Raw genomic sequence first — 259417 nt, 5'->3', positions numbered from 1 at the left:
AAAGTTTAAACTGCTTGGATTTGAACTAAAACAAACAACTTGCTTGAGAATGATGTGGTAATAAGACATTACTGAAATAAAATTTGGACCTATACCATAGATTGATCTTTTTGCTATATTCATAACATTAATTAATAGGAATGTAGGTAGATGGATTTATGAAACCACGCTGCTTTATGTGCTTGTGGAACAGCCGTGTTACCAACATGATTACTTTAAGAGACTGGCCTATAAAAGAACCGTTACGGATTGATTTCACACACGTTACCCCCCCTTTTGCTCAAAATGAAAGTGGGATTTTTTTTCATAAAGTATCCCATTCTCACCTAAGCAAACTGAATGGAATTTTGATGGGCCAACATTGGACATACTAGTAAAATTCAGGATGTACATTGTAAAGTGTTGGAAATATGTGCTTGCCTGGCATTTAGTGACTGTATGCTCACTTTTTAGAAATGCAAATGGCATTATTTTCTGGTAGATGTTGATGATCTGCATAGCTTAACATATAAATGGTATATATGTCACTTAAAATGTTTTTTCAGCACTTACTTGAACTTCCAGATTACCTTGGTGCCCTCAATGACGAACAAAGAATACGTTTAAGCTTTAAACCCGTGGCACATAGGATTTTAGAAGGGAACAATTGTTCAAAACATATGGCAGAAGTTATATCGTGATGAGCATTTGTATTAAAAAGTTATATGCCAGACGTTTTTAAGGGTCGTGTATCATAGCTGTGAATCGTTTTCAATGCGCTTTTTTTGAGAATTTAAATTTGACGATATCTTAAAAGTGTGATGTGGTAGATATACTCACATTCTCGTTTAAAAAAAGGTAAATTTTTGATAACCAGTTTAGGATTATTTCACGTAGCAATCACCAAAACAAAACAATATTCTTGGGTACACTATGCACGGATCTGTAATGTAGCTTAATAATACATTTCAAAGCCAAAAAGGTCGAATAGATCGACAGCATCTTGCTTAAGACGTTTCGATACGAACTTGTATCATCTTTTTTTGGTCATCATCTTTTTTTGGTCACACTAACTGAAGATGATACAAGTTCGTATCGAAACGTCTTAATCAAGATGCTGTCGATCTACTCGACCTTTTTGGCTTTGAAATTTATTATTAAAACAATATTCTGTTACGCAAAAGATAAAGAAATTACAATTTTACCAAAACTTATTCAACTAAATCAGTTTTAATCTAAGCTATTTTTCGTAAAAAGCTTAAATTTAAGTGTTTACCCGAAATGCGTGGGTCAAGTCTATAGTCATTTAAAAACAATGACTTAATGATAATGGACTAACGTCCCTACAATACTGCAGGAATCTAACGCAAAAAATTTATTACACCAAAATAATCGATAAATGTTGTGACTACCCGGCCAGAAGGCGACAAAAATAAATAAAACAATTTGTTTGTGTTTTAGGTTCAAAATATCAATGCATCAGTTTAACAAGTCAGAGCGATATGTGTGGATAATTCTAATGTATTATAATTTGCTAATCGCTTGTATGTCCTAGGTTTAATCTAGTTTTTGTTTATACCAAATAAGCTACTTAGACCAAAAGTCAATATTTGAGTAGGCTACTATTTTTTTGGCATTTACAGTCGAGGAGGAAATATGCGATTTTGTCAAACATAATTGTGAATTGATTTAAAAGTAATTCTAGTTTAAATTCTCGTTAAGTTTTACCTTTTCGCAAATTTAATTCTAATTAAATTTGAGAAGACTGAAACCTTTAATATTGTATTTAATTAAAAAGCTGAACATTCTAATTTTTCAAGTCTGGCGGCGTCTCGTCAAACAGCTTTATATTTACAAATTCACTTAGAAATAGGCTCATGTACGGCATTCGGTTGCTTTTACAAACATTTTACTTAATATAGCGCTAACTCTGAAAACAATCTATTGGGAATATAATCCAACATGAGCACTTGTCAAACATTTTTAATTGTTTTTGGAACTAACAATGTGTTACGGGCCCAACGTGTAATCGCTATCGAAAGAGTCGCCTTTATTGTATAAAAGTTGCCAGACAATCTTAGAAATCAATATTTGAAAAACATAATTATGGTTTGATATAACTCTAGTGACAATCACCGTTCCAACAATTGCAACTTTGGTTTTATGAAACACATTTAGGACAATTAGGAATAAATTGCCTCAATCTTAACAGGTAGAAACAGGTGGGATTTTATCGACATTGTTATTAACGAACGACATGTGAAATATTGTGCTCTACCGGTACTATACCAGGAAAAAGCAAAACCACGAGATAATGAGCCGTTAAATAATGCTTGGTCAAATTCTGGTCAAACACACAAATGTTAAGCCAACAAAATGAATTCTTTTTGAAGGAAATGCGTTTTTTTATTTCAGTTGCGTCAGTAAGTTTAATTTAAAACTAATAAATTTATTTTGGGGTTTTTGTTCTGGTCGCTATTACAAACAAATTTACTATGAAACTATACAATTCTTAATGCTCAATGTTTATTGTTTTCCGTTTAATTAAACCGTATAGGAGAGTTAAATTCATTTTTTTGCCATAGCTCGTCAAAATTTGAAATTATTCAACAGACACGCCCAGTCCCCAGTATGTCTTCAAAATAATTACATTTAGACAAAATGTACTGCAAGAGTCAATATTATATTTTATAAAAAATAAAAATAAGCTCGGGTTCTTAAACAATGAGATCAACCGAAATGTTATTTTTATTTTAAGTTTTTCGCAATCCTTACAATTAATGTCGTCGGCATTGTAGCGCTACGTGCATTCAGTCTGTGTGATTGATTTTAACAATGGAATATTCGATATAAAACAGTATGCACCCCCGAAACCGCAACATTAAATCGACAAAAGTTTTTTACTATTCTCGTGTCACAACTAATTTAACCCTTACAAAAAGGTCAAATTTGTGCGAAACGTATAGTTAATAAAAGTAGAGCATGCTGAGTAGCTCGCCGTGTACCTGCTTTATCAAGCAAACAATAGGTCTTTTACAAAGGCGAACTTGCTGAACTGCTGATTTTGCGAAACTCAGCACAATTCCCGCAAGTGTACATTTTGGCCTTTTGACAAACAAAGACGGGGCTAGGCGCCAGTTCTTTTACTATATTTAACTCTAGCGCACGGGCTTGAATCAATATGGTTCGCTCGTTTAAAGCAAGGTAAGCCGAAAACAATAAAACAGCATTGGCATATGGCGGCTTTTCACACACTGATGGCGGATAACCAATTTTGATATTGCTTGGCTTGCTCTTTTTTACTACTGAACAAGGGGTTTTGGGCTTAGACTCTTGCACAACATAGGTGGTAATCAGTAATCACCACTTGGACCAAGATGCATTTTTAGGGGGTATTTATTTAGTGTTAGATATGACGTCGCTTAATATGTTTTAGCTCACTCTAGTGTGTATATCAAACCGAGCTAATAAGTAATATCTTCATTTAACCCTAAAATCATTTAACCCTAAAATTTGTGTGATGATATATTTCCATAAAAATAGCCTGTAATGTAATTTTAGTCATATATATAGATTATTAAAGCTTACTAAAGATTGATATAAAGAATTAACTATACAAGTCTTCCGGTCTGTTTGCCTGACTATAGGCTTTTAAAAAATATTTTTTCATTGCGATTTTAGTGACTTCCGAATGTCTGGTAAGTTCAAACTAAAAAGCTCTCTCCAACCTGTACATGTTGTTCAACACCCTGTAGAGTAGACAAATGCATCTGTAGGATCTACGTAATTGTTTTTACCTGCTCTCATTGTGGGATTCGTGGCTTATACAGGCTACTTTAAATCAGTGGTTCTCGACCGGGGTACCGCGGCATCCTGGGGTACCGGTTCTAATACCTAAGGGTGCCGAGAGATAATTGAGAAACTTTAAAAATCAGATTTTTGCTCAACTCTTACATCTTTTGTGTAAGATTAGAGTTGAATAAATCCAATTATAACTTCCTACGTTGTACAGAGTTGATGTGTGTTGTTCCAGTTCCGTTTATTGTGTCATTCTAGTAATTTACCTACGGAAAAATCTTGTAGGGGTACCACAATCTTCTTATTATTTCTGAGGGGTGCCGCAAGCCATACAAGGTTGAGAACAACTGCTTTAAATGCTTTGCAAAATAACGTTTATTTTATATATATGAATGTATAAAAGGCTTTAGTGCAAACAATAAACCTAAATCCTAAAGCGGCCACGAAGATTCTTTTGATGTGAAGCTGGAGTGAAGAATGGTTGACTAGTATTTACAGTTGCAATTTTTGGTTAATATCGCTTAGCCTTAGACACCTTAAAAAAAAACAAATTTAGAAACTGACATTTTAGTATTTTTAATGTTTTAGTTATTGGCACTTTGAAACAAAAGGGTAAACACCGGAGAAACATCGACCAAATGCCATTTTCTTGTATAGTAGTGATGGCAAGGTTGGGAGATAAGCGAATAACATCAATTAATTTGCACTAGTCTATGCAGCAATAAATGGGCAATGCCTGCACAATAGCATCAGCATTGCAGTTGTTATTTTACACAATAAGTAGCAACAACAGAAATGTAAGTAAAATCGATACGGATATACAGTAAACCAGTGCGACAACAGCAGCTTGACTTCAGCATACCCACACTTTATTGGTAGTGATGTTATATCAACAAGCAACGAGCCGTGGCTTAATGGCCTGCCTACATTAACACCCCATTGGTCAAGTTTTGTGGGCGTGAATTTGTCGAATTGGTAGGTGCGTTTCGGCGATGTTGGTTTTGAGAAAAAAGCAGGTGACAGCAGCAACTTCTTTGGAAAGTTGCAAGGTACCTATATGAGTTGGTAATACGCTCATCAGATTATATCACGCACAACTCTCGTGACACTGGTGTGACAAGTTCGTGCGCCAACGGTACAACTTGTATTTAAAAACGTACAGCAGCCAGCACCTCGCAAGGTTTTTGAACTATTAAAATTACAGCAATGACGGGCTTTGTGCAATCTGCGAAGAAGTCTATAATTTTATAGACTGTGTTTGGATGAAGCATATTTTACAACTAAACGATCTTTAATGTAATTCACCAGCCCACGTATTTGATTTTATTTAGTTTTATTTGAGGCGTTGATTACTAAGTTTTAAACATACTGTTTCTCCTCTGCTTTATGACGTAGCGGAAGCCAACATTTGCGTAGCAGCGAATGAAAACTCATATGTGCCGTTCTATCGTAACGCCAGTCTTAAAAACAGTGGAATTAATTTCAGTTCAAATTCGGATAGAGTCACTGTGAATGTGGTTTATAAGATATTTTAATAAAGGAAAGGTAACCGGTACGATTGCTCTTCGTATTGATTTGATCCGTCTGATTAGTTCACTCAATGAACTGAATTGATTTACAGTGCTCGAAATGCTGCATTTAGGTACTGTACACATGCATTTTAAGCACCATATCATACTGATAACTTCATTGCCATTTAGACACTTTAACTGTAGTTTGTTTTGTGAAAAACAAATTGTAGAAGGTTTTTTTTAGAGATATCTATTTTTGCCTTTAGGTTACGAAATGACGTTGTTTCTAAAAAGTTTTTTGAAGTTACCTATTTTTTACCTTTAGTATATGACACGAAGTTTTTTTTTGCTCGGCCGGAACGTTGCAGCTAGCGTGCAGGACTGCAAGTATTAAGCACTGCGGCCGTCTTGTCCCTAAGTATTTTCACCCCTGTAACTACTTCCGCGTGCCACACTGATTGGTCATAAGATGTGAGTTAACCTCGTATGGCTAAACAGTGACGTTGTTAATTAAGTAACAGTGACGTTTATAAATAAGACATCCAGTTTAGGCTACGGATTAACCGTTCTGTTCAAGTAGCAGCAGTGTTGCTTTTAAGTATATGTGTTAGTTTTATTTTTCAACCTGGTAATCATTTCCACCAATGCTGAGGTTTTTTGTTTCTTACGTTGGGCGAAATACTACTTTAACGTTATCCCAGCTTGACGACCAATGCGAAAAAAATCTGTACGCCTTGTCTCAGTCGTTAAACGCTTTCCTCGGCTATATTAATCCTAATCGAATTGGCGTTACAGTCACGTACTAATTTGCACTGACGCAATCAGACATAAGAACATTTTTGTTCTTTTCTCGTGAGTGTTATTGAAAGCAGTTTCAGGGCTAATTAAATTACGTTATATTTATAAGGCTATATAAGGCGAAAAATATGCTTGTTTGCATTCCCACTAAGTAAATTAGGTATGGTTTGAAGGCAGTAGCCATTTCACAGCAACCTGAGAAAACAAACTGCCACAGGCGCATTTCCCAAAAGGAAACAGTTCATGAGTTAGTTAGCTCAGTGTTACGGAACATTAAAGATTACTCTGCGTCTGTTCAGAATAACTTTGCTCAAAAAGCTTTCAGTTGTGGGATTTTACAACATATATTGTAAAAATTTCAGCTGGATTTTTATTTTTTTTTTGAAAGTTTAAAATTATCTTGCAGATTTGTATACAGGCTATAGTTTGGCTTATTTGTTTCATTCATTTCCCGTAAGGCACGCGTAAGGTCGACAAGCAATTAAAGCCGCAGAAATGGACATCGATTGCCACGAGTACACCACCAGCTGGAATCGTATGTACAACGAGCATATTGACAACAACGACGCGTGTGCCGTCGTCACCAACTACGACGATTACGCATCAATTTATGAACGCGACTGTAGTACACTTGGCTTCAGTTTGCCGAGCGTAGTCACCAAGCTGCTGATGGACCACATGCAGGCCAACTCTTTCGAAAGCGAAACTTCCCTGTTGCTCGACGTTGCTGCCGGTTTGTTTCACGCATCTATACTTTAAAAAGTATTTTTTACTGTTTTTGTCCCTAAACTTTTAAAATGTCACGCTGCTAGTGTATCAGATGCGACAAGTAACCAAGGATTTTGTGTTTATAATAAAACCAAGCGGAATTGTTTTTTTATGACACCAAACTGGCCGTCTGAGGGTCAACAACGGTGACATTCAAATTACCATTTCAACTATTGGTGGGTCAAATAAAACCTAACGTCTTTAATATCCATCAAACGACACAAATATTGGGATAAGTTAATATGATTGTGTCTAATCACGTGAAACTCGTTTGTTGTATGATAAATTTTTTTTATTGTTATACTTATCTTTTTCCATGAGGTTTTGTTGAGTCACTGCATTGTTTGAATTTGAGCTAGGGAGAAAAGGCTCTAATGCTTTTGCTGAGTCACCCATATTTTGCTGACTAACAACAATCAAGAAATATGACAAATGAGAATGCTATAAATTTTGCAAATTCACCGTTATTTGCAGTTTTCAAAAATAAGTTTTGTGCCGCCCCCCTGTTATGTTTTATTACGTTTCGAAATTCTTTTAATTGCAGGAACTGGTCTGATGGGAGAAAATTTGAAACGATCGGGATTCAAAGGTGTTATTGACGGTGTCGATGGTAGCCAAGAAATGATGAACAAAGCGCATGCAAAAAATGTTTACAGGTTCGTCGGCTGAACGCTATAAGTGTTAACACGACGTTGCAAAAAAATTCAACAATCAACTGTGTATTCCCTAAATTGTCATTGCTGGTCTACGTTAATAATTCGTTCGGTCTGTAAAACGGTAATAGAAGGTAACGTGTTCATTTGTCGAAAAGTTACTTTTTTGTTTGTTTGTTTCTTTTAACGTCACTTTTTGTTCCTGAGTCCGCCACGATTCCTTTACGAAAACTGTGGTCATTTGCACTTTTAATATTTTTTTAAGAGTTGGTAATGTTTGTTATTACGTATTTTGTGGGCGTATATATGACTCGGACGCGAATAACAGGTTTTCTATTCCTAAAACTGCCAGTGATAACATATCTCTCTCCACAAAACCAACAGTTGTACAAACGTTGCGACATTGGCGGTTGTTATCGTCAGCAGTATACACAAGGGTGACATAACTCGCCACGTCGCTCTACACGTCGCACTATTCACAACCTTTAACGACTGACAAACATTACCTTCCTTTCCTTCACGCAGAAAGCTGACGAAAGTGTTTTTGTCGCCCGACACACCAATGCCGATCCAGAACGACTCGTACGACGTGCTGACATGCATCGCCGCGCTTTCACAGGCCCACGTGAGGCCCGAGCTGCTCAACGTGAGAAAATGCCAGACGTTGTTATTTACCTGCATTGTCACAAGTGCTTGCGCGTATTGCTGAGCCAGCTAAAAATCGAACGTTGATTATTACATCAGTTACCAACTGCTGAGCCAGCACGGTTTTGTTTAACCAGTTCCGCGAAGCAGGAACTGATAATACGATTTTAACGTGAGCGATTCTCTTAGCTATTATATTTGATTCTCTTTCGTTACCCTTACTTTGTTACTCAGGAGTTCTGCCGAGTGGCGAGACCCGGTGCGCTGGTGGTTTTCACGGTGCGTAATAACGCCACTAATCAACATTACATCGAACAACTCAACTCAATCGCCGACACAATGGAAGAAAACGGAACCTGGGCAAAAGTGATCGACTTTAAGGCTGTTCAATACGAAATGGATCTGGCGTCTAGTACCGACGGCAAAAAGGCCCCGATGTATTCCTTTGTTTATTGTTATCGTAAGATTTAAAATCTAGTTATATTATTTTCTACAACTTATTCTTTGAGGTACTCAACCACATGAATCCTTCATTTAAAGTTCAAACGATAAAGATATCTATCCGATTCTAACAACGGTGCTATGATAGATTAGATGCTTTTATTAACTATGAATGGCGACCATTTGATTAACCAACCATTGTTTTCCTATGCACTACATTATTTTGCACATGTTGTTGTGGTAAACAAGATTAATTCCACCGAGTCTGTGCAACCAAAGTGAACTGCAAAACCTTAATTTATCTGCGAATACAAATGTATTTCTATAGTGCAATGTGTAATATGTCGAGCAATTTTGAACCAATACGTCACAGCTTTTTGTAAATTTGGTGGCAAATATTTTTTATTTTTTGTGTGGCTTGTCGGCTCGTGTCCATAAATACAAGTGCTGTTGATAATAGCCTGAGTTTGGAGGTTTAGGTTCACTATGCATTTCTATTGGCAAATATATGCTATGTTATTCGAACTTTCAAGTTAAACTAAACAATACATCATTACTAACCTAAAAAAACAATACTTAAGTCAAGTCATTGACAAAACTAAAGCATGGCTACTCAACTGGCGGAACCCGGTCCGAATGCGGACCTTTTCAGTGTTGAATCCGGACATTATCCGTCAGTATTTACTTTTAATAAACAAATGCATTTCGTTGAACCTCTGTAGATTGGTCACGGTTGGATGGAGCGTTGCCACGTGACCATTTTTACTTGTTTTTGCTGGTAGTTGAACTTGCAAAGGACGTTTTAAACTTTGCTCAAAGTTTGTTTCAATAAATAAAAAGCGAGCCACGATACTTTTTTTTTTGGATAGAAAACATTCCTTAAGATGAATACAGAAGCAAGTAACAGCCTGAACAAGGAAATTGACCTAATTGTCATCGAAATAGATCAAGAGATCAGGGATACTATATGCCGAATGTCCTGGTTATCGTACTGCCACCACAACTAATGCATCACCTCAAGAAGTGGAAAGCATTATTCTATGGCTGCAAAAATGGCTAAAACTATAATAATTGATGAAGCAGACGTTTGTACTGATCTGCATTATATATCCAATCAACTGTAGAGGAATATTTACTTAACCCTAAACCAGAATTGCTGTACAGAAAATATGCGCATGTTTGCAAAAATGCATGCGACGTTCTAGGAATGCAACAAGTTGTTGCAGCTGGTTTTGATCAAAATCATTGATGCCATTATTGAAAATCTAAAAGAAAAGACAAAGCACGCGGTTGCAGGTGTTACTACACGTGAAACAGGTAACGTTGTATGGTTTTTGTACATGTGTTTATTTTTGTGTTTTGTTAAATAAGGAAAAAAACAGTCGTTGATCTTTTGAATGGATTTTTTCAAGAGTTAAAAAAACTGGATATATGTTACTCTACCCTTCTACCAAAATGTTAGGACTACGTTAAGAGTCTACTATACTTGCACAATAGAGAAATAGCTAATCACCAAAAAGATATAAATTTTTAAACATTATTAAACAACTAAACAGAGACCCATTTTGCAATCGATTTGTTGAATCACAAAGTACCAAATTCGACACTTGTCAAACAAAACAGAGAAAGTTGTGAGATATATATAGGGCTACCATATTTTCAGGACCCGAAAAGAGGACATTTTTGGCAAGTAAAACAAAAAGTAGAATTGTTACGTTTTGAGTTTGATGACATTTCCTTGCTAGTTGCAGGCAAAACTTACAAAAACAAAGCAAAAGTTACAAAAACAGACAAAAATACAACAAATCAATTTTATTTTACGGTTCCCTTAACTTTTGCCAACAAGGAACGATCATTTTTAACGACCGTAAAACTTGTTTACATGAAATATCATTGAAATTATATACGACCATCAGGACCTACGAAACTGATCCAATTTTTAATTTAAAATTCCTAAAAAGAGGACATTTGGGCATTTTTGAGCGCCCTCGGAGCACCATTCAGTTTTCTTGAGAAAAGAGGACAAATCCTCCTACAAAGAGGACATATGGTAGGCCTAGATTTATAATGCATTTTATTATAAAAGTTCTTGGACATAATTCTGCTAAACACTTACTTCAAAAATACACAAAACAGTCAACAAAACTTACCTGACCCTTGGTATAAGAGGAAATCTAAAAGTCCCCCCCTCCCCCCAAACAAAAAAGCTTTTGGTTCAACATTGTACGTTTTATGTGTTTGTAAACTCTAGTACAATAAATACAGCAATATTTTATTTATTTTCTAATCTCTGGTGTTTAGGAAGAGGTTTATCACATACTGTTGTCCAAGCACTGAGTTTACCGTAAGTAGTGTTCCCACACTTTATTTTTTACACACTTGGGTTGCGAAAGCGCACAATCTCCAACTTGGGAAATGGCAGGGTTTGTATTGCGGCGCATGTAAGCCCTCTACAAAAATGCATTGTTTATTATGCATTTTATTTGCACACACAACCTACCAAATGTTCAAAAAAAGCTTCGAAAACATCTTGAGTCAGCATGAATAAGCACTGATAATACATTCCATTGCGTAAGAAGCATTTTGTCAGAAAAATAAAAATAATAGCTTTGTAGTAAAAAAGAGACCCTCAAGAGTAGGTTTGGCCAATATTCTGTTGAGTTGATATACTTGCACTAATTTAAATTATTAAAATAAATAATTAGGCGGTGAAGTAATGCACAGTTGCAAATCCAGTGGACCTCACAAACTTAACTCTGGGCTGATAGTAAGTTATTTCATGAAGTTCAATAAAAAAACATGTCTGTCGTCTTGTAAAAGACCATTTACCTAAAATAATACTGCAAATATTTTTTAACGTGCAATCAATGACGAGGTTTTTTTTGTGTTGCATTAGGCATGATACTACTTTTACAGTGCAAGCATAACGTTGTGGATGTCTTGACCTTCTTTAAACTAAGTTTTATATCTCGATAAACTTACTTTCTGTTTGTTGTTATAATTATAAGTCCGATTGTCAAGTTGATTTGTCAGTTTAAGATGGCCAACCATTGAACTAGCAGAAAATAAATTATTTTAGACCAAACGTTAATTTAATTCCATCTGCGCCTTGTCCTAATCGTTACACGCTTTCCTCGGCTATATTCATTGCAATCGATTTGGCGTTATGGTCAAGTACATTTTTGCACTGACGCAATCAGACATAAGAACGATCAGTTCTTTTCTCTTGAGTGTTATTGAAAGCAGATTCAGGGCTAATTAAATTACGTTATATTTATAAGGATATATAATGTGGCGAGAAATATTCTTGTTTGTATTCCGCTAAGAAAATCAGGTGTTGGAGGAAGGCAGTAGCCGTTTCACAGCAACCTGAAAAAACAAACTGCTTCAAACGCCTTTTCCAAAAGGAAATAGTTTATGAGTTAGTTAGCTCAGTGTTACGGAACATTAGAAATTACTCTGCGCCTGTTCTGATTAAATTTTCTTCCATTTGTAGGATTTTACAACATATATTTTTAAATCTGTTGCTCAGAGTTTGATTTACTAAAAAATTGCTAAAACGGAATTAAGAAAATATTAAATATTGGAAGCAATGCATATTACACGGATTTAAATTGTATCTAGAAGCATTAACGTGTAACATTAACCTGAAACCGTAGAGGCGACTATAATTAAAGCCAACACTGGTTTAAATGCAAAAATTAATGATTGTGGCCAAATTATAATTTGTATACAGGCTATCTTTAGTTTGGCTTATTTGTTTCTTTCATTTCCCTTAAGGCGCGCTTCAGGTTGACAATTAAAGCCGCAGTAATGGACATCGATTGCCACGAGTACACCACCAGCTGGAATCGTATGTACAACGAGCATATTGACAACAACGACGCGTGTGCCGTCGTCACCAACTACGACGATTACGCATCAATTTATGAACGCGACTGTAGTACACTTGGCTTCAGTTTGCCGAGCGTAGTCACCAAGCTGCTGATGAACCACATGCCGGCCAACTCTTTTGACAGCGAAACTTCCCTGTTCCTCGACGTTGCTGCCGGTTTGTTTACGCTTTAAAATGTATACTTTTGAAAGTTTTATTTACTGCTTTTGTCCCTAAACGGATGTATTTGCAGGAACAACCCATAACTTTTAAAATATCACGCTGCTAGTGCATCAGATGTGACAAGTAACCAGAGATTTGTGTACATAATCAAACTGGCCGCCTGAGTGTCAACAACGGTGACAAAAGATTCAAATTACCATTTAAACCAGTGTTTCTCAGCCTTTTATTGCTAGCGGCACACCTCAGAAATATTAAATAGTTTGCGGCACCCGTACAATATTTTACCGTAGGTAATTCACTAGAATGTCCAATAAACGGAATTGGAACAACACACATGAACTCTACACAACGTACGAAGTTATAATTGGATTTATTCCACTCTAATCAAAAAGTTGTAAGAGTTGGTCAAAAATCATTAGCGTCCCATTTATATCCTAACGTCTTTAATACCCCTATAACGACATAAATATTAGTTTACGTTAGTATGATTGTGTCTAATCACGTGAAACTCGTTCGTCATACAACAGAAATAGATTATTGGTATACTTATTTTTTTTCATCAAGTTTTGCTGAGTAACAGCATTGTTTGAATTTGAGCTAGGGAGAAAAGGCTCTTAGTGCTTTTGCTGATTCACCCATATTTGCTGACTAACAACAATCGAGAAATTTGACAAATGAAAATGCTATCAATTGTGCAATTTACCGTTATTTGCAGTTTTTAAAAACAGGTTTTGCGCCGCACCCCTATTATTGTTGACTACGTTTTGCAATTCTTTTAATTGCAGGAACTGGTCTGATGGGAGAAAATTTGAAACGATCGGGATTCAAAGGTGTTATTGACGGTGTCGATGGTAGCCAAGAAATGATGAACAAAGCGCATGCAAAAAATGTTTACAGGTTCGTCGGCTGAACGCTAAAAGTGTTAACACGACGTTGCAAAAAGTGTTAATAAGACGTTGGTTGAAAATGAATAAAGAGTTATTCGAAACGTCCAAAATGATACCTACTTCTGTATGGGCTTTGATATTCTTATTACGTCTTACTACAACCTCCAACCATTATGCTCCAACGTTGCAAAAACGTTTCAACAATCAACTGAGCGTTAATAATTCATTCGGTCTGTAAAACGGTAATAAAAGGTAACGTATTAATTTTTTGTAAAGTCACGTTTTTTGTTTGTTTGTTTCTCTTGTCGTCTCTTTTTTCCGTTTGTCACGATTCCTGTACAAAAACTGTGGTCATTTTTAGTTTAATATTTTTTAAGGAAATCGGTAATATTTGTTATTGCGTATTTTGTGGACGCATATATGACTCGGACTCGAATAGCAGCTTTTCTATTCCTAAAAATGCCAGTGATAACATCTCTCTCTCTTAACAAAATCAACAGTTGAACAAACGTTGCGACATTGGCGGTTGTTATCGTCTGCAATATACACAGGGTTACCATCTGCTAAGAAAATTAAGTAAAAAAAAAATAACTCGGGGTGGTTCCAGGATTTTTTGGGGGGACACATCCAAATACAAATAATCCTAAAAACACTTAATTGTTGTTCTCCGCGCCAAATACGGGCGAGGCGCCGAAAAGTGCGTTTATTTGGTTGAATTCAGAAAACGTTTATTTTCAAAGGGCCAGATAATTGTAGTGCCTGACCATCGGGGGCCGGATAACTGTTAGGATTTACAATTGCCGGACAGGTATAACATATTTTGTCAAACTTTATTACCTTGATTGTCGTCAAACGAAGGAAATATAAGAAACACTTCAAAAAAATTGTAATGAGGCCTAATAAATTCCAAAATAAGGCAAACTATAAGCACACAATTAAAAAATAAGCATCATTCTTAGACATAAGCACATTAGTAGAGGAATAATTTTTTACCGCGGGCTGCAAAAGAAATATAAAATGTTGTAGCGGGCCGAGTCAAAAATAGGATCTCAGATGCACGCCATATGACGTCATACTATCACGCTAAACATCTGTTATTACGTTGGAAGTTGTGCGCAAATACGCAACTAAAGTCGATCTGCAGAAAAAGGGCGTCAAAAAGGCATCGTGCCAAGCGCGGAAAACACGCGGGACATGGTTCATATTTTAAAGACGAAATACATTCGATCGAAGCGCAAAAAAATAATTTGCAAATATTAAGCTAAGTTTGACAAATTTTGGTTTGAAAGAGTGTCACAGTGCAGAGGGCGAACTTTGTCTGTGAAGACGCTCAAAAACACGTGGAACTTGAAAGACAAAAGAGATTTGCGCGAAACGCGAAAACAATTTCCATTTTGGTCTTAAAACCAATAGAGTTTGGCGGGGACATATATCCACTGGAAAAGAGTGGATATTTATGTTTCAACAAACATGTAAAATTGTTGAAGGTCGCCCTGGTGTAAATTTGTTGAAAAATGTCTAAATATGTCGAGCAATTTTTACCAAATACGTTACAGCTTTTTGTACATTTGGTGCGATATTTTTTTTATTTTTCGTGTGGCTTGTCGGTTCGTGTCCATAAATACACGTGCTGCTGTTAAAAGCCTTCGTTTATGGCCTCAGGTTCATTATACATTTCTATTGGGCAATTGTATTTCATGTTAATAAAAATTACAAAAATATTAAACTAAGCAATATAGGCTATTATTGATTTACAAAAACAGTGCACTTAAGTCAAGTCATTTGAAAACAGTGACGTAAGTGCACTTAACACTAAAAATACTCAGCAAAGGCAAAACTTATAATAACCATTCGCAATTTTAAAAGATTTGCTGGCATATCACAGATTTAATAGCAATACACGCAATAGTAATAAAATACACCAGACTTGGACATTTCGAAAAAAAGCAAAATCAGTTAAATAAACTTTTTATTTTTCTGCAATCTGGTATTAATTGTACAGGTGCGACCTCATAATGAGGTATTTTTAATATCTTACGTGTAATTGACAAAAAACAAACCTTTTTTCATATGGGTACAAGGCACGACTACAATGGGTACAAGGCACGACTACGTAGAAAAAAATGACGGCACTGGTCTAACAGATTGAGTGCAATAAATTAACAGAATGAACCTCTTCGGTACGGTAAGCCCTTTACGTTATGTTTTTATAGCTTCTGCAAAAAGTGAGCTAAAATATAGATTCGGTGATCATGCTAGAAAAAAGGAAAAACTAACCATTGAATATTCTCATAACGACTTGGGCTCGATAATAAATTATGGGGCTACTAATTTGAACAATTGGATGGCACCTACATTACAGTCGTAAAATACTAACAGTTACAAAGTTAACTGTTAGTTAAACCTCAAGTTAAACCCTTAAAAACTGGAAACAGCATTATAGAGGGACTCGAGTAAGACAACGTAAAACTACCCGAGTCGCGAGTCCGATGTGCGTAGCGCAGTTTTAAATTTTGAAACTGATATGGCCGCGAACAGTAAATTTTGAAGGCGGAATAGCATATGGTGGGATATTTTCCAACCATGTATTGTGAGGGACTGAATTATATGACACCCCTAGAAGTGGATTTCTGAATATCAACCTTATTTCGTTACGTAAGTTGTCATCATACTTTTTGCCGGAGTCGGACTCGGGACTCCGGAGTCGGTCTTGGGTTATTTTTAACCGACGCCGCAGCCCTGGCTACAGCTTGTAAGCTTACTTAGATGTTTTGCAAAAAAAAGCTGTTGGCAGGGCAAGAATGGAAACCACAAAATATTTGCTAGCTGGACGGACAAAAACTGCAAGATAAATGAGTTGTTTCGTGTTGGTGTGTTTTGGAGCAAAGTCTTTGTATTACATCAACGATTTGCAATAAAATTTACTACGACCCCCTTTTATTCATTCAAAAAGTGTACAATTTATTTTGATGCTTTAAAACACAAGTAAATCATCCTAATAATGGTAGTCGTTTTTGATTTATTTACAAGTGAACATGTCAGTTTAACCGCAGTATCCACAACTTTTTCTGCAGTTTGCTTTCATGTAGGACGCGTAAGTTCCTTTGCAGTATCCGCTCTTTTTCCAGCTATCACAATACCCCTGTGTATTTCTGCAACCTGCCACAAAAAGTAAGGGTAGAAACGTTAGGATTTATTTGACGTCGTTGCTTTTTGATGTTTTGTATCACTAGGAATTCTTTCGAAAGCAAATACTATATTTTCCTATACTATATTTTCTAGTATAAAGATTAGCTATCTATATACCTATACTCTTTTGAATCTGAAATCGATGCAAAACAAGTTTGCTGTTTTTTATGTCAAACAGTTTTTTCTCTCAGTACGCTATAAAATGTATGTTATATATAGGCTAAAATTACATGGTATACTCATATATGTAAAATATAATGTTATTCGTTTGCTTATGTCGTTAAATCATGCGCTGGGCGACTTTTAAATTCGCCGCTTGCGTTGGAAATACAAAAAGTAATTTTGCTTTCCAGTGTTATTTTTACATAGAAATACTTATACTTACAACTTTTGCAGCAGCTTTTAAGCATGTATAGCGGATTCTTGGCACATTCCCCAATCGATGCCCAGCGGTGACACTGTCTGTTCGAATCCCTGCAACCTCTCCCTGTTGGTTTTACTGTAATTGTAATAGTATAGTTTAATCTAAGGGGCCTAAAATACACGACCCGTAAGACAATTTTGTGCGGCCGGCGATGCTCTTATAATCTTCAAATAAATTATTAACTATTTTATTGCCTCATGTGTTTTAGTATTCTTGTAATGTCAGACATCATAAAGCGTAACGATAAGCATGGCGATTTTATGAGTTTTAGCTAATATGTGATGTATGGTTACAGAATGCATATTTTGTTCATTTGTATTGCGGCCCTGGGTATAATTTGTGATTTTTATTTAGCGCTTGTAGAGCATAACGAAACGTTTATTTTCGACCGTTAGCGATGTTAAGCAAGAGTTTTTGGTTCTTCGTTGATCCTTTGTGTTTGCATTTGTAGCAAAAAATAAGCAGTTATTTTAGCTTCATACGTGTTCAGTCGTTATGCAATATCTAGAAATTCGAGAAATTTACAATCTAAGATCATCCTTAAGACCATCCGAAAACTACGTATAATAAAACGCTGATAATTTTGTAATTGTGAAGCGTGTTTGAGTGTATATATCTATATGTATAAAAAGAAAAAAAAAAAAAAATATATATATATACAAAGGCTAGTAACAACAGGTTATAACTCATGTTATCCTTACCGGTTCGGCAACTGCGACAGCATGAGGTGAGCATGTATCTCGGGTTCTTTTTGCACTCTCCACTGCTGGCCCAACTGCGACAGTTGACGCTGGCATCTCGGCAACCAGTCACGATGACTGGCCTGGTAGTAGCAGGACGGGCAGTGGCCGTGACCACAGGCCGAGCAGTGGTGATGGAGGTCACCCCGGTTTTGCAGCCGTACATTTTGTTTACTTGATCAATGTCTCGTCGCGAGAAACCCCTTCTCTGTGTAGGAGTTTAAACATTAGATTAGACATCGATGTAATCGAACTGAATCAACAAATAATATTTCAAAGAGAACAATGTGTCTATTTTACACTTAAGCACAAATGTTAGCAGATACCAAAATGTAAGAAAGCATAATACCAAGTATGTTTTTTCATAAATTATAACTAATAATATTTACCTGGGTCGTGATGGGTCGTTGGTTTTTGTCGGTAATGGTAGGTCGCCCGTTAACCGAGAAGGCATAGCTTCCGTAGTGCATCACAGAACCGATATCATAGCTCGAGCCGCGAGAATTGATACGACTGTTTTTGTTGAAATTGTAGCCCATACCTGTGGATCACATTCGGTTACGTTGGTAAATGCCAAAATTGTACATTGAACACTAAACGTTAAAAATGTTTTTATCACTGTTAAGAAATTAGGAGTCACCTCGGGCAAACAACTTTGTTTTCTAGTTGAAGGCATGGGCTGGAAAGCCTAAACTCAGTTAATAGCAATGTACGCCCAAACTCACCGCGTTGTATATTGGACCAATTGATGTTCACGTATCTGTCGCGATCCGGACGACTTTGCTCGTGCCAGAATCCCAGCGAATGCAATGTCTCGTGAATGGCGGTCCCTTTGTTCCAACAACCTCGGCCAAGCGAAACCTGAAAGTTTTACAATATGTATAAAAACTCGGAACACATACCAGTGAAAAAATGTATTCCAATGTTCTTCAGTTTACACTTAATATATTTTTAAAGACTTTGTGGACACAATTTGTAATTCCATAAAAAATAATAATTTAAATTTTGTAAATATTTCTATTATAAGTCGTTTAGATAATTTTCGCCTCGTTGAAATGACACTTTCATATACACTTAGCTCTTAGCATGGGACATTTGCGAGCCTCCTACGCCAGTAGTTCCTAAACTTTGTTTAAGCTTGCGACACACGATTTGTAGCACGAATACGTTAAATTATCAAGATTACCCAAGTTTTGGCGCACATTTTTGAATTGAGAATCACTGCCACCTTAATTAATTACATCGAGTGGCCCATTTCACATGATACAGTTTAAAAGAAATATGATTATGTGAATGTTGCACTGAATATGTGATAAAATAAACCACCTTCACTTTTACAAGATAAGATTAATGTCGACTTAATTCCTGATCAGTAACAGCAGAACACTCTAGAAAAGCTAGCAATTCAGACACAATTAAAAAGATCTTAAAAATTCAGAATTGCTATAGTTTTGCTAGAGGATTCTGCTGATTTCGTGAAAGCTGGTTTCTATACCTCCTGTCTCCCGCCTGCTCGACCGACAGGTGAAAAACACCCTCCCTTGTTGACAAAATAAATGTAGTCTTTCTCGTTGGTTCTTCGTTCTAGTCGCAGGCATGTGTACTGGGCAAAGTCGTAAGCTGCCTGGGTGATCGCCGTTTTTCCGCTGCTACCTGTGTCACATAAACAGGTAATTCAGCATGCAATTTTACAAACATGAAGTAATTTGCTTTAAGCAAAATACGTTTGCAGCTCGTGAGGGAAAGGCATCTAAACTGATTTTTTTTCACTTTGCAGATAAAACATTTATTTTTTAATCCCGATATTTTAGGGGTTGCATGCCATTTTTCCAAGTGTAATTTGTCGGTGTTAATATTACGTAAGATTTGCCTTTTATTACCTAACCATATGCAAAAAAGTTTTAAATATATATAACTTGATACCTATGTTAATATATGATTGGAAATACTTAAGACTAAAAGAATGGTATGAAAATAAAATTATCCCATCTTAAACAAACCTATTCTGCCTGAAACATAGTATGGTATTTTGTATGTTCCATCCCTCCTTTTATAAGTGTTCCATAGTGGAATGCCACTTCCAGCCCCATTCAGTACCGGAGGTGCGCTCAAGACATCTCTCATAATCTGATTGACCTTTATGTCACTTTGAATGAAAGCTAAAAGAAAAATTAAAGATATATTAAGTATATGTGAAAATTCGGTATTTTATAGTGCCAATCAAATCCTTGTCCAGAAATTGGTAAGCTTATTGTGAGATTATCTGCTAGTATTCCAAGCGAATGTTTTTCGCTTTACTATACTGATATACTTTTGTATTAAATCATCACCGTGTTCTTTAAACATTTTGGACTGTATGCCGGGACTCACATATTGTTTAAAAGTTTTCTTCAGGCCAGTAGGTGTGTTAAGTTTATTAACTTTATCGATTTTAGTATAGCCAGAATTTTTAATTGGCAAATACAGTTTTGATATATGTTGTTGTATTTCAAAGCGGGAAAAAAACGTTGCTTATCTTTATGCGCGTGTGTTTCAAGTTTTACAAGTATAGTAAGTTAATATTACAACGTTCTACACTATTTGCAAGACAAGTTTTGGCCTCACAGCATTAGACATCACGTCGAGCAACTGATGAACAGACACTTTATCAGTGTCACAGTCTTTATTGGAGCTAAATGTAATTAATTCTAAATTTGATTGCAGTTATTATTTGCCGAATTCTCCTAATTTGCGTTTTAACTATTGATGTCGTGCATTTCATCCAACGCTTTGCTATGAAGCAATTTGAATGCTGAGAAGGAATCTCCATAAAGTGAATAAACGATCAACTCCACGGCAACTGCGCTTCCACTCCTTGAAATAGGGGACGCGTTTTGTATAATGCTAATTAAACGAGCACATCCAATCTCAAAAGATCAAAATGAGCACTCCTGAATATGCGAACGTTAACAGCATGTTAAGTAGTATTTGACTTAACAAAAACCTGATGATCTCGACCCAACGTTCCTCGCGCACAACAGCTGTTTCAAAACTTGAGCATTTCCCCATATACACGATAAACGCAATAGCATCGCTGTCTCTTGTTTCCTACCCACCTGCTTCGTCGTCGTCATCGCCGATGCATTCGCACGTGAAACACCCGTCGGTATCTTGTTTGTGACCGAGGTAGCAAACGCTGTCCACAAAACAGTCGAGGTCCGGACAATCCACTTGCGGGCCTCCGACGTCGCTGTAGACCTCTGAAATGCACCGCAAGAAACGTATTTTTATTGATGACGGCTGCTTCAAGCAACACTGTATAGATCAGTGGCTCCCAACCAGGTGGAATTCGGGCATTTGTAGGGGGAATTTGTGTAATAGTATTAATCTCTTACTGTCTGTGCTATGTGTTGTTGCTGCATTTGCCAAACATGAGATAAGAAAAATAAAATTCTCGTATAGTTTAAAGGCAGCAATGCAGAACGTGGATGTACGAATAAATTTCGAAAAAAATAGAGCTTTGTACTTGTTCACGAATTATTGTGCAAGTCTAGATTACTTGATTGAGCTGATTGTGATGTCATTTTGTTTGTGTATATCATGTGACTTAGATAATGCTAGATTTTTCGATAAGAATTTAATTTCCGTTCTGAGAATTACATTAAAATATTATTGTAAACGACATTTTAGCAAAATAAATTTGTATGGGGGAATTAGAGTCGAATATCGACTAAAAGGTCGCGCAGGACAAAAAGGTTTGGAACCACTGCTTTAGATCGAGCCAGGGGTGTATCAGGGCACGGACAACGAGGCTAAATTTCCCCCTCAGAAAAAAATAAAAGTATATTTTTCAAATGCGAAAAAAACTTACATGACGTTAAAGTATAATTCACCCTCGTAAATGAAGCATTTAGTAAATTAAAAAATTATATATTGACACCAAATCTTAGTTGCATATTTGAGTTCGACCGATACAGGAAGTTTCTTAAGTTTACTTGAAAATGACGTCACGTATTGTCGTAATTTGTTTCGTTATCTCTGAAAACTATTAAGACCTTCCAAAAACGGACTAATAAATTTAAAACAAAAGATTTCCGTAAATAAAATGAGAAAAACTTTAGGAATTTTAAAGCCATCGTTTATTTTGAAAATGTAGTTCTTCGATCAGCATTTTCTAGAGCTACTCTCGTGCCCCTTGCGCTTACCCGGAGTTAGGCAGCAAATTTTCTATCTAAATTTGTGTGCCAACAGGGAAAAAAATGTCGAACCTTTTCCAAACTTTGAAATAAACGTATACTTAAAGCGCTATATAGATGAGATACAACCAAATCTTACGTCTGGCGCAATCGTTTATCTCCGTGATGTCATAATCGTCTTGGTTTTCTTCCAAAATCTTAATGCAATCTGCTTTTGTCCGCCTTGTTGCGTCGGCCGTTGTGAAAAACGCCAATAAAAACAGCAAACCGACTTCTGAATGTTAAAACAAGTAATTAGAAAAATAACTTTTTTTACATAAGCTGAATCATTCAGATTAAGAAGCTGACGATGGCCTTATAGGCGAAATATATATTTCTGTAAAATTTTAGGAATTGATTCCATAAACAGTCTCAAGATCACTTTTTTACATATTTGATCTTGAAAGTAATAATACATACGAAAATGCAACAGTGCTACAAACCGATGATTCGAACTGCAAATTAGGACAATGTCAGTTTACCAGCTGTAACGTGGTCATAGTTTATTAGAACCAAGTTAAAACAGTAAATAATTATTATACCCCTATAGCAATAACTTGATTCATTTCGCCCCGTGTACGCAGCATTTATTTTTCTATTTTTTTACATTCGTGTTGATTAGAGCATGTGGACTTCATATGACTAAAGCTTTTGACCATTGATCAATATCGGTTATGCCCGGAAAACCCACTACAAAAAACGACGTAACCCATTCTCACTTAAGTAATCTATGTTTCCATGTTGCTCAGAAGCATAATATCGCACTCGTATTCGTAGTACTCACTTTTCATGTTGGCTGATTCTTGGCCGGCGACGCGAAATAAAAACTGCTGCGTTTCGAGAGAAGTGCGAGGCCTAAAAGTTGCCCTCAAGTGTTGCGTCTGTTTGCGAACTGCGCTTTTATGACTCTTGTCGTGCGGTCTTTCGGTTGGTCAACAGGTGATAATTACAGTGATACACTCTTGGGGCTGTAAAACAATAAACGAGTCAATCGGGTTCAAGGCGATTTATGACGCAAGCGCGTATAGTACGTCACTGTCGAAGCAAAGCGGGGTAGGTCCCTTAAATTTCATTGTTAATGGCGTCAGGCAAGCATCAATTTAAATTAACTGTTTTGTCCGTAAGTCAAGAGCAGGCTCATACCCTGTCAAACAAACTGTAAATTAATCAAAGTTTTTTTGATTTGCGAACTCGAGTAATCGCAAAGAGTTTCTATTATTTTAATATGTCGAGTTTTCTTAGCAAACATACAGAAAATTGCGGATAAATGAAAATTTAACCCTTTCTAAGATTAAATATTTCAACGTAATAAACAAAAGACACGCGATAATAATTTATCTATACATACCACAGCCAGCTATCAATTATCGAGAGTTTAAATATATGCAAACGTTTATACATAACAGCTAAATCTTGCCGACGTTACTGTGCAATTCTGCACGTTTCCAGCTCAAGTCTTCGAATATGCAGCAACAACCCCCAGTTTTATAGGCCGCAGTGGATAGCTTTTTACTCAAAAACGGCTTGGCGTGGGCAGATGAATCATGATAAAACTTGGCCTGGGGATACACGAGTGTGCGTCGAAATGGTTTCCACATTAGAACAGCCGCATAAAATGGGGATATTGTCTGTCGCAATTGGTACCTAACGTCTATCGCGTGCAGCTTATCAACCTTAGCGGGCGCCTTCAAATGCGTGGGAGCGTATGTGGGCGTTGGGCAGTGGCCGAAAACAATATTGGCTAAAGACAGCGCTTCTATTTAGTTCCGGTCAAAATGTTGCGCTTTCGTAACAACTTCAAAAATTGCTGTACGTCAACAGTAATAGGCCTAAAAATTACGTCAGTAAGTTAACACTAATCTAACATTTGCGACACAACGGCGACAACAATTGCTTTGGTACTGCAGTTCGAAATACAAATAAATTAATATGAAAGGTTGCCATGTCGTTCTCTGCTTTACATTGACCTTTAATAATAATTTTAATTTAATAAATCTATAGCCGCAATAAAATCGAGAATAAATGTTAGGACTACATTCTATGGCAAAATATTTGGCCGTAAATCCCGTTTTAAACGCATTCTTTATTTGACGTTTTCACTATGGATATTATAGAACGCATCGTTAATATAATAGCTTCTTGTCGTCCGGAATGCTAGTACAACATTTAGTTCGCGTTTGCCTAATTTCTGCAGGGTTCTGCCGTGATAGTCTATCTTGTAACGCCTTGTTTCCAATCCAGATAATCTTTGGAACACGCAACGCTCGACACTAATTTTTTTTTCTTGAAACTATTTTTTTTTTCTTGTTTTAAATTCGACTTCAGTTTCCAATATAACTTTTAAAGTATTAAAAGGTTTACAGTATAGGTGTTACGCCAAACTACACATGATCTCCACTTGACGGCCTGTCGGATGCCAAGCGCTACACTACGTGTCGGTGCAAAAGTAGGTAGTATATTTTTGAATATACAAGGATATAACTATAGCATATTTTGAATGTTTCGAATGATTCTGCATTTACATAGGCCACTTTACTCCTATATGGGCTTTTATATTTATTTTAACAACAACTTCACCCATTATGTTCTGATGGTTTATTAAAGGCTTGTTTTAACTTGTTTTATAGCATCACAGTATGGCGTCATAATGTATTATTTAAGATCCACATTTTCTGGAGATTAGGGCAGAAATTGCAGCCCGTTGTAAAATTTAGCGAACTGTCGGTTTAAAATTGGCTTCTTCGCTTCAGAAAAACTTATATTTTGATTTTTGATTGGATGGGTCAGGTTCTTTCAGTTTTGTGGCAGTTTCTTATTAAGTTATTTGTTTGATAAGATATATTTGGGTTATTCGCATCTTGATGAATTTGCGGAAAATTCTTTACGGCAACTTTTGTACTTTTGCTAACTTTATTTCACACGTGAATGGTTGGTGTTTAAACATTTCAACAGGAAATATTTATAACAAAAATGATCAGAACTATTAAGTTGCCGAAAATAATTTCACTTACGTGCGATGGCATGCAGAAAAGTTGCACACCATTTAAAAAAAAAGTTATTTAAGAAAACGCAAAATGCCCCGAAATGAACGCTTTACCTCCAGCGTTTTTTTTGGTATGAGGTATCAATTGGCTGCGCGCAAAAGTTAACTGTCTTTCTCGTATGTTTCACGCGTGCTTCGGCCTTTGGGCGTTTTCACACACAAAAAGCACCACACTCTCTATACTGACTTCTTTGAACGATTTTTTGGAAATCAACAAAATTAATATATATTGGTTTTCCAATCTCTGAAACATCCCGATTCACATTTTTAATCTAATAAGGTAATGTCATATTTCGTTTATGGCCCGTTTTTTGTGCCGTCTTTGCGATATGGTAATTTGTGTAAATAAAACATTGGTAACTCGAAGATTTTAAAAGTTAAACGCATTAAAAGTTTCTGTGCAACATTGTAGCTTTCAGTTAACAGCCACGCCACTTGGTACTGCCAATATATGGATCAATGTGCATATACTTTAACTGTGCTCGGCGCTTTACGCGAACTATTTTTTTTCAAAATTTGACTTTTGTGGCACACAACTCCCAATGTTATAATAGGTTCGTAAGTTTTTTTCATAGCGTAACAGTATATGACGTCATATTGAGTGTATATTAGATCCTATTTTTGCCCCGATCCTTCACAACATTTTATGTTTTTCATGCCAACCGCTGTCTTAACTAAACGTCAGACCTGGAACTTTTATATGGTCACTTCACCGGATTTCGAAAGAATCGTTGAACCCGAACCAAACCTAAAAAGTCAAACGCTTCGACCCCCTGTCTTTTAGGGATACATATACAGTACACTCAAATAAACTATAGAGAATGCATCATCAAATCCATATTATGTTTGTATTTTTAATATTGCCACTGTTAGAATATTTAATAACTGCCTGTGCCTATTTACTACTAAACAAAAAGAGTTCATGTTTAATGTGATCATTCTATTATTGCACATGATACAAAAACACGTCAAGGTGCGACATCAAAAAAGAAATAAGTTAGCGTTTAACACAATAATGAAATATTTCATAAAAAAAACGTTTTTGCATAAAAAAAGAATGTGAAATGGAGGAAGCAAACACAAATTTAAACCACACACTCTTCGATCAAGTAACACAAAAAACGTGAAGTCTTCTAGTGCGTTGGTAGCGCTTAAAATAGCGCTTTTATACTTTGTTTGGATGTAAATTGTGCTGTAATGGATTTACCCTTAAGTAAGTTTTTGTTTTGTATCGTCGTTTGTTGAGCGTCGCTTCTTTTCCTTGGGGTGCAGAGGAGGCTTATGCGTTACATTTTCCACCTTGGTTTTCGGTTGAACGCCTTGCATAGTTATGGTTAGGTTACCACTTTTGCGCACTCCAACAGGTTTGGTTGTCAATGGTCGCGCGGGCTTCAAACCCACATTGTCGGCCGCGCGCTCCTCCAAAGTTCTGAGACGCCTTGTTCTGCCTTGGTTCCGTGCAACGATATCGGCTGCAGCGATTCTTTGCTGTTGCCTTGAAAATTCGGTTATTTCACACGGCGGAACGCTGAAATCTTCGGTGGATTTTGCTGCTTTGAGAAGCCTGGCGCGTGTTGTGTAGATCCTCTCACTTTTGAAGTGTTGCTGTTTATCGAGCTTTTCCTTGGTACGTCGGCCAGTTGTTGTTAAAGTGTCATAACTTGTGCTTGTTATGAGAGTGTTTTCTTCATCTTTGTTGTTTAATGCCGTGGAAGATCGTCTTCTGGATGTTCGCCTTTTGCGAGCAGCAGAAAGGTTTCTGTTTTGCTTTGGCGGCACAGGTTCTTTGGGATTTATATCGGTTAATTCTTTAACTTGTTGAGTTGGCGAAACAGGTTTTAAGTTGACTTCTGTATTGTCTTTTATTTTGTCGCACATATGCGCAGATTGTCGGTTGGCAATTCGCCTCTTTCGCGCTGCTGAAAACTTGTTGCCTTGCTTCGGTGGTGTGGGCGCAACAACATATTTCACGGATGATGATGTCTGTTCTATTGGGAGTGGTGCATTCGAGGTATTTTTGGTTGCTTCGACTGTTTCGTAGCAAATCTGCCGCCCATTTGAAGTATGTGCTTGCCGCTCTATAAAACCCTTTTGACTTTTGTTGATTGCTGTAAATTCTCCCGGTTTCGTTATCACTTTTACAGAAAGCGATGCTACGCTCTTATTTATCGACACTTCAGTTTTGTTTTCTTTCAACGCAGTTTGACGTTTTAAAATCCGCCTTTTACGTGCTGCAGACATTTCCCCGTCTTGTTTTGGTGGCCGAGGTTCTTTAAATTGTTTAACGACATGTGTTGAATAATATATATCCCTTTGATCATGATCTAAATTAACTTCTGAGACATTTGGTTCTTTACATGAGTTGGTCACGGCTTGACGCTTGAGGATTCTTCTTTTATGCGCTTCAGATGAATTCCCTTCCTGACTTGGTGCTACAGGTGCCAAAAGCTTACCACAACTGGTTGTTTGCCGACGCTCACTTTGAATTGTCTTCCATTTTGCAACACACGATTCATTACTTGGTTTTAACGTGCTTGCTGTTGGATACTTATTGTTGGACAACATGTTATCTTCAGAGATGCAAGGTTCATGTTTTGGCAGCCTTTGAGTCCTAAAAGGTTTAGAGTTCTTAACAAACTCGTTAACAGCTTTTGAGTTCAAAGCAGCGTTGTTTGCTTTCTTCGATATTTTGTCTTTTGATGAAATTGTTTTGACATTCGGAATGGTGAAACTTTCCTTGGCTTTCATTGGAGATTTTTGGACGATTTTTAAACGCTCTGGAGTTATTATTTTCTTAATTTTCACCGGTGGAACCATATCTGTGAATAAAATGAGCCAATCTTAGCAAAGTAACAAAATATATATTTGTAATATTCCCATTCGCACCTAACGTAATATGCGGCCGAATATTTTAAGGTTTACAAACGGACAATGTTCGATTAACCATCGGATTTCTACACGAAATGCCTGAAAGCTTTTAAGTGAGATTTATGTCTATTTAGCAAAAAAAAAAATTTTGTTGAATATAAGTCTATGCTACCTGTGAAGCATAAACTATTTTAGCGATTGACATACGATGTATAATGATTAATTACACGATTTTACTTACCACTGGCTTTTGGGTTCCCTTCTTGGACATGCTTTTTCTCTGCATGTTTAAGTGGTGGTTTGGCCTGTTTCGGGGCAGCAGATTCTGCAAAAAAACATAGAAAGACTAATTATACGACGTTGCATTAAACATAGGGTCTCATAGCTATACAAAAGCATATATAGCCATACAATAAATTGGTGTTCATAAAGCCATAAAATGAATTGGTGTTCATATAAATACGAAAATGAATTGGTGTTTAGCTCTTACCGGTAATGCGTGGCTGGCTTTTTCTGTCCGATCCTGGAAGTTGTTTTTCGGTGAAACGAGGCTGATGCGGTGTCACGATTGGTCCTGTATAGTTAAAAAATAATGAATTCTCTGTTTCCTGCTTATATTATGCAATTTCTGGCATATCACCCTTACCATTTTCACGAGATGCTTTTGATCCTTTTTGTAGGCTTTTAAATTTTTGCTGATCTCTCGCTGTCAATTTCTATAAAATGAAAATATATTAGGAAAATCTTTACTTTAACCTAAAAAAAATTAAAACTTTTTACTATACCTTCATTAAGTTTTCCTGGTCTTGTTTTATTTTGTTTATTTTAGTTTGAACCTTTGTGGTCTGCAATTAAAATTATCTAATGATTAGCACAAAAATAGACAAAACAACGTAGAACGTTATTCAAGTTACCTGTGTTTTATAATTTGTAGTTGTAGCGTTGCTTCTTGTCGGTCGCGATCCATATGGACGACACTGAAAGAAAACAACAGGTGATTAGTTATTACATATCCTTGCATGTAAATATATTTGTCATGGTTTACTTACATGCTCTAATTGAAGTTTATCGGTTAACAACTCGTATGATTCGCCTGGAACCTTTGGAAGTGGTCGATCAGTTACATGACGACTTCGGGGCGAATTAACAGCAGTAGATTTTTCTCCTTTCGGACTTTTGTGTTTCTTTGCTAAAAGTGTAATTATTAAAAGGTTAGCTCGGATAATATCGTGGATACTAGTGATACTCATCCGGACGAAGAGGTTTGGTAAAAACCACTAACAGTTTGAGACAGAGACACAACGAAATGAATGATCGGACACCGGTCGACACGAAATTTGTCGGTCTCACCAGCAGATACAAGTTGTCCAACCAACAAAAAGCGGAACAGAAATCCCTTAGTACATATAAGAACAAAAGTTAGAATCTAAATTGTTGTTAAAAAAACATTTACCGTTATTAATAAACACTGTACAAACCCAACTCATCATAAATTCTTTAATTCATTTAAGAATGTGCTTATACATCCACGTTGATATCATTTACGTTTTGGTTGTGTATATACCTGTTGTTGGGTATTTTTTATCAGTATCCAATTTAACTTCTTCTTTTGATTTATCATCTTTCGTCAGTTTTTCTTTTCGTCTTGTTTTACCCAAGCCAGACTTGTGTCGTTTTTCGGAAACCTAAATAAATATCGATTGTATATATAGGCCTAACCACCAAACATTAACGTGATTAACAGGCATTTTTTATTATCAATAAAATATAAAAGTGATATTTTACCTTATATATAAAATGTTTATGAATTACCTGGCTTTCCTCTTTTGATCTTTCTTTCTCCGATTCTTCGTCGTGTGAATTGGGAAAAAATCCTAGAATGTTCTGACGAGCACGCGCCAATTCATTTTCTTTATCTTGAGGATGAAAGGCTGTTGACTCAATTTTTTTCTTGTATCCTTCAACATCAATCGTGTTGTAATTTTTCAGGGAACGCTCAAAGCCGCTTTCGGCCAGATATTCATTGTCAAGAATTTCAGCCCAGCTTTTCAGCATTGGCAAATCTTTCACAACTCTTTCAACAAGACGAACACCAAGAGTTGGCTCGTTAACACCCGGACACCAAGCCCAGCAATATTTAAGGGCTTTGAGCTTTCCTGTGTTCTTTCTATGGTGAGAGCTGGGCTTGTTATCGGTTTCACGCGAATCGTTTCTCTCAAATCTCCAAACTTCGCTGACTCTAATTCCTGCAGTGTCTTCCCGCGGAAGACTGATCATGATTCCTGCATTGCGTAAGTCTTCTGCTTTGTAACCCGTTTTGAGGAGATACTGTCGACGTTCAAGCAGCAGTTTTTTACGTTGGTAAAGGTAGTTTCGCACATAAGTCGCTTGAAATCGGTAAGCTGAGAAAATACAAAAAGAAAAAACATGTTCATAGCCTAACGTTATTTATTTTGTATTTCAAAACACATACCCAAATTGTCTGCGATATTTCGCAAATGCTTTGTGCTCGGAGGTGATTCCTAAAACAATAAATTCGGTTCATTAATCAGAATTCATCTTTAATTATTGATTTAATAATAAAATAAAGATTTACCTGCTTTTTGTATTCAACCAACCACTGATCTCGTACAATTTCATGAACTGTTGGCCTCTTTTTGGGGGACGTCAGCAAACGGCTAATCAACTCTTTGCATTCTGTTATAAATATTTTATTAAAGGTTTAAAAAACACGATTACTTTACGATATATTTTACATGCAAAAATGCAATATATTTACCAGTTGAGAGGCCATCTCGGAACGGCAATGGTTCGCCTTCTGAAAGTAAAATATCCTTTTGGATGTCTTGCGATGTTTTACCATTAAAGGGATAACGTCCATTTGTCAGCAGAAAAAGAATGACTCCCCTGCAAAGCAATACAAAAAATTACCTACAAAGTAGAAACAAAATATTGACGGTAAAACTACAAACAATTAACTTACAGGCTCCACACATCAGCTTTCAATGGATCGTACGGGTGTCTGCGACTGGCAAAAATCTCAGGTGCCGCGAAGCCGGGTGTGCCACAAGGTGAAGAAGTGACGACGCTATTGGTGTTTTTATTTTTATTGCAGCCAGCAATCGAAAATCCGAGATCGCATAGTTTTATTTGCCCGTCACCTGTTACCAGAATGTTGTCCGGTTTTAAATCCCTGAAAGCAAACAAAATGTTATCAAAACATATTATCGGTAACACGAAATAAATGCTGTAATTTAAATCAAACCTGTGTGCGATATTTTTCCTGTGTAGTTGCTGGACACCTTTTGCGATTTGCCTAAAGTAATGACGAGCCAGGTCCTCTTCCAAGTATAGTCTGTCAAGTGGTTTGCCGCAAATATGTTCATATAAAGTTTTGGTCAAATCGCCCTTGGCCGCGTGTTCAAAAACCAGAAATATTCGCTTGCATGACACAAATACGTCCAGCAGCATAACCTAACAAAAAATACCGCTTAACAGTAACAAAATATTTTTGGCGAAATGCAATGTTATTTATGTATATCACTTACAATGTTAGGAACGCCAAAACACTTATTGCAGTTTCCTATTTCAGCTGGTAGATATGTGGCGAAACCTCCAATACTAATGGCACCGACATCCGCATAATAGATCTTTATTGCGACCTGACAAAATATACGGCAGTGAAATTGTGTAGTAAGAATAAGATCATAAATAGGTAAATTATGGTTTAATAATGTTATACCATAAAATAATCATGAGTTAGACAAAATGCAATACGTTGTTGCTTAAAAGTAGGCTGAATAAACTTCCTAATAGGTGCTAAGCAAATTTTTCCAAGGAAAACGTTTCAGCCAAGTCTGACTATTACGTCATAAAAGTTAAAATACAGTTTGAGCAAACTGTTCAACATCACATCACGTGATCATTTCCATGGCAATAAAAGCAAAAGTGCTAAAAAATGGAAATATGAAAATTATCTTGCAATTTACAACATATCAACATACAAAATAACTGCTTCAAACGAGAAGTACTATGTTGTGATAAAAGTCGCATTTAGTGATCGACTTACTTCGGGGTATTTACATATTATTTGTTTTAGTATAACTATAATTTATAACAAAATCTTAACTGAAAGTGTCAAGTTTTTAGAGCTTAAAAATAAATTTTTGCAAACCTGGAGTTTCTCATCTTCTTTCTTCACCAACTTCAGCTTTTCGGTGGTTCTAATTTTTTGCTCGGTTGGTTCGGCCAAAAACACTCTCCCCGTAGCTCCACCTCCCAAGTATTTATCATCCATGTTGTAGCCATGATCAGCACATATTTTCTTCTCCTTCTTAAGAAGATACTTTCTTACCTGCGTATTCATCATACTCGAACAAAATGCCACTATATCGCAGCAAAATCCAGGAAATTACTTTCACTATAGTAATAATAACTTTTTTCAGCAGCTTTAAAAATCACTTCCTTTCTCTACAATCTCAAAAATCTCAACTCTAATAGTAAAAAATCTTATAAAAAACGATTGAGCCCAATAATCACAATGTGATGTAATAATGGTTCTAGTTACGTATTGGTAAAACATTTAAATATTATTGAGTATAACTATAAACTATACTCATTTCTCTTATATTAAACGGATGACATTTTTTTCAGCAGGCGATAAGTTAAATGCTTATGACAAAATTTTGTGACGCTGAATCACGTGTCATTTTCCGGAAAAAAAAATCTGTTTATTGCCTAAAAGCAAAACACATCTACCACTGATTTAGTGTGAAAATAAAATAGAAATTCATACAAAACAGTTGCTCTGATCAGTTGATGGCTTATTTAAATATGCTCGCCTGTGTAGATAATTTTGCAACCACCAGGTTGAGAAGTTGAAATTGACTATATTAGAACAAAAATCTGTTCAGAATAGTTTAACCTATGGGTGATTTTGTAGTAAAAATTGTCTTAATTAATTTGAGATAAACGTGGTCCAAATGCACATACTTTAAAATGAATGGCTGGCTGTAAACCGCGGGATATTTTGATTGACTGACTGTGACGCCGGGACAAGCCCTAAACAACGGAACGGTCTCGGCTAAATAGGATAAATGGTAAGCCTATCATTCTAAATGCTATTCTGTTTTGTCAAATGCATAAGTTTCTCAGCAACTAAAATGTTTTCCAAGGTTTAATTTATTAAGTGTCAACAGCCGGGGCGGATCGAGAATTAAAAAGCTTGCACACTGTTCAACTTCATGGGATGTGAAATATTTTGACGAACATGCTGTGAGAACCATTGACCACACATATATAAGGCAACAGAAAAATAATGTGAATAGTTCGGTAGGTAGCTAAAACGTATGCATTGCCTATTTGTGTTTATATAGTTTAGAAAGCGTTAGTCACAAAACATTTACAACATTAAAAAAATATACCTATATTAGATTTGTTTAAAGTGGAAAAACAGCACTAGCAGCATGTCACCACATAGAAAAAGGGTGTAGGAAAAATACTTTTGGGAGTGGGATAAGTTTAATCGTACATCAAAGTTTAAAAATCTAACTGATCCAACGAATATATTCGAAAATGACGTCACAAAGTTACGTCATACAACAGGCAACTTTAATTAACCCGCTTTTATCAGTCGATCTTGTGCGTGAATTTGCAACTAAAATGCTAGTATCATTCGTTTAGTGCAGGTCAAATGAGACAGATTCAGTCTCGAGCTAACTATAATAGAACAATAAACAAAAATCGTGTTGTGCTTTCCAGACAAGTTGCATTCGCACAATATGAAAATATTTAACTGCACTGACTGGACCTAAATAAAATTGTCTGCTTTTCTATCTGTACATTTGCTACTACTAGACGACATTCCTGGTTTATTAGGTTTTAATAATTAAACATATAATTTAGTAAGAGCACAGAAACCACGAGAAAAGTTAACGAAAAAGCGCAAAAAGTACATTTACCAGGACTGCAGAACTAATTGTTCTAAAAAAAGGTTATATATATTATACTGTAAATCTTACTTCAGGGGCTCAGGCCGCCAAAAATAACTGTCCTTAACTTCTTGAACTCCAGACAGAGTCACTTCACTCAGTTGATATTGCTTGTTGAGGACTCCGACCATAGGACCGAATCACCGAAGTAAGAACAACATCAACGTCGGAATGAAACACAGTTAAGAATAACACTAAAATAGGACTAATAGGCAACCTAACCCATTTTCTAACCCCACTCATTATTAACCATTACCCCCATACACTCATACAGGGCCAAAAATTCCGGTGCCAAACCAGAAGCGCCCTAACGGCACCATTCAAACTATAGGGCCCCCGAACGTCCCATACCCTCTCTCTACAGTTTTTGGCGTTCTTTTGGCCTTATTCCGGTGAATTTTAGGACTTATTCCGACAGGTTTATGTCTTCTTCAGACGATTAAGTTCTTATTCTGTCGCAGATATTGCGGCGTATTTGGCTTTATTATGTCGTTGGTTTCAATACTATGTTTTTTATATTTTTCTGCTTTAGTTATTATTGCGTTTTAGGTCTTATTGTGTGTTTCCGTCAGAATACTATGGTTTTATAGACTTTTCTGCTTTAGGTATTATTGCTTGTTATGTCCTATTGTTTGATACGTTGAGTTGGTAACAATAAAAAAACAAGAACACACGATAAAGTAACGCGGTGTTTAACGCCGCTAGTACAGGGTGCGGCAGAAAACCTACCATATTTCAAACTAGGAAAAATAAACAAAATTTATAAGCAATTAAAACATTTATTGTCTCATCATAAAGTCAAAATGTTACCATTTGATGTATGTATGTTTTAAAAATTTACATCCTGTAGATGGTGCCCTCGAAATATAATACATTGTTGCAGGCGTTTTCTGAAGTTTTCGAATACTCGGCGAGTCATTTCTTGCGGTATGGCTGCAAGTGCTGTTTTGATTACCAGTAACGAAACACACTTTCACTTGTCTGGTTGAATTAACAAGCAGAATTTTCGCTACTGGTGCTAAAGCAATTCAAAAAACCTTCACGAAATAGCAATTCACAGTGAACGAGTAACTGTTTGGTGTATAGTTGCAAACTTTGGTGTTATTTCTTGAGGTTGAAATATGGTTTCAACAAGACAGAGCAACTTCACATACCGCGAAAACATCAATGGAGGTTTTGAGAGAGATGTTTCCATCTCATGTCATATCTTTGCGTGGTGATGTGGAATGACCATTTTACTTTGGGATATGTTAACGCTGAGGTCCTTAAAACTCGGCCAACAACTATTGAAGCACTAAAAGCTTCTATTCGTCAAACAGTGGAACTATCGCATTAAGAAATGACTAGCCGAGTGTTCTAAAACTTCAGAAAACGCCTGCAACAATGTATTATATCTCGAGGGCGCCATCTACAGGATGTAAATTTTTAAACATACATACATCAAATGGCAACATTTTGACTTTATGATGAGACAATAAATGTTTTAATTGCTTATAAATTTTGTTTATTTTTCCTAGTTTGAAATATGGTAGGTTTTCTGCCACACCCTGTACTAGTGGCGTTAAACACCGCGTTACTTTATCGTGTGTTCTTGTTTTTTTATTGTTACCAACTCAACGTATCAAACAATAGGACATAACAAGCAATAATACCTAAAGCAGAAAAGTCTATAAAACCATAGTATTCTGACGGAAACACACAATAAGACCTAAAAAGCAATAATAACTAAAGCAGAAAAATCTAAAAAACAATGCATTATATCTCGAGAGTGTATATTTCAACAAGGGGGCATGACCACCGTGCTATCTGACTCCACTAAATCGAAACTAAACAAACTGTCATAGCATTTCAAAGTGCATACTGTCAGGTCGCTTATAGATTTATTGTACATTCACATAATTTAGCATAGCTCGCTTTCAATAAAAGAGCTTACAGCGCAGTAAAAACGGGCCTCGCAAGTAAGGCATGCATCAGTTGACTGTAGTGTTTAATCCAACAGCAGCGTGACACTATATAGCACAAGAGCGACTGCGATGGAGATTAGCTGAGTCGAATGTCGGCTAGATTTACCAGAACGGCCACGAAAGGAAATGAGTATCAAGGTGAAATATTTAACACTTTACCAGGCGAACACGCTATAATTACAAGCACAAACAGACATGCGTCGTTTCTCTACATCATTTCCCTCCTCCCTGGAAAACGAAAAAGGTCTCGAGCAGTTCGTTGGGCCGCGCTTCTTCTTTAAAATCTTCCCAGGATCCGATCACGAGTCGACCAGCAAACGCAGAATGTTTGACATTTGTGTAATATCAATCCAGCATGTATTGGAAATCGTGGTGTTCAATAGAGCGAAAACTGTTCATGATTTCCATGTCTTGGCGGCAAACGGACAATTCCAGGGGTAGCTGATCGTACGACACGATGCAAGTCTGAAATGGTACTTAAAAGGCACAATAAACAACAATGCAAAACACTTTTGAATAGCCTATAATGCAGAAAATTATCGTCTTAAAACGCAGTTCGAATTTCAAATTGCAAAACCGAAGTTAGTTGCTTAGAGTCTTTTGCTCTAGAATACCAATTAAAAGGGGGTAAGGTGCTAATCTCAAAAACGCTAAAACAAATTACATCGCCTAGTCCACATTAGATGGGTTCCCCACAGCAGACATAATAACCTTGGCGCAAAAGGTTATTCTAGAAAGTTACTCTCTGCATGCTAGTAACTTCATGTGGGCTATATGACGGTTATCTCACACCGTCTGAAAGGTAAATGAGGCATCAAAGGCCTTAGCAATGATGGGTTTATAATACCCAGAGCATTTTCGCTTGCAGTCACAAATGAGATAAATCTCGCGTTATGTTGGGAATTGGCACCAAGGTTTGGCCTTCTGCTCTGTTTTCCTTCTTATAAATCATAACGGTTAAGTGACGCAGGAATTTCAGACAAAGTGATCCGGTTATTTTGGGTGAGATATAAAACATCAATCACGATAACACGTGACCAGAGACAGTAGCGGCAGTGGCTTTGACACTTTTGAAGTAACGACTTATGTAAGTGCTGGTTGAGATAGAATCTATCCGTTTATTGGTTTTGAGATTAGATATCACGATAGGTATTTAACCTCGAGCGTAATACTTTCACCTTTAAAACTTACCAAAAAGGCCATAATTTTGCAACAATAACTATAACAGTCTTGCGTAACTAACAATTTAAAGCGTCAAACGATTTTTCTCTGCATTACATCTAATCAAATATAAATTTAACAAGCAAGAACGCTGGCATAATCTTGGTAACAAACGTTTCAACAAATCATAACTGATCGGCGTAGCTTAAAAATACTTACAAGCGAGAAACTGCGCTAGCAAACCAAATGAATACATACTTTCTATGCAACCTGACAGTATGCATCAAATTTCATTCAGAAGGATTTATTTGCATGTTCATATCACGTCGGGGTCACCATTGTATATTTCAACAAGCGGGCATGACCACCGTGCTATCTGACTCCACTAAATAGAAACTAAACAAACTGTCATAGCATTTCAAAGTGCATACTGTCAGGTCGCTTATAGATTTATTGTACATTCACATAATTTAGCATAGCTCGCTTTCAATAAAAGAGCTTACAGCGCAGTAAAAACGGGCCTGCAAGTAAGACATGCATCAGTTGACTGTAGTGTTTAATCCAACAGCAGCGTGACACTATATAGCACAAGAGCGACTGCGATGGAGATTAGCTGAGTCGAATGTCGGCTAGATTTGCCAGAACGGCCACGAAAGGAAATGAGTATCAAGGTGAAATATTTAACACTTTACCAGGCGAACACGCTATAATTACAAGCACAAACAGACATGCGTCGTTTCTCTACAAGAGCGTCATCTACAGGATGTAATCTTTAAAACATAAACACGTCAAATGGTAACCTTTTGACTTTAAGATGAGACAATATATGGTTTGATTGCTTATAAATTTTGTCTCTTTTACCTAGTTTGAAATGTGGTAGGTTTTTTTCTGCCGCACCCTGTATAAATCCTAATAGTAGAATGGCATCAAGTAGTCCTACAATAACATAAAGTAAAAAGGTTGAGGTTATACTAGGGAATATTACTTGCTACTTCTACACTAAATAAAAACAAATTTACTGTGAATACTCCAGTTAAACAGACAAAAATTGCCAAACATCTAGATTTTAACAATTTATACTGAACTTTGAAATTGGTCGGCGCAAGATAAAACCTAAAATCGCTTCAATTCTTGACAATAAACAACGATGACACGAGTTTTATTATTTAGTAACTTTGGAAACGTAAAATATAAAACAACAAGGCTCAGGCATTTTAAAATAGTGTTTCGTGCGTAAAGTTTATGTGTAAATACGGTATATCGTCATAAAAGGCTAATAAGTTTTTGTAAACGGGTATTTCCCAATATTTATTACAAACATTTTAGCCATAAAACAAATTGGTTTGCGAAACAAGTGTTATAGATAACATTTTAATAGACATTTCTTGTGTTATTTGATTTTCTAAGTAATAAGGTAATTATCAAGACATTTCCGACCTAATAACAGCTTACTTTATCTATATTTATTTTTTGTTTCGAAAGACATCTAAGCTGCTTACTATGTGTTATAGTACACAAATGTTGTTGCATCCAGTGCATTGCATTGCCCTGTTCCACATGTCTTGTTTGTTTGTCTAATGCTGCGTTCCTTAATATTAAATGAGCTGCTGTAAAATGCAAAGATTAAACCACTTTTACCATAAAACCATGAGATAATTTAGGGCCTACCAGGCTGGCATAATCTTGCCAGCCTTCTGGTGACACACATTTTTGGCCTAAATTCTTCGGTTTTTGGTCGCGCCCCTAAACTTAAATGATGTGTTCGTCTAAGGCAGTGTTTATTAACCTTTTTTACTTGGGGCGCACCTAGAGGCATATGTAAACGTGGCGGCGCACTTTGGGAGCGAAGCATGCGCGAAATTTTTGAGATGTAACGGTATTTGTTTAAAATTGCTTGCAATTTTTCATAATATAGAATTTATAGTTGCATATCTTTAAAGAGACTCCAGCCTTGAGACCAAAATTGGAACAACATCAACTTCGGAATAAAATACAGTTAAGAATAAGGCTTAGCCTAAATAGGATTAATACCTACTAATAGTCTTAATAATGACGAAATTGGAACCAGACCAAAACGATTAAAGTAAGGCCTAAACATTTTATCTAACCCAAAACCACACCCACAACTATCACTAACTTCCCTAATATTTTCAACCCTAACCCAATTGCTAACACCACCAACTACCCGCCTGAAAACAGGGGCAAAAAATCCGAGGCCAAAATAGCGGCGCCCAAATGTCGTCAGCAAACAGCCAATGCCAAACAAGTGTCCCCCAATCATTCCATACCCTTTCCATACAGTTTTAGGCGTTATTTTGTCCATTTAAATCTTATTGAGATTAATTTTGGGCTTAATTTGACATGTTTAGGTCTTATCTAGACTATTATAGATTTTATTTTGGCGTGATTATTACTGCGAATTTGGCATTATTATGTTGGTGGTCCTAATACCACGGTATTATGGATTATCTGATTTAGATAATGCTGCCTTGTAGATCTTATTATGTTTTCTACTTGGAAGTACTGTGAAATCAATGAGCTAAGCTTAATGGGAAAGTAAAAAATATATAGATGTACATCTATTATTTGTTCTTTTTGCTCGCGGCGCACCTGGCAGCCTTTTATGGCGCACCGTTTGAGAACCGCTGGTCTTAAGGAATGTATGAACCTTACCATGTTTTGGCAATAAACCAGGGTATTAATAAACAAATTATACAACAAAACGTTGCGCCTAAGGCGCAAAATTTTTTGTGACATTAAGTTTATAACAAATACATAAGGGGCATGTGAAGGTACAACCTGGGTCTTGGGCGCACATGTCTGCTTTTCTTACTTTTTAACTGTTACATAGATAAGCTGTTTAAGGCAAACTTGTGTAAAAGCATGCAGCTCAAAACCAGATTAAAAGCACAAAAAAAATATTCTTTGGATAAATTAGGATAATTAGGACCAATTTATATTGCTCGAAATAATGATATAATAAAACTTAATAGAAATTGGCACAGTCACAGTGTAACATGGCACATTGCAACATAGTATGCATATTTCCTTTGGGACAGATAGACCAAACTCGGGCTGAAATTTGCGTGAAGCATGAACTTTTTTTGCGTTTTTGTGTTTAAAACAACCAAAGATATATACTTTAGGCCTTAGGTGGGAGAAGCATAGCCTGGTAGTCTAACTCCCTAATACGCCGATGCGAATGTTATACCTGTACATTTAACAGGAATGGGGAATGTAACTCAATATACAGGAATTCAACCCAATATAGGAGTACTTGGCCCTTGCCAATCACAGTAAAACTGCAAACATATAACAACTCTATTATCAAAATTGTGTACTTTTTAAAATAATAAACAGTCTATATGCCTTACACTGGCGTTTTCTCACTTAACAACGTGCTTCACACTACTGCAACGTTTTTCAAAATGGCACGACAAAATTTATATCTGCCAAATGTAGTGTGTATATATTATTAGTTATTAGTTACATATTTCCACTTTTCAAAAATAGATGTGATTTAATATATATGGAAAGAACCGCTAGGTATTTTGTAAATTGAATCTTGGAAAAAACAAATTTTCCCAAAAAAAAAAAAAAAAAAAAAAAAATTTTTTTGTTTTGTTTTTTACTTTAATTTTTTTTGCACCAATTTCTTCGGTTTTCTAGCTGATTCTTCGGCCGACATAGTTACCAAGTCGCCAACATTCTGCCATACTAGGGCCTACCTTTCTGTATTACACATAGGGATGTTCAAAGTAGAATCCCAAGGTATGCTAGAATAGTATGTTTAGAATCTAGAATAACGAATCCTTATGTAATATGTTAAGAAATTTTAACTATTTATAAATATTTGGCATGTGTATGACAACATAACAATTTAAAGAACAACATTTAATTTAAAATAATTGAATATTATGAAAAAAAAAATAAATAAACATGTCAGTTATCATTCTGGTAAAGGTGGCTCTACTGGGCTACTCAAAACCAGGAGAATCCACTTTGAATTCAAATCCAAGGATCCGATATTCTACTTTGAACATCCCTAATTGCACCTAACATTTGTAAAATATATCCCTTAGTTGCTATTTTTTTATGCATTATTATTTAGGTCTATATTATTGATAATTGCATTTAATAACATGGAAAATATAAACGAAGAGCTCGTGTCCAACCTGAGCCATGTGCTGTCAAGATTTGAGATTCCTGATAATTCGGAGATTGAAAGGGTAAAAGAGTGGATTTAATTTTAGACAATTTTATGTAAAATGTTGTTTTGTCGCTGATGTGAGCGCTGGTCTAAAATCCTACCACATTTTCGTCCGTCAGTTTCAATTGCTAACTATATTTGGGTTTGGGTGAAAGTTAGTGTTTAGGTGGGTCAAGTAATATTATTATATCTATTTTTACATATTGATGTCTTCCCTGCAATTTCAACTTTGACAACTCGTATCGTTAAGTGCTAAAATAAATGTGGTAGAATTGTAGACCAGCACCCTGATGTGCCATAAAGTTAGCAAACAGTTATACTCATAAATTTGTCTGATGCCACCAAAGCATATGCCTTCCTATTTAAATTATACTCTCATAAAATCTTATCTGTCTATCTAGATTTGAGACGTGGATAAACTGTGGCTGGAGAGCCACATGCAACTTTATGTTTTTTGTGGCTATTTGATTTCAAAATAATATCCAAATAAATTATCGAAAGTGTACCTCCTCGTAAAACAATTTTGTGTTTACAGATCCCGCTACTATAACATATGGTAAAATCTGTTGCATATTTTTTTGGGGGGGTGCAGTTTTAGTCTGTTGAAAATAATCTTAGGTGCACTTGCCATACTTTTTAAAGTTTACCTGAAGATGTAATATTGCGGTGTTGTTGCTAAAGAACCATACCATGGCAAAAATCTGTTATACTCCTTTTTTATCTTTCAAGGCAACAAATCAACTAAGAGAGCTCAGCCACAAACCAATGTTTGTTCCAGCGCTTTTCTTTATTTTGTCAAACAATGTTTCACCTCAAGTACGACAACTCGCTGCAGTTGTTTTACGAAGGTATATAACTATGTTGTTGTCAAATTTAGACATTATTTTTATACAAAAATGGATTTATATTTTATTAGATAAAGGTAAATATTTTCTGTATATATTTGGATAGACAGGTAACACAGGTTATGAACCTGTGGTGTATGTTTTGTTTATGTCTATCAAATATAACAAAAACGAACTTGTAAGTTTGACATGCAGGCGAAAATGATTGACAAATACAAATTTAAATTACGGTTGTATGTATACTGGATATTTTTGTCATCTAACATGCTAAGTTAGGATTGCATAACATGCTTATATTTTAAATAAGGATACTTGTTTATTGCCATCAATATAATTCTTATTTGTATAAGTATTTTACAGAAAGCTATCGAAGTCCTGGAAGGTAATGGACCATAACACCAAAATAAATTTTCGCCAAGCGGTTCTATCACAACTGACAGTTGAAAGCAATGAAACTGTTTTGCGTGCTGTAATGCAGTTGGTTGGTGGCATATCTAAACACGAGTTTGCTACTGATAATGGTTGGAGTGAACTGATGATTTTTGTGGAGACAAGTGTGAAAAGTGGCTCAGTGGACAACGTTAAGGTATATTTGCTCTATACAGTATAGTTTGTTAAATTCTGACAAAATTGTTGAGTGCACCAATGGGAAATTAAACCATTGACAAAATTATTACTGTTTTCTATTTTTGTGTTAATCTTAACCACACTAGGGCCAACCTTTTATAACTATGTTTATTAGTATTTCTAAACCTTAGTTATAATGCAGCCAACTTTCACTAACCTTCTTCACCTAGTGGCCTACTTTTTTACACATTTGCATGTTTTCTTTACTTTTTTTTGTATAGAAAAGTGAAGATGCCATTCATCTGGTGAAATGCACTTTACCTGTGTACCATTTTGTTGACTGATTTAAGCATTGCATGTAAGCTTATAACAGTTATTTTTTACTGAAGGTATTTGTTTTTGTTTCAGCACGCAATTCATCTTTTAAGCATAGTTTGTGACAGTGCTGCAGAACACTTTACAACGCAGTACAATGCAATACTGTCTTTGCTTGGACAAATACTTGAAACTAATATTGCATCAAGTGCTGAACCAGCCTACTATGCAATACAAGCTTTCAATTATCTTGTGCCATTTCTCGGTGATGACCAAGCGGTATGTATTCTTCACAATTCTAACAATATGTTTATCTCTACTTTGATAACAGGTTGTTATTTATGTACTATTTAGAGGTTTGTGAGGCCACTTGTACCAAAAGCTGTTCAAGTCATTAAGTTTCTTCTTGATGTGGATGAGGTATTTAAACAAACTAAAATGCAATTACCTGTGTCTACAATTAGTGACCAAGCCTTTACATCTGTTTTTGTTTTTCTTTGTAGACAAGGGCGGCCGAACTTATAGAAATCTTTGAAACATTGATTGAAACAGAAGTTGCCTTTATTGCTCCCTATGTAAAAGATCTTGTTCTTTTTACTCTTCAGGTAGATATGAAACTCCAAAGTATGTTTTTTTTATTGATTGTTCGTTTGTTAAGACTGAGTATTGTAACCTATTTTTGGAGTTTCTGCTTAACTAGGAGTGATTTTTACATCCAACAGATTTCCCAAAATAATGATTTGGAAGATGATACTAGAGTAAGAGCTCTTTCTTTGCTGCAATGGATCATAAAAATTAAAAAGAAGGTATGTTAATAGTTAAATGGTTTAAACTACACACTCTCACTCACTCACTCACTCACTCACTCACTACACGCCCGCAAACGTGCGCATACTTTCTCGCACAGACATTTTTGTCGCAATAAGTATGAAAATCACATTAGTTTAGGCCAGATTTTATTGAATTTAGGCCAGCTAATATTTTACGTCAAACAATGTTTTGAACTTTCTACAGAGCATATTAAAGCACGATCTAATCGGAACAATTTTGCAAACGCTTTGTCCTATTATCGTTGCACCGTTTTCCGATAATGACGAGGATGATGAGACTGGAATTATCGGTGACTCAGCAGAATCGCAGACTCCCATGGCATCTTGTCTTCAGGTGTTACTTAATATGCAGTTAACAACCCAGAACCACTAAAATTAATCAAAAATTTTGGTGTTAGAGCAAGTATAAAATTAGTAACTTTGGCTGCAGGTTATTGATGACATGGCGCTACATCTGCCACCGGAGAAGCTGTACGAAAAAGTAGTAAGTGAAGGCTTGAGTTTTTCACCTATTTACAGCTAATGGGGAGTTTACCCTTTTTATAAATAGCTGTAATCTTTTAAATTGTGTTAAATTCAAAAACAGAAAATATAAAACTGTGCCTCATTATAGCTGTTTATATCTCATTGTAGTTAATTGCTGAACCAAAATGCACAACAAATTGTTCCTGTACCCGCTCTAGCTACAAAGTTTAATTAAACCTGGCGCAATATATTTTCGAATGCCTTATTAAGGGCAAGAAAAACACTAATTTATTTTTCAGTTTCCATTCATAAAGTCTTGCTTGGTTGAGGGCAAGGACGAGCACAGGCAAGGGCTGCTTCTTACGCTTGCCTGTCTTGCGGAAGGCACTTCGGAATTTATCAGAAACAAGTAAGGAAACACTCGCATATATTAGGAGCGACCAACCAACCTTACGATACCGTCCGTGTTATATTTACAGAATAGTGAAAATCTTAGCGTATTCAAGTTAGCCCAAACAGCTATAGGGATGTTGAATCTCTAAACTTCATTGTCTTTTTTAGCTTGAGGTACACCTGAGAAAGTGATAGAAATTCGCGACGCACTTTTTTTTAAACAAACATATTATAAATCGACAATAAGCCACGCGACAAGGCAATCGATAACTGCATCGTAAACATTTATGAACTGTATGCTTGTCTGCATTCCTTTGTAATATCACCAGGATATCTTACAAATTAAAAAGAGTTCCGCAGCATTCTTAGAATCTTCAGAGAGACACAGTTTGAAAATCACTGCTGTTGCTGCAATTTCTCGAAATATCTTACCTAAGGGTTGAAACAAAAACGTAGGTCTTTAGTCTTACGTCACAACGCGTCCCTCGTAATGCTTCGGTAAGACCAGTGTTCTACCTCATGTTTCACAGCCATCTCGAGTCGTTCGTCGAAACGGTTTGTCGTGGAGCCACGGACAGCAACCCGCGTGTGAGGAACGCCGCCATGTTCGCGCTGGGACAGTTCTCCGAACACTTGCAGGTAAACAACTTTGTTAAAATTCTTTTACTAAAAAGTGAGATAATGAAAGTCAAAGAGTACCAGTAAGTTGCAAAGCGATTAGCACACATCAGAAGATCAAACTTTTTTTCCTACAATGGTATTTGTTTGGGACTTACTACACATTTAAGAACCCCAAGCTCACAATGGCCAACAGAATTGTTTCGCATTTTGCCTGTCGGTGACAATTTTCAACTAAGTACACGCGTTTCACTTGCAGCCGGACATCAGCAAGTACGCACCACAGATCATGCCCATCCTCTTCGCCTTGCTGGATCAAATCAACGGCGAGGGCAACAAGAAGGGTTCCGCTCTCACCAAAGCCTATTACGCGCTAGAAAACTTTGTTGAAGACCTAGGTAGGCGCCGTTTTGAATTTAGTATTATTAAAATGCGTCCGGGAGACGCCTACATATACGGCAAATATCCTGCTTCTGCAATCGACCAAGGTGCAAACACGAAACGAAAGATAGCGTTTTTCGTTTCGTTTTAAATACGCATAAGCTTAATTACATTCAAAGACGTTGCCGTATGCGGACAGTGGTAAACGTAATAACGAAAAACGATTTTTGAACTTAAAAATTCCACCCCTGTGTACACCACTGAACTTTTGTTAACATTCTGTAATTTCTAATCTATTTTTTTTAATTTTTGACTCCACAAAAAAGTCAAAACTTACATGAGTTTCCACCTTTGGTCAAAATTTGTCAAAATCGTTAAAAAAATAAAAAAAACTATATGATTAAATTTTTGAAATTGTTGTTCAGTTATATTTTTTTTTAATTTAGTTCTGTTAAGCAACAGCATTTTAATTGTTATCTTACAATATATTATACGTGAGACGTTAGAATTAACCACATATACTTGATTTATCGCATTCGGTTATGTTTCTGCATGAGATAGTGTATCTCTGACTCACTCGACAAATGTATTAAACTTTATTTGCTGTGTTTTTATTGGGTGGCATTTTCCGGTTTTGAAAATATTCTGAGCCTTTGTTAATTTTTTTTGCAAATCTTTTTAACTTGTATTTTAAATAAACTATTCATTTCAGATGTTTTTAAATAATCAGCGTCTTGGTTTTCTGGTATTTTACAGCTGTTTGTCATTTTGATATTCCGAAATATCAACTAAGCTTTTTTAAGACTTTTGTACAAACCCCGTAAAAATACCTAATTTGCGTTCCACCTGTCGTCAATAAACATCACAAACATGTTGCTGACGACGACAAGACACAATAATGCACCAATGCAGTTCATCATACAACAGGGCGTTTTATACATAAATTTATTCTTAAATCAATATTTTGTAACAAAAAAATAATAATTTTAGTTCAAAATTTTTCAAAAAGAACGCACAAGGTTTTAAAAGGACCCTGAAAAGAATTACAAGACGGGTTTGCAAAATCGCTGCGTTGGCATTACGTGCGCCTCGCAATCTAAGCTTAATTGGATGACTTGCAGCAGTAGAGAGAACCGATTACGCTTTTACTCAGTTACTTGTCATTTCCGCTTCAGGCATCAAGATTTAACTCACCAGATAACGTATTATGTTAAAGTGTAAAAAATCTTTTAAATTCCCTGACAACTTGAGTTCATGAATGCCGAATAAAAGTGTTACCGAAGCATTGCGACGACCTGCCATAACTAATTCCAATTTTTGCATTTCCGCTTCGGTAAGCGATTTTTATCTGTGGCAGGCAAAATGTAGACTGCAGCCCAAATATGGGTCTTTTATAAATTTTTGTGGGGCCGGGAGCTATTTGTTATTATTTCAGTTTTATCAAGTAGTTGTGAGCCGAGTGAGAGCCGTACATTCATTGAACTGTAAGTTGGTATGAATAAAAGTTTTCTTTTGGCTCATTGCTGCATCACAGGGCCACCAGAGACCATGACCCGCAAACATCCGAGTTTAACTATGTAAATACAATTTTCGATGTTTAATCCGTTTTAATAAAATATATTTACCCAAAGGCGCTATGCATATTACAGCACGTTGTGCCATGTAACTCTTAGTTAGCTATACAGAGTCCAAATTCTGTTAAATTAGCTCACAGTTTCTCAAACATAGGTCTTCACTATAAATTTGGTCGCTGGTTAACTTGTTTAGGCCGCCGACTGCATTGTTTTATATAGAAATTGTATATAATAATACACTTAGTTAGATTTGTTGACATTGGTTCTGACCAGATTGGTCACAAAATTTTAGAAAACAGTGAAAGAATACGAAAACATCTCAAAGTAGAATTCAAATTTGTGCTATTTATTCGAATCTTTTTTATGTGCCACATGCGTCATGTATCCTTTTATTTGTAGTTTTGCCAATTTGAAATTAAATTAAACCTGTTTTTTCGCGCTTGGCGCGATTATACTAGATTTCAACTTAATATTTACACACGAGTTCGCAAGAGTATCTTGGGCCGCAATCAAAAAGTTCCCCTATAATCGGTCAAAAAAAAAATTGCGTGCCAAGTTTTAAAGTGTTCAGCGTTAAAAAAAACTGTAGTCCCTTTAACTTCTTGTTAATGATCTTCTGCCAGGTTCCGACATTCTGCCCTACCTTGATCAACTTGTGCAACACCTTCTAGCCGCGTTGAGGACATCTGGCGACGTGCATACCAAAGAGCTGGCCGTCAGTGCCATAGGGGCAGTCGGTGAGCAACTTCTTTATGTTTAATAAATAAAAATGTCTCCATCGTTTAAAAATGTCTCCACCCTGACCTAAGTTATTTAAACGGATGGTTTGTAAAAAACAAGTTAAAAGATAATATACTTAAATATGTAATTGTTTTCCTTATCCTAACCCGACTATTTAATAGTAATTTCGCGGAACCAAAATGCCGAAAAGGATTAATTTCACATTACATATCAGATTGTTTAGGAAATTTCATCAATGTGTCGCATCAAATTCATAGTTTTAATTTACGTTCCATCAGTTGTGTCATTTTTCCAAATATTTGTCAAAAAGTAACATTCACTTCAATTTATGAAAATTCCCACTTTCACTGTAAAATAAAAGCGCACCAACCCAAGTGGTTGCTCCCAATCAAGCTTTGTATTTTTTTTCACAGTAAACGCTGCCCAGGAAAACATCCAGCCCTACCTTGCTGACATCCTGGCGCTTCTGCAGCAATGTCTGTCCTCCATGAACGGACCGAAGGAAAACGACAACGACGAGCTGAACGTGTTACATACACAGTCGTTAGGTAACGAAAAAAGTAGATTTGTGGGGTTGTGAACAAGCTGTTTTCTTTAGCGTATACAATTTTAAATATCGGTTGTAATTTTTTACCACTTATAACCTATTTTTAAATTTGCAGTTAAATGTAACAAGGTTCTGAACTGGCCATTCTTAAACTGCGTGCCTCGAAGTGATTTTTATGTGTGTCGGAAAACTTAGTTTTAATGGTTAACTAATATGTGTTACAAGTTAGCATGCAGTCTAGCGTGCGAGACTTGGGTGTACTGCAGTAGACTATCTCATTTGATAACTAATAACTTAATGGCGTTTACTTAATACCCTGTAATGCAGTTTGGGTGATTTTGAAGGTATAACTGTACGGTAAAATATGTACCGCGTATTTGCTTTTTTTATTCTGCCACAGGCTGAAAGAGTTAAAAACACTGTTCTTAACTATAAAAAATTAAATTACCTGAACCTGTCAATTTGGATGCCCTTGTAACTTGGAGGTTGTTGTTCACTAAATTCGAATTATCTCTCCCCCTTGCATGCTACTGCGCATTTACCTACAATTTTTGTGTTAATTTTAAAAGCCATATATACTGTAGACACACTTGGCGTGCTGATGCGAACAGTTGGCAAGTCGAACCTGCAACTGGCCGAAGATTGCCTCAAGTTAGGGATGGACCTGGTCACTGGTGAAACGTCGGATCCCGACCTTAAGAGAGCCGCGTACGTTCTGTTAATTGCTCAGTACAACTTACGCTTCTCGTTATCGTATAAAAGCGTTATTCCATTGAAACAACGCTGTTACAAGGTGGTGTTCGGTTTGTTGTCTAATATTTTATATTATAACACAGGCGGTTATAATAACATGTATTCGACCAATAAAACATGATCGTAAATCCATCATTAACAACTTTTAGTTTATTGTTTGTTAGTCCGGTCAATTATTGTTTTTTTGTTGAAATTTCTGGATAATTCGTTTTTTTGCGATTTCTGGATAATTCGTTTTTTATTGAAATTTTGTTGATGGTTACCGTTTCGATAAAAGCGTGATGTATCATGATAAAATCCTATTTTCCTATTTTCAATACTGATAAATTTAAAAATATTAAATTGCAATGACGTTTATATTTTATTACTAACAATAAATAAAGACAAAAATGTTATCCTTGCTTTTTTTCTAATGTGTTAAATTGGAATATTCTATACAGTCCTGTATATTTGCTTTATTTTTGCTTTGTTATGTTCAGTTACGGTTTGTTTTCGGCTCTTGCGAGTATCGTTGGCGAGAAGATGTCTCCCTTCCTCAAAGTGATTGTTCGAAGTTTGATCAGCTCAGCGCAGTCTACTGAGGGAGTAATTGTAGGTTCCTTTTTTGTTCTTTGATTCATATTTATCCAAAAATAAGAGTTAAAAATGATCTAAAACAAATTTATATATACTGCAGTTTCGCCAAGACCGACTTCATCATCTGCTAAAAACTTAATTCTGCTAAGATTCACATTCGAATTGTGTTTAATCAGAACTGATGGTGCCGGTTTTATCGTAACTGCAGTATTCTATGTTTGTTTTGGATATTTTTTAACCTCTGTGGTTGTTTTTTAATCTTACTACAAGGATAAAAGATCAACTGCCAGTTTTTTGCATAGATCCCCATATAAGCAATAAAAATAATAATAATAATAATATTTTAACAACTGATTCATACTTAGTTTGGATCTCGGTAAATGTTGTTGGATTTAAGAGGCGAATTTAAAAAATAACATTGTTTTGCCTTTGTATTAGAAAAGGCAAAAATATCTCGAATAACTGTTGCTAAAAGGCATAATGTTAATTATAATTTACGTTCTTTGAACCTCTAGTAAGTATTTTTGTTGTCCACATTTTGACGTCATACACAGTAACGCTTTTGTTGCCATTTACTCTGAGAAACTGACCTGTGTAGGACGTCGGAATTTGTGAGAACAAAAATACTAGAGGGGCTATTTAAACTTAATATTTCGAACACGCCTAACCAGTTTCTTATCATTATCATGGCCATTTTACCAAAAGAGTTTCTTTTTTTGCTTTAAATGTAAACGTTATAATACAAGATACTGTTCGAATTTTGAAAGTTGACAAAATTGAATGATAACTTATGCTTCGCTTGCTTGACTCTCTGTCAATTTGCCGTTAAAATGTTTATATGTTTGCAATACAGGCCCACTTTGCCGATGACGGTGATTCCCCGTCGAACGCCGACTTCTCGTTTCTGGACGATTCGACCGAGACCGACCTCGATAATGAAGACGATGACGAAGGTTGGATTTTTTGCACAAAGACCTTTGCGCAAAACCCTATTGCTCTATGACCCCTACGTGTACACTGTAGTGTACAAACATCGATAAGTTCTAAACATTCGCCCGATGACTTTGTTCGCGATGTTTTAACGCTTTCTGTAATGAAAATTGTTAACATCGTGGGCATATTTTTTTTTAAATAGTGTACCCGTGTATAATACGAAAATATTTTACCATTTAAATCCCGACGCGGCATAATCAGTTTAGAAAAAGCTCTAACAACAGAATTTTTGGTAAAAAACAACAGTATCCTATAAAGCAGTGGTTCTCAAACTGGGGTCCGCGAGACAATTTTCTGGGACCGCGAAGCACCTGACCAAAAATCAACAGGACACTCCTAAAGAAGATATTTTTGTGCAATACAATTTTCAGGCAATTTACTTTTCAAAACAAAGCTGAATCTAGTGGTTCATTAAAGATATTGTACGCTTCGAGTTGAATTGTCCATTGTGACGTCATATAGTGTTGCGTTGTGCTAGTGAGAATTAGGTTTTTACAGCTTGCTGAGCTGCCACTGTGGGCTGTACGGTCACGGTTTTAAAACTGTTCGTGATTACTTCACTCAAATAAAGTGATTCGTTAGAATTTAACATAGAGCTGATAGCAAAGAAGCAAGTGCATCCGTCCCATTGATACCATTAACAAACAAGATGTTATTTTGTATATATTTTAAAGGACCGTGAGCAATTAAAAAAAAATCCTGAGGGACCGTTGCGTATTTTTTTTTAAAAAGTTTGAGAACCAATGCTATAAAGGAATATTTTGTGAGAGTTTTATCTGGTCATGACCTAAACCAAAGACTCCAAAATTAACAGCATCTTGGCAAACATTTTTTAAAGTACAATGCGAAAATATTTTTAAGTTCCATTCGAAGCCAATACTCAACAAGAAATAAGTCCACTAACTGATCTATGTTGAAGATTCGTTTAATATGTTAAACTTTATTAGCCTTTATCATTTTTTTTTAAATTGTCATGGTGTAAAGCTGGGGTGTCCAACATAAAAATAAAAAATTGCACGCAAGCCCCCCAAAAATACAGCCAATTGTCAAAAAAGCTAAATTTCTTATACACCCAATTGTCATTGTTTATTCACAATACAAAAAATCCTAGCAATTACGACAACAAACAATTACTTCTGATATTATAACACTATACTGTTATTTTTTGTATAAAAGCGCTTTTAATATTACAAAAAAAACTTTGCTGAACTTTGGCACGGGAAGAAGTTATAAGGTAAAAATTGACACATTGGCATGTTTGAGTTGGACACACCGGGTGTAGAGTGTAGAAGAAAGCCAAACAAATTGCAACACAAGGTTTTCTTCCTTGAGCTCTAACCATAAGAAATGTTCCTTCAATACATTAAACGCGGTTGCAATAAATCCCATTAATACGAGTCACTCGGCCCGAATATTTTAGATGAGGACGAAGTTGAGGCCTTCTCGGTGGAGAACTCGTACATGGACGAGAAGGCAGACTCGTGCGAGGCGCTTGGAGACCTCGCCAAGTCGTGTCCCAAGTCCTTCCAGCCCTACCTAAACGAGTGCTTTGTAGAGGTGGGTGATAAAACTAGTCCTCATTTGTGCGTTATAAGTAGGGCGATTACTTTTTAACCAAAAAAATTAGAAATTTTGACCTAAAAACATATTTTTTTGATGTGCATTTTAATCCATTTTGACTTGACAGAATTTTGACAAATTTTGATCCAACATGTAAATTTTGAGAAAATTTTGACTTTTTTTGACAAGTCAAAAAATAATCGCCCTAGTTATAAGGCAGCGATAAACTTGTCACTTATGTTTATTATGCTAGACGAGGCTAACCTGACCCACGTAATACGTTTAAAATCTATTGTTTCTTGTAAAAATCGTGAAAATGTTTACTAAGAGGCGCTATTTTTAGAGTTTCTTTGACCCTTAAAAATCGCAAAAAATATTTTTGGTTTCTGTTGATATGTTTTAAAAAAATGGTATTGGTACAGTGGTCTTATAGTTTTTAATATAAGATAATTTGGTTGACCAAGGAATTAGGTAATTGACACGCAAATACACTTCAAATATTGTGATAGATAGGTGGCGCAAATGTTTTTTTTAACTGATCATTGACAATGAGGTTAATACAAGTAAATAAAAAAGTGTTGAAAGGTAAGTATTTAAAATTTTAACAATTGTTCTATGTGTTGGTCTCTCGAACAGGTATTTAAGCAGATCGACTTTCCTCATTCCGACGTGAGAAAAGCGGCCATTGCAACTTGTGGACAATTTACAATGACAGCCTTTCGCGAGCAAAGTGCATCGTGTAAGTAGATAGTCTGCCCGACAAACGACACGACCTGTAATCAATATGATACTAAATTAACTTTACAATCGCACTATCTAAATCAAATTTATTTTCCAAAGTAAAACAATCAGCTGGGTGCAGTGTGCAGTGTGCACGGATATGTAATATAGCTTGATATAGTATTTCAAAAATTTCAGCGCCGAAAAGGTCAAGTAGATTGACATCATCTTGGTAACGACGTTTCGAAATGAACTTGCATTATTCACTGAAGATCATAAGTTTGTATCAAAACGTCTTGATCAAGATGTCGTCGATCTACTCGACCGTTTACGCGTTGAAATTAATTATTATCTAGCTAAAACAATCAGTGTTTGCGTGAAACGTACATTTAAATTTTATTTGCATGAGTAATCAAACCCGTGCTTACCACACACCAAGCCTGACGGCAAGAAACCGTACAAAGTACAAACTGCATAATGTCAAGTTTGCAAATTTATTTCTCTGTGATACACATTAGCATGTTTTTTTTTAATATCATCGAAATTATTTGAATGGGACCTGTCTATATTTTTACAACGTGAATCGTTCCTAACCACCATGTAGATGGAGAATTCCTGTCTCAAATCTTTCCCGTACTCTGCAAGACGATCGAGGAGGACCTGGAGAGGCTCGTCGTCATGACAACAATAGTGACGGCACAGGAGCTGATCACCGCTTGTGGGACCAACTCTTTTCCTAACCAAGAGCAGGATCTTCAGGTTAGAGTTGAATGTTTTGTTGCTACTTCTATGTATCAAACATTTTGAATAGACAGCTGATATGAGTGCACTGTTCAATGGATTCGTCTTAGTGTAAATAATAAAATTAACTACTGACCTCATTGGGCTTCTGTAACACAGTATAGATACACGCAGTGTAAGCTGTATAAAATTAAAAATAAAACAGCCGAAGACGCTGTGCCAAAAGGTTGGATAGTAGACCAAAAAACAATTCAACCTTTTAAACCTAATGAAAGCAAGCCACTCGAAGAATACCATATAGCATTTTTTGGAGCATTGCATCACAGCTGTACGAAAATGCGTACGGCCAGCTAATTGCATCCGACAAACGTCACAAATAACTGGTGATTTTCGATTTTGCCATAATTTTAAAGAGTTATAGTTTTGCTTATGAAGCAACCGATTTGTGATATCAGCATGCGGAAAAACGTTTTTTAAGCTATCATATAATTATCAATGCTGAGAGCGACGACCCCTGTGTGACTGACTTTTGGTTGAACACATATCTTATTGACTAGCTTTTCAGCAGCAATGTTTTTCTTGCTCTAAAAAGCAATCCGAAGGGCGTACTTTGATCACAATATTTTTTATGATACTATTAAAATACCGATACCTTTCCCATTTTAGTTGTGGTATGTTAAAATTTGCTTTAAGATTACTATCAATTGTATACCCACGAAACAATTTTCATCACTGGGTTTCGTAGTAAATTAACATTTTTTCAAATAACGTAAAACTGTCTATAAACATGAAATTTTTCCCGTCACAAGACTCACAAACTGGAGTTATGTGCGTATTAGACCCATTTCAGTTGTGGCATGTTAAAATTTACTTTAAGATTGCTATCAATTTTATGCCCACGGCCACGAGCCACGAAACAATTTTCATCACTGGGCTTCGTAGTAAATTAGCATTTTTTTAATGACGTAAAACTTCCTAAAACATGAAAGCATTCCGTCACAACTGGAATCATGTGCGTAGTTAGGCTGGATCCCCACCGGGCCTCAGACACGACGCGACGAAACATGTCTGTCTGTTGACTTGTCGCGTCGTGCCTGAAAGCGACTCTGTCAAATCCCCACCGACAAAGCGCGCGAAACTTCAACTGGTCAAAGCTGGGCGATATAATTCAGTTGTGATCATAGCGGAGGCAAATAACATGTAAATTTTGGAAGAAATATGTATTTGGAAACGTAACCAGCAGTTTATACGACAACACAAGTAGTGGGTATACTCTATTTGTGAAAAAAAGGTATAGAGAGTTTTCTTTCCATGTACTTTCTCGCACTTTATAAAAACATGAAGATAAGTTTCAAAAGTACGCAAGGGTGTCTTCAAAATTGTTTTTTTAAATAGTCAAGCTGTTAAAATCATACATGGAAAAGAAAGATACGAATTAAAAGGCTTTTCGACATTTCCAGAAATATATTTTTATTGGAATTAAAAAAAATAACCTGCTTAACCTTTTAAAATAACATTCCTAATATAAAACCTACAAAAACCCGTAAAAAACTAATGGTTTCTATCGAAAAGCATCTTTAGACACGGTAAAAAAGTAGTGCACGCGCTATCTCGCTAAAAACGCGTTTAGTCGTGTCTGTCTGCTGTGCGTAAGATTTGCGTCAAGTCTGGTCGGTGGAGACGCGGCAACAAAACAAAAGAAATAGCGTTCCATCTCATTAGTCGCCATCAGACTGCTTTAAAGCGTTTTTGTGATTAACAGCAGGCGGGAAAACCGAGTCATGCTGTCGCCATCAAAGTAGTGAACTGACCGGTGACGTATGCGTGTAACGTGCGCTGTGAAGCTTGCGCAAGTTTATATTCGAGCGGGCGACGGTTTTACGCAGTAAATGTGTGTTTCGTCTTTCCAAGAACACATGGCAACGCAAATTTCCTCTGCAATTAGATGCATTTCGATTGCCGTCAAAATGGTTTGTATGTGGACTTTTTCAATTAGGACGCGATGCGCTCACGAAAAGTTATTACCAGCGTAGCAAGTATACAAGGGAATATATTTCTCACCCTTTTTTGGCAGTATCTTTACCGTTATGCACACCCAGTATACATGCTCATTGTTAAACCACATTTATCTACATGTCGCATTTGTTTGGCATTTTACCTTTATTTTTGTCTTTTTTTTATATTTATGCGTTGAAGATGTTTGTAAAAAGCGATTGTTTAAGTTTGTTGTTTCTGGTTTTTGGATTTACAATCTAAGTTCGACAAAGAAATCAATGACTTACAATCCGAAAAGTGCTGCGGTGTTCAGCCGGCCAAACGTGATGGCTGCGTTTCCTATATTTTTCATTGTTCTGTTCTCCTGTATTTTTCCTAAAGATGGGATTGAGCGAGTCTACTTTTTTTGTAATAGTGTCATAATGTAACTGTAAGATTAAACACTTTTAAACATGTTATTATTTATCCTTATATTTTCTTTACCAAGCCTTAGTATACTCATTGTGCGGTAGTATTACATCCCCCTATAATGTGTTTCTCAGATATGCCTATCCATTAGGGCACCTTAACATATTTCTTAACATAGTGATTTTTTTAAGTAAAACGGCGAACTTTTTTTACATTATTTAGGAATTACTTATTTAACATTTTTTTTGTTTCGTTCTTTAAAAAAAACTTTAAGCTAAAACTTATTGCACAACCATATCTATTTTGAATATATACCTAATTTAGAGAAATTTACTCAGAAAAATCCCAATTACACAGTTCAAAATGTCGTTTTCGGAAGATTCCTTTATCCAGACATAAATAGTAAGTGATTTTCACAGGCCGCATAAAATATATCAGAGTTTTTCACAGGCCGCATAACTATCGACAGCCCTAATTTGTGACACACTAATGAATTTGGAACGTACCAAAAAGCCACACTCCACACTATATTATTTATTGTTTTAGCCTATTAATGTGAGTACCGTACTTTCACAAACTTGGGGTAGAAAAAGATTTTATTAAAGCGATGCAGTTGCGCAAAAAGAAAAAAAGCGCATATGAACGTTTCGGAAGTAAACTATGCTCAAATGAGTACACAGACACCAGTGCAACATGATTGACATCAACGATTAAATCGAGGACAAATTTATAATAAAAAATAGAAAATGCCATTTAGCTCTATCTTGACATTGTCAGAGCCACAAAAATTAGAAATAACGTAAAACAGTAATTATGTCGGTAAATCACAAGGAAATAGAAAATAAAGAAGTAAAGTCGGCCCTTGTTAATTCGACAACGCGCCACAGTTAAAAAGAACTAGGGAAAATAATTAATTAGCTCGGTTTATATACACGGCCGAAGTAAAGCCGTTTGTTTCTTACGTAAACAGTCTTTCAAGTTAAAACCGACCGTTCCTGATGCGGAATGTAAATGCAAGTGAAAAAGGGTAGAAAAGCAGGTTGAAAATCGTTCTTAGCGCCATGTAAACGAAGAGTAAAACCGGTACAAAAGTGAGGTTGAAATTGGGCCGTAACGCCATGTAAAAGGCGAACAAATATTCGGTAAAAAAGTAAGCTAAAAATCAAATGTTTGGCCATTTAGGGCGGCCTGTCGATCACCAAATGACCGACTCAACAATGGGCTGGTCGCCCGCGTTCGTCGTATATCTGGGAAACTGGCATTGGCATCCCATATGCGTGGTGACCTTCGCCGTTTCGCCGCCGGCCATTTTCACGTTGCGCTTGAACGCGATCGGAACACTGATCAGGGACTCGGTGTAGACGAACTCATGCGGGTCGTCCTTCTTGGGCACGAAGCAACCAATACAGGCGCACGCCGTGTCCACGATATACAAGTCTTCCTGGGACCTGCAATTGACGCGCAGTTTTAGCATACACTATGCTTTGCAGCTTCGTGTTTAGCACTTTATAGTAATCCGGTTTTGAAAATAAGTTTTCTTCTATGTGGTCGTACAAGGAAATCGCACCAGCTTTCGACTCTTTAGTTCAATGGTTCTCGACCGGGATACCGTGAAACCCTGCGGTGCCATTTCTAATGCTCAAGTATACCGAGAGCTATTTAAGAATCTTTAGCAATCTGATTTTTGATCAACTCTTACAACTATATTATTGTAAGGATTATAATAAGTGGAATAAAATCCAATTTATAACTTCCTACGTTGTGCAGAGTTGATATGTGTTGTTGCAGTTCCGTTTATTGTGACATTCTAGTAAATTACCTACAAACAAATCTTGTAGGGGTGCCGCAATCTATTTATTATTTCTCAGAAGTGCCGCAAGCTATAAAAGGGCTGAGAAAGCACTGCTTTAGTGTATAAGGTTTGAGGTAAATACATGTATAACTTTTGCCACACACCTGCGACTGTCGAAGTTCTTGATGTAGCGCCAGGGCGACAGCGACCTCTCAACGAGATGACCGGTGCTCGCGTTTTTCTCCAGTCCCTCCTTATACTTGAGGCACAATTCCACGTCGGGGTTGGGCGCGTCGGCGCTCTGTATCTCGGCGTTAAAGGTGTCCAGCTGACCGGCGAACGCAGCGTTGGTCTTCAGAAGCTTGTCCACCGCCCAATAATCCTCGCGCTGTGTTCTGGAGAAAAAAGGCGTTGAAGTTTAACTTAAACGGTGTTCTACGCTTTGCGCACACTTTCGTACTGACGTCGCGATTTTGATTCGTTTACGGACACTATATCCGGTGCTGAGCTTGAGGTTACGAAGATTTGATGAGACGCTAAATGTCTGTGATAAAAAAGTGATAACCAGAGTTCGGCATGTTTGTCATTGTAGCGTATTTTTATAGTCGTCGGCTGCATTTAGTTTCTCTTTTTGTTTTATACGTTTTTACACGTACCATATCAGATGAAGTTGTCCGCTACAAGAAATTAATTAATTTTGCTTTTTGAAATAATACGTTTCCGGACTCATTAGCTGTTTTCAAATTAATTAAAACCGAACTTTCACAGTCAATCATATCTCTAATCGATATTTTCAACTGCGTCATTTCCATTACTACAGCGGAAATGCATCTATTCCCAACTCCATTTTCAGCTTTCGTTTATTACAAATCGTCTATGAAATTAATTTACAACTAAAATGTCTTCCATCGACAAGGCAGATACCAATATACACCAACTTACTGTGATTGAGTGCGAGCTGTGGCCGCCAATATGCAAATAAGTAGAGTTCCAACTAGGCTTGCCATTTCTATCGATCTGAACAAACTAAGCAGATATAGTTAATCAAATCCAAAATTTAGTTCCGAGCTGCTGTGTTCTTTGTGAATTCCGTTGCAAACTATAATCCGTTGTAAAGGGCGCCGCGATTTTATACACGCACCGAAAAAGAAACTGAACTGATACCAGAAAGGAAGCGACGGCCATATTTTTAGCGTATTGTCTTGTCGGACAAGCGCGGCTTATAGTTGAGCCATTGTCACGGAAGTGACGCCTACGTTTTTGACGCGAATATGTCGATTGGCGTTGAATTTTTTCACATCAGTAACCTCGCGACGCGTATTCAGCCGTTTTTGTCGTTTTCAACGTGAATGGCGGATTCGCTTGAGGCTTTTTCCGTTGCGCGACGTGCCCCAAAGAAATCCCGAGCTTGCTGATTACGTTCAACGTCGGATTCTAAATTAAACAGAATTTAGTTTACCTTAATTTCGGGTTGCTCCTTGTTGGACCGAACTTTAGTCTAGACATTTCTGCTTCAGATCTGACTCTTCTTCGACTATTTGTCGTCTTCATTTTCTTTCAATTTTACGACTATTTATATAATTTTAATTTATAATTTTTATATTTAATTAAAGGCGCTAGAATTCCTATTTATGCTTGTTCTGATTCGGTTTAGTTCGTCTCGCTACGATGTTCTCCTATTTACGTATGTTTGAAGTCAGTTTTTCGCCGGGCAAAGTTCATGTCTTTTTTTTGACAAGTTTCCAAGGATTTTTCTACTTCCGTCTTTTCGATTTACTCTATACATTTTAACGTTGTGTGTTACAAAATTTTGCGTGGTTAGCAAAATGTTGAGCTTATTTGCCGTTTTTTTTCTCCCTTGGATACCGCTAATACTGGTTTGTCAGACTATTCTTTGTGGCATTCGACGTGGCAAAGAAGGTAACAATTGATTTCTGGTAATTCGCAGGACTTCCGCTGCTCCGACGGCGGGCTTGACTTTCCTTTGAAACACTAATTTGTTGCGGATGTGCCTCAAACTGTTTCTGCATCCGCCCAAACTTGCGTACTCCCAGATAATCACGCCCGACACTTAATTGCCATTAAGCTACATGAATATAAGAAAAGCGCGCATGTCTTTACTCACCACTCGACGTCTGACGTCACCGCGACAACCCTAACTCATGTTTTTGTCCGAATTACCCGTTTTAATTTTTTATGGGGTTATTTCATCCAACATCTATATGCGTAAAACTTAGTTGTTGCGTCCGTTTTACGCACACTATTTGCGCGACTTGTGTCAAGGAAACTGGAAAGAGAAAATGTAAAAACAATTGTACGCCATTATTGTGTGGCAGTGTATTAGATATTCACATATACACGACACGTGGTTAAATTCATCCGAACATTTTTTGTTAATTCCAGACCGAACAAAACAATCTTCTGTCTTAAATCATGTTCAACAAAAAATATCACTTGGGAATCTCTCGAGGCATATACGGTGATCACCGGAGTATACAGTTGGCATTTCAAGACGTTTTTTGCAGAAAGCGATCACGCAAATTGTTGTCGTTGGCAATGTAACTTTTAAAAAAACTTGAACAGGAAAAATCAGGAGATTAAAATAATAAACAGGGGTGTTTTGCGTGGGCCACATATGCCTAATTAGACTCACAACGGGTTAAAAAGTCACGCGAACAGCACTGAAAATATACTACAGATTTTAATCATGTTTTACCAGTTGGAAGTAATTTGCGCTTTACAACAATTTTTCACTTAAATTTTTTTTTATGCCGAGTATTACGAACATAATACAATTTTAAATCCAATCATGTCTTCAGATATTATTATTATGATGTGTTGCGGTGCACGGTGTTTGGAGCAATATACACGTAAAAATCCTATTTAAATAACACTTTTGCTTATTTCCTGCCTAATAATATTAAGAAAGTCGTTTTATTGGAGCGGATAAGCGTTGGAAGAATCTTACGCAAACTAAGTATTGAATTTACACGATATATTTCGATAGAAATCATTTATTTGGTATTTCTATTTGAATTTTAAAAACATTTTTTTTTGCAACGAGAAGAATGACAACGAACTTCTAGAAAGTTTAAAATTCATGGTATTTTTAAATTCCAAAATATCAACTAAACACGATAACAAAACTCACATTTATAAGACTCAATTTAGAAAAGTGTTTTGCATATGCCCAAAGACACAACTGATTTTGCGTTAACTACACGAAAATAAGTCATTTTAAAAGTTTTTTAATAAATTCAACGTTTTTTGTCATTAAGTTAAGTAGCTTAACCATATGACCTTTGCGAATTGAACTCACAAAAATTTAATTGTACGCAGTTGTGTCGAAAATCTATTGTCATACGATTAAAGTGAACAATTACACGTTAAGTGAAATCAATTTAAACGCATTGAAATAATTCTGTAACCTTAAGCTTTTTGACTTTGGTAACTTATTCCAAGTTTATCGATATCTATATTGTTCTATACCAGGGGTCGGCAACCTTTTTCTAATCGCGGGCCAAAACCAAACTCAGAAAGGTCTTGCGGGCCGCACAAAATGTTAACTAAGAGTTGTGTTATTGAAATGTTAGAATAACTGTGAATTAGGCGGGCCTCGGATATTTTTTGCACTTAAAAACGCGTTTAATTACATTTAAGGAGGCAGTAAAGTGTTGGCGCAAAGCGCGAACAAAAAGGCGTTTGTTTAGTTTAAAAGTTAATCTACTTCAGTGTGTGGAAACCTTTTCAAGTCAGAGCGATTTTTTTTATTACGGCATTTCTTTAAATTTCTTGCAAGTTTTTATTACATTGCCGAAAATTAAAAAAAATGTTAAAAAATTTATGTCCAATATTTTTGAAAACGTTTTCCGTTTTTTTGACGCACCTGGCAGCCTTCCACAGCGCAACAGTAAAGAAGCGCTGATCTAGTTCAAAATAAAGCATCAAAACGTAAACAAACCGGACGTAGAAAGATCGTTCGCGAATTTTTTCGCATTTACGTAGTTAAAATAGTCAAGATGTATTTAAAATACTCGTGTCTAGTTTGTCAAAAAGGCGGCGGGTCGGATGAATTACATTGGCGGACCGGATCCGAACCGCGGGCTATAGGTTGCCGACTCCTGTTCTAGGTTGTCGACCCCTGCTCTATACGTTCGATTTTATATTCAAGGCCTAACCTAGCTTTGCCAACGTAACGATTCCATCAGCAAAAAATCGCAAACAAATCTTACAATAAAACAACTAAAAAAATACAGAGCTCAGTGGTCACGTGGTTATAAAATGCAGCCTCCTTATAAAGAACTATGTCAGGGGTCGGCATCCTTTTTTGCACTTTGGACCGGTTTAAAACTAAAATTTTGTCGGGGACCGCCGTCTTAAAAACAACAAATGTTCAGTGGAGGAAATTTATTACAACATTTTTTTCAATAGGAACTTTGAGCTTGTTTTGTGGCAGCGAGATGCTCCCACCTAGGAGTTATTGAACTTAATGAAACCCGCAATGTGTCCCTTACGTCTAGTCTGTTTCGCGGATCGTCTTTGTTGCTGCCATCACAGAAAAACCAGACTCGCATAAGTACGATGTCGGAAATGGCAGCAACGTTTTTGAGGCTTTTATTGCAAGGTCGGGTATTCTGGCAAGACCTTCATCTAAAACATTGGTAAAGTAGTTGCATGAAAAGTGCATTTCAGGCAATCATCATTTGCAATGTCCAGCACTTGGTCCTCTTGTCGCACAGTTGAAGTCGATTCACCAGTTTAAAAAATAAATGGATTACGGATCCATTTATATGCAGTCCTAGGGTCTTTAGCGTTAGGAAAATAGCGTTTGAACTCTTCTAATATAACCCGCAAGTGATTGCTTACAAGGTCAGAGAACGCTTGATCCAGTTCGTTTTCTTTCAATGTCTCTGCTAAGGTTTGAAACATGTCAAAAACTTCCTTGTTAACACGTTTCTCCCATAATTTAAGTTTGTCGTTAAATGCAGCCACTTTATCTGCCAACTTGAATACAGTTGTCATTTTGTCTTGAAGTGAGAGATTTAGTTTATTTAGCAGATTAAATATGTCGCACAAGTAGGCAAGTTTTAGAACCCATTTTTCATCTATAAATTCGTTACCAAGATCTAAATGTTTCTCTAATAGAAATCTTTGCAGTGGTTTACGCAGTTCAAACACTCTGTTTAATGATTTTCCCCGTTAGAGCCACCTTACTTCTGTATGCAGAAGAAGGCATTTGTGTGGAGCATCCATGTCCTCACACAGATGCTCAAACAGCCGGGTGTTAAGAGCATGTGCTTTGATGAGGTTGATCATTTTAACTACATCATCAAATACGCTATGAAGCTCAGGTGATAACTTTCGGCTAGCCAACATTTCTCTGTGAATACGACAATGAGTCGCCTCGCACTCTGGTGCGACCTCCTTTATCCGAACTGTCAAACCAGACAAACGACCAATCAGGGCTGCAGCCCCATCCGTCCATACACCGACACAAAAAGACCAGTTCAGTTTTTCTGCGAAATAATCATTCAGGGATTTAAATAGTTTGGAAGCCGTTGTGTTTTTTGGCAATAACAGTACACATAAAATGTCCTCATGAATATCCTCTTCATAAAGATAACGAACAAATACTAGCAACACAGCTTTGTTTTCAATATCTGTGGACTCATCACACTGAATCGAACTTTACAATTCTCTATAATAGTTGAGTTTCAATGTCTTCTGCTATATCCTCAATTCGTCTCGCAACAGTGCGATCCGAAAGAGGAACCTGCGCTGAAGGCTTCATTGCATCGTTTGATAACTTGATGTTACAAATTAGACAGAGCGGACTAAGTGCTTCTGAAGCGCACGTTGAAATAAATCCGTACATTAAGTACGACTGATTGTATTGGCGATGGAAAGAAGTTTTCCTCTTTTTTTAAGGTAATTGGCCATTTTCGTCCCTAAGGTCAGATTCTTCAGATGTATTATATTACCCACACATCATTGAAGGACCGAACGGCAGCAGCATTGAAGTCGGCGGTAATTATAACTGCGATACCACCAATGCGGTTTACGCAATCACATGCGTAAAATGTCCCCGAACCATCTACATTGGAGAAACTGGACAAACCATCAGAAAGCGCATGAATGGACATAAAAGTGACATAAGGCATGGACATATGGAGAAACCTGTTGGCGAACATTTCAACCAAGGATCACACAGCATAAAAAGACCTAAGAGTTTCGGAGATCAAAAAAGTAAGGGGCGGCACCCAAGCAAGGCTCACAGTCGAACAAAACATAATTAAACCGTTCGATGCCATCAATGTCGGGCTCAATCGAGATTTGGGCTTTATGTCACACTACACCTCATAGCACGCTTTACGACACCCAGCGTACCTTGAAGCGCAGGCCTCGTGGTATAATTGTTTTTGCGTCAGTAACACGCTTTTGCGAGCATGTGCCTGTGGATATCTTAGACGTCACCATTCTTATCGCCTTTTACTTGCGCTTGTGCTTTTACGTGCATTTTAATTGTTTTCATTTACACTTTGACCTGATGAAGCACGGTTGTGCGAAAGCTTGTCGAGAATCTAATACAGTGCCACCTGATTTCTCTATTTAGAATTAGACAAATACGGCCATATACAAAGATTATATTACCAGTTATTCTTTCGCAGTGACAGTTCCCACACGATATTTTTTATTTCACATGCAGCCCGCTTTTAAAAATATTTGAAAACACCTCTGTCTTCAACCAAAACTTTATCAGGAATATATACGCTTTGAGAAGCAACGCTCTATGGTGAAAAACACACACAACCAATAAAAAACTGCCTAAACATGTAAATCGTACTAACAAAACTAACATTAACCTGATACGGTTTGACAAACAAGGCTCTATGTAGAAAATAGACACACACTAGTTAAAGACAAACTGCTTAAAACATCTAAATATCACTAAAAAATAACAATAACCATACAAGGTAAAGGCTATCAGTAACTACTATAACAACAGATGAGTGATCAAAATATGTTTGTTCTAATAAGACAACACATATAGTTACGTCATACAAAAACGTAAAATAATAGCAATATGAAAAACTATGAACCACAGACCAACACCTGTAAAAGTATGGAGTTCGAACAAGGCTTGTACTAATGGCTTTTTTGACACCAAATTTCAAAGATCTGTTTTTTTTTTCAAAGTGGTTGACGCCAAATATTTATTCAGCTTTTTGGCCTTTTTCTGTCATTTTTATAGAGGCTTGCTTAACCTAATTTAAACGCATACGTTTCTTCAGAAAACTTTCCTGCCTGAACAACAAACTAATATAACATTTTGTTGTGGAACTTTGTTTATAAAGATTGTTTGAATGATTTTATTCCATTGGACTTTAGTGTGAGAACGCGTTAACATAAAAAACATGATATTTTGTCCATTTTTCGATATTGTATACTTCTAGGAGTTAGATTTACGATAAAAAAAATTCATTTTGGATGTTGTGAACGTGCTATGTAACTAATATAGCCACAGCAGATTAGTTTTGTTTGAATTGTATTAGTGTTTGGCACTAATTGTGATTTTTATCATACCAATCAACCATGGAGTATATTCAAACGAAAGTTGATATGGTTTGAATGTAAAAATAATTAAATTGTTTTTGACTTTTATCTGGCTTTTTTTCGGCTTTTTACGTACGCTTTTGGGTAATTATTATTTGTTTGCAACCCTGCTGCGGACCGGTAACGAACTTCTCGCGGACCGGCGGTTGCCGACCACTGAACTATGTAAAACCTTAACGTCTGTGTATATTTTATCAACAAATATTTTCATGATGCAAATGTCGAACGTTTCGAGACTGTTTCGTCATTAAAATTTTAGTTGTTAACCATTTGTTATTTAGCGAATGTGACGCAATGTTCAAGAAACTTACAGCATTAGAAAATTTTACCACAAATGATTTACACGAGACAATCGAAAACAACGTTTTGTCGTGATTGTAAGAAAGGCTATGACTTTTTGACGTAAGTTACGCAACTTTTCCCGCAAGTTACGCAAAATGAAACGCGAGTCACGCATAGTGAAATGACTATAGCGCAGCTGCATTAGGACCTTCGACCAATTTAGAACGAAATTTATTTGATGGCTATTTTTATTCCATTATATAATTATAATCCAGTTAGCATATTTTTAGAAATGGTGGAGAATTTTTTCACGGGAAGTGCTTGGAAATATGGATCGATACCGGTAGCGTAACACGTTTGAGGAAAGTAACAACGAAAAAGGACAGTTTTGCTTCCTATGACAGAACTCATGAAATGTATGAATGTATGATAATTTGCGGCGACGAAGTCACTCGTTTACGTTTTAGGTTATACAAAAAATTTAAATCCTGTGTATATACGAAACAATTGTCAACTTAAAAAATAACGAATTGAAAGCGCAAATGCGTGTTTTTGGATTAGAAGCTACATCCTTGCTCTATGTCAAACGAAGTATAAACTTTGGTCAAAATAATTTTTGTACATAGTATAGCACAGAAATTAATGATAAAACAAGAAACAAAAAATAAAAGTGTGCCGTGCTAGGTGTATCAAACTATACCAGTGGTTCTCCGACTTTTTTTTTAAATTACGCAACGGTCCCCTAGCAATTTTTTTATTGTTCACGGTCCCTTAAAAATATACACAAATAAATACAAAATAAAACGTTGTTTTAATGGCATAAATGGGGGACGGGTGCACATGCTTCTTTACTATCAGTTCGGCTATGTTAACCTCTAACGAATCACTTTATTTGAGTGAAGCTATCACGAACAGTCTTAAAACCGTGACAAGCTGTAAAAACGTAATTCTTATTATTGCAACGCAACACTATGACGTCACAATGGACAACTTAACTTGAAGCGTACAATGACGTGAATGAACAATAATCAACTTGGTTTGGAAAAGTAAGTTGCCTGAAAAGCTTATTGCACAAAATTTTTTTTTCTATAGGAGCGTCGTATTGATTTTTTGTTAGGTGCTTCGCGGTCCCAGAAAATTGTCTCGCGGACCCCAGTTTGACAACCACTGAACTATACGGAGAACTTTTTTTTATATTTTTTTGTTTTTAACACTTTTTTGTTTGGTTCATTTCGGAAAAACGTCAGGCTAAAATTTTTTGGGAAAAAAATGCACAACCGATTTATTCTGAATATATACCCAATGTAAAGAAATTTACACACAAAAATCCCTTATTTTGCAGTTCAAAATTTTGTTTTCCGAAGACCCCCTTATCCAGACATAAATAGTGTATGGCAATTTTTCTATAGGCCGCTTAACTATTGACAGCCCTAATTTGTGACACTTGGAACGCACCAAAACGCCACACTCCAAACTTTATTGTTTATTGTTTTCGCGTATTACTGTGAACACCGTACTTTCGATTTTACACACTTATAGTAGAAAAATATTTTATTAAAGGAATGCAGTTGCGCAAAATGAAAAAAAGTGAATATGAACGTTTCAAAAGTAACTAATGCACCAATAGGAATGAAGACACCAGTGCAACATAATTGACAGCCACGATTAAATCGAGGATAAATTTAAAATCAAAAATGCAATTTAGCTCTGTCTTGACATTGCCAGAGCCACAAAAATTAGAAATAACGCCAAATTGAAGTTATGTCGGTAAAGTTAATAGAAAATAAAGAAGTAGTCAGCCCTGTAATTTGGCAACCCTCCTTGGGCACGTCGCCCTCCTTGGGCACGAAGCAACCAAGACAGGCGCACGCTGTGTCCACGATATACAAGTCGTCCTGAGACCTGCAATTGACGCACAGTTTTAGCATACACTAGATTTGTAGCTTTGTGTTTGGCCCTTTATAATAATCGGTTTTTGAAAATAAGCGTTCTTGTATGTGGCCATACAAGGCAATCGCACCAGCTTCGACTCTTTAGTTCAATGGTTCTCGACCGGGTTGCCTAACACCCTGGGGTGCAATTTCTTATGCTTTCTAATAAATCTGATTTTTGTCAACTCTTACAACTATATTTTTGGAAAGATTAGAGTTGAATAAATCCTAGTATAACTTCCTACGTTGTGTAGAGTTGATGTATGTTGTTCCAGTTCCGTTTATTGTGTCATTCTAGTAAATAACCTACAAAACATCTTGTGGAGGTGCCGTAATCTATTTATTATTTCTGAGGAGTTCCGCAAGCCATAAAAAGCTGAGAAACACTGCTTTAGTTTGTAAGGTTCGAGACAGATACACGTTCAACTCTTGCCACATACCTGCGACTGTCGAAGTTCTTGATGTAGCGCCAGGGAGACAGCGACCTCTCAACGAGATGACCGGTGCTCGCCTTTTTCTCCAGTCCCTCCTTATACTTGTGGCACAACTCCACGTCGGGGTTGGGCGCGTCGGCGCTCTGTATCTCGGCGTTAAAGGTGTCCAGCTGACCGGCGAACGCAACGTTGGTCTTCAGAAGCTTGTCCACCGCCCAATAATCCTCGCGCTGTGTTCTGGAGAAAAAAGGGTGTTGAACGGTGTTTTACGCATTACGCACACTTTCGTACTGACGTCTCGATTTTTTTCGTTTACGTACACTATATCCGGTGCTGAGCTTGAGGTTACGAGATTCGATAAGACTCTAAATGTTTGTGATAAAATGTTATAGCCAGCGTTCGGCATGTTTGTCGTCAGCTGCTATTAGTTTCTCTTTTAGTTCTATTATTTTTTCCAACGTACCATAGCAGATGAAATTGTCCGCTGCAAAAAGTTAATTTTATTTTGTTGTTTTAATATGTGCATTTCCGGACTCATTAGTTCTGATTTTAATAATTAATTAAATCCGAACTCGAACAGTCGTCAACTGCGCATCATCTCTATTGCTGCAGCGGAAATGAATCTACTTCCAACTCCATCTTCAGCTTTTGTCTATTACAAATCGTCCGTGAAAAGTAATTTACAACTAAACGTCTTCAATCGACAAGGCAGATACCAATATACACCAACTTACTGTGATTGAGTGTGAGCTGTGGCCACCAACATGCAAATAAGTAGAGTTCCGAATAGGCTTGTCATTTTAATCGATCTAAACAAACTAAGCAGATATATTCAAATCCAAAATTTAGTTCCAAACTTCTGTGTTCTTTGTGAATTCCGTTGCAAACTATGATCCGTTGTAAAGGGCGCCGCGATTTTATACACGCACCGAAAAGGAAACTGAACTGATACCAGAAAGGAAGCGACGGCCATATTTTTAGCGTATTGTCTTGTCGGACAAGCGCGGCTTAGTTGAGCCACTGTCACTGAAGTGACGCCTACGTTTTTTACGCGAATACGTCGATTAGCATCAAATTTTCTCACATGAGTAACCTCGCAACGCATATTTAGACGTTTTTTGTCGTTTTCAACGTGAATGGCGGATTCGCTTGAGGCCTTTTTCCGTTGCGCAACGTGCCCCAAAGAAATCCCGAGCTTGCTGATTACGTTCAACGTCTTTTCGATTTACTCTATAAATTTTAACGTTGTGTGTTACAAAATTTTGCGTTGTTAGCAAAATGTTGAGCTTATACTTGGCGTTTTTTTCTCCCCTGGATACCGCTAATACTGGTTTGTCTGACTGTTCTTTGTGGCATTCGACGTGGCAAAGAAGGTAACAATTGATTTCTGGTAATTCGCAGGACTTCCGCTGCTCCGACGGCGTGCTTTACTTTCCTTGTAACACTAATTTATTGCGGATGTTCCTCAAATCACGCCCGACACTTGGTTGCCATTAAGCTACATGAATATAAGAAAAGCGCATGTCTTTACTCACCACTCGACGTCTGACGTCACCGCGACAACCCTCACTAATTTTTTTGTCCGAATTAATAGTTTTCATTTTTTATGGGGTTATTTCGTCCGAACATCTAAATGCGTGAAAGTTAGGTGTGGCGTCCGTTTTACGCACACTATGCGCGACTTGTGTCTAGGAAACTGGGTAGAGAAATGTAAAAACAATTGTACGCCATTATTGTATACACTTGGCATTTCAAGACGTTTTTTGCAGAAAGCGATCACGCAAATTGTTGTCGTTGTCAATGTAGCTTCTAAAAAAACTTGATCAGGGAAAATCACGGGATTAAAAAAATAATATCGCGCGGGCCACATATGCCTAATTAGACTCACGACCGGTTAAAAAGTCACGCGAACTGTACTGAAAATATACCATAGGTATTTATTATGTTCTACCAGTTGGAAATGATTTGCGATTTACAACAATTTTTCACCTTAATTTTTTTTATGCTGTGTATTTCAAACCTAATACAATTTTTAATCAAATCATGTCTTATTATTATGATGTGTTACGGTGCACGGAGTTTGAAGCAATATACACGTAAAAATCCTATTTAAATAACACTTTTTCTTACTTCCTGCCTAATAATATTAAGAAAGTCGTTTTATTGGAGCGGATAAACGTTGGAAGAATCTTACGCAAATCAAGTGTTAGTTACTGATCACACCAAAATATTCCCATAGTAATCATTTATTTGGTATTTCTAATTGAATTTTAAAAACATTTTTTTATTTTATTTGCAACGAGAAGAATTGCAACGAACTTCTAGAAAGTTAAAAATGCATGCTATTTTTTAATTTCCAAAATATCAACTAAACTTTAAATAAATTCAACATTTTTTGTCATTAAGTTAAGTAGCTTAACCATATGACCTTTGCGAATTCAACTCACAAAAATTCAAAGATTTTACGCAGTTTTGTCGTAAAGTCTATTGTCATACGATTGAAGTGAACAATTACAGTTTTTTGACTTTGGTAACTTATTCCAAGTTTATCGATATCTATTGTTCTATACCAGGCGTCGGCAACCTTTTTCTAGTCGCGGGCCAAAACCAAACTCAGAAAGGTTTTGCGGGCCGCACAAAATGTTAACTAAGAGTTGTGTTATTGGAATGTTAGAATAACTGTGAATTAGGCGGGCCTCGGTTCTTTTTTGCACTTAAAAACGCGTTTAATTACATTTAAGGAGGCAGTAAAGTGTTGGCGCAAAGCGCGAACAAAAAGGCGTTTGTTTAGTTTAAAATTCGAGTCCACACTTCGTCATCCATACTACTAATGAAAAGTGTAATAAAACTATTTGAAGAAACGCGCTAACTTTAATAGTTAAACTACTTCAGTGTTTTGAAACCTTTTCAAGTCAGCGCGATTTTTTGTATAACGGCATTTCTTTAAATTTCTTGCAAGTTTTTATTACATTGCCGAAAAAAAAATGTTGAAAAATTTATGTCCAATATTTTTGAATACGTTTTCCGTTTTTTTTGACGCACCTGGCAGCCTTCCACAGCGCAACAGTAAAGAAGCGCTGATCTAGTTCAAAAATAAGCATCAAAATGTAAACAAACCGGACGTAGAAAGATCATTCGCGCAAAGCGCGAAAATTTTTCGCATTTACGTAGTTAAAATAGTCCCAAGTGTATTTGAAATGAACTCGTGTCTAGTTTTTCAAAGAGGCGGTGAGTCGGATGAATTACATTGGCGGACCGGATCCGGCCCGCGGGCTATAGGTTGCCGACTCCTGTTCTAGGTTGTCGACCCCTGCTCTATACGTTCGATTTTATATTTAAGGCCTAACCTAGCTTTGCCAACGTAACGATTCCATCAGCAAAACAACGCAAACAAATCTTACAACAAAACAACTAAAAAAATACAGAGCTCAGTGCTCACGTGGTTATAAAATGGAGCCTCCTTATAAAGAACTATGTAACACCTTTACGTCTGTGTATATTTTATCAACAAATATTTTCATGATGCATATGTCGTACGTTTCAAGACTGTTTGGTCATTAAAATTTTAGTTGTTAACCATTTGTTATTTAGCGAATGTAACGCAATGTTCAAGAAACTTAAAGCATTAGAAAATTTTACCATAAAGGATTTACAGAGGACAGTCGAAAACAACGTTTTGTCGTGATTGTAAGAAAGGCTGTGACTTCTTGACGCAAGTTACGCAAATTTTCACGCAAGTTACGCAAAATGAAACGCAAGTCATGAAAAGGGAAATTACTATAGCGCAGCTGCATTAGGGCCTTCGACCAATTTAGAACGAAATTTATTTGATGGCTATTTTTATCCCATTAGATAATTGTAATTCAGTAAGCATATTTTTAGAAATAGTCTAGAATTTTTACATGGTAAGTGCTTGTGAAATATGGATTGATGCAGGTAGTCGGTAGCATAACACGGTTAAGGAAAGTAACAATGAAAAAATACAGCTTTCCTTCCTATGACAGAACTCATGAAATGTATAAATTTATCATAATTTGCGGCGACGAAGTCACTCGTTCTTGTTTTAAGTTATACAAAAAATTAAATAATGTTTATATACGAAACAATTGTTAACTTAAAAAATAACTAATTGAAAGCGCAAATCTGTGTTTTTTGGATTAAAAGCTATATCCTTGCTCCATGTCAAACGAAGTATTAATAATTTTTTATCAAAGTAATGCACAGAAATTTATGATAAAAAAGGAAGAAAAATTAAAAGTGTGCCGTGCTGGGTGTTTCAAACTATATGGAGAACTTTTTTATATTATTGAATAATTACATGTTAAACACTTTTTGTGTTTGGTTCATTGGGGAAAACGTCGGGCTAAAATTTTTTTGAAAAAAAAATTGCACAACCCATTTATTCTGCATATATACCCAATGTAAAAAAAATTACTCACAAAAATCCCCATTTTGCAGTTCAAAATTTTATTTGCCGAAGATATCCAGATATAAATAGTATGTTGCGAGTTTTGCACAGGCCGCTTAACTATCGACAGCCCTAATTTGTGACACTTGGAACGCACCAAAAAGCCACACTCCAAATATATTGTTTATTGTTTTCGCCTATTATTGTGAGTACCGTAAATCGATTTTACACACTTATGGTAGAAAAAAAATATTTTATTAAAGGAATGCATTTGCGCAAAAAGAAAAAAGTGAATATGAAAGATTTGAAAGTAAACTAATGCACCAATGAGTATAAAGACGCCAGTGCAACATGATTGGCAGCGACGATTAAATAGAAGACAAATTTATAATAAAAAAATAGAAAATGCCATTTAGCTCTATCTTGACATTGTGAGAGCCACACAAATTAGAAATAACGCAAAACAGGAATTATGTCGGTAAATCACAAGTAAATAGAAAATAAAGAGGTATAGGCGGCCTTGTTAATTCGACAACGCGCCACAGTTAAAAAGAACAAGGTAAGAATAATAATTAGCTCGGTTTATATACACGGCCGAAGTAAAGCCGTTTGTTTCTTACGTAATACAGTATTTCAAGTTAAAACCGACCGTTCCTGCGGCAATGTAAATGCAAGTGGAAAAGGGTAGAAAAGCAGGTTGAAAATCGTTCTTAGCGCCATGTAAACGAAGAGTAAAAACGGTACAAAAGTGAGGTTGAAATTGGGCCGTAACGCCATGTAAAAGGCGAAGTAACATTCGGTAAAAAATTAAGCTAAAAGTCAAATATTTGGCCATTTAGGGCGGCCTGTCCATCACCAAATGACCGACTCAACAATGGGCTGGTCGCCCGCGTTTGTCGTATATCTGGGAAACTGGCATTGGCATCCCATATGCGTGGTGACGTTTACCGTTTCGCCGCCGGCCATTTTCACGTTGCGCTTGAACGCGATCGGAACACTGATCAGGGACTCGGTGTAGACGAACTCATGCGGGTCGTCCTTCTTGGGCACGAAGCAACCAAGACAGGCGCACGCCGTGTCCACGATATACAAGTCGTCCTGAGACCTGCAATTGACGCACAGTTTTAGCATACACGATGTTTTGCAGCTTCTTGTTCAGCACTTTATAGTAATCCGATTTTTTAAAGTAAGTTTTCTTTTATTTGGCCGTAAAAGGCAATCGCACCAACTTTCGACTGTTTAATTCAGTGGTTCTCAACCGGTGTGCCGCGGGACCCTGGGGTGCCATTTCAAATGCTCAAGGGTGCCGAGAGATATTTAAGAATCTGATTTTTGTTCAACTCTTACAACTATATTTTTGGAAAGATTAGAGTGGAATAAATTCAATTATAACTTCCTACGTTGTGCAGAGTTGATATGTGTTGTTCCAGTTCCGTTCATTGTGACATTTTAGTAAATTACCTACAAACAAATCTTGTAGGGGTGCCGCAATCTATTTATTATTTCTCAGAAGTGCCGTTAGCCATCAAAGGCACATAAACACTGCTTTAGTTTATAAGGTTCAGGGTAAATACTCAACTCTTGCCACACACCTGCGACTGTCGAAGTTCTTGATGTAGCGCCAGGGCGACAGCGACCTCTCAGCGAGATGACCGGTGCTCGCCTTTTTCTCCAGTCCCTCCTTATACTTGAGGCACAATTCCACGTCGGGGTTTGGCTCGTCGGCGCTCTGTACCTCGGCGTTAAAGGTGTCCAGCTGACCGGCGAACGCATTCTGGAGAAAAAGTGTTCTGGAGAAAAAAGGGCGTTTAACGGTGTTTTACGCGTTACGCACACTTTCGTACTGACGCCTCAATTTTTTTCGTTTACGGACACTATATCCGGTGCTGAGCTTGAGGTTACGAGATTCGATAAGACGCTAAATGTTTGTGATAAAATGTTATAGCCAGCGTTCGGCATGTTTGTCGTCAGCTGCATTTAGTTTCTCTTTGCGTTTTATCCGTTTTCACACGTACCATAGTAGTTCAAATTGTCCGCCACAAGAAGTTGATTTCATTTTGTTGTTTAAAAATATGCATTTCCGAACACAGTTTTCTGATTTTAATAATTAATTAAAACCGAACTATCACAGTCGAGCAAATCTTTTTTCGCTAATCGATGTTTTAAACTGCGCCTCATTTCCATTACTACAGCGGAAATGGATCTATTTTCAACTTCATCTTTAGCTTTCGTCTATTACAAATCGTCCATGACAATTAATATACAACTAAAACGTCTTCCATCTACAAGGCATATATCGATATACACCAACTTACTGTGATTGAGTGCAAGCTGTAGCCACCAATATGCAAATAAGTAGAGTTCCGAATAGGCTTGCCATTTTTATCGATCTGAACAAACTAAGCAGATATAGTTAATCAAATTCAATATTAGTTCCGAGCTGCTGTGTTCTTTGTGAATTCCGTTGCAAACTATGATCCGTTGTAAAGGACGCCCCGATTTTATACACGCACCGAAAAAGAAACTGAACTGATACCAGAAAGGAAGCGACGGCCATATTTTAGCGTATTGTCTTGTCGGACAAGCGCGGCTTAGTTGAGCCACTGTTGATGAAGTGACGCCTACGTTTTTGACGCGAATACGTCGATTAGCGTTGAATTTTCTCACATGAGTAACCTCGCAACGCATATTCAGACGTTTTTGTCGTTTTCAACGTGAATGGCGGATTTGCTTGAGGCTTTTTTCCGTTGCGCGACGTGCCCCAAAGAAATCCCGAGCTTGCTGATTACGTTCAACGTCGGATTCTAAATTCAACAGAATTTCGTTTACCTTAGTTTCGGGTTGCTTCTTGTTGGACCGAACTTCAGTCTAAACCTTTCTGTTTCAGCTCTGACTCTTCTCCGCCGATTTGTCGTCTTCATTTTCTTGCAATTTTACGACTATTTATATAATTTTAATTTATAATTTCTATAATTAGTTAAAAGGCGCTGGAATTCCTATTTATGCTTGTTCTGATTCGGTTTAGTTCGCCTCGCTACGATGTTCTCCTATATACGTATGTTTGAAGTCAGTGCTTCGCCGGGCAAAGTTCATGTCTTTTCTTCGACAAGTTGCCTTCCAATGGTGAATGTTTTAAAGGATTTTTGTACTTCCGTCTTTTCGATTTACTCAATCGATTTTAACGTTGTGTGTTAAAAAATTTTGCGTTGTTAGCAAAACGTATTATTTGGCGTTTTTTCTCCCCTGGATACCGCTAATACTGGCTTGTCTGACTCTTCATTGTGGCATTCGACGTGGCAAAGAAGGTAACAATTGATTTCTGGTAATTCGCAGGACTTCCGCTGCTCCGACGGCGTGCTTGACTTTCCTTGTAACACTAATTTGTTGCGGATGTGCCTCAAATCACGCCCGACACTTGGTTGCCATTAAGCTACATGAATATAAGAAAAGCGCGCATGTCTTTACTCACCACTCGACGTCTGACGTCACCGCGACAACCCTCACTAATTTTTTTGTCCGAATTACAAGTTTTAATTTTTTATGGGGTTATTTCGTCCGAACATCTAAATGCGTGAAAGTTAGGTGTGGCGTCCGTTTTACGCACACTATGCGCGACTTGTGTCTAGGAAACTGGATAGAGAAATGTAAAAACAATTGTACGCCATTATTGTATACACTTAGCATTTCAAGACGTTTTTTGCAGAAAGCGATCACGCAAATTGTTGTCGTTGGCAATGTAGCTTCTAAAAAAACTTGATCAGGGAAAATCAGGGGATTAAAACAATAATATCGCGCGGGCCACATATGCCTAATTAGACTCACGACAGGTTAAAAAGTCACGCGAACTGTACTGAAAATATACCATAGGTATTTATTATGTTCTACCAGTTGGAATTGATTTGCGATTTACAACAATTTTTCACTTTAATTTTTTTTATGCTGTGTATTACAAACATAATACAATTTTAAATCAAATCATGTCTTCAGATATTATTATGAAATGTTACGGTGCACGGAGTTTGGAGCAATATACACGTAAAAATCCTATTTAAATAACACTTTTTCTTACTTCCTGCCTAATAATATTAAGAAAGTCGTTTTATTGGAGCGGATAAGCGTTGGAAGAATCTTACGCAAATCAAGTGTTAGTTACTGATCACACCAAAATATTCCCATAGTAATCATTTATTTGGTATTTCTATTTGAACTTTTAAAACATTTTTTTATTTTATTTGCAACGAGAAGAATTGCAACGAACTTCTAGAAAGGTAAAAATGCATGCTATTTTTTAATTTCCAAAATATCAACTAAACTTTAAATAAATTCAACATTTTTTGTCATTAAGTTAAGTAGCTTAACCATATGACCTTTGCGAATTCAACTCACAAAAATTCAAAGATTGTACGCAGTTTTGTCGTAAAGTCTATTGTCATACGATTGAAGTGAACAATTACACGTTAAGTGAAATCAATTTAAACGCATTGAAATCATTCTGTAACCTTATTAAGCTTTTTGGCTTTGGTAACTTATTCCAAGTTTATCGATATCTATATTGTTCTATACCAGGCGTCGGCAACCTTTTTCTAATCGCGGGCCAAAACCAAACTCAGAAAGGTCTTGCGGGCCGCACAAAATGTTAACTAAGAGTTGTGTTATTGGAATGTTAGAATAACTGTGAATTAGGCGGGCCTCGGATCTTTTTTGCACTTAAAAATGCGTTTAATTACATTTAAGGAGGCAGTAAAGTGTTGGCGCCAAGCGCGAAAAAAAAGCGTTTGTATAGTTTAAAATTCGAGTCCACACTTTGTCATTGATACTACTAATGAAAAGTGTAATAAAACTATTTTGACGAAACGCGCTAACTTTAATAGTTAATCTACTTCAGTGTCAAGTCAGCGCGTTTTTTTTGTAACAGTTTTTATTACATTGCCGAAAATAAAAAAAAATGTTAAAAAATTTATGTCCAATATTTTTGAATACGTTTTCCGTTTTTTTACGCTCCTGGCATCCTTCCACAGCGCAATAGTAAAGCAGCGCTGATTTGGTTCAAAATAAAGCATCAAAACAAACCGGACTTACAAAGATCATTGGCACTAAGCGCGAAAATTTTTCGCATTTATGTAGTTAAAATAGTCGAAATGTATTTAAAATGGACTCGTGTATAATTTGTCAAAAAGGCGGTGAGTCGGATGAATTACATTGGCGGACCGGATCCGGCCCGCGGACTATAGGTTGCCTACCCCTGCTCTAGGTTGTCGACCCCTGTTCTATACGTTCGATTTTATATTTATGGTCTAACCTAGCTTTGTCAACGTAACGATTCCATCAGCAAAACAACGCAAACAAATCTTACAATAAAACAACTAAAAAAATACAGAGCTCAGTGGTCACGTGGTTATAAAATGGAGCCTCCTTATAAAGAAGTATGTATAATACCTTTACGTCTGTGTATATTTTATCAACAAATATTTTCATGATGCATATGTCGTACGTTTCAAGACTGTTTGGTCATTAAAATTTTAGTTGTTAACCATTTGTTATTTAACGAATGTGACGTGACGCAATGTTCAAAAAACTTACAGCATTAGAAAATTTTACCACAAAAAATTTACAGAGGACAGTCGAAAACAACGTTTTGTCGTGATTGTAAGAAAGGCTGTTACTTCTTGACGCAAGTTACGCAAATTTTCACGCAAGTTACGCAAAATGAAACGCAAGGCATGAAAAGTGAAATGACTATAGCGCAGCTGCATCAGGGCCTTCGATCAATTTAGAACGAAATTTATTTGATGGCTATTTTTATCCCATTATCCCATTATATAATTATAATCCAGTTAGCATATTTTTAGAAATAGTCTAGAATTTTTACACGGGAAGTGCTTGTGAAATATGGATTGATGCCGGTAGCATAACACGTTTGTGGAAACTAACAACGAAAAAAGACAGTTTTGCTTCCTACGACAGAACTCATGAAATGTATAAATTTATCATAATTTGCGGCGACGAAGTCACTCGTTCACGTTTTAAGTTATACAAAAAATTAAATAATGTTTATATACGAAACATTTGTTTACCTAAATAATAACGAATTAAAAGCGTATATATGTGTTTTTTGGATTAGAAGCTATATCCTTGCTCCATGTCAAACAAAGTATAAATAATTTTTTATCAAAGTAATGCCCAGAAATTTATAACAAAACAGGATGAAAAATGAAAAGTGTGCCGTACTAGGTTTATCAAACTATATGGATTTTTTTTAATATTATTGAAGAATTACATGCTAAACACTTTTTGTGTTTGGTTCATTGGGGAAAACGTCAGGCTAATATTTTTTTGAAAAAAAAATTGCACAACCCATTTATTCTGCATATATACCCAATGTAAAAAAAATTACTCACAAAAATCCCCATTTTGCAGTTCAAAATTTTATTTGCCGAAGATCCCCTTATCCAGATATAAATAGTATGTGGCGAGTTTTTCACAGGCCGCTTAACTATCGACAGCCCTAATTTGTGACACTTGGAACGCACCAAAAAGCCACACTCCAAACTATATTGTTCATTCTTTTCGCCTATTATTGTGAGTACCATAAATCGATTTTATACACTTATGGTAGAAAAATATTTTATTAAAGGAATGCATTTGCGCAAAAAGTAAAAAGTGAACATGAACGTTTCGAGAGTAAAATAATGCACCAATAGGTATAAAGACACCAGTGCAACATGAGCAGAGACGATTAAATAGAGGACAAATTTATAATAAACAATAGAAAATGACATTTAGCTCTATCTTGACATTGTCAGACCCACAAAAATTAAAAATAACGCAAAACAGTGATGATGTCGGTAAATCACAAGGAAATAGAAAATAAAGAGGTAAAGTCGACGCGCCACAGTTAACAACGCGCCACAGTTAAAAAGAACAAGGAAAGAATAATAATTAGCTCGGTTTATATACACGGCCGAAGTAAAGCCGTTTGTTTCTTACGTAATACAGTATTTCAAGTTAAAACCGACCGTTCCTGATGCGGCAATGTAAATGCAAGTGGAAAAGGGTAGAAAAGTATGGTAAACATCGTTCTTAGCGCCATGTAAACGAAGAGTAAAAACGGTACAAAAGTGAGGTTGAAATTGGGCCGTAACGCCATGTAAAAGGCGAAGTAACATTCGGTAAAAAATTAAGCTAAAAGTCAAATATTTGGCCATTTAGGGCGGCCTGTCGATCACCAAATGACCGACTCAACAATGGGCTGGTCGCCCGCGTTCGTCGTATATCTGGGAAACTGGCATTGACATCCCATGTGCGTGGTGACATTTACCGTTTCGCCGCCGGCCATTTTCACGTTGCGCTCGAACGCGATCGGAACACTGATCAGGGACTCGGTGTAGACGAACTTCTCCTGGTCGCCTTCCTTGGGCACGAAGCAACCAAGACAGGCGCACGCTGTGTCCACGATATACAAGTCGTCCTGAGACCTGCAATTGACGCACAGTTTTAGCATACACGATGTTTTGCAGCTTCTTGTTCAGCACTTTATAGAAATCCGATTTTTTAAAGTAAGTTTTCTTTTATTTGGCCGTAAAAGGCAATCGCACCAGCTTTCGACTGTTTAATTCAGTGGTTCTCAACCGGTGTGCCGCGGGACCCTGGGGTGCCATTTTAAATGCTCAAGGGTGCCGAGAGATATTTAAGAATCTGATTTTTGTTTAACTTTTACAACTATTTTTTTGGAAAGATTAGAGTGGAATAAATTCAATTATAACTTCCTACGTTGTGCAGAGTTGATATGTGTTGTTGCAGTTCCGTTCATTGTGACATTTTAGTAAATTACCTACAAACAAATCTTGTAGGGGTGCCGCAATCTATTTATTGTTTCTCAGAAGTGCCGTTAGCCATCAAAGGCACATAAACACTGCTTTAGTTTATAAGGTTCAGGGTAAATACTCAACTCTTGCCACACACCTGCGACTGTCGAAGTTCTTGATGTAGCGCCAGGGCGACAGCGACCTCTCAGCGAGATGACCGGTGCTCGCCTTTTTCTCCAGTCCCTCCTTATACTTGAGGCACAATGCCACGTCGGGGTTTGGCTCGTCGGCGCTCTGTACCTCGGCGTTAAATGTGTCCAGCTGACCAGCGAACGCAGCGTTGGTCTTCAGAAGCTTGTCCACCGCCCAATAATCCTCGCGCTGTGTTCTGGAGAAAAAAGGGCGTTTAACGGTGTTTTACGCATTACGCACACTTTCGTACTGACGTCTCGATTTTTTTCGTTTACGGACACTATATCCGGTGCTGAGCTTGAGGTTACGAGATTCGATAAGACGCTAAATGTTTGTGATGAGAAGTTATAGCCAGCGTTCGGCATGTTTGTCGTCAGCTGCATTTAGTTTCTCTTTGCGTTTTATCCGTTTTCACACGTACCATAGTAGTTCAAATTGTCCGCCACAAGAAGTTGATTTCATTTTGTTGTTTTAAAATATGCATTTCCGAAAACAGTTTTCTGATTTTAATAATTAATTAAAACCGAACTATCACAGTCGAGCAAATCTTTTTTCGCTAATCGATGTTTTAAACTGCGCCTCATTTCCATTACTACAGCGGAAATGGATCTATTTTCAATTTCATCTTTAGCTTTCGTCTATTACAAATCGTCCATGACAATTAATATACAACTAAAACGTCTTCCATCTACAAGGCAGATACCAATATACACCAACTTACTGTAATTGAGTGCAAGCTGTAGCCACCAATATGCAAATAAGTAGAGTTCCGAATAGGCTTGCCATTTTTATCGATCTGAACAAACTAAGCAGATATAGTTAATCAAATACAAAATTTAGCTCCAAACTGCTGTGTTCTTTGTGAATTCCGTTGCAAACTATGATCCGTTGTAAAGGACGCCCCGATTTTATACACGCACCGAAAAAGAAACTGAACTGATACCAGAAAGGAAGCGACGGCCATATTTTTAGCGTATTGTCTTGTCGGACAAGCGCGGCTTAGTTGAGCCACTATCACTGAAGTGACGCCTACGTTTTTGACGCGAATACGTCGATTAGCGTTAAATTTTCTCACATGAGTAACCTCGCAACGCATATTCAGACGTTTTTGTCGTTTTCAACGTGAATGGCGGATTTGCTTGAGGCTTTTTTCCGTTGCGCGACGTGCCCCAAAGAAGTCCCCAGCTTGCTGATTACGTTCAACGTCGGATTCTAAATTAAACAGAATTTCGTTTACCTTAGTTTCGGGTTGCTCCTTGTTGGACCGAACTTCAGTCTTAACCTTTCTGCTTTAGCTCTGACACTTCTCCGCCGATTTGTCGTCTTCATTTTCTTGCAATTTTACGACTATTTATATAATTTTAATTTATAATTTCTATAATTAGTTAAAAGGCGCTGGAATTCCTATTTATGCTTGGTCTGATTCGGTTTAGTTCGCCTCGCTACGATGTTCTCCTATATACGTATGTTTGAAGTCAGTGCTTCGCCGGGCAAAGTTTATGTCTTTTCTTCGACAAGTTGCCTTCCAATGGTGAATGTTTTAAAGGATTTTTCTACTTCCGTCTTTTCGATTTACTCTATAGATTTTAACGTTGTGTGTTACAAAATTTTGCGTTGTTAGCAAAACGTTGAGCTTATTTGGCGGGTTTTTTTCTCCCCTGGATACCGCTAATACTGGTTTGTCTGACTCTTCATTGTGGCATTCGACGTGGCAAAGAAGGTAACAATTGATTTCTGGTAATTCGCAGGACTTCCGCTGCTCCGACGGCGGGCTTGACTTTTCTTTGAAACACTAATTTGTTGCGGATGTGCCTCAAACGGTTTCTGCATCCGCCCAAAAACTTGCCTACTCTCAGTTAATCACGCCCGACACTTGGTTGCCATTAAGCTACATGAATATAAGAAAAGCGCGCATGTCTTTACTCACCACTCGACGTCTGACGTCACCGCGACAACCCTCACTAATTTTTTTTTCCGAATTACCCGTTTTAATTTTTTATGGGGTTATTTCGTCCGAACATCTAAATGCGTGAAACTTAGTTGTTGCGTTCGTTTTACGCACACTATGCGCGACTTGCGTCAGGAAACTGGAAAGATAAATGTAAAAACAATTGTGCCCATTATTGTATGGCCATTGGTGGCCGTGTATTATATATCCACATATACGACACGCGGTTAAATATTATCCGAACATTTTTGTTGATTCATAATTAAACAAAACGTCCCCTGTCTTAAATCAAGTTCAACAAAAACATCAATTAAGTAATCTCGTGGCACCTGGTGTGAGAATTACCGGAGTAGACGTTTGGCAGTAAAAGGTTTTTATTAATATTAACAAACAGAAGTGTTTCGCACGGGCCACGCATGCCTAATTAGACTCACGACGAGTTAAAAATTCACGCGAAATGTGCTGAAAATATGCCAAACATTTTTATCATGTTATAACAGTTGGAAATAATTTTCGTTTTACAACATTTTTTTTACTTAGAAAAATATTTTTGCTTATTTCCCGTGTAATGGTATCAACAAAGTTGTTTTATTAGAGCAGGATAACCGTTGGAAGAATCTTACGCAAACTAAGTATTAGTTACTAAACTTACACTAAATATTTCGATATTATTTATAGAAATCATTTATTTGGTATTTCTATTTGACCTTAAAATTTTTTTTTCATTTTGTTTGCAACGAGAAGAATAAAAAAGAACTTCTAGAGAATTTAAAATTCAGGGTATTTTTTAAATTCGAAAATATCCACTAAATACGATAACAAAACTCAGTCTAATTAGACAAAAATAGAAAAGAGTTTTTCATACACCCAAAGACACAACTGATTTGCGTTACAACTGTTGCAAGCGTTAAAAGTGAAAAGTCAATGAAGGACAGTCGAAGTCTATACACGAAAACAAGTCATTCTAAAAGTTCTAAAAAGACGAAAAACATTCTAAAAAGACGAAAACAAGTCATTCCTGCAATATTGCGTTGTGTAAATAAATATATTCTCTAAATAAAATTCAACATTTTTTTTGTCATTAAGTTAAGTTGCTTAATGACATTGCTTTCGAAAGCACCATATGATCTTTGCGAATTCAACTCACAAAATTTCAAAGATTGTACGTACCCAGTTGTGAAAATCTATTCTTATAAGATTAAAGTAAAATAACTCGCACGTTAAGTGAAATCGATTTAAACGCATTGAAATAATTATGCAACCCTATTGAGCTTTTTGGCTTTGGCAACTTATTCCAAGTTTATCGATATCTATTGTTCTATACGTTCTGTTTCATGCTTTGCCAACGTAACGATTCCATCAGCAAAAAACGCAACAAATCGTACAAAAAAAACAACTAAAAAAATATAGAGCTCAGTGGTCACGTGGTTATGAAATGCAGCCACCTTTACGTCTGTGTATATTTTATCAACAAATATTTTCATGATGCATATGTCGTACGTTTCAAGACTGTTTGGTCATTAAAATTTTAGTTGTTAACCATTTGTTATTTAACGAATGTAACGCAATGTTCAAAAAACTTACAGCATAAGAAAATTTTACCACAAAGGATTTACAGAGGACAGTCGAAAACAATGTTTTGTCGTGATTGTAAGAAAGGCTGTGACTTTTTGACGCAAGTTACGCAAAATGAAACGCAAGTCATGAAAAGTGAAATGACTATAGCGCAGCTGCTTTAGGGCCTTTGACCAATTTACAACGAAATTTATTTGATAGCTATTTTTATCCCATTAGATAATTATAATCCAGTTAGAATATTTTTAGAAATAGTCTAGAATTTTTTCACGGGAAGTGCTTGTGAAATATGGATCGATACCGGTAGCATAACACGGTTAAGGAAAGTAACAACGAAAAAAGACAGTTTTGCATCCTATGACAGAACTCATGAAATGTATGAATGTATGATAATTTGCGGCGACGAAGTTGCTCGTTCACGTTTTAGATTATACAAAAAATTTAAATCAAGTTTATATACGAAACAATTGTTAACTTAAAAAATAACGATTTGAAAGCACAAATACGTGTTTTTTGTGATTAGAAGCTATATCCTTGCTCTATGTCAAACGAAGTATAAAACAAGGAAAAAAATTAAAAGTGTGCCGTGCTATGTGTTTCAAACTATAAGGAGAATTTTTTTTATATTATTGAGAAATTACCCGTTGAAATTTATCTTTTCTTTGGTTCATTTGGGTAAACGTCAGGCTAAAACTTTTTTTGAAAAAAAATTGCACAACCGACCTATTCTGAATATATAGTCAATGTAGAAAAGTTAACTCACAAAAGTCCCCATTTTGCCGTTCAAATTTTTTTTTCCGAAGACCCCCTTATCCAAACATAAAGAGTATGTGGCGAGTTTTTCAAAAGTCGCTTAACTATCGACAGCCCTAATTTGTGACACTTGGAACGCTCCAAAAAGCCACACTCCAAATTATATTGTTCATTGTTATCGCCTATTATTGTGAGTACCGTACTTTCGATTTTACACACTTATGGTAGAAAAATGTTTTATTAAAAGATTGCAGTTGCGCAAAAAGAAAAAAAGTGAATATGAAGGATTTGAAAGTAAACTAATGCACCAATAAGTATAAAGACACCAGTGCAACATGATTGACATCAACGATTAAATCGAGGATAAATTTATAATAAAAAATAGAAAATGCAATTTAGCTCTGTCTTGACATTGCCAGAGCCACAAAAATTAAAAATAACGCAAAACAGAAATTATGTCGATAAATCACAAGTAAATAGAAAATAACGAAGTAGTCAGCCCTTGTAATTTGGCAACACGACACAGTTTGAAAGGATTACAAAAACAATAAAACAATAGCTAGGTTCATATACACGACTGAATTAAAGCCGTTTGTTTCTTTCGTAAACAGCCCTTCAAGTTAAAACTGACCGTTCCTGATGCGGTAATGTATATGCAAGTAAAAAACGTAGAAAAGTACGGAAAAAATCGTTCTTAAGCGCCATATTGACGAAGAGTAAAGAAGGTACAAAAGTGAGGTTGAAATGGGGCCATAGCGCTATGTATAAGGCGAAGCAACATTTGGTAAAAAAGTAAGCTAAAAGTCAAATATTTGGTCATTTAGGGCGGCCTGTTGATTACCAAATGGCCGACTCAACAATGCGCTGACCGCCCGCGTTCGTCGTATATCTGGGAAACTGGCATTGGCATCCCATGTGCGTGGTGACCTTCGCCATTTCGCCGCCAGCCATTTTCACGTTGCGCTTGAACGCGATCGGAACACTGATCAGGGACTCGGTGTAGACGAACTTTTCTGGTTCGCCCTCCTTGGGAACGAAGCAACCAAGACAGGCGCACGCCGTGTCCACGATAAACAGGTCGTCCTGGGACCTGCAAATGACGCGCAGTTTTAGCATACACTAGATTTTGTAGCTTTGTGTTTGGCCCTTTATAGTAATCAGTTTTTGAAAATAAGTTTTCTTCTAGGTGGCCGTAAAAGGCAATCGCACCAGCTTTCGACTCTTTAGTTCAGTGGTTCTCGACCAGGTTGCCTCGACACCCTGGGGTGCAATTTCTAACGAATCTAAATTTGTCAACTCTTACAACTATATTTTTGTAAAGATTAGAGTGGAATAAATCCTATTACAACTTCCTACGTAGTTTAGAATTGATGTATGTTGTTCCAGTTCCGTTTATTGTGTCATTCTAGTAAATAACCTACAAAACATCTTGTGGGGGTGCCGTAATCTATTTATTATTACTGAGGAGTGCCGCAAGCCATAAAAGGCTGAGAAACACTGCTTTAGTTTATAAGGTTCGAGGTAGATACACGTTCAACTCTTGCCACACACCTGCGACTGTCGAAGTTCTTGATGTAGCGCCAGGGCGACAGCGACCTCTCAGCGAGATGACCGGTGCTCGCCTTTTTCTCCAGTCCCTCCTTATACTTGAGGCACAATGCCACGTCGGGGTTTGGCTCGTCGGCGCTCTGTACCTCGGCGTTAAATGTGTCCAGCTGACCGGCGAACGCAGCGTTGATCTTCAGAAGCTTGTCCACCGCCCAATAATCCTCGCGCTGTGTTCTGGAGAAAAAAGGCGTTGAAGTTTAACTTAAACGGTGTTTTACGCATTGTGCACACTTTCGTACTGACGCCTCAATTTTTTTCGTTTACGGACACTATATCCGGTGCTAAGCTTGAGGTTACGAGATTCGATAAGACTCTAAATGTTTGTGATGAAAAGTGATAGCCAGCGTTTGGCATGTTTATCGTCAGCTGCTATTAGATTCTCTTTTTGTTTATCCTTTTTTCACATGTACCATAGCAGATGAAATTGTCCGCTGCAAAAAGTTAATTTTATTTTGTTGTTTTAAAATGTGCATTTCCGAACTCATTAGTTCTGATTTTAATAATTAATTAAAACTTAACTCGAACAGTCGTCAACTGCGCTTCATTTCTATTACTGCAGCGGAAATGAATCTATTTTCAACTCCATCTTTAGCTTTCGTCTATTACAAATCGTCCATGAAAATTAATTTACAACTAAACGTCTTCAATCGACAAGGCAGATATCGATATACACCAACTTACTGTGATTGAGTGCGAGCTGTGGCCACCAATATGCAAATCAGTAAGGTTCCGAATAGGCTTGCCATTTCTATCGATCTGAACAAACTAAGCAGATATAGTTAATCAAATTCAATATTAGTTCCGAGCTGCTGTGTTCTTTGCGAATTCCGTTGCAAACTATGATCCGTTGTAAAGGGCGCCGCGATTTTATACACGCACCGAAAAGGAAACTGAACTGATACCAGAAAGGAAGCGACGGCCATATTTTTAGCGTATTGTCTTGTCGTACAAGCGCGGCTTAGTTGAGCCACTGTCACTGAAGTGACGCCTACGTTTTTTACGCGAATACGTCGATTAGCGTTGAATTTTCTCACATGAGTAACCTCGCAACGCATATTCAGACGTTTATAACGTGAATGGCGGATTCGCTTGAGGCCTTTTCCGTTGCGCGACGTGCCCCCAAAAAATCCCGAATTTGCTGATTATGTTCAACGTCGGGTTCTAAATTAAACAGAATTTCGTTTACCTTAGTTTCGGGTTGCTCCTCATCGGACCGAAGTTCAGTCTAGACATTTCTGCTTCAGCGCCAACTCTTCTTTTTTTTTAATTTTCCGACTATTTATATAACTTTAATTGATAATTTTTATATTTAATTAAAGGCGCTGGAATTCCTATTTATGCTTGTTCTGATTCGGTTTAGTTCGTCTCGCTACGATGTTCTCCTATTTACTTATGTTTGTTTAAAGTCGGTGTTTCGTGGGGCAAAGTTCATGTCTTTTTTTTGACAAGTTTTCTTCCAATTGTGAATGTTTTGAAAGATTTTTTTACTTCCGTCTTTACTCTAGATTTTAGCGTTGTCAGTTACAAAGGTTTGCGTTCTTAGCGAAATGTTGAGCTTTATTAGGGTTATTTTTTCTCCAAGGGATACCTCTAATATTTGTTTGTCAGACTGTTCTTTGTGGCATTCGACGTGGCGAAGTAAGTAACAATTAATTTTAGGTAATTCGCTCTCCGACGGCGGGCTTGACTTTCCTTTGAAACACTAATTTGTTGCGGATGTGCCTCAAACGGTTACTTACTCACCACTCGACGTCTGACGTCATCGCGACAACCTTAACTAATTTTTTTTTGTCTGAATTACCCTTTTTACTTTTTCATGGGGTTATTTTGTCCGGCCATCTATATGCGTAAAAGTTAGTTGTTGCGTTCGTTTTACGCACACTATTTGCGCGACTTGTGTCAAGGAAACTGGAAAGAGAAATTTAAATATTCTTGTACGCCATTATTGTATGGCCGTGTTTTATATATCCACATATACACGACACGCGGTTAAATTACATCCAAACATTTTAGTTGATTCGTTGCCGAACAAAACAATCTTCTGTGTTAAATCATGTTCAACAAAAACATCACTTAAGAATCTCTCGAGGCATACGGTGTGACAATCACAGGAGTAGACAATTGGAATTACAATTTTTTTTCTGAGAAATCGATCACGCAAACTGTTGTCGTTGTCAATGTAGCTGTTAAAAAAATGTAAATCAGTGGATTAATATTGACAAACAGAAGTGTTTCGCGCGGGCCACGCATGCCTAAATAGACTCACGACGGGTTAAAAAGTCACGCGAACTGTACTGAAAATATAGCATAGATATTTATCATGTTCTACCAGTTGGAAATGATTTGCGATTTACAACAATTTTTTACCTAAAATTTTTTTATGCCGAGTATTACGAACAATACAATTTTAAATCAAATCATGTCTTCAAATATTATTGTGATTTGTTACGGTGCACGGCGTTTAGAGCAATATACACGTAAAAATCCTATTTAAATAACACTTTTGCTTATTTCCTAATGATATCAACAAAGTTGTTTTATTGGAGCAGGATAAGCGTTGGAAGAATCTTACGCAAACTAAGTATTAGTTACTGAATTCACACGAAATATTTCGATAGAAATTATTTATTTGGTATTTCTATTTGAATTTTAAAAACATTTTTTTATTTGCAACAAGAAAAATGGCAACGGTCATTGAAATTTTAGTTGTTAACCATTTGTTATTTTGCGAATGTGACGCAAGGTTCAAGAAACTTACAGCATTAGAAAATTTTAGGACAAAGGATTTACACAGTACAATCTAAAACGACGTTGTTTCGTGATCGTACAATAGGCTGTGACTTTTTGACGCAAGTTACGCAAGTTACGCAAAATGAAACGCAAGTCACGTATAGTGAAATGACTATACCGCAGCTACATTATGGCTTTCGATCAATTTAGAACGAAATTTATTTGATGGCTATTTTTGTCCAATTATATAATTATAATCCAGTTAGCATATTTTCATTAGTCTAAATTTTTTTCACGGGAAGTGCTTGTGAAATATGGATCGATACCGGTAGCGTAACACGTTTGAGGAAAGTAACAACGAAAAAAGACAGTTTTGCTTCCTATGACAGAACTCATGAAATGTATAAATGTTTCATAATTTGCCATGACGAAGTACGTCGCTCACGTTTTAAGTTATACAAAAAAATTAAATCATGTTTATATACGAAACAATTGTTAAAAAATAACGAATTGAAAGCACAATTATTGTTTTTAGGATTGATAACTTATCTCTGCTCCAAATCAAGAAGTGTAAAAAATAAAAGTTCGGCGCATTTACGCAAGTGCAAACCCTGGCTTACAACATCAGCACGGCAGAACTAAAATTCACTAAGTTACTGAAAGTTGTGGCCACTAACGCCGCAAAGCAATGTAAAAAAATGATTATTTGTTACCAAACAGACAATAATGACTATCAAGAGCGGGAAAAAAGTGTCAAACGAAAAAAATCTATTTTGCAGTGATTTGTTGATGTCTATAGCATCAAGTTGTAGGAATATTCAGCATGGTGGTTTTATCTTAAACTCTTTACTTAGTAAGCCTAAACTTTTTTCTCGCTCGTCACACAAACGTTAGCAAGGATTTTTTCAACGGTTCCAGTAAAATTAACTTGTTCGCGTAACGCTGTAATTTCTCTCGGGTACCCCTGGGGTTATGCATGCCCGAGTTTGAGAACCCCTGGTTTACATTAAAAAATGCGAATAACCAGACCATGCGAAAAAACTACTGTGTAGATCATACAAGGGTAAAAGGGCGCCGGATAAGTAGAAAGTTACCTTGGGAAATCGAAGAATATATTCCTGTCGTTAAATTTACACACGTTAAGAAGTACTGCTTTGCACACCGTCTTACGTTTATCTAAATAGTTTAAGGATATAATTGGGGAGTTTAAGGCATAAATCTTAAGTGTGGCATTTACCAGAGTCGCAATATCAAAGGTATATGAACATCCGTATGGTGGGCCGAAGTTTTGTGCCAAGCAAACGCTGAAAACCTGAAGGAAATTACTTTGCTTGTGTTTTTTCAACAGTCGATTGGCAATTTTTCTTTTCGTCTGCAAAAGTTTTTAAAAGAAAAACACCGCTTTCCATGACTTTTTAGAACTTATTGAGTTAAACAGATATCCGCCTTAAATTACTATTTCGATTTCTGTTTCTTTGAATTAAGCATCAAGAAGGACAACGCTGGTCGGTCCATATAACTACCAATTACATACAGGGTCGACTGTTTTCAAACCTGTTGTGTAACCTTGTCAAAGAAATAAAAAGTCAAACATAACGTATTTTGAAGGGGTAATTTAAATTTGAGTACCAAACTAATTGTTTGCAAAGTAAATCTTTATGCGACTATACAACAGAATTCGAAATTAAGCTCAATTCTAAACACAAGTAGGGGATACTTAATTTGCTTTGAACGGGCAGGGGTCGGCAACCTACGGCCCGCGGGCTGGATCCGGCCCGCCGGTGTAATTCATCCGGCCCGCGCCTCTTTGATAAATTAGACACGAGTTTATTTCACATACTTTTTGACTTTTTTAACAACGTAATTGCGAAAAATTTTCGCGCTTCGCGCGAATGTTTATTCTACGTCCGGTTTGTTTACCTTTTGATGCCGCCTTGTCAATTAGATCAGCGATTCTTTACCGTTGCGCTGTGGAATGCCAAGTGCGTAGCGTAAAATGGGAAAAAGTATTAAAAAAATATTGAATCTATATATTTTTTAACATTTTTCTATTTTCAGCAATGTAATGAAAACTTGCAAAAATTTTAATAGAAACCGGTATACCAAAAAAATCGCGCTCGCTTCGCTCGCCAGGTGCGCCTTAACTTCAAACAGTTAACAAACACTGAGCTGATTAACTTTAAATGTTATCGCGTTCCCTCAAAGTACGTTTATTACAGTATTCATTCGCTTTGCGTCAACATTTTACTACCTCTGTAAATGCAATTAAACACGTTTTTAAGTGCAAAAAATATCCAAGGCCTGCCTGATTCACAGTTGTTCTAACATTTTAATAACACAATTCTTAGTTATAATTTTGTGCGGCCTGCAGAGACCTTTTTAAGTTTGGTTTCGGCCCGCGACTAGAAAAAGGATGCCGACCCCTAACTTAGACTTTAGACGAGCTTGCCAGTGGGCCCAGCTCAATTAAAAAGAAGATAACTGACTATATTTTACTTCGCTGGTTATTTAGAGGGGCTGAGCATATCCTTCAATATCCTTCAACATCCTTCAACACTACGACTAATATCGTATTTAAGATAAGCTGTTATGTAAGTTTTTTTTTGAAACCCCTCACATTACATTGTTTTTTTTTAAGAAACTAATTTCTCGTGAAGTCATATTTTCTTCGTCTAATATCTTCCATCAATAGGTAAGAAAACATGCTTTATTCAAAATAAAAAATAGAATGTAAAACGAAAGAATATAAATATATGTAAACTACGAGTGGATACATTTTTTTGAAAAGTATGTGTTGGCAGCTGCGCTTACAGAAAATAACTATCACTAGGATTCAAAAATGGAAACACAAAAGTTAATAACTAATAAAAATAAAGCCTAGCGCAGCAAACGCACAAACATTAAATGCACCTTTGCACGCGAATACGTAAAATACCAGGTTAAATTGGGTACAAAAATAGGATAAAAACCGGTTGTTGGGGCCAACTAAAGCGGCCTGTTGATTACAAAATGGCCGACTCAACAATGGGCTGGTCGCCCGCGTTCGTCGTATATCTGGGAAACTGGCATTGGCATCCCATGTGCGTGGTGACGTTTACCGTTTCGCCGCCGGCCATTTTCACGTTGCGCTCGAACGCGATCGGAACACTGATCAGGGACTCGGTGTAGACGAACTTCTCTGGTTCGCCCTCCTTGGGCACGAAGCAACCAAGACAGGCGCACGCTGTGTCCACGATAAACAAGTCGTCCTGAGACCTGCAATTGACGCGTAGTTTTAGCATACACTAGATTTTGCAACTTTCGAACAACCCTTAGCAGTTTTTAGCGCGAGGCCCGTACTTTTGCGGATGTTAAACCATTATTAAGGCATCGGCGACTCTCGCATTTCAGTATTTCGTGAATACACTTGTAAATAACTCCTTAAGCGAAGCTTCTTTACCTTTTTGTCGTATTTAGTGCAGACTTGCTGCGCTACCAACTTTAAACGACCCCACTTGCAATCACATTTCCAAATGCAACTCCAAACCGTAAAGACACTCCATCTTTACCTTCTGCTGTCGAAGTTCTTGATGTAGCGCCACGGCGAAAGCGACCTTTCGGCCAGATTGCCTGTCGCGGCGTCGACTTTGTTCAAGTTGGCATGGTGCTGTCGACACAAGACGGCGTCAGGCATCGGGGTGTCCGAACTAAGCGTTCTGCTATTGAAAGTCGCGAGGCTGTTGGCGTAGGCGCTGTCGTTTCGCATCCGGCTTTCGGCCTCCCAATAATTGCTCGGGCTGTTTCAAACAAAAATCTATTACATTTTTTGGACCTTGCGATCGCTGCTAATGATGCAGCCGTACGTTTTGTTCCTCGCCGTTTTATCATTAGGCCCCTCAAACGTTGCAAAAAATACGCAGCTCCTTTAAAAGTCTAGCAGATTGCTTTCATCTTGGCGATGGTTTCTCGTTATGAATGCATTGCAGTCGGCAAATCTAACTGATGATCATACAATAGTGAAAATTAAAACGTCTTCAAGATGATGCCGAATCTATTTGGCTTTTATTACTGTTAAGCTTTAGAGCTTTGCATAGTGTACCCAATTGTTTTACCAACGTTTTTATTACAATATATTATTTTATTTTTTTAACGCAAGAGTTTCAAAACTTTATACATTATCTTACCTTGTAGCATAACCAACGTAGAGCCGGGAAGCCAGCGCTAGCAAAATTGTTGCCAAACTTTGATGCATTTCGAATTACTTATGTCCCAAGAAAATACCTCGAAAAAATACTCAACTTTTTCGCTGTTTTTTCACTAATGAAAATACCTTAACTTTTTTTGTTTCTAAGACTTGTTTGAATTTGATTATCGTTCCACTTAATCACATCCTTATATATGAGAGAAGAGAAACCTGATCTTGTTTCAGTAAACTTTCCGGTTATCAATGCACCCAATTCATCTTGTGTTGCACATCAATTTTGTTATGACTCACAACTTCCATCATATATTGAATCACAATATAGCGTCGTATTGTCCGTTCCATGACGCCCTTCGACTGATTTCGATTTCGCATCAATTTATTCGAATTCCGTCATTTCCACAGACTTCTGCCAAATTTAAACAATCTTGAACTCAAATGTCGACGTAATTTTGTTTCCGATTTCAAAAAAGAGTATAGTGAAAATCACGGCTTCTAAAATTTTGTTCCAAAAATGTTGCAGCTAAAACCAACCAAATTGCATGCAGTTTCCATGTTAATCATGGTGCCCAATTTATTGAATATAGTAGTATGACGGTGAGCAATCGTGGCGGATTTTCTTATTTCAGAGTTGTAAAATCATCATGAAGGTTGTGTTAACAGTGTAACTGTTCAAAAATAATTTGTTTTTTATTATCGACCCTCTTTTTCCGCAACTTGCCTTAACAGGTCAAAGTAGTAGTAAAAGCATTTTAGTCAAACAAAAAAAATATAATACGAGTAACGGTTTTAATCACCATTTTGTCTTTCATCGGTGACACATAAAGTACAGTTTTTTTAACGACAAATACGTCAGACAACTATGTATGGGTGGTGTTGTTGTTACTATACATAAGCCGTAGAAAGTGGTCACTTGCATCACTGCTAAATATATTCAAATAACCTTTGGTTTTAATTTTGTTGCGTTACAGAGTATATTCGGTTCGCTTGGTTCAAATTTTATTTGGCCCTTAATAATTTTGTTTTTCCTATAATCAAATCACGAGTTTGATCAGAGCACGACATGTAGTTTATTTAGCAAACAAATTATCAAATACTCATTACACAAGTGTATATGTAAAATAGTAAACGTTATACACAGCTAGGCCGGCTTATAACTTTAGTTTCGATGATTCAAAGTGTGTGGAATTCGTCTTAGACCACAAGTGTTATGCGCGCTTTATTTAACCTTAAACTATCCTACGTGAATTTGTCAAACGAATTCGCACACCATTGTGGTTAACGCCGATCACTACTTAACTATACTGGGAATTATAATGAAGACAGATGGGTTAATCTATCCGAGATGTGCAAGATGTTTTCGATTCTTTAGTTCGTTCGTTTAGCCGGTATCAACTTTATATTGGGAATTCCAAAGTAACCTGTTTTTTTTTGCGGTACAGTAAAAATTTCTAAATTTTCGATGGTTTGACATACATTTGCTAAATGGATCACGCACATAAGGTCAACACGGCGAAACCGTTTAGCAACTTTACCACATAACATAAGTAAAAAAAACGTCAACACATGTATACTTAAAAGAAAATGTAAAAGTAGTGCCTCCCTAATTGTTAAATAACTCTTTTTGTCTACCTTATCATCTTATATTGGCAATCTGTGTGTAGGATTTGCTAAATCGTACGACTAGCGTGTTGTAACGGTCTCTCACGGTGTTGCATGCAGCTCTCGTGTTAACCATATGCGGCCTAATTTCCTAAGCACGTTGAGTATATTAGTGGAAAGGATAAATTTTAGATGCTAATTGAATTTAATAAAGTTAAATTCCAAGTTGTAGTTACAAAGGTCCTGTACATGTATAGTAGTACATCGTGTTATGGTTTTATTTTTGTTCATCTTTTTGTGTTTTAGTTGGATATAAGTTTTTCGGCAACGCGCAGTTAAGGTAATCGTTTCCCACGTTGCATTTAGGTCGCCGAAATTTGCAGCGTCATGCTTTGATTTGGTTGCAGCGCAACTCTTTGTAGTTCTGCAAAGAAAGTGACGCATCAATTTGCTGCTCGCTCGTTTAAAACCTTTCGGGTTGATTTGGACGTTTTTTTTTCACACAAATTCGTAGATTGCAATGCACTAATTTGACATCGCTACCGACGAAACTAAGTGACATCCATCAAGACAAGTCGGTTGTTTCTTGTTTAACATTTCTCTCTTACAACTCTGGGCTCACTGTTTTAGTTTAATTTATGTACAATAATGCACTATTTTTGGGGTTTTTAACTTCCTTCAAAGGGATTTTGCCGCTGGTCAAAAGACCTAACCAAATTAGCTGCAACTGATATGAGGCCACATTTTAGTCGCTGCTGCCCTACAGCATTAGATGGTGTTGTTCATTGATAATAATGTTTCAGCATTACACTTGCGAGTGAAAGTTTTTGAGTTGCCTGATGCCCTCTTTACCCAGGTTGCCATGTCGCCCAAATTTCGCAGTGGTAGCGTTAATCTGTTTTCCTATAGCATTAATGGGGTATAGGTTGCTCGGCAACTTGCATTGGGGGAAAACTCTAGAAACGCTGCAAGCAATAATCGAGTTGCCAATTGCATTGTTTAGCCTTACTTCTGTTTCCCACGTTGCCTTTAGGTCGCCGAAGTTTGCAGCGTCATGCTTTGATTTGGTTGCAGCGCAACTCTTTGTAGTTCTGCAAAGAAAGTGACGCATCAATTTGCTGCTCGCTCATTTAAAACCTTTCGGGTTGATTTGGACGTTTTTATTAACAAAAAATCGTGGATTGCAATGCACTGATTTGACATCGCTACCTATACGAAACTAACTGAACTGACATATTTTAAGACAAGTCGGTTGTTTCTTTTTTAACAATGCTCTCTTACAACTCTGGGCTCACTGTATACCAGGGGTCTTCAGACTTTTTTTCATTAAAGGCCAGACAACTGTAAGTACTTGCAATCGCGGGCCGAAAGTCATATTTTGTCAACAGTTTTAGGTGAAGAAAATAAATCAATATTTAAATAAATAATTAGTGATCTTCATAAAACTGCCGTGCGGTTGTGTTTTAGTTTAATTTATATACTGTAATGCACACTATTTTATGGGGTATTTAGCTTCCTTAAAGGGATTTTGCTCTTGGTCAAAAGACCTAACCAAATTAGCGACAAATGAACCTGAGGCCATATTTTAGTCGCCGCTGCGCTACAGCATTGGATGGTGTTGTTCTTGTTGATAATCTTTCAGCATTACACTTGTGAGTGAAAGTTTCGGCAACGCACAGTTAAAAAATTCCAGTAAAATGTACACCTGCCTATATACTACAGAGAGTTGGTTAATACGCTCTTACGCATTACCCAGGTTACCATGTCGCCCAAATTTTGCAGTGGTATCAAACGTTAATCTGTTTTCCTATCGCATTAATGGGGTATAGGTTGCTCGGCAACGCGCATTGAGTAAAATTCCAGAAACGCCGCAAGCAATAATCGAGTTGCCAATTGCATTGTTTAGCCTTACTCCTGTTTCCCACGTTGCCTTTAGGTCGCCGAAGTTTGCAGCGTCATGCTTTGATTTGGTTGCAGCGCAACTCTTTGTAGTTCTGCAAAGAAAGTGACGCATCAATTTGCTGCTCGCTCGTTTAAAACCTTACGGGTTGATTTTTAGCTTTTTCTTAACACAAATTTGTAGATTATGACGCAATTGTTAGACATTATTACCCATGTTAGCTTTATATACCCAATGCTCGTCATCTAAAATAAGGACAGCTGGAACAATTATGATTCGCATATCGACCAATCCCTTGAAATTCCGGATAATATAAACGAGACATCTTAGTACATGAGGATAGTTAGTCGGCGAAATATTTCAAGTATAGTTGTTTCATCGTTTGTGTTGTTTTTATAGTAGCGCGAATATTTTTGGCATATGTGTTTCACGTGGCCTACAATATTTTTATCGCTCAAAGAGAAAAAAGTCACAATGCAAATGAAAAGTTATTACAGTTATTACCCTCCTCTCCTCAAATAAATCATACGTCTATATGTAAAGCCAAAAAGGTATAAAACGGTGTCCTCTTGGGACCTTTAATTTTCTTTGGAAAAGTACAAAACCTTTTTAAAAGGACATTTGTACCCACAGCCCTTAAGTTATACAATCAAACACACGAAATGGTCTCATCTCATACATGGTTGCTGCGACACATGCTTTGCCAAAACGTATTATTCGCAAATTTAGTTTCTACAGTTCTAATCTGCAAATCTACCGAAAATAAACGCACTGTTTCAGTTTGACGAACACCTGAAGAATATGCTTTAGGTCGCTAAAACAGTTAATATGGTTCTGGTCCATGCAAAAATGCTTTGGCGCATGATGTCTGGATTCTCATATTTGGCCGGTGGATATTAATCCACATACAAATATTTCTCTCGTCGGTGTAAAAGGTTTCACACCTCTGGCTTACATCATAAAAGCCATATGACGCTTAATCTGGAGAGACAACGTAAACGTATACTTAGTTTTGTCAAAAAACGGTGTGCACAGCGCTGGCGGAAGTGTGAATGCCCCAGGCACGGACATACCTGGGAAATACGCCAACTATTATGAGTCTTGCTTAAAAAATCCAAGGTTTCTGCTCTAATATGGAGATACATGGACCTTGCTTTACTTGTAGAGTTGCCTGAATGTGAATCAGAATATTTTTTTGTCATAATTTATAAAAAATACCATTGGTTAAGAGGCTGCATATTTCACAGCCGCTGGGCTGATCATAGTGTCGACGTCTCTTGTTACTCTACGCACAATTCTCCTGTTATGTGGTAATCAGCCGCATGATATTATATATCATAAATATCGTTTACCACCGTATGAAAAGTGTGGGAAGATTTTTGTTTCTGATTTAAGTCTTTACACATCTCCAAAAATATATTCTGTTATACAAAATAATAAATAAAATTACGCCACAGTGTTTTAGATGGCGTATATCATAATACCAGTGTTGAAGATTAGCGTTTAAAGAAACTTTATTTACGGCAGTTTTTGCTATGATTTGTCATTAGTATTTTTTGATATTCACTAAATCCTAATTCGCTAGGAAGTTAGCACAGGCCCTGCGGTTCCGGTAAGACCGGATTGGAAAACTTGTATCAATGACATAATTTTACTCAGGTAAAAGTCCTCGAAATGAAAAATAGTGCTATGTAAATTAAATCAAATAACACGGGCTTGAGCCTTAAAAAGTCTTTTTACTCAAATGGCACCCAGAAAAACATTATTAAGGTTAAAGACATTCCTATGCAACGAAATTTCCAGATAATTTCAATACGAGCACGGTTTAACAATAGTTCAAGTATTTTTATATAAGTATCTTTGTTGGATGTATGTTTTTGTGTTTTTTAAACCATACTTTAATTTTAACTGCATGTTAGCTATATAATTTTTTTATTACACGATAATAATTCACACGGCGGAAAAAACAGAGATAAAAGTTAGAGAGCACCTAATAAGTGGGAACAGATATACAGTGTGCTTAAAGACTGGATCATTTAACTTTAAACGCTGTTAGATTCTCATTTCCTAACGCAATATGGTATTCTAATTTTGTCACTGTTTTAACCATGTTCTTAAACATAATTGAAAAAGGCGAATTCTTGGCGTATAAACATCGATAAATCACAAAGCAAGCACAAATCAATAAACAGTTTAGCAAATTATTGTCAATAATGGTACCAAACAGAACAGTTACGCCATAGGTACAAGATTTAGATCCCGTTTTACTTGCGTTCTTCTTCATGTGGACGATCAGTAGTGAATATTTTTTTCCCATTTTCGGCTGGGGAGCCTGCCGTGGTGTGGTCCCACTCGGGTGGGAGAGCAGCGACCATTTTAATAAAGGTTTTTCAATGTTTGGTTGGAATTTGTATTTAACTGTCAAATGGTTTTAAGTCATATAGTGTCCCGAGCCGTTCAGTAGATCATTGTGTTTAAGAACTCCCGCATTGATGAGTGAATTTAGGTAAAATATTTAAGCTTTGTCGGACCTTGTTATTCACCCTAATTAATGGGAGTGGCCATTAATGTTTGGGATTGTGTTATGGTCATCGAAATCGTTTTTGCCTCATAGTAAAAGTATAGTATCGTCAGCGAGTGAGAAATTCATCGTAATTCAGTTGTAATGCTACAAATTCATCGTTACGCAACGCCACGCCGTTGCTAGACATTTAATACTTAGTTGTCTGACGCCTATTTCGATTTGGAATTCGCGCGATAGTCGCAATATTATTATTTTTTTTACACATAAGGACACGACAAAACGAAAGCAATAGAAAAAACAGGCAAGGTAAACTCATATCAGAAAGCGATGATTTAGGCATTAAAGACCGTTGGGATTCGTGACTTAGTTTTATTGGGCTTAAACAAAGCCCTGGAGAGAGTCGTTTATTTTGATATTGTTAGAGGCAAGAAGACGTCCAATTTCTGGACGATTTGACCGTACTGAAGAAGATATTTAAATTCGGAACGGATTCGTCGATAGATCTGCCAGACCACAATACCAAACGACATATAAACACGATTATGGCCTACATTTATCACATTTCGCCGAGATCCAGACAGTTACCTCTTCCCAGAAAGTTACTATTTAGCTAAAACTGGCTATATATTTTTTTAAATGACTAAACAGCGCCATCTTGTGAGATCGTTAAGGCACAAAAAACGCGTTGTTGTATTTTTTATTTAGTTGCTGAGTGCCCAGTTTTAACCAATTCCTAGTTTTAACTGCTTTATATTTTAATGAAAAAAATGTATACTGTAATTAATCGTTATGTAAAATTTGGTTTATTAGAAGCTTTGCATGTTGTTTGATACACCTTTAATATTAAGAAATGGTACACAAATTTCGACCCAACCGCAAATTGAAAAAAATATGAGGGCTGTGGTTGAGTTCTTTCCACATGTGAAAAGTAAACCAGAAATATCTCAACACATGTAAATCGTGGTTAGGCCCATTCGTGTCAGAACACTATAGGCTACAGTTGCCGTCCCGGAAGTAGGTCCCGAACTAGGTAACTGCCCACGGCAGCGTAAGGAACTGTTTTTTTGTCTTTTTTGTTTGGTGTGTATTTAGAGTTAATTAGATTGGTAACGTGTTATATTTAAAGTTTTCGGTTTGTTTGGCTATATTAACTGTTTTTTATTCTTTGTTCTGCGTCTACGTATTTCGTGCTTGGTATTCACTAACGGAAAGAGTTTCACAGTATCATGAACTTATCACGGTAATGTGAACACCGTATCCTTGTTCTGTAAATCTGTTTCTGTCGGTAAAATTTATACAAAATGAAAGTAATGTTTTTTTCTGGCTGACTTGTGCCTATGAGCAGACTTGGACAAGTCGATTTATTTTAGCATTTAAAAATTAGATAACAATTAAAACTAGAGCATTTTAGTTTTTCTAAATTATTAGAATTAGAAGTAGATCGTTTTGAGATTTCTAAAATTAGATTAGAATTAGAATTACCGAATCTTAAAAAATCAAATTTGAACTAGAATAACATTTAATTATTTACAAACAGTTTAAGCTTTAATCGCAATTTATTCTTGTGTGTGCTAATTTGTATGCCTTTTTATGCTTTTTAGACCATAAAAATTACTTACAACTCGTTCCAACCAAAACAATTTAATTGAAATTATTTATTTGAACTAAGAGAACAAAAATGCCGTTGGACAAATAGCATATTTGGTAAATCCGAATTAGATTAGAATTAGATTACACAAGCAATTAAAAAATTAGATTAGAATTAGCATTAGCCGCATTTTGCTCTAATTCAATGAATTAGAAAACTAAAATTATCTAGTTGTACAAGTCTGTCTATGAGGTTCTGGTATTGATGTATAATGCACAAGGGAAGGCAGACTATTCCTTTTAAAAACTTGATGCTGTATATTACGGGTTTGTTTTTTGTTGCTTAAGCCGTTTGTCTCGGCCATTTAAGAAACGATCGTTCGGCATATTCATTGTTTCATCGCGTATATCTATGTGAAATTACTTTAAATTTCCCGCCTTGCCAACGCTTCTCTTTTGTCAGATATGGTTTCTTAATTCCAATGTTTAGATTATATATTCCCAAAATACTGTTAACTTCAAATCTCTGCCCTAATTAAACATATTTGGTCCTGGTGTTCTATAGTCTAGCCTGGCGCATTTGCCAATATAAGTAGCGGTACACAGGGCCGGATTAAGGTTTTTATGGACCTGGGGCTGTGTGGTAGTCAGAGGCCTATAGGACTTTTCATTCTGTTTTTGTTCCAACCAGAATTAACATGAATAGCTGTATTTTATTGACTTGTTAAACAGATTCAATTAACATGTTTTCTAGATTTAGATAAATAAAAGCTGTTGATAACTTCATTGCTATCTATTCAAGTCTCGTTTTTAATACGAAGTGGAGCTAACGAATGCAACTTTTTTGGCAAAAATAAAAGAGACACGATAGAAAACGCACACAAATTTATTTCAGTAAGCATTTTTTAGCTTTCTTCGGCGTTAAAATGGTGTTCTTTTAGCAGTGCAAAGCTTAATACTCAAGCAAGGTTTCAACACTCTCTTTAATAATATGGTTAAACTCAGTAGCTAGTTCCGCCAGAAACGAAAATATTTGCTAAACACGATCGTATGCTGCAAGTTGGGAATCGAAAAATACAAATCTTCTTTAAATATGCTCGGTGAGTCAAGTGATGTGTTTTCCGATTTTCCACTTGGCAGCAGTAATCTCTTAGGCCTATCTAAACAGAAACTTTCCTTCAGAATCACATATCCGCAGAATTTTCTCTTCAGCATCACATGAAAAAACAGCCAAACTTTAACATCACATTATGACATGTTCTTGTGATACCCCTCTACAAATAACATCTTGGAACGTAGCCTGCTAAGGCTTGTTACCTTTTTACGAAAGCTGAATTATTATTCAAAACATTTACGATTTTAAGGAATTGCGACAACTTGACTGAGCTAATGTGCTGTCTGTAAACATAAGTTGAGGCAGCTCGTTGTAATTTTTTTAGCTTTGCTTCGCAAAGTAGCATCATGTTGTAAAGCAGTGGTTGGCAAACTTTTTTTTGTCGCGGCCCAAAGCACTCTTTCCAGAGCTATTGAAGGCGTAAAACCACTAGGAAAACAGTGGCGGATTTAGGATATTTTATATTAAAGTAAAATATTACACGGCCCCATGGAAAACATACTATAAAAGAAGAATATACGCGCGAAGCGCGAAAATTTGCGTTTACAAATAATTAGAGTTGGCAAAAATATAGTTCGACAGGCTCCCGGGACCACATTTGGCACGTGGGTCTAAACCACGCTGAGACAATATAAACATTTTTAGCCAAACGAACTTTTAAAATAAAGTGCAATAAATGTACGGCCATCACGCAGCCCAAAACTACATGATAACACTAAGCTGTTCAAAGTAACTCGCAGCCCACTAAAAATGGCTCTGCGGCCTACTTTTGGGCCGCGGCCCACAGTTTGCCGACCACTGTTGTGTAACAACCAGGCATTGACGCTTATCGTCTGATGAATTTAAAAACAACATAATGGATATTTTACTTGAAACAATAAAACGATCTAGCACTAGCGGTGATATCTCTACAGATATTAAAACTTCACATTATTTTTACAAAGACAACGTCGTTAGGTCATATTAAGTTGTTGCGGTGGGCCTGGGGCTGCAGCCCCCGCCTTAATCCGCCCCTGGCGGTACATTGCATGACCTGTTGTCACATATTATGTTACCTTAACTCTATCACTTCCCACTAATTTGGTAAACATGAAAAGAATCCTATACCAATCAATTTTTTTTAAAAAGAAGCTTTACTCACTAAAACAAGTATAAAACACGTATATAAAAAATGGTAAAGAAACACATTGCACATGAACATTATGGTGTTATATAGCAGGTGTATGGTGTTTTCTGAAAACGATTTAAATTCACAGCCGGAATAATTAAGCTTAAATCTTTGTCCACCAACGGTAACAAACACTGTATTTTAAATCAAAATAATCGTAAAAGAGAGCTTGAAAGACCCACAATAACTAAGCTGGCAACATAAAGGCTGCAAAATACCTGTGCAATCGTTTAAAACGGTATGCGTGTTTTTCTATCCACTACTAGAAAGCCATTTTAAAGCTGATACATATTAAGCAACAATCAGTATATGACGTCATAGTCCTGGCGCAATTAAAAAAACGAAGTCGAAAGATGTCCTAGCAAAAACGTTTTCTGTCTTAGTGATTTTCTACGTAGCCTCAATTGGGAATTGGCAAGTGCAGCCGATTTGAACGGTAACTTCCTGCGGCTCTGTCGAGCCACTGTATGTGACTGGCAGCTGAAATTTAAGGGGAACGCTGATCAACTCCAGCATTTCGGTTCGGTTTACGGGATCAAGGCAACCCCTACAAAGGCATTCAGCTTGCGGAATAATTTTTGGCGTCCTAAAAAATTTAAATGAAAGTTAAATTTATACCAAAATAAATAAGCTTACTGTTGATAGCCATAACACTTAAATGGTTTTCGCTTAGGCTTATTTAACATTGCAGGGTGCGACAGTATGTTTAGGCCAGTGTTTCCCAAACTTTTTTTCTCGCGTACCATTTTGAGCTTTTGTACAGTGTTCATGTACCACCTAAGTTACATCTGACTAGAATATCTCAAACTATACCTATTTTAGCATATAGATAAGAAAATGAGCATGTAGCTGTATTAGAGTTTAACAACTATCATTCCAGGAAGACTTAAAAGCCATAAATTAAGCAAAACACAGCAAATAGTTTTAATGCGATGGATGTAGTTGTTTTTTTCGCGACCAGCTGGTTGAGATGTCGTCGGGAGTATGCTTGGTTTCATAGCTGAATTAGCAAGCGCCTTCATACAAACAACATATTGCGGAACAGCTTCTCTATTGTGTTCAATAGCTATAAACCCGTAGTTTATGTAGCCTAAGTCTGGCTGTACTTTCGTTTAGACATGTTCCTAGTATAGTTAAATTAAACAAAATTAAATTCTCACCCTATATTCCTCTATTTTAAAAGAAATTACAGTAGTTCAATATGATTGAAATATCATTATACATATGGCAATACTACACTGCTGCTCTTCAGTTTATTACTACTTACATATTAAACCAGCCAAAAATTAACGTTTTATTATCTTCAACAAGCTAAGTGTTACGTCATAAACGTGCGAAACCTCAAATTAAAGGTAATTAAAACGCAACATTGCAAATACCCAATCTGAAAGTTTTAAAAGTTGAAAGTTTTCGCAAGTTTATACATATGCTTTAAAAAGTTTTCGCAGATTTATACGTAGTCGCGTACCACCTGAAAGACTCTCGCGTACCACCGGTGGTACGCGTACCACAGTTTGGGAACCACTGGTTTAGGCTGACTGCGATACACGAGGATTCGTATACAGTAACAGAAATAACAAACAAAAAACAAAAATACTTGCCTTCTTGCGTTAAAATCGGCTGTAAAATATTTCCACGGCGACAAGCTGCGCACGCGGAGTCTTTCCTTTCCGTTCAATTCCTTCCCTATTGGACAATCGCCATTTCCTGCATGCCTTCGGTAACGCCGCCCCGTTTCATAGACGCTGCCTTCGGATTCTCCAGTCTCGTTGCTGAACTTGTTAAAGAGCTCGATTGCCTCTTGATAATCTTTATACATGTTTTCATTTCTGCGCAAACAAAACCCGTGCAGCAATGTTTTACGTTCATAAGTTAAAAGCGCGTCTAATTTACTTTATGCCTGTCGTTGACTTGACATTATTCTTTTTTTTCGCTATTTACTGCATATGTGATGCGGGGTAACCCTTTTAAAAGTAACAAAAATAGTATCTTACTGTATCGTACATGCACACAATATCTGTCTTCAAAAAGGCTAATAGAATCGTCCTTATAGCGACACGCACAATACTTACATGGGCAATCCTGAAACGGCCACTAGAACGATGGCAAACATGACTGTAACGAAGTTTCTCATCTTTGTTTATTTTGTATACGTGTAACTCAACTATGCTCTGGTGCTGTAATCGGTCTTGTAAACTCCACGCACTGTAACCTTTTATCCCCATGGCTGCCGGGCCCGTTGGGGCATCACCGCAAACCAAATGCCTCATTCTTTAAGATCAAACGTGCTTTCTGGTTGCTTGCTGTTTCTGTATTCCCTTGGTTTCGCTCTCTCAATTGTAGGGTGGTTTCCCGCTGACCAGTGTGGTTTGACAATTTCTCGGGCACTGTAAGGTTGGCGACTTTTAAAAATCTTAAGGCTGCTTTTGTCGGTCTTTTTATTTAAAACGTAAAACAAAAGAGAAAAAATGTTAAAAAATAAATACGAAAAAAATACCAAATTTATGAGTTTTTACACTTGAGAAAAGTGCTGTTCATAACTGTTTTTCAAATGCGATACATTGATTAGGAAATAATAGAATGTGATAACCACACCGCGCCAAAATACAGAGTGTTAACATGTTTACAACTTTGTACGCCAGCAAAGAGATTAGATTGCTTTAAGAAAGTTTAAAAAATTGTAAAATGTTGCAACTTTGAAAGTTACTAAGTAAGTTGCAACTTTAAAAGTTACTTAATGTACACAATCAAAAATAGTATCCCGGCAAACCCAGTTTATTTTTACACTTTATCCTTTTATTTCGTCATGACGTGACGTGACGCCGAAACGTTGCGCAAACCGCCCAGGCTTGGTTTGTGTTGTCTACCGTATATTGACCAGTTTCTGCGCCAGCAATCTACTGCATTTCCTTGTTGCTGATGCTACTTCAACCAACTTACTCCTGCATAAACAGGCGCGTCACATATCGTAACACAAACGACAGGGCCTTTCAGTTTCTGCGTTCAAATGTTTTGATGCCATTCTTCTATACACATAATGTAAGAGAAATTAAACAAAGGGTATTTTTATCCAACAATGGAAACTGATTTGTAGAATATTAGTAAGAAAAATAACAATAACTATCCACGTCATTGATTCTGCACCAAGCAATCTATCACGATTGAGTGCACACATTCTAAGCAGGCATCCCTGTGCGCAAAATAAAAGTATAATACTTGCACTTGCTTCGGTTAACCTTCGTATTGTTTCTGCTAGATTTTGATGAACTCCTTGTTAAAAATCCTGCAGCAGAAGGCAGCCTGTCAAGACGAAGATGCTGACGACGAAGACGACCAACAGGTATTTATTTCTTGTTTTTTCTCACAATGCAAAATTCTGTCTTGACAGCAATGCCTCCAGACCACAGAAAGAAAATTCGTACAAAAGGAGTGTGAAAAAGGCGACTCCTGGTCATAAAGCCCATGGTTTAACCTTTAAACCACTGGTCCTTCAACTTTTTTGCTTGCGACACAGTAAAAATTATACTGGCGAGTGGCAACACACTTTCTTCAAATCAATAATTTTATAAATTGACCATCGCCCATAATACATGGCCAAGACATACATAAACGTCTTAATATTATCGCTTTTCTAATGGATAGTGTGCTTTTATGGCCAGCATGCTTGCTTGCATGCATATTTTTTTACAAGAACAGTTTTCTCCAAAATTACAAAACGTTACAAACTTGAGATTTTCTCGAGACACGTTCAAGTGTGTCGCGCCACACTTCTTGAGAATCACTGATCTAAACTGACAGAAAATTATTATTTTACGTGGTTCTGTATTTCCAACTTTTACGGCAGACGATTGAGAGCACAAATATGAAAGTAATGTCATAAAATTTAACGAAGCTTATTGAAAGAGGTCACAACATAATATGAAGTAATTAAACAGTATGCAGCAATACAGTTAATTCGAGTATATTTAACACAGTTATATGGATAGCAGTGGATCTATAGGTAGCAACTTAGCCTTAAAATGATTAGTCAGTACAGTCAGCTATGTTAGTGACACTTTTAAAGCCTTTTATCGCAATATAATGTTTTTTCTCCCAGGCGATAACTATACCTTGTTATTCTTTTGCACAGTTTATCAGAAAGCGTTTATTACTTTTTACAGATAATCTGGCAGGTATACGTGTTCTAAGGCGAAACAGTTTGTGATAGACGAATTGAATCTACCGTGAGTATGACCACAGTTTAAGTAAACATCACGCCTTCATTGTTTTGAGAAGAATTGTGATTACGCATTGCTGACGACCAAAACAGCCATGTTTTTCCTTTCTTGGTCCATCTAACGCGCATTCTATAGCGTATTTCCGGGGTAAACACCTATTGCAACGGTAAAACTCACTAAAAGCTCCGCCATTCTACAATGTGCCACTGTTGTGTTGCTCATTACCCACATGGGATTTTCCCCGGTATGATTTCATTGTGTAGGCGGAATACGACGAGATGCTTATCGAGTACTGTGGCGAAATCTTCCCAACCCTGGCCGCGCAGCTTGGCGGAACCTTCCTTCCCTACTTCATCACGTCTCTTCCTACTTTTCTTAACAAAATGGTAAGATGAGAGTCTGATGAGCTTATAGAATTAAGTCCTAATAAGTGGAAAACCGGCTTTGCATTTGCAGACGAAAACAATCGATAAACGTACACATGCCCGTTTGTCAGCATTTATATAAACCACTGCACTCTCTATCATCACAATTCAGGCTTGAACATGTTTATCATCGTCCTGTCAAAATTTAGAATAAAATTATACTCATTTTTTAACACAACGTCACTATAGTTTTTATTATAGTTTGTGTGGTACGTTTCGCTACAATCGTTTAACCTACTAACAGTATATTTGCGATAAAATCATGCACAGAAAGCAACGAGTTCCGTGGCGGAAAGATCCTTCTCGGCGGGAACGATCGCTGAAACTGTTGAAAAGCTTGGTCCAGGATCCACGTCGCAGATAATACAACACCTTGTGCCAAGATTGATTCAACTGACCAGGTATGCATCTGTCACGATATTAGCTATAGTCTGGATAAATTATACAAGCATGGTCTTAACTGCGACTGTTTTCGCTTGGACATAAAACTTCATGCTACATTTCAACAGGTGTAATCCAAATCGATTTTTGCCAGAAAAAGTGTTTGTTTTTTACATGCAGCAAAACAATCAAAGATTGGTAACTGTTTTACTTACAGCAGTTGATTAGAAAAGATATATTTTTACTGTATTTTTTCAGAGGAAAAAAATGTAGAAACAAACCACGTAAAAACATATTTTGTTCAGTAGTTTTTAATTTGTTTTAGCTTGCGGTACAAAAAGAATATAAAAAATCGCGACACATTTTTGCAAATTAAAAAGCTAACAATCGTCCGTACCACGGCAAGCAAAGGGAATACCCTACTTTTACCAGCTATCTAACAGAATGTGCATTCAAGTCACAGAAGCTTGCCCGTGTGCCTAATACTAATTGCGTTAGGTTATTCTCATAACAAAATTTTCCAGGACACCCTGGAGTTTCAGGCAAACAGTTTGATAATAATCAATGCATTTTTGAACCGTTAACCAATTTAATGGTGAAACAGTTTTTTCACAAAATCGCTGTCCTTAACAAAAAGTCCGTACAATGCTAATGAAGTTTGTTCTTTTTGTGTTTTACAATGTTAAACTGACGTCCCCTTATGAGCGTTAAGTAGAATCCCACACATCTTACCATGTTTGCTGACTTGATTAAAAATATTTAGCGTTCCACCTACGGCTGTGTTTTAATGAGTCAAAAAACTTTTTGGTTTTGCTTGAAAAGATCCGAAAATATAATTCCAATATTTTTTCTGCGAAATGGTAAAATCCAATCAATCAAGTTTTTGCAAAAAGTAATCACTAGAATTGAGATGTTAAAACGCACAAAGTTTACCCAAAAAGGAAAATTCCGAAGGCTTGGGCGTGGGTGTAAGTGTGAATCAACTTTCTCAAACAGATCTTTTTCATTGAAAAACAGGCATAGTTCCCCTTTCAGGTAAAGCACCTTATTCAACCAATAAAACTTGTGGCTGGCCTCAACGTCGGTAAACTCGTCGCGGGTTAACAACGAATCCTTGATGTTCTACTCCTCGCCAAACCTCACATTTAGGTCGCCGTTGTCTACTGGCGTTCAATTTGTCTAATAAGAAAACGCAGCACGTCTCTATCTATCAGTAATTGCTCGCTCGCAAAAAGTAAACGCTTGGTGAGCGGTGTTGACTCATCGCGAGCAATTTAAAAAACTCCCGACCAAAGCGACCACGCACTTCAATCCCCGAACGACACTTCAATCACTTCAATCCCCGAACGCATTCAGCAAACATGGCGTCAGTGTGTGTCTTATTTCTGCTGACGCCGCATTTCCTTTATCTCGAAGGGACGGCGAACCTGAGGTGCGAAACAACGCCGTGTACGCACTGGGCGTCGTACTGCAAAACGGTGGAACCGCGGCCAGGGACGGCTACCCGGCCGTTCTGGGCTGCCTGGCCCAGGCACTTGGCAAGGAAAAGCACAGGAGGGTAGTGGACAACGTCCTGGGAGCCGTCAGTCGCCTGATCGTGGCCAACGAGGACGCGGTTCCTCTCGATCAGGTGACGATTTTCATTCTTTTTTTTTTTTTTTTTTTTTTTTTTTTTTTTTTTTGATACTTTGCCGCATACATATGGTACTTTTGTTTGTACGCCCCTTGTATTGGGTACTTTTGTTTGTTAAAATACGCCGCATGTATTTTATACAAATCACGACGAAGTTTTATACAAATCACGACGAGTTACAGTTTTTTATATTAGACCGGGAAATTATTGCATTATCATAACGTAGCATTGCGTGTGAGCTTGTCTCCAATCAACGATTTGATCTGATAATATCCAACATGCAGGCTCAAGTTTCGCATTAAAAGTAAATTGCATGTGTATACATTGTTTCTTTTCTGATTAACTTGTTTTTCATTCGTTGGTCATATCTCATCGTGGGTCACACAATAAAACTCGCATTAAAAGTGGGTCACGAACTGAAAAAGGATGGGAAGCACTGATTTAAAATCCCGCTACACACTTACCAGGTTCTTCCCGTTTTGCTCAACAACGTCCCGGTGGTCGAAGATCATGATGAGGACGCTATAGTCTACGCCTGCCTCGCGCGACTCTTGCGTCACGAGCAAGTTGGCAGTGACGTCACGTCAGTGACGCGCATCGTGACCGTGTTTGCCCAGGTGTGCGCCGATACCAGCGTGGACAACGGTAAGCGGTGGAAGGGGGAGCTATTTTGTAATGACCTAATTCAATATTGGCAAAATAAAACGGTAATGAAAGCTCACCATCAGTTATCCCACTTGTGAAAAGAGAAGTCGCAATAATTTATTTGGAATTTTCGACCATTCGTTTTTTAGTTTTTCTTCAAATCATGGTTTACTCCACTTACACCCTAAATTAACCTTAGCTACTGTAGTGTTGACAAACAGAGCAATTTAAAAGTAGCAAAATCTTTGCGCTTCGCAACCTTTGCTCTGTACATTTGCAGAAAACCTTTATAAAAAAAATCGACAGATTAACAAAAATATGTCATTTCCTTCCGTTAACAAAGACAACTATGAGTAATTTCCTAACATAACAATATACTTTAGACTTTCTTGTCTCAGTCAAAATCAGTCACTATAGGTTCTAGTTTATAAAAGAGAAATATATTTCGCCAATCAGGGCATCATCAGTCTCTCTTTTTACATATTCAGTTTGCATTTCTAACATAACATTTGATTTTTGTGTTTGAAAAACGTTATTTAAAAAAAACTGGCCTTTTTGTATTGTATAAAATTTCCATTCTAGATAAAATTTTAAATGGACCCTTTTTGTTATTTTGTAGATTGTATTATAAGAGTTTTATATCTAGAAGATTTAATGCAATTTTATTTAGTAAAATGTTTTATGTGAATTTTTTTACAAACTTTCACAATTGAACTTTCGAATGACATTGCAATTTGCGTACAGATGTGCGAACCTCGGTAGGCAAGGAACTACGAGAAATGGCGTCACGTGATTTAAAGGCGCTCAACCGTATCTGCGAAGGAATGGATCAAAACTGGAGAACAATTGTGGAGCGCATCGTGTCATCTTAGCCGTTTCTTTGAAATCCGCAACACTTGCCCCAGTCTACGCTATTTATTAGGGATATCACAAGGCCAACATGGGTTCCCCGCCTAGGCAAGAGTATCGCTAATGTTTTACTAAGTCGAGTAAAGTTATTGCACAAGGGATGCCATAGCTTAAAGCGTATCGTATTTTTGTTTGTTCAAGTTTGGCATAAAAATGGCCGAAAAGTTAGAAACTTTAGTCATAAGGTTAAGTAATTTATGAATCTTTTTTCCTATACACTTTTGCTTGTCTGAAGTTAAATTTGTGGCACCACAGTTAACTAAGTTTTCCTTGCTAAAAGGCCGATATCTACTTTTCATCTACGTTTGAATGGTACTCTGTTGCATGCTTTATTGGTTTGAGTGCCGATAATGGTTTGTATTGTGCAATTGCCTAATTTCAAAACAGAGATTATCGTCCATACTTTACAGTAGTGTTTCTCGACCTGTGGGTCGCGACCCAAAATTGGTGGGCGTTGATGTGGTTGGCTGGCCTTTTGCAGTAGTTTTGTATTGTTAAAATTTTTGAGATGGGTTCTTTGCTATTTTTTTTTTATGAAAAACAATAGCGTCAGCAATATGAAGACATGACTAAGTTTATTTAAAATCGAACTTATTAATTATAATGTTTTATGTTATGTTCGCTTACAAAATTTTCAATAATAAAAATTGAGTCGCCAAAGCTTTCGTTATCCGGGCTTAATATATTATGGTCGCTGTTAAAATAGGTTGAGAAACACTGCTTTACAGCGTTAAATCTTGTGGTCATTGCAGCAACCCCGCTGTTCGTTCGCTTAACTTGTTTTAATAATAAAATCCCAAATATGGATGGTAAACATTTTAGAAAGTCTAATGTGGCGGGTTTTTCTTTTTTTTAGTACTTTCCTTGCCTTAACCGTTTTTCTAATTGGCCACTGCTGCATGGTTTGTGTGCTTGGCTTTGAATTTTAAGCGCATTTGTTTTCGTGAATTTTGCCTTTCGTTTCCGCTGTTTATTGTAAGCCTCAGTTAATTATAATTATATGAGATAAACCCAATATATGCGTTGTTAGACGCTATAGTAATACTTCTGTTTGGATTACATTAAGTTGATGAAATAGATGAACTCAAGGACCGACCTTGTTTCGATTGGTTTGAGAATAGGCTTGTCGGTAAGAAACTGTAGACTTTTTACATGAGACTTCTGTAAATTCTATTTCAATGTCATCTACAGCATATCACGACGTTGAAAAATATACAATTTATTGCTTGTTAATTTCATCTTTTGCCATTTTCCTATTGGCTTGTTCGTTTGTATGCACGTGGTTGTTGTTGGGTTTGAGCCCAAATCGCAATTATAATTGCCTTTATTTCTGGCTCTTGTCCAAATAAGTTGTGTTGCATCGTACTCTTATATTCATGAGCACACAGTTAACACGCAGAACCAACATTTCAATAACATAATGCAAGTATTACAAGTGTTGATTTATGAGAATATAAAAACCCTGTCAAAAAACTACATCTCAAACTTTACCACTTTTTTATTAGATGATTCAAATTAATTAAACATTGTTTTGTGCCAGTAGTAGAGATAATGAGGGATCCAATACATATAAGTACCACAAACAGCGCACTGCAGTAGGATATAGGCCTATACAAAATTTAATCATTTTGTGGCCAGATTTAGAAGGCTTTGTTAAATTGAACTTACTAAAGATCCCGAAAAAAATTTTCAGGCAATGTTACATGACAGTTTTCGCCAAATCCAGTATTAAAGACCTGATAATACTTTACGCTAGCAATTGAGGTTCGATTACCCCTCTTTAAGTACAAAGCAGCCGTACCACACCTTCAAAGTCGGCGCAATATGTTTTTCGATTTGTATCAGATATTTTATATTCTCAAACAATTTGTTAAACAGCTGTAATCCGCCATATGAAGCCTTGCAGCGCGACTCTTTGCGCCTAGGCCATGCTCGCCTGTCTAAGACAATCAAACATACGACAGTTTCCACCCTTTTTATATCAAACTGCTAGAGAGTTGCCACAAAGTCGGATTTGCATAAATTTTTCGTTTACTGTAAAATGAACTTTATGAAGGGCGAGGTGAAGCAGATACAGAGTAAGGCTGAAAAAAAAATACATCGACTGTGCTCCAATAAACCATAATTTGTCTTCTTTACTTCGCTTGCCTCACTTGATTTTCATTCAATAAATGATATTGGTCGAAACGAAACAATTTATTTCCAACAGGAAACACAGTGCAAACATATTAAATCAATTTTTAAACATGCACCAACATTCAAAATTGAAACAAAACATATGCCAACCATAGTTAAGTCCATATAGGTTCACTTACTATCTTCTAAAAGCTGGTACATGTCAGCAAAAATTTAATAAATACATTTTTACTGTGGCATATATTAAATGACCAAATTTTAACTGTATGAATAATAAACTATATATATGTGTATACTTGGCAAGAGTAAAATTTAGTGAAAACATGTCTTTTTAGAGATATTAAGTGGCTCCCAAAGTAAAACTAATCTAAAAGAAAGCGTTATTAAGGTTGCCCATGATTCCATTATGACCAGGCATATGGGTATTAAAAAAACACTCGATAGTATCTGGAGGAACTTCTTTTGCTGCTGAGAAATATCAACGGCTGAAACCGTGGCAGAGGCACTGGTCGACATGTATAGTCGATTAAGAATTCCTGACGAAGTGTTGAGCGACTTAGGGACTCAATTTGTTTCGGAGTGTATGCAAGAAGTGCCGTCTTCTAATGATTAAGCATCTGACGACAGGTCCCTATCAGCTTATGTGTAACGGGTTGTAGAAAAATTTAACGGGATTCTAAAGAAAATGCTCAAAAGGCTGTGTTGTAACCAGCCAAAACAATGGAACAGATTTATAGGTGCTTTGTTGTTTGCATGTCGCGAAGTTCCTCAAGAATCAACGAGATTTTCATCAATTTAACTACTTTCACAGGAGGACCCAAACGCGGATACGACAGGGAAGTCAAGCTACCAGTATGTTATTGATCTAAGAAAAAAGATTGAGACGACTCTATCACTGGCCAAAGAAGAACTCAGGAGAGAGATACAAGAGGTATTATATCAAAAAAGCCAAACCACGACGGATGGAAGTAGGCGATAAAGCTCTACTGCTGCTGAACAAGTTCCTTCTCCAGTTGAATGGCGCATACTGTGGAGAAACGATGACAGTGAGATTATGTCCTGAATGCGAATGGAAAAAGTCGTGTTTTCCATGCCTACCACCGGCAACCAAGATATATCACTGGTCCACCAGGATTGTACGGCTGTGAGTGATACACAACCATGATGACGTCACTATAGTCTATCCAGTTTGGCGAAGAGTTGACGGCGAAACAGAAGGGGGAGGCGTTAGCGGCTGCAAATGTTTATGTGGACATTTTTAGCGATTAACCAGGAAATGTTGGTTTTCTTCAACATCGTATTCAGCTCAAGGATGATCGGCCGGTGCGGTCGAAACCGGATACCGTTCCTTACCACATGAGGGACGAATTAAAGCGAGATCGACTAGATGTTACAACTAGGAATAATACGACGATCCCGCTCAGCATACGCATCGCCTGTGGTTGTCGTGAAGAAAAAAAATGGTTTTAATCGGATCGACCATAGAAAGTTGAACAATATATCCCTGTTTGATCCGGAACCGATGCCAACAGCCGAAGAGGTTTTCCAAAGACTGTTACTAAACTGGATCTTACAAAACTGACAGGTACCCGTTGCTAAGGAGGACATTCACAAAACGGCTTTCGTTACGCGCTGCGATATGTACGAATTTCTCAAAATGCCATTCGGGGTGGTTAATTCGGGAGCGACTTTCGTTCGCGCTATGCGCTCTTTATTGAAAGGACTAAGCGACGTTGAATGCTATATTGACGAACAAATTAATTAATAAAGAGATAACATGAATAATATTGACATTAACATTGAAAATTAACATTTTATATAGGTTGCCAGTCAAACGAATATATGTAATGTTCAAATAAAATTATGCTAAAATATGGCATTTTGATCAGACAGATTTCTTTTTTTTTGTATTTGTTAAGATTCGACAACCTCCTTCATTGGCATTTCATTCCTCCTTCTTTACCATGACCATAAAGTTATGTGTGTAATCGTTCTTAAAACATTTTTTCATCAAAAGAACGGCAAAAAACAACAACATTCCAGTTTATGGCGAAATTTGAGTTGATACAAAAATAAACATAGCGCCCTCTATCGGAATTTATAAGAAGGTACATGTGCTACATTTTACCGGTCTTAAATGTATTTTGCACCAAAACCTCAACTTAAGACCTACCATTCCTGTTACAGTAGGATATAAAGTTTCTTTTCACCCAGTTTCATTAATGTACTCGAAGTGATATTTAAACGTGACATGGTGACCCCATAAAGGGTGGTCTTAAATCGGTTTTGCACCATTTCCCGCACTTAAGATCGGCTATTTATTGACCACTAATATGTGGTGGCATTACATTTAAGATAGGTTTGATCGATTACTCGACATGATATTTAAACCGAAAATTTGGGAGTTTTATAACCCCCCTTTCTAAACGCACCAAATTCATAACTTAAGACCGGCCTTTTGAGGGTCCATGTGGGGCCCTTATATGCTCGAAATAGTCAAACCTTTTGTACTCGATATGCTATTTAAATCTCTGCTGGCTCCCGGGTTAATAGGTACAAGATTTAGATCCCGTTTTTACTTGCGTTCTTCTGCGTTCTTCGACGATCAGTAGTGTATGTTTTTTATCCTATTTTTGGCTGGGGAGCCTGCCGTGGTGTGGTCCCACTCGGGAGGGAGAGCAGCAACCATTTTAATAAAAGTTTTTCAATGTTTGGTTGGAATTTGTATTTAACTGTCAATTGGTTATAAGTAGGGCGAATATTTTTTGACTTGTCAAAAAAAGTCAAAATTTTGTCAAAATTTACACGTTAGGTCAAAATTTGTCAATTGCGAAAATCAAGTTTTTGTCAATTGCGAAAATCGAAATAAAGTCGAAATCGAATAAAATTGCACATAAATCGTTTACAAAATTAAAAAAAAAACTTAAGTCTGCTTTTTGAAATTAGTCGTTCGGTTATTTTGAAATTTATCTTTCATTTTATCAAAAAAAAAATAGTTTTGATATAAGTTCAAAGTCATTTTAACCGTATTATATCTTTATTGGAGCAATATACAGTATAAAAAACGCGTGATTAACGACGCCTAGGTTATTTAAATCAATGTATTTCTAACAGTTCAAAATTTTGTCAAAATAAATTATTTTCAGGTCCAAATTTGTCAAAATTTTAATTGTTCAGGTCAAAATTTCCTATTTTTTTGGTCAAAAATATTCGCCCTAGTTATAAGTTATATAGTGTCCCGAGCCGTTCAGTAGATCATTGTGTTTAAGAACTCCCGCATTGATGAGTGAATTTAGGTAAAATATTTAAGCTTTGTCGGACCTTGTTATTCACCCTAATTAATGGGAGTGGCCATTAATGTTTGGGATTGCGTTATGGTCATCGAAATCGTTTTTTTGCCTCATAGTAAAAGTATAGTATCGTCAGCGAGTGAGAAATTCATCGTAATTCAGTTGTAATGCTACAAATTTATCGTTACGCAACGCCGTTGCTAGACATTTAATAGGCAAGGTAAACTCATATCAGAAAGCGATGATTTAGGCATTAAAGACCGTTGGGATTCGTGACTTAGTTTTACTGGGCTTAAACAAAGCCCTGGAGAGAGTCGTTTATTTTGATATTGTTAGTGGCGATAAGACGTTCCAATCTCTGGACCGATTTGACCATACTGAAGAAGATATTTAAATTCGGGACGGATTCGTCGATAGATCTGCCAGACCACCACAATACCAAACGACATATAAACACGATTATGGCCTACATTTATCACATTCCGCCGAAATCCAGACAGTTACCTCTTCCCAGAAAGTTACTATTTAGCTAAAAGTTGCTATATATTTTTTTAAATGGCTAAACAGCGCCATCTTGTGAGATCTTTAAGGCACAAAAACGCGTTATTGTATTTCTTATTTAGTTGCTAAGTGCCCAGTTTTAACCAATTCCTGGTTTTAACTGCTTTATATTTTAATGAAAAAAATGTATACTGTAATTAATCGTTTTGTCAAATTTGGTTTGTTAGAAGCTTTGCATGTTGTTTGATACACCTTAAATATTAAGAAATGGTACACAAATTTCGACCCAACCGCAAATTGAAAAAATATGAGGGTTGTGGTTGAGTTCTTTCCATATCTGAAAAGTAGGCCGGAAATATCTCAGCACATGTAAATCGTGGTTAGGCCCATTCCTGTGAGAAACACTATCTATATAGGCTACAGTTGCCGTGCCGGAAGTAGGCCCCGAACTAGGTAACTGCCCACGGCAGCATAAGGAACCGTTTTTTTGTCTTTTTTGTTTGGTGTGTATTTAGAGTTAATTAGAGTGGTAGAGTTTTATATTTAAAGTTTTCGGTTTGTTTGGGTATTATTAACTGTTTATTATTCTTTGTTCTGCGTCTACGTATTTCGTGATTGGTATTCACTAACGGAAAGGTATCATGAACTTTTCACGGTATCATGAACTGTCACGGTATCATGAACTCCGCATCCTTGTTCTGTAAATCTGTTTCTGTCGGTAGAATTTGTACAATATGAAGCTAAGGGAAGTAATTTTTTCTGGCCGACTTGTGCCTATGAGCAGACTTGGACAACTAGATTTAGTTTAGCATTTAAAAATTAGATAAGAATTAAAATTACAGCATTTTAGTTTTTCTAAATTAGATTAGAATTAGAATTAGAATTAGATCGTTTTGAGATTTCTCAACTTAGATTAGAATTAGAATTTCCGAATTCTTATAAAATCAAATTTGAACTAGAATAACATTTAATTATTTACAAACAGTTTAAACTTTAATCGCAATTTATTCTTGTGTGTGCTAATTTTTATGCTTTTTATGCTTTTTAGAAATTATTTATTTGAACTAAGAGAATAAAAATGCCGTTGGACAAAGTAGCATATTCGGTAAATCCGAATAAGATTAGAATTAGATCACACAAGCAATAAAAAATTAGATTAGAATTAGCATCAGCCGCATTTTGCTCTAATTCAATGAATTAGAAAACCAAGATTATCTAGTTGTCCAAGTCTGCCTATAAGGTTCTGGTATTGATATATAATGCACAAGGGAACATAGGCGTAGCTAGGGGGGGGTCTCAGGGGCCATGGCCTCCCCCAAAAATTTATAAATATTTTACTCTTAATACTTTGTTTTTTAGCATTTGTGAGCAGTACCACAACAGTCGATCACAGCCATGCCACACCTTCAATTGTCATGCACTGTTAAGTCACAAACGATGTGGTTAATATTAAATTTGCTATACATTAATGTAGTTTTACTACTTAAAAGTCAGTTTTTGCTGTTTGAATGGTTTTCTTGGAAATGGAGTATTGCGTTAACACTCAGTCAGTTGCTGCTCGAAACGGTTTGCTAACATTGTTATTGTGATCGTTACGGCGGTAAATACAATGACAAAAGCTAAACAAAAAGTTCAAACTTTTTGGACCCCCCCCAAATTTTTCGGCTGGCTACGCCACTGCAAGGGAAGGCAGACTATTCCTTTTAAAAACTTGATGCTGTATATTACGGGTTTGTTTTTTTGTTGCTTAAGCCGTTTGTCTCGGCCATTTAAGAAACGATTGTTCGGCGTATTCATTGTTTCATCGCGTCTATGTGAAATTACTTTAAATTTCCCGCCTTGCCAACGCTTCTCTTTTGTCAGATATGGTTTCTTAATTCCAATGTTTAAATTATATGTTTTATCTTAGGTTTCTTGTTTTAACATTATTGTCCACAAAAAACTTTTACAGTGCGTTAAATCGATCGTATATCAAGGGGGTGGTTATCTTAGTCTGCAAAAGTGCAAACAAAACACATCAGTGAAAACATTGAAAAAATAGCTAAAATGTAAGATAGGCTTTTGGGGTCGCCGACCAAAGGCCAAATACTGTTAACTTCAAATCTTTGCCCTAATTAAACATATTTGGTCCTGGTATTCTAGTCTAGCCTGGCGCATTTGCTAATATAATCAGCGGTGCATTGCATGACCTGTTGTCCATATTATGTTACCTCAACTCCATCACTTCCCACTACTTTGGTAAACATGAAAAGCATCCTATACCAATCAACTTTGTTGAAAAAAGAAGCTTTAATAACTAAAACAAGTATAAAACACGTATATAAAAAATGGTAAAGAAACACATTGCACATGAACATTATGGTGTTATATAGCAGGTATATGGTGTTTTCTGAAAACGATTTAAATTCACAGCCGGAATAATTAAGCTTAAATATTTGTCCACCAACGGTAATAAACACTGTATTTTAAATCAAAATAATCGTAAAAGAGAGCTTGAAAGACCCACAATAACTAAGCTGGCAACATAAAGGCTGCAAAATACCTGTGCAATCGTTTAAAACAGTATGTGTGTTTTTCTATCCACTACTAGAAAGCCATTTTAAAGCTGATACATATGAAGCAACAATCAGTATATGACGTCATAGTCCTGGCGCAATTAAAAAAACGAAGTCGAAAGATGTCCTAGCAAAAACGTTTTCTGTCTTAGTGATTTTCTACGTGGCCTCAATTGGGAATTGGCAAGTGCAGCCGATTTGAACGGTAACTTCCTGCGGCTCTGTCGAGCCACTGTATGTGACTGGCAGCTGAAATTTAAGGGGAACGCTGATCAACTCCAGCATTTCGGTTCGGTTTACGGGATCAAGGCAACCCTTACAAAGGCATTCAGCTTGCGGAATAATTTTTGGCGTCCTAAAAAATTTAAATGAAAGTTAAATTTATACCAAAATAAATAAGCTTACTGTTGATAGCCATAACACTTTAATGGTTTTCGCTTAGGCTTATTTAACATTGCAGGGTGCGACAGTATGTTTAGGCTGACTGCGATACACGGGGATTCGTATACAGTAACAGAAATAACAAACAAAAATCAAAAATACTTGCCTTCTTGCGTTAAAATCGGCTGTAAAATATTTCCACGGCGACAAGCTGCGCACGCGGAGTCTTTCCTTTCCGTTCAATTCCTTCCCTATTGGACAATCGCCATTTCCTGCATGCCTTCGGTAACGCCGCCCCGTTTCATAGACGCTGCCTTCGGATTCTCCAGTCTCGTTGCTGAACTTGTTAAAGAGCTCGATTGCCTCTTGATAATCTTTATACATGTTTTCATTTCTGCGCAAACAAAACCCGTGCAGCAATGTTTTACGTTCATAAGTTAAAAGCGCGTCTAATTTACTTCATGCCTGTCGTTGACTTGACATTATTCTTTTTTTTCGCTATTTACTGCATATGTGATGCGGGTTAACCCTTTTAAAAGTAACAAAAATAGTATCTTACTGTATCGTACATGCACACAATATCTGTCTTCAAAAAGGCTAATAGAATCGTCCTTATAGCGACACGCACAATACTTACATGGGCAATCCTGAAACGGCCACTAGAACGGAGATGGCAAACATGACTGTAACGAAGTTTCTCATCTTTGTTTATTTTGTATACGTGTAACTCAACTATGCTTTGGTGCTGTAATCGGTCTTGTAAACTCCACGCACTGTAACCTTTTATATACCCCATGGCTGCCGGCCCCGTTGGGGCATCACCGCAAACCAAATGCCTCATTCTTTAAGATCAAACGTGCTTTCTGGTTGCTTGCTGTTTCTGTATTCCCTTGGTTTCGCTCTCTCAATTGTAGGGTGGTTTCCCGCTGACCAGTGTGGTTTGACAATTTCTCGGGCACTGTAAGGTTGGCGACTTTTAAAAATCTTAAGGCTGCTTTTGTCGGTCTTTTTATTTAAAACGTAAAACAAAAGAGAAAAAATGTTAAAAAATAAATACGAAAAAAATACCAAATTTATGAGTTTTTACACTTGAGAAAAGTGCTGTTCATAACTGTTTTTCAAATGCGATACATTGATTAGGAAATAATAGAATGTGATAACCACACCGCGCCAAAATACAGAGTGTTAATATGTTTACAACTTTGTACGCCAGCAAAGAGATTAGATTGCTTTAACAAAGTTCAAAAAATTGTAAAACGTTGCAACTTTGAAAGTTACTTTGCAACTTTGAAAGTTACTAAGTAAGTTGCAACTTTAAAAGTTGCTTAATGTACACAATCAAAAATAGTATCCCGGCAAACCCAGTTTATTTTTACACTTTATCCTTTTATTTCGTCATGACGTGACGTGACGCCGAAACGTTGCGCAAACCGCCCAGGCTTGGTTTGTGTTGTCTACCGTATATTGACCAGTTTCTGCGCCAGCAATCTACTGCATTTCCTTGTTGCTGATGCTACTTCAACCAACTTACTCCTGCATAAACAGGCGCGTCACATATCGTAACACAAACGACAGGGCCTTTCAGTTTCTGCGTCCAAATGTTTTGATGCCATTCTTCTATACACATAATGTAAGAGAAATTAAACAAAGGGTATTTTTATCCAACAATGGAAACTGATTTGTAGAATATTAGTAAGAAAAATAACAATAACTATCCACGTCATTGATTCTGCACCAAGCAATCTATCACGATTGAGTGCACACATTCTAAGCAGGCATCCCTGTGCGCAAAATAAAAGTATAATACTTGCACTTGCTTCGGTTAACCTTCGTATTGTTTCTGCTAGATTTTGATGAACTCCTTGTTAAAAATCCTGCAGCAGAAGGCAGCCTGTCAAGACGAAGATGCTGACGACGAAGACGACCAACAGGTATTTATTTCTTGTTTTTTCTCACAATGCAAAATTCTGTCTTGACAGCAATGCCTCGAGACCACAGAAAGAAAATTCGTACAAAAGGAGTGTGAAAAAGGCGACTCCTGGTCATAAAGCCCATGGTTTAACCTTTAAACCACTGGTGCTTCAACTTTTTTGCTTGCGACACAGTAAAAATTATACTGGCGAGTGGCGACACACTTTCTTCAAATCAATAATTTTATAAATTGACCATCGCCCATAATACATGGCCAAGACATACATAAACGTCTTAATATTATCGCTTTTCTAATGGATAGTGTGCTTTTATGGCCAGCATGCTTGCTTGCATGCATATTTTTTTACAAGAACAGTTTTCTCCAAAATTACAAAACGTTACAAACTTGAGATTTTCTCGAGACACGTTCAAGTGTGTCGCGCCACACTTCTTGAGAATCACTGATCTAAACTGACAGAAAATTATTATTTTACGTGGTTCTGTATTTCCAACTTTTACGGCAGACGATTGAGAGCACAAATATGAAAGTAATGTCATAAAATTTAACGAAGCTTATTGAAAGAGGTCACAACATAATATGAAGTAATTAAACAGTATGCAGCAATACAGACTTGTAGTTAATTCGAGTATATTTAACTCAGTTACATTTATAACAGTGTATCTATAGGTAGCAACTTAGCCTTAAAATGATTAGTCAGTACAGTCAGCTATGTTAGTGACACTTTTAAAGCCTTTTATGGCAATCGAATGTTTTTTTCTCCCAGGCGATAACTATACCTTGTTTTTTTTTTGCACAGTTTATAAGAAAGTGTTTATTACTTTTTACAGATAATCTGGCAGGTATACGTGTTCTAAGGCGAAACAGTGTGTGTTAGACGAATTGAATCTACCGTGAGTATGACCACAGTTTGAGTAAACGTCACGCCTTGGTTGTTTTGAGAAGAATTGTGTTTACGCATTGCTGACGACCAAAACAGCCATGTTTTTCCTTTCTTGGTCCATCTAACGCGCATTCTATAGCGTATTTCCGGGGTAAACACGTATTGCAACGGTAAAACTCACTAAAAGCTCCGCCATTCTACAATGAGCCACTGTTGTGTTGCTCATTACCCACATTGGATTTTCCCCGGTATGATTTTATTGTGTAGGCGGAATACGACGAGATGCTTATCGAGTACTGTGGCGAAATCTTCCCAACCCTGGCCGCGCAGCTTGGCGGAACCTTCCTTCCCTACTTCATCACGTGTCTTCCTACTTTTCTCAACAAAATGGTAAGATGAGAGTCTGATGTGCTTATAGAATAAGTCCTAATAAGTGGAAAACCGGCTTTGCATTTGCAGACGAATACAATCGATAAACGTACACACGCCCGTTTGTCAGCATTTATATAAACCACTGCACTCTCTATCATCACAATTCAGGCTTGAAAATGTTTATCATCGTCCTGTCAAAATTTAGAATAAAATTATACTCATTTTTTAACACAACGTCACTATAGTTTTTATTATAGTTTGTGTGGTACGTTTCGCTACAATCGTTTAACCTACTAACAGTATATTTGCGATAAAATCATGCACAGAAAGCAACGAGTTCCGTGGCGGAAAGATCCTTCTCGGCGGGAACGATCGCTGAAACTGTTGAAAAGCTTGGTCCAGGATCCACGTCGCAGATAATACAACACCTTGTGCCAAGACTGATTCAACTGACCAGGTATGCATCTGTCACGATATTAGCTATAGTCTGGATAAATTATACAAGCATGGTCTTAACTGCGACTGTTTTCGCTTGGACATAAAACTTCATTCTACATTTCAACAGGTGTAATCCAAATCGATTTTTGCCAGAAAAAGTGTTTCTTTTTTACATGCCGCAAAACAACCAATGATTGGTAACTGTTTTACTTGCAGCAGTTGATTAGAAAAGATATATTTTTACTGTATTTTTTCAGAGGAAAAAATTTAGAAACAAACCACGTAAAAACATATTTTGTTAAGTAGTTTTTAATTTGTTTTAGCTTGCGGTACAAAAAGAATATAAAAAATCGCGACATATTTTTGCAAATTAAAAAGCTAACAATCGTCCGTACCACGGCAAGCAAAGGGAATACCCTACTTTTACTAGCTATCTAACAGAATGTGCATTCAAGTCACGGAAGCTTGTCCGTGTGCCTAATACTAATTGCGTTAGGTTATTCTCATAACAAAATTTTCCAGGACACCCTGGAGTTTCAGGCAAACAGTTTGATAATAATCAATGCATTTTTTAACCGTTAACCAATTTAATGGTGAAACAGTTTTTTCACAAAAACGCTGTCCTTCAAACAAAAAGTCCGTACAATGCTAATGAAGTTTGTTCTTTTTGTGTTTTACAATGATAAACTGACGCCCCCTTAAGAGCGTTAAGTAGAATCCCACACATCTTACCATGTTTGCTGACTTGATTAAAAATATTTAGCGTTCCACCTACACTGTTTGCTCATTGGATGACACCGGTTTGACCTAGTCGGATTCTTGTTTTTAATAACGCACTATTATTAAGAGCACGATTCTTAAAACGACTTAAATGTTTTTTACAGGTCATGGGTTTCTCACGGCTGTGTTTTAATGAGTCAAAAAACTTTTTGGTTTTGCTTGAAAAAATCCGAAAATATAATTCCAATATTTTTTCTGCGAAATGGTAAAATCCAATAAATCAAGTTTTTGCAAAAAGTAATCACTAGAATTGAGATGTTAAAACGCACAAAGTTTACCCAAAAAGGAAAATTCCGAAGGCTTGGGCGTGGGTGTAAGTGTGAATCAACTTTCTCAAACAGATCTTTTTCTTTGAAAAACAGGCATAGTTCCCCTTTCAGGTAAAGCACCTTATTCAACCAATAAAACTTGTGGCTGGGCTCAACGTCGGTAAACTCGTCGCGGGTTAACAACGAATCCCTGATGTTCTACTCCTCGCCAAACCTCACATGTTCAATTTGTCTAATAAGAAAACGCAGCACGTCTCTATCTATCAGTAATTGCTCGCTCGCAAAAAGTAAACGCTTGGTGAGCGGTGTTGACTCATCGCGAGCAATTTAAAAAACTCCCGACCAAAGCGACCACGCAAAACACTTCAATCTCCGAACGCATTCAGCAAACATGGCGTCTGTGTGTGTCTTATTTCTGCTGACGCCGCATTTCTTTCATCTTGAAGGGACGGCGAACCTGAGGTGCGAAACAACGCCGTGTACGCACTGGGCGTCGTACTGCAAAACGGTGGAACCGCGGCCAGGGACAGCTACCCGGCCGTTCTGGGCTGCCTGGCCCAGGCACTTGGCAAGGAAAAGCACAGGAGGGTTGTGGACAACGTCCTGGGAGCCGTCAGTCGCCTGATCGTGGCCAACGAGGACGCGGTTCCTCTCGATCAGGTGACGATTTCCATTCTTTTGGGTACTTTTGTTTGTTAAAATACGCCGCATGTATTTTATACAAATCACGACGAATGTAAGCTCTTGGGCTAAACACGAGTTATGTGTTACTACAGATCAGTGTTTAAAATTAGCATATTTGTTAGTTTTCAAACTCCTGTCAAGCAGGCCAACCATTCATGACTATCAATTCATGTTGTGTGTTTTCTAAATTAAAAATGGTAATGAAACATGAACACACATGTGTGTTTACAACTGAAATCTAGCCCTTCTGAAGCTGCTTTTTGACCAACGATTACGACTTACATATCATTAGTATACCGAAAGCCATTGCAGACTCTAACCGAATCTGTCGATCAATGATGCAAGCAGGGCAGACTAGAAAAACAACTAGCCTGCAGTGAGGTTCGAACTCACGACCTCCGGTCAAGCCGGGACCGTCGCTCTACCAACTGAGCTATGCAGGCTCAGAAGGGAACGAGTCGAGAAACAACCATACGCCAATGCTTGCTCAATGTGTTAGTACAAGCAACTTCAATTGAAGGGGATTCACAGTACCATATCATTAATCCCCTTCAATTGAAGTTGCTTGTACTTCTGAGCCTGCATAGCTCAGTTGGTAGAGCGACGGTCCCGGCTTGACCGGAGGTCGTGAGTTCGAACCTCACTGCAGGCTAGTTGTTTTTCTAGTCTGCCCTGCTTGCATCATTGATCGACAGATTCGGTTAGAGTCTGCAATGGCTTTCGGTATATTAAAAATGGTAATAAACTATAGTTAGTATTAGTCTAGGTTTTGCGTAATGATTCGATTTATTTCGAACTGATTGCGTTTCCCGATATAACTAACTTTGATCGTCCATCAACAACTTTCCCTGTTTAGCAGCCAAAGCAGTTGTCCACACTTTTACTCATCTTTCAAATATTTGTTCTGTTCATGTATTGAATTTATTTTCCGTATACAAGTAAAACTACACTACATTTTTTCTGGCCTGGTCCAAATTTAACGAAAAAGAATAATTCGATAATAATCGTTTACCGCCTAAAAGAGTGTTTTACTATATAAAATCATATTCGTCCTTGTGAGGCAAATATGGCCAGCGTTTTTTTTTTCTAATTCGCCAACATTTTTTTTTTTCAATCCGTTGACAAAAACAAGAATATCGCACTTTAAACCTATATATCACATTTTTAAAAAAGAATCATTTCTAAATGTTACAGTTTTTTATATTAGACCGGGAAATTATTGCATTATCATAACGTAGCATTGCGTGTGAGCTTGTCTCCAATCAACGATTTGATCTGATAATATCCAACATGCAGGCTCAAGTTTCGCATTAAAAGTAAATTGCATGTGTATACATTGTTTCTTTTCTGATTAACTTGTTTTTCATTCGTTGGTCATATCTCATCGTGGGTCACACAATAAAACTCGCATTAAAAGTGGGTCACGAACTGAAAAAGGATGGGAAGCACTGATTTAAAATCCCGCTACACACTTACCAGGTTCTTCCCGTTCTGCTCAACAACGTCCCGGTGGTCGAAGATCATGATGAGGACGCTATAGTCTACGCCTGCCTCGCGCGACTCTTGCGTCACGAGCAAGTTGGCAGTGACGTCACGTCAGTGACCCGCATCGTGACCGTGTTTGCCCAGGTGTGCGCCGATACCAGCGTGGACAACGGTGAGCGGTGGAAGGGGGAGCTATTTTGTAATGACCTAATTCCATATTGGCAAAATAAAACGGTAATGAAAGCTCACCATCAGTTATCCCACTTGTGAAAAGAGAAGTCGCAATAATTTATTTGGAATTTTCGGCCATTCGTTTTTTAGTTTTTCTTCAAATCATGGTTTACTCCACTTACACCCTTAATTAACCTTAGCTACCGTAGTGTTGACAAACAGAGCAATTTAAAAGTAGCAAAATCTTTGCGCTTCGCAACCTTTGCTCTGTACATTTGCAGAAAACCTTTATAAAAAATATCGACAGATTAACAAAAATATGTCATTTCCTTCCGTTAACAAAGACAACTATGAGTAATTTCCTAACTTTCTTGTCTCAGTCAAAATCAGTCACTATAGGTTCTAGTTTATAAAAGAGAAATATATTTCGCCAATCAGGGCATCATCAGTCTCTCTTTTTACATATTCAGTTTGCATTTCTAACATAACATTTGATTTTTGTGTTTAAAAAACGTTATTTTAAAAAAACTGACCTTTTTGTATTGTATAAAATTTCCATTCTAGATAAAATTTTAACTGGACCCTTTTTGTTATTTTGTAGATCGTATTATAAGAGTTTTATATCTAGAAGATTTAATGCAATTTTATTTAGTAAAATGTTTTATGTGTGTTGTTTGAATTTTTTTACAAACTTTCGAATGACATTGCAATTTGCGTACAGATGTGCGAACCTCGGTAGGCAAGGAACTACGAGAAATGGCGTCACGTGATTTAAAGGCGCTCAACCGTATCTGCGAAGGAATGGATCAAAACTGGAGAACAATTGTGGAGCGCATCGTGTCATCTTAGCCGTTTCTTTGAAATCCGCAACACTTGCCCCAGTCTACGCTATTTATTAGGGATATCACAAGGCCAACATGGGTTCCCCGCCTAGGCAAGAGTATCGCTAATGTTTTACTAAGTCGAGTAAAGTTATTGCACAAGGGATGCCATAGCTTAAAGCGTATCGTATTTTTGTTTGTTCAAGTTTGGCATAAAAATGTCCGAAAAGTTAGAAACTTTAGTCATAAGGTTAAGTAATTTATGAATCTTTTTTCCTATACACTTTTGCTTGTCTGAAGTTAAATTTGTGGCACCACAGTTAACTAAGTTTTCCTTGCTAAAAGGCCGAACTCTACTTTTCATCTACGTTTGAATGGTACTCTGTTGCATGCTTTATTGGTTTGAGTGCCGATAATGGTTTGTATTGTGCAATTGCCTAATTTCAAAACAGAGATTATCGTCCATACTTTACAGTAGTGTTTCTCGACCTGTGGGTCGCGACCCAAAATTGGTGGGCGTTGATGTGGTTGGCTGGCCTTTTGCAGTAGTTTTGTATTGTTAAAATTTTTGAGATGGGTTCTTTGCTATTTTTTTTTTTTTTTTATGAAAAACAATAGCGTCAGCAATATGAAGACATGACTAAGTTTATTTAAAATCGAACTTATTAATTATAATGTTTTATGTTATGTTCGCTTACAAAATTTTCAATGATAAAAATTGAGTCGCCAAAGCTTTCGTTATCCGGGCTTAATATATTATGGTCGCTGTTAAAATAGGTTGAGAAACACTGCTTTACAGCGTTAAATCTTGTGGTCGTTGCAGCAACCCCGCTGTTCGTTCGCTTAACTTGTTTTAATAATAAAATACAAATATGGATGGTAAACATTTTAGAAGGTCTAATGTGGCGGGTTTTTTTTTTTTTTTGAGTACTTTCCTTGCCTTAACTGTTTTTCTAATTGGCCACTGCTGCATGGTTTGTGTGCTTGGCTTTGAATTTTAAGCGCATTTGTTTTCGTGAATTTTGCCTTTCGTTTCCGCTGTTTATTGTAAGCCTTAGTTAATTATAATTATATGAGATAAACCCAATATATGCGTTGTTAGACGCTATAGTAATGCTTCTGTTTGGATTATATTCAGTGGATGAAATAGATGAACCTAAGGACCGACCTTGTTTCGATTGGTTTGAGAATATGCTTGTCGGTAAGAAACTGTAGACTTTTTACATGAGACTTCTGTAAATTCTATTTCAATGTCATCTACAGCATATCACGACGTTGAAAAATATACAATTTATTGCTTGTTAATTTCATCTTTTGCCATTTTCCTATTGGCTTGTTCGTTTGTATGCACGTGGTTGTTGTTGGGTTTGAGCCCAAATCGCAATTATAATTGCCTTTATTTCTGGCTCTTGTCCAAATAAGTTGTGTTGCATCGTACTCTTATATTCATGAGCACACAGTTAACACGCAGAACCAACATTTCAATAACATAATGCAAGTATTACAAGTGTTGATTTATGAGAATATAAAAACCCTGTCAAAAAACTACATCTCAAACTTTACCACTTTTTTATTAGATGATTCAAATTAATTAAACATTGTTTTGTGCCAGTAGTAGAGATAATGAGGGATCCAATACATATAAGTACCACAAACAGCGCACTGCAGTAGGATATAGGCCTATACAAAATTTAATCATTTTGTGGCCAGATTTAGAAGGGTTTGTTAAATTGAACTTACTAAAGATCCCGAAAAAAATTGTCAGGCAATGTTACATGATAGTTTTCTCCAAATCCAGTAAAATGCGGATCAATTTTCCCCAAAAAAGACCTGATAATACTTTACGCTAGCAATTGAGGTTCGATTACCCCTCTTTAGGTACAAAGCAGCCGTACCACACCTTCAAAGTCGGCGCAATATGTTTTTCGATTTGTATCAGATATTTATATTCTCAAACAATTTGTTAAACAGCAGTAATCCGCCATATGAAGCCTTGCAGCGCGACTCTTTGTGCCTAGGCCATGCTCGCCTGTCTAAGACAATCAAACATACGACAGATTCCACCCTTTTTATATCAAACTGCTAGAGAGTTGCCACAAAGTCGGATTTGCATAAATTTTTCGTTTACTGTAAAATGAACTTTATGAAGGGCGAGGTGAAGCAGATACAGAGCAAGGCTGAAAAAAAAAATACATCGACTGTGCTCCAATAAACCATAATTTGTCTTCTTTACTTCGCTTGCCTCACTTGATTTTCATTCAATAAATGATATTGGTCGAAACGAAACAATTTATTTCCAACAGGAAACACAGTGCAAACATATTAAATCAATTTTTAAACATGCACCAACATTCAAAATTGAAACAAATCATATGCCAACCATAGTTAAGTCCATATAGGTAAAAAAAAGGCTGGTACATGTCAGCAAAAATTTAATAAATACATTTTTACTGTGGCATATATTAAATGACCAAATTTTAACTGTATGAATAATAAACTATATATATGTGTATACTTAAGGCAAGAGTAAAATTTAGTGAAACATGTCTTTTCTAAAAGCTGGTACATGTCAGCAAAAATTTAATAAATACATTTTTACTGTGGCATATATTAAATGACCAAATTTTAACTGTATGAATAATAAACTATATATATGTGTATACTTAAGGCAAGAGTAAAATTTAGTGAAACATGTCTTTTTAGAGATATTAAGTGGCTCCCAAAGTAAAACTAATCTAAAAGAAAGCGTTATTAAGGTTGCCCTTGATTCCATTATGACCGGGCATATGGGTATTAAAAAAACACTCGATAGTATCTGGAGGAACTTCTTTTGCTGCTGAGAAATATCAACGGCTGAAACCGTGGCAGAGGCACTGGTCGACATGTATAGTCGATTAAGAATTCCTGACGAAGTGTTGAGCGACTTAGGGACTCAATTTGTTTCGGAGTGTATGCAAGAAGTGCCGTCTTCTTATGATTAAGCATCTGACGACAGGTCCCTATCAGCTTATGTGTAATGGGTTGTAGAAAAATTTAACGGGATTCTAAAGAAAATGCTCAAAAGGCTGTGTTGTAACCAGCCAAAACAATGGAACAGATTTAAAGGTGCTTTGTTCTTGTCGCGAAGTTCCTCAAGAATCAACGGGATTTTCATCAATTTAACTACTTTCACAGGAGGACCCAAACACGGATACGACAGGGAAGTCAAGCTACCAGTGTGTTATTGATCTAATAAAAAAGATTGAGACGACTCTATCACTGGCCAAAGAAGAACTCAGGAGAGAGATACAAGAGGTATTATATCAAAAAAGCCAAACCACGACGGATGGAAGTAGGCGATAAAGCTCTACTGCTGCTGAACAAGTTCCTTCTCCAGTTGAATGGCGCATACATAGTTGTGGAGAAACGATGACAGTGTGATTATGTCCTGAATGCGAATGGAAAAAATCGTCTTTTCCATGCCTACCACCGGCAACCAAGATATATCACTGGTCCACCAGGGTTGTACGGCTGTGAGTGATACACAACCATGATGACGTCACTATAGTCTATCCAGTTTGGCGAAGAGTTGACGGCGAAACAGAAGGGGGAGGCGTTAGCGGCTGCAAATGTTTATGTGGACATTTTTAGCGATTAACCAGGAAATGTTGGTTTTCTTCAACATCGTATTCAGCTCAAGGATGATCGGCCGGTGCGGTCGAAACCGGATACCGTTTCTTACCACATGAGGGACGAATTAAAGCGCGAGATCGACTAGATGTTACAACTAGGAATAATACGACGATCCGGCTCAGCATACGCATCGCCTGTGGTTGTCGTGAAGAAAAAAAATGGTTTTAATCGGATCGACCATAGAAAGTTGAACAATATATCCCTGTTTGATCCGGAGCCGATGCCAACAGCCGAAGAGGTTTTCCAAAGACTGTTACTAAACTGGATCTTACAAAACTGACAGGTACCCGTTGCTAAGGAGGACATTCACAAAACGGCTTTCGTTACGCGCTGCGGTATGTACGAATTTCTCAAAATGCCTTTCGGGGTGGTTAATTCGGGAGCGACTTTCGTTCGCGCTATGCGCTCTTTATTGAAAGGACTAAGCGACGTTGAATGCTATATTGACGAACACGAACAATTAATTAATAAAGAGATAACATGAATAATATTGACATTAACATTGAAAATTACCATTTTAAACAGGTTGCCAGTCAAACGAATATATGTAATGTTCAAATAAAATTATGCTAAAATATGGCATTTTGATCAGACAGATTTCTTTTTTTTTGTATTTGTTAAGATTCGACAACCTCCTTCATTGGCATTTCATTCCTCCTTCTTTACCATGACCATGAAGTTATGTGTGTAATCGTTCTTAAAACATTTTTTCATCAAAAGAACGGCAAAAAACAAGAACATTCCAGTTTATGGCGAAATCTGAGTTAATACAAAAATAAACATAGCGCCCTCTATCGGAATTTATAAGAAGGTACATGTGCTACATTTTACCCGGTCTTAAATGTATTTTGCACCAAAACCTCAACTTAAGACCTACCATTCCTGTTACAGTAGGATATAAAGTTTCTTTTCACCCAGTTTTATTAATGTACTCCAAATGATATTTAAACGTGACATGGTGACCCCATAAAGGGTGGTTTTAAATCGGTTTTGCACCATTTCCCGCACTTAAGATCGGCTATTTATTGACCACTGATATGTGGTGGCACAACATTTAAGATAGGTTTTATCGATTACTCGACATGATATTTAAACCGAAATTTTGGGGGTTTTAGATATGCTATTTAAATCTCTGCTGGCTCCCGGGTTAATAGGTACAAGATTTAGATCCCGTTTTTACTTGCGTTCTTCTGCGTTCTTCGACGATCAGTAGTGTATGTTTTTTATCCTATTTTTGGCTGGGGAGCCTGCCGTGGTGTGGCCCACTCGGGACTTTTGACCATACTGAAGAAGATATTTAAATTCGGGACGGATTCGTCGATAGATCTGCCAGACCACCACAATACCAAACGACATATAAATACGATCATGGCCTACATTTATCACATTTCGCCGAAATCCAGACAGTTACCTCTTCCAAGAAAGTTACTATTTAGCTAAAAGTGGCTATATATTTTTTTAAATGGCTAAACAGCGCCATCTTGTGAGATCTTTAAGGCACAAAAAACGCGTTATTGTATTTCTTATTTAGTTGCTAAGTGCCCAGTTTTAACCAATTCCTAGTTTTAACTGCTTTATATTTTGATAAAAAAAAATATACTGTAATTAATCGTTTTGTCAAATTTGGTTTGTTAGAAGCTTAGCATGTTGTTTGATACACCTTTAATATTAAGAAATGGTACACAAATTTCGACCCAACCGCAAATTGAAAAAATATGAGGGTTGTGGTTGAGTTCTTTCCATATCTGAAAAGTAGGCCGGAAATATCTCAGCACATGTAAATCGTGGTTAGGCCCATTCCTGTGAGAAACACTATCTATATAGGCTACAGTTGCCGTCCCGGAAGTAGGCCCCGAACTAGGTAACTGCCCACGGCAGCATAAGGAACCGTTTTTTTGTCTGGTGTGTATTTAGAGTTAATTAGAGTGGTAGAGTTTTATATTTAAAGTTTTCGGTTTGTTTGGGTATTATTAACTGTTTATTATTCTTTGTTCTGCGTCTACGTATTTCGTGATTGGTATTCACTAACGGAAAGGTATCATGAACCGAATTCTTATAAAATCAAATTTGAACTAGAATAACATTTAATTATTTACAAACAGTTTAAATTTTAATCGCAATTTATTCTTGTGTGTGCTAATTTTTATGCCTTTTTATGCCTTTTAGAAATTATTTATTTGAACTAAGAGAATAAAAATGCCGTTGGACAAAGTAGCATATTCGGCAAATCCGAATAAGATTAGAATTAGATCACACAAGCAATAAAAAATTAGATTAGAATTAGCATCAGCCGCATTTTGCTCTAATTCAATGAATTAGAAAACCAAGATTATCTAGTTGTCCAAGTCTGCCTATGAGGTTCTGGTATTGATATATAATGCACAAGGGAACATAGGCGTAGCCAGGGGGGGGGGCTGAGGGGCCATGGCCCCCCCAAAAAAATTTATAAATATTTTACTCTTAATACTTTGTTTTTTAGCATTTGTGAGCAGTACCACAACAGTCGATCACAGTCATGCCACACCTTCAATTGTCATGCACTGTTAAGTCACAAACGATGTAGTTAATATTAGATTTGCTATACATTAATGTAGTTTTACTACTTAAAAGTCAGTTTTTGCTGTTTGAATGGTTTTCTTGGAAATGGAGTATTGCGTCAACACTCAGTCAGTTGCTGCTCGAAACGGTTTGCTAACATTGTTATTGTGATCGTTACGGCGGTAAATACAATGACAAAAGCTAAACAAAAAGTTCAAACTTTTTGGCCCCCCCCCCAAATTTTTCGGCTGGCTACGCCACTGCAAGGGAAGGCAGACTATTCCTTTTAAAAACTTGATGCTGTATATTACGGGTTTGTTTTTTGTTGCTTAAGCCGTTTGTCTCGGCCATTTAAGAAACGATCGTTCGGCATATTCATTGTTTCATCGCGTATATCTATGTGAAATTACTTTAAATTTCCCGCCTTGCCAACGCTTCTCTTTTGTCAGATATGGTTTCTTAATTCCAATGTTTAGATTATATATTTTATCTTAGGTTTCTTTATTAACATTATTGTCCACAAAAAACTTTTACAGTGCGTTAAATCGATCGTATATCAAGGGGGTTATCTTAGTCTGCAAAAGTGCAAACAAAACACATCAGTGAAAACACTGAAAAAATAGCTAAAATGTAAGATAGGCTTTTGGGGCCGCCGACCAAAGGCCAAATACTGTTAACTTCAAATCTCTGCCCTAATTAAACATATTTGGTCCTGGTATTCTAGTCTAGCCTGGCGCATTTGCTAATATAATCAGCGGTACATTGCATGACCTGTTGTCCATATTATGTTACCTCAACTCCATCACTTCCCACTAATTTGGTAAACATGAAAAGAATCCTATACCAATCAACTTTTTTGAAAAAAGAAGCTTTAATAACTAAAACAAGTATAAAACACGTATATAAAAAATGGTAAAGAAACACATTGCACATGAACATTATGGTGTTATATAGCAGGTGTATGGTGTTTTCTGAAAACGATTTAAATTCACAGCCGGAATAATTAAGCTTAAATCTTTGTCCAATAACGGTAATAAACACTGTATTTTAAATCAAAATAATCGTAAAAGAGAGCTTGAAAGACCCACAATAACTAAGCTGGCAACATAAAGGCTGCAAAACTACCTGAACAATCGTTTAAAACGGTATGTGCGTTTTTCTATCCACTACTAGAAAGCCATTTTAAAGCTGATACATATGAAGCAACAATCAGCATATGACGTCATAGTCCTGGCGCAATTTAAAAAAAACGAAGTCGAAAGATGTCCTAGCAAAAACGTTTTCTGTCTTAGTGATTTTCTACGTGGCCTCAATTGGGAATTGGCAAGTGCAGCCGATTTGAACGGTAACTTCCTGCGGCTCTGTCGAGCCACTGTATGTGACAGGCAGCTGAAATTTAAGGGGAACGCTGATCAACTCCAGCATTTCGGTTCGGTTTACGGGATCAAGGCAACCCTTACAAAGGCATTCAGCTTGCGGAATAATTTTTGGCGTCCTAAAAAATTTAAATGAAAGTTAAATTTATACCAAAATAAATAAGCTTACTGTTGATAGCCATAACACTTTAATGGTTTTCGCTTAGGCTTATTTAACATTGCAAGGTGCGACAGTATGTTTAGGCTGACTGCGAAACACGAGGATTCGTATACGGTAACAGAAATAACAAACAAAAAACAAAAATACTTGCCTTCTTGCGTTAAAATCGGCTGTAAAATATTTCCACGGCGACAAGCTGCGCACGCGGAGTCTTTCGTTTCCGTTCAATTCCTTCCCTATTGGACAATCGCCGTTTCCTGCATGCCTTCGGTAACGCCGCCCCGTTTCATAGACGCTGCCTTCGGATTCTCCAGTCTCGTTGCTGAACTTGTTAAAGAGCTCGATTGCCTCTTGATAATCTTTATACATGTTTTCATTTCTGCGCAAACAAAACCCTTTGTAAAATTGTGCGCAGCAATGTTTTACGTTCATAAGTTAAAAGCGCGTCTAATTTACTTCATGGCTGTCGTTGACTTGACATTATTACGTCTTTTCGCTATTTACAGCATATGTGATGCGGGGTAACCCTTTTAAAAGTAACAAAAATAGTATCTTACTGTATCGTACATGCACACAATATCTGTCTTCAAAAAGGCTAGTAGAATCGTCCTTATAGCAATACTTACATGGGCAATCCTGAAACGGCCACTAGAACGATGGCAAACATGACTGTAACGAAGTTTCTCATCTTTGTTTATTTTGTATACGTGTAACTCAACTATGCTCTGGTGCTGTAATCGGTCTTGTAAACTCCACGCACTGTAACCTTTTATATACCCCATGGCTGCCGGCCCCGTTGGGGCATCACCGCAAACCAAATGCTTCATTCTTTAAGATCAAACGTGCTTTCTGGTTGCTTGCTGTTTCTGTATTCCCTTGGTTTCGCTCTCTTAATTGTAGGGTGGTTTCCCGCTGACCAGTGTGGTTTGACAATTTCTCGGGCACTGTAAGGTTGGCGACTTTTAAAAATCTTAAGGCTGCTTTTGTCGGTCTTTTTATTTAAAACGTAAAACAAAAGAGAAAAAATGTTAAAAAATAAATACGAAAAAAATACCAAATTTATGAGTTTTTACACTTGAGAAAAGTGCTGCTCATAACTGTTTTTCAAATGCGATACATTGATTAGGAAATAATAGAATGTGATAACCACACCGCGCCAAAATACAGAGTGTTAACATGTTTACAACTTTGTACGCCAGCAAAGAGATTAGATTGCTTTAACAAAGTCCAAAAAATTGTAAAACGTTGCAACTTTGAAAGTTACTAAGTAAGTTGCAACTTTAAAAGTTACTTAATGTACACAATCAAAAATAGTATCCCGGCAAACCCAGTTTATTTTTACACTTTATCCTTTTATTTCGTCATGACGTGACGTGACGCCGAAACGTTGCGCAAACCGCCCAGGCTTGGTTTGTGTTGTCTACCGTATATTGACCAGTTTCTGCGCCAGCAATCTACTGCATTTCCTTGTTGCTGATGCTACTTCAACCAACTTACTCCTGCATAAACAGGCGCGTCACATATCGTAACACAAACGACAGGGCCTTTTAGTTTCTGCGTTCAAATGTTTTGATGCCATTCTTCTATACCCATAATGTAAGAGAAATTAAACAAAGGGTATTTTTATCCAACAATGGAAACTGATTTGTAGAATATTAGTAAGAAAAATAACAAAAACTATCCACGTCATTGATTCTGCACCAAGCAATCTATCACGATTGAGTGCACACATTCTAAGCAGGCATCCCTGTGCGCAAAATAAAAGTATAATTCTTGCACTTGCTTCGGTTAACCTTCGTATTGTTTCTGCTAGATTTTGATGAACTCCTTGTTAAAAATCCTGCAGCAGAAGGCAGCCTGTCAAGACGAAGATGCTGACGACGAAGACGACCAACAGGTATTTATTTCTTGTTTTTTCTCACAATGCAAAATTCTGTCTTGACAGCAATGCCTCGAGACCACAGAAAGAAAATTCGTACAAAAGGAGTGTGAAAAAGGCGACTCCTGGTCATAAAGCCCATGGTTTAACCTTTAAACCACTGGTCCTTCAACTTTTTTGCTTGCGACACAGTAAAAATTATACTGGCGAGTGGCGACACACTTTCTTCAAATCAAAAATTTTATAAATTGACCATCGGCCATAATACATGGCCAAGACATACATAAACGTCTTAATATTATCGCTTTTCTAATGGATAGTGTGCTTTTATGGCCAGCATGCTTGCTTGCATGCATATTTTTTTACAAGAACAGTTTTCTCCAAAATTACAAAACGTTACAAACTTGAGATTTTCTCGAGACACGTTCAAGTGTGTCGCGCCACACTTCTTGAGAATCACTGATCTAAACTGACAGAAAATTATTATTTTACGTGGTTCTGTATTTCCAACTTTTACGGCAGACGATTGTGAGCACAAATATGAAAGTAATGTCATAAAATTTAACGAAGCTTATTGAAAGAGGTCACAACATAATATGAAGTAATTAAACAGTATGCAGCAATACAGACTTGTAGTTAATTCGAGTATATTTAACTCAGTTACATTTATAACAGTGTATCTATAGGTAGCAACTTAGCCTTAAAATGATTAGTCAGTACAGTCAGCTATGTTAGTGACACTTTTAAAGCCTTTTATGGCAATCGAATGTTTTTTTCTCCCAGGCGATAACTATACCTTGTTTTTTTTTTGCACAGTTTATAAGAAAGTGTTTATTACTTTTTACAGATAATCTGGCAGGTATACGTGTTCTAAGGCGAAACAGTGTGTGTTAGACGAATTGAATCTACCGTGAGTATGACCACAGTTTGAGTAAACGTCACGCCTTGGTTGTTTTGAGAAGAATTGTGTTTACGCATTGCTGACGACCAAAACAGCCATGTTTTTCCTTTCTTGGTCCATCTAACGCGCATTCTATAGCGTATTTCCGGGGTAAACACGTATTGCAACGGTAAAACTCACTAAAAGCTCCGCCATTCTACAATGTGCCACTGTTGTGTTGCTCATTACCCACATTGGATTTTCCCCGGTATGATTTTATTGTGTAGGCGGAATACGACGAGATGCTTATCGAGTACTGTGGCGAAATCTTCCCAACCCTGGCCGCGCAGCTTGGCGGAACCTTCCTTCCCTACTTCATCACGTGTCTTCCTACTTTTCTCAACAAAATGGTAAGATGAAAGTCTGATGTGCTTATAGAATAAGTCCTAATAAGTGGAAAACCGGCTTTGCATTTGCAGACGAATACAATCGATAAACGTACACACGCCCGTTTGTCAGCATTTATATAAACCACTGCACTCTCTATCATCACAATTCAGGCTTGAACATGTTTATCATCGTCCTGTCAAAATTTAGAATAAAATTATACTCATTTTTTAACACAACGACACTATAGTTTTTATTATAGTTTGTGTGGTACGTTTCGCTACAATCGTTTAACCTACTAACAGTATATTTGCGATAAAATCATGCACAGAAAGCAACGAGTTCCGTGGCGGAAAGATCCTTCTCGGCGGGAACGATCGCTGAAACTGTTGAAAAGCTTGGTCCAGGATCCACGTCGCAGATAATACAACACCTTGTGCCAAGACTGATTCAACTGACCAGGTATGCATCTGTCACGATATTAGCTATAGTCTGGATAAATTATACAAGCATGGTCTTAACTGCGACTGTTTTCGCTTGGACATAAAACTTCATTCTACATTTCAACAGGTGTAATCCAAATCGATTTTTGCCAGAAAAAGTGTTTCTTTTTTACATGCCGCAAAACAACCAATGATTGGTAACTGTTTTACTTACAGCAGTTGATTAGAAAAGATATATTTTTACTGTATTTTTTCAGAGGAAAAAATTTAGAAACAAACCACGTAAAAACATATTTTGTTAAGTAGTTTTTAATTTGTTTTAGCTTGCGGTACAAAAAGAATATAAAAAATCGCGACACATTTTTGCAAATTAAAAAGCTAACAATCGCCCGTACCACGGCAAGCAAAGGGAATACCCTACTTTTGCCAGCTATCTCACAGAATGTGCATTCAAGTCACGGAAGCTTGCCCGCGTGCCTAATACTAATTGCGTTAGGTTATTCTCATAACAAAATTTTCCAGGACACCCTGGAGTTTCAAGCAAACAGTTTGATAATAATCAATGCATTTTTGAACCGTTAACCAATTTAATGGTGAAACAGTTTTTTCACAAAATCGCTGTCCTTAACAAAAAGTCCGTACAATGCTAATGAAGTTTGTTCTTTTTGTGTTTCACAATGTTAAACTGACGTCCCCTTATGAGCGTTAAGTAGAACCCCACACATCTTACCATGTTTGCTGACTTGATTAAAAATATTTAGCGTTCCACCTGCGGCTGTGTTTTTTAAAAAAACTTTTTGGTTTTGCTTGAAAAGATCCGAAAATATAATTCCAATATTTTTTCTGCGAAATGGTAAAATCCAATAAATCAAGTTTTTGCAAAAAGTAATCATTAGAATTGAGATGTTAAAACGCACAAAGTTTACCCAAAACGGAAAATTCCGAAGGCTTGGGCGTGGGTGTAAGTGTGAATCAACTTTCTCAAACAGATCTTTTTCTTTGAAAAACAGGCATAGTTCCCCTTTCAGGTAAAGCACCTTATTCAACCAATAAAACTTGTGGCTGGGCTCAACGTCGGTAAACTCGTCGCGGGTTAACAACGAATCCCTGATGTTCTACTCCTCGCCAAACCTCACATGTTCAATTTGTCTAATAAGAAAACGCAGCACGTCTCTATCTATCAGTAATTGCTCGCTCGCAAAAAGTAAACGCTTGGTGAGCGGTGTTGACTCATCGCGAGCAATTTAAAAAACTCCCGACCAAAGCGACCACGCAAAACACTTCAATCTCCGAACGCATTCAGCAAACATGGCGTCTGTGTGTGTCTTATTTCTTCTGACGCCGCATTTCTTTCATCTTGAAGGGACGGCGAACCTGAGGTGCGAAACAACGCCGTGTACGCACTGGGCGTCGTACTGCAAAACGGTGGAATCGCGGCCAGGGACGGCTACCCGGCCGTTCTGGGCTGCCTGGCCCAGGCACTTGGCAAGGAAAAGCACAGGAGGGTAGTGGACAACGTCCTGGGAGCCGTCAGTCGCCTGATCGTGGCTAACGAGGACGCGGTGCCTCTCGATCAGATGACGATTTTCATTCTTTTGGGTACTTTTGTTTGTTAAAATACGCCGCATGTATTTTATACAAATCACGACGAATGTAAGCTCTTGGGCTAAACACGAGTTATGTGTTACTACAGATCAGTGTTTAAAATTAGCATATTTGTTAGTTTTCAAACTCCTGTCAAGCAGGCCAACCATTCATGACTATCAATTCATGTTGTGTGTTTTCTAAATTAAAAATGGTAATAAACTATAATTAGTATTAGTCTAGGTTTTGCGTAATGATTCGATTTATTTCGAACTGATTGCGTTTCCCGATATAACTAACTTTGATCGTCCATCAACAACTTTCCCTGTTTAGCAGCCACAGCAGTTGTCCACACTTTTACTCATCTTTCAAATATTTGTTCTGTTCATGAATTGAATTTATTTTCCGTATACAAGTAAAACTACACTACATTTTTTCTGGCCTGATCCAAATTTAACGAAAAAGAATAATTCGATAATAATCGTTTACCGCCTAAAAGAGTGTTTTACTGTATAAAATTTATCATATTCGTCCTTGTGAGGCAAATATGGCCAGCGTTTTTTTCTAATTCGCCAACATTTTTCGCTTTCACTTAATTGGCGGCCCACAAACTTTTTATGGTTTATTAAAAATAGCTAATAGATTGTACAGTATATATGGAACAATAAAAGCCATTGCTATGTTGAAATAGCTTGAAAGTCCCGTTAAACTTCTTTTGTGTAAACAGATATTATTGTAATTCAGTCATATTTTTATTGTATTACTAATTTTACCGTTTAGCTACAGTGCACCACACCCGTGCCTCAAGGTATTTTTGAACAAAATAGTCTCATCCACCTTAAATTTGCAGTATGTCCCCAAAAATGTTTCAATCCGTTGACAAAAACAAGAATATCGCACTTTGAACCTATATATCACATTTTTAAAAAAGAATCATTTCTAAATGTTACAGTTTTTTATATTAGACCGGGAAATTATTACATTATCATAGCGTAGCATTGCGTGTGAGCTTGTCTCCAATCAACGATTTGATCTGATAATATCCAATATGCAGGCTCAAGTTTCGCATTAAAAGTAAATTGCATGTGTATACATTGTTTCTTTTCTGATTAACTTGTTTTTCATTCGTTGGTCATATCTCATCGTGGGTCACACAATAAATCTCGCATTAAAAGTGGGTCACGAACTGAAAAAGGATGGGAAGCACTGATTTAAAATCCCGCTACACACTTACCAGGTTCTTCCCGTTCTGCTCAACAACGTCCCGGTGGTCGAAGATCATGATGAGGACGCTATAGTCTACGCCTGCCTCGCGCGACTCTTGCGTCACGAGCAAGTTGGCAGTGACGTCACGTCAGTGACGCGCATCGTGACCGTGTTTGCCCAGGTGTGCGCCGATACCAGCGTGGACAACGGTAAGCTGTGGGAGGGGGAGCTATTTTGTAATGACCTAATTCCATATTGGCAAAATAAAACGGTAATGAAAGCTCACCATCAGTTATCCCACTTGTGAAAAGAGAAGTCGCAATAATTTATTTGGAATTTTCGGCCATTCATTTTTTAGTTTTTCTTCAAATCATGGTTAACTTCACTTACACCCTAAATTAACCTTAGGTACTGTAGTGTTGACAAACAGAGCAATTTAAAAGTAGCAAAATCTTTGCGCTTCGCAACCTTTGCTCTGTACATTTGCAGAAAAACCTTTATAAAAAAAATCGACAGATTAACAAAAATATGTCATTTCCTTCCGTTAACAAAGACAACTATGTGTAATTTCCTAACATAACAATATACTTTAGACTTTCTTGTCTCAGTCAAAATCAATCACTATAGGTTCTAGTTTATAAAAGAGAAATATATTTCGCCAATCAGGGCATCATCAGTCTCTCTTTTTACATATTCAGTTTGCATTTCTAACATAACATTTGATTTTTGTGTTTAAAAATCGTTATTTTAAAAAAACTGGCCTTTTTGTATTGTATAAAATTTCCATTCTAGATAAAATTTTAACTGGACCCTTTTTGTTATTTTGTAGATTGTATTATAAGAGTTTTATATCTAGAAGATTTAATGCAATTTTATTTAGTAAAATGTTTTATGTGTGTTGTTTGAATTTTTTTACAAACTTTCACAATTGAACTTTCGAATGACATTGCAATTTGCGTACAGATGTGCGAACCTCGGTAGGCAAGGAACTACGAGAAATGGCGTCACGTGATTTAAAGGCGCTCAACCGTATCTGCGAAGGAATGGATCAAAACTGGAGAACAATTGTGGAGCGCATCGTGTCATCTTAGCCGTTTCTTTGAAATCCGCAACACTTGCCCCAGTCTACGCTATTTATTAGGGATATCACAAGGCTAACATGGGTTCCCCGCCTAGGCAAGAGTATCGCTAATGTTTTACTAAGTCGAGTAAAGTTATTGCACAAGGGATGCCATAGCTTAAAGCGTATCGTATTTTTGTTTGTTCAAGTTTGGCATAAAAATGGCCGAAAAGTTAGAAACTTTAGTCATAAGGTTAAGTAATTTATGAATCTATTTTCCTATACACTTTTGCTTGTCTGAAGTTAAATTTGTGGCACCACAGTTAACTAAGTTTTCCTTGCTAAAAGGCCGAACTCTACTTTTCATCTACGTTTGAATGGTACTCTGTTGCATGCTTTATTGGTTTGAGTGCCGATAATGGTTTGTATTGTGCAATTGCCTAATTTCAAAACAGAGATTATCGTCCATACTTTACAGTAGTGTTTCTCGACCTGTGGGTCGCGACCCAAAATTGGTGGGCGTTAATGTGGTTGGCTGGCCTTTTGCAGTAGTTTTGTATTGTTAAAATTTTTGAGATGGGTTCTTTGCTATTTTTTTTTATGAAAAACAATAGCGTCAGCAATATGAAGACATGACTAAGTTTATTTAAAATCGAACTTATTAATTATAATGTTTTATGTTATGTTCGCTTACAAAATTTTCAATGATAAAAATTGAGTCGCCAAAGCTTTCGTTATCCGGGCTTAATATATTATGGTCGCTGTTAAAATAGGTTGAGAAACACTGCTTTACAGCGTTAAATCTTGTGGTCATTGCAGCAACCCCGCTGTTCGTTCGCTTAACTTGTTTTAATAATAAAATACAAAATATGGATGGTAAACATTTTAGAAAGTCTAATGTGGCGGGTTTTTTTTTTTTTTTGAGTACTTTCCTTGCCTTAACTGTTTTTCTAATTGGCCACTGCTGCATGGTTTGTGTGCTTGGCTTTGAATTTTAAGCGCATTTGTTTTCGTGAATTTTGCCTTCCGTTTCCGCTGTTTATTGTAAGCCTTAGTTAATTATAATTATATGAGATAAACCCAATATATGCGTTGTTAGACGCTATAGTAATGCTTATGCTTGGATTATATTCAGTGGATGAAATAGATGAACCTAAGGACCGACCTTGTTTCGATTGGTTTGAGAATATGCTTGTCGGTAAGAAACTGTAGACTTTTTACATGAGACTTCTGTAAATTCTATTTCAATGTCATCTACAGCATATCACGACGTTGAAAAATATACAATTTATTGCTTGTTAATTTCATCTTTTGCCATTTTCCTATTGGCTTGTTCGTTTGAATGCACGTGGTTGTTGTTGGGTTTGACCCTAAATCGCAATTATAATTGCCTTTTATTTCTGGCTCTTGTAAAAATAAGTTGTGTTGCATCGTACTCTTATATTCATGAGCACACAGTTAACACGCAGAACCAACATTTCAATAACATAATGCACGTATTACAAGTGTTGATTTATGAGAATATAAAAACCCTGTCAAAAAACTACATCTCAAACGTTACCACTTTTTTATTAGATGATTCAAATTAATTAAACATTGTTTTGTGTCAGTAGTAGAGATAATGAGGGATCCAATACATATAAGTACCACAAACAGCGTATTGCAGTAGGATATATAGCCCTATACAAAATTTGATCATTTTGTGGCCAGATTTAGAAGGCTTTGTTAAATTGAACTTACTAAAGATCCCGAAAAAAATTTTCAGGCAATGTTACATGATAGTTTTCGCCAAATCCAGTATTAAAGACCTGATAATACTTTACGCTAGCAATTGAGGTTCGATTACCCCTCTTTAGGTACAAAGCAGCCGTACCACACCTTCAAAGTCGGCGCAATATGTTTTTCGATTTGTATCAGATATTTTATATTCTCAAACAATTTGTTGAACAGCAGTAATCCGCCATATGAAGCCTTGCAGCGCGACTCTTTGCGCCTAGGCCATGCTCGCCTGTCTAAGACAATCAAACATACGACAGATTCCACCCTTTTTATATCAAACTGCTAGAGAGTTGCCACAAAGTCGGATTTGCATAAATTTTTCGTTTACTGTAAAATGAACTTTATGAAGGGCGAGGTGAAGCAGATACAGAGTAAGGCTGAAAAAAAAAATACATCGACTGTGCTCCAATAAACCATAATTTGGCTTCTTTACTTCGCTTGCCTCACTTGATTTTCATTCAATAAATGATATTGGTCGAAACGAAACAATTTATTTCCAACAGGAAACACAGTGCAAACATATTAAATCAATTTTTAAACATGCACCAACATTCAAAATTGAAACAAATCATATGCCAACCATAGTTAAGTCCATATAGGTTCACTTACTATCTTCTAAAAGCTGGTACATGTCAGCAAAAATTTAATAAATACATTTTTACTGTGGCATATATTAAATGACCAAATTTTAACTGTATGAATAATAAACTATATATATGTGTATACTTAAGGCAAGAGTAAAATTTAGTGAAACATGTCTTTTTAGAGATATTAAGTGGCTCCCAAAGTAAAACTATGGTGTATGTGAGAATAAAGCAGCAACAAAATATAGGCTGTTGTCAACACACTGCATAGAAATGCAAAAGGCAGGAAAATAAAGCATACATGTGTGCTCACAGGCAGATGCAAGTCAGTATGAAGCTCAACAAAGTCAGACAAATTACCGCAGTAAAGTAAGGGGGTACTGTGACACAAGTCAAAAAAGAGGACAATACAGGTAAATCATTTGAAATCGAGAGCATCAATTTTTTCAAAGTGAATTTTATGACAAAGTTAGACTGTTTAAAGGGAACTGTTTCAGACATTCAAGCTTGAATAACACCACATCACTTCAGGAGATTAAAAAATCCTATGTATAAAAAAGGATGCATAGCACTAACTCCTTACGATTTAAGAATGTTAGTGTTGGTTTCTTTTGCCGAGAACATCGCAGAATATTTCATATGTAAAAAATATAAGTCCTGATGTTGCACAGGATTTCAACACAGCAGCACTTATGCCTTTGTAAAATCCCTTTTTGCCTTCTCGTTTCCAAATGCCTGTCACATTGAGTCTAAAATTTTTGTAATTGACAACTTTGCTCACTGTGGCTTTTTCAAATCCTTGTACCTAAAGCAAAGCAAACGTTGTTAGAACAACACCTATGGGTTTTTAGATGTCTGTATTTCACACTAACTTGCATTCTTTTTTTTACTACATCAAGAGGGTAAACAATACTCTTGCTAATAATTCCAGCACCAGCACCACATGTAAAGTTAGCAAGAGAGCCTGTAAAACAAATTTGCTTTTAACCTTAAAAATAAACAGTCCTTTACCTCCAATTTGAGTAAGTTAAATTAACCTTCTTGAAGAGATAACTTCCGCCATGCAGCTTGAAGCAATGAATATGAGGCGAACTGCAACCCAGCATATGGAGTCACTTGAATTAAAGCTGGAGTAAGGCCTTGGTAAAAACACAGGATACCCTCAGTTTTCCACATGTTATATGCAGCAATAGAAACATGTTTGAACATCTACATACATGTTAAAGTACAGCAAAACAAAATTAAAACGATAAGAAGTTAGTTAAATCATATAAAAAGAGCAGACAGATTTGCTATTCTTTACCTTGGGCTCTTTTTGTGCAGCAAATCGTGTTCGTAGTACGTCAACTGGCTGAGCAACAATGGTGGAAACACATCCAGACAAACTTCCACAACCATAATGAATGGTTGCTCTGGCAAAGTGATCATCACGGCTGTGTGGGTACAAGCTGTCTGCAACCTTTGTGAAATGCTCAAAGGAACCAAACTAAACATGTACATAACTTAAGTAAAACATAGCTAAATAAGTTGTACACTATGTGGTATTAAATAATGTGCAACCTGCATTCCTCCATAAATCATGGACAAGAACTGTGCAGGAACATGGCCCTTCCAAAATGCTAACAAACCCTCTTCCCTCAAAATGGTTCTAGTAGCTTGAGCAATTCCTGTATACTTCAGTTGGCTAGCATGTCTTTCCGATTGTAACTATAGAAAAATATCTAGTTTTGAAAGAGCTTCAGGTCTATAGTAACAAAACATTCTAAAGTTAGTAAGTTTTATAAAATTAGCAAATTTGTTTTTAACCCTTTACTTCTATTAAAATATCAAACATGTAGAAGCACACACTTGAAACCTTATCTTTAAAACATCCAACGGTGTAACGATTGCTCTTGTTACTATTCCTCCCAATACACCAGCTAAGAACGAGTCGGCAAGAACAACCTGTTTCTGCTTGTCATAACCAACCATACTTCACCAGTTTAAAATGCCTCGTGCGATGTCATCCGACATTTGCTGTTCAGCGTGTGTCAAAACAACAAACTATTACAAAACTGCTTTACGCCAAATTCCAAACATCAAGTTTATTGGTGCAACATATATGCGTTTCTAAAAGTTGTTATTTTAGCATCAAAGCATGTGGCATTCGTAGGTCGGGTGACGATCAAATTTGCAATCGGTTCGTTGCTATATGTTTTTGTTTATTTAGGCATACATATTTAAAAAAAATCTTTAATAACACTTGTAAGTTCTAAGAAGCGAGTTACACCTAGGCATTACTAATGAAACAAATTTAATCATCAAATTTAACACTTAGACCAGGTAAGTTTTGCTATTTGATGTATGCCGATTATTTTTTTTTTTATAAAATAGTTTAGCATAAAGCTATTGACCGAGCTTGTTTAGAGTTGCGGCTGCAATTGACACGGCGCCAAGATTAAAAAAACACGGGACTTTAAAACGAAGAATTGCGAAAATATTTCCACAAAAAGTGGGTAACGAAGCTATATTATTAACCACAAGCCTAGCCAGCCAAGAATTTTGGGTGGGGCCGAATATTTTAACTAAACGAGTAATAGTTTTGATTTGCTACATCGACCCTTTAAGCAAGTGTTTTTACAGTAGGCGCGTTTTAGGCATTATTTGTGGGAAAAAAAGATTTTAGGTTGTTGAGATTCCGCTATTATAAGTAAGTGTGGTTTCTAAATAAATATGCCGACCAACTCAGTACCGGTATAGCAAAAATTGCTTCAAAATCGCGTTGATAAGTGGTACGTAAACCTTTTTCTATCGCGCCGAGGCACCCCACTTTTGCGAATTGTCATCTGACTCGTAGGCCTACCCCACTCATACATCATATAATTATTATACTTTTTTTTTTTTTAAATAAATATCAATAAGGCAACTTGAAAATACCGCAGTTCATTGCTTATCGCACGAACAAGGCGAAAAAAATGATTTGATTTTACTTTAGGCTACTGTAATTTAGGAGACATGGCGTAGGGCAGGCTATTAGCAACGCATAAAAACCTGCTCGCTCTCGACATATAGTGGCTATTGTCAAGCTAATTTGGACGTACCCAAGCACTATAACCTGTTGTCATATATAAAACGAAGTTACAAAAAAGGGGATAACCTTTTTTGTGTAGGCCTATTTAAGTTGGCAAAACTGTAATTTAAATAGGACCGTTATAGCCTATACTTTCTATGATTTGTATATTTTTAATAGACAAAGAACATGCAATCATAGGGGCAGGGCATTTTTCTACAGAATGTCAACAACCAAAACAGGATAATACAAGTCTAGAAAACAGATTTGTGAAAAGAGCGAATTTTTTGTGCATTAACTATATCATATTGTTCTGACTATACATAACTCAAATCGACCGTAAAACGCAGCATAAATAGCCCAAACACCGAAAAACTCGCAACAATTAGAAGTTCAAAAGCTAAAAGTAGAATTAACCAACATAATAACACGAAATCAATAAAATAAACACAAAAGGTAAATATTAGAGTAAAACTCGCCTCATCCCCCTTTACGGGCGCGTTCCCGGTTACCAACTTTACTATTGTTGCCGATATGCTTTTGCAAAACAAAAAGTAATAAAACCAGATAATTTGTGATACAGTCCAACACTACAATTGGTAAACAAGCGACAAATGTAAAGAAATGTTAAACTTTGACAACGATTAATTATTGTGGTTATGCTCAAAAATTCAAAAATTAGGATTACGTTGACCCTCCCTGCATGGTTACGCCTATGTCATTAACCGATTTTTGATAAACATTATAAAACCAATAGTAACTTGCGTGGATAACTGTATTTTAAAACTTCAATCTAAAATTCGAAAACAGGTTAAATCGTGGTAGGATTCCGAATGGCAGGGGTGCAAAAAACATGATTGTAGAACTGCATAGCTGAAAATCAGTGGCTGTACAGTGGGAATTTCCGATACTTGACATTTTAATTATTCCGATACCGATACCTGATATAATTGCCAAAAGGTATCGTTAGTCGATCCGATACCAAATGACGTATTTAGTATGCTTAAATGAGCAAACAATAAGTTGCAACATTAGTTCGGTATATCGGATCAGCTTCTCTACCAACCCCATATTGGACGAGTACCGATACTACCGCTTGTGACCGGGTATCGGCTCTGATCCGATCTTATCGGACATCCCTAACCGCAGTTGGATAGCATACCCATATCCTGCTGGAATACTTTTTCTTAGGTGCCTTTTGCGTATAACAATACACAATTTTAGAAAACTTACGCGATACCCCCAATTTTTGTGGATGATACAATGATACATAAACCAGGGACAAATAAAAACGTTAAAATTAGCAAAATGTTGGCATTTCCAGAGGAGTAATTTCAACATTTTGCAAAAATATCCAAATTTACGCCAGAAATATAAGCAACAGCTAATGTTACGGTTTAAACCTCGATTCGTCACGACGCCCATTTTGAGAACCACTGCTGATATGCAACAAAAATGTAATATCTAAGGCAGAGATCAACGACATAATAAAATAAAATACTCAGTAATATTACGATGAAATGAGACCCAAATAAACTCGAATACAACCTAACCGTTCGCCAAAAGTCCTAAAACCATCGATGTTCACAAACACACACACACGCGAGTCTAGAAAGGGTGGCAATATTACAGAATTGTAAACAGAACAATTTCTTGGAAAACGTTTCTATTTTTCCGCCTGTGGCTTATGCTAGTATTACATTAGGATATTAAAAATGACGTCTAAAACGGGTAGATTGGCTGCTTTTTAACATTTTTTTTTCAAAGGCATTTTTGTTTTGCCTACGATCACAATACTTAAAATAGTGTCTTTCGCGTTTATTTTCAAACCCTAAACGTTGGTTCACACCAGACGCGTTTTGCTTCTGGGGTTAGCGTCTGGCGCAAAACGCCAGCGTCGTCCAGTTTACACATAACGCGTTGCTTGCGTTAACTGCAAATTTCCTCGCTTCTAACCCGAAAGCGTCCAAGTTGAAATATTTCAATTTTTCACAACCGAAAGCGTTTTAAAAAAAACATTTTACGTTAACGCCAGACGCGTCTAGTGTGAACCAACCTTCAGACTGTCCAATCAAAGAAGTCCCGGAATAAGTACCCGACGAATCAGCATCACAAGAACTTTTTTTCAGCATATCCTATGCCCGGTAGCAACAGCATATTTATAGGACTGTTAAATATCGTTTAGGAAAACGCAAGTAAAACAGTGCGATAACAAGTGCTGCTAAATACCGGTTACAAAGCATTGTTGTGCATAACGGCAATAAAAACGTTGCAATTTTCATGCGAATTCCTCTCAATGGGTTGTCGAAAAATAAACACATTAAATGCAAATAATAATGAATCAATTTCCAGAACATATTCTCAAGTTTCCACAAAGTGGTTGGCTTAATCATTTTACAGCTCTAACTGCATTAGGCAAGTGTATTTCAAAATTTCTGACGCAAAAGTATCCGCGTAAACAGAAACATATTTAGGGGACGTTTTGATAAAGTTTAATATCTGACTTTATTGGTTAAAAAATATTAAATTTTGATATGTGACACGCAGTGAAAGTACTTATGTAACTAAATGTAACACCGTTCTGTAAGAATTGCTACGCCGCCTGTACAGAAACTGTCTTTATCATTAAGACAACTAACGAAAAACAACTCACTTAAACATAAAAAAAACAGAATGCAAAGTGTTTACCTACGCAAGACAAAAACACTGAAAGAAACAGTAACATATTTCAGTATTTTAAAATGAATGAACCAAGCAGAATTCTTGTAAAACAAAATCATTTTATTGCAGATAAAGCTGAATCAGGCGAATATAATTAACACACTTCACAGTACTGTATCCCCAAAGAGCAATAAAAAATCCTATCGACTAGCCGCTGTTAAAACTGTTGCCATTTACCGAAATACGTATAGTTGTAAGGCCATGAAATGTACAGCGTCGATGTTGTCACGAATTTTTTAGTGTTTTAATGCAAAGCGTTACCAATCCAACGCAACCGGATAATCGCCGTTAAGGCAAGCCACACAATACCCGACGTTGCTGTTGCAGTTTTTGGCATCGTCGGCCATTTCGGAAATTTCCAACTTCGCTAACCCCCCACGTTCGGAGTCGGCGCTCCGCGGCCTGACGGACTTTAACAATCCCTCGACGGACAGGTAAGCCAGCGAATCGGCGCCGACAAACTGTCGTGTCTCTTCCAGGGTCAGCTTGTTGGCGAGCAGCTCGGAGCTGGTGGGAATGTTGATGCCCATGTAGCAGGGATTGCGCACTGGGGGCGAGGCGATGCGCACGTGTACCTCCTTGGCGCCGCCGGCCCGCAGCATTTTGATGATCGATCCCATCGTGTTGCCACGCACGATCGAGTCATCAACAACAACCACGCGTTTACCACGTACGTTGTCCGCGAGTACGCCGAACTTCTTGGCGACAGCGAGCTTTCGCAGACGCGTGCTCGGCTGGATAAAGGTGCGCCCGATGTAGCGGTTCTTGGCGAGCACCTCGTCGTAGGGAATGCCGCTGGCGCGCGCGAACCCGAACGCGGCCGGCGTGGCGCTCTCGGGCACAGTGCTAATGACGTCGGCAACAACGGGCGCCTCGCGCGCAAGCTGCATTCCGCAGCGCCGTCGCACCGAGTAGACCGTTTGGCCCTCGAACGCCGAGTCGGGCCGCGCAAAGTACACATACTCGAAGACGCAGAAAGCCGGTTTCCGTCGCTCTGGTCGCGGCACGACGCCTGTTGACGCAACACCCTGCGACGTAACGCTAACTATCTCGCCCGGCTTGACCTCGCGCACCAGTTCGGCGCCCATCGACTGGAAAACGCACGACTCGGACGACACGACCCATCCTTCGGTGATCGAGTGGCTGTGGTGCGGGAAATCTCCTTCGACGGGCGTCAGCAGCTTGCCGATACAGAGCGGTCGGTTTCCGAAGGGGTCCCGGGCGGCGAACACAGACTCGCCGTGTAGTAGAACGACCGAGTACGCTGTTGGCGTCCGCGACATGAGCTTCTTCAGTCGCCCAGTCCAGTCCGGACCCTCTTCTTCGCCGCTTTCGAGAGGCAAGCACAGCAGCTGCGTGATGAGCTCGCTATCGGAGCCGGTGGAAAGGCCGACGCCGCGGTTTAGAACCTCGCGTCGCAGTGATCGCTTGTTGACCAGCTCGCCGTTGTGTGCGACCGCGATGTGGCCGTGCTGTGTGTCCACCACAAAGGGCTGGCAGTTGGCGATCGACGACGAGCCGTGGGTCGAATAGCGCGTGTGGCCGATTCCCGAACAGCCGTTCAGCTGCAAAAGGGCGTGGGGATTAAACACGTGACTGACCAGGCCCATGCCCTTGTGAGTGCGGAATTTCCCGTCTTCGCTGCACGTCACGATTCCGGCGCTTTCCTGGCCGCGGTGCTGCAGGCCGACCAGGCCCAGCGAGATCACGTTGGCCACGTCAAGGTCGGGGGGTCTCTTGCCCACTGAAACGCACGCAATTACGCCGCATTCATCGTACAACCTGTCCTCAATTTCGCTCATCGTTCTCGACATGCAAACTGAAAATAAAGAACGTTTGCTTTGGTGAACCGGTTTGCACCTTCTGCTGTTCAATTACACTTTATATAACAAATATTTTTCGTTTTACATGTTAAATAACTTTTTTGGCGTGTGGAAAATACGGACAACTTTGCTGTGACCTGTGCAAAATTTTAAATCCCTGTTAAATTTATTAACTCTTATAGTGACTCTATAGTTCAAAACAATAGCATAACACAAATATAATTAACAACATAGTTAGTACCGTTTTAAAAACCTCATCAGTTCGTTAACTTACAATTAAAGGCAGAAATATGTAGTTCTGATTCCTCTCCACCAAAATTATTGACTTCAACGATAAACCACAGCTCTGCCAACTGCCTTTGAAAGCTATTTCTTTCTACTTAACACGTGCCGTTTCGAAAGGCCATCATCTCTGCTTGCTTAAAACGTGATTACAATGCCGTCACAAGCGGCTTTCTTGTACTTCCCCTTTTTTGCGCGAAAGACGGAAACGCTTCAGTGATTTCAAGAGTCATAAAAGTGACGTCATATTGTAAACCATGTCTCTGTCTCTGGTCTCTGCCTATACCAGTCTACTGTCGCTAAATTTGTGTGCTGTTTTTACTTAACGTAATTTCTATATGCTACGGTTTGAAGTTTAGACATCACGTTGTTTTAGGAATTAAGTAACACATTTCAGAACTAGTTGCAGACAGGAAAAGCTTTAACACTTAGACCACATCAAGATAATTAAACAAATCTAGGTTTGTTTGGCTTGAGCGTAGGCAGGTGGAGTTGGTGGATAATATATCGTATTCCTGAATATCCATTTAAACTTTGGTTCTGTTCTGATGTTTTTTGCCTTGAGAATAAGTGTAACTAAATTTATTTGTTAAAAACTTTTGTCACTCACCTTAAGGGCGTCTTATTCACCAACGTCAGTTGTTGCTGTTTAATAAATGGTAAGCGTTTAAAGTGATCCACGAACATGGCAGCTGGAGTGTTGCCATTTGTAAGAGGAGTGGACCTCACCAAATATGACTTCAAGGTTGGTACCTTTTGAATGTATTAAAAAACATTTTTGGCACTGGTCTACAATCTTACTACATTTTCTTCTGTGTTCTTTTTAGGGTGGCCTGTTTCCAGACAGGACCCGCAACATGACAGGTCTGCGATGGCTGAAGCTCGACCACACTAGGATGTGCTACCTGCCTGAAGAACTTGGAGGGCTCAAAAAGTTGGAAGAAGTATCGGTTGCATACAATGAGCTCACATCCCTGCATGGAGATTTGGGGTCGTTGCCTAGGCTTAAGTCAATCAATGCGAGTCACAATCGACTGAAAGATCCCTCAATTCCTTTGGACATATTTGCTTTGGAGGACCTTACAACCTTCGTAATTGAAATTTATTGATTATATATACTTTATGTAGATATTAATACTGTATACAAATGATGTCAATTTCTTCATCAAAATATATTTTTTTAATTTAAAAACAATGCAAAATTTAGATTTGTAAGTGCAATGAAAATGGCACAAAATACATCCAATGTGTGAATAGTTTATATTTCTCCATTCGGAACCAGTTTCTGTTGATTATAATTAAACTCAAACACATACACACATTTATATAAATATATATTTATATATATATATATATATATGTGTGTGTGTGTGTGTTTTCAACCATTATTATATCTTTTTAGGATTTGAGCCACAATCAGTTGACAGCTGTCCCTACTGAACTGGAAAACTGTCGTACTGTTCTGGTTTTAAATCTGGGTCACAATCAGTAAGCTCATATTGTTTTTTGTTGCAAAATAATTTCGCAAATTTTAATATTATTTCTTTGAAGCTATGTTGACAGTTTTATTTATCGATCATTTTAATCAAATAAGTCTTAAACCAAAAAGATTAGAATTGCAATACAATATAGTAATACATTTTATTTAAAAACATTTTACACTATATATTATGTAAACTTATTGCTGTTTATCATAGCTAGTCATACTGCAGCTTCTGGTGACAAGCATTTTCGGCGCGAATTTTTTCGTTTGTTTGGTCATGCCCAAAAACTTAAATGATGTGTTCGTCAAAGGAATGTATCAACCTTGCAACGTTTAGGCGATAAACAAGATTATTAAGAAGTAAATGAATCATCAAAAAGTTGCGCCGCAGACGCAAAATAAAATATGAAATACATATGGGGTATGCTGAAGTACAGCCTGGGGGAGTGGGGGTGCACATGTCTGATTTTCTTACTCTCACAGTGTTACATAGATAAGCTGTTTTAGGGCGAACTCATGTGCACACATGCAGCTTGAAATCAGATTAAATAGCGTGAAAAAATCTTGAAATTGGGAAAAATCTTTTTTTTTTGAATTGGAAGAAATTTTAATAAAAAAAATATCGTTGTGTTATAATCCAAGTTAATAGGAATTGTTTGCCAAATGTAGAGTCACAGTGAAGTGCAACATGCCATGGTATGCATAATACCTGTTGGGTGAATAAATATGCTTTAGAGACATAACCACAGCTAAACGAATATACTTTAAGCCTTAGATGGAACAGCTTGGCCTAGCACATCACTCATTATGCCCATGCGAATGTCATACCTGTCTATTTAACAGGAATGGCGACTATCATGATTGCTTTTTTAACTCAATAAAGAAGTATTTACCAAATCAAGTAAAACTGCAAATACACAACAGTTCTATCGAAATTGTGTACTTTTTAAACTAATAAACAATCTATATGCCAAACTCTGGCTTTTCCCTGCTAAACAATTGATGTGCTTTGTACTTTTTTCAGAATCAAACAAAAAATTATTTCCTGCCAATTTTAGTGCATAATGTTCCTACATATTCAGCATTTAAAAAAAATTGGATTGAATATTGGTATAACAAGCACAGTTTGTTTGGAAAATCGATCTAACAAAAAAAAAAATTAAATTTAAAAAAATAAAATTTTATTTTTTTTTATTTTTTATTTTTTTTAAGCAATTTCTTCGGTTTTTTGTCTGATTCTTCGGCAGACATAGCCACCAAGTCACCAGCTTTCTGCGATACTGCTGCAGCTATATTGTTTCTGAACAAAAAATCAAATTTCCAGAAACCTAATCAATCTTGAATGGTAGTTGCCTATTCTACTTGTATTTTTCTTTAGAAAATGTAAACTTTAAAAAATGTTTACAATGATATTATTTTCCGTGTAAGATAATTTGCACCAAAGATAGATTTACATTTATGTTGTATTTTAATTTTTACAGTATAGATACAATACCCACACAGCTGTTCATCAATCTTACCGAACTGTTACATCTGGATATGAGTCACAACAAACTTGATTCTCTACCTCCACAAATGCGTCGATTGGTGCAACTGAAGACCCTCATTTTAAATGACAATCCACTTGCTCATGCTCAAATGAGGTGCTTTGCCAAACTGATAAGTTTGTAATCAACTATCCTCATAAAATTAATTTAAAATAATTTAGAAAGTATAAAAAATGGACTTATATCTAATACGTTTTTTTTACTTTTTAAGCTGTGTCCCAATATCAAAATTTGCTCCCCTATGTGAATAATATGTTTCATAGTCACAATTTATCAGAATCAATACCAAATTGTTAAAAAATACTTTTGACTATATGGCAATTTTTAAACACGAAAGCTGCACAAAATGTATTCTAAAACAGGTGTTCTTAAACAATTTATCGAACACATACGCCCTCTGAATATTATGTTCAGCATTATATAGGTATCATTTCCAGATAAGTATAGAAACATAGCACAGACAGTGCAAAGAGGTGATTAAATGTAAAACTGGCAAATTATGCAATCTTAATTTGCTGTCTGTGGTTTTCTTCCTAAGGTAAATGAATTTTCTTAGGTGAACAATAGCACCAAAAATTAAGTTGTTTATTATGTCACAATCACGAATTGTACGAAGTTAAGTTGTAGATTTCTAGGTTTAAATTCATCCTAGTTACAAAAAATATGATTCTACGCACAAAACCATAGGTGATAGTGTACTTGGTTTTTGACTAAAAAATTCCTTCAAATGGAAAAAAAGTAAAACGAGAAATAAGATTACAATTTTTTTTAATATAAATAAATAGTAAATTCGCTTCGCAAAAGGTTCCAAGAAATGTTCACTATACAGTTTGTATAGCAAGCATTCTGCAATAATCAGGTCACTGAATACATAAAAGTGGAAAATCAAGATGAATATCACTGAGGGGAATAGATTAATTGATTAGAATAAAAAAATGTGTGTTAGTCATAACTAAAAAGCAGTTTTAAAAGAAAAACATAAAAATATATTCATGTTAGCAAACCACAATAATATGAACTAAAACAATTTTTTTCTAAAAGAGTCCTTCGACCCCCTTGCAAACCCTTTACACCCCCTCAGTTTAAAAAACCCCGATGTAATAGAAACATATATATATATATATATTTAGTTATGAAAATATGTGTATTCCTACTCATGTTTATTTTTTTAAATGGCCTTTAAATGCGCAGACAATTGCCATCTATGTCGGCCCTCACCACTTTGCATCTGCGCAACACCCAGAGAACAGTCACCAACTTTCCATCGAACCTAGACGCACTTAAGTTTCTCGCTGATATTGATTTGTCCTACAATGAGCTCACAAGAGTTCCGGAGTCGATTTACTCACTTTCCACTCTTGAACGATTAAACCTTTCTAACAACGACATTCAAGAACTTTCACTGATCATAGGTAAGTTAAAAGGTCCATATTAATAATTGCTGAAAAATATAACAAGTGTTGCTGCTTATATTTGATTTCAACAATCAACAAACAAATCAAGTGTAAATGTTTTGTTATGTGGAAGACGATTTTGTTTGAACAAGAAATGTATTTGTTTAAAGCAGCCATGTCACATAATTGTGAAGTTGTAAATGGCATTGTCTTAGGCAGTAACTATTAATAAATGTAAGTTCATGGTATAGTATATATATACATATATATATACAATTTTAAATTTAGATACCTTACTTTTTGTAATTAAAACAACCTTTTTTTCCAGACACTTGGACTAAAATGCAAACCCTTAATCTGTCAAACAATCATTTAACATCATTGCCGGTAAGTTGGTATAATATTAACATATTAATCTTTTTAATTAATGAATTTTTGTCATTTGAATATTCAACATATTTTACAGACATTTTTAAAAAGTAGATATAATATTCAATGAAATGCATTATAAATTATTCCTAGACATCGCTGTGTAAATTACAATCACTTCGCCGGCTCTTTATCAATGATAACAGACTTGACTTTGAGGGTATTCCTGCAAGCATAGGCAAGCTTAACAACCTGGAATGCTTTTGTGCATCTGACAACAACTTGGAACTCATTCCAGAGAGCCTTTGCAGGTAGAAATGTGACATTAGTCGTGTAAAAAATATAGCATTTATTCATATTTTGTTTAAGAGCTGTATATTGTTAACTAGTTAAGATAAATTAGTAAGGGTGAAATTTTTACACATTAAGTTAGTTGCAGCCCCTGGTTAACATTTTGTATTGGTTGGTATACGGTGGATCCAAATTTTTTGTTTTCATGATTAAAAGTTTTTACGCTTTGTTTTTACTGTTGTCTGGTTAGAAACCCTTTTCTATCAAACACTTTTTACCAAGGTGCTTAAAGCTACGCAAACTTGTCCTTGCCAACAACAAGCTGGTGACTCTTCCGGACACTGTACATCTTCTGCCCAAACTCGACATCTTAGACGTGTTAGGAAACCCTAATTTAGTGATGCCTCCCAAGCCTGTATTGGGTAAGAAATTACGAAATTGGTCAACCGTAATGTAAAGTATTCTATGAAAACAGGTCTTAGTCGGGAGAATAAATCGGTGAGCTGTAAACCAAATTGAATAAACGTTTGACTTTGACCATACCAGTTCTGTTAAAGGGCTCTACGGTAACCAACGAAAAGGGTTTAGTTGTCCTCACTTTGCTCAAAAAGGTATACAGTTGCCGATAAATCACCCTGAGTAACGATTTAGAACTCTGTTAATTACTAATATCACCTGAAAAATCATGCATTCTTGTGCTCAACCATCGAATTACTTCTGTTAATGTGTTTTAAACGCGCTAATTGTTTTTCTCCTTTATCGTTAGTAATTTTATTTTGTTAATTGTCGTGACGATCAGCTCTCTATGACGCACTGTTGTACTTGTTGCAGTTGACGAATCGCAAACCGACCGCTTGTACAACATCGACTTTTCTCTGAAAAATCAGCTTCGTCTCATAGGCGTGGTGGCGCCAGAGAGCGAGCAGCAATCTGGAAGTGAGTTTTACCTTTTCTTTTTTATACCCTTATGGAGAGATTGAAACCGTACTTTTCCGCTGTCTACAAAAATTCTTTGTAAAAAAGGCCCCGCTCTCTGTGGTTTACCAATTTCCTTGGGGCTCTCTTCTTAATTGCAGAAATTATTGCCTATGGCAGTGTTTCTTAATCAGGTGAATGGTTCATCCCAGGGTGAATAAAATTTTTGCAAGGGTGAACCAACCAACAGGGCTGAATAAGGGTGAACCGCCAGAAATAGATGATAGCTTGCGAGCATGGTGAATATTCCGGGTATTCATTTTGTGCGGTTATATATAGACGAGATAGTTTTATCATATCATAAAACAAGGGTGAATAAAATCTGGAGATAGAAGCTAGCTCGTTTGGGAGCTTGAGCGTCATGAAAGTGACGAGATTTGATTAGTCAATAATATAGTGATTTTATGACGTTTATGTTTTGGCGCAGACACACCGCGGGATCCGGTTGCTCGCCGTTTGCGCATGCGCCGTCGTCGCGAAGCGGAGGACGCCAAAGCCGAGACCGTCCTTAAGGCCATGTCCGACGTCGCTAAGGACAAGAACAAGGCAGACACCAGCTACGAGGATGTAAGTCTACCATGTCAAACGTGCGGTGTCTTTTCTGGGTCAACGAATTGCTGAGAATGATTTTTAAAACTATTTTAACTTGATTTTTGGAAAATATCCGCCTTGGAAATATCGCTTACAAATTGTGTCCTTTCCGCGATACATAAAAATGCATAGTTTAAGTATGTGGCAATGGAAGTTTTTAACAATACCCTACTAAAATGTTCACAATGCCTTTGGTATATTGTAATTCTCAACGCACCAGCGTTAGCTACCTTATCGCATTTACTTAAAAAACGTTGTTTGGAAAAATTAAAGAGGATTTAACATATGTTTTCTATCCATTCGTTGTTTTCTTGTGTTTCAACTTTACACCGGCACATCACAGTGTTTTGTGTTTTATTCATGAAGGAAGAGCACGCTGAAATGGTGAAATCTGGCAAACGCTGGGACGAGTCACTACACAAACCCGACCTAGATTACAGCGAGATCTTCACCGAAGAGGTAAATCGTTATAATACACTAGCTACGCTTGTTAGTGTGTAAAATTCTTGCGCATAAATATGTAAAATTCCAATTTTGTGATATGCTAAGTTCATGTAATTTGCCCCCATAGAGTTATAATGTGGAAAGATTATAAAAGGAAATTTATTATTGTCAATAGTAAACTTTGGTTATGTCCAAAATATTAACTTAAGTAAAAAACACTATGTTACCCGGTTTCTCGTGATTTAAATGGTTGGCTTATTTTGGTAACAGATCAGCACCAATGCCAACCTCGTATAGAAATAGTGTTGATACTGCGAGATAAAACACAACCTCATAGAATCTACTCAAAACTTAACTATAAATAAATAAAAAGGAAAAAGCATTTTATGTGGTGTTCAAAGACGCAATCATATACCGACATATGTTTCCATCACAGGTCGGTCAGTTCCCGGGTCTCACGCTGTGGCAGATCGAAAACTTTTATCCGGTGTGCCTCGACGACTCTTCTTACTTTGGCAAGTTTTACGTCGGCGACTGCTACATTATTCTCAGTGTAAGTTGCTTATTAGCGCTGTGTTCTTCATCTTGCGTATGCTTTTACAACTATACCCTTTTCATGTTACTAATAAAAGTAAACCTAGAACCACATACTTTTTTTAACACATCCAAACAAATCGATTCCCAACTGATTTAATTAGGACAATTATAAAGTTCATAAGTCAAACCTGGTCGTTACTCGTTAGACATAATATTAATTTATTAACCAATCACCACATTTGGCATTACATACTACCTGGTGTATTTGTTTTAAAACTTGTTTACCTTATGAATACTTTTTTATTTGATTAATGGAGGACCCCATCATTTTATTATTTTATTATGTTTTTAAAACATTTAGTTTTTAAATTTGCTATCGCTAGTCGGGCGAGTGTCTACCGATCAGCTATGGCCTGGTCGAAACTACACTGCCAAAAATATCGACACAACGACGTCGCATTTTTGTTCTATGCCAGATTGCTTTTGCAATAATCTAACCTTCCCTACTCTTTCGGTGCGTATAGTTCTCGTATGGCCGATCTCGATTGTTTACAAGACTTGAATGTGAGGACATTTTACCACGTGCGATAGATATTAGACATGCTTTTTAATTGTGTATAGTTGCGCAAGATTGTATCGTTCGCGATTTTCGCAATAGTCGGCTTTCAGTCTATCACTTACAAAAATTGTCGCAAATGTAGTCTAGTAGGTTTGATAACAACAACCCAATTTTATTTTTTTAATTGAAGTCGCATTCGCGAGCGTGGAAGTGCTAAATCGCAACCCGGTTAACGTCTAAACCAGTTCGTTTACTGCTTGTCACCAGCAGCCTAATGATTTATCAAACTTAAAATTATTTTTGGCCCCAGTTCGAGAACAACCGTTTTAACCAAATTGACTTGATTGCGCGCAGACGGAGATGGACGACAGTGGTGCGCTTAAATGGCAGATCTTCTATTGGATCGGCGAGTCGGCCACATTGGACAAGAAGGCGTGCAGCGCAATCCACGCAGTCAACTTGCGCAACATGCTCGGCGCTGACACAAGAAACCTCAGGGAGGAGATGGGAGAAGAGAGCGACGAGTTTCTCAAGGCAAGTTTTTTGGTTTATTCTATTATAAGAGGTTATCGGAACGTTAGTTATAATAAGGTTTCGTCAGGAAAATCATTTAATTGATACAATGCCTGGCAGTAACAGTAAATTAAACATATATGCAAAGCTGTTTTTTTTTAAGATATGTAAATGTTTCTTGTCTACCACATCAGCAAAGCATGTGTTAAATGAAATATGCATTTTTTATTTCAATTTACTTATACTTAGGGCATTTACAGGCAATATCGATGCTCATTGCGATCTTTCGCCATATATTGTGTGAAGTGTAGCTGATTAAACAAACGTTCGGCGTAACGACTATATGCAACAGCTGGGGCCCCAAACAACACTCTGCGATTTTTCTGCGATTTTTTAATTCATTTTATCAAGAGGCAACGCTGACTTTTTTTAACATCGCCACAAGCATGGGTTATAAACGTTAATTCGTCAAAGTCACACCGAAAGACGTTTAAACCAAAGTAACGTCGTTCCTACTTACAGCTCTTCAACAACGATATCGCGTACATCGAAGGTGGAAACGCCAGTGGATTTTACTCGGTCGAGCAAAGAAACTATCCGATCAGGTGAGCAAATATTTTGATCAATTTGTGTCACTTTTAATGCCCCTAACCCGAATTTCTAACTGAAGTGTCGTTCGGTTATGTGTGCGCTTTTTGAAATAAGTTTCAATCAGGGCTACAAAGTCCTTTAAAAACAACCCAAATCCGACTGCTGAGTCCGACTTCGACTTAAGAAATAAACTCAAGACCGACTGCAATCGATTTCCGAGTCCAGCCCCGACAGCATGCACTTAAGTTATTTATAACTCAATTTTGGTGGATATACAGCAATACACTCAAATAGGGTGTTATTTAACTCGCCCACCTACAATTCGTTGTTATAAAAAAGTCTACCTTTACAATTTACATTTTTCGGCCTCATCGGTTTCGAATGTGGTTCCGTACATACGGACGTCGCACTAAGTCCGACTCAAAGAAAAAATAAACCGACTTCGTCCTATTCCCAAAAGCTTTAAACTGATTAAGCCTGACGTTGCGTTGTTTTTTAGACTTTACGGTCTGTACGGTGACCGCACTGTGACGCCCTTCCCCATTCCAATCGAGACTTCTTCTTTAAATCCCCGAGAAGTCCTCATCCTTGACAACGGTATGATGATCTACGTGTGGGTCGGGGGACTCGCTAAGGGAGTCAAGAGATCAAAAGCAAGGTACACTCCACAGTTATGCTATCGAGCATTAAGAGCATACGGTATCTTTTTATAGTATCAATAGAGCCATTTAATATATTGCACTTGTATTTTTATTATTCATATACATCCACAATTTTTTATATTTTTTTAACTTTGTTCATCGGCAATACTATATCTATAACACATTGCACACCTAAACAAATTATAGTTGCCATTTTCTGTACTGTTGTTTTGCACACAACAACAAACATCTTACATTTACAATTCCCATAGCTAAATTCGGTTAGAATTAAAAAAAAACACTCGGAGCGATTTTTACCCCGGCATTTGTTCAGGTTGATCGCGGAAAAGATTAACAAGGACGAGCGAAAAAACCAGGCTGAAATCGTGATGGCTTACCAGGGTTACGAGGAAGGCGACTTCTGGCAGATTTTCGGTGGAATGCCGGACGAGATCTCTCCACACGATGTCACTAAGTACTTGGGTGGAAGGCCATGTCTCTACAAGGTTGGTGATGCCTTGTTTATGAAAGTAACAAAAAGTACCATTCTAAAGCCATACTTTTATTTTTAACTGTCGAATTAAAGTTGTTTCGAAATCACTTGTCTTGAACTAAAATTTTAAGTGAAATAGTCAAATAATTGGTATTGCACTTTGAGTTTCGCTGGATGACTCAAAGTTATTTCGAATCTAAACGAAGTAATGTTGCATTTTTTAACGTTTTTTAATCAAGCTAAATTTTGATGGTCGATTTTTTTTTGAGTTTTAAACAATAATGCTGCCGTACCCTGACTTTTCCTGCATTTTGTCCGATATAACGACAACTATGTAACCTTAGACGAGCATGTGTCGTCCGATACAATCCACAAACCTGCACAAACATGACTAATTTTACGCGGATCTTTTGCTGATTTCAGGTAAACCTTGGAATGGGTTACCTCGAGTTACCCCAGGTCAAGTACCAGCTGCTTACCGAGCACACAGTCAAGCCCCCGATGGACATACCACCCAAGAAGCGACTAGTTCCCACCCTGCTCGAAACTAAGCACGTTTACATCATGGATACTCATTCCGGTAATTTCTGTGGGGAATTTGTAATGAATTTGGATTTTAATTTATTATTTCTAAAATTGACAGTTTTTATGCTTCAATTGAATTGAGGTTGTAAATCTTTGAATTTTAGGTAATTACACATGAAAGCTCGCACGGATTAACCCTTTTGTGTGTCGCTACCACCATACTATAATGCGCATATTCAAATATGCTTTTGGTTAAAAAACACCTAAAAATCGTTTAGAAAAACTGTAAAAAGGTATGAAATAAACAAGCAATATTATTTATTAAACACTCCTTTGATACCAATCTTGGTAAAATGTTACATACAAATAATAATTAATTTGCATTTTGCAACAAATTCGAAAGTTAACCCTTAAATTCGGTTATTTTGTCTGAAAAGACAATTTTGGAATAAAAGACTGAGTAAGCTTGTTCAATAAAAGTTTTATCCTCTTATGAGAAACAAATTATTAAGGTTGGTTCACACTAGACGAGTTTTGCTTCCGGCTGGTTGGCGTCTGGCGTAAAACGGAAGCGTCGTCCAGTTCACACATTAACAAAAAAATTCCATGCTTCTAACGGAAAGCGTTTAACTTGAAATATTTCAACTTTTCGCAACCGAAAGCGTTTTTAGAAAAACGTTTTACGTTTACGCTAGGACGCGTCTAGTGTGAACCAACCTTTGTGCTTTTCTCAAATTGCACTAGACTTTTGTGACAACGCGACATTAACCACTGGTAAAAGCAATATTTAAAGGTATTTATTCCTACAATTTTTTTAATATAATATTGTTAATGTATAACAAACACTATTTTAAACATAATTAACCTAAATCGTCAGCAAACTACAGCCGAATTGTTTCAGTGGCTTCCGTTTTTCAACCGTCTGTCGTATTTTGTCGCAGACGTGTTCGTGTGGGTGGGTCGCAAGTCGCCGCGTCTTGTGCGTGCCGCTGCAATGAAGCTGGCCAACGAAGTGTCGGCCATGATCCACCGGCCCTCCTTCTCCATCGTGTCCAAGCAACTGGAGGGAAACGAATCTGTGGTGAGTGTTGGAAAAGTAAAGCCATCGGGCCTGACTGTTCGGTTAGCGACACACTGAAAAAATCTTAAATATTTCGCAGCACACTTTTAACAGAACAACAATAAGGTCATTTTGCGTGTATGCCTGTTGGTAATACAAATACTCTCTTTTCCGAAATTACAAAAATTTCGCAGCACAATTGACAATCTCTCGACTCTCGAGGCACACTAGTGCTCCGCGACACACAGTTTGGGAATCAATAAGTTAGTGGGTTGCTTTTACCGACTATAAACACGTAAAAACTATACAAGCGAGGCAAGCGTTTTTTTGTTAAAAAATAACAAACTTGGTCGTTGTAAAACATGTACATTAACGTTTAAATTTATCAATCGTAATTTATGTTACACCAGCTGTTTTGAAAAAAAGTTCTATATTGATCCCTAAGGATACCAACATTTTAAACAACTGATTGTAATTTTTAGCTTATTTGATTTAGCCATTCTACATTTGAATTTATTTTTTTCTGTGTAGAAAGTTTTGCGTTTCAAAAATTACCACACTGAAAAATAGCATGCATCCATCCCCTACTTCAAAAAAACACACCTTCCATTCGTGTTAAATCAGTCAACGATTTACCTTGCATCGCTAGGCCACGTTTATATAAAAAAAAAAATGCTTGACCACTTGTCTTCCTGCAGGTGTTCAAGTCTTGGTTTAAAAACTGGTCGGACGTGATTAAGGTGGACTTCACTAAGGCAGCCGAAAAAGTCCACCAAGTCGAAGTGAAGCAAGATAAGCAAGAGAAGAAAATCGACCTCTCCGCAATCTTCCTCCCAAGACAACAGCCAATGCCCGACAACGAGGTAAAATACTGTTTTGAACTAGTATAGTTTGGTTGCTTCTCGACACTGGAGTTTCAAAATCATCAAACGTTAAATTATATTATAGGGAAAACTTTTTTTTATTCTGCCTCCCTTTTCATACCTTCTTTCTTGCAGTTTTTACTCGAATCATTAAAGGATAGTTAAAACACTAATGAATCGAATATCCAGGGTAACTAGGGGCGAAGCTTTTTTTTTGCTAAATTGCATGTTTTTTATGAGATTTACACGTTATAATTGTTGTTTTTTTTGTTTATTCGACCAAATAATAAGGTAATTATTACCACTTCACAATGTCGGAGTTTTTGCCTTACAGTCGGATAATAGTATCGTAATGAAACACGAAGCATCATTGCTTCTGTCATCCTTGGTTTTACAGCCCCGCGACGACAGATAACAATTCCAAACCAACCTGTTCTTACGTAGCACGTTTACGTTTTTTTTGTCCCGGCTGCATTTGATCCCAATGTTTAACCACATTCATTCCGCAGGCTCTTCAGCTGATGGAGGACTGGAACGAAGACCTTGACGTGATGCAGGGATTCGTGCTCGAGGGTCGCAAGTTTGTGTCGCTTCCCAAGGAGGAATTTGGCAAGTTCTACGCCGACGACTGCTACGTGTTTCTCTGCAGGTGACGCGATCTAACCCTTGCTTACTGCTTATTTCATTTTTTAATAGCAACGTTTTAAAATTTGAATATAGGCATTTCAATTTTATCAGTCCAACAGTACCACCGAAATTTATTTGTTGCTAAAGAATATAGGTTAATTAGGATACCAACGGTATTTTTGCTGTCACTGTGCTATAACTACTCGCCCCTTTCTTTGTTTTCACTTTGCACAACACAGGCAAATCTAAATCTAGACGTCCCCATTAGGATATGTGTGTTTAATTTGTTAACCATGCGAATTTCAGCTTTAAAAATATGTTTAAAAATCTTGTTTTGATTTTAAAGATCGCTGACCATATGGTGCCCTGACATTGTACTTGACCTCACTTTATTTGGTACCAAGTAGTGTAGAGACGGTCAACCTGCGGTTTGCTTGCTGTTTCAAGCTGCTCTGGGTCAAAATTTTATAAAAAATTACCCATATAATATTAATGTGGCCCGCTATATTCCGTAGGATATCTCCCACCCCTATTGGAGTGCTTTGAAGCTAACCTTCTTAGTAGTTGCTTGCAAGCAATACTATTTCTGCTTATACCGATGCTATTTTAAAAGATTGTTTTTCGTGGATTGGCTTTAAGATATAAGTCCAACCGTTGTTTATTGTTACTTGCTACCTAGAAAGATATGTGGAAAAAGGTGGGGAAGTAAGGCCTTAGAGCTATTTGTGAACCTTGAATTTAGTGCATTGTTAGGCTTCGCTGTTAATTCGTCGCACGTTCACTAACGTTCAGCGTTATGTTTTTGACCCCGTACTTTTCTTCCTCCCCAAGGTACTGGGCTCCTCCTGAGAACGACGAGGAAGCGCCGGAGGACGAAGATGACGAGCAGATGGACGACATGCAGTGCATCGTTTACTTCTGGCAGGTCAGATTATTATCTGTTTTAGGAAATCTAGCTCCAAATATAGGTTCAGAACACATACATTAAAACTATTTCCGGGAAATTTGTAACACCCTTTGTAATCCGTGTTGAACACGCAGGATTTGATAAAATGGTTTGCTGCTAAATTGTTAGAGAAAATTACCAAAACTTTGGAGCAGCTGGTGACGCAATATGAGTTACCCGCGTCGCCCTTTTTATGGAAATGGTGCTCTACAATGAACGCCACTGCCATAAAATGCATTTAATTGATAAAAAACGAGTGTTTCAATTTCAACCCAATCTGTAATAGCTTTCATTAATCATTGAATATTTCTAATTTTCACAGTAGTGTAGTGGCTTTACAACTGGGAGATCCCCTATTCGGTGGGGATTAAAAAGTGTTCTCCATTTTTCGTTTTGGTTGATTTCTCTAACATAAGTGGTTAGTGTTTACCTTTGCATGCTTTATAAGGATTAGTAATAATTAATAACCGCTACTTTTTTGTTACCTGCGTTGTGACAAGATGTTACGTTGTAGGGCCGAGACGCCAACAACATGGGCTGGTTGACCTTCACGTTCACCTTGCAGAAGAAGTTTGAAGCGCTTTTTCCCGGCAAGCTTGAAGTAGTCAAGATGAAACAGCAGCAGGTACGCTTAATTGGCATGTAAAACCGTTATTGCACTAAAAAGAAAAAATCGATCCAGTCCAGGCGATTTTGACCGGATGTATTTTGTTTTCAGGAGAATCTCAAGTTTCTCTCTCACTTTCACAGAAAATTTGTCATTTCGAACGGCAGTCGCAAGGCTGCGCTGGCGAGACAGGACGGAAGCCACGAGGTGAGGGTAATAATAATTTCGCGCGCGATGTAAAATATTACGCTGGTCGTGAGAACTTTTTGTTAGTTTGCCCTGTGAAACTCGAACAATTAATTTTATGCCGCACAGTTCAAGTCTTATCACGGCCATTGCATTACGTTTAATAATGATTAGGATGGATAAAAAAGGCCTGCCAAATGTTAATATCCAGTCGAGTGCTTAATCAGAATGACATACATATTTGGTCTCCGCCTGTGGGTGTGACTGCAAATAGCGTGCGTTTGTCTTCCGCCTTCGATTTTGTTCGAAGTAAACCTAAAAATAGCCCAAACGTGATTGAGCCTTTGTTACACCATCTTAGCGTGGCAACAAATTGACAGCAGCCCTATTACGGCCTTTACACAAATTGTTTAACTTTTTTATCAACTTGTGTTCTACGTTTTTTCACCCTTCTTCTATAAACTGGGTTAGCACAGTTACGTCAAGTATTCTTGCATTGTCCAGGACCAAACCCAGTTCTACCACATCCGAGCGAACGGCGGAATACTAACAACACGATGTATCGAGATCGAACCTGATCCCAAGCTGCTCAACTCTGAGTTCTGCTACATACTAAAGGTAGACGTTTTTTGTTGTATTCCTAAAGCCAAACGTAAATTCGGGAAAGTGACTTCAAAGAGAAACAAAATATTTTATCTAGTTTGAAAAAAAAACTCATCGCCGCCTTCTCGTAAAACTGCAATAAAATTGGTTTCCTGAATCTAACGCCCGACGAATACAGTTATCTGTCTGACAGTGCTTTCGCGCCAATTTTGTCTCCTAATATTTTTGTGTTTTTCTATACTTTTTTTGCCTAAAATAAATGTGTTTCGTTTCTGTACTTCCAACTTCTTATTATAGGTACACTAAGAGGCAGTTTGACAAATTTCACTATGATTTTTTATAGGTTCCGTTTAACAGCGCCGACTGCCTTGGAATGGTTTATGGCTGGATCGGTCGCGTCGCAAATCCCAACGACGCACGGCTCATGCAGGAGCTCATTTCCTTCATGTACGACGACCAGTACAGCAAACAGGTCAGTAGCTAATTTCCTGCGTCGCAAAAAGTCAGAGGTTTGCGTTTTGGTGTCCAACACAGCGACTTTCAAACTGTGGCGCGGCACAGTATTGTTAGATTTTTGTGTTTGGGGCGAGAACCACTAACTGTCTACTCTAGAAGTTATCTCTCGGAGTTCCAGCCGTTCATAATAACTTTTCAACTGTTTCAACCTATTGCTTTTATTTTAGGCCTGTTGTATCGATTGGCCTATGTTGGACTTTTAAGCGACAAAGTCACCCGTTTATAAAGCAAGCCTACAAAAGCCAAACTTACGAAACTGTCCTAAACCCAGCCCTCCAAAAAATGATTTCGACAGAAAATAGGCGTTGCAGTCCATGGTGTCCGGCAATGTCGCAAAACGCCCCAAATCTCGCGCAGCGTTTAATAAAACGTCCCAATTACAGCTGCTAAACGAGGGCGAAGAACCGGAAAACTTTTTCTGGGTGGGTCTGGGCGAGCGTCCCGATTCATACGACGAGGACGCCAGCTTCCTGCAGCAGGCGCGCCTCTTCCGCTGCTCCAACGAGAAGGGCTTCTTCTCGGTGTCGGAGAAGTGCGCCGACTTCTGCCAGGACGACTTGGCCGACGATGACATCATGGTGCTCGACAACGGCGAATTCGTAAGTTCGCTTGTTGTTTTTTTCGCGTTTTTTTCATAGATAGAGGTGGGAATTCGCGAGGGTACGTGTGGCGCCTCACCGCAGCTCCATTTTTTTGTTGTTGTTGTTGCTTCGTTGATTTTGTCGGAATTTTGTTTATCGCATATTTACCCGCAGCCTGTCGTTGGTCCGCATTCACGTTGTAGCGGTCGCGTTTGTAGAAACAATCTAAATTATGCTAGAGTTTAAAATTGTGAAATATTTTGAAGGTGTAAAGTTTGCTTTGGTGTCTGTTTTTAAATATGAACTTGACTGGACAGATAAATCTAATATAAACCTAATTTTAGAACCGTCATTGTCCATTATGGTCTAACGCAGTTGACCCTTGGTCGTATTTTTGCTGAGTGGTAAACCGTAACTTAACAATAAACGAGAATAAAACAACACATTAACTTTGCAGCAAGGTTGAGAAAACCTTGGTAATTTTTACGGCCCGCCGTGAACTGGCTATTTTATCGTACACAACAAAATTGTATCAAAAAGCTTACCAATAGATCAAAAGTTGGAATCCTAAACAAATTTGAAAAATATAACGTCTGACAAAAAGTTAATATTTTAACAATTATATCAGTTACTTCATTAATAAACGTTCTTCCTGAGTTGTCACGGATTTTAATATTTTTGTTACCGCTTATTACAAGGGAACGCAGTTAACCGTTCCTCGCTTTGCTTTCTAGGTCTACTTATGGGTGGGAACGCAAACCAGTCAAGTGGAAGTCAAACTCGGCCTGAAAACGACATCAGTAAGTTTGTTTGTCTCAGTACCGCAATGTCGGTTAGACATTCATAATACTGGCTGTCTTTTTTAACTGCATTAAGCCACAACAACACTTTGATACAACCGAAGTTAGGTAAACCAGGGGTTCTTAAGTTTTTTTTACCGCGGACCCCTAACATTTTTTTTGGCTTCGCGTGGACCACGGTAGGCAAACAATTTTCAGAGATAATACAAAATAAACTTCATATATTTGTTGATTTTTGTCCAATAAATGCGAAAGTGAAACGGAGTCTAAATAAATTCGGTGCAAAACCGTTTTATTTTTAATTTAACTGATTTCATTGAAAAATTTAACTTTTTGAATAATACACTAATATTTCGATTAGGCCTTCATGGACTCCCTATAACTAATTCACGGACCCCAAGGGGTTCATGGACCCTAGTTTAAGAACCCCTGAAAACCATTTGGACGGTTTAATAGTTAAAAAAAATTATATAATCGTGTAAAAATATAGTATTTATTAATATTGTCTGAATTAAATGTAATAATTTCTCTTAAATAATATAAGACGATCTTAGGACATTACCCATGCACTGTCTTTGAATGTGGAATAACTCTTAAAATGTTGAGTTGTAGCTTGTATTTTGTGAAAATGTTGAGTTGATTGCACTACAAGCTTGTATTGTGTGGTTAATAGGTTTACATCCAGCATCTAAAGAGCAAGGGAATCAAGCGTCGACTAAAGCTGGTGCGCAAGGGAAACGAACCCTGGGAGTTTACTCGCTGCTTTCACGCCTGGAGGCCGTTCACGCGTTGATATATTGATCGTTCACCCTAAAATATTATTGCTGCGATTTAAATCAGTACAGAAATATATGTTATATACATATATATTTACTAAGAGCTCCTTGAAAACGAACTTTACAGTTTATGCATAACAATATAACACAATTCTGCAATAGGAAAAAAATAGTTTATTTTAACTTGTCCGCTAGCTCGCACTTCGTCGCTAGAACTGTTATGTTTCGTTTCGTGAGTGAAGCGGAATGCAGTGCTACTGTAACAGCAGTGTTACATTTGCTGTTTCTCTTCGTTGATTTGAAAGTTTGTTACGTTAGATTTTTTGTGACACAAGCAAAGAATATGATTCGACTGGCGCAAAATTTTTGCGCCATACCTTTTCATGCCAGTGATAATCTTGCGAATTAGTTGCAAACTGAAAAACGAGTTATTTCTTTACAAGTGCTGCTGCTGCTAAACCTCACGAAATACTTCAAAGGTTAACCTTTGGAAAGTTGTCGCAGTTGCGGCATTTTACCCACCGACGTTTAATTTTAGGTTTTTTCAGTAAATCATCTATTCGGTAGCGCATTGCGAGTTGCTGCGGTAATATTTCATAGAACGTGTTCGAATTTCGGATATTTCAGTAAACGTATTTATATTGTTAATCTGAGAAATTATTTATTTACTTTTAAAAGGGGGCTATTACTTGTTACTCTTTTATCGTAAATTCTCGTTGGCCCTGTCGCCATGATTTGTATCAAAATCTCCAGACTTGTTGATGTAGCCCTAATTATAATAATGTAATCCAGATTTTATACGCTTGGCAATGTTATCTGTGTCGCATAATTTAGCTGCGGATCGTTCATGATTCTGTTTGCTTTTTGTTTCTATGGTCTGATGATCTTTCTTGCTTCTTTATATACTGTGATTCTTACTGCTCGAATAAACAAACGTGCACCTTAAAAACAATACAAAGTCATACCACCTTGGTTGAGTTCATGTTAGAATAAATATATAGAATAAAATACATGTGAATTCAGGGGTAAAAGGGGAATAATTTTTTCACCGGGTCGCATAAAAAATTTCAGAGATGACGTCACAAAGTTGTGTCCAACAAAATTATCATTGCTAACTCTAAGTATTGCCATACGCTACATTGGTTATTAAAAGGTGAACATATAGTTTGGTTGACAGAAAATGGCCAAGGTTTTTTTTATGGTTGTTGAACGTTTTTATTCAAGTCAAGCCGGTCGAAGTACTTGATCTTGAAGTCTTGCTGCAGACCAAAAATGTCGGACACGATCCCCGCCACTTGGTCGTCGCTTCGTACTTTGGCGGACGCGATAATGCGATCGGTCATTGAGTCGCTAGGCACCGATATCGACAAGGTTTCGGACACGAGCTTAAAAGACATGCGGTCGTTGTTCAGGAGCATGCGCAGATGGTTGCGCAGGCGACTCTTAGGGTTGTACACTTGAGACTTGTACCCTTCGACGAAGTCCTCCATTTTGTGGGCCAGCGGCGAGAAACGAAAGGCTGGCGTCCAATGTCCCGAGTTTGGGTTGGCGCAATCCGCAGAACAGACACTAGCGATGCCACTCGACAACTCACTGCCTGGTCCTTGCTTCAAAACCTTACCTATCCGAAGAATACCATTAAGATAAAATGTTGGGCATTTACTGCTTGTAGAAAAAAATTGATTTACCAAAGCCCCGCCAATCATTCAATATGTTTTATTTGGTAAAAAGTTAATAATGTTAAGATCCGATTCGTGCCTAACACGCGAAGCTATAGTAAAAAATCTTTAAGAAGGTAAGTTGATAATTGCCATGCGACAATTCCCCCGAACAACCATACTATAAAACTGCTAACCTGTTAGGCTGAGAACAGATTTCTTGTGCCGTTCCACGTAATAGCAATCTGGGTCATCCGGCTCCCTGCGAACCCTGAACACCCCTTTTTGTTGGATTTGTGCACCCGAGTGTTCGATGTCGAGTGGTAATGCATCCGAATAAGCGAGATTGACGACATATCTGACCGCCGACGAGGATTGACAGTCGCGAAAAGTTACCTGATAAGAAAAGTAAAACATTTATTAAGTATAATCGCGAGGCGTATAATTAAGCGAAATACTTAAGACATAACCAAGTACAAATTAAAATAGTATGAGCCACTATTCTTAGCATTGCTTTGCAGTTTCCGAAATATGGTAGAAATCCTTTCTTAGAATCAATCTCAATAAAAATCTAACCTAGTGAACTATTGCATTCGGTGACCCCACCTAATCAAACGGCAAACAAATCAAGGTTGAGAAACACAAAAAATAAAACTATAGAAGTAAAAATAAACATTTCCAATCACAATTGCAGAGGTCTTTAAGCGAGCCAAATTTGTAGATCGAGCGGTATAATTTTAAAATATGGTAAATACGGTTAAAGGGTAATTATACATTTTATTACCGTGTTTCATACCACTTACAAGAAGGGCCATGTGAGTGAATTTGTCACCGAACTTGTTGAGTTCCTTAAAAAAGAAACCGCTCTGGATCATCGTGCACTGGAATCCGAGCTGATTCAGCAGCCAGCAGAAGAGAGAGTTCACCTCGTAGCAGATCCCGCCTCTCTTGCGGCGCACCACGAACTCGAATATGTCCTCCAGACGGAATTCCCTCCTAGGACCTCCGAACACGTCCAGGTTTGTGGAAGGGATATTGCTGCGATGGGTACGGAATAGAAGATCCAAGTTCTCCCGGCTTGGTATCATTGAACCGCCGTAATTGATTCGCTGCAGGTATTCTTCAACGTTCATGGTTTCCTAAACTTGCGTTCCAATTGTGGCAAGGAATCTTAAAAATAAAAAAAACATAGTTTCGAATTTCAATAAACAGTGAAGCTTAACATCGTAAAGTGCGCAGCTGACGTTATTCTTTCAACGTTGCCTAAATATCATTCGACAACATTTTTAAGAATGTGCATTGCGTTGAATTGCACCGATGCTTTAACTTTGCATTTTTTCTCACCCAATTTTGCATCGTGACAAGGCAATAGTTCTTCATCAAAATTGTCATCTTTCTTGATCCATGACAGACTCACAAACACTATAGCAGAAAATCTTTTGCATTTAAGACAGTAAGTGGTGTCGGCAGGGTAAAAACTATAACACGCCTCCTCTTTGGGAGCAAGCGCATTGGTCGTTTTAGCATAGGGGCGTATTCTAAGACTTGCTAAACAGCGATTTGCGCCGGCCGTATAGTGGAATTAAATTATTATAATGTATTTACTTTGTGTTCATTATAAACATAAACCGTTCCTAAATTTCCGTAGAATTGTCTAAAAATAAAGTAATGCATGGCTTCGTTTCCCCGTGTTGCTTTTATGAACTGCATCGCACTCTGTTAACATAATGTCGTAATTGGCACAGTGGCACTACAGGGGTGATCAAGGAGGTTGAAGGTGTACAAGTTTTTGTCATCATTTAAACTAATTTTTTTGATAATTCAACCCAAAAACTATTTAAATGGAAACATTTTTGGAATCTCTTTTTGGTTTTGTGCTACGCTAAGATAAAACAAACTGTCTCAAAACAGTCCGACGTTTTATTTATCTCAACAACAAAAAATGTTAGTTGCAATATATACAGAAAATAAACGAACTTCAAAGGTTGCGAAACTTCAAAAGTGACTCGTACTGCAGCAAAATTTTACAAGATAACTTAACCTTTGTTACTGTGATAGCACAAATCATAGCTCAAACGTCATATTCATTCCATAAAATTCTATTTTCTACTTCCAACATAGAAAAACATGAGAGAAAGGTTGCACTGAAACACGCTACTAAGTATTTACACAAAATTATCTCCCATCTTTTGGGGCAGCTGAAAGCAATACCTAAATGGTAAAGGAGCTAAACACACAAAACAATTATCTGAAACGTTTGCAGCTTATTTGGAACTTTTGTACGGTTGTTTTGTGTCTCGCTTGTAGGCCATAAATAACATTTGGAGATTACGTTTTTTGCACTAGTCATCATAGGAAATATTTATTTGAATTAGAAAATGTGCAAATAACTTCATTCCTATTAAAGAATCATGATCAAATTTCTCAATAGCGTCTTTCAATTTTACAAGGTGGTTAGTTTTTGTGCTTGCATGTTTTTTGTTGGCACGCCAGTTTCAAGAAAGGTTATATGAACACGCTCGGGTACTAAACTTTTTTTGAATGAGCTGCCCATTTTGCGCTTTTAAATATGACTCGTGAAACCCCTGAAAGTAGGTCGTAAAAAAGTCTATTTGCTTTCGTTGTCCAGATCTCTCAACCTATATGTTCTGCAAATCTTTCAACAGGTGCGTCTGGCGATTTAGAACACTTTGCCAAACTTCTCTTTTTGCTGACATTACGTCTCTGAAAATAATTGAGGAGCGGACCCGGGTTGGCGGCAGCGAAAGCTTCGGCTTCCTTAATTGTCCCGAGCAACGGTCGGTTGTTCGTCTCGGGAATCATAAGTGTCAAGATACCTTATAAATAAAAATAATCACACAATAAGGTCAATCGAACAACAAGACAAACACCGCCCTACGTTTCGTACAATATCTGTAAAAAAAAAACAGTTTATACTGTATGTATAGGTTTCGAGGCTTGCTTTGTCCTTACGATGTAACAATAGTTTTGCATTTACAGATCGAATTTAGATCTGCGTTCACCTGATACGACTGACATTATGGAGAAAATCACGTAAGGCAAACTTGGAACCAACATTGTCAACATTGCGATTAGAGGGGATGCAATTCCTCCAACCCTTGCCCAAGCGCTGCACGCTCCGGTTGCGCGACTCCTATATGTATAAACCATAAAACCGCATTGACAATTAAAATATAAACAGTTATTTGTAGATAGAAATTGTCGCATGACAATTAAATGTTTGGGTGTGAATACAGTTGGCTAAACTCAGACAAAGTCTGAACCGGATAGTACTTTATAGGGATCTAGTCTTAAGCTGCTAAAAACTAATGCATTATTCACTTTCTTTTAAAAAGAGAATTCTTTTTTATAAGAAATCCGAATGTGAAATATTTGTTTATATTATACCTAATTTGTTAAGTTTTTATCAATGTACTGCCCACCTGATTTGTGTTGGATAAACTTCGCAGACTTGGATGTACATTGTGCTGAATGAGATAGCAATGGAAAACTTCCCAAGGATTGAGAAAAACACAAGCAAGGCGGTATGATCTGTACAGAATTTGCATTGTGTACTACTTAAACATATGCTAAACAAAGTAACGTTTTTCTGAAATTATAAACATAACATCTTAAACAGTATAGGTCACGTAAAAGTTTATAGATCGCCATACCGTTAGGTAAGTTAGACAAAACAAGGCAAAACACGCCGGCCATGATCTCGCTAATGGAGCTGCAAAGTTGCCTTCCACATTTGTTGACCAGTGGGATGACGAGGCATGCCGCAACCGTTTCCGCCAAGGCGTTTAGAAAAAGATTTGTGAAGGGGTTACCGCCAAGTTCGGCGGCGTTCAACGTCAGAGCGTAGTAAACGCAGGAAACTGCGAACCTAATTTAAGGCACAAAAAACGTATTACATTGCGACCAGTGATTTATTTTGGCTGTGGCCTAATAAGTTTCTGGGCATTTACTTTTACCTATTTTACTACAGTAATATCCTAGTTAAGTTCGCAGCTTGACCTGAACAGTTTTTGCAAACATCTACGTGATATAGGTGAGAACTTTTGCATTATAACTATACAGCGTTATATACTTTTTGTTAAGTACTACAAAGCCTAATTAAGCCAAACTAAAGACGCAGGATGCGAACTTTACTAGGATGTTACTGCAAAAATGGTTTCAAAAGTGCTTAGAGTAACTTTGCCCCAATACCAAGTTTTTAAGACAGCGACGTTACCAACTTCCAAACGCCGCATAGCCTATTATAGTTTTACGTTTTTAGACCGTGGCCTAATATGATTACAAAAAATCTTATATACAGCAAACAGACAGCTTACCATTGGTAAAACATTACGATTGTGACGCGTCGAATGTTTTTGTGTTTGAACAGATCCATGACGCTTTGCTGTTCCAGTTTTAGGGTTACAACTTGTTGGAGGCCATCTTCTGCTGGGCCGTCTTCCGCCGTCTGCATTGGCACTTCTTCCTCTGGAATAACATGTGCTATGAGGTTGACGTTACTAGCAAAACGTCACATACAAAAAGGTATAGCTTTCTAAAATCCTTGTTTTAGAATTTTAGACAAAAATCACAAAGCCCCGAAACAAAGCTAATAATATATATACCCTTTAACCTATAACGCAACAGTTTGGGCATGTGAGCATAAAAATTGCGTAAAATTGATGGCAAACTTTTCAATTAGGTTTATTAAAACACGCACAATTATCAGATTTTCTACATTACGTAAGTTGCAGCCTATGTCATACAAAATAATCGCAACCACAGAATTCTGTGTTAACCATATAGGCCTAAGAGGGATTGTTTGTTCCATACCAACTGTGGTGTTCTCAATGGAAACGATCTTTATAGAATGGTGGCATTCGGACTTGTTGACGGACTTCATCTTAAGAATGACTTCCTCGGCTTGCCTGTGCTTGTCGTTGGCAATCAGCCACCGTGGCGACTCTGGAAGAACCCTGGAAGATGCATTATAATAAATGACAAATCAACTTGCAAATGTGGGATACTAAATCTGTTTAGCGATTGACCATCGAACTTTACTTGAGTGAAAATGCCGTTGTTTTTTCAGTTTTTTATATTGACGTCAACTCAATAGTTTTCAACTCATGCTTGGGTTTTTCTAAAAAAAAATACTCCAGATTATAAAGTAAACGTATTTACTGCGGGACGGTCGTAACGGTTACTTATCTAGGATGCAAACCATCACCAGTATCGTACAAGCTATTGCGAAAACCAAAAAAAATATTAATTTAAAACTAAATCGGACGCGATTAAGGTATGACTTAAAAGTGCAGGGGTTCTTTAACGTATTTTTGCACGTACCTCTAGCCTAGCGAATACTTCTGCGTGGACGAAATCAGCGTTAAATATTTTTTAACCCCATAAACAAGTAAACTGAGTAAATCTTACTAAATTATTGTCAAACATACTGTATGCAGAAATAATAACTTATTTTAAATTATACAGAAAGATTTTTAGTCGGCCTGAACAATTCATAATATTAAATGACAGTACAAACCACCACAAAAAGATGGAAACAGAGCAAGGTACAGAAATAGCCAATTGGAGACTTCTCCAGTCTCGGGTGAAGTAAGCGAGCAATGCAAGAAGCATTAAACCGATTGCAAAAGACACCTCAGCAAACTGAGCAAGGGAGGCTCGGTGGCGAACGACAATTATTTCCGAAACTGAAAAACACAAAACAGATTTTGGTAAGACAAAAGATACAGTTTCCGGTAATAAGTGGTATTGTTTTTTAGGCCTTTAGAAATATTTTGCGGTTGAACTTATGCGATATTTAGTCAGCGTATGTATTTTTACTCAGCGTTTACTCCCACATTCAATGTGAAGTTGCTTGTAGGCCCCCTCACAAGATGTAGCAAGCATTGGCGTATGGTTGTTTTCGACTCGCTCCCCTCTGAGCCTGTGCAGCTCAGTTGGTAGAGCGACCGTCCCGGTATAGCCGGAAGTCGTGAATTCGAACCTCACTTCAGGCTCTACTTTTTTTTTGCAGCCTGCCTTGCTTGCACCATTGATCGACAGATTTGATTAGTCTGGGATGTCTTTCATGTACTTCCATTTATGTAGAAAATCAGTATCGATCTATTTGTAGCTTTTTTAATTAGTTTTTTTTAAGAAGGAATACATACCTAATATGAAAAGTATTGGAAACATAGTGTACACAAAAAGACCGCATAGACATCTCATGAGAATGTACATGGCGTAGGACTGTGTAAACGCTGTTGCCACGCCAAAAATGAGAGATCCAATTCCTGATAAGAGGAAGGCAGTTCTTCTACCAAACCTGTATACATACACAGTTACACACGTATAAACATTACGACAAACGTTGATGAACAAAATATTGTAATTGGAAACGAAATGAAGGAACGCAAACTTTATCTACCATAAATATTTTGTACAACACAACTATAAATATAAGACTTTATGAAGAACGTTCATTTTTGTCGGTTTAAAACCCTTATTTGTATTTAGCGAATTTATTATCACCTAAAAATGTATTTTGTTATAAAAACCGTTGCAAGAAACATTTTATTAACCCAATAGAGTTGAAAAATTGTATTAGCCATCAACGAGAGCCATTTACAGGGTTTTGTGGCGACAAATAAACAGTAATTAATATCATATGTGGCGGCAGATAAATAGTATCTATATATATTGCTTGTTGTCAGCGTTATTTTGTCTTATATTGCAAACGATTAGTTTTTAATATATAATATACATATATAAAATATATTTTTTCTTTAGCTTAAGCGCCTTTGCCCTTTGTGAACTAAATCTTTCGCCATAAACAACAATAAAGTGAAACGTCAAAAAGATGCAATGGTATTGATATGCAGCCACATGTAATATCGTACCTGTCGGAAATCGCACCACTGCCAAGGGTTCCCAAAAGGACCCCGAACATGAAAGTAGATTGAGATATATAACTGCGCCAAGTGTCGCCGCATACCAGTGTGAACTCGGTAACAATAGTGCTATGCATTACGGATCTGTCGTAAACCCAACTGTTGCAATGGACATGCGGAAATTCGGGCAGGGTCGAATTTATAGTGCCAGAATTATTTCGTGTTACGAAATAACAGGTCTCTTCCACGCTTGTGTTGCCGAAATCCAACTTGAGACTGCAAAACAGTTGTGTCAACATAAACGGGTAATTGGCGACATGATCCACGCCCGTGTACGACCATAGCTGAGAGTGTTAAACAAGCTTATAAACAGCTTTAACATGAATAAAAAACCTCAATATTTAGTTTACACCATGAACTATATAGCACACCATAAAAGGCGACATTTGTACGATCACATCATAAATGACTTTGTTTTACCTGTAACATTCCGACGAAGGAGTTTTATCTCGATTTAACAGGTTAACATGTTTTTCGCCCGATCCGGTCATGTTGCAATTCTATAAAGTAATTTAAATAAATAAATTAAATAGTTTCAGCAAAAATTTGTTGTATTGTAATCTTGGTGGTCGCTGCTTTCGCATCTTTATCCGCATATACTTTACCCTTAGATAATAGAATAATACAAAAGCACTTCATAGATCCCCTAAATGAGTTTGGGAATGAAAACATCACATTTACAGGTGGAGAATAAAAACAATATGAAGCCCTGGGTAGATGGTACGATACATGTGCTAAGCACTGCTCTATATCATACCACAAAAATATACAAAACATTAAACTTTATGAGTTTATAAAAATCGTGCATTGGCCTAAATAGTCGCAGGATTACAATAAATGTTGGGCCAAAGAATTGTCACCGTTATCAATTAGTCAATATAAACACATTTTGTAATTCGCAATATACATCTGATATAAAAGGTACAAACCTTTTCTATCCACGTGCTGTAGTAGTCATCACAAAAGTACTTTGGCGTCATAGCTTGGAAAACGGATGCTCCCATATGCGACCCAACAAGTATATAGGGCAACGCTATAAGAAACATGAGCCAGAGGTGATACAAACCACAGTCTCCTGCTTCTTCTAAAGCCTTTTCGAAGTCTGTGCTTAAGTCAATCTTTCTTTTTGACGATTGTGACATTTCTGGTGTTTTGACCTACAAAGTCGAATGGTCACAGGTATTTATTAACTAATCCACAACAGGGGACGTGGCGTTATTTTGCACAATGTGCGCAAAAATGTGCACGCCAAAATGTGCAAAAAATGTTCGCACATTTTGAACTGCCTTCAAAAATTGTGCAAAAATGCAAAATATGCCCAACACATTGTGCAAAAATGTTCGCATCCCCGTCTCCTAATCCAAGCCAATTACTTCTGTTAAAAATATTAAAACATGTAACCAAATCGGCTTAAAATACTTTAAGGCGAATCTTTTTTGCCTACCGGTATATTTTAACAATAGGTAAACACAAAAATGTTCGGGCTTTGCGCTAATTTAAGTTATATTTTTTGAATGTCGTAGCCAGTGAACTGTTCCTGATAACAATAGCAAATAAACAGACTTACTGCAGACAAATTTAGGGCAGAATTTAGCTAACGTTGAGCCTGTTGAAGCGAATTTCTTGCTCTTAAAATTATAGCCGTTTAACCGTTAATCAATGAAACAATTTGTGTTACTGCGCTGTACAAAAAAAAAGTTTATTTTGTACTTAACTACTACAACGAAGCAGACAATGTTGCGATAACCCAGCAGGTTGTTCTTTTGTGACGCGTGTCTAAATTTAGCATAGCAATGTTCATAAAAACCTAATTAGCGCTTTGTAGAATACGCATGTTTCAAAACCTGCTGCATCCATACAGGTCACACTATTAAACCGGCCTGCTTTAATTATTAAGTATCGGGTGTTAATGATCACGCTCTTATTTTATGCAAAAGAAACTAAAATAATCTAACAAAACTTTAAAACAAAATATTTAGTCATAAAATAAATTGCTCGACTCGTGAACAAAAATAGTTTTGCCGATACATAACTTCTAAAATTACTAGATGCGCTACTACAAATATTTAAAAAAAACTCTTTTTTTTCTTTCAAATTCCAATGGCATTTTTGGCCAGCAACAACAAATTTATCAATCATACGTGTTTAGCTTGTGTTAACATAATTATTCCACACAACTTTTATTTTATAATTTACACGTTGTGCAACCCTAAGCGTTAAAACTGGTCAAAGCTTGAATAGCCTCGCTACACAAGTTGCTGATTTTCTTTCGTAATCCCATTTGCTAAATCACGGGTAATCAAAAGGCATAAATACTTAAACGCACCTATATATAAAGCCCAGGTTTTCGGTTTAACTGTTTGCTATTCAGTCACTTGTTCTGACCGGTTTGCGCCGCCGTATCTGGTTTAATCCGGACTTTAACTGCTTCGTTTTAGAGATTGGTTCGTAAAGTGACCAGCGAATAATTTACTTATGTGGTCGTTAACTGCTAACGCAGGACTGCGGCGTTTTTTTGCCAACTGCTCACAGGAGCCTAACATCGTGCGGCGATTGACGGTACATAGCCTTATACCTTTATGGTAATTCTTAAAAGTCGACTCTAGGTTAGGTCATCGAGTTTACCCAACAAAAAAAAATCTCTTTACAACTCTTTAAACTTCAAAAAATAATTTATATTACAATATTTTGGCCTTGAGAATATTTTATGCAGTAGGTTAAATTTCGAGATTTGCTCGAAATACCATTTCTTAAAACCAATGAACACCGCAACCATTACAATTAAACAGCCACTGAACTTGAAGAAAACCTATTGCTATAAAATATATGGTTTCATTCTGTTGGCTACCATTGTGATGAAAACAGAAAAAATTCAAGAAGCCTGTTTCCGCCATGTGCATGAGTAGGCTAATTAGACTTGTGGCGTTAAACTTTTGACGATCGTTCATTACTTTTTGTGCCAGATTTTTTCTGAGACCGACAAATCTAAGCTTCTTAATACAATCAAATACAGTTGCAAGCAAGACTAATCATCATAGTTACAACGTAAACTCCAGTGGGTAACAATCCGTCGTCACTTTTGTTCTATAGCAGCGATGGCTAACCTTTTTCAAAGCGCGGGTCACAAAAACGACTTAATCCTTACAAAATGTAATTATATGCTAACTTTGCTGCTGCGTCGTTTTAAGTGTTAATGTCAGGTTAGGTATTTCAAGGTTTTTGGGCGATTTCCAAATTCGGGTTCAAACGAATATTAAGAACCTAAATAGTTAAGAAATGCTGCAGCTTTTTTATGGTGTAACAGGAGTTCAGCAGAAAGCTTTCAAGCATGGTTTAACCAGGGTTTTTAGAATTTTTATTCTGCGATCTTAAAGGATCGCCACCCGTAACGTTTAACAGCGATGAACAAACTGCTTTTAGTTGTCTGATTTTCTGCACGCATTTGGTAATATCCCTTAAAGCAGCGGCGGGTAAAATACGGCCCGCGGGCCGGACCGGCGATGAGATTTTGAGCGTTTCCGGTGTTACATGATAATGTGGCCGGCGGCAACAGTCTGCCGCAATCCCCCACTACCTGCTTACTACCGGTACGTCAAATAATAGTAATTATTAGTTACATCACTAACTTTTCTAATGACATCAGTTTCAACCCTTTCCCACCTATAACCCCAAACAGGGCCAGAAAATCAAAGGCCAAACAGCGGCGCCATAACGGCACCCTCCAGGGCGCCCAAAATTCGACACCAAAACGGCCGATGCCATACCTTTCCGACAGATTTATGTCTTATTCAGACGATTAAGTTCTTATTCTGTCGTGGGTATTACTGTGTAGGCCTAATTGGCTTTATTATGTCGTTGGTGTTTTGGCATTATTGATTTTTCTGCTTTAGGTATTGTTGCTTCCAATTGTGTGTACCCAAACTAGATTTAGAATTTACAAACAACATTTTCCCTGGAAACTTGCCAAGAAACGTAAAGGTGTAAATTTAACAAGGATTGGATGCCCAAGTACCGCTACTGAAAAAAAGCAATATGTTTGCTGTGCAATGAATGTGTTGCCGTGTGCGACAAAAACATGTAGGCTATAGCAGTACAATGTATATATTGACTAGAAATCCGGCCCGCCAAGTCCTTTTTTTCCGCCCGCCGACTTGAGAAGATGGCCGCCCCCGTCTTAAAGGATTGCCACCCTTAATGTTTTACAGCGATAAACAAAATGATTTTAGTTGTCTGCTCTTCTGCACGCATTTTGAAGTGCAGTCATAGGCCTAACCGTCACCCCTAAAACACTTTTGCACGACCCACAAAAATTATTTTTTTACATTTACGCTTTCCTGAAGATGATTGAAGACATATATTTCTAGATTTACAAGTGGGTCATTGAAAATCTGTGGTGGTCACTTCGAGACCCGCGGGTCAGTTGTTCGCCATCCCTGTTCTATATAGTGTCTTAGACGTCTGCTTTCAGCTTGGCCGCTATTCGGGGGCATTTAACAGCTCGGCAGCGGACTGTTTATAATGGATGGTAAAATTACTCTCTACAGCTTAGGTAAGGTTTAAAAGGCACCCCATAAGGTACAAGACTGTAAAGGCTAGCTATAGTGCTGTAATACCTTACACTTAAAATTACTTGGATTGCATTTGTGCAAAACTTTGTTTTTCAATAAAAGGGTCATTTTTAATCATCCAAGTCAAGTATTTGTTAATAAATAACAAGTAATGTCGATATCAGTCCGAGTTATAAGTCTAGTCCCACACAAGTTATAATTAGAGCAATTCAACTTTTAGTCAAGTCCTTGACATAAAATGAAATGTAAAACTATTAAAATTGGTAAACGTGTCCGATAATATGCCGCAAATCGACTAAAATTATAAAAATGCAACATAGCAAGCAAATCGTTTTATACGAAAAAATTATGATTAAAATAACAAATTTTACAAAAAAATTTAAAAAAACACTTCATTTCAACCAAAAATTATTTGTCCAAAACACCTAACTATAGTCAAGTCAATTAATTCAACTTAAAATACTTAATTTAATTAATGCATTTGGAAACAGTGACTCATTACAATACTTTAAATGGGGCCACTAGCCATGCTAAATCGAAAGTTTTTTGTCTGTTGCCGTTATTGAGTCTTATTGCATTACGCCTCCTTGTAAACTAACAACGCAGGTTTCTCAGTTTTATAAACAAGTCATTTTAAAACTACTTAAGTCCCAGTCAAGTCGTTTGTGAAATAACTGAAGTCTAAGTCAACTCTTTTTTTTAAACGGTAGTTGATAGTGTGGTGAAAAACGAATTGCTTCAGGCGCAGATATTATGTTTTTAATAAATAAACTGATATAGCGTTAAGTCAGCAACGGCGATGTGTGAGTTAATTGTTGTTATTAGTGGATTATAAAAATACAATGTTTCATTTTTTGCCAAAATGCATAAAACTATCGTTTTTGATTAAACTATAAATATTTTAGAATTTATAAACCCGCGGTCAAAAGTTTGACAGCTACGTTATACCTAGAGTTGTTTGTTTAGATTGTTTGGAGCCACACGTTTCTTAAAATTCTGCTAATCGTATTTAAAGTTAAGATATTTCTTACGCTAGGTTTTTTTATAAATGCCTAATTTTACAATGACGGGTGATGTAGACTTCTGGTCATAGACCATACTACGTTTTTATTTAGTAAAAAATAGCAGCACATTTTTGCCAAGTTGTACATTTATTTATAACAATGGCACTTGATTCAAGACAAGGTAGCTTGTAAACACCACACCCTTATCAATCAGTTATAGGAGAGATATTGTACATTCTCGCGACCTTGGCTGCATACCAATTTTAGTCATAGATTAATGAATTAATTATTTTTTAATATTACGTTCTGGGACACACTTGAGATTCACTGCTCTGGTTGCATATTGCACTTGTTTTTAATCAACAAATGCCGCGATAGTACCTTTTACTATCAGCATATATGCTTTACCAGGTGGGGTTATTTTGCATTACACCTCTATTTTCTAATACTTTGCTACGATATCGGAGTTAAAAGAAGGGTATTCTGTTTCAAGTTGTTTTTTTAGCATAGGAGTAATTTTCAGTTGGACCTTTCAATTGCTGCACTGGGCTACTGATCAAAAATTATTTCATAAAACTCGAAAAATAGCATTTATTCCTTACGCTTACGGGTTCACTTTGCCCCGCCTTTCCCTATGTGTTTCAGATCACTTTTTACCGGTTCCTCATGACATTTTATGCTTTTCGTGTGCCCCTTTTAAACAATAGCAACCCCTTCCTTCGGAGGTGGCTACCTCAAGGTCGAAATCACTGACTTAAAACGACATGTGTTGGTGTCCGGGCCTATCACCTGTTCCACGTCTATGTTAGCAGCAGCCTATTGTACACGGTTATACGTGCCCGAGATCTGTTTTAGACTGAAAATTTAAGCTCCTTATCTTTAACCCATCTAGTTTTGGTGAATTTCCGGACGTCGGCAAGACCAAGGATAACATATTTTTAAACCTTCAGGATGGCGAGGCGTCTTCCTCTCCTACCTGGGGGTGCCAATTGCTGGTTTAGGGATAAAGTTGCAACTTATAGATCAACATAAGCAGTATATTTGTTTAAACTTCGTTCAAACACACTTTTGTCACAACGCATCCAGTTCCAATTCATTTAAAAGTAACTGTTCTTTTAGGATATCGACCAGGTTAAATTTGCTGGATGCTGTTTCAGCCTTTCCAATATTCGGAATATGGTCGCTGTATGCCGATGTATTTTGGTTGCTGCTACGGTTGCCACAAGTTTCAAAGTGTAAGATGCGAGGCATCTGTTCGCCGAAGAAGCTTATAAGTAGATTACTTTGATTTTTGGATCTTAAGAGGAAAAACAGAAAATTACTGAAAATAACAAAACAATTAAAAAATAGATTTTCATGCCACTAATAAAAGTCCTAAACGAAGTTTGTGAAAGATTAATTACCATATACACCGAAGTGGTGAAAGGTTGATTCAACGGGAAACAGAACAGACGGATTGTTCCTAAATTAAAGGTTACTAGCTTTAGCACTGGAATTATCGGTGCGGTCATTTTTTGACCGTTTTTGATTTTTAATCGTTTATATTTCCGCTTTGGTAACTGTTAAAATATTAAAACTTCTTGACTTTTCCTCGGGTCAACTTTTGGCAGGTAAATTTTTAGTTTATTACAATAACCACAGTTCGAGATGAGAATCGCATTACCTTGAATTACCGCCAACGATCATTTCAACTGTATAGTAATTCGAATTCCTCCACGAATAAAATCGCGCTAAACAATAGAATTTTGTTTCGCTATTATTTAAAAACAACCATCGGACAATTGCTAAGTAGCTGGTAACAGTAAGTTACTTTCGAGTTCATTCTTATCAAAATTCGATGGTTGAAGGAAGCAGAAAGCGAAAGTAAGAAAAAAACAAAAAACAAATTCCCTCTACGCAGCGAAAAACAGGTTGGGTGCCACCAACGCCATTCGTATAGCTATGGTCTATGAAGTTTATTCCTGAGCATGGTATTATAATGGAGCGTAAAGCGTATAATTCTCACACTTATAAAAGGTTTAGGTCTCTCAATAGTAAAGACAACTTATAGCATGAAATGAATTTTTATCTCTATTGGATATCGGTCATATTGACCGCTCGCGGTAATCCTAGGCCACCACGCCAATGGGGACGTGGCGTTATTTTGCACAATGGGGCAAAAATGTGCACGCCAAAATGTGCCAAAAATATGCGCACATTGTGAAAAAAAAGTGTTTTTTTACACATTTTTGCGCACGAAAACCTTTTGTTTTAAGTCGGTGATTTCGACCTGGAGGTAGCCACCACTAAGGGAAGGGGCATTGTTTAAAAGGGGACACACGAAAAACATAAAATGTCTTGAGGGACAGATAAAAAGTGATCTGAAATACACCTAGGGGAAGGCGGGGCAAAATGGACCTCGCAATGGATAAATGCTATTTTCCGAGTTTAACAAAATGAAATGCCTTCAAAATGTGCGCACATTTTTAAGTTAGGGTTAAAGTTAGAGTTAGAGTAAGAGTAAGAGTTTTTAGAGTTACAGTTTGTGCGCACATTGTGAAGGCTTTTTTAAAATGTGCCCACATTGTTTAAAAAGGTGCGCACTTTTTTGAAAGCAGTTCAAAATGTGCGCACATTGTAAAAACAAGTGTGCACATTTTGAAGGCATTTTGAAATGTGCGCACATTGTTCAAAAAGGTGCGCACTTTTTTGACGGCAGTTTAAAATGAGCCCACATCAGTTAAAAAGGTGCGCACTTTTTTCACATTGTTAAAAAAAGGGCGCACATTTTGAAGGCTTTTTGAAATGTGCGCACATTGTTCAAAAAGGTGCGCACTTTTTTGACGGCAGTTTAAAATGAGCCCACATCGGTTAAAAAGGTGCGCACTTTTTTTCACATTGTTAAAAAAAAGTGCGCACATTTTGGGGGCATTTTAAAATGTGCGCACATTTTTTGCACATTGTGGAAAAAATGTTCGCATCCTCGTCTCCACCACGCGGTAAATCTAGTGTTAATTGAGTGCCACTCTTTGCCAAAACGCTGTTTTGAAATTAAACATGTTAACCGAACCCACCTCGATCGTACAACCACCTTCGCCCGTCTTGTTTCTACTGGGTCAATTTGAACTTGTGTAAGGTAAAGGGCACCGCGCTTCGCGCATATATACTCAGGTGTCAACAAATTGCACGCAAAATCTAGCGATTGGAGCAGAATCTACAAAAAACACGTTGCTTTTCGAGTTAAGTGGGAAAGACACCGATGGCACTCATTGGCAGGCTTTGGTACCTTTAGTGAGGCTGCAACATCGTGCGTTTTCGACCAGACTGTGAACCGAGATACAGATGAGCAGTAGGCCTCAGTGGTTATCATACAACGAGTAAAATCTTCTGTTGACAGAAATAATTGAACTTTTACTAAACAATGCTTAATTGATGGTGTTTGGCAATCTCTCAGTATCATCCGAGACAAAAGTCGTTTAATGTAAATTTAGCTTTTGGCCATTTTAACTGTACCATGTTATCCTATTGATTAGCTAATCTATTAATTAGGTAATCTTAAGTAAGAAAGTTACGGTTTACGCTCAACATCTTTTAATTACATTAACTGATAAATATATCTACGTGAGGAACTATTCTCATTGATTTGTAGCTAAGGTAGTAAAGACTTGATTTTATGTAAAACGTAATTCTATATATTCCGTTGGCGACTATTTACGATGAGTCACAAACTTTAATTACCTGATAGCGGGGCCTTTATTAAATGAATTGGATCCATCTCCAGACTGCCAGTGGCTATTTCGTTGGCAGTAAGGGACAATTCTCCGGCGGAAAACAGAAAACGATTTTCATTGCAAGCTTCGTTAATCAGCTTGCACGCTACAATCGTTGCATCGAATGTTACTTTAGTTCGATCGTGATTAAAATCTGGCAATCTGCCCGAAACAACAATCGACGCAATTTCATTTGAAACCAAAATTTCGGAACAACGGTTGTCTATGGGTATCCCAGATGTAGAGCTCTCTTCTTTACGCCCAGACTGCAATTTAATGTCACAATTGGTATCACTAATTTCAAGCTTGTACACTTTGCTTTCGATCGTGAGTAGTTCTTTTGTTGGACATTTAGGAGATAAAACTACCGACATATTTGATAGTGGTCTGTAAACGAAAACAGTGAAACAATTTTCGAAAACCGGTTAAACTAACCTGATAACGGGTGTAAAGTACGAATTATTTAATGTACCCAGTGCTGCAGTTTTTAATCTCAAAACCGAAAAAGAAATGATCTCCAATAGTTTTCTTCCAGGTTTGCCCCAAATCTAATACTTTTTGTAAGTCAACTGTAAGAGGATCCGTTGTAGCTGGTTCGCCTGAAAACAGGTCAACAAGCCCAGAATCAAATTTCTGAAAATACAAACTATAGTTTAATTGAAATGAGGCAAAACGAGGGTGCTTTTTAGCTGTATTTTTATCTAAAAATTTTTACCTTATCCACAGAAGGGTTACATTTCTGTTTGTTAGTTTTCTCAATATCGTTGTTCATCTGTCTAATAGCAATCCGAGTTCTTTTAATCACTTCATCTTTATGACAAAGTGTATCTCTAATAAAATAACATAAAAAATTATATATTTTCAATGAATAAATTACTGTTGATTATAGTTGAGTCCACTACCGAAAATGTTCATTATCTGCCATTAATTTTTGCTTATTCCCATCCAAAGCTGCAAACACTTTATTTAGCATTGCATTATTTTTTACTTCTTCAATTGCAACCACTGGGGGTGAATGCAAAAATAAATCATCCATTACCTCTGCATTTCCATTAACCTTCACTATAATAATTAGAAAAACAAACATAGATTAATAGCAATAATCTAGGCTCAAGTTGTAAGTGAAATACAAAAACATTAAATATGTTGGATCATTATACTTCAAACCAAGTGGTCTTTGGTCAACTTTTTTGCAAGTAATTTTTTTATTTTAGCCCATTTAATTGTTAAAGATTTTTACTAAGTTTTATTTACTAACATGATTTGTTTTCACATACTAAAATATCTTCAAGATTAGTCAGAATGCTAAACTGCTCCGGTTGGATCTGTGATAAAATAATAACAAAGTTACAACTTGCAACCTTGCTAACAACAAGTGAAGTATGACAAACCTGTACGCTTCCACATTGTGTCTGTAAAATTAGGACAGATTCTAAAACTTTAGGTGGAATACACACAGCACCTAATACTGTATGTTCAACATTATCCCATGTTTTCTGAACCTATAAAAGACAAACCTAGTTCAACTTTCTTGTTAACTTCACAATTTTTAAAGGCCAGATGCTACAAAATCTTTGTTAATGCCAGATGCTACAAAATATTTTGTTAAATGGATTTCACTTACCTTAAATGTTGAAAATGGGATAGCAAGAACAATTTTATTTTTGCATTCTACAAAGAGCAATGCAGAGCTTTTACTTCCAACTATTTTCAAGGAGTAACACTCTGTATGAGGTGATAAATCACAGCAATCAACAACATTGCCATCCTTGACCATAATCACTTGTTGACTATTGGTTAGAAGGAAAACAATATATTCTTAAAAACAAAACATCAGTTACCTAAACAGATCGTTCATAACAAAACATAACAAGACATTTTTTCATTTTTTTTTGGTTTATTTCTAATGTTTTTGTTTTTAATAAATATGGTTATAATATGAAATTCACAGTACAACAAATATTACTTGCAATTCAGGTTGTTTGGGGACAATTAGTTTAAAAAGCTATAAAGTTATTATTTACAAAAAAACAGGAAAAACAAACCTTCTTCATTTTTCCATAACAAAACATCATTCACCAAACTCGAATAGACATTAGGCAATGTAGGGCCTTCATCAAAACAAATATTAATTTTTGAGACTTGCTGTTGAATTGTTAACTGCATCCATTTCCACTGTGATTCAATTGGTTTATTACCCCGTTCTACCATGCAGGATTCATTTCTGACTTCATTGGACTGCACCGTTAGAAGTAGTAAAGTTTCTAATAAGAAGTCTCCAAATGTATGCACAACAAAAATATCTACTAAACTGTTTGGTAACATCACTTGCATTGTACATGATTTGTTTACAAGTATTGCTTTGCTGTTTGTAATATCAAAAAAGAGCAGCGCTGGTCCATTCATTATAAATGCTTTTCCAGAACTGAAGTTTTCAAATGTATGGCAGGGTAGTGTTGGCAAAGAAACTTTTATTTCTTTTACAATTTTATTAAATTTTTTAAGGGAGAATACATGCAACTGCTGTTTGACATTTTCTAACAACAAAATGCATGGCTGAGTTGTACATGACACACTGCTGGCAACACATTGCGCCTTCAAAATAGTCCAATTTCCATTAAGTTTAGTAATAATGTGTTTTTCAAAGTCATACACCTTTGAAAATGTGGAGTGGCAATACACTGATGCACAAAGAGTTGTAACTGAATCTTTGTCTTGCTTGCAACAAAATGACACTAATTTGCCCAGATGAATCAATGCAATTTCAGTCATTTTTAACAAACATTATTCAATTTAATTGTTAATCTGCATTTTAAAATATGACAACATTGTTAATTTAAACAAATATATCTACACCAATGAAATTCATACACACATTAAACAAAACTTTTCTACAGTCACTTTGGTCAATGATACAGCACACATTTAGTCTTTGAAAAGGCTTACTGAAATAAGCCGGCCTTTTTAGAATTTCATGCTCACAACCTCCGGACTGAGCTACACATGCTCATTAGTAACTGGACGAGAACCACAGCACCCAGGCAGGGGTGTTGATTCCCTTTGAATGAGGTTCTATGTATGACCAAGATGCAGCAGTTAACAGTGCCATAGCCGTTTCTCGACAACCTCCCACGGAGCCTGTATATCTCAGTTGGTAGAGTGATGGTCTCGGTTTGGCTGGAGGTTGTTAGTTGAAACCTTACAACAGCATAGAGTTTTCTTGCCTTGCCTACATGAAAATCCTAATTAGACTGGCTGATTTTGGTAAACGATTTTTAGGTTGCAACTGTTTTTTACAAGGTTTGCAAAAAACAAAAATTATGGTTTTACCAAATTAGTATAAAGTTATGCCCCATAAGTGAATATACTTTTCATAAAATATTGATTGAAAGTAAAAGTAAGATAAAAGTCAAGTCTATACAGCTGAACCATATTGAGAGTTTTTAAGAGTGAGGCATTGGTTCACAACATGCAGAAGGTTCTGATTTTCCAGGGCGGCAGCAACTCTTTCCTTGTCTGCAAGTTGCTTGTTGACAGCTTTTTCAGACTGGTGTGATCCAGGAGAAATTTCAACAGCAACCTTAAATCTGGGTGGCAAGGTTCGCAGAAGCTGCACTCTTATTGCCAATCCTATTAAAGTTGCCATGCTGCAATGAGGAATTGTGGGAGTAAATAGAACCTACGAAGAAAAAGAGGGGGTCAGAACAGAAAGGACAAAATCTTTTATAAAACATTTATATTGTATATTGCAATTTTTTTATTTAGCTACCTTGCAATGCTGAATCGATTTTGTAGTTTTTAAGTTTTTAGTGACAGGTGTATCACTAAGAATCATTTTGAGTGTACACCTAATTTATTTGATTGCACAATTAAATTATTATACCATTTAAGCACAAAACAACTCTGGTATGCATAACTCGATAATGGACATAACTATAAAGGGATAGCTGATTTTGGGGTATTAAAACAACAATTCAGTCATAGTTGTCCAAGATCTTGTAAGAAAAATTGTTATACAAACTAACAGTTATGGTAATTCTGTTACTAGTTTGTTACATTTAATGTAATATATATGTATTTTATTTAGCTACTCCGCCCTGTAATGCTAAATTGGTTTTGTATTCAATCATAATTTGAAGTTTGTGTTGTTTGGCAGGCAAATAATCGAAAATTAAGGTGCACATCGATTGTTTTTGCCATGTAAGCACAAACCACCTTAGGGTTGTAAAGAATCATGTTTGAAACCTGCACAATTTTAAAAAGAAGTGGCTATTGTCAGGATAGCTTGTATTTCTAAGTTAATATAACTGTATTCATGTTAGTAAAGTTTAATACAATTTTTATATTCAGCCCTCGATCAGAAATTCTAACAGTTATCATGCCCTCGGTGGTCAGGCCTTACAGTTATCCGGGTTTTTATGAAAAAGTTTGGTAAACCCTGTTTTCGGGGACTAGGGTTTAAATACGCTGTTTTGAAAAGACATTTATATAACAAATTTCAAGTCAGGAATATAATGGTTGGTCAAGCAGGTATAAAATTAAGCCTCATTTAATTGTATCTTACTAGATCTGATTTATTTATGGATCTGTCAGTGAGCGTTGCCAAATAAGGATAAGAACAGAAACGCTGCGTACAATGCTACAAATCACCTCAACAGAACTTTTTCCATCGTCGACTTTGATGTCATCCTCATTAACCACTCTTAAGTCCTCAAGAGTAAGTGGGTGTTCAGGATCATTTATATCCCTTATCATGTCAAACACTTCCCTTGAGTCAACTGGATCACGAATGTCATTGTCAAGATCAGTGGATTTGATTGGTCTCTGACGTGGAGTGACACGTTGATGTATTTGTGGATTAAGGTTGTCTTTCTGAGCCATGTTACTATTTAAATATTTTTAGAAACAAGGCTGAAAAATAAAAGTTTTTTTTTAAAACTGTAGTTGTATGCTTGTTGGTTTGTTCCTTCGGCTGTTTGTGTGACAACGGAATTAGGGTTCCTCTCCGGGAATGTTTCGACGGGAAATTCCCGGGATTTCCCGCGAATTAACAATCCCGAATCCTGGGAAATTTTTTTTACAATCCCGGTTATTCGGCAACATAGCAAAACTAAAAAAATTGTCATTTTTGACTAACACAAAGAAAAAAAATGTCACCAAACCTATTAAAGTCGATGCTTGAGCTGCTTTTTTGCGCTTACCAGCGGAAAAACGTAATTAAATTTATTTTACCAATAAAAATGCGCCTAGTATGCGCATGTTTTGCAAAAAAAAATGTTTTGCAAAAAAAAAAAAAAAAGGGTGCTGACTTTAATACGAGATCGTCTTGTAAGATTGCAGAAGGAATACTACAGAACATATATGAGCTTAATTAAACGTTTGGAGCTAATATAAAGTAATTTTAAACATCATAATGACGTAATTAGGGCATAGAAATTTCGTCAGGATTCCCGGGAAGTTTCATTTGTCAATCCCGTTTCCCGGGAGTGAAAAAATCCGGGAAAAAGAGGAACCCTAAACGGAATATATAATTAAAATTTGCTAATCGTCCAGCTTGCTTAGGTACAACATTACCCATACGTGATTATGTCTATAGTTCAAAAGGGGGGGGGGGTCTTTTTTTATATAAGTGTTTTTTATTTAACATAATGTTATAAAAAAGTTTTGTACAAAAAAACAAACAATTGGATTGCCATATTTTGTTTATTTTTGTTAATTTTTAGTTGAATTATTCCTGACATTTGGAAAAGTTTACCAAATGGTTCGTCATTTTATTTAAACTGAGTGGTTTGATTTATAAATAACTTGCTCCCTTGCTCTAATAATTAGTAAGACTTAGGGTTCCTCTCCGGGGGTAGATACTTAAACGTCCATAGTAGCAACAGGACTCAAAACCAAAACGTGCACATTGTGCGCACAATGTGCACTTGCGATATGTGCACGGTTCGGTGCACATTGTGCGCACATTGTGCACTTGTGATATGTACGCAAACCGAAATGTGCACATTGTGCGCACAATGTGCACTTGCGATATGTGACGATTAAGTGCACTTTGTGCACTATCGCTCAATGTGCAACTTACAATGTATCAGTGAACGTTATACAGAAAAATAAATAACTTCATATTAAACGATTTTTCCGATGATGTTTTTGGATGGAAAAGATCAAGTAATACATGTTATCTTTCGTGCCATTCTTTTTATTATGATATATTTTTTATTTGAGTTCCACTTTTATGGATTTCCGATTATATGGAGTGGATTTATTATGCATGTTATTTTTCGATCGATTCTTTTTATAATTCTTTTTTTTTAATTGAGTCCCAATTGTATGGATTTTCGATTATATGGGTTAAATTTACAAATAAGTTAACAACTGGAGGTAACTAAACCTGCAAATTTAGCCTTAAAACCCGTAAAAGTATTTTTAAACGTTCATAATTTTTAACTACTCTGCTTATGTGGGCATGGTTATGACGTCATTGGGTATCGGATTGTGATACTTTTTGTTCACGGTATTGGTTATCGGAAAAAATGTCACGTTTTGGGCACCCCAAACCAATTGCATGTTAATAGGACATTTTAAACGTAAGGCAACACTTCTTGTATTTAAAGATCTATGTTTGACCATTTTTAATCTAATTCAACTGCACTATTGCATTTTAATTTTGTTAACTTAGAAAAAAATTGGTTAGAATTAGTTGAACATTGAATAGCGATACGTCTGCTTAGATTGTTTGTGTTTGTTTTTAAATGATCAATGAATCCTAAAAATAGCTTTCGTAATTAGTGGCTCTATCGACCTCGTAATTAGTGGCTCTATCGAATTTAAAAAAATTCAACACAAAAGTTTCTTTTATAAAACCAGAAAATTGAAGGCGTCACGGCACACATATAGAACAAAAGCAATTAGGGAACAAAACAATACTCACTTCAGGGCGAAATACCAATCGTAAGATATAAAGTTGGAAATGGTTGAATAGAAAAATTTTAAACGGAAAACTGCAGCAGCAATATTTGCGAAATACTTTAAGCAAGATTATAAACGAAATACTATCGATAGGTAGGTAATATGAAAACGCGACAGAAACAAATTAAATATAACCTCAAATGACAAAGAAAAATGAAATTATAGTAAAGTAAATAAAAAATGAATAAAAAAGGAAAGGCTATCGAAATAAAAAAAAATAAAAATCGATACACTAAAGAAAAGTTAAAGACGACCGTAAAATAATGCTACAGAAACATAAAAAATATATAATGTTAGATTACAGAGAAAAAAATAATTACTGAAAATAAAAAGTAAAGGCATAGGCCTACATTTATGCAACATCCAAAAAGGTAAAGAATGCTGAACTGTTACCGAATCACCGTTTTTTGTAAAATTTTAAGGACCAGAACCGGAACTGAACGGAATAATTTGAAAGAACATAAACCTTAACCGAAAACCTGTAAACAAAAGCGGTTCACTCCAGCATGACGTCACAACTTGTATTTTACAGAGTAAAGTTAACGCCATGTTCGTAATTTTATGACAAAAATATGAATATTGATTAAATAAAACGTTGATTTTTCATTTTTTCCATATATTATCAATCAGTTGCTGTTTTTTTAATACGTCACGTAACTTAGCTTAAATGACTTCACAATTCAAAAATTATTCTTGCCTCTAACCAACGAAATTGCAAACCGTGCTCAAAATGCGTCCGATTCTCTCGGTATCAACCCGACGAATGACAATGCAACACAACGCCATCCAAAACGCAACCGCACACAAAGTTCTGAGACTTCGAAATTCACACAAAGTCCTGTCCCTGAGGGAAAACCAAGTCGGTGGGTAGCTGACCCGAACGGCGATTCCCGCGGACAAACGCATTAGTCCGGAACAAAGGGTCTACAATAATTAAATTTGTGACAATCTGTCTATCTTCTGGTAAGTAAGAAAAGTACAAATCCTACATCTGCCTGTCTGTCTGTTTTTAAGTTCGATAATAATAATCGGCTGCCGGACAAATAGCGCCTTACCATCACACGCGGTGGAAAAAGTGATCACGGAAAACAGAGTGTGCAACTTTTTAGCCACCTTTGCCGCACCGGCACATTGATAGCACATCAAATTCAAGTGAGGTGCACATTAGATGCAGATTTAGTGTACATTTGGCGCAAATATCGCAAGTGCACAATGTGCACCTTCAAATGTGCACTGAACCGTGCACATATCGCAAGTGCACATTGTGCGCACAATGTGCACCTTCGAATGCGGTGCACATATAACAAGTGCACATTGTGCACATTTTGGTTCGTGCACATATGACAAGTGCACATTGTGCGCACAATGTGCACCTTCGAATGCGGTGCACATATAGCAAGTGCACATTGTGCGCACAATGTGCACATTTTGGTTTTGAGCCCGTCTCCATAGTAGGATTCTAAATCCAAGCGTTTTCAGAACGCTTCCTATTGGCTGAAATTTTATGACGTCACAGATGAAATTTTAAGACGTAACAGACGATCAGCAAAACGGCCTACCAGATAATTTAGTTTTCTTATAGAAGAAAAATACCAAACGGGTATTTTGAACATATTTTTAACTCTGTTAATAGGAGACGTCGAGCCGCTGCAATGCTGTCGTACCACATTTTCGTCCGGGGGCTTATCGTGTTAGCGTTTGGGCTAAATTGACAAACACTAGATAAGGAGACTTACGTATTAAAAAACAGAAAAAATCACAAAAAAACACTTCACAGATTAAATATGACTTTAAACTTTGCATACACATTCTCCGGCTTATGTGACTTTGCAATTAATATGATTAAAATTAAACTGTAATATTTGAAATAATTCATTTAAAATCAGTTTCAGTAATTCAGGCTGTGATGCAAGCAACATCTAGCCATGACATGAGGCTTGCGTCCAAGATCTTGGCTCAACGGGGACAGTCACTTTTTCAACTGAGCTCCATGGGAACGGGTTAAGGATTAACCATACCACATTGCCTGCTCCCTTCTGTTACATTTACAACTCCATTGAAGATAATCTGAAAGACTATTCATAGCATGTTAAACCTAGTTAGTTATAAATAGAAATGCTTATCAAATTAAGAAAGTTGAAATAAAATGCATTAGAACACAAAAGAAATATTATATATACAAGAACATCATAGTTTAGTTTTCACCCTTTTAGGTCCGTAACGGTGTCAAAGTATTTACCCATAAGCCAATTAATTTTCTCCTATTTACCGACACGACAATAAACGATGTTTTAAGTAACGTCTTATGGTTTTGCGTGTTTAACGACGTTTTATTTTTCGTCAAGTACTACAGTAGATTTGCGCTTAATAAGAATCTATTACGTCATAAAATTTCAGCCAATAGGAAGCGTTCTGAAAACGCTTGGATTTGGAATCCTACTATGGACGTTTAAGTATCTACCCTCTCCGGGAATGTTTCGACGGGAAATTCCCGGGATTTCCCGCGAATTAGCAATCCCGAATCCCGGGAAATTTTTTTTATAATCCCGGGTATTCGGCAACCTAGCAAAACTTTAAAAATATTGCCGTTTTTGACTAATATAAAGAAAAAAATAGTACCAACCATGTTAACGTCGTTGCGAAAAAAACGAATTAAATTTATTCTAACAAAAAAATGCGTCATGCATGCACAAATAAGGGTCCTGACTCGTATTAGAGAAGGTCTGGCGCTCATTCAGTTATGAACGTATAAATTAATAAAAAAAACGGTCTTTAAATACCGCTTACCACAAAGCAAATATGTTGGGTTAGAATGCGGGTTAGCGTGGGTTCCCCGAAACTACTTGACGGCATTGTACAGTTAGCTTTTTTGAATTTTGTTTCAAATGATGGAGGATGGTATTTTTCAATTTTACTCGTAAATATAACAATTTATTAAACAATATATAATATACTATCGTAATGTGACATGAGTGCCTTAACTTCGATGTAAGAAGCCTAAAGTTTTGTCGTCGTCAACCATAGAATACTAATTAGCAATTAGTATTCTATGGTCAAACATTGTGAAAAACTACACGAATGGTTGTTAAAATAAACTGAGCAGCAGTCGGTCTTTTTTGTGACTTCGTGTCGCAACTGGTTTGTTCTCAAAATATATCTGTTTCAATCGCAAATTACGCACCTTTGGCGTAATTTCGTTTGATACGATTGCCTAAAAAAATGACGAGATATTCTATAGAACCAGAAAATCCGGCCAAATCGTGCAAAGCACGTGGGTCAGACCTTCGCGTTCACTTCAAAAACACCAGAGAGTCTGCCCAAGCCATCAAGGGAATGCACATTCGTAAGGCCACACAATATCTTAAGGATGTGATTGCTATGAAGCGTTGCATTCCTTTTCGTCGATTCAGTGGAGGCGTTGGTCGTTGTGCACAAGCAAAGCAGTTTAAATCCACTCAGGTAAGGACAATACGTTTAACATAAGAATAGTATTTACATTTTATATGGCTCAAATCGGTGACTACTGCACTAGTGACAGTAAAACTATATTACTTGCAGAAATATTCAGGTTCAATTTAAGCGTAGTGATAAAGGATTTTTTCAATTACCAATCTTTTCCAACTCATGAATGCATAGACGCCGAGCGTGGGCGTGTAAGAGCGTTTTTAGACGCCCTGGACTTTTGACAGAGTTGAATGCTCTGTATGTTGACCAACTTACGCGCACAATTAGTATGTGCAAAATTAATTCCTGTAGCACAATATTAATGAGGTCATGAAACCTCCAAATTATATTATTAAATATATATGATGCTATTTGTTTATTTAATGTTATGTTTTGGCCTTTTTTTGGGAAACTTTTTTAGCCTGTAGGCACTATAAGTCACTCTGGCAGGTATGACAAGTACGCCCAAGATTATTTTTCAACAAACTAGACCTGCACCCCTAGAAAATGAATACGCACCCGTTTTTTTATAAGTCATAGTAGAGGGTGCACTTTTGACCTTAGTTGCACCCAGTTACCCTAATTTTTCGGCTGCGCACCAATACGATCTCGTCGATCTGCCATAGTTTCCAGACAGGGCAATAAGAAATTGACACTATACTAAATGGTTTATCTCAGTCATAATGTGCAAGAGAGCAAAATCTGGTAACTAAAATGTGTCGATTTATGTGATTATTATTCATTTTTGCACTGGTTAGAAAAAATGCCCAGGAATTTTTAAGTTCGGTGCCCTTCTATGAATGTCACATGTCAAAAATATAAAAAAAATTGTCCCAACGTTTTTTCTTCCAATTTCTGAAATGCTAGAAAAATTAAAATTGATTAACAAAACAATTTGTCACCTTGACGCTCAAGGTGATATGTTTATGCAGGTTAAATATGTGCAGCTGCCAGATTAAAAACTTAGGGTATTGCCCTGGGAAACGATTTTGCTGCTTAAAATTACACTGCTGTAATATTATTTCTAAAATTATATGGCTGTAATAACATTCTAGGTCCTATCTTATTAATTCCTAACAAATTATGTTTAACTTCAACAACTGAAGGCCAAATATTTTCTTTAAGTGCACAACTACAAGAAATTGACTGAACTCATCGCCCATGATAGATTTTGCACAGTAAAATGCATTTGGTAGGATGGAAATTAGCGGATGCTAGTTAGGTCAACTAAAAAAACTCTTGTGTATATAGTGCATTTGCCATACCTCCAACAGTCGGTTGTGTCCAACATATAAAAGTTCCAACACTTTCTAAAGGTCATTCATCTTTTTCATACAGGGAAGATGGCCTAAAAAGAGTGCAACATTTCTGCTTCAAATGCTGAAGAATGCTGAAAGCAATGCTGACTTGAAAGGCTTAGATGTTGATTCCTTGGTTATTGATCACATTCAAGTGAATGCTGCAGCCAAAATGAGGCGGAGAACCTACAGGTGAATTAATTAAATATAAAGGTTGTTTTGTTGCAAGCAGGTTGATTAATTTAGTTGTTTTTATTCTTATAATTAATCCTTGTGTAGATATTATTTTAAAGATTTAGCTGCTTTTTATGTGCTAATATCTTAATATTGTTAAGATTTAATAGACCTCCAAATGTTTCAAGTTGTATTAGCTGTATGTTACTAACCTGCCTTGAAAATTATCTTTAAGAAACCTTAAAAATACTATCTTCCTAAAGGACTTTCGTTAGGTACCTAATCAGATAACTCTAGGTATATTTGGAGCTGTGCTTCGTTTTTTCATGCCAACATACAAAAGTTGTTGTTGCATTTTGCATTTCATGTTTTTTGTTGTGCATTTTGCTAGTGTGAGAATAACACAGCTTAAAGAAACAAGGCAGTGTCATAGTTCTGGTAGCAAGCAATTAAAACCTTATACCAGTCTCCAATCACTTCAACATCTGGTTTTGTTTTGAACGGTTTAAGAGTTTTTGTCCTAGCATTGTTTCTTAACATTTTTTATTATCAGAGCCCATGGCCGCATCAACCCATACATGAGCTCTCCCTGCCACATCGAGATGATTCTCACAGAGAAGGAGCAGGTTGTTCCAAAGGTTGAAGAGGAACAAAAGAAAAAGAAGGTCTCTAAGAAGAAGATGGCTAGACAAAAGCTCATGGGCAAGGAGTGAACAACGAATAAATTCAACAACTAAAATGTTATGTTGTATTACTTAGTTGTCAAGGAAAGGTGACTAGGTGAATCCTAGTTTTCTCTTAATAATGTTTAGTTTAGGCGAGTACCAAAATATATGAATTGTAAAGCTTGATAGTCTATGATAATCCAAGTAGCCTATATATTGCTAAACAAAGGCAGTGATCTTTTATTGAGCTACCTTTGTATTATCTGCGTAGATCTAGATTAGCCGTAAATAAATTTTGGCTGGATCTAAAATCCTAGGTGTTTCAGTTTTGCGACTCTATTACTAGTTGTTAAAAATGATGTAAACTTGGTGTAACAACGTTTTCAGAACAAATCTATACAATAGTTTAAGAGAATTAAAATTAAAGCAATTCAGTTTTCCAAATTACTTTGGAATTGGAATTCGATAGTTTTAGTTTTCTCCAGTCAGATTGGTATTAGAATAACCGAATTTTTTAGAAAAAATTCAACCAGAATTGCATTTATTATTCACAACAAATTAAGAATTTAAATAGTAAATTATGTAGGACGAGCTAATTTATGTATTGTAGTGTACGGGTGATCTTATTATTTGTTCTCACAAACAACTTTATGACGTGACGCAAACGCAGATAAACATTTGACCGTGTCTATAAACAAGTAACACGGAGACGTCACCCGTTAACACGCCTCTGCTAAATGCCTTTATGGCCAGGCGATGTGTACTAAAGCCTAACGAGACGGGATCTTAAATTAATCAGTAAATCGTAACTGGAACTGATTTGGACAATTTAACCAACTGAAATAATGTAACGGACAGACTTTATTATGCTGGACTGTGTTAGTACTGTACCATGGACTTTAAGCTATTCCTGCTGTAAGTTGATTGCCGTTCTGATCTTCTCAATAAACTCAGATCCGTTTAATACCTTGCTGTAAACTGTTAGAACACGCAACCTTTCAAGCAACCTTCGATCAACCTTAACAAACGGAGCCAGACTTAAATCATAGCAGAAACCAGCATCAGCTTCAAACTAATTCAGTTTAGCCCTGCAAATGGTGGCCACCGCGTTAAGGAACGTCAATCAGCATCTGGAATTCAGCGATGCCATTAAGCGTTAAATTTGAAGCAACAAGTTAACTTCACAACTAAGCCGCAACGTTCATCCGAAGAAAACTAACAACCAGAAAAAGAAGACAGCCTACGAGCAACGAACTTTCCTCATTATTTGTCTCGAAGAACATATTGCAACGAGCGCACCTAACCAAATGTTTACAAGAGAACAAGCGCCGCCGATCAACAATTGGAGGAAATAGCACTGCAACGATGGAAATCGCAATTTCGACGCTGGATGTCTACTTTTGCTTAAAATGCTCAATAAACAGGGTGAATGTCGACCTATCTAACAAAATATATATAAAAAATCTAAAAAAAAAAAAAAAGTTTAACGCTCATCGAAATATCTGTTCATTTATGTTGTGAGACAAGATTAATAAGCGTAAAGCTATAAATGTTAAATATACGCATGTACTTAAAACTTTGATAACAGCGCTAAAACTAATTGTTAATATTGATTTTATTTTGTTGTGCACGAAACATTTTTGTGTTAAATTTCCAAATTCTTTTAAACATTTGGTACGTTTTTGGGTTTCAGTTAAGAAAGTCTGAATCAGAGTACGCACAAAGTACGCGTCTGTAGATTACAACAACACGAGACGTAAAATACCTCGTAAAAAGCATAATGATATATCCACGCGCGACACATATGCTTCAAAATAAGTCCAAACACAAATTTAGGGATAAGCCCATTACCTGCCTTAAAGTAGCTTAAACGAAATGTGCTATTCAACAGCAACAAAAAATTGAACAAATAACTGCCTTTCTTTCGTTTTGTTTTTCAAAGGTTTCTATTGCATTGCACGGTTGTGGACGACTGAACTTGACAAACAACAGAGCAAGATGTACAGCAGTCCCCCAACTTCGTAAACCAACGGAAGATTTTTCAACTTGCTGTTACATGTGCCAAATTTAACTCGTGATTTTGTTTTGTCATGTTATTTAATGACGTGGCCCAAACGCAGGCCTGCCACCATAAACATTGCTCGTAAAGTAACACGAAGGTGGTATTTGCATTCCGTTAACACGCATCTGCTAAACGATGGCCAGGCGATGTGCACAAAAGCCAAACGAGGCTTTCCGGGAAGGATCTTAACTTTATCAACTGAACGTAACTGAACTGAACGCAGCTGAACAAATGGCTCAACCCATTCAACTAAAATAATGAAACGGACAGAAGTTATTATGCTGTACCGTTTCTACCGTATGGACCCTTTCGCCAACAGTTTAGCCCAGCAGTAGCATAGTAATGCTTTTCATACTGTGAAAATTACATACAAGTCGCCCAACCAAAACATAGAAATACCAAAAATGCTGTTTTATAAAGTAGTCATTTTGGTAAAATCCGAATTAGATTAGAACTAGAATATGAGCAAACAAGCAATTCACAAGTTGGATTAGAATTAGCCACATTTTGCTCTAATCTAATTCTTAGAATTAATTAGTTGTCCCAAGTCAAACATAAAACTGTAATATCCTTGTAGTGTGTTAGGGCAGGGGTCGGCAACCTTTTTTGCACTGCGGACCGGTTTAAAACTAAAATTTTGTCGCGGACCGGCCTTAAAAAACAACAAATGTTCAGGAAAGGAAATTTATTGCAACTTTAAATGAGAACGTTAGGCTTGTTTTGCCGCAAAGAGGTTCTTCTATCTAGGAATTATTGAACTTACTGACACCAGCGGGCGGCATCCGGCCAGCCAAACAATTTAGTTTAACCCAGCCCGCCGCTCATTTCAATAAAACTTTTAGGCCTTTCGTTTTTTCTTAAATTACACTTGTATACCATTATTGCCAATTCCTATATTCTTATCAGCTTGTCAAAATAAGGATATTTAAAGTATTCTTTCAAAAGAAGTCACACTTTTGTATAACATATAATAATGTATGATCCCATTTTAGACCAGGCCCTACAAGACACTTTCGATAGTTAGCCTATGTATTGTGAAAACAAAAAAAATAATGGAAAAAGTAGGAACCACAGACCGACACCTGAAAAGTATGGGATAGACATACGGTACGTACAAGGCTTGTCAGAATGATGTCAGAAAAATCATTAGGCTTTTGATTTTTTTGTCATTTTTATAGAGTCTACATTACAACTATAGAGGCTAAAACTAATTAACATACATACGTTTTTTCGAAAACTTTCCTGCCTAAATATCAAAATAGTAAATTATTTCAATATGGGGCATAGTTATAAACAGTTTTTGCATGAAATTCTATTGTACTTTAAGGTGAGCACGCTTAAAATTAAATCACATGATATTTTAGCCCATTTTTCGATATATTGTAAGTAATAGAGGTAGATTTTGTAATAAAAATTTGCATTATGGATGTTGTGAACGTTCTATGTAACGCATATGGCCAGGACACACTAGTTGTTTTGAACCTCACGAGAGCTTAATGCTAATTTGCATTTTTTATCATACCAAACAAGAGTAGTACTAAATTAGGCAATCAGCATATAACCTAAAAGTAATGTTTTTTAGCTTAATTACGTCAGAGGTATAAAATAAATAATGCGAAATTATTTATTAAAATGGTATAACATTTTACGCCTAAACGCTTGGCACTACATGTTTTTTAAGCTACGCCAGTGCAGTGGTTCCAAACCTTTTTGTTGTCGCGACCCCCTTGCCAGTTTTGAAAAACCTACGCGATCCCAATTTCTTCTTCCATTGGTTGAAAGTAAGAGTAAAGGTAACCCAAAAACACGACTGGTTCAGTGAAGCAGGTGTCCATTTGTTAGACTGGCACATTATTTTACTCCTTACACTGCGAATTTGTTTGTATTGATTTTTTTGTAAATTTTTAGTTCAAGAAATAGTACACGGCGACCCCCTGACCCCCAGGTTAGGAACCACTGCTTTACGCGGTTACCGAAAGGCGTTAGACTGGAATAATCGTCGCTGGTCGTCCCTATCCTGTTTGACGCTAAATGTGTCTGAAACCGGTTAACAACCTAATGCCCTAATGTGTTCCCTCAATCAGCAACAGGGGTCGTGACTTTTTATTGACACCATGTCTGTGTCACCAAATCCATGACACCTGTCACCAATTTCGTGACACCCTGTCATTGATTCCGTGACACCCTGTCACTGATTCCGTGACACCCTGTCACCGATTCGTGACACCCTGTCACCGACTTCCCCAAATCTGAAAAATTTGCCAAATTTGTACTGCTATGACCTATGGGTAGAAATATGTTTGTTTTTTGATAGTTTTCCTGAAGTGTAAAGGCTTATCACTTTCTAACTGTATGTATAATTTCCTGTAGTACCCTACTCTTTGAAATTTGTTGTCGAGCACAAACTAAAACCTAACAATACCCCTGTATTATCAGCAAATAAAGAAAGCACAATTATAAAACCAAGCGGCAAAATAAACAGATTTTTTTTTTTATTTTTTATGTTGGTAATACACATTTTAAACAACAACCAAAAAAAACTAAATACAGGTATTAAATGTAAATTGCAGTTACTGGAAGCCTGACATAGCAGAATTACTCAAAAAAGGAAAGGCTCTATTTATTTTATAAATTTGAAGTTTTGTATTCTAGCAGTGTGTAACAACATGAGAAAAATGGCTTAAAACTGATGCATTATGTGAAATGGAGGAATCTATAAAACTTGAAGGCTTTAAAGAATCTTGCCAAGGAAGAAGTCGATAAAACCCTCGTCAATTGAAAGCTGATATCGTTGGCAATCTGTGAAATTAAATACTGTTTTAAGTTTATTATCTATATGCAGCGCAGTGTTGGCCCATTTTGCCCCTCAGTTAATTAACACAACCAACCTAATAGTTTTCTAGTTTATTTTTATAAGGTATGCCAGCTTACAAAAAGTGAATAAGCAATTAAATCATATTGACAGCAGTATGGCTAATTGGTAAACTTTGTCTGTTTTACACAGTACACGCCCTAAAACATATTTGGTTACAGTAAAAGTTGAATAAGTCCTTCATTTAGTATAACATTGTTGTGAAATATTTGCATCAGTATGAAGACATATTTAATATTTTAATTTGTTATATTACCAGGACCAAAGTAAGAGTATTAGCATACATTTTAAGTAGAATGATAAATCAAAAAGTATTTCACTTAGGCTGAATCCCCACCGGACCTCAGACACGACGCGACGAAACATGTCTGACTGTTGACTTGTCGCGTCGTGTATGAAAGTGACTCTGTCTAATCCCCACCGACAAAGCGCGCGAAACTTAAACTCGACAAAGCTAGGCGATATAATTCAGTCATGATCATGGCGGAGGCAAATTAAATGGAAGTTTTGGCAGAAATATGTATTTGGAAACGTAACAAGCCGTTCATACGGCAACACAAGTGCGGGTACACCCTATTTGTGAAAAAGGTATAAATAGGGTTATTTTCATACACTTTTTGCATTTTATTAAAACATGAAGATAAGTTTCAAAATTGCGCAAGGATGTCATAAAAATTGTTTTTTTGAACTATTCATGCTGGTAAAATCAGACATAGAAAAGAAAGATTCGAATCAAAAGGCTTTTCAAGCGTTCCAGGAATATATTTTCATAATAATTAAAAAAAAAATACTTGCTAAACCTTTTAAAATAACATTCCGAGCATAAAACCTACTAAAACCCGTAAAAAAATGGTGGTTTCTATCAAAAAGTATCTTTAGTCACGGCAAAAAGTAGTGCACGCACTATTTCGCTAAAAACGCGTTTAGTCGTGTCTGTCTGCTGTGCGTAAGATTTGCGTCAAATCTGGTCGGTGGGAACGCGATAACAAAAGAAATAGCGTTCCATCTCATTAGTCTCGATCAGTCTGCTTTAAAGCGTTTTTGTCTAACCGGTGGGGTATTCAGCCTTACTCACTTATATTTTAATTAACAGTGTTAAAATAATTAAGGATTCCTGTTTCATGCACTTTAAAAATCACACATGATGTGGTTGTATGATGTGAAAATTACGTGTAGCAGTAAATAATTCAATGTGTTGCCAAAACTAGTCCGTATTTATTTCGTTGTGCGACTGTCAACCTTTTTTGGCATCCCTTGCTTTGTAATAAAAGATGATAAAACGATGTGTTGAATGTCAACTGAAAGAATCCAGGAAGAATAGTTTTTTTTGGTGTGTTCTGCGAGTGAATTATTGTCATTTTGCAAAACAGTTATAAACACTGTTTGATAAAACTTCTAAGTCATGTCTAATGTCCTGTGTATTTCGGGGCAGTAATGTGTGACAAGCAGCAGTCATTTTGGTACAAATAACAACTGCTTAAAATTAAAGTGTTCCAAATTACTAATAAACTTAACCATATCGTAACAGGCAATTCAAATAACATACAGAGTGCTTTTAATAATTACTTTTTTATAAATCAAACAAAAATCAGTCTGTAACGCCATCACTACCGGGTATACGTTTAATAGGATTTTAATGCTGTTAATGGAAAAAAAAATTATACAATTTATGAGTTATGTTGTTAAGTTTCCAGCCGCTGGTTTAGAAGAAGGCTAGGTACCTATTATCGGGCTGAAAATCTTGTACAATCAATAGTATTAATTTGAACAGTATAATTTATCAGATATGAAAATCCACAATTAAAAATGTTTTTAACCTAATAAAAGTGCGCTTTGACCATAGCAAACCTTTTCCAGATTAAAAAAAAATGAGTAACAGGGTGTCACCAAATCCATGACAGGGTGTCAATAAAAAGTCACGATCCCTCCTCTCAATCAGAGTACCACCTCACAGCCTGTGTAAAAGCGGCATCAATGGAATGGCATGTTTAATTACCTGACTTTTCTGCGCGGCTCTAAAGATCTAATACTTTGTCACCGTAAATTCCCACTTATTTTTGAATTTTGTTCAAACAGTGTATAAAGATGAAAAATTAAAATATAGCCTAAAAATAAGTTTTGTGTTTGAAATAGGTCACTTAAGGAAAGGCGCGAACGCACTGTGCCAACTTAATCACTAATTCGCGTGGTACAGCCTTGTGTAAGCTTGCTGACGCTGTCGGTTATAGCGGCTAAGCCGAAGAAAAAAATATTAGTATATTGAACATTAAACCAAACTGCAACGTTGTGCTGCAATAAATGCAATATTTTGCGAAGTCTTTCTAAATGTTGCGTGGTTATACACATTGTAAGCCACCATTAGGCTTTGGCCTCCACCACTAATAAAGTTTTCTTGGAAGGTTTGTTGTACGATATCCCTGTAGGCTTCCTGATGTTTAATTAAAGTAAATTAAGTAAACGACCCGTGTGGTAGCAGTATTTGTTCGACTGGTGTGATATTTAAGTAAACACGTTAACCCGGTGACGGTAGCCTACCAACTGGCGGATGTGTAGGCTACAAGGTAAGAAAAATCCGTATCGTACGTGTTTAAAGGTGAGATCATGTGACTTACTGTTATTTTTGCCTGGTCAACATAAAGGAAGTTGACAAGAAAAATGTGCACAGTGTGACTTCTGCGCTCCTTTTGTTTGGCGACGATGACGATGCTCTGTCTGCCTCTTTAAGATCACCTTCCAGCGACCGACCGGCAAACATATGCGACCGGCGACGATCGTCCGCCACCCGGCGGTCATATTTTGTTATATATTAGGTTCCTAACACTCCTTATATCTGATTCCTATCAGAAGGTTACTGACATCGACTAAATACTATTAATTCACCAGTCCGGTTTCTTAGCACTCAATAGAGCGCACGGCCGTACGCCCTGTAGCAAAACTCGTCTGCTCTGGAGAGAGAGAGAGAGGGGGGGGGGGCGAGAGAAAGGAGAGAGACGGGCGTGAAGGCACTATAGGAGGAATGGAAAACCGCACAACGGCTAAGTTCACGCAACGACATGTGACACGGCGATAATATAATTAATTAGATAAGTCACTATATCCTTGATTTTTAAGCTTGTTAGGCATATGCTTTGACTGGCCAATACCTTGCTGTAAATAACACACAAGGCTGAGGGGTTTCCACGCGATTTTCACAGACCTACAACGAATTTTCATATGGCATTATACTAGCTAACATTCCTTTCGGGACTATATCTACATCAGATCAGACCTCGCGTTTAAGCATCCAATCAAGCCTATGAGAAACCATTTAAGGAAAACTGCCGCTCGCGAACCACAGGCGGCTCTCTGACATTTCAAGAGTACAGTAATGCGGTGGGGCAGCCTACATATGTCCCCGGGCTCCAAGGTACAGGGGCGCCAAATGAGCCAAAATTTTCACAACAAGGGTAAAAAAGGCCAAAAGCAAGATCGCAGCAGCGCTTTTACTAGACGTCATCTAATTCGCCTGAACAGTCAGTTGCTGTTGCCAGCCAACCACTGCAGCCAGCAGCCACGATACTGATTCTGCGTGCAGCTGGTTTCGCCTAGACGTGTTGAACGAGTGTTGAAAATGGAAGGCACTTTGCTATTTCAATAAACAAATACGTGAAGACGCCTAAACTCAGAAGGTAGGCTGTATGCTGTATATATATATATATGTATATATATACAAATGTATAAGATAAAAATTGGCACGCCGATCGTCATTAATATATATATATATATATATGTATATATATATATTAATGACGATCGGCGTGCCAATTTTTATCTTATACATTTGTAATAACCACATATTAAATTTAGCAGAAGTAGGGTCTACTCTCAGCTATAAGCAAGATCCAGTTGTCGTCACATTTTTTAAGGCGCTGTATATATTCCTTTTTCTCTCATTCAACAAATTGTTGAGAAGAGTCAAAAAGAGCTTTTTCGATAACAGTAACGAGAGTCCGAAACACGCTTGAGTGTTAAAGCTCACCATGAAGGACTGGATGAACTAGTCATAGGACTGCTAGAAAAATTATCGGAGGACTCAACTATGACACCTGAAACTAGAAAGTGGTGCACATCAGTTACAGGCCTGCGTATTAAATTTTAATTGTATAGTTTTATTACGATTCTTAAATGCGGTTCTTGGCAAAAAACGATCGGGTACAGAAGCGCCTACAGGATCCTACAATGAATTTCAAGTAAACCGCAACTGATATTGAATCTTTGGAGCAATAATTTGTCTCCCTTCGTAATGGTTTAAGCCAAGCTGCTGAAAAAAGGCCAAAACAAAAATGCTCGGTCTGTGGGATGGAGGTGAACACACGAATAAGGCAACGTAAGAGAATGCCTTGATAACTGGAAAGAGTATGAGTTTCATCAGCAGAAGAACTTGTGCGCGTTATAAAGAATACATTTGTTTGGGTTCAACATGAGATGCCAACACGTTGATCACTACTAAAATACCTGAACAATAAATTTGGATTTTTGCTGGACGTTAAGACTCTTCTATCTAAAACAGATGAGGATGCAATGCGTCGGTATTGTTGCTTTTTCTACGACACGAACATCAATAGCAACGAATTTTTCTTCGAAATTGGTGTTTGCAGAATGCTGCTCAGTAACCGAACTTTTAAAGTTTCTTGGTTTTGTTGTGTTTTATGGCGATGACGCATTTTGGAATCGGCAAATTTAACTACAAATTCTGTTAACAATCAGCAGCTTTAATCGCAAGCTGTGAGCGGTCGTTCAGCAAATTGAAACTTATTTTGTCGTATCGTCGTGCATCGATGAGACAGGATGACTACGTCTCTGCACCATGTAAAGTATTGCAGTTTCGTTGCTTCAAAGAACCAAACCATATAAAAAGTTCATAATATTCATCTTTTGTTACCACATTTTTTTCAGTTGTGGCCTTTAGAGCCCGACCTTACGTGATGGTTAAAAAATATACTTTATTCCATATAACAAACTTTTACCGGTTTTATACGGCTCTTTGAACTGTTCATTTTATAACGCCACCCGCTTTGCTAAAAAAATTGCCCACTCAATTTATAGCATCGTGTTCACAACAGTAGTTCGTGGCAAGCACTGTTTTAATATAAACGAGCGAACTAGTTAGCCTTTAGTAAAATCTACCTATAACTTTTACGAGATCGTGCCTTTTATTACATTGTAAAGTTATTTGCTAACCGTGCACCGCTGTTGGCTGCTCTATGCAGTTTTATTTTCAGTATTTTGGAAGTACGACATATGTAGGCCTACGTCCCGGAAATACGGTAACAGTTTGCTTGCGTTAAAACCCTACGTTGTTTCGGTATATTCGCGTGTTAATTTGTAGTGGAGTTCAGTTAGAAACAAATAGTTCCCTTGTATATACGGGGACATCTGTTAGTCATGGTCGCCTACATTATGTTGTAAAATACTGCTTTTAATTTACAGACAGACCATTATGATGATGGTTTTCAGGTAAATATGTTAAAATATATGTGCGAAGCTGGAAATTGGCCGCATACATCTTTAAAACCGGTGCACTGTCTTGTTAAGGATAATAATACACCAATGTAACATGGGCACAACAAAAAATTAAAAAAAATAAAAAAAAAGAGGAACAGAGTAGAAAAAGGATTGAACAATGTATCGTTTCGTTATGAGCTCTAAAAATCTTATTTATACACTCAAATTAGGCAAACTAATTTGGTTTAGTGCCATGGCCTTATAATGTTAGTAACACATCACAGACCTGCTGAGTAGATTGCTTAATTTTCTTTCGCAGTGCGATGAATGTATGTTATAAATACACCAGTTCTCAATTTGTTGTTTTGAAAGCTTTAAAAACAACTAAATTTCCTAAAAAAAAATGCTGAAAGTGGTAAAACTTTGCATACAAATAACCTAAAAGTACGCATTTTGCGAGTAACCTGTTTAAACATAAGAAAATGGGTAGCTAGACATAAATATTTTTTATACTATTTTCAGTATGAAAACTAACCTATGTTGTATTTATCGGGGGCCCTTTGCCGTTTTTGACATCTGTGTGATGGTACTAAATACACGACCGGAAATTGCTAAGTTTGAAAGCAATTTTTCAGGAATTATCGTGACAACGATAGCTAGTTTTCAACGATAACTACAGCTAGTTTTCAAGACAACAGCAGCTCGTTATCGCACAATGTGTGGACAGCGCAAATAGGTTTGTAGAGCTTTGTGTTGTGTACAGTGCAATTACAAATGTTCGGCCTACACCATACCGTGTTAGAACTAACCTAGATTATATTTCGCCTATAATTGAAATGCCTAACATTATATTAGAATTTTATTGTAGTCAAAGCGATCTAAATCGAATTTGGATGTTTTATCAGAGCCTATAGATAACAAACGTGTAGTTATTTTACGAAATGGGGCCTTCATGGCCCACTATATAGGATATTTAGCCTAGCATTAGTAGACTGATAAAGTTTTCTTGTCGTTGGTAACCGCTGGCAGTTTTCACTGCTGAGCGACTAGCCGGGTAAAAACAGGCATTGGTTCCTAAATTTGTTTGCGAAGTTAAATGTTTTTCCTTCTGTGCTTTGCTTTGTTTAAAACTAACGATAAACATAGTTAAGTGTTACCGTCTGTGAACCGAAAGTGTTTGAATTAGCAGTATTGTCATTAGTACCAGGCGAGCTGTAATATATTTAACGCACGCGTTTTTGCTTAATTAATCTCCTCATCGAGAACAGTTATTGTTTTTTTGCTTGTGTTAGGTGTCAGATAAAAGAAGGATAAGCTGTAGAGAATGTGTTGAATACAATGACTTGCAGGAGCTTTTCGGAACCCACCATTAAAGATGTTATAAAATCATTATACGGAATTGAGGCTGACAATTTATCCCGTTTGGGTGGATATGCCGATGTCAATTACTATTTCCAATGTAATGAAAAAACTACAAGTTAGTATGTTACAGAAATAAAGCACATTTAGGATAATAGTTAATGCGATTATATTTTGACTTTACACGTTAGTTCTAAATCCGACAACGCACTGTTCGGTATAGCTTATACCCCTATAGTAACTGTCGTTTCACATTCATGGCACTGTAATCGTTAAAAACGGGGGGAAAGATTCATATCACTGGGGAGAATAGATTAAGTGATTGGAATAAAATAAAATGCGCCAGTCACAATTAAATATAGTTTTGAAAACGTTCGTGTTTTTAAATTTGATAACAAATACATATTACATTTTTTTGGTCGTGCCCCCAGTTTAATAACCCCTCATATATAGATTGTTAGATGATAGCGGCTGACTAAATACCACACTAATTCTATGAATGTCTAAATTTTAAATATTTGTTTCGCTATAAAATCATTTCAACGGAACTTTTACAAATACCTATCGGACATCCCTATTGCGAATCATCAAAATATATTTTTAGTTGCACTTGTTAATATATTAATGATTATTTATATATCTTTAGTATTTCTTATACCATCGCAGTACACAATTTGTGTAAATATTTGCTGATTTGGCTTATCGCGGAAATACTGAAGATGTGTGTATAAAAATAAGAAAACAACACTTTATTGCTTCAAGGTAAAACCCCAGACGGTAACCAGCAAAATAGCCTGGGTGATGCTTACGTGTTAAAAATAAAAACGTTCAATCCTTTAAACGACAGTAAGTATTGTAGAGTTGTTTTATCTAATACTGTGTTGTATAGGATTGTTGTGTGCGACCTTTATGACGTATTGTTGTGCCTGTATATAACCGCGATTCTTGCAGTAGCCTACTGCGTTATTCATTACTTGTGATCTAATACGTCGCTGTGTTTCACGTACCCTGCCAGTAATACTACATGTTGTGAGAAGTGGGATTCGAACCCACGCCTCCATTTGGAGACCTTAAGTATTGGCAAAACAAGTATTAGCAAATATTGCAACGTATTTTTGAAGCCTTGGCCTTTCGGATGTAGTAACAAAGTATTTTATTTTTTGTACGCACACTACCAATACATGTGTATCATGCACAGCATTTCTTCTGCAGAAAGGGTGTGGACAATTTTAGCGTGCGTGATCACAACGTTTAAAAATTGTAATAAATATTGATGTTAAACAAAGCGATGACTTGAAATTTTTGCATCGACATAACCATATACGCTACAAAAAATCTTGTATTTTGGTGTATTTGAAATCATATTTTCGACCCGGCTCACCACAACATTTTAAGTTTCTCATGCGGCCCGCGCTAAAAAATAGGGTATAATGTGCGAAGATCAATCACGAGCTTTGCGCGTTGTAAGTCCACTTCTTAGTTAAACCTTTGTTTTTTTCAATAAAATGAATGCATTGTTTTGTTTTGTCACCACTTTCTTTTGATAAATTAAAATCAAACTTTAGTTGCAACTGAAAATGTTTTTTCCTCGCAGCTAAATATTTTCATGGCACATCCAAATCAAATAAAAAATTTATATCACTTTTAACATACATGATATGATACTTTTTTATCCAATCATTTGCAAACTTATTTGAAAGACATTACTTTAACATGGAATTTAGGTCATAATTTAACTTTGGGAATAATATGCAGTAAATTGAGAATTGTTTTTAGATGCTGTAATGTTGGTGTTAAGTCAATGCAAGGCTCACAACATCGCAGTGCCTGGATTTCTTTTAAGTTTAACGGGGAAATTGAGTCCAAAACTTTTCGTAGGTAAGTAAATACAATCGACATTGTGCGGATAGTTGCTGGATAACATTTATTTTAGGTGAATGTTCAAAAGAAATTCAAACCCAGGTTTTCGAGTTTGTGGAAGGAAAAACTGTATTTGAAACCAAACTCACGACAAACGAATTTCTGATCATATCTAGAAATGTTGGACGTTTTTGTGGAATTTTTACCGAAGTACTAGGCGTAAGTTGTATTATTTTTGGCTGATTATTATTTTAGACATTGATATTGATTAGTGTTTCTTAACGTTTTTTCCACGGCTAACCGAATATTAAGCGTAAGTATAAAAACGAAGCTTTGGTGGTTCAACTCTCTCGACATTGGCATAAATAAGTTTGAATCTTATTTATTAATAAAATACATTGCTCGTGTTGCTTTCTTGAGAAATCTTGCTGATAACCAATCCTAATAATTATAACCATGTGAACTACTTCTTCAATGGTTATAAACCTATTCCACTGTTAAGTTCTCCGCAACCTTTTTTCCCTAGTGGCAAACCAAATGACCTAAAAAAATCGGTGGGGCACCAACTAAAATTTTTAAATCGACAACAGATATATGAGCAAAGAAAGGCAGTTCAAGTAAAAGAAACGCTTTAACCGAAATTGCGCAAAAATTATCGAGAGCTTGCTGACATTGCTTTTGGTCCGCGTATGGAAAAATGTTGCCCACCCCTGCTCTACAGTAACATCATGTTTAACGAGGCTTGCCATCGTTAAACATCGGATGGCGTGTTATAAATTATCGCATTTATCTGCGTGATTGTAAAACATCTAATTGTTCGTCCTCACAAACTATAATTTTATATTTTGTTAAAACAAATTGCAAATAACGTGTGCTTATTCAAAATGAAACGACTAAATACCCAACGGCGAAGCACGTCAAACATCTTTTTCGTAACGAAAACCAGTGACATATATCGATAGGGAACCACTCACTAACGTAAAACCTTACGTTGAAGCAGCCATTGTTGACATTGCGTGATATTCATGCAAATACGTAATACTGATACCATACTGCGTTCAACGTAAGTAAAATCTCGTTTAATACTGAAAACTGGTTACGATTACAACCGCCGCATTAAATGCGATGTTTTGCGAACTTTACTTAAATTTTGTGTGGTAACATACCTAAAGAAGTTCTTAAACATACAAGTAGTTAATTTTAATTAAGGCAATATACCTAATTTGATTTTTATTTCCACGCAGGTAATTGCGATTAAAGTTTTGGTTACTATTAAAAAAAAATTGGTTACTATTAAAACCGTCGCAAAATCCGAAATTTTGCTAACTCTACCTAAATTTTGCGCGGTAACAGACATCAAAAGTTTTTAAACATATAAGTCTTAAGTTGGAATAATTAAATCTTACTTTTATTAAGGCAATCAGTATGTTATGACTTTAATTTTATTTGTAATGCTGAAAAAGAATTACTAACAAGCGTTAAACTTTAAGTTGTAATTTTTCTGTCTAGGAGCACACGACTTCTTTCCATTTTACCCACTTGCAAAAAAAAAGAAATCTCCCAATACTCGCCGGATAATATCCATTTAATTTTTACCCACCATACACAAAAAATAAACTAACCCCAGCAACCTCACCCCCTGAAAATATTTCTTAACACCCGCTGGAAACATAATTAATTTATGTTAAAAAAACTGCTTGACAGCCTTAATAACCAAAAATGAAAAGTAAAAAGTATCACTTAGTTTTGAGAAAGAATTGCTTAAGTGGCTAACTCAAGAGTTTTTACATTTTTAATTTTTTTTTGGTAAATATCATCTTGAAAATTCCGGGACAAATTGGTTAACCGGGCGGGGCACGAAGACAAAGCCGTAAAATCGGGACTGTCCCGGCTAAACCGGGACGTATGGTACGCCACAAAAAAACACAAAAAGTCATATGCCAAGAAAAAAATACAACATGTTTAACAGCCCCTACAAATAACTTACAATATGCGATTTGTCAAATAGATTAATATTTTTTCTTTATAATAAAAGACCCCTTAAAAACAACCTTAAACAAACAAATATGACCATTCTAACAGACAATTGGAAGTGTCCAGGATGATGACCCAACAGAATATCGTGATGACGTGGTTTGGCGAGTAGAATATTCAACGGAAATAGTCAGATACACACATCACTTAAAAGATGCGCAAATTCAAAATATCGTCAAAGATTATCTTGAAATGTTTCGAAGTGACATAACGGACCGCTTACATTTACTCCGACGAGGTAATCAGTCACTAAACACTATAGATAACTTTTGTCTTTCAGGCATTTTTGTTTTCCATACCAATCGTAAAAATGTGTTGTACGGTTCTATACTTTTTAATTAATTTCTGAAGGCCTATAGGACTGTTGATAACGTGACCCTTTCGCCGATTTAACTCGTTATCAGGAACGAAACAAAGAATTATTTTATTTTGGAAATAAAACCGAACGCGCACTTCTAAAATCCCACCGGTAATAGTACTCCATCAGGTAGACAACTTGCCTATTTGAAACACCTGTATGATTTTTCTTTACCAGTATTATATCACATTTAAACTGCATATAATTTTAGTAACATTTACGCTAAATTTTAAACCAGGTTTCATTCAAAACGACTTCAGTGATTCCAACGTGGTTTTGCGTGACAAGCATGCCGCATCCACAAAACTTTTGGACAGTAAAGATATCGTTGAGGCGATGGGTTTAATTGATTTCGAGGATGCACATTATGGCTACACTATGTTTGAGATTTCAATTTGCATGGCGTACATGATGATGAGGGCCGCTGCGAGTGACGCAGACCACCATACTGTTTCCAGGGAGTTGCTGATTGGATATCAAGATGTACATCCCTTAACAGTCCATGAAAGAGATGCGCTGTTCGCGTGCGTATTTGGAAGAATAGTGACCTCATACGTAATGTCAATTTACAACTGCGTTGAAGATCCAGACAACACGGCCGTGTATGTTGCACAAACTGCCAAGTGTCCGCACTTGATTAAAACATTGTGGAAACAGGGGAAAACTGAAGTTATGAAAAGGTGGTTTTAAACGGTCGTGTACAGAACATTTGCGCCGAGCGAAATTACCTATTAACAAGCATTTTTTTTTATAACTTTTTACATATGCTATATTCCTAACCTATTTAAGAGCTTTGAAAGACAACCAAGAGTATTTTATTTTTGAATAAACTACCTTAATCTTCTTCAGATCCGTTGTGCAATTACCTCCGAACACATTTAACCAAATAGCGACAGTCTTTAATACTAATGGATAGTAGTTTTGAGCAGTTCCGAGGACTTCGCAAAACTTGCTTATTATTAGGAAATACAAAATAATACTTCACAAAGGCAGATTTAGTTTGCGGCAGAGCCCGAATGTATTGTAAAATCGAAAGCTTAAAACCGAGTAAAAGCAAAATTAACAGGATAAATATAACTCAACGTCCTAAAATAATAAAGCATAACGGCAACACGACGTGTTTTTGTGCTTACTCCCCTTTGCAACTGGGGGGGCATATGCGGGAATCTAAAGCAAAGTTATAGAGAACTGGTTTGTTTCGGTCATGATAAAATTGAATTGAAAAGTTGGCCACGATAAAATACACACAAGCCTGGCTTGATTTCGACATATATGGACCAACAAAAGGCGGCACGAACATTTACGGTCAAAGATTTTTTGGGAAAGTTTAGAAAGACCTTACGGTCAAGAATGACGAACACGTACATCAAAAGAACAATCACAGTTCGACATTTGGTTAAGTTTCATCTCGCGTGCCGAGCGGACATACTTCCGTATAAAAACACTTTCGGGACGCTCGCTGTCGCACATTATGCGCGGATTAAAATATGGCAGTGATAAAAGCGGTTCGTAAAAAACAGGATCAACCAAAGATTTCGCGCTTCGTATTTTGCAATTCCGATAAAATGGGGGAGGGGGAACACCGTGGCTCGCAACCCCCAGGTCTATTCGCGTGTGTGTGAACTTTGTTTGGTACCGATAACCGAAATTCCAAAATCTCCGTGAGGATTTTCAGGGTCAGCATTCCTCCGTCGCGTCGGCGTCCATGACGTCAAAGGGGAGGGAGGTGGGCGGCTGGAGCTTGGACACGCAGTCGTACTTTGCGTCCTTGTACTTTTCGCGCAACGCTTGCTGTGGGTGCTTTTCGGCGGCCGCGAATATCTCTCCGAGGCGCTGGATGCAAGGCACCAGTTCCTGGAGGTCGTACTGCATGTAGTGCTCCATGGTTTCGTCCTGTATATAAATACAACGTTTAGTTAGTGTACAACCAACCAAGAATAACTAGTTACGGTTTATAAATACCAATGATTTAGCTACATGCCATTAAAACAGAAGACATTTGTTTACCCAAATTTTGCCATTAACAATATAGCTTGCAAGGCAAACGGCGGAAGCGGCAGTCATGGAAGGCAGGTATTGGATGCAATCGAATTCAACGAGAGCAAGTTCACAAAGATACTGAAAACAAGCAATATTGGAATTAACAAATCTGAATCCTACTATTTTAGCTTTAAATGAAAATTATTAATTCTCACCTGCGCCAAAAATTCGGTTTTCTTGTCGGCACCAGCAGCCTTCAGGTAACGCTTCAAGTACTGATTAGAGGTTGGGACAGCAACATCAAAATTTAAAACTTTAAGGATTAGGTGTTCCATTCTGAGCACCTGACGTTTAGTGTAAGTGTCGTCAGTGATGTAGACAAACTCACTCACATCTGGGGGGTAGATCTCTTCAAATTTTCTGTAAATAAGCAAGACATCTTTCACAAAAGGTTGAGTGATCCAAAGTGATGTTTAACAGTAAGGAATCTAAAGTATCTTTCGAAAAAAACACTTCGTAACAGGCTATTGATGATTTGATTATTTCGACTACATAAATGCTAAAATATTTCGGACTGTTTACATTGAGGGATGTTTAGTGCAGTCATTCTCTAACGCTGCTCTCGAGTCACAGGCGGTTCTTAACCACCTTTTTAACAGTTTCCATAAGCCTTCACTGTGTATACTTACGCTGCAAGAAACATAGCTGCAGCTCCAACCAACTGCAGTTTTCCTCTGAGGACAGCCATGTGAGACAAGAATCTGTCAATATAGTTTACAGCAAGATGCGTCGTCTCTGTGTGAAGCTTGTACTCATCAGCGACCTCAACTAGCCAGTCTACTAGTATCGATCTCATGCCAGATGTAATATCTTGCTGCTTACGCATGTAGTTGTTCTTTGGCCTGTGCAATTTCTGCAAAACAAAATTATATTAATTTTAAGTCAACTGAAAGTGGAGTTCCTGTAGAATAAATATTAGAACAAAATTAGTCTACACATTTACAAATTTAGTTGCCGTAAGTTTTGACAAAGTTTTAGGATGTGTTAATAAAAAAGAAATCAAAACTAATATACCTCCGCTTCTCTTAAATGTTGGAAAATTTCAGTAGCGTATTCAGACAACCCATATACACCAGCATCAGCATCAATGTCAAAGATGTTTAGTCTCTCATCATCAGCACAGTCCACGACCATTGGAGAATCTGAAAATCAATCATTTTTTAAGTTAAATCTTGTAATCTGCACTTAAATTAAAATATTACGTAATTTCTTACAAAAATTACCTGCTGATCGAATTGAAATGTCATTGTTAAGGCTGGATAAGGGCACTCTTAGTGAGGGCAAGGTTGTGAGGGCTGGGTGCAACTGTGAAGAAGAAGCTATTGAAGGAACATTCTCAGTTCTTGGTTTCTGGGTTTTGAGATCTCTTGATTCATCGAATATCTTTAAATAAATAAAATTTTAAAAGATTGAACTTGATAAACGCTCAAAAAATCCACAAAGTGAATAACTGCATATAAGGTTTCATAGTAAATATACCTTAAAACATTGCGATCCTGGTTTGGCGATGGGGCCTGTGGCAGCATGCTGAACACTAAAAAATCCCTCTGTAGTTCCATTCTAACAAGCAATGCATCAAGAGTTAATTTTATGTATTTATGCAGTAAATCAGTATTAAAAATGGATGCAAATGTATTTAGTCTTAAGAAAGAATAATAAACACCTGCTTAGCCGCTCGAAATGGCTGAACCCTTCCAGAAACGGTGTTTTGATTTAAGGCACCCAAAACAGCCCTTTGTGGGGCAGTGCTTTGGATTTTGGTGACATTCGTGGTACCATTGAATTGTTTTTGGCGAAGTTCACCGGTGGGCTGATTAACAGATCTTGTAACAAGCCCGTTGGAAGACATTTTAAAGGAGTTGAAAGTTGGTGTGGGGTAAATCTGAAATAAACCATATACATTGTAACATCACATCACATTACATTACATTAATAGAATAAAACCATGATCACTATTATTGCAAAGAAAAAAACTACATCAAATGGTTAAGTAAAATTTACCTTCTTGTTGATAGTTAGTTGAGGCTGTGACGACTTCAACTAACTGTATTTTCAACTTCAGTTTTCAGCTCAACCTGGAATGAATCCTTTTTTTCTTTTTTAGTTGCAAATTCCAATCAGCAATTACACATTCCACGCAACTGTTGCTGATGATGGCCAACCAATTTAAACTTAAAATTTTCGGCTTTCTTCAGGCATCCCACTTTGAACTAACTTCAGCAGGATGAACAGGAATACTAATAATACGCCTTGTCTTTTCAGCAGCTTATTTTAGATAAAACTATCTGCCTGCGGTAAACACACGGGTCTCCAGGACGACGCGTTTTTCCTGATTGTTTTATCCGCGTCGAAGCAAGCTTGTACCTCAACCGATGACGCCAAAATCCCTGAAGCAAAAGAAACGAGAGGCGTTTCTATTTCAGTTTGAATAAGGCTTTTTAAATGCCCCGCTTGGCGCAAACCAATCAAAGTCGCGAATTTCGTCACGTGCAGACGCGCTCGCCTTTTCCCTCTCGCGCTCGAGGTTTTTTCTTCTCTGTTAATGACGGCGCTCCATAGGAGAAAAAAGAAACCAAGTTGCGCGGCCAACTGGCTGGAGCGAATTTGGCGGCGCAATACAAATTACCAATTCTCGGCGCGATAATTGCGGTTCATGATATCGATTCGGCTTGTTTTTAAACTTACGCAGAGTAAAGACAGAGAAAATATTTTTTCTTTGATATTTAAATTTTATAATTAATGTTCTTAACTACCACCAGAAGAATTTAGTGCTGTAAAAATATACCAAAATAACTGGATGTAAATCATTTAGGCGTCTCTGAAACGGACAAGTTTTTACATGACCGACTTGTTGGCTATTGGGATTTGAACTAAATATAGATGACAAAGAAACATGTATTTAGCTTATGTAGGTGTTCGACTATCACATGGACGGCTTGTTCGCTTTATACTGTAAACATTTAGCATCCTGTCCCTGCATGCTGCAGCTCGTATGTTTGTTGTATCTACTGACACAACTCGACCGAAAAGGAAGCGATAGGTACCAAACCAGCACAGGCCCAAAGCCGAAAAGTAGGGCTACCATATCCCGCTTGCCAAGCATTGTTCGCAAGTCCGATCGCGTCCTGTAGCCCTCAAGAAAATCGATTCTAACCCAGGTCTACCGCCAACTGAAGGCTTTAGAAAATAATAGCCCATTGTCCGAGATTGGCTTAAGTTTCTCACTTGTTGTAAGCGACCGTTTAAATGCCCCGGAATTTATCATGACGTGAATAACAGTCGGATGCGCCGTCAAACGATTTACCTCGACAGTACAAACAAATACATTTGTTTGGTGACGCTCCTTGTCAACCCTCGTACCAGGGCGCGAAATTCGATTTTGCTAGTGGGCTGGTCAGCTGATTCGCCTGCTCCCGCGCGGTGTCTGTGAATGGGCTTTGTGACGCGGCGTCCTGCTGTTCAGGACGCAAAATTTGAACTGGGGCATCAAAATATGTTTTGCGATGCGACGCTCCATAACAACTAGTTACTAGACAAACGAACGGGGCTTCCCTATAGCGTGACGACGTATGGTTGTCGGAATAACGATTAATAATGGATATACAGTATGTCACAAACTAATATTCCACTATGTATGTTAGCAATTGACGCAAGTATGTATATTGCATTTAGAGTTGTGGCGCATAGGGTGTTAAAAACGAACCTTTCTTTCTTTTTTAAATTAAATTAGTATATATTTATTTATCGTCCCTCGAATAGCTTATTCAGGGAAGGCAGAATGAAACTTTCACCAGGAAACGGGTTTAAACTTACAAAAATGCAGAAGAACCTGAAAATCGAAAAATAATGGCGGCTTTCATGTAAATTGCATTTGAATTCCACAAAAGTTTTAGCTGGGCCACAGTTGTTTGTCAGTTCTGTAGCTGATTAATGTTATTATTTAAACGAGTACTAGATTGATGCAAATCCAGGTAAAATTTTTTTAATAGACAAAATCCAATATTTTTAAAAAAATGTACCTCCTAGTTTCAACTATATGTTGTATGTATAAATAAACAAGCATGACTTGCGAACAGAGGGGTGACGCTTGATTTTAAGCGTTTGTCCAAGCGAAAAAAACTCGCCACACCTTCGTTGCCTGGTGGGAATTTTCAGGACTGTGTATCACGTGATTTTAAGTCAAATAAGAGCGACGCGCGTTCTAACGGCGCGTCACTATCCACGGTGGCGTACCGACGCGAAAAGAAATCGCTCATCGCCGTCAAAGAGGTCGACAAGCGCTTGGCTCGACTTCCAAGGCCCGAACAATGCACTCGTAAATTTCGAATCCCCTTTTTTCGCTCCTCGTCTGCAGCAGGCAGCATTGTTTGAAACCTCGCTGACGCGGCCATGCGTTCCCCGGCGACAAGGGAGACATAACCGACCGTAAAATCGCTATGGGACCTGCAGTGAACGTCACCGCTTTCATGTTGCTCCACTTCGCCGGAGAGGAAATCCTTGGGAAAAAGGTATCTAAAGCTTTTTTAACCTTCACGCGAAATCAATTCTTGATGCAACCTGAATAACCTTATTAATTTTTACCAAAACTTATTACATTTGGAGCATATTAAGTCATTACGGTTGAGCATATTATTCCGCGAAGTTAACACAAATGTGCTAAAAGTATGGTTATTTTGAGTGTTCCATTCCATGTCAATCAATAGAAAGCTTTTTGCCCTTACAAACACCTGAAAAGTTTATACCATGGATGGATTTGTTTTTTTCACACACGAGACGCTTTAAATGGGTTCATTTTTTATTTGCTTTCATTTGTTTATTGCTGCCCAACCACGCGAGAGTGGGCTGTGGCGGCTAAAAAAAATAAAAATAATGTAATAAATGATGAATTATATATATTTATAAAGGACTGTTTTATTTAAAGCCATTGCAACAGCTGAACATTGTTGTAGTTAGTTATTTGAAGCAGCAATACTGTGATGTTACATCAAAGAGGAAATAGTTTAACACGGGTTTCCACAAGAAAGCATTATTTTTTTGACACATTAAAATACTTTTTAGCAAACAAAACATAGTTTTAAAATAAGGTACACCTCTCTTACAACTTTATGTATGTTACTCTTACCAGAGCCGCCAACCAGCCAACCAGAGCCGCCAAATACAGGTCAAAGAGCCGCGTGCGACTCGCGAGTCGCGGTTTTCTCCGTCTGGTTAATAATTTAGGTAGAAGGTTGCATTTTGTAAACTCTACGACTTAGCACACGTAGAAATATAGAAAGGGGACCCAATTTAGTTGCTTTATTCTTTGGCAAAAATGCACTTTTACAATTCCTGCATGACGAACTAATTTTAATGGGTTTCAGATACCAGCAGAGGTTTACTAGGCCAATAGCCTATTAAATTGATTGGCACATCCGGCTCTGTTCGACCGACAACTGGCGATGTACCAACGTATATTTAGCGGTAATTTGATAAATTTTAGCTAAATTTACAATCGATTTTCATTTAGCATTTGTATCTTGTACAGTAGGAGGCCTAACATTGTTTTTTACTGTTGGATAACCAGTGACCACGCAGGTGCGATCTAGCTTGTATTACCTTTGTCTTGTGTTTTTGTGACTGGACTAGATGAAGTAATTATCAGGTGCATGGCACAGAATTTACGTCCATATACGTTATAAGCTGTGACACAAAAATACCATCAACAAACTAATTATAAGACGCCTATATGTTTCCCAGGGTATAGACTGCTTGCACGTCGTCATAATTTTCTCGCGTTACTATCACCATGGGGCAAACTACTAGAAAAAAGTTAAAAGCGGATTAGCAAGGTGGCAGAATTCGCACCACAGTAACTATTTAACACTATTAAGATATTGTTGACTGCGAACGGTGTCGCGTCGTCGCCAATCGTAACTGCAAGCTTACACAGCGGAAAACTTCGCAGCTGACCATTACTTCGCGAGGGAATTAGCTGCGTCCCTCGGCCGATTCCCGCCATTTTCGAGGCTGCCTTGAGATTTTAGATCCGTAATAAAACTCCAATCTTCGCATCTCCCCCCACGGTAACAGCTTATATAATTGGTGCTGCGCTCGTAATCTCGCCGGGCAAAGTAATCGTTAAAGGATTTTTGATTGCGCGCTTGCTGAGATATCGGGCGTGTTTAAAAAAACGACGTTGAAAGAAAAAAAATGGACGACAGTAATATAAAAGGAAGATATATAACATACGTTGGGACCCAAGGTAAAACGTCGAACTTATACTCTGCTTAGCCTAATACTGGATTTTATAAAAAACAAATTTTTTTTCAAGAAACTATAATTCTGAAAAATGAGAATTTCTGAACTTTTTTGTGAAAGTGAAAATAAATCTTTTCGTACAATAATAAGGCGAATTAATCAGTTAAGTCATTACCTAAATCAGGGTGGTCCAAACCCAGGTCCGCGGGCCACATGACATCTTTGTTCGTGGCCCGCGAAGCACTGTTAAATTATTGCAATGCGTACCTTTGAGGTTTTGTTCAAAGAAATCTAAGTGACCAACGAACAGTAAGCATACTGCAATTATTTGGTTATGATCACATTTTCCTGTTATACCATGAAATAAACCAGTTTCTATCGCTCATCAAATTCGGATCCAGGGAGTGGCAAGAACGCCTAGTTTTTTGGCATGTGTTAAACCTGTTTGAAAGAAGCCACAGAGCGTCCTATAACGGAACCTTCCTTATAAAATGGCTGTTTTGCGAACTTAAAAGTTAAATTTGCTTTTAAAGCAAATGTACGAAAGAATATATCGCGCTGCTAGGAAGTATTGTTTTACAGGTTTTCACTGTGACTTTCGGCTAAACGCCCTGACTTTCCAAGATGCAATTTCAGCCAAATTGATCTGGTTAATACACCCGAAGAGCACCAAAGTGAAAAAAACACTAAAAATTACCGATTTATACACACAAAAAAACATACCATATACGAAAAATCTGCGTTTAGTTTATTTTGCGCAAGTTTCATAAGACGGTTTCACCATAGAGCAATAAAAAATACAGCCTTGCGACAACATTACGTATCACCAGGAAACTCAGAAATACTTTTAGGCAAATTTAAATCTTGAATAGCCTCGACAAGTTCGTTTGCAGCGTCGGTATTCGTTTCGGATGTAGGTGCTTCTTGTTTAAAGCCGCATTTCTTATCTCCGGAAATCGCGGGGACGTCACCCTCTTCTGCCACCACCTCGCGTACAGAGCTTTCTTGGGGCAGTAAGGAGTTGGATTTTAAGTGGCAGGCGTGCTTGTAAGGAGGATTGATGGGCTCCTGAGTTGGTGGATGGTACGTATACTCTCCAATGCCCTCCAACTGTAGAAAAAAATATTCGAGTTTACTCTGGAATCTGGATGATTTAAAATATTTGGCAACATGCATTTTGAATACTACATTGAATTACAACAATTGTTTGAAAATACTAAAATGACGAAATAAATCTTCGCCTCAATAGGTTTGGGCTGAAAACTTATTAACCAAGAATAAAACAATCTCATAGCGACAACAAACGTTTTAATTTCAAAAATGAAATGACCTTTAGGGGATACGTGCGGTCTGCATCATATCCGCTGAGATCTCCACAGGCTAAGAACGGTGCAATCACCCTATTGGGACCTTCCAGTTGATTTTCATAAAGATCATAGTCCATGTCAAGGAGAGGGTTGGACATATTCGGAATGTAGTCCTTTGGTGGATTGTAGTTCTCACAGACAACAAAAGCCTCTGCGGGTTTTTATGTTCTTCAGTAGGCATTTCGTTTTAAAAATAGACACCCAAAACATTGCTCATTAAAAAAAGTTAAAAATACGTATTAATCTTTGATAGGGAAGTCCTGTATTTTATTTGTCCCTTTTTACTTGGGAAACACTTTTAACTACAAATTCGCATGCTTGCTTTGTGGAAGTAACATAACACATAATATGACTGTTACCAATGCTTGAGTTTCTAGAGCTTCTTGGTTTTGCACAGGTAACTTTGTTGAAGAAAAGTCTTAACTGTGAATAGAGCAGTGACACATCTTTGCCTAGAAAAAAACATTAGTTATCAGTCTAATTGAGTAGTTACAATAAAAAAAATAAAGCTGTAATACAACCTCTGAAAATCTTTGCAACAAATGTTCCTCCTATTTTTAACACATGTGTTGTGATGTTTAGAGCCTGCAGAAAATAATTAATCGTTTATAGCAGTGGTTGGCAAACTTTTTTTGTCGCGGCCTTAAGTACTCTTTTCAGACCTAAGGCCCACTATGTAAAACCACAACGAAAACAGTGGCGGATTCAGGATATTTGTTTTTAAGGTGAAATATTACACTGCGCCTTGGTACCCAAAATATTGCCATATCATAATGTAAAACATACTATAAAACGAATAATATACCGTTCTGCCAAATTATCCAATTAATGCAATTTTCCATACACCATTGCAGTATGGCCATTGTATTCCGAATAACACTTATCCAACTTTTAAAACAAGATTGACGTAAGGTATGCTTTTTTGCGCTTCAAACTTTTCACATGATTGAGGTGCAGCCATTTAGTTGTGAAAATCATATAGTCCTAATTTTTTAGGCAGTGTACTTCTAAGGCAGTGGTTCTTAACCTTTGGCAACCTGTACGAACCACTATGTTTTTCTGCAAGCTTTCGTTGAACCCAAAATTTTCGCTCACGATTTGTTTTTTATTCCTAGGAGCTTAAACTGTGTACAATCAAATTATAAACTTGCATTTATATAGGTTAAATTAACCAAACTTTTAATTTAAAACGTTACATGACACCTTGGGGCATAAAAGATATTCAAATTTAGCTTGAAACAACAGCATTTATGTTTCAGATGTCGTTCTCGCCGAATCCTTGCAACAGCTGCGTCTAACCCCAGGGTTTCACATGCCATTTGTAATGCAAGGGTGCTGAGATATATTTCAAAATTCTTTGAATTTAAAATTTTGCCCTATTTTTATGCTTCTTAATACAAACTTTTCTGTGCGATTAGTGTAAAACAATTGAAGTTTTTTTAACCTTGTGCACAGTTGGTGTGTGCTATTTCAATCTTGTTTATTGTGAGTTACAGTAAACCTAGGGTTGTAAAGTTTCCGGAAATTTAGAAAACTTTCCGGGAATTTTGAAGAACCAGGGAACGGGAATAATGTGAATATTGGGAATTTTCAAATTTGGCATTTATTATGTTTGAAACATTTGTTAAATATTTCATCAACCAGAAAAAAATATTGAAAACCTATCTTGAGCATTTCTAGCCGAGCAGGAGTAGATGCTAAACGGCAGTAACTAGTACAATGACTTTGTACCTAAGAAAACCACAAATGTTAAAGATTCAGCTACCGCAAGCTGGGGGATATTTTGGCCCAGACCAGTCGGTGTTGTTTCTGTTTGTAAAAAAAGATTGGTGATGATTAGGGCCATTTTTATTTTTACCTAAAAAAAAACTTTTTTTGACTTTATTGTTTATTAAATTTTGACTTAACGAAATTGCTTATTTGTAGAGGCCACAGTTCTTCCTTGAATTGATGCCAGTTACCCAAACATAATATTTTGTCGATTTAAGACCCAAACGTAACATTTTGTCGAAAAGTCAAGGTGTTTTATGGATTATGAAAGCGATAGATTTAGCTTGCTTAGGCACTTTTGTATTACAGAATGTCTGTAGGCTATTCCTAAAATCCAAACTGTTGATCTTTGAAAAGACCACGTTTATGAATAGGAAGTGTTTTATAAGAATTATATAAATATGCAACAATGAATAAAAAAAATGGACAATTTGCGATAAAATTTACTGCTGATCCAAGTGGGCATTGTGACCTCTTGCTTTTAAGGGTTAATATGGCTTAATTGTGTTGCAGTTCCTGATTTACAACGCTTCCACAACATTTTTTACAAAAATTACTCTCAAGAAAAGCCATAATGTGACAAATTTTGACTTTATTGAAAATGTTGATTTTATTGTACATTTAACTGTATTTGGACCTATTAACTTCTTGTTAACACGAAACTTCCCTAGGTGCTGAAACAACTTTATTCTTTGATTCGTGGATAGATGAGATCCTTAAAAAATTTTGACTTGATTGACTTTTGCGGGCCCTAGTGATGATTCATTTTTGCAGTTAATAAACTAAACCAAGTATTTTAGTTATACATAATACTTTTAATCTAAACAGTAAAGGCCATTAAGTTTCCGAAAATTCCCGGGAATTTTGCAAAACCTAAATAAACCACTGAGCACAAACACTAGTGATGGTGCCCAAACAATTTATAATTTTTGTACAGTGCCACAAGCCAAAAAAGCTTTGGAGCTTTTAAACAAAGCCAACTGAAGCCAAATAGACGCATTTTTCGAGCTTCAGGCTATTTTCACTTTACTGGTTGATTATGTGACATCATATGTTAGATTTTTTATGTCCTCTCCCTAAATAAAAATCTAGTTTATTTGATCAAAACTTACTGCAAGAAGAAGTTGAGCCTGTATATATTCATCAATATCATGAAGTCCAGTTACTGCGCATAAAATCATTGACCCAAATTTAAACAACAATCATATGTAACAAGTATGTGTGAGGGTTAAACATAGATAATTGTTCATAAATAATTACAATTAAACCAGATTATTTTTGTTTTCATTTTCAAAATATTACTAATTTTTTATATTTTAAATAACGTGCAATCCAAGTTACAACTAGGAATTTAACTTACCATCAGGTGCACCATCACACACAACCAAATCTGCCGGTTCTCCTTCAAAATGTGAAATAATGCTTTGTGAGGTAGAAACCTGAAATTCCATTTATTTTAATTTACATAGTAGCAAGTAAGAGCAATTATTATGGCTAATTTAAATAAAACACATAAAAATTATAATACGATCAATATAATACATTAACATTTTTATTTATCAAATCATCATAGATAAATACTGACCTTAGTTATATCTCCTTGCAGCTGTATCACTCCTGGCAATGGAGCCATTGCTTGCAAGTCAACAGCAACTATTTTCACATCACTTTGTTCATCATCAGGTTTTCTAAACAACAATTATAGAATGAATTTATTGGTCTGGTGCTCCAAATATATATTTATGGTAAATTTGTAGTAGAGATAGACTGATACATCGGTTTAACGATAATATCCGCCGATATTTGGCAGTATGGCAGAAGGCTGGCGACTTGGCGACTATGTCGGCCGAAGAATAAGCCAGAAAACTAAAGAAATTGGTCCAAAAAAAAGTAAAAAAAAAGAAAAAAAAGGAAATTTTTTATTTTTTTTTAAAGATCAATTTTCCAAAAAAAAATGTGTGCTTGTTCTACACATATTCAATCCAATATTTTTTAAAATGAATAAAGAAAAAAGCAAACATTTTTCGCGCTTCGCGCAAATTCCGGCCTCGTTTAGCTATGGTTGCGTCTCTGAAGGATATCTATTCAGCCAAGAGATAATATGCATACTATGGCATGTTGCACTTCACTGTGTGACTGTAATTTCAGCAAACAATTTCTATTAACTTGGATTATAACACACCGTTATTCTTTTTTATTAAAAATTTATTCCAGTTCAAAAAAAAATATCTCCCAACTTGATTTTTTTCTCGCTTTTCAATCAGATTTTGAGTTGCACGTGTGCACATGAGTTTGCCCCCAAACAGCTTATCTATGTAACAGTGTTAGAGTACGAAAAGAATACATGTGCACCCCCCAGTCTGTACTTCAGCATAACCCATATGTATTTCTTTATGTCACAAAACATTTTTTTTAACTTTTTATTATTTCATTTACTTCTTAATAGTCTTGTTTATCGCCTAAACGTGGCAAGGTTGTTACATTCCTTTGACAAACACACCATTTAAGTTTTGGGGCACGACCAAAAAACGAAGAATTTACGCCTAAAATGCTTGTCACCAGAAGGCTGGCAAGATTCTGCCAGCCTGATATTTGGTTTCTTCTGATATATTGTTAACGGTAAATATAGGCCAATACTTTGGCCGATATTTAACTACTAAAATATTATATAATTTTTGCTGTACAACACACAACTTACCCATTTTTTGATAAACAAATTGAGTTCTAGCTTCACACCAAGTTAGTATACAAAATTTAGTTTAATTATAATAAAGGTAGGGGGAAGCGGGGCAAAACGGAACCCAGGGGCAAAACAGACCCCTCACTTTTATCGTTAACAAAAACTGCCATCGTCAATATTTGTTTGCTGAACAGCGACTATTGTCGAAAAAACGTTTGTGGCCAAATATAAGAGTCTGTTTATTAATCCGACACAGTTGGCTTTTTAAGTTGAAAAATTTTAAAGAAATCATGTTTTGATCAATTTTGTAGGAAGGCCAAACAATCAGAAATTTTACCAAGATCTGTTGTAAAAAAGCTCGATTGCTATTTGTTTTAGTACTTGTGAGTTGGTATATATTGGGAGAAATATATGGCAGTTACGTACGGCCTATTTACAACCATGTAACTTATTATCTAGTTGCAATGTTACTTAGTATAGTGCTATTTTGTGGTTTTGGCCTACTTGTGCAAATTATTTTCAACCTATACGGCGCTATGTATACCATTACTTAAATTATGACGTAACTTGTGACAATATCTCAGAAAATTGTTATGCGCCCCTCAAACAAAAATCCTTGATCCGGAATTTCAACACAACAAGGCAATTAAATTCTATTTTATTAGTGGGTCCCGTTTTGCCCAACCAGGGGTCCGTTTTGCCCCGTGTAAAAATCGACAGCAAAGGTTACTTTATTCAGAATGTATGCTTCTTTCAGTTTTTGTTTAGCACATGAGTATCTTTCAGTAAGACCTTTAAGTTAATACCCTACTCATCAAAAAATATTTTGTGAAACTCAATGTATAGCATTATCTCTTGAGGCAGTGGTTCTCAAACTTTTTTAGAAAAATTGCGCAACGGTCCCTCAGCAACTTTTTCAATTGCTCATGGTCCCTTAAAAATATATATAAAATAACACTTGTTTTTAATGTTATCAATGGAATGGGTGTACTTGCTTCTTTGCTATCAGCTCAGCTATGTTAACCTCTAAGAATCACTTTTTTTGTGTGAAGCAATCACAAACAGTTTTAAAACCGTGACTGACTAACCGTACAGCCCACAGTGACAGCGTAGAAAGCTGTAAAAACGTAACTCTCATTAGCACAATACAATACTATGACGTCACAATGGACAATTCAACTCAAAGTGTACAATAACGGGAATGAACAACTAATCAGCTTGCTTTGGAAAAGTAGGTTTCCTGAATTTTTTTTGCAAAAGAGGTTTTCTTCTTCACGAGCGTCGTTTAGATTTTTTGTTAGGTGCTTCGCGGTCCCAGAAAATTGTCTCGCGGACCCCAGTTTGAGAACCACGGTCTTAAGGGGTCCGTTTTGCCCCGCCTTCTCCTATATAAACTAAAACGTTATTTGGATTTTATTTTCAATTAATTCAAGTTTTGAACACTTCCTAGGTATATAAAATAAATCGGTATCTGTATTTGGTATCGCTTGACAAAATTGTTAAAAATCGGATACCGGTATTGGTCTAAAAGACTGATATAGGTCAATCTCTAATTTGTAGTAATGACAATTCTATAGGTAAGACTTATTTCAAATCAATTAAAAGTATTTATGATGCACCATGTCCCGATTTAAAGACTAAAACATAAAACAACAATTTCATATATTTATACCAAAACACGGCTGATAAACTCAGTCTACCTAAGTTTTCTAGTTAGGACCTGGCTCCAGCTGCCAGGAGCAGCACAAAGGTCCACAACACGTTTCACCCCATCATGGAACAAGTTAAACTCTTCATCCAAATGCAGCAGTTTAAATGCACTTCGAGCTCTCCAACCCTCTTCTTTTGCAAGGCGGTAATAAACATCACGCTTGTCTTTTGATGAGCGACCCATCAGGTTTATTTAATAACTAAACTATTTTAAAAATAGATGTGGTCATATGAAAAAATCATACTATTTATTTATATTAGACGAGAAAAATCAGATTAGTTTTATTTAAAAGAGTTCATTAGTGGATTCAGTGATAAGTTTATGCTTAAGGAAAAGGTTTATGTTGTAAATTTAGCCATTACAGTTTAAAAAACAGATTACAGATATAAAAAAGGTAATTTTTACATTACAAGTTATGCACTCTGGTTGATTGAATTGCGTGTGAACGTTATTTTTATATTTTTTGATAACTGTATTATATGGGACAGGGGTGTCCAACACACAGTATGCATGCCAAATGTGGCACATTACCTAATTAGGACGGCTTACAAGCTCTACCAAAGTACCTAATTTGTTTTACAGCCATTTGCCATTAAATATTTACAATATAAAACAATAATGGCAATTAGACAACTAACAATTATATACTTGATACTATAACATGATACTGTGACGAAGGCTAGGATCCACATCATTATATAGCTTGGTTTGAAGAAAAGGAAGCAAAAGTTAGCTTACCGACAGACACTTAGATGCCGTAATGCGCATGGCTAACTACACGGCTTAGGACCAACTTCCTAGTTTTGCTGAAAACAAACGTTTGCAAAGAAGCAGTTTTGGTCAATTATGAATGGTTTGCTTGATTAAATAAAGAAATGTTTTTGAATAACTTTTATATTAAATATTTTGCAAAAAAGTACTTTCGCACGAGAAGAAGTTGTAAGATAAAAATTGGCACGCCGGCATGTTTGAGTTGGGTACCCCTGATTTAGGATAATTTTATTGCAATTAAGGAAATAATTTCAGATATACCCTAGTCTTTGTATCAAAATAAATTATGGGGTATAACAACACCTGATATGTCAATGTTTATTTAATTTGAAATATTCCGACTGCAAATTATTATTAACGAAAATTGTATTTAGTTTATTTTTAGTAAGTTGTTTTTGGTAGTTTAAACCAGTAGTTCTCATAATTTGGCAAATCTGGCCCCCTTTTACGGAATGTTAACAAGTGGTGTCGGACCTGCTTAAGCTTCGAAATGTAGGTTGTGGCTAGATTCATCTTAAAGTATTTGGCATTCTTACTCTTTTGTATGATTGGATTCTGTGTAAACGTATTTTGATATGTATAACTTAATTATTTTATGCTAATTTTATGGAAAATATAATTTTTTTTGGAAATAATTTGTTGAGTCAGATTTGCCCCAATTTTAGTATCAAAATAAATTTATGAAGTATAACAACAGTTCATTTAATTGGAATTTATTTTGTTATGAATGACCAATGTAATAAATTCATTGTTGGTAAGTTGTTCAATAATTTAAACCATGGTTCTCATACTTGTTGAAGTCTGGGCCTCCTACCACAGAGTCTTTTACAACTTGGCGACCTGCTTAAATTTCAAAATGTAGGCTGTGGCCAAGTTTAATGTTTGGCATTAACACTAAGTAAAAATTGGATTTATTTATAAATTTTATATTGACAGGTCCTGCATTTTTTCAGGTGTCTAAAGGGTACCTAATAATTTTATTATTTGCTCAAAGTTGTATATACATAAATTCATAATTAAGATTTTATGTTAATATGCTTAGGCTACCTTCACCTGTACCTCGCTGTGAAAAATATAGTAAGTGTCAGTCTTGAAAGTATGGCAGATTCCAACGAGATGTCGCCCATGTACAGCAAAAACAATCTGGGTGGCCGGGTGCAACAAAGGTAAAAAAGGTGCACTTTGGGTGTACTTTCAATTTTCCGATGCAATCATTGCAATGTAAATGTCTGCTGCACTAGCATTTTACGTACTTGGGGTACAGGTTGGATTTTTTTGGGGTGCATTTTTATAAGGTTGAATAAAACTTGCAAGTGTGCTTACCATACTTCACACAGTGGAGAAGGTGTACCCACAAGTTATTTTAACAGACCAAAGCCACCCCAGGTTGGAAAGGATGGTCTAGTACTCTAGTTTATCCCCATCACAGTAGTCTGCGCAGTCGAACCAGTGTATTTTGCGTAAAATCACTCTAAATGTAAGTTATTTATTAAATTTAGGTTTACTTTAAGGCAGTTTAGTGCGAAGTGACTCTAAGCAAATTATCGTTTTTTGTAGTGCATTTTGTATTTTTAATTTTGACAACTTGTTTTATAACTGTATACACAAAAATTACCAAGAGCTAGCCAACCTACAAAATCTCGCCCTATCTCATCCTACGTTGTAAAATTTTTTTTTTCTAGATGCTGAATAAATATGTTTATTTTGCCTTTGAAATTGTAGGATGAGATAAGGCAAGATTTTGTAGGTTGGCTAGCTCTTGGTGTTTTCCACACAATCTCGTTATACTTTCCATGTGTTGTTTAAACGCAGCCATCCCTATAAAATTTAATATTGTCTGTTGAGTTGTCAGTTGCTAAATATTTTATTGTGACATCATATAAACCTATGACCATTGGTTTGATATACCACCCGATCCGTTAGAAATCAGTGCATTTCTAAGCAAAAAGGTCTACGACAATCAGGGCATCCAATGGCAGAAAAGTCTAGACTTTTAGACCTTGAGGTCCTGGCAATGCACTGATTTGCACCTTTAGGTAAACTCCCGGCGTAAATTAATTAAAAATATTCATTAAAAGTTCAGAAAAGATAACAAAAAGTATGAGATAGGATTAATAACACTTGACCCACCTAAACCCTAACGCTAACCCGAATCCTAACCCAAATAATGTGCGTTATTTTAATAATTCTTTAAATGCTAGGGAAAAAAGCCCATACTCGGATGGGCATAAGATGGTTTCTCGTCAATTGCATTTAAGATTATTACGTCACAAATTGAGGTATTGGGGCCTGAAGCGTTATAATTATTAAATTATCGCACATTATTTGGGTTAGGGCGCTGGTTAGCGTTTGGGTTTGGTTGGGTCAAGTATTGTTAAACTTAATCTTCTTATGCACATTTGTTAATGCAAATTAGTGCATTGTCCAAGACCTAAAAGTCGAACTTTTTGATTCTTTGAATGCACTGATTGTCGTATACCTTTTTGCTTAGAACTGCACTGATTTCTGACGGATGGGGTGAACGCTCACAAACCAAATCTGCATAGGGCTCACAATCAGTGCATTGTCCAAGACCTCAAGGTCTAAAAGTCTAGACTTTTCTGCCTTAGGATGCGCTGATTGTCATAGACCTTTTTGCTTAGATATGCACTGATTTCTGACGGATCGGGTGGATATACCGTTACGATTTTTTGCAAATTTACTGTGCAAATTGAAATATTTTGACAGAACAACCGTTCGTTTTACCGCCGATTGTATTTTTTGTGACCACTATCACAGCTGTCTGATGTTTTTTACCTTAAAAGAAAACGGATAGTTACAATGGTACTTCCCCTTGTATAAGAACTCATTTCAAACTGACTGACTTGTTTACTGCTTTCCGGTGTCATAAATTTTAGGCGTATGATAAACGGAATGATAAAAAAGTCAGAATTCAGCGAAAGGTAAGCAATATTTAAATCACTTCGAAACTACCGGCAGAACTGTGTAGTAGGCTGCAAGGTTGTTAATTTATTAAGCATTTACAATAAAAAAACACAAACGGCTTTAGCCCCTGTCAAACGAGTTATCCAACAAAGAAGTATTGTCATTTTGTCAGATTGCAGTCTACTTCAAAATAACTTATCAGAAAATATGTCGACGAACAATAAGTTGTATATCACTATAGAAAGTATATAAAAAAGTGCTCCAACAAGGACACTTTGATGTATTCTTTAGATTTGCCAAATGGATTTTTAGCAAAATAAGGCCTTAATGTTAAACTATACCCTTGTCATACAAGCTACATTCACCTATGAAATATTCTATACGTCAAAAATTAAAAAAAAAATCGCACTGGCGTACACGTACACACCACGCATGTACAAAAAATGGCATAGTTTACAGCAGCAGGGTTGCCAGATAGAAAAAATAAAAAAAGCCAAATTTACTCTGAAAAAAGGCCAAAAAAAGCCAAATTTAATTTGGATTTTTTTTAGAAAAAATAAAATCCAAAGAGGTTCAAAAAAAAACCTAAATTTCCTAATTTGGCTTTAAAAAATCCTAACTGGCAACCCTGTACACTCTACAGCGATAAGACTTTGTCTCCGAATCTCATACTGCTAGAGCAGGGGTCGGCAACCTTTTTCTATTCGCGGGCCAAAACCAAACTCAAAAAGATCTCGCACAAAATGATAACTAAGAATTGTGTTATTAACATATTAGAACAACTGTGAATCAGACGGGACTCGGATCGTTTTTGCACTTAAAACGTTTAATTACATTTTAGCAGGCAGTAAATTGTTGGCGCAAAGCGCTCTAAAAAGCGTTTGATTGATTTAAAATTCGAGTTCAAATTTTTTGCACTTACGTAGTTAAAATAGTCAAAAAGTATGTGAAATGGACTCGCGTCTAATTTGTCAAAGAGGCGGCGGGCCGTAGGTTGCCGACCCCTGTGCTAGAGGATTCGGTTCTCTAAACCTTAGTGTCATTTTCTGTCATGTCGAAAGCACCGTTCTCGTGAACCTCGCTCTTCGTGGCGCCGTGACTGCTGCTACAAACTCGCTTGCAGCATCCGCAGCTTCCACATAGCAATGTGAACACGCGATTGTAAGGTTTAAGCGAGTGCATCCAGATCGGCAGAAACTCCCAGGTGCGCAACTTGGGCGGAAGCCGATTGGGAATGTACGACTGTAGCACGTTGAGCACAGTAACTGTCGCGACTACGACGCCTGCCACTATGAGGACGGCGTCCATGGCCCAGATGTGCGCTATGGAAAGGCCGAGCAGAGCGGCCGGAATAAGGAAGAACACCATGAGCAAGTAAAACACAGCGAACCAGCGATACTTGGCCGTGGTATTGCCGAGCGCCTTTGCGCCCTTGATCGGAATTTTTCTCATAAACGGTATTGGGTACCAAATTGAAATGCCAAAGATGTTGAAGAATAAGTGGCACAGCGCGATTTGGAGGGTCTGCTTCAGTGATTCGGGGTCGCTGGCCAGCGCTGCTAGCAAACTAGTTGTGGTGGTCCCGATATTGGAACCAAGTGTGAGCGGGTACATACGATCGATACTGATCACCCCGATACCCACCAGGGGTGTCATTGTCGACGTGAAGACAGAGCTGCTTTGGACGACAAACGTCAAACCTGCTCCCACCAGGATAGCCAAGTAGCCTAATATAAAAATATATAATCAGGATACCTATTACTACCGATCATAAGTTATTTAAAAAAAATAAAAATAAACCTTTAGCTCGACATTCAACGGTCCTTCAAACTATGCACAATTTCGGTATTTGAGCGGCAAAAGGTTAACGCGACAAGCGTTATATTTGAAAGTGCGTTAAACTGTCCAAAAAATAAAAACAAGATGAAGAATGGCATTCAAACCTGCTAGCCACTTGAAGGGATAACGGATGTTGGCATTGATAACCTTCTTAATGGTTCGCGCGATGTTGCCCTTCATCATGGAGTGGAGAAGCTTTACCATTAGCACCAGGCATACGCAGAGAGCGACAAGTGACACGATCAGAAGAATTGCTCCAGCACCTCCGTCTCCCATTGTCTTGTTGGCGCCCGCAAAAATGTAGTGACCCGAGTTGCCTGCGTTTCGATTTTAAGATATTTGAAAAAGCAGAACTCCACCATAAAGCATATACAATACACCAATAGTGATAAGTATATCGGCTTCCAGGTCCAATAAACCCTATAATCATGGGCTAGGTCATGGATAGCATACCTTTTCATCGCGCGGGTCATAACTACGACCTTAATTCTTACAAAATGCAAGTATGGGTCATAGCCTATATTTAAATATTTTCTAATTTTATGCGAAACTTTTCTGCTGCCTCGTTTGAAGTGCTTTTGTCTGGGTTGGTAATTCAAGGTTTTTGGACGATTTCCAAATTCGGATTACCGCGAATATGAAGAGCCTATATAGTTAACAAATGATGCAGCATTTTTTATGGGATTACAGGAATTCAGAATTAGGTTTAACCAGGGTTTTTTAAGATTGTTTTTACATTAATATTTTCCTGAAAATGATTGATAACATTTAAGTGGGTCATTAAAAATATGTGGTGGGCCACTTCGTGACCCACGGGTCAGTGGTTCGCCATTCCTGGACTAGGTTGTAGACAAGGGTTATTTAGTCTACAGGTAAGCATGCTTTTTGTTATGATTTTTCTTGAATTAGCCGTGTTATTTGTTTTTTCTCCTATTTTATATTTTTTAATACTATTGTGCATCGAACACTTTTAAAATTATAAATATCCGCCATTTAACTTATTTTAAATTTTTTGAGAGCCTTATATGGATTACAGGTCCACAGGATACGATAACAAAATTTCCTATTTACTTAAAATAATATATAAAATAAAAACAAAAAACGGAACTTGTCATCTTATAGTCATTCTGAAATGACCAACGTTTAAGAGAAAGAAAATTCGATAAAAGTTGATACATACCTAAATCTAATGTAGCCTAAATCTTGTAACGCTTAGAAATCACCAACTGCTATGTGTTTATGTACGTATGTGCTATAATTGTGTTTTGTTTAATAAACCTAAAGTCTTTAAGGCATACAAAGTTTATTAAGTATGACGGTTTTATTCAGCCTACAAATTGAAGCAGCTCAACCTTTTCTTAGCGATACATTTTTGATGACTCTAAGACAGGGGTGGCAACGTGCGGCCCTTCACCTTTTTTCAGCTAATTTTTTCCTAAATAAGGCTAGTGGTGTGCACCATGTTGGGACTTTTGCTCTATCAGTTTCCTGTTTAAAGCAGGGCTGCGGAGTCGGAGTCGGACTCGGGACTCGAGGAGTCGGTTTGTTTTGCCGGAGTCGGACTCGGGACTCGAGTAAGACCGCGCAAAACTACCCGAGTCCCGAGTCCGACATGCGCATGCGCAGTACCAAATTATAAAACTAATGCCAACTTGAAATTGTAAAAGTGGAATAACATTTGGTGTATTATTTTCCAACCACATATTGTGAGTACAGTGTAAATTGTAAATGAATTACATGACACCCCTATAAGTGGAGTGCTGAATATTCAAGTTATTTTAGTTATGTAAGTTGCAGAAATACAGGCTGTAGAGTCAGGGCCGGACTCGGGACTCGACAAAGTTGCACGTTTGACTGGAGTCGGACTCGGGAGTCGGGAGTCGGACTCGGGTTTGTTTTGTTAGCCGGAGTCGGACTCGGGTTATTTTTAATCGACTCCTCAGCCCTGGTTTAAAGTGCCATAGGCTACACCGCTACACTAATGCAGTTGAACTCAAATGGGAAGCATCTATGACAAATCAATCTTCATTCGTAAGGTCCGTCAAGGTGTAACAGACTTTTGCCACGCATATTGAGATGTTATGTTTAACTGCTGGTTTTGAATTAAGGCTGTGAAGTAAATTGCACTGAGGCGATCCGTACGAGAAAGGTGTCATTGGAATTGTAGGAAATTTATTTCCGAATCCACAAGTAGACACTGACAAAACTGCCGGAGTTGCAGCCTAGCCGCTCATTAGTTTTTAGTAAAAGCTGAAAATGTGAATTAGTGTTTATTTGACGTGCGGCCCTCCTGTAAGCATTACATTTTCTAACTGGCCGTTTTGTTAAAAAGGTTGCCCACCCCTGCTCTAAGAGCATTAAAGGATAAAGTTGTTACGTAATTTCACAACGTTTACTCTTACATTTTCCATTCTAAAAAAGTCTGGCCGGATTAGAGATTAGCCTTCAGTTAAAAATATCACAAAAGGTTTTTTTTTTAAAGTCATCCGCTTTTAGAGTTTTCAAATTTTAGCTCTACAACGTTACGGGTTACTTACATGGCACTTTAACTGTACTGCCGTTGACGTAGTCTTTGCACGTCGTCTGTTTAGAAAACAACAAATTATTAAAGTTTAGACAGAAATGTTCCCAAACGACAAAGATAATCAGAACTGCTTGAATATTGAAAAACTTAGCACACAGTTCCTTATTTTGTACTGATGAAATAAACAGTGTAGTTGCTACCAGGCGTTAGGATAAAAAATAGCTCCTCCGGTTATTGTATTACCTTTAGCCTCCGGTTATTGTATTACCTTACAGTTATTTTATTAAATTTTTATCACAGTAGGCCTACCGGTAGTGACAGAAATTAAGTGACGAAGTTGAATAACCTGCAGCATTGTTGCGTTCTCTGGCAGTGTCTCGTTTTCTTCGAGATGGGCAACTTCGATTATTATTTTCTTATTTACTTGGATAATTTTTTTCGTCAGCGGGTCCGTAATGACCTGGTAAATAAACCGAACCTTAATTAAGTGATGAATAATCCCAAGAACAACGAAACATTTGTATTAAGTTTATGCCTTAAAAACAAGAGAAACCTTACTGCTTTAATTAATGTACCAATGTAACAAACGACTAGATCAGCGGTTCTCAACCGGGGGTCCGCAAAACGTTTTAGGGGGTCCACAAAAAGTTCAAAATATACCTGCATTAAATTAATTACCGCTGGGAAAACATGCTTATCGCTTAATCACAACCTTGTAAGTAATAAAATCACATTGTAACATATTGTAAATCGCATTGCGTGTGACGTGACACTTCGATTGTGATGTAACAAATATATTGTAAAATGGAAGGCACCATTACAATAGTTTACATGTAGCCTACTGCATTTTGGTTTATGCTATCTTAGGGCAAAAATTACGTGCGCTAGGTGTTATGGAATATTGACCATTCTAGCATCGTCAAAAACAAAAACGCATTTCAGGACTTGCTTCGGAGATGAAGCAGCAGAAATCACATTAAAATAAACCGGTCAAAAAGTAAATTGGTGTTTTCTGTTACTTTACTCAACACAAGGGTGCACTAGGAGCATACACTGAATTATTAAAAAGAACTAACTGCAGATATTACACCAGAAATATGTAAGGGGCTCGCGACTATCTTAAAGCATCAAAAAGGGGCCACGGGTAAAAAAGGTTGAAAACCACTGGTCTAGATATAGTTGTGCAAGTAGAAAACACCAGGTTTTTGCTTGCTAGGGCAGCACTATGCCTTGAGAAATGTCAAAGTAACAGCGTCAATGTGCCACCTTGAGTATTTTGGGCGGTTTTTCGACCTCGCCAACGAAGATGGAATCCACTATGGCTTTGGTCAATCTCCACAGCATACCAGATGCGACCTCAATCGGTAATAGTATAAGAACGGACAGCAGATTAAAGATGTCGTGTACAGTTGCACCGGCAAAAGCCCTATGCGAACAAGCACAAAATATTTACATTAGGTTTATTCTAAATCAGCTTCTAAATGATTCGATAAACCTATTAAGATCAAATCTGACGTAAAGTTATAAACAATATTTTATAAATTTCTGACGTATTTATAATTAGAAAATAAACAAATTTCAAATGCATGCTTAATCCTAATATTATTTCACCTAAATCCCTTTGCAGCTGTAAAACAAATTCCATCTTTACCTTTTTTTCTAGGTCGTAATTTACTCATTTGCTGACTAACCTCCTGAATTGCGTAACATCCATGGATTGGGAAAGAGAGACGATAGTGTTGGTGACGGAAGTTCCGATGTTGGCCCCCATTACGATTGGAATGGCATCGTGGACAGTGATAACTACAAAACAAATTAATTTTAACAAAGAAATTATTCTTGTTGTTCTAAATTTCCACGGAAGACCAAATTTTAGAACCATGATAATTATAAAGGGTTTCACAGCCATCATGATGGTTATTTAGCAGTATACGCTTCAACTTTGTAATACAGATATATAGTAGTAAACGAGACAGTCGTAGTATAGCCTAAATAAAAAAAAAACAGCTCCTCTGGTAATTTAATAGGAACTAAAATTACCAGAGGAGCTGGTTTTTTTTTGTCTTTTGATTCTTTTTGATTTGTATTAGAGCTGTCTTTTGATTTGTATTACTATGCCTCTTATATAACAGATTATATAAGACAGTCGTAGAATTGGTTTACACAAAACATATCAACTTGCCTTGAGGCGACACACCATGAAAAATTTGGTTTGAGGTATAGTAGATTCACGTCTCAGATAGGCCTACTAGCAACATTGCTGCCATATATGTATTGATGCCAGACATACACGAAAACAACTAGACAGGTGTGCGGTTTTTGTATATTTTGCTAGGGGTCTATAGCGCGGTTCTACTATATTATACCAGGGGGGTATAGCGCAGTTCTACTGTACTTTACCAGGGTGGTATACCTTGGTTATTCTATATTCTTTCAACGGGTCTTATTTGTCAGCAGTGTCCATATACTTCCAATGTTGTGCTTCCAGTTTCGGTGTTTAGCAGGCAAAAGCGGATGTGGCCCGAAGTTGCGTGTTATAGGTTGGACATGGACCATGGTGCACTTTTACAAGATTGATTGCCAGTGGTCTTAATATAAATTTGGCTGCGAAGCAAACCTATAACTTGTCTTTATAATTAAAAAATATTTGACAATTTTTTCTTGCACCCCTATACGCCTCTAATTGGGACAAAAGTCAATAGTGTGATGTATTCGAATTAGTTCTTTACAGCTATCTACTCTAATCTAGCGGCAGAAAACCTTCAATACAGAATTTGTTCATATCGCTTGCCTTATTCTGACCGCGAAGCGGCTGGCTCCCTGCTGTGCTTTTTTGTCCAGCGCGTGCAACATCCATTGTGCAAAGTGTCTCGTCTTAGTGAATTAACTTATTGCTCTTACAAAACAACATATTTTACCGCCGCAAGTTTAAATAAAAAATCTGCCAGGCAGTGTACACCACTTTGTCTGCAATTTTTATTCCATCAAAAAATCACTTTAATTTCTATATTTTTGGTTAATTATTTTCCCCCATGGGTTAATTATTTTGAGTTGAAGGTCAAAATTTTGCTGTGAAGCAACCTATAATTTGTCTTTATAATTGTAAACTATTTAACAATGTTTTCTTTAGTTTTTTAGACACCTCTAAACACAAAAATGGCCGAATTTTAATTTTGCTCCCCTAAAATACTCCCCTATTTTCAAGAGGTAAAATGTTTATTTTAATATCAGCTTTAAATGGTTCTCTAACATTTGTGAAATTTTCAGATTTTTATGTCATTTCCTTCTAGTGTAAATATATCATTGAAATTTCCTAAAGTGTTGTGCATTTTGACCCCCCGGATAAACAGTTCAGGGCTAATGTTTAAAATTTTGTTACTTAGCATTGTATATGTCATGTATCCATCATCCATAAATATATCAGATTTTTTTTACATTTTTTTATCTCTGAAAAGTGCTTAAAACCAAAATTAACAAAAAATGACAGTTTTACCCCCCTTAAAAACTCCCCTTAGATCTTGTGCACAAAATTTTTATATTAGAAACAACTTTGGGAGGGTATTTACCAGTTGTGAAAATTTCATGTTCCAACTATGTTTTTTTCCTTGTCAAAAGTGAGCCACAAAAAAATTGACTGAAAAAAAAAATAATTCGGATAAAAACAACATGTGTCCAAAAAAAAATTTTTTTTTTTCAGGCCACATAATTCGGACAAAAACAACATGTGTCCAAAAAACAATTTTTTTTTCGGGCCACATAATAATAAAGAAACTCATAAAGAGATTACCGCACGTAAAGTGAACAATGAAAACGGCTTGGAATACATTCCATGTTTTTATAGGCGGTTATTTTAGGGCGGCAAATTCACCCAAATATATTATTAAATTCACCAAAATATATCGTTACTCCATCAACCGATATATTGTGGTTTAAGTTAAGGTGATGTAAGGGTTACGAAATGTGTCAGTTGTTTTATTAGATATTTCCATAAAAACTGCAAAACACGTATAGCTCAAAAACGTTCTGCTTTCCCGTAAAGTTCATCGTTTAAACCACCAGTTTGAGATAGCACACGGCCAAATTAAAAGCGAAATTTCAAAAGAGTTTTGGGATGTAGACGCGAGGTGTAATTAGGTTAGAATCATACAATTTTCGAGAACCGAACGCGAACTTTTCTCGAAATAACGCAGGTACAGTGATAAGTGGAACCGATTTCGTAGCAATTAAAATTCTTTTGGGAAACAGAGAAAGCAACTTTAAGAGCTCTTTGATCCGAAATGAGGCATTGGGATTACAGAAACCGCTGCTCGAGTATTTAAATAATATAAATGACACCTTTATTGGCACTGTTACACCATACATTGCTGCTGCCATTATAGTGCACATTCGATCATTGGTCTATTCAGCATCTCACATTGATAGTAAGGTAGGCCTATACCGTAATTTAAACCTGGTGCTGTGGTTAACAACGACTCTACAACTAAGTGCTTGGTGCTCATTTTTCCTTTACTTTTGTTACGTATAAACGCAATATACGATTATACGGGCTTCATTTCCAAAAATAAAAAAAAGATCTTAAAAAACGTTTTTATGTACCTGTGCTTTTTTATTACTCATGTTATTCTTTCTTAGCGTGACCTGTTTAGCTTCGAACTCCTAAGTTTACACATTGTAGAATAGGTTTACCAGAAGCGCCTAAATTTGTTTGACTCACTATTTGCTCCGACCATAGTGGTGACGATCGAAGTGGAAGTCGAAGAACTTTGGACGAGGACTGTTACCAAGATTCCGATAATGAGACCTGCTACTGGGTTACTCAAAATCACGTTGTTCTGGAAGATAGTGCCAGCAGTCTTTCCGGCTGAGAAGGAAAAGTAACGTACAAAATCTAAAAAGGTTTATTCGAATACATAATATAATAGCATCCTATCAAAATCGCTGTTTCTTAAGTGCAATTATTTCCAAACTTTGTGCCGTGAATTTATTTTAATTTGTTTTGGTGGGTCGCATCAGAGTAAGAGACCACTGGTCTAAGATCTTTGTTGCTATTTGTACTAAGATTTCTGTGTATTCTTCTTAAAAGTCTGAGATATATTACAGCCATACTTACTATCAACAGGCATATATTAAATGTGACCAGTGCAGCGTCCTTTACGACCATCTTAAAAACGACAAATGATTTGTCAATTATTATTTAAATATTAATTTAGTTTTACCCACCCAACACTTGGAATGACGATCCCATAATACTGAGAGAGCAAATGAACAGATACAAGCAGGCCAAGACCAGGACGATTTTGGTGATATGGATTGCCACCGAACGACATCTTCGTTTTGCGTTCATGTCGGACCATTTTTCGTAATCTTCATAAAACAAAATCTGGTTACAAACCCTAATCCTGCTTTGTTATGTTTAAATACATAAATGAAAACATACTTTTAACTGTACGAACAACAGGTATAACATCGAGTAGTAGCGGTAAATTAAACCATAGTTTTTTCATATATATATATTATTTTGCTTTAACGCCAGCAATACACACCATCATCGTCTTCTGGTAAAGCCCAGGGATCCTCTTCAGCATTTTTGTTGTTTGCCGATGAATGACCATGTGGACTCATGGAACCTGAAAAAAAAAAATGTATCAGTTTATTAAAAAAAAAAATATATCAGTTTATTATGTTTAAAATCGAGCTGTAATAATACTGTAATTAGCGTTTAGGTTTAAACAGCATAAAATAACTTACCTATTGTTCTCGGATCTCCCATTTTGTTGTATTTTTTAGAAGGTATAGTGTTGTTGGTTATCAAATCACGATGAAATTTAGATACTACTCTAAGACAGCTACTGATTCTGAAAAAAAGATTGAGCTGCGTTTATAAAACCTAAGCTGCGTTTATAAAAGTATTTTTCCGTGTACGGTAGTACTAGGCAATTGAGAAAAAATGCGACAGGATTTTTCGTTATTCACGTCATGTTTGCGTGATTAAATCAAGGATTTTAAATTTAGCACCTCTGCGTAAATTTAATCCGTTCACCGCTCCTGTTCGGTCGGTGACAAACGAACCGACTGCAAAAACCGAAACTCTCCCAACCTAACAAGAAATACCTCATCCCTGGTGAAAACAATATACATATAGCCTCCGGGCGTAATCGTCAGCAAACAGAAACGCATAATTTAATACTATTTTGCGGTATCGTACAGGCCTACACCTAGAAGTAAAAGATAGTCATCTTTAGAAATAATAACTACAAATTTTGTTAACTGTTTTAAACAATTCTTAAAAAAGTACTTTGCAGGTGTTATGTCGGTCAACTATAGTGGCTGAAGCCCTTAGTTGTGTAAAACACACAATTGTATTTCGGCATTTAAAACAACAGTTTAAGGCAGGTCAGGATCTTACTTTGTTATGTGGAAACATCTACAAGGTTGTTGTAACTAATGGTTCACACTTCTGACTCGCTCCAAAAACAGACGGTTTCCTTCATCACTGACACCTTGTATTTACGTCTTTTTCGCAAAGGCTATGAAAACTAAAGCCCGTGTTTATATTTTTAAACACGGAATGTAAAATTATGAAATGTTCCAGGCTCCTCGCTTTTTCTGTAATAACACTTCTCTGGAAACTTCCATTAAAACGGGGACTTCCACGTTATTTGTGGTATTTGATCAGCCTTCAGGAAGTTTCGCTTCAAACCAACCTAATCGCGTTATATCAAAACTAGATTATTTTTGCCGTAGAGATTAATAAAAGCTACGTTTTCGTCATATAAATGCGGAGAGACATTATTGCGAGCCCTCGAATGTAAATTTTTATACGTTGTTTTTTAATAAAGTACAAAACAATGGGGAGCATAGTGAAATATAAAGTATGAAATACTCCGGTTTATTCCGGGTCATTTCTCTACTTGAAGGTTAAAACATGAACACGAATTATAAGGAAAAACACAACTGCAGTGATTTTTAAAGACTATCAGTTGACCAAATGGTCCATACTCGTATTAATTAGCGCCTAACGTAACACTTAGATACTTTCCGAAAAATGCGGTTAGAAGGGATATTGTTGGGCGAATATATTCTTTTTATGTACTGCATACCATAATTCCAAAACTTATAGTCGCAAGTTTTACAGCGGTGCGTATTTCAAAGTCTTAGAACAGTTTTTAAAATAAACCAAAAGCAAGAATTAAGAACGGCATGATCGGTGAATCATAATCCGCCCGAAATGGATCGCGGTAATACACGACGTATCAGCTGAAGCGCGCAAAATGGATCTATTTAACACTGACACCATAAAAAACTGATAGTCAAAACTAATGCACAAAAATAACATTTGAAATTTTTTTTTTTTTTTTATAAATATTCTAATCAACAAACCAGAAATAATAATCAACCATCTCTTTTGCCTGGCTCTTTACGAGATTAATTTGAGCAAACGTTTGTAATATACCTTGTCTTCCACCCAAATTTCTACTTTTTTATTCTAGTTTGCCTATTTTACCAAATTCTGCTCTTTTTTCCTTCACCCATTTTTCAAAATTGAATCTCTTCGTGATGTTGAATGCGTGGGACACAAGCATGACTGACAGGGTTAGTAACATGCCTAACTTGTTTGTAGCATTTATCCGCTTCGCACTTTAATTTTAATAACGGCTTATCGCATAGTTGTTCTTCCATCGCGACACACGTTCAACCAATCACTCACGCCCCAAGGTATCTTTAAAAGTCACAACGCTTGTTAAACGGGTAGACGAACTTAACAGTGAAATCTTAATTTCTACACAGCATAACTGTACCTCCGAAAGGATTTCTATGCCGCCTGAACTACAGATTTCTACGTTAGATTGAAGTAAACGACCTCACCCAAACATTGAAAACATTGTTTTAATTTGAAAAGAAGGAGAAGCAGCGGATAAATAGTAGCACAATAGGACTAGACACGATTTTAGGGATAAAAATAGCAAGTGAAATACATGACGTCTCTCGAAAATTATTTCGTGCGAAGGTCTGCAAATTCTAGGGCTTCGTCATCGAACACGCCACCACGACGTCATCAACATGTACTCGTCACGCCGCCAGCCAGGGGTGCACCTTTGCCAGTTTTTCAGCGGAAAGTCGTTGATGCAAATGAGCACCAAAAGGTGGCCCTACAACGAAATGAAAAGGCCCTCGTGATGGTCCATTGCTCGCAGTGCGCTTGCGTCACGAAAAGTAGCGTCACACACCGGGCATGTTTTCGTTACGTCACTATCACGCTCGCTACACGCTGCCGATCACAGGCCGGTAATTGAGAACGTTTTTTTAGCTAGAAGTTGACAACTGGAATGTCTTAATTTGGCCACTGGGCTGCCAGAAAAAAGATTAATCCAGAAAAAACGAGGTTTGTTAAAGAACATAAATCAATTTACAAATCGCCAAGAGCTGTATAAATTCATAGCCCACGGTGAGAACTTATACGCAATTGGTGTTCCATGTTACAAAATGGTTTGTTTGAATAAATTGAATTTTGTGACGCCATGATTACAGATTGCCATGCGCTAGAAATTGAGTACGCGATAACATAAATGAATGTCTAAAAAAGCATATTGTGTGTTCCAATAAATAACTTATAATGACCACGTTTGACTAAAAAGTAGATCTAACTCTTGTTGTTTACGCGATCACTGTTTAAACTAGCAAGCAAACAGTTAAGAAGGCGTATAAAGGAAATAAGCTATTACAATTTCGAAAAAGGCGGGTTGAGTGATGCTTTTAGTCTAGCATAAAATGGGAACAACTCGATATAAAACCAATATAAATTAACTCAATCCCCACAATAAATTAACTTTTCCTGCCAGATGTAATAATAAATAAAACAGCTATTCAGGTAGAAATATGCGTGTTTTCAGCTTGCCTTTAACAGGGTGAAGGTCACTGAACGCGCTTGGTATACTTACACGACAACTTTCGTGACCACCAAACTCCAACAATTTATTAGCCGAGGCAATGTCTAGCCCATAATTTATTTGATAAAGTCACACACTACACGATGTCACTCATATATCGCTTTGTCGCTTGGTGTTCCAAAGAGTTTCGTTTCTAGGTAAAGTGTGATTCTGTAAGTTTTGCATGACATTACTTTCAACAAAATTGTTCAGTAGAAACTTACTGCGAAAAAAACTTTCCGCTCTGTTTATAGAATCGTTGTTTTTATAGAAAGAACCTCGTTCGGATAAGCGTTTATTTGTTAGAAAAATGATGTCAAACTTCTTGCAGAGCAATCGTTGGAGAGGAAATTGACTTCTGAATCGCGTCTCGTTGAGCTGCAAAAAATTATGTTTTTTTTTTCAAGGCAAATAACACACAGCTGTAGCTAATTATTGATAAAAGTAGTGTGACAATACGAAATAGTCTTAGTCAGGTTCAATACCGAGATGGTCTTTTTGTTTTACAAAAGAAACACTACCGGTATACGTAATGTAGCAGAAACACGCTTACCGACCGTAAGGATCATAAACCCAAATCCAACATAGAAGATAAAACTTGAAAGCAGAATAATTACTGCCAGAAAGTTGTGAAAGGAAAAAAGGCTCGGGTTTTCATTCATTGCTTCCTATAAGATGTTTAAAACACAGAGTAAACGCTATTGTTAATTTTCAGTTTAGGCCTACGATTGGCACCGAAAAATAGGAGAAAATTCTTGAGTTATTCAAAATACTTATAGTTTATATGTAGAAACATATGTTTTTACAGCAATAGCAACAAGTATAGTTTTTATATATTTATGTAAAGTATATGATAAACCATGTTGAGTAAAGCATGACATGCAATCGAAAACTAACCGGAACTATAAAAGACTGACAACTAACTAAATCCTCTTTAATAATAAGTAGCCTTGGGTTAACTAACAAATTTGAAACAGGACTTTCGTTTAGAACACGTATTCAACAACTTAAGGTGGACTTTTATACTTGCCGAATTTATCGAACACCGGTGTTGTTTGCTTCGTGATCACGTCGTGCTTCGTGAATGATCACGTTCCTGATCATACGTGCTGACTTTCACAAAATCTTTGTTTACCAAAGCTATCTTACAAAATCGCGCTACGCAATGTAACTTAATAATAACCAAATATTATTAACATTGTTGCGCTTCCAGGTGTCGAAACCTACGAGACCCCCCCAACTTGGTGTGTTACGCATAATCTAGATTACAATCATATACAAGTTGTTTAATTATAATTAGATGTTTAGAAATTTGACAAGCAATCCCTAAAACACGCCATAAGCATGCACCAGTATCCGGTTAAAGTAAGCTATATGTAACGACTGTTTTATCGTCAATAATAAAAATATGTTGTGCGCTTACTATACAAACAATGGAAAATTGACTTTCCATAAACTGGTAATATAACTTGAATGAAACACTAAAACTGATTTACCTTAGTTTTTGTAAAACTAAAGCTCCTTATAGAGATTCACTATGTTTTGTATGTTTATTTATAATCTGAATTGTTTAAGTGGAGTAAATGTTGCTACCTAGAATTGTGCGTAAATGATGTTACAGACAGTTTTGTGTCGCAGAACAGGTCTTCAGTGGTCAAATGGCCACCGTTTTTATTTATGTGAGACAAGCCAGACGTTGAATAGTCATTCGCGCGAAGCGCAAAAGTATTTCCCTTACGTAGTTAAAACATTCAAAAAGTATTTTAAATGGACTCATGTCCCGCGGGTCTTAGGTTGCCGAACCCTGCTTCAAATATACAAATCTTTTGCCGCGTTTAAAAAACATAAGAAAGCCAATTATTACGCCAGAAACTACTACAAGTTCGCATTACTAAAGTTGTCATTTAAGTTTAAATGTTACATATTACATTGATGAAAATGTAAAAAAGACCCAAAACGCCCACTTGTAACTCGCCAACGCCCACAAGGGGGCGGTACCGCCCACGTTGGAAACCTCTGGTGTAGGGCATAAAATGGACTATAAAACATTTAAAACAACACATTTTGTACGTAATATTCAATGTGAGCAGGCACCTTAGTTTAACTTTTTTGCAAGCTTCTGTAGTATCAGGATTTTCTGATATTTGGTTTGCTGCGAGACCTGTTTTTGATTGTATTGTTTGTTTCCGTAAACGTAAAATAATTTTCAAGTTAACGGTTTGTTTTAATGTTGCTAAATGATTAAGTCGAAATATATTGCACTATTGTAATTTATCTTAAGAAAATCCTAATCTTGTATAATACGTTAACAGTAGTAAAAAGCAAATCACTAGATGTCGCTTAAGGTTTATTTTTCTTCATCGGCATCATATCAAGTATATAGGCAAAAAGCGTTACTTATAGTAGTTTTTACAGTCAATTAAGCGCTGATCGAATTTAGGTCGCATGTTTAGTTTTCCTTCGGTACGGGATAATTTAAAAAAAAAATGTTTTAACGTAAAAGTATGTACTAAACTTCGATTGTGTTCAAAGGATCCCAAAAAATAAGCATATGTTCTACTTTTTTTTTTTAACTAAAACTGTACAAAGAGTCTCTTACCTAAACGCGCCTCTGGACAAAAAGGTCCACAATGCTTCAGCATACTTGAAAATGGCAAATATCTGGCTGATCGAAGTGAAGAGTCGCCAATATTACCATTGCGTAGGTTCTTTAATGTCACCCGTAATGTCACCCGGTTAATGTCACCCGTCGCTTAACTGGAACGCGCAGTTAGGGCGGCAACACTTTAACGACAGTACGGCCTGTGCAAAGGCCGAACCGCCCACATTACCAACATGCAGATCCAAAGGCCGACAGGTACTTACCTAAAAGCTATAGAGTTAGGAAATCGTCACCAGAATTCTTCTTACGTAAAAGCAACAAGATAAGGGCGCCTAACCCTGCAAAAACCACGCCATCTTGCACCCCGACAGCACGGTTGCTCCACCAGCCCACTGCGTGCCCACATTTGCCGACCAATCAGCATCAAGCCGCAGGCGCACCACCGGTGGGCGTGGTATCAAAGTCTTACGACCTCAAGGCAAACATGACCTGCTCAATTAAGTACCGACGATAAATTGCCATTAGATCCAGAGACCAATGTTGAGAACCGCACAATGTCCACATTCGGCGATTACTAAGAACGACCTATGACCTGACGGCTCGATAGCCGACTTAAAAGCACCATTTGTTCTTTTTTTCAGTTACGTAACAAAGTTTGTTTTATAATTTTATTATAAATTCTTATTTATAATCTTTTCCCTTATTTATAATTTTTTAACTTTTCGGTTTTTAGATTTAAGGTTGTCCGATACTTCGTAAATAAAAAGATAAAAAGGTTTTACTGCAGTTTATTTACTTAATACCTGTTTTTCGCATTCGTTAAATAACATATGATAAGGCACTTCATTCTTTTGTTAAATTACTTCGCACGTATAGATAAATACTTTGCCCTAATATGACTTTGAGACACGATAGAAATATAGAAGCGTTTTTTCGCTTTGGCGAATTGATACCATATTTGTAATGTACCTTTTGTTTTGTAAAACCTCTTTAACCTAAAACTTTGCAAATTAAACAAATATGTGATGCTGAATGTTACTTTTTTATAACGCTACGTTTATATGTAACTTTAAGACGTCGCGTTTTGACGTAAATTTTTGACGTCACAACTTTATCTCTGAAATTATGTCTAAGCTAAACAAAAAAATCAGACAGAGAACATTTGTTAATGAAGCAAAACCACCAAGTAACAATAAATATAAAAAATCGATGCCATAGATCCCATAGAACATTTTCAGACGCAAAGCCTTATTCGGGACCTTTATTTTTATGATAATTCAAGGGAACCTGTATTTTTTTCGGATTATTTTGCGGTAACCTCTACATGAACTTCGCAACCAAGTATAGCAACCTTCGATTGGCAAACAAATATATAACAGCAAACATGCTGTTTGAATGCTGATAGTGTATGAACAACCTTGGTGGGTAGTGGCAAATAAATTTGTACTGCAAATAAGTAAGAGAATCTTTTTAAACTAAAATGCATATTTTACACAAATTTTGTTAAACCATGTTTGCAAATCATCGAGCAGGCATCCAGATCTACCAATGGCAAAAAAATGATTGGTTATAAGATAATAAGTTTGACTTTTTACATTTAATCTTCCTAAAATCATACTGCTGGGGATGTTTTTTTAGTAAGATAAGTAATACTTTGAAGTCCGTAGACGGAAACAAATATGACGACACATATATACATAACACTTAGAAAATTACAAAAACTATTTTTGTGAATTTACACAAAAGTAAAAATAATGTAAAATCTTTAACTTATTCACTGAACAGTTTTCATCAAGTACAAATGGCAATATGGTGATTTGTATGCGAATATTTAGGTCTGGTTTGTCCGACCGACTTTTTTAATGCCTATAGCTGTTGCTTACGTTCGTCATGCTTTAAATACAACTACAAAATAAAAAAGAACTAAAAAAGAAAGCCATGTTAGTTTTTTTGTATTCTTGTTTGGATTTTTGGCTGGTTTGGGGTTTTGTTTTGGATTTTTAGCTGGTATATCTCTATGTTGGCAGGCGGTTTACATGGAATTCAAATGGACTACAAAGAAAACGTTTGGCAAACACCGATTAAGAGTAAACACGTTGCTTGTTACCTGCAGGGTGAACTCATGCCGGGGCTGCTAGCTTTGTGAACTTTCCTCGAGTTTGGGCACGCCGTCGCTCTTGCAACATATTTTGCAATAGTGCCAACCTTTGTGTCCCTGTGACGCAACTGTTGGTGATGTCAGAGTGTCATGGGCCGAGCACGCGTCGTCGGTGTGACGTGCCAGCCTTATGTACGGAAGACTTCGGTCGAGTGATTTTGCTCGCCTTGCAGTTTTCTTTGTTAGCCTGTTGTCATGCAGTTAGCCACATTACGAACATGATTTATTGGCTTGGCACACAATCGAACATATGCTGTTTTTAGCCGACGAACTCGCTTCGGTTTAATTGCAAATTTCATAATCAATTTTTGATATAACTGTTTCATAATTTGTTAATTGATGCTTTTTATGACCTTGTGGCGAGGCGTTGGTTTATATTTAATAACGTTTTCATAATAACATGAATAACTTATCTCCTGTTTTTTTCATTTGTTTAATTAACAAGTACAAAGGCGTAGGCCTACACAAAAATGCGCATTGTACGAGTTATAAAATGTTTTTTGTTGCATATAGTCCTTTTATCGTAACCTACGGTTACAGGAATAAGTCGATCTAATTGGTCGCAATATCTTATACAAGGTTGTAATCTCACGATGCAGCTATTTGGCTAAAAAGCTCCTCGAACTGGGTTAGAAGTATACATCCATTTTGACACAACGTGTTACATCTAATTTGTGCTTTTTGACGGAAATGTATAAACTAATACAAAACTCAATCCCTAACTACTGAGTTGCACACTTAAGTGCATGTTGAAGAAAAAGAAAGTTTCCATTTATTAGAGTCAAACAATAAGGATCGCAAAAATGAAAAAGTTCGTTAACTAAACAGTAAACAATGTCTGTTTAAAAGGGTTTATGAGAACTAAAATTAGACACAATAATGTTGACGTATTAATATTGTTGACTAGACTAACCACACGTAAATATTTTCTGTTTGTGTCGTAATCTTCGTCATGGACAAAATTTTACTTTGATCGTATTGATTACCAAGACACTTGGCAAATATTATTCAACTCAAAAACTTATACCAATACAGTTTGGGAGTACTATACGGCTACATTTGGCATGGGCCGTTTCGTCGCAAACATTCCGAAAGCTATAGCGCAGGCGGCCAGACGTTTTATTCCATCACGCACTCGACGCGTGAAGGCGACGTGATTTATTTATTTTGTGTTTTAAAGCTGTAAAGGGTATTTTTATATCCAGCTTGGTATGGCTTTATCGTAAACTAGTGCTACGTGTGTTTGCATTAGAATTTCTGCGACGGACATCCAAACAGTTTTGTTTGTCACAATTTTGCTTTTGAGGGTGGCATTCCGGTTCAAAACGGTTTTATAAAGAGAAATGTTCTGCATTTTTGGAAATTGAAGAAAACATATTTTTTAAATTGAAAAACCAGTTTTGTAAACCATTGTCGCCTAATTTTATTTGCACAAAACACAATTTGTTAGGCCCACAGGAGAAAAATTCGGGCCCAGTTATTACCTTTTGGTTTAATGCCCTACTTTCCAGTACAAACATGAACACATATGAACGACTGCGCGTATTACCAGTTACATAACACGAAAGAATGCTTATTCGATTGGTTTTAACTACACATTTTTTTCATTGATTAAAGTTATATATTATAATTTTTTTACCGCAACCAATGAGTCGTTGTAATTTATTTAACTGGCCCTCGAGAGAATAATCTGCGGGTGCTTCTCATTAAATGCTCCTTGCAGCTACGAACCACAGCTATTTAACCAAAAACAATATTTATGTAAATAACATTAAGGACGGTGACAAAGAATACTACCTACGAAAAAAAAATATTATTGTTGTGGTTTACAGCAGAATACTCTAGCAAAGCTAGGAATTCAGGTCTGACATTAAAAAATCTAGAATTGATTCTATTTGATATAAGATATACTAATGATATACGATATGATGCCTATGCTGTCGAAATATATATATCTTTTAAGATTGTTTCATAGTGTCTGACCTGAATTGCTAGCTTTGCTTGAGTCTGCTGTGATTGTTTAGGTCGACATTTATAATGTGAGGGTGAAGGCGATTTCCACTATCACATATTCAATGCAACAATGGTATGGTTACAAACTAATAATTAAAATTAAAATTCAACGTAATTTTAGTTAATTTGTCTAAATAAAGCCATGCTGTCAACATTTCGTATAAAAGTTATTCTTTTCTAATAAGTAAAATTTGTGTTGCCTCACTAGATTTATTATCATTGCTTTTAGACAATTTTAGGAAATTTCTGGGTAATGATAAAGTTATCTCACTGTCTTTGTTGGGATATATCGTTGTTCCTCGGAAATTAACAAATTTGAGGAAATTTGTTTCGCAAATTCATATACTTCTAATGCATGAAACTAAGTGATGCCGACACAATAGTTTCAAAATGCGAAAAGCGTTCTGCAATTAAACTTGGTCAAGAAACGTCACGCTTGTGATTTCGCAAATATTACCCTTTGTACAACGCAAATCAACGCCCCGGACACTCCCATCCCGCCTGAGACTTTGGTGGCAGCATCAGCAGACTCGCCCAACGCATGCAATACAAATATTTAACAAGCGCACAACGTTTGAATCATTTTACCGGTGTAGGAGGGGGGGGGACTCACTCCTGAATTCACGTGAAAGACTCGTGTTGCCCAAAGATTACTGTGCCAAGCTTCACGTCATAAAATCAAACTATTTTTCCCAACTTTCGACTCCCATAAATAAAGGCGAACTGCACCACAAAGGCATTATTTCAGCTTTGCACTTTCTGGAGTATAATGATAAAAACGACAAAGTGCTGACAGGTGGCTTATTCATGGCCATATAGGTTATTACAACTATCTATAGCTTAACATAGATTATCGCATAATTTGTTATTGTTGCTCGTGGTTTTGCTGTCTAAATCTGAAATGTGTGTTTGAAAAAAGGAGTGTAACCGAGATAACGTTTTCATCAACTTTTTAGCAGACTAGATTTATTTACAAAACTATGGCCTCG

At 36.9% G+C, this 259417-nt stretch overlaps 19 protein-coding genes and 2 non-coding genes across 25 annotated transcripts; 10 read left to right on the top strand and 11 right to left on the bottom strand.

The window, feature by feature from the left end:
- The first annotated feature begins 5900 nt into the window (after window positions 1-5900).
- LOC146160863 (methyltransferase-like protein 27) lies at window positions 5901-9218 on the top strand. The gene is made up of 4 exons (XM_083385436.1): window positions 5901-6819; window positions 7399-7510; window positions 8033-8153; window positions 8387-9218. Exons 1-4 carry the CDS (start codon window positions 6582-6584, stop codon window positions 8621-8623), a joined length of 708 nt encoding a protein of 235 aa, XP_083241562.1. The 5' UTR covers window positions 5901-6581; the 3' UTR covers window positions 8624-9218.
- Window positions 9219-12406: 3188 nt separating this feature from the next.
- On the top strand, window positions 12407-13560 carry LOC146160862 (methyltransferase-like protein 27). The gene is made up of 2 exons (XM_083385035.1): window positions 12407-12644; window positions 13436-13560. Exons 1-2 carry the CDS (start codon window positions 12407-12409, stop codon window positions 13558-13560), a joined length of 363 nt encoding a protein of 120 aa, XP_083241161.1.
- Window positions 13561-16490: 2930 nt separating this feature from the next.
- LOC146160861 (zinc metalloproteinase nas-15-like) lies at window positions 16491-23063 on the bottom strand. Its single transcript, XM_083384674.1, has 10 exons — window positions 22889-23063; window positions 22205-22339; window positions 20986-21129; window positions 19891-20049; window positions 19386-19543; window positions 18616-18751; window positions 18280-18431; window positions 17852-18098; window positions 17112-17225; window positions 16491-16696 (listed from the first exon to the last, which is right to left on the bottom strand). Exons 1-10 carry the CDS (start codon window positions 22893-22895, stop codon window positions 16581-16583), a joined length of 1368 nt encoding a protein of 455 aa, XP_083240800.1. The 5' UTR covers window positions 22896-23063; the 3' UTR covers window positions 16491-16580.
- Window positions 23064-41165: 18102 nt separating this feature from the next.
- LOC146160860 (importin-4-like) lies at window positions 41166-112017 on the top strand. Its single transcript, XM_083383379.1, has 26 exons — window positions 41166-41359; window positions 42070-42188; window positions 42546-42771; window positions 43161-43346; window positions 43422-43487; window positions 43571-43672; window positions 43790-43873; window positions 44082-44231; window positions 44328-44381; window positions 44662-44771; window positions 45286-45394; window positions 45633-45771; window positions 47952-48065; window positions 48483-48617; window positions 49201-49324; window positions 49849-49960; window positions 50799-50898; window positions 52359-52495; window positions 53135-53237; window positions 53823-53977; window positions 106766-106849; window positions 107990-108112; window positions 108422-108552; window positions 109949-110162; window positions 110633-110810; window positions 111555-112017. The coding sequence occupies exons 1-26, from the start codon at window positions 41273-41275 to the stop codon at window positions 111680-111682; spliced, it is 3270 nt and encodes a 1089-aa protein (XP_083239505.1). The 5' UTR covers window positions 41166-41272; the 3' UTR covers window positions 111683-112017.
- Window positions 112018-120003: 7986 nt separating this feature from the next.
- Window positions 120004-121339, bottom strand: LOC146160859 (interleukin-17D-like). The gene is made up of 3 exons (XM_083385780.1): window positions 121220-121339; window positions 120749-120976; window positions 120004-120556 (listed from the first exon to the last, which is right to left on the bottom strand). Exons 1-3 carry the CDS (start codon window positions 121282-121284, stop codon window positions 120361-120363), a joined length of 489 nt encoding a protein of 162 aa, XP_083241906.1. The 5' UTR covers window positions 121285-121339; the 3' UTR covers window positions 120004-120360.
- Window positions 121340-122369: 1030 nt separating this feature from the next.
- LOC146160856 (importin-4-like) lies at window positions 122370-128987 on the top strand. Its single transcript, XM_083384530.1, has 6 exons — window positions 122370-122513; window positions 123663-123785; window positions 124094-124224; window positions 125701-125914; window positions 127418-127595; window positions 128316-128987. Exons 1-6 carry the CDS (start codon window positions 122436-122438, stop codon window positions 128441-128443), a joined length of 852 nt encoding a protein of 283 aa, XP_083240656.1. The 5' UTR covers window positions 122370-122435; the 3' UTR covers window positions 128444-128987.
- Window positions 126307-126381, bottom strand: Trnaa-ggc (transfer RNA alanine (anticodon GGC)). The gene has a single exon. It is a non-coding gene; the product is annotated as a tRNA-Ala (tRNA).
- Trnaa-ggc (transfer RNA alanine (anticodon GGC)) lies at window positions 126516-126590 on the top strand. Its single transcript has one exon. It is a non-coding gene; the product is annotated as a tRNA-Ala (tRNA).
- Window positions 128988-138674: 9687 nt separating the features above from the next.
- On the top strand, window positions 138675-141639 carry LOC146160855 (importin-4-like). Its single transcript, XM_083384531.1, has 3 exons — window positions 138675-139330; window positions 139639-139769; window positions 141114-141639. Exons 1-3 carry the CDS (start codon window positions 139223-139225, stop codon window positions 141364-141366), a joined length of 492 nt encoding a protein of 163 aa, XP_083240657.1. The 5' UTR covers window positions 138675-139222; the 3' UTR covers window positions 141367-141639.
- Window positions 141640-142382: 743 nt separating this feature from the next.
- On the top strand, window positions 142383-144456 carry LOC146160854 (uncharacterized). The gene is made up of 3 exons (XM_083385034.1): window positions 142383-142394; window positions 142572-142749; window positions 143504-144456. Exons 1-3 carry the CDS (start codon window positions 142383-142385, stop codon window positions 143629-143631), a joined length of 318 nt encoding a protein of 105 aa, XP_083241160.1. The 3' UTR covers window positions 143632-144456.
- A 1403-nt stretch (window positions 144457-145859) lies between these two features.
- Window positions 145860-148078, bottom strand: LOC146160853 (mitochondrial thiamine pyrophosphate carrier-like). 2 transcript variants are annotated; one of them, XM_083384774.1, is made up of 6 exons: window positions 147812-148078; window positions 147524-147670; window positions 147267-147449; window positions 147001-147172; window positions 146836-146927; window positions 145860-146768 (listed from the first exon to the last, which is right to left on the bottom strand). In XM_083384774.1, the coding sequence occupies exons 1-6, from the start codon at window positions 147932-147934 to the stop codon at window positions 146559-146561; spliced, it is 927 nt and encodes a 308-aa protein (XP_083240900.1). In that variant the 5' UTR covers window positions 147935-148078; the 3' UTR covers window positions 145860-146558. The 2 variants fall into 2 exon arrangements, with proteins under 2 accessions (XP_083240900.1, XP_083240901.1); XM_083384775.1 differs by having other exon boundaries at window positions 147819-147936.
- A 3288-nt stretch (window positions 148079-151366) lies between these two features.
- LOC146160852 (amidophosphoribosyltransferase-like) lies at window positions 151367-153960 on the bottom strand. Its single transcript, XM_083384389.1, has 2 exons — window positions 153831-153960; window positions 151367-153552 (listed from the first exon to the last, which is right to left on the bottom strand). Exon 2 carries the CDS (start codon window positions 153545-153547, stop codon window positions 151991-151993), a length of 1557 nt encoding a protein of 518 aa, XP_083240515.1. The 5' UTR covers window positions 153548-153552; window positions 153831-153960; the 3' UTR covers window positions 151367-151990.
- Window positions 153961-154454: 494 nt separating this feature from the next.
- LOC146160851 (protein flightless-1 homolog) lies at window positions 154455-173313 on the top strand. Its single transcript, XM_083385669.1, has 28 exons — window positions 154455-154583; window positions 154666-154929; window positions 155241-155326; window positions 156803-156964; window positions 158060-158280; window positions 158591-158649; window positions 158785-158942; window positions 159205-159344; window positions 159754-159858; window positions 160325-160464; window positions 160855-160947; window positions 161369-161485; window positions 162383-162562; window positions 163064-163146; window positions 163632-163790; window positions 164108-164279; window positions 164690-164846; window positions 165733-165872; window positions 166550-166714; window positions 167224-167363; window positions 168173-168266; window positions 168802-168912; window positions 169006-169101; window positions 169585-169698; window positions 170027-170155; window positions 170583-170798; window positions 171515-171580; window positions 172254-173313. Exons 1-28 carry the CDS (start codon window positions 154524-154526, stop codon window positions 172371-172373), a joined length of 3747 nt encoding a protein of 1248 aa, XP_083241795.1. The 5' UTR covers window positions 154455-154523; the 3' UTR covers window positions 172374-173313.
- Window positions 173314-173552: 239 nt separating this feature from the next.
- On the bottom strand, window positions 173553-175147 carry LOC146160850 (arylamine N-acetyltransferase, pineal gland isozyme NAT-3-like). The gene is made up of 3 exons (XM_083385033.1): window positions 174818-175147; window positions 174212-174410; window positions 173553-173977 (listed from the first exon to the last, which is right to left on the bottom strand). Exons 1-3 carry the CDS (start codon window positions 175145-175147, stop codon window positions 173553-173555), a joined length of 954 nt encoding a protein of 317 aa, XP_083241159.1.
- Window positions 175148-175920: 773 nt separating this feature from the next.
- LOC146160849 (organic cation transporter protein-like) lies at window positions 175921-192098 on the bottom strand. Of its 4 annotated transcripts, XM_083384027.1 has the most exons (12): window positions 189590-189620; window positions 181894-182121; window positions 181385-181464; window positions 180914-181180; window positions 180185-180339; window positions 179554-179722; window positions 178848-178990; window positions 178352-178502; window positions 177689-177903; window positions 177458-177566; window positions 177038-177168; window positions 175921-176851 (listed from the first exon to the last, which is right to left on the bottom strand). In XM_083384027.1, exons 2-12 carry the CDS (start codon window positions 182104-182106, stop codon window positions 176649-176651), a joined length of 1836 nt encoding a protein of 611 aa, XP_083240153.1. In that variant the 5' UTR covers window positions 182107-182121; window positions 189590-189620; the 3' UTR covers window positions 175921-176648. The 4 variants fall into 4 exon arrangements, with proteins under 4 accessions (XP_083240153.1, XP_083240156.1, XP_083240157.1 ...); XM_083384030.1 differs by lacking the exon at window positions 177038-177168 and having other exon boundaries at window positions 176660-176851; XM_083384031.1 differs by lacking the exons at window positions 175921-176851; window positions 177038-177168; window positions 177458-177566; ... (5 more) ...; window positions 180914-181180; window positions 181385-181464 and adding exons at window positions 189802-189902; window positions 190254-190672; window positions 190758-190918; ... (3 more) ...; window positions 191677-191787; window positions 191910-192098 and having other exon boundaries at window positions 181924-182121; window positions 189590-189729.
- Window positions 192099-192336: 238 nt separating this feature from the next.
- Window positions 192337-195192, bottom strand: LOC146160848 (MIP18 family protein galla-2-like). The gene is made up of 2 exons (XM_083384439.1): window positions 194936-195192; window positions 192337-193964 (listed from the first exon to the last, which is right to left on the bottom strand). Exons 1-2 carry the CDS (start codon window positions 195164-195166, stop codon window positions 193701-193703), a joined length of 495 nt encoding a protein of 164 aa, XP_083240565.1. The 5' UTR covers window positions 195167-195192; the 3' UTR covers window positions 192337-193700.
- Window positions 195193-200354: 5162 nt separating this feature from the next.
- On the top strand, window positions 200355-202914 carry LOC146160847 (large ribosomal subunit protein uL22-like). Its single transcript, XM_083384155.1, has 3 exons — window positions 200355-200713; window positions 202037-202188; window positions 202724-202914. The coding sequence occupies exons 1-3, from the start codon at window positions 200474-200476 to the stop codon at window positions 202881-202883; spliced, it is 552 nt and encodes a 183-aa protein (XP_083240281.1). The 5' UTR covers window positions 200355-200473; the 3' UTR covers window positions 202884-202914.
- A 13128-nt stretch (window positions 202915-216042) lies between these two features.
- On the top strand, window positions 216043-219554 carry LOC146160846 (hydroxylysine kinase-like). Its single transcript, XM_083385032.1, has 4 exons — window positions 216043-216075; window positions 216575-216691; window positions 218555-218744; window positions 219103-219554. The coding sequence occupies exons 1-4, from the start codon at window positions 216043-216045 to the stop codon at window positions 219552-219554; spliced, it is 792 nt and encodes a 263-aa protein (XP_083241158.1).
- A 310-nt stretch (window positions 219555-219864) lies between these two features.
- On the bottom strand, window positions 219865-223283 carry LOC146160845 (G2/mitotic-specific cyclin-A-like). Its single transcript, XM_083384277.1, has 9 exons — window positions 222906-223283; window positions 222568-222786; window positions 222384-222464; window positions 222128-222287; window positions 221919-222046; window positions 221534-221757; window positions 221060-221264; window positions 220872-220982; window positions 219865-220757 (listed from the first exon to the last, which is right to left on the bottom strand). The coding sequence occupies exons 2-9, from the start codon at window positions 222751-222753 to the stop codon at window positions 220542-220544; spliced, it is 1311 nt and encodes a 436-aa protein (XP_083240403.1). The 5' UTR covers window positions 222754-222786; window positions 222906-223283; the 3' UTR covers window positions 219865-220541.
- Window positions 223284-227902: 4619 nt separating this feature from the next.
- LOC146160844 (tRNA (cytidine(32)/guanosine(34)-2'-O)-methyltransferase-like) lies at window positions 227903-235148 on the bottom strand. Its single transcript, XM_083384320.1, has 8 exons — window positions 234659-235148; window positions 231864-231966; window positions 231639-231717; window positions 231391-231443; window positions 229030-229093; window positions 228868-228960; window positions 228472-228659; window positions 227903-228251 (listed from the first exon to the last, which is right to left on the bottom strand). The coding sequence occupies exons 1-8, from the start codon at window positions 234850-234852 to the stop codon at window positions 227958-227960; spliced, it is 1068 nt and encodes a 355-aa protein (XP_083240446.1). The 5' UTR covers window positions 234853-235148; the 3' UTR covers window positions 227903-227957.
- Window positions 235149-238435: 3287 nt separating this feature from the next.
- LOC146160843 (sodium-dependent phosphate transport protein 2B-like) lies at window positions 238436-248584 on the bottom strand. Its single transcript, XM_083386051.1, has 10 exons — window positions 248477-248584; window positions 248272-248355; window positions 247949-248092; window positions 247443-247589; window positions 244420-244531; window positions 243995-244154; window positions 243075-243188; window positions 242742-242787; window positions 240309-240521; window positions 238436-240092 (listed from the first exon to the last, which is right to left on the bottom strand). Exons 1-10 carry the CDS (start codon window positions 248496-248498, stop codon window positions 239392-239394), a joined length of 1743 nt encoding a protein of 580 aa, XP_083242177.1. The 5' UTR covers window positions 248499-248584; the 3' UTR covers window positions 238436-239391.
- Between the last annotated feature and the right edge of the window lie 10833 nt (window positions 248585-259417).

The sequence above is a fragment of the Ascidiella aspersa genome, chromosome 3 (assembly GCF_963924565.1).
Source record: "Ascidiella aspersa chromosome 3, kaAscAspe10.2, whole genome shotgun sequence".
Taxonomy (NCBI): Eukaryota; Metazoa; Chordata; class Ascidiacea; order Phlebobranchia; family Ascidiidae; genus Ascidiella; species Ascidiella aspersa.
This window is presented reverse-complemented; position numbering and strand designations above follow the sequence as displayed.

Excerpts from the sequence above, each read along its gene's own strand:
- LOC146160863 (XM_083385436.1), top strand. The coding sequence starts at position 6,582 with ATGGACATCGATTGCCACGAGTACACCACCAGCTGGAATCGTATGTAC. Across the intron at positions 6,820-7,398 it reads GTTGCTCGACGTTGCTGCCG|GAACTGGTCTGATGGGAGAA; the intron begins GTTTGTTTCACG and ends TTTTAATTGCAG. Across the intron at positions 7,511-8,032 it reads CATGCAAAAAATGTTTACAG|AAAGCTGACGAAAGTGTTTT; the intron begins GTTCGTCGGCTG and ends TCCTTCACGCAG.
- LOC146160862 (XM_083385035.1), top strand. The coding sequence starts at position 12,407 with ATGGACATCGATTGCCACGAGTACACCACCAGCTGGAATCGTATGTAC. Across the intron at positions 12,645-13,435 it reads GTTCCTCGACGTTGCTGCCG|GAACTGGTCTGATGGGAGAA; the intron begins GTTTGTTTACGC and ends TTTTAATTGCAG.
- LOC146160861 (XM_083384674.1), bottom strand. Across the intron at positions 18,432-18,615 it reads TTGGTCCAATATACAACGCG|GTATGGGCTACAATTTCAAC; the intron begins GTGAGTTTGGGC and ends TGTGATCCACAG. Across the intron at positions 16,697-17,111 it reads TAAAAGCTGCTGCAAAAGTT|GTTGCAGAAATACACAGGGG; the intron begins GTAAGTATAAGT and ends TTTTTGTGGCAG.
- LOC146160860 (XM_083383379.1), top strand. The coding sequence starts at position 41,273 with ATGGAAAATATAAACGAAGAGCTCGTGTCCAACCTGAGCCATGTGCTG. Across the intron at positions 44,382-44,661 it reads AGAAGCTGTACGAAAAAGTA|TTTCCATTCATAAAGTCTTG; the intron begins GTAAGTGAAGGC and ends TTTATTTTTCAG. Across the intron at positions 48,066-48,482 it reads CAGTGCCATAGGGGCAGTCG|TAAACGCTGCCCAGGAAAAC; the intron begins GTGAGCAACTTC and ends TTTTTTTCACAG.
- LOC146160859 (XM_083385780.1), bottom strand. The coding sequence starts at position 121,284 with ATGAGAAACTTCGTTACAGTCATGTTTGCCATCTCCGTTCTAGTGGCC. Across the intron at positions 120,977-121,219 it reads GCCGTTTCAGGATTGCCCAT|AAATGAAAACATGTATAAAG; the intron begins GTAAGTATTGTG and ends TTGTTTGCGCAG. Across the intron at positions 120,557-120,748 it reads GCCGATTTTAACGCAAGAAG|GACGCCAAAAATTATTCCGC; the intron begins GCAAGTATTTTT and ends TAAATTTTTTAG.
- LOC146160856 (XM_083384530.1), top strand. The coding sequence starts at position 122,436 with ATGAACTCCTTGTTAAAAATCCTGCAGCAGAAGGCAGCCTGTCAAGAC. Across the intron at positions 123,786-124,093 it reads CTACTTTTCTCAACAAAATG|AAAGCAACGAGTTCCGTGGC; the intron begins GTAAGATGAGAG and ends AATCATGCACAG. Across the intron at positions 124,225-125,700 it reads AGACTGATTCAACTGACCAG|GGACGGCGAACCTGAGGTGC; the intron begins GTATGCATCTGT and ends TTCATCTTGAAG.
- LOC146160855 (XM_083384531.1), top strand. The coding sequence starts at position 139,223 with ATGCTTATCGAGTACTGTGGCGAAATCTTCCCAACCCTGGCCGCGCAG. Across the intron at positions 139,331-139,638 it reads CTACTTTTCTCAACAAAATG|AAAGCAACGAGTTCCGTGGC; the intron begins GTAAGATGAAAG and ends AATCATGCACAG. Across the intron at positions 139,770-141,113 it reads AGACTGATTCAACTGACCAG|GGACGGCGAACCTGAGGTGC; the intron begins GTATGCATCTGT and ends TTCATCTTGAAG.
- LOC146160854 (XM_083385034.1), top strand. Across the intron at positions 142,750-143,503 it reads CGATACCAGCGTGGACAACG|ATGTGCGAACCTCGGTAGGC; the intron begins GTAAGCTGTGGG and ends ATTTGCGTACAG.
- LOC146160853 (XM_083384774.1), bottom strand. The coding sequence starts at position 147,934 with ATGGTTGGTTATGACAAGCAGAAACAGGTTGTTCTTGCCGACTCGTTC. Across the intron at positions 147,173-147,266 it reads CTGCACAAAAAGAGCCCAAG|ATGTTCAAACATGTTTCTAT; the intron begins GTAAAGAATAGC and ends ACATGTATGTAG. Across the intron at positions 146,769-146,835 it reads TAGTAAAAAAAAGAATGCAA|GTACAAGGATTTGAAAAAGC; the intron begins GTTAGTGTGAAA and ends GCTTTGCTTTAG.
- LOC146160852 (XM_083384389.1), bottom strand. The coding sequence starts at position 153,547 with ATGTCGAGAACGATGAGCGAAATTGAGGACAGGTTGTACGATGAATGC.
- LOC146160851 (XM_083385669.1), top strand. The coding sequence starts at position 154,524 with ATGGCAGCTGGAGTGTTGCCATTTGTAAGAGGAGTGGACCTCACCAAA. Across the intron at positions 160,465-160,854 it reads CAGACACCAGCTACGAGGAT|GAAGAGCACGCTGAAATGGT; the intron begins GTAAGTCTACCA and ends TTATTCATGAAG. Across the intron at positions 164,280-164,689 it reads GAAGGCCATGTCTCTACAAG|GTAAACCTTGGAATGGGTTA; the intron begins GTTGGTGATGCC and ends TGCTGATTTCAG.
- LOC146160850 (XM_083385033.1), bottom strand. The coding sequence starts at position 175,147 with ATGAACGTTGAAGAATACCTGCAGCGAATCAATTACGGCGGTTCAATG. Across the intron at positions 174,411-174,817 it reads TCACTCACATGGCCCTTCTT|GTAACTTTTCGCGACTGTCA; the intron begins GTAAGTGGTATG and ends TTTTCTTATCAG. Across the intron at positions 173,978-174,211 it reads ATCTGTTCTCAGCCTAACAG|GTAAGGTTTTGAAGCAAGGA; the intron begins GTTAGCAGTTTT and ends TTCTTCGGATAG.
- LOC146160849 (XM_083384027.1), bottom strand. The coding sequence starts at position 182,106 with ATGTCACAATCGTCAAAAAGAAAGATTGACTTAAGCACAGACTTCGAA. Across the intron at positions 180,340-180,913 it reads AGTGGTGCGATTTCCGACAG|GTTTGGTAGAAGAACTGCCT; the intron begins GTACGATATTAC and ends GTATGTATACAG. Across the intron at positions 176,852-177,037 it reads CATAATGTCAGTCGTATCAG|GTATCTTGACACTTATGATT; the intron begins GTGAACGCAGAT and ends TTTATTTATAAG.
- LOC146160848 (XM_083384439.1), bottom strand. The coding sequence starts at position 195,166 with ATGGCTCAGAAAGACAACCTTAATCCACAAATACATCAACGTGTCACT. Across the intron at positions 193,965-194,935 it reads ATGGAAAAAGTTCTGTTGAG|GTTCTATTTACTCCCACAAT; the intron begins GTGATTTGTAGC and ends TTTTCTTCGTAG.
- LOC146160847 (XM_083384155.1), top strand. The coding sequence starts at position 200,474 with ATGACGAGATATTCTATAGAACCAGAAAATCCGGCCAAATCGTGCAAA. Across the intron at positions 200,714-202,036 it reads AGCAGTTTAAATCCACTCAG|GGAAGATGGCCTAAAAAGAG; the intron begins GTAAGGACAATA and ends TTTTTCATACAG. Across the intron at positions 202,189-202,723 it reads ATGAGGCGGAGAACCTACAG|AGCCCATGGCCGCATCAACC; the intron begins GTGAATTAATTA and ends TTTTATTATCAG.
- LOC146160846 (XM_083385032.1), top strand. The coding sequence starts at position 216,043 with ATGTGCGAAGATCAATCACGAGCTTTGCGCGTT. Across the intron at positions 216,076-216,574 it reads AATCACGAGCTTTGCGCGTT|GTTTTCGAGTTTGTGGAAGG; the intron begins GTAAGTCCACTT and ends ATTCAAACCCAG. Across the intron at positions 216,692-218,554 it reads TTTTTACCGAAGTACTAGGC|ACAATTGGAAGTGTCCAGGA; the intron begins GTAAGTTGTATT and ends CCATTCTAACAG.
- LOC146160845 (XM_083384277.1), bottom strand. The coding sequence starts at position 222,753 with ATGTCTTCCAACGGGCTTGTTACAAGATCTGTTAATCAGCCCACCGGT. Across the intron at positions 222,047-222,127 it reads CATTTCAATTCGATCAGCAG|ATTCTCCAATGGTCGTGGAC; the intron begins GTAATTTTTGTA and ends ATTGATTTTCAG. Across the intron at positions 220,983-221,059 it reads AAACCGAATTTTTGGCGCAG|TATCTTTGTGAACTTGCTCT; the intron begins GTGAGAATTAAT and ends GCTTGTTTTCAG.
- LOC146160844 (XM_083384320.1), bottom strand. The coding sequence starts at position 234,852 with ATGGGTCGCTCATCAAAAGACAAGCGTGATGTTTATTACCGCCTTGCA. Across the intron at positions 231,444-231,638 it reads GTGTGATGGTGCACCTGATG|TAACTGGACTTCATGATATT; the intron begins GTAAGTTAAATT and ends TTTTATGCGCAG. Across the intron at positions 228,252-228,471 it reads ACCGCACGTATCCCCTAAAG|TTGGAGGGCATTGGAGAGTA; the intron begins GTCATTTCATTT and ends TTTTTTCTACAG.
- LOC146160843 (XM_083386051.1), bottom strand. The coding sequence starts at position 248,498 with ATGGGAGATCCGAGAACAATAG. Across the intron at positions 248,356-248,476 it reads GGGAGATCCGAGAACAATAG|GTTCCATGAGTCCACATGGT; the intron begins GTAAGTTATTTT and ends TTTTTTTTTCAG. Across the intron at positions 242,788-243,074 it reads AGAACGCAACAATGCTGCAG|ACGACGTGCAAAGACTACGT; the intron begins GTTATTCAACTT and ends TTTTCTAAACAG.